Source organism: Somniosus microcephalus, chromosome 4 (assembly GCF_052327205.1).
Source record: "Somniosus microcephalus isolate GS21.2 chromosome 4, FLI_Smic_1.0, whole genome shotgun sequence".
Classification (NCBI taxonomy): domain Eukaryota; kingdom Metazoa; phylum Chordata; class Chondrichthyes; order Squaliformes; family Somniosidae; genus Somniosus; species Somniosus microcephalus.
Genome location: NC_140990.1, coordinates 247,982,361 through 248,229,992, shown reverse-complemented (window position 1 = coordinate 248,229,992; position 247,632 = coordinate 247,982,361). Strand labels below are relative to the sequence as shown.

General features: G+C 44.1%; 2 protein-coding genes and 1 non-coding gene across 8 annotated transcripts; all 3 read right to left on the bottom strand.

Moving 5' to 3' along the window:
• Positions 1-50,274: 50,274 nt before the first annotated feature.
• Positions 50,275-174,048, bottom strand: LOC147120347 (WAS/WASL-interacting protein family member 1-like). 3 transcript variants are annotated; one of them, XM_085986145.1, is made up of 8 exons: positions 173,702-174,048; positions 78,510-78,601; positions 60,848-60,977; positions 59,623-59,790; positions 54,467-55,297; positions 52,261-52,473; positions 51,658-51,771; positions 50,275-50,794 (listed from the first exon to the last, which is right to left on the bottom strand). In XM_085986145.1, exons 2-8 carry the CDS (start codon positions 78,558-78,560, stop codon positions 50,733-50,735), a joined length of 1,569 nt encoding a protein of 522 aa, XP_085842271.1. In that variant the 5' UTR covers positions 78,561-78,601; positions 173,702-174,048; the 3' UTR covers positions 50,275-50,732. The 3 variants fall into 3 exon arrangements, with proteins under 3 accessions (XP_085842271.1, XP_085842274.1, XP_085842273.1); XM_085986148.1 differs by lacking the exon at positions 173,702-174,048 and adding an exon at positions 173,511-173,598; XM_085986147.1 differs by lacking the exon at positions 173,702-174,048 and adding an exon at positions 132,146-132,309.
• Positions 174,049-200,611: 26,563 nt separating this feature from the next.
• chrna1 (cholinergic receptor, nicotinic, alpha 1 (muscle)) lies at positions 200,612-240,427 on the bottom strand. Of its 4 annotated transcripts, none has more exons than XM_085986149.1 (9): positions 240,211-240,425; positions 237,271-237,413; positions 231,361-231,405; positions 231,068-231,177; positions 225,081-225,276; positions 214,610-214,847; positions 210,043-210,266; positions 202,534-202,773; positions 200,612-201,204 (listed from the first exon to the last, which is right to left on the bottom strand). In XM_085986149.1, exons 1-9 carry the CDS (start codon positions 240,266-240,268, stop codon positions 201,073-201,075), a joined length of 1,386 nt encoding a protein of 461 aa, XP_085842275.1. In that variant the 5' UTR covers positions 240,269-240,425; the 3' UTR covers positions 200,612-201,072. The 4 variants fall into 4 exon arrangements, with proteins under 4 accessions (XP_085842275.1, XP_085842276.1, XP_085842277.1 ...); XM_085986150.1 differs by lacking the exon at positions 240,211-240,425 and adding an exon at positions 239,316-239,376; XM_085986152.1 differs by lacking the exon at positions 200,612-201,204 and adding an exon at positions 206,216-206,319 and having other exon boundaries at positions 202,685-202,773; positions 240,211-240,427.
• A 5,922-nt stretch (positions 240,428-246,349) lies between these two features.
• Positions 246,350-246,422, bottom strand: trnam-cau (transfer RNA methionine (anticodon CAU)). Its single transcript has one exon. It is a non-coding gene; the product is annotated as a tRNA-Met (tRNA).
• Between the last annotated feature and the right edge of the window lie 1,210 nt (positions 246,423-247,632).

Sequence of the window (247,632 nt, the reverse complement as noted above, 5' to 3'; positions counted from 1 at the left end):
AGCTCCAACAACACTGAAGGAGCTCGACACCATCCAAGACAAAGCAAACCGCTTGATTGGCACCCCATCCACCACCCTAAACATTCACTCCCTCCACCACCGGCTGCAGTGTGTACCATCTACAAGGTGCACTGCAACAACTCGCCAAGGCTTCTTCAGCAGCACCTCCCAAACCCATGACTTCTTCCACCTGGAAGGACAAGGGCAGCAGGTACACGGAAACACCATCACCTGCAAGTTCCCCTCCAAGTCACACACCATCCTGACTTGGAAATATATTGCCATTCCTTCATCATCACTGGGTCAAAATCCTGGAATTCTCTCCCTAACAGCATTGTGGGAGTGCCTTCACCACACGGACTGCAGCGGTTCAAGAAGGCGGCTCACCACCACCTTCTCAAGGGCTATTAGCGATGGACAATAAATGCTGGCCTTGCCAGCGACGCCCACATCCCAGGAACACACAAAAACAACCTCCCCTCTCCTCAACCCCCCCCTTTCAATCAATATAACTTGTTATTGCATAATATTACATAATGTATATGGTATACTTCCCCACATCAGTGGGCCATCTAGCTTGACTTAAACAAAAAGATTTCTGACTGCATTCGAACCTTCTTACAGCCTTTGCTTCTGTATGCCAGTGCCCGTGGCGTTGTGTTTTTATCTCCCACTGTTCACAGCCAAAAGGGAACGCCTGTCAGCCCCCTGCCAAGTGCTCAGGCCCAGTCAGTTCCAAAGACAATCAGGTGTGAGGTGTTTTTTGATTACTAAGCCAAGATAACAAATTGCTTATTTTTTTTATAGTCTATAGGGAAACAACATCAAAACTAGTTAACTTGCATGAATACACTATGCTTTAAAGTACATTTAAAATTAACTCATTTTCCAAATCTTGTCTATAGAAAAAGTTAAAAATGCTAAAATATGATCATGGTTATAATCTGATTTGAAATATACCAAAAAATATTTAGCAAGTAGCATGGGCTAACGCTTAAAGCCTGTAAATCACATTTTGATATACGCAACTCAGAAATTAAGAGGTTGTAAATTTTTACATAATAAGATGTGAAGGAATATGGGAGTTGTGTAAAGACGTAAGATGTGCGAGAGCATGGGCCTTACACTAAACATCCATAAAACAAAGGTCCTCTACCAACCTGCCCCCGCCACACAGTACTGCCCCCAGATGATCAAAATCCACAACAAGGCCTTGGACAACGTGGACCACTTTCCATACCTCGGGAGCCTACTGTCAACAAGGGCAGATGTCGACGACGAAGTCCAACACCGCCTTCAGTGTGCCAGTGCAGCCTTCGGTCGCCTGAGGAAGAGAGTGTTTGAGGACCAGGACCTCAAACCCGGCACTAAGCTCATGGTCTACAGAGCAGCAGTGATACTCGCCCTGCTGTATGCCTCAGAGACATGGACCATGTACAGCAGGCACCTCAAAACACTGAAGAGGTACCACCAACACTGCCTCCACAAGATCCTGCAAATCCATTGGCAGGATAGGCGCACCAACGTCAGTGTTCTCGCTCAGGCCAACATCCCCAGCATTGAAGCTTTGACCACGCTCGATCAGCTCCGACGGACGGGTCACATTGTCTGCATGCCCGATACGAGACTCCCAAAACAAGCGCTCTACTCGGAGCTCCGGCACGGCAAGAGAGCCCCAGGTGGGCAGAGGAAACGCTTCAAGGACACCCTCAAAGCCTCCTTGAAAAAGTGTAACATCCCCACCGACGCCTGGGAATCCCTGGCCCAAGACCGCACAAAGTGGAGGAGAAGCATCCAGGAAGGCGCCGAACACCTCGAGTCTCTTCGGCGGGAGCAAGCGGAAGCCAAGCGCAGGCAGCGCAAGGAGCGCACGTCAACCCAAGCACCCCACCCACCCGCCCCTTCAACCACCGTCTGCCCCACCTGTGACAGAGACTGTAGGTCCCGCATTGGACTAATCAGTCACCTGCGAACTCATTTTTAATGTGGAAGCAAGTCATCTTCGGTTCCGAGGGACTGCCTAAGAAGAAGAAAGACTTAGGAATAGTCTCATACATAATCACCAAATGAACATATCTATATGCTAAAAAATGTGTCCCAAGGCTAACCAATGGGAATTCACTTTCCCCATTGACGTCAGTAGTCAACATGAGGGAGCTCGGGGATTTGCAGTAGTGGTTGGCTTCCCTCATGTCCATGCGTCATAGATTGCACATAGGTTGCATCAGGGCACTGGAATACCAGCGAGCCGCTTTCGCAAAGAGCTACCATGCAATTAATTCGCAGCTTGTCTCTGATCACAGAAATAGAGCAATGCCAATTTGTGTACAGTACCCAGGCAGCTGTGAATGCTTTTATCCTGCAACACTCAACCATCCCCCCAATATTCAACCATTTCACGAACATGACAGGCTGGCTGCTGGTAGACAAGGGATACCCCCAACATATGTGACTCATAACCAACATTCCCCCTAAGGTGTGTGGCCGCACATTGATTTGGAGGTCCCGCGCAGGCCACTCACCAGCTGTTGGCACTGGAAAAGATGTTGCGCATGCACAGCCGCACAACAAATTTAAAGGGACCGCACACGGATAAAAGAATTAGAGGGAACATTGCTCATGACGTTCCTCCACAATTCCACACCTGAGCAACACAGGTATGATCAAAGCCATGGGACTACCAGGATCATAACTGAGCACACCATAGAGCACCTGAAACAAAGGTTCAGGTGCCTGGACAGGTTGGCGTGCACCCTACAATATGCCCCACAGAAACTCCCGCATCACAGTGGTGTGCTGCATCCTGCACAACCTTGCCATACGTTTGGAGCAGGCACAGCAGCAGCAGTCCTCCTCAAACAAGGAAGACCCGAGGAAGCACATCACCGACCTGAAATGTTAATGCTGTTTCTCCCTCCACAGATGCTGCCTGAACTGCTGAGTATTTCCAGCATTTTCTGTTTATATTTCAGATTTCCAACATCCGCAGTACTTTGCTTTTATACTCAATGGTTCTTTGGTAGGATATGGTCATGTCTGTGATAACTGCTGCTCATTGTCATTGAGCACTGTGACTTGCCCGTGGGAAAAATGTGACTGAAAACCGTGCCTCATTATTTGTTCATGGTAACCATTGCTCCCTGGAAGTATATTACTATAACAAGGAATAATATCACAATAACAAACTGACATTACAGAGCAGTTTCAAATGATTTTACCTTGGCTATGAAAATGCCTTCAAATAGGTATTACTGGAGTTATAAATTGAATATAATTTGGGAGCAGAGAATTCAACATTTTCTTTTTATATTTGTTATAATAGTAAGGAATATGTAGAACTGTTGGATAAGCAGTGGATTGGTAGGAAAGAGCTAAATCTATGCACAGTCCCCATCACTTAAACAGTCCACATTTAAATCGGGCAAATAGCTCAAACCATTTGCCATTACCATTATTGTCAATTACAAAATAGCCACTTACAGCGTGTTAAGCCCAGTGACTTTTTCAGGCAGAAGTACGTGTCCAGTAAGTAGTTCACAACTTGTTAAGGTGCAGTTACCTACTGTACTTCCTGGTTATAGAGAAAAAGGGGAATTCAACTGAAGAGATTGAAGCAAGCTTGACTAATCTCGGCCGAAAGCATCAGTATTGAAATGCCAGTGAGGAGTTCATGGTTCTTTGTCATGTCCCGTCAGTGTAAGAATTGCGTAGAACATTGCACAGTAACTATGGTGTACATTCCATCAGAGGAAGGTTTGAGCTGATAAGAATTATAGAGCACGAAGTTCCAGCTGCACCTCCCATGTACCTGATTAGTACAGGATAGTTCAGGGATAGTCAGTGGCTGGGGAGATTAAAGGGGTTTAAACAGAACACTTTGAAGTATAAACCATCCAAAGCGTATACCAGACAAAATGCCTTAGCACCAACGCGCCCGCTATAAGCGGTAGGGACTATAATACTACATGTATAGTATAATATATGTAATATTTTAAAAAATGTCACAGCCTATAACCACTCAAAATTGGCATAATATTACAAGATAAATGTTGGCGATGTGGGAAAGATATTGTTATGTTCATGTGATATGGAGGTACCCAACGTCGGCAAAAGTATGGCAAGGAGCTTTAGAAATGTTGACTACAGGAAACTAAATTACAAAGTGAATAAGTCGGTGGTACTGGGAGTTCTGCCAGTGTTGTTGGAACTATAAAAAGCCTCCGAGGTTAGTGCTTTTGATGGTATATTTGCTCAAATAAAGTATCACACTAAATTGGAAGGCCAAACACACCCAGTTTATAATCACGGGCCAGGTCTTCTACAAACTCAATGTCTGCACAAATGAGTACTGCGAACATGAGCCAGGTTATAATGGCGAGCAATCTAGTAGGATTGCAGAATCAAGGCAGTCAGAAAGATTAAATTGAAAATTCTGGTAAAGGTAAAATGACCCAAAGGGTTCAACCAAAAACAAGGATGGCATAGAGCCAATGTGTAACTGTGAGATAAGTTAACAGAGGAAAGAAAGAGCCTGAGAATTAAAGAAATGGATTGGGGGATTGGAGTTAACTATTTCAAGATTTTCCTACATGCTTAATAGTGGGAATCCATAAGTAACGTGATGGATAAGTTGTACTGCAGCGACCTGCATTATACACAACTTGTCAATAGGAACTCAATAAAATAGTGCTGTACATATACTAAGTAAAGCAAGAACACAAGAAGGGCAAGTATTGCTTTTTTTTTGTCTCTCTCTGTTCTCCCTAACTCTTTGTTTCTCTCTCTGCCTATTTCTTTTTTTCTTTATTTTCGGCTGGGCAGTGTGGTGTGGTGGGGAAGCAGGTGCCGATGGCTCCAGAATGTACTTTCGATGGAGACTACAAGGAAAATGTGAATCTCAGCCTCTCCCTTTCAATCCCCTCCGCACATCACTGGGGCTTCCCTCCACCCCATTTCCATCATGTCCTCATTAGTCCCTCCCCTTTCTACCAGCTCCTTATTCCCTTTGCTGCCCTTACCTCTACCCCATCTAACATTGAAATTCCTTTAGAGAGCCACCTACTGGCATTACTGGGAAATGCAATAGGCAAGTGTGGACTTTTTGAATATAGAAATATCCATAGGAGATGTTTAAATACTAGTTTTCAATGAAGTGTGTGATCCACACACACATTTCAATATTACTAGTTGATCTCCTATGACTTTGCACAGAGAGTGAAATCTTCAGGTGAAAGGGGGTTAGAGGACAGGGAATAATTGGACCAAGATGTGGAGATGTAATTCAAGCCCTATTTTAAAGTCATACATTGTCATTATTTTTATGCAATACTGCGGAAATGTTTGAAGCAAAAATGTACAGTTGGTTGCAGCATAGGCATTTCAAGATTGACGAGCTGGGAGGCACATAACTGATGTACTACATTGCTGCCACTCAGTGTAATTAGCACGACAAGTTTACATAAGCAAGTTCCATTATAAATGTGGACCTCGGAACTTATAATGGAAAAAGTTGATACAGGAAGATGGACACAGATGTAAGATTTTTAATACACATAAAAACACACTAGTAAATCTTCTGCTACTTATGGGAGAGGATACACTGTTTTGTAAGAATGGGATCACTGAACGAAGTTAATTTAAGGATAGAAGGTTTAAGTGCTCTGCATTCTTAAAATGATTGACGTGTCTTGCATTGCAGGTTGCAGATCAAAAGTCTGGCTTTGTTGCATTAACAGGTCAGTTCAGAATCTGTAGAAATTGGGCCTCGGGCCTCATTTAAATTAGAGTGCTGAGCTGCAGCCCCTAGCAGCTCATCAGCAAAGCAGACATTAATTTTGGTCACAGTGACCCTCAGCTAGGTTGGGAGAGTGGGGAGGTGACCGGGTGGAAGCGATCAGCATGGGAGTGAGGGGAAGGCGATTTGGAGGGGGCCGAGTGGGAGCAATGGTCCTGCTTTGAAGCCAGGTACCTTTCAACTCCTCAAGCAGAGTTTTTTTTTTGTTGGCCTCATGTTAGCGACCATGGGGGGCGACCGAAGAATTCTGAGCAGGGCAGGCGTTGGACCTGCCCCGCTCATCACTGACAAATGTTGAAAAGGTGCCCTTTCACAGGCATTATGCCCCTAATTTACATATTGAAGGACTCCTGTTTTAGATGACCACCTGGGAGGCCTAAGATATTGTCTCCACAAATTTAGTAGTGGGAAAAACCCCTGCTAAATTGGTATCCTTTGTGTTTGTTTTACACCTGCAAAATGGGCGCAATGTATACCAATTCCTACCCGTTTATGTTCTGCTACAAAGAACATTTGGAGGCAGGCCTTGTGTAGTCGAAATCCCTGAGCACAGGTTGCTCCTCTTGCAGTTTCACCAACACTTTCTCCTTCTCACTCATGTTCAGTGCTTCACCAAGTGATCCCTCCTGCAAATAACAAATAGAGTACCCCAGAATGCATATATCTGAGCTGGTGCTTGCCATTGTAGGAGTGGGTGATGCTGGGTTGAGTCTGCATAACTTGGCTGGGCTTACTCCCCCTCTGGGGCATCTGGAAGAGCAGAAGAACAACATACTTTACAATGTTTACAGTAGCATACCACTTGAAACATAGTTGCACATGGCAAGAGATTGCAGTGTGTTAATAGTGAAATGCTACAATGTGGACCTATGTATGATAGAATGAATGGTTAAGTAATTTAGGAGATATGCAATTAAAAAACAAAGGATACTAGCCATAAACTGACAGGAGACCTCTGAATTTAGCCTCCCCATCCCTGTTAGATCCGTGTATCTTGATGTTGTGTGTCCTTCAATAACTAGGCAAGAGACTGCAGGGAACAATCAACAGGTGTTTACTGGATGAGGGTTACTCTAAAACTAACTATACAGATCCCTACTCAGGGTTTATATACAGGTGTGGTCACTGCCGGTACTACAGTATACAGGAGCTGTAAAAAGTAGTTCTCCCCTTAAAGGTACATACACTACAATTCCTCCCCTTTTAGATTAACAGTACCATAACATTCATTTAACAATTAACACTTTTAACATGCAACATTAAAAATAGTCCATTTATAAATTCAGTCTTTGGGGCGGCTTCCTGATCCTTTCTGGATAGCGCCTTTCCTGAGTGTCTTGCTCTTGGTGCGGAGGCGATTCTGGGCCCCTGTCGTCGGTTGGTTCATCAGCTTCCGATGCTACTGTTTCTGGGGTAGATGCTACCTGTATGTCGGGTTCATCACCAGGTACGCGAGACATGGGGTTGACTCGTTCCTGTGACTCTAGGATCTGGTCAACATGGCATCTCACAATGTTCTCCCCAACATCCACTGTGTACATTAGTGGCCCCTGCCGTGTGCATATCGTTCCTGGTTGCCATTTCTCTGTTCGGTAGTCGCGGGCCAAGACTGGTTGCCCTACATTGAAGCTCCTTGTCGGCTTCTCATTGATGTGCTGGAATTGCTTATTCTCAACATCTCTTCGTACATTTGGTCTGAGCAAATCCAGATGAGATCTCAACCTTCGGTTAAAGAACATCATGGCCGGGGTCTGGTTGGTGACTGCATGTGTCGCATTTCTGTAGGCTAACAGGAAATTGCCCACCTTATGCTGCAGTGGAATGTCGTCATTGCACATGGCCCTTACTGCTTTGCTAAAGGTTTGTACGAACCTCTCAGCCAATCCATTTGTGGCTGGATGATACGGGGCAGATGTGTAATGCCTTACCCCATTCCTTTTCATGAATCTTCGAAACTCTTCGGACACAAACTGTGGTCCGTTATCAGAGCAAATCTGCTCTGGCAAGCCGTTCATGGCAAATATGGTCCGTAGGACTGCAATAGTTTTCTCCGTGGTGGTGGACGACATTTTGATCACCTCAGGCCATTTTGAGTGCGCATCCACGGCTATTAAAAACATTGAGTCCATGAATGGACCAGCAAAATCAATATGCACCCGTTGCCATGGAGATGAGGGCCACTCCCATGGGTGTAGAGGGGCATGTGGTGGTGCATTTTGGACCTTCTGGCATCCTGAGCAGCTCTTTGTCAGGTCCTCGATTTGCTGATCGATCCCCGGCCACCACACATAAGTCCTAGCAAGGCTTTTCATTTTCACCCCCCCCAGATGGCCTTCGTGAAGCTCATTGAGCACTCTCTCCCTTAACTTGGGTGGAATTACCACTCGGGATCCACACATCAAGGTCCCCTGGCATACTGACAGCTGTTCTCTTCTGGATGAGAATGCTGGCAACAGTGAGTCGCCATGTGTTGGCCATCCCTTCACCGTCAAGTCATATACCCGAGACAGTGTCGGGTCATTTCGGGTCTCCTTCTCTATATCAGCGTTAGTTACTGGCAATCGTTCAATTATAGTCGAATAAAATATTTCGACAGGGTCCACTGCTGGTGCTTCCTCCGCAGTAGGCAGTGGCAGGCGCGATAGCCCATCAGCATTTCCATGCTGTTTCGTGCCCTTATACTCGATTTCATATTGGTTCGCCCCTAGAAAAAGGGACCATCTTTGTAGCCGTTGCGCAGTCATCACCGGAATGCCCTTCTTTGGATTAAAGATGGAGACAAGTGGTTGGTGGTCAGTCAGCAAGGTGAACTTCTGCCCGTGCAGATAGTGGTTGAACTTTTTCACTCCCCACACTAGGCTGAGGGCCTCCCTGTCAATCTGGGCATAGTTACGCTCGGCTGAGGTTAGTGACCGAGACGCAAAGGCTACTGGCCTCTCCGAGCCGTCAGGGAATTTGTGCGACAGCACTGCTCCAATGCCATAGGGTGATGCATCACATGCCAACCGAATTGGTAGTGCTGGGTTGAAATGAGCCAACACCTCTTTTGATGTGATCAATTCTTTGCACTTCTGGAAAGCTCGTTTACATTCGTCATTCCACTTCCATGGTACCCCCGTTTGCAGTAGGGTGTTCAGTGGGTGTAGTACTGTAGACAAATTCGGCAAGAACTTATGGTAGTAGTTCACCAGCCCGAGGAACAACCTCAGTTGTGACACATTTTCCGGTGCTGGAGCCTTGACTACTGCCTCAGTCTTTTCAGGGGACTTATGTAACCCCTCTTCATCAGTAGCGTGGCCACAATACGAGATCTGCTTCTGAAAAAACTCGCATTTGTGGCGATTAGCTCGGAGCCCATATTCCTTCAATCTAGTGAGCACCTGCTCCAGGTTGGCGAGGTGATCACTGTCATTTTCGCCCGTGACCAGGATGTCGTCCAAATAACACTGGGTCCCTGGAATCCCTTGCAGGACTTGATCCATTGCCCTTTGCCAAATAGCCGGAGCTGATGCTACCCCGAACACCAGCCGGTTGTATTGGTAGAGACCTTTATGAGTGTTGATCGTGAGGTACTGTTTCGAGGCTTCTTCTACCTCCATTTGCAGGTACGCCTGGGCCAGATCAATCTTAGTGAAGCATTTCCCTCCAGATAGCGAGGCGAAAATATCTTCAATCCATGGAAGCGGATATTGTACCGTGTGAAGGACTGGGTTCACTGTCACCTTAAATTCCCCACAGATGCGAACCTTCTTTGGTTCCCCAGGCGTATTACTCAACGACCTCTTCATTACAGGAACGATGGGTGTAGCCCACTCGCTCCAGTCCACTTTGGACAGTACTCCTGAACGTTCCAAACCTTCCAGCTCTGCTTCGATGGCTGGGTGGATCGCATAAGGCACCGGTCTGGCCTTAAAAAACTTTGGGCTTGCATTTTCCTCTATTTTGATCATCGCTGTTATGCCTTTTAGTGTTCCGAGTCCCTCCTGGAACACTTCTTGTGCATCAGTTAGCACTTTTGACAGTCGTCCAGGTGTGACGTCGTCATCCTTTTTGGCATCTACAGTCAGTGCTTGTATGGAATGCCAATCTAGCTGTATCTTCCGGATCCATTCACGTCCTAGTAGTGGTCGTCCTCCATCTGGCAATACATATAGGTCCATTTTTGGTGTTTCCTTGCCGTTATATATAACGTTCACCCTTATTTTTCCTTTGGGGTAGACTTTTTGCCCCGTGTACGTCTTCAAGACAATCTCTGTATCTCTCAAGGGTATATGTGAGAATAGCCGCTTGTAGTCCCTTCGGTTTATGACTGTTAGGGCTGATCCTGTGTCCAATTCCATTTTCACTTGGACTCCGGCTATCTTGAGCGTGACCCAGATAGTTTGGTGATCCTCCGTTTTGATCACATTATGTAGTTTCAGACAACCCAGCTCCTTGCTTCCGGAGTCTGTATCACTTTTCTGTTCGTCTGAACTACTCTCCGTCACCTTATGTACCTTCTTGTACTTCTCCTGTGGAGATTTCTTGCTGCTGGTTTTCTTCCCCGACCTGCAGACTCTTGCTATGTGTCCTACTTTTCCACACTGTCTGCACACTTTGTCCTTGAACCAGCAATCATTATGGTCGTGTGTTGTTCTGCTGCAGCGATAGCACTTCACTGTTCCATATGACATTTCATTTGTGCCATATTCTTGCGGTCTCCATTGTATCTCTGCAGCGCCCTGTGCGGCTGCTTCGTGTGATACTGCCATGCTGAAAGCCTTGTCCAGCGTAAGATCCTTTTCTGATAGAAGCCGTTTCTGGGTTCCTTCACTTTGAAGCCCACACACAAACTTGTCCCTTAAAGTATCTGCTAGTCCCGTTCCAAACTGGCAGTGTTTCGATAGCTTGCGCAGTTCCGTTAAATACTCAGCATTACTTTCATCTTTATGCTGGTTCCTTTAGTGAAACTTAAATCTTTCTGCTATCAGCAGCGGTGTGGGGTTTAAGTGGTCCTGTAGGATTGACACTATGTTTTCAAAATCCTTTTCCACTGGCTTCTCTGGGGTTACTAGGTTTCGCAGTAAGCCATACGTTTTTGCACCCATTGAATTCAACAATACCAGCGTTTTCCTGTCATCTGACACTTCATTCGCCTTGCAGTACACTTCTATGTGTTCGACATATGTAGCCCAATCTTCGACTTCATTGTCGAATGCTGTGACACTGCCACTCTTCGGCATCCCTGGGTGTGGTTAGACTGGCTCAAAATGGCGTCTCCCACGCTCTCCCTTCTTCTCTGCTGCGGCTCAAAATGGCGTCTCCCGCGCTTTCCTTTCTTCCTGCGCTCTCCCTTCTTCTCCGCTGTGGCTCAAAATGGCGTCTCCCGCGCTCTCCCTTCTTCTCCGCTGCGGCTCAAATGGCGTCTCCCGCGCTTTCCTTTCTTCCCCGCTGATGCTGCTCGGCCCTTGAACACCGGCTGCGCTCTGCGCATTTTCCTGCGTGCCTCTCTCTCTCGTTGACGCTGCTCGGCCCTTGAACACCGGCTGCGCCCTGTGCGCTCTACCCTCTCTCTTCTCCCGTCAACGCTGCTCGGCCTTTTTCTGTGCCGTCGGTCGGCTCTAGCCGCTGCTGTCTGGGAAGGGTCTGCGCCGTACCTGTTGCCAGCCCGTTTTGCTGGACCACCGACTGGAGAACCAAGCCCAGCTCTCAACAGCCTCCCCTGCAATGCTCAAGTCTCCGCTGGATGGTCGATGCCCGTACTTCTGGACTCGGCCTTCTTCTTTCACTGTTCTCCAGGAGCGAATCCCTGGGAGGTGATGCAGAGTTGCAGGTAGGTTTGAATCTTCTCGTCGCCAATGTTAGATCCGTGTATCTTGATGTTGTGTGTCCTTCAATAACTAGGCAAGAGACGGCAGGGAACAATCAACAGGTGTTTACTGGATGAGGGTTACTCTAAAACTAACTGTACAGATCCCTACTCAGGGTTTATATACAGGTGTGGTCACTGCCGGTACTACAGTATACAGGAGCTGTAAAAAGTAGTTCTCCCCTTAAAGGTACATACACTACAATGCCCTCTGCTGATTCTATGTCCATAATCTCAATGGCCCTCTCCTCATAAGGAGTTACGGTTGGCAGCTTGGGTAAGCCCCCTCCTGCAGGCACTGTCTCCTGTAATGTGCAGCCTTCTCTTCAGATACAAAGGGGACAAATATAAGAAAGTGGATTGTGAGATGAAATGCAACAATGTGCCCATGACCACATACATCTTATGCGAGCGTGTGAACATGCAGTTGTCGGGAAACTTGTGCTGCTTTAATAACTTACTGTGTGGCACTTGACCCACTTAATGGCCAACATTGGCAGCACTGTAATATGTCGACATGGTTCAGTGAAACAGAACACAATGGGTATGCCTGTGTATTTACAAATGTTGGCCCAGATATTCCGATTGCAGGCCTCCGCTGCGATCTGGAAAAATCTGCGCCCTTACCTGAGGGCTCCCGGGACGCGCACAATTCTGATGCTGGGCCTCCCCAAACTGCCGTTGTGCAGGGCCCACATATCCCAGAGGCGCAGGTAGTTCGCAGCGTCCCTGGGATCACATGGGCCATGGGGAGCTAATCAAAGAAGGGACTCTCCCTTCATATAATTGACAGGTCTTCCTGTCAAATGTATGAATGGAGATCACCCCCAAAACATAGTAAAACTTTAAATAAAAAAATTAAAAATCACATTTTTAAAATGACTTGAAAGTCCAATAAATTTACTATTTTAAACAAAACTTTAAATTTTGAAAAAAATAATTAAAGTTTTTTACAGGGCTAAAAATAAACTTACCTTTTTAAAAGTATTTTTAAATGATAAATCAGTGGAATTTTTAAAAAACTTTTTTCAACTCTTATCCTGGTAAAAGCAGGCCTTACCAGGCGCAAGAATTGTAAGGGTTTTCTGCGGGTGGAGGGTCTCCAAAAAGCAGAACTATCCGCCCGCAGAGGCCCTTCTCCAGGGCAGCCGGAGGATCTGTCAAGAGCTTTCTTGACAGATCGGAAATGCTGGTTTCCAGCGCATGCGCAGTGCATTCCTGAAACCGGCATTTCCGATGTCCCTACGGGTGAGTACACAGCGCGTACCCACCCGTAAGGATCGGAATATCCGGCCCATTAGGTTGGCAAAGTGCCCTGATATTTCCCTCTGTAATACAGTTCCAAATTTATTGTGAGGAGCAGTAACCAAGCTATGCAAAGCAGCTGATTAAAATATTGTTGAATGTTTGTTTACTTACCTTGACAACCATGTGTAGACCAAAAAAGTTCTTCCTCATTTCTTTCAGATTCAGGCCAGAGGTTCGGCAGCATTGACTGGCTCCATCACCCCCATCCATACTGCTCTGATGCACTCCTTTTTGCCGAGTAGCCCTCTCCTCCTTCAATACAGCACCTGATCACATATTGGCTCTATTGTACACCCAGTTATTTTCAGGTGTTTAGACATAAGAATTGCTGGCACTGGAAATCCTGCTCCCCAGCCTCAGTGCTCTCCTACCTGGGAGCAACATGAATGATGCAAAGAAGCTGAACTCACTTCACCAGGCAAGGTTAGCTCATTCATGTGTAGTCAGAGTGACTGAACTGCACCAGCCCCAGTGCCGTTGCACCCAGACCAGATTATTGACCCGTATATCAGTAGGATAGAGAGCGAGCAGCCACAGTGGGTGCAGACATGCAAGAGGGCGAAGAGCAGAGCGAGTGGCTAGAGGCCTCAGAGTGAGTAAAGAGAGTGGGCTTCCAAGTAGGTGAATATGAGAACAAGCAGCAGTTAGAGACCCTCAAGCAGGTGAAGACGAGGCAATTGAGCAGGAATGGGACAGGACGGCACCTTGAGGCCTGCAGAAGAGGACAGAGCCATCAGGAGTGGGCAGAGATGTAAATGGCACTTAGCGGCTCGCAGAGTAGGAGCCCAGTATATATTTATAAAAGTGAGTAGCAACTGCAGAGCTCGAGTGGCAGCCAGTGAGAGTAGGCACCTAGGCCTGTGAACAGGCAAAGAGGGAGATGGTGAAGGGCTGTGGGCAGCAGGGAATCAAAGATAAGTTATTACATTTAAAATACAACACATTTAAAATGTAAAACGTACCTAATGTGGGAGAAAGCAAAAGTGGCAGGAAGACCATGGCAACTTATGCAACAATGATTTAGACTTAAATGTAGGGGCATGATTAAGAAGTTTGCAGATGATACAAAAATTGGCCGTGTAGTTGATAGGAAGAAAGCTGTAAACTGCAGGAAGATATCAATGGACTGGTCAGGTGGGCAGAAAAGTGACAAATGGAATTCAATCTGGAGAAGTGTGAGATAATGTATTTGGGGAGGGCTAACAAGGCAAGAAAATACACAATAAATGGTAGGAAACTGAGAAGTGTAGAGGAACAGAGGGACCTTGGAGTGCATGTCCACAGATCCTTGAAGGTAGCAGGACAGGTAGATAAGGTGGTTCAGAAGGAATACAGAATACTTTCCTTTATTAGCTGAGGCATAGAATGTAAGAGCAGGGAGGTTATGCTTGAACTGTATAAAACACTAGTTAGGCCACAGCTAGAGTATTGTGTACAGTTCTGCTCACCACATTACAGGAAGGATGTGATTGCACTAGAGAGGGTACAGAGCAGATTTAAGAGGATGTTGCCAGGATTGGAGAATTTTAGCTGAAGAAAGATTGGATAGGCTGGGGTTGTTTTATTTGGAACAGAGGAGACTGAGGGGAGATTTAATTGAGGTGCATAAAATTATGAAGGGCCTAGATAGAGTGGATAGGAAGGAGTTATTGCCCTTAGCAGAGAGGCCAATAATCAGGGGACATAGATTTAAAGTAATTGGTAGCAGGGTTAGAGGGGAGTTGAGGAGAACTTTATTCACCCAGAGAGTGATGGGGGTCTGGAATTCACTGCCTGAAAGGGTGGTAGAGGCAGAAACCCTCATCATATTTAAAAAGTACTTGGATATGCTCTTGAAGTGCCGCAACCTATAGGGCTACGGACCAACAGCTGGGAAGTGGGATTAGGCTGGATAGCTCTTTTTTGGCCGGCACAGACACGATGGGCCGAATGGCCTCATAATATATGCTGTAACTTTCTATGATTCTATGAACAAAGCCACCGAGTGGCGGAAGTGCTACAGCATAACAGAGAAATGCAATTTTTAAGAAATGTGTTTTTGGAATATGGGTGATGCTGACAAGACCACATTTATTTCCCATCTTTAGTTGCCCCAAGAAGGAGGTAATAGGCCTTATCCTTGAACTGCTGCAGTCCTTGTGATGATGATGATGCTCCCACAATGGTGTTTGGTAGGGAATTTCAGGGTATTGACTCAGTGACGATGAAAGAACAGTGCCCAAGTCAGGATGGTGTGTGACTTGGAAATGATCTTGGAGGTGATGGTGTTCCCATTACATTACCGCTCATCTTTCTTGGTGGTAGAGGTCATAGGGAGAGAGGTGCTATCAAAGTAACCTTGGTGATTTGCTTCAGTACTTCCTGTAGATCGTACATGCTGTAGGCACAGTGCACGAGTGGTGGATATTGACTCAATATACCAATCGAGCTAGCTGCTCTGTTCTGGATGGTGCTGAGATTCTGGAGTATTGTTGCAACTGTACCCATCCAGTTGAGTGGTGAGCATTTGATCACACTCCGGACTTGAGCCTTGCAGATGGTGGGGATGAGCCTTGCAGATGGTGGGGATGAGCCTTGCAGATGGTGGATGTAGTGTCCGTGTGTAGATAAAGACACTGAAGACAGGAGTTGGTTCATAGGTATTTATTAAGCAAGTCTGGGGGGGGTTCTAAAGGATATACACAATACACAGGCTTATATAGCCCAAGTGGCAATTACCGGCATTACGCACACCTGGGGCTCTTAAAGGCACATACACCACAATTGCTCTTAAAGGCACATACACCACAATTCCTCCCCTTCTAGCTAACTAGTACATCATATTTTAAGTAATTATTAATTACATGTTGTATGCAAAATAATATACATTGCTGTATTAATTAATTATAAGTTAGTCTCTCAGGAGGCTTCCTGACTCGGTCCGGATAACGCCTCGGGGGTGTAGTAGTTTCTGGTGGTGTAGTAGGTTCTTCTGGCAAGGCTGATTCGGCTTGAAGGCCAGTGTCGGGTTCATCGGGTTCCAGTATCACCGGATCGGAGGTAGATACTATGGGTATCTCTGCTTCATCATTAGATGTATAGCGTGGTGGTGTAGGTTGTCCCTTTTTGGATGACTTGATGATTTGGTCAGCATGGCGCCTTATTATGCTTTCTCCGATGTCCACGGTATACATCAGTGGTCCTAGTCGTGTGCAGATAGTTCCAGGCTGCCATTTCTCGGTACGGTAGTCCCGGGCCAAAACCGGTTGGCCTATCTGGAAGGCCCTAGTTGGCCTTTCATTCATGCCCTGAAACTGCCGGTTCTCCACGTCCCTTCGGATGTTGGGCTTGACCAAATCCAGCCGGCATCTTAGGTTTCTATTGTAGAACATCATGGCGGGAGTTTGGTTTGTAACCATATGTGTTGCATTCCTATATGCAAATAAGAAGTTATCCACCTTGTGCTGAAGTTTTATGTCTTCATTACCCATGGCCTTTATGGCCTTCTTAAAGGTCTGGACAAACCTTTCAGCCAATCCATTGGTGGCGGGATGGTATGGGGCGGACGTGTAGTGCTTTACCCCATTGTTCTTTAAGAACTTTCTGAATTCTTCGGACACAAATTGCGGTCCATTATCAGAACATATCTGTTCCGGCAGCCCATTCCTGGCAAATATGGTCCTTAATACTGTGATGGTTTTTTCCGTGGTGGTGGAGGACATCTTTATTACCTCCGGCCACTTGGAGTGTGCATCAACTGCGATTAAGAACATTGAGTCCATAAATGGACCAGCAAAGTCGATGTGCACCCTTTGCCAGGGAGATGAGGGCCACTCCCATGGATGTAGAGGGGCCTGTGGCGGAGCATTTTGGACCTTCTGGCATCCTAGGCAGCTCTTGGTCATGTCTTCGATGTCTCCATCGATACCTGGCCACCATACAAACGCCCTAGCTAGGTTCTTCATTTTCACTCCACCCAGATGCCCCTTGTGAAGCTCCTTTAGCACTTTATCCTGGAGTTTGGGTGGAATCACCACTCTGGATCCACACATCAAGGTTCCTCGGCACACTGACAGCTGTTCTCTTCTTTGCGAGAATGCTGGCAACAGTGGTTCGCCATGTGCTGGCCATCCCTTCATTGTTAAATCGTAGACCCGTGAGAGAGTAGGGTCACTTCTGGTCACCCTTTCAATGGCAGAATTTGTCACCGGTAGACATTCCACTATGGTAGAGTGGAATATCTCTACTGGGTCTACTGTAGGTGCCTCTTCTATCGTTGGCAACGGCAGGCACGATAAACCGTCAGCATTCCCATGCTGTTTTGACCCTTTGTATTCAATGTTGTATTGGTGTGCCCCTAGAAAAAGGGACCACCTCTGGAGTCTTTGTGCCGTCATAATGGGGACACCTTTCTTAGGGTTGAATATGGAGATGAGGGGTTGATGGTCAGTCAGCAAGGTAAATTTTTGTCCGTGTAGGTAATGGTTGAATTTCTTCACTCCCCATACCAGGCTGAGTGCTTCCCTATCTATCTGGGAATAGTTACGCTCAGCTGAGTTCAATGAGCGCGACGCAAAAGCTATCGGCCGTTCCGAGCCATCAGGGAATCTATGGGACAATACCGCTCCTATGCCGTAAGGGGATGCATCGCACGCCAGTCTGATTGGTAGTGATGGGTTGTAATGAGCCAAAACTTTCTCGGATGTGATTAAGTCTTTACATTTATGGAAGGCACGTTTACAGTCTTCGTTCCATTTCCAAATCACTCCTGTGTGTAGAAGATCATTAAGAGGGTGTAGAATAGTTGATAAGTTCGGTAAAAATTTATGATAGTAATTTATTAATCCCAGGAATGACCTCAATTGTGAAACATTTTCAGGTGCTGGGGCTTTTATAACTGCTTCAATTTTTTCAGGTGACTTATGCAACACTTCCTTATTGATTATGTGGCCACAATATGATATCTGATTTTGGAAAAATTCGCACTTGGGGCGATTTGCTCGTAGGCCCCGTTCTTTCAGCCTAGTGAGCACCTGCTCCAAATTGGCAAGGTGCTCGTTGTCGTTTTCTCCTGTTATAAGGATGTCGTCTAGGTAACACTGAGTCCCCGGAATCCCTTGCAGGACTTGCTCCATAGCTCTTTGCCAGATAGCTGGAGCTGATGCTACTCCAAAAACCAGTCGATTGTACTGGTACAGGCCTTTGTGTGTGTTTATTGTGAGATACTTTTTAGAGGTCTCCTCAACCTCCATCTGTAGATATGCCTGTGCCAAGTCAATTTTTGTGAAACGTTTTCCTCCGGATAGTGAGGCGAAAATATCTTCTATCCTCGGAAGAGGATACTGTACCGTGTGAAGGACCGGGTTTACAGTCACCTTGAAGTCCCCACAGATGCGAATTTTTCTCTGTTCCTCAGAGTTATTTTTCAATGCTTTTTTCATGACTGGAACGATGGGTGTTGCCCATTCGCTCCAATCTATTTTGGATAATACGCCTGCCTTTTCCAAATTCTCCAGCTCTGCCTCGACTGCCGGACGTATTGTGTATGGCACCGGTCTTGCCTTAAAAAATTTTGGAATTGCTGCATCTTCCACTTTTATTGAGGCGGTGATGCCTTTCAAGGTTCCTAGTTTCTCTTGAAACACTTCTTTGGCGTTGGCCAAGATGTCTTTTAATCGTTCAGGTATGATGTCATCATTGTTTTTTTCCTTACTGGTCACCGTCAGTGCCTGAATGGAGTGCCAGTCTAAACGTATCTTCCTTATCCATTCACGTCCCAACAACGGTGGACCACCATCTTGTAGAATGTATAAATACAACTTTTGTATTTCTTTGCCGTTGTATACCACAGGCACCTTTATTTTTCCTTTGGGGTATACTTTCTGCCCCGTATATGTTTCTAAGATAATGGATGTGTCTTTTAGAGGTATATGCGAAAATAGCCTCTCGTAATCTCGTCGATTTATTACGGTTAGAGCTGATCCTGTATCTAGCTCCATTTTAACTGGGGACCCTGCTATTGAGGGTAGCCCAAATGGTCTGGTAATCTTCATTGGCAATTACATTATGTAATTTGAGAGAGCTTAGTCTCTTGTTCCCGGAGTCGCTATCGCTCTTCTGGTCTTTGGAGCTACTGTCCGTCATCATTTGTACCTTTCTGTGCTTTTCCTTATTGATTCTTTTCCCGTTAGTGGATTTTTTATTTTCAGATCGGCATACACGTGGAATGTGTCCCATCTTTCCGCATCGCCTGCATGCTTTTTCTTTGAACCAGCAATCCCTCTGGTCATGGTTGGATCTGCCGCAGCGATAACATCTCTCGAAACCCCGTGTCATTTCATGGGTGCTGAAGTCCTGTGGCCTTTGCTGTATCTTTGCCGCTCCTATTGCACTGAAAGCCTTGTCCAGTGTTAAATCTTTTCCAGAAGATACCTTTTTTAATGTTTCTACACTTAGGGGATCGCAGATGAATTTGTCTTGCAGAGAATCTGCCAGTCCTGCCTCGAATTGGCAGTGTAGGGTATCAACAATCTCCTCAAAATTCTTGTCCATCGGTTCGGCTGGAGTGATTAAGTTGCGTAACAGCTTGTATGTTTCTGCGCCCATTAGATCCAGAAGCACTGAAGCTTTTTTTTTTAATCTTCTATTCCATTTGCGGTGCAAAACACCTCCACTCTTTCTACATATGTGGTCCAATCCTCTATCTTGTTATCAAAAACATCAATATTGCCAAAGTTAGGCTCTGTTTCATTATCAAAAGCATTAATATTGCCAGACTTAGGCATTTCAAAAAAAGATATGGCGCTTCCCGCGCTTTTTTTTTCTCTCTGTAGCAACGATATGGCGCTTCCTGTGCTTTCCCGCCGCTGCTACCGATAACAACGCTGTTTTACTGTGGTTTCCGTTTATTCACTGTTGGAGACTCGTTCCCGACGGAGGTCTAACCGCTGACCTGCTTGCCGCGCCGGCCGTCTCCCGAGTGCACCCTCCCAGTCCGTTATTGCTTGCCTCCGATTTCGCTGCCTGTCTCAGCTGTAGAGCCCGACGCTGGAGCCCCAGCCTGACGCCCAGGAAGGATTAGCGCAGTACCTGCCACCAGCTTGGCCAGCTGGTGAAACCACAGTTTCTCTTACTTCCTTGAGTCTTCTGGACGCTGGAGGAATCGATGTCCTTGAGGTGCTGCCGAATTGCAGGTAAGTCCGTTTCCACTTCGTCGCCACTGTAGTGTCCGTGTGTAGATAAAGACACTGAAGACAGGAGTTGGTTCATAGGTATTTACTAAGCAAGTCTGGGGGGGGGGTTCTAAAGGATATACACAATACACAGGCTTATATAGCCCAAGTGGCAATTACCGGCATTACGCACACCTGGGGCTCTTAAAGGCACATACACCACAATTGCTCTTAAAGGCACATACACCACAGTGGAGATGAGCCTTGCAGATGGTGGGGATGGGGTTTGAGGGGTCAGGAGGTGAGTCACTTGTTGCAAAGTACCCAGCTGCTGCCCTGCTCTTGTAACAAGTGTTGAATTGGCTGGCCTGGTAAAGCTTCTGGTCATTGGTGAACCCCCCCAACCCCCAACCCCCACCGGATGATGATGGTGGGGAACTTGGCAATAGTGGGACGTGTTAAAGGTCATGGGGAGATAGCTATGTTTGAGATGGTCATTGCCTGGTACTTACATGGTGCAAATGTTGCCATTATAAGATACTGGCATAGGTATTTTCCATTATAACATGTTAACATCCAATTTTCCCATTATAAATGTTGACATAAAAAGTTTGACAGCAAACTTATGACAATAGGAAGTAAGGTTAAATATGGACAGGAAGTGTGTGTCATACACAAGGCTTTTAATATGTTACTAATAGATCTCTCCTGATGTTGCTCACAATGAGTCAGGACTTGCTGTTTTATATAAATAGGAGTGTTTATGCCATCTAGAGGATCCAATCAGGGCCACTAATTTATAGTGACTGAATAAGTCAAATTCTATTTCTGTTAAACGATAAGCTAGGAATTTTACTGGTGCTTTGGGGATTGAATTCCTAACTCTGTCTATTATTCTGATGTAAATGGATGACCTTTATTTTATAGATACTCCTTTACCTATGTATTTATTTTGTATCCTTTACACAACAAGCTGGTATGCAGCTGGATGTTGATATCTGTACTTGGAATTGCCTTGGGGGTTCTCCCAATCTCCTGTTGTAACTTCAGCAGGAGATCAGCAGAACCCTCATGGCTAAGAACAAGTGTTTACCCCACAAGTCTCGGATTTTTTCTGAAGTTAGAGTGGAAGTTTGGGCGAAGCCTGGGGAAATTCTCCCCCTGACATTTAGCAGTACTGGATAGTGGGAATAGGATTGAGCTCACTTAAGCGTAATCCTGTGCTTTAGTAGCAAGGAGGATGGTTCTGGGGTTTGGTAGAACTTGAGTGGGAGTCCTGGAGGTTGACAGCCCTGCTGTACGGCTCCTTGGAATTGGCAACATTTGGTAGGGGGGGGTCGGTGGTGGCAGGAGCCTTTGGTATGGCATCACTGTGGAGGGTTTTGGTATAACTAGAAGCCAGACCTGAGGATGGAATGTGAGGTTTATGTTCTTGGGGTAACTAGTGATTGGTCATCAATGGAGCCTTGCCAATGTCTCCCACAGCCCATGATAAATTTAAAAAGAATGGGTCAGTGGTTTGCTTGGGGAAAATGAAAGGGATAGGTAGGTTTCTTAGATGTAGGAATTATTTTCCTTAAAGTAATTAGATTGTTAAATGTTCCGATTATACAGGGTTTCTCTGCTAAGAATCTGAGAAATAGGAGAAGTACTCCATACGGCCCCTTTGGCCTGCTCCACCATTCAATAAGATCATGGCTGAACTTTTACGTCAACTTCACTTTCCCGCCCTATCCCCATATCCCTTGATTCCCTTAGTGCCCATAAATCTATCGATCTCAGTCTTGAATATACTCAACGATTGAATATACAGCCCTCTGGGGTAGAGAATTCCAAAGATTCACAACCATCTGAGTGAAGAGGTTTCTCCTCATCTCAGCCTTAAATGGCCGACCTCTTTATCCTGAGACTATGACCCCTAGTTCTTGGCTCTCCAGCCAGGGGAAATGGCCTCTCAACATCTACCCCACCAAGCCCTCTAAGAATTTTATGTTTCAATGAGATTACCCCTCATTCTTCTAAATTCCAGAGAATATACAACAACAACTTGTATTTATATAGCACCTTTAACGTAGTAAAACGTTCCAAGGCGCTTCACAGGAGTGTTATAAGGCAAAAATTTGACACCGAGTCACATAAGCAGAAATTAGGGCAGATGACCAAAAGCTTGGTCAAAGAGGTAGGTTTTAAAGAGCATCTTAAAGAAGGAAAGAGAGGCGGAGAGGTGTAGGGGAGTTCCAGAGCTTAGGGCCTTGGCAGCTGAAGTCGCGGCCACCGATGTTTGAGTGATTATAGTCAGGGATGCTCAAGAGGGCAGAATTTGAGGAGTGCAGGTATGTTGGGGAAGTGGGGGGGGGGGTGGTTGTGGGGCTGAAGGAAATTAGAGATGGGGAGCGGCAAAGCCATGGAGGGAATAGAAAACAAGGATGTGAATTTTGAAATCGAGGCGTTGCTAAACCGGGTGCCAAAGGAGGTCAGCAAGTGCAGGGGTGATGGGTGAATGGGATTTGGAGCGAGTTAGGACATGGTCAGCTGAGTTTTGGATGATCTCAAGTTTACATAGGGTAGAACGTGGGAGGCCAGCCAGGAGTGTGTTGGAATAGTTAAGTCTAGAGGTAACAAAGGCATGGATGAGGGTTTCAGTAGCAGATGAGCTGAGGCAGGGGCGGAGATGGGCAATGTTACGGAGGTGGAAATAGGCAGTCTTAGTTATGCCGTGGATATGTGGTTGGAAGCTCATTTCAGGAACAAATATGACACCAAGGTTGCGAATAGTCTGACGAAGGGTCATCGACCTGAAACGTTAACTATGTTTCTCTCTCCACAGATGCTGCCTGACCTGCTGAGTATTTCCAGCATTTTCTGTTTTTATTTCAGATTTCCAGCATCCGCAGTATTTTGCTTTTGTATTTGCGAATAGTCTGGTTCAGCCTCATTAGGCTAGGGAGAGGGATGTAGTCAGTGGCTACGGAATGGAGTTTGTGGCGGGGACCGAAGACAATGGCTTCGGTCTTCCCAATATTTAATTGAAGAAAATTTCTGCTCATCCAGTACTGGAGCAGTCTGACAATTTAGAGACTGTGGCGGGGTCGAGAGAAGTGGTGGTGAGGTAGAGCTGGGTGTCATCAGCGTACATGTGGAAACTGACGCTGTTTTTTTGGATGATGTTGTGAAGGCGCAGTATATAGATGAGAAATAGGAGGGGGCCAAGGATAGATCCTTGGGGGGGAACCTAGAGGTAACGATGTGGGAGATATAGGCCCATTCTAATCAATCTCTCCTCATGGGACAAACCTCTCATCCCAGGAATTAATCTAGTGAATCTTTGTTGCACTCCCTCTAAGGCAAGTATATCCTTCCTTAGGTAAGGATATCAAAACTGTACACAGTATTCCAGATGTGGTCTCACCAAAACCCTATACAATTGCAGCAAGACTTCCTTACTCTTATACTGCAACCCCCTTGCAATAAAGGCTAACATACCATTTGCCTTCCTAATTGCATGCTGTACCTGCATGTTAACTTTCTGTGATTCTTGTACAAGGACACCCAAATCCCTCTGAATCCCAACATTTACTAGTCTCTCTACTTTTCTATTCTTCCTACCAAAGTGGAAAATTTCACACTTCTCCACATTATACTCTATCTGCCACCTTCTTGCCCACTTAACCGGTCTATATCCCTTTGCAGCCTCTTTATGTCCGCCTCACAGCTTACTTCCCCACCTAGCTTTGTATTGTCTGCTAACTTGAATATATTACACTTAGTCCCCTTATCTAAGTCATTGATATAGATTGTAAATAGCTGAGGCCCAAGCACTGATCCTTGCAGCACTCCACTAGTTGCACCCTGCTATCCTGAAAATGACCCGTTTATTCCTACTCTCTGTTTTCTGTCCGTTAACCAATCCTCAATCCATGCCAATATATTACCCCCAATCCCATGAGCCCTAATCTTGTGTAACAACCTATTGTGTGGCACCTTATCAAATGCCTTCTAAAAATCCAAATATACTACATCCACTGGTTCCCCCTTATCTACCCTGCTAGTAAAAACTCTGATAGATTTGTCAAACACGATTTCCCTTTCATAAAACTGTGTTGACTCTGCCCAATCCTATTATTATTTCCAAGTGCCCCGTTACCACGTCCTTAATAATAGATTTTAGCATTTCCTACTACTGATGTCAGGCTAATTGGCCTATAGTTTCCTGTTTTCCCTCCTTTCTTGAATAGCGGGGTTACATTACGTTCAAGAAGTTAGGGAATTATGGAAGAGCAAAACTAATGCATCCACTATCTCTGCAGCCACCTCTTTTAGAACCCTAGGATGTAGGCCATCAGGTCCAGGGGATTTGTTGGCTTTTAGTCCCATTAATTTCTCCAGTACTTTTTCTTTACTAATATTGATTACTTTAAGTTCCTCACTCTCAGTAGCCCCTTTGGTCAATGTTCCCTGTAAGCTGTCCTTTGTTCTGCGTGTCCTGTTTCTTTTAATCTGCGGTCCCTTTAAATTTCTGTGCCTGCGCTCTACTGACAGTGTCAAAGCCGGTGAGCGGCCTGCACGGGACCTTTGAGATTACTGAGCAGCAGCGCACCTTAGCGGGAATATTGCCCTTGGTTCGCCACACTTTCCAATATGTTCTTTGTGTCTTCTGTGAAGACAGACACAAAGGGGAGAATTTTTCAGGGGGGTCAGTGGGTGCGACCGGTGGCGGGTCGGGTAGGAATTTTTTTTTTTTTTGACAGCAGGTCGGGACCCCGCTGTCAACCTGCCACTGCACGCCTTTCCCAGATGTCAGATCTGTCAACGCTGAGCAGACCCAGCATGCAGCGGTGGGGGAGGCAATTCAGATCATTATGACCTTGTTAACAGACCATTAAGAACTATTTTGAATTCAGCTTCAGAGTTGAACAGGTCCCCCATGGGGGCCACACTGCTCGGGGATCATGTCAGGTAAGCAGGGCGGGAGTTGAATGGCCATGGAATTATCTTATTACTTGACAGCTGCAAATGTGCTATAAAAGCTCCCATCTCACAGCTGTTCACTTTCCAAGCTCAGAACCTGTTGCTTACTGCATTTGGAAGACAGATTGAGCTTTATGCAGGTTACAAGTGTTTGGAGTAAACTCTCTATCCAGTGTCACCTCATTGGAACAACCTCTCTCGCCACTGACAGATCGCTTCTGTCATCTTAAGTTCACCTGCCATCTATTACATTAGCATCGCTGCCATTGAAACGATCTCACCTTGGTCCTCAGAATCCCACCACGATCAGCCCCAACACCAACAGCACCAGGCACACCAGCAGCAGCACCAACACCACCACTAACCTTCTCTGCAATCAACTGATGCTGCACAGGACACAGGGCATCAACACCCGACCACATTGCTGCCCGGGACGCCAGGGATGGCTTTACCATGGCCAGATTTACTTCACTTGACACTGTACACCCTGGCTGCCACATGATGCGCCAGGTTGGCACCGCCCCACACTAACACCATAAAGCATCCCTACAATGCCCAAGCCATTCCTTTCATACTCCTCACCATTGCGGGGGGTACTGTTATGTCTCACCATTCACTGCAACTCTCTAAGCCACTTCCAAAGGTGCACACAGATCTGTCCAAGAATGCAAAGTGTTGAAAATAAAGATTTCAATGTTTGACAGCACATTAACAGAAACTTCACATGAACATTGGCTAAACTACCCAAATGGCTACCCTTGCGTGTTAGTTGGTATGATTGCATGAGGGTGAGTGTGAGGGGTGGCTAGTGAGATGGGGAAGTGATAATGTAGATAGAGAGGGATCGGTGGAGCTGCAAGGTAAGCTGGTGTGAGTAAGGTTGTGTAGGAGTAGGTTAGGGATGTGATGATTGGCACAGCAGGATGAGGTTGAGTGTGGCTTTGCAGTAACATTTCATGATCTACTGAGATCATTGAAAGCTTTGTGCCACTGCAGCCTGGTCCTCCTGACAACATCCCTGCTTGTGTCCTCCTGTGCAATGTGCAACCAGACTGCATTGGTCTCCTGGGGAGGTCTCTTCCGTCCATTGGAAGGGAAGAGAACCTCCCTTTGTGCTCTGAATTGCTCCATAAGCATATGGAGGGAGTCATGGGAGAACCTGGATGCAGCCCTGTGCCTTTATGCAGTCCTTGTCAGTGTTTGCAGCACCTCAATGCTGTAGAACTATATTTGCACATGGTCCCTTTAAGGAAACCGGCTGATAACGTGTCATCAAATGACATCATCAGACCCACTTCCTTCAATTGGCCAGCAAACGAGCTGGGCTGGCTTAACAAGCCCAATTAGGGGAAAATAATTTTGGACAGCGGGCTGGAGCCGGCAGCGAGGCTGGGACCCGCCAAGGTTGGGAAAATCCAGCCCAAAATATTTGTTTAATGTCTTTGCCATTTCCTTATTCCCCATTATAATTTCTCCTGTCTCTGCCTCTAAGTGACCCATGTTTACTTTCACTAATTTCATCCTAAATCTCTTACAATCTGTATTCTATTTTCTCCCTTTTTATCACTTTTGTGGTCATCCTTTGCTGATTTTTAAAACCCTCCCAAACCTCAGGCTTACTATTTTTGGCATACATTGTATGCCTCTTCTTTTAATCTAATACTGTCTTTAACTTCTCTAGTTAGCCATGGTTGTACCACTTTTCCAGTGGATTTTTATTCCTCAAGGGAATGTATATTCATTGAGAATTATGAATTATTTCTTTAAATGTTTGCCATTGCTTATCTACTGTCATATCTTTTAATCTAATTTGCCAATCTACCTTGACCAACTCGCCTCTCATACCTCCGTAATTGGCTTTGTTTAAATTTAAGACCCTAGTTTTGGACTTAACCACATCACTCTCAAACTTAATATGAAATTCCATCATATTATAGCCACTCTTCTCCAGAGGATCCTTTACTATAAGATTAGTAATTAACCCTGTCTCATTACACAATACTAGATCTAAAATAGCCTGTTCCCTAATTGGTTCCTTGCCATATTGTTCTAGAAAACTGTCTCAAATGCATTCCATGAACTCGTCCTCCAAGCTACTTTTGCCAATTTGGTTTGCCCAGCCTATATAAAGATTAAAGACCCCAAGGATTATTGATTTACCCTTGTTACATGCTCCTCTAATTTGCTGATTTATACTCTGTCCAACACTATGATTACTGTTAGGGGGCCTATAAACTACTCCCACCAGTGTTTTCTGCCCCTTGTTATTTTTTAGCTCCACCCATACTGATTCTACAGCCTGATCTTCTGGGCTAGGTTCCTTCCTCCCCACTGCCTTTATCTCATCCTTTATTATCTGGGCTACCCCACCTCCTTTTCCATTTTGCCTATCTTTTCTAAAGGTCAAGTACCCTGGAATATTTAGTTCCCAGCTTTGGTCACCCTGCAACCATGTCTCAGCAATGGCTACTAGATCAAATCCATTTATCTCTATTTGTGCCATTAGTTCATCTATCTTGTTATGAATCCTTTGTACATTCATATATAGCACCTTTAATTTTAACTTTTTACTATTTTTCCCTGATGTGGCCTTAGTCGCTGATGTCCTATTACCATTGTTAAACTCTCTGTCCCTTCCTGACACAAACTGCCCGAGTTTACCCAAATCGCTACTTTGCTCTACAGACTTGATTTTTCTCTTCAGATTTATAGATTTACGCTTACTTGAACCTTCCCTCTCTCATTAGTTTAAAGCCCTATCTACCACCCTAGTTATTTGATTCGCCAGGACACTGGTCCCAGCCCGGTTTAAGTGGAGTGCATCCCAACAGAACAGCTCCCTCTTTCCCCAGTACTGGTGCCTGTGCCCCATAAATTGAAACCCCTGCCTCCCACACCACTCTTTCAGGCACGCATTTAAACCTCTAATCTGTTTGACCCTATGCCAACTTGCGCGTGACTCAGGTAGTAATCCAGAGATTATTACCTTTTGAGGTTCTGCTTTTTAATTTGGACCCTAGCTCCTCAAATTCCCTCAGCAGAACCTCATTTCTAGTTTTACCTATGTCATTGGTTCCTACGTGGACCGCGACAACTGGATCCTCCCCCTCCTTCTCCAAGTTCTTCTCCAGCCGTGCTAAGCCCTGTAATCCTCCATTTCACAAAAGTGAACACAATGGACTGACATGGGTAAAGGGGGCTCCCTGCCAGCTCGTCCACCCACTACATTAGAGTCAGCAGCAGACTGTATTCACAGTCCATTTAACAGCCTGATTACAAATCTTTCTTTCTGTTTTTCATGAAATCTCCACTGAACATTTGGTATCCCAAACATAAAGAAAAATGATTAGGATTTAATGGAGTCAGTTGACTGGAAGACAGTTTTACTAAATTCTACACTCTATTGAACAGATTGTATTAACAACTCCATAGCAATATACAGTGACGTGATTAATCATTGGCAGATGAATTTTATGATCTGTGACTTGTACATTAATGATTTTAATTCATAAGTTTCAAAGCAAGGCAAAGTGGTATAGGATAAGTGAGTTGTTTCCTATTTCACTAGCAAAATTAAAGAAAACACATTTTTTTGTTGTATTGACCTTTCCATGGTGGGTTGACATTTCATGCTAATTTCAGTAGAGTTCTTTTGTCCAAATGTGTTTAGAAATAGTCTTGACTAATCAGAAATGCATGCTGTAAACAGAAACTGTTCAGTTCAACTTGATGTCATTCTTAATGCTCGAAGACCCAATTTATAATAATACTAGAATGGCGTTTGAGGAATTTTTCATAATTCTGAATGCTTTCATTAGTCTATGTTTTAGAGCACAACAACAGTCTTTCAAAGCATTTCTTTATTTGAGGCCATAATGTATTAATACCATTTATGATAATCACACATTAGAATGTAATCAAGAAAATAATGCAATTACAGGTAAAAACATAGCTCAACTTCACAGGCTGCATGACCTTACCCTGATGGAGGAGAAGGTGGTTGCCATCATTGGAGTGGCCAATGCTGAGCCTGTGGCCAGCGGTGGGGCTGAAGCAATCAAAGATGATGGTGTCTGTAGTGTATGTGCTTTAAGTCAGAACTACTTTTTACAGCTCCTGTATACTGTAGTACCGGCAGTAACCACACCGGTATATAAGCTGTGCGCATGCCTCTGTACTCCAGTCTAGAGATGACCCTCCTCCAGTAAAGACCTGTTGTTTGTTATGTACAGCATCCGTGTAATTATTTATCCACTGAACCACGGATCTAACAGTGGCGACGAGTGTTGATGCGAATCTACCTGCAACATTAAACAAAAAAAAAACAAAAAAAAGTCGAGTCCAGGAACACGGGCGTCGACCGCGAGCAACCGCCCAGCAGTCAGGCAGAGATCCAACTTCGCTGGGGAGGCTGTGGAGAGCCGGGCTTGGTTCCCCAGCCACAACGAGCAGTAAGAGACCGACGACAGGTCCTGAGCAGACCCTTCCGGAGCAGCGGCGGCTGGAGCCGACCAACGGCAGAGATAGAGAGCCGGGCAGCGTCGATGGGGTAAGAAAAAGGGTGAAGAGAGCAGGGCGCAGCCGGGGGCTGATCACCGAGCGGCGGCGTCGAAAAATACTGCAAAACCGGAGAGAGGGTAAGAAACAGCCGGGTTCTAGACCGAGCGGCGTCGACAAATATCAAGAGAAGAACACGCAGAGCACAGCCAGGGATCACGGGCTGATCAGGGTCCGCGGGGCGAAGCAAGGGGAGACGCCATTGAGCCGCGGAGAAGCAGGGAGAGCGCGGGAGGCGCCATTGAGAAGAAGGAAGAGTGCGGGAGATGCCATTTTGCGAAGCCGCAGCGAAGAAGACGGGCGACGCGGGAAGGAAGGAAAGCATGGGAGACACTATTTTGTGCCAGTGGGGAAGAAGGGGAAGCACGGGAGGCGCCATTGGGGATAGTTAACGCACAACCAAGGATGCCGAAGAGTGGCAGTATCTCTACGTTCGACAATGAAGTCGAAGATTGGGCGACATATGTGGAATGTATTGAGGTGTACTGCAGGGCGAATGAAGTGCCAGATGCTAATAAAGCACTGGTTCTGTTAAATTCCATGGGTGCAAAAACTTATGGGTTACTGCGGAATCTAATAACCCCAGAGAAGCCGGTAAACAAGGATTTTGGAAGCATAGTAGAAATCCTACAGGACCACTTAAGCCCCACGCCGCTGCTGATAGCAGAACGGTTTAAGTTCCATAAAAGGAACCAACACAAAGACGAAAGCAATGCTGAGTACCTAACGGAACTGCGCAAGCTATCGAAATACTGCCAGTTTGGAGCGGGACTAGCAGACACGTTTTGGGACAAATGTGTGTGTGGGCTACAAAGTGAAGGAACCCAGAAACGGCTTCTATCAGAAAAGGACCTTACGCTGGACAAAGCTTTCAATATGGCAGTATCACACGAAGCAGCCGCAAGGGGCGCTGCAGAGATACAATGGAGACCGCAAGAATACGGCACCAACGAAATGACCTATGGAACAGGGAAGTGCTATCGCTGCGGCAGAACAACACAGGACCAGAAAGATTGTTGGTTCAAGGACCAAGTATGCAGACAATGTGGGAAAGCAGGACACATAGCAAGAGTCTGCAGGTCTGGGAAGAAAACCAACAGTAAGAAATCTCCGCAGGAGAAGTACAAAAAGGTACACCAGGTGATGGACAGTGGTTCAGATGAACAGAAAAGTGACACAGACTCCGGAAGCAAGGAGCTGGGTTGTCTGAAACTACATAATGTAACCGAAATAGAGGATCACCAGACTATCTGGGTTACACTCAAGATAGACGGAGTCCAAGTGGAAATGGAATCGGACACAGGGTCAGCTCTAACAGTCATAAATCAAAGAGACTACAAGCGGCTATTTTCACACATACCCTTGAAAGCTACAGAGATTGTCTTGAAGACGTATACGGGGCAAAAAGTCTACCCCAAAGGAAAAATAAGGGTGAAAGTGACATATAAAGGTCAGGAAATACCTAAAATGGATATATATGTATTGCCAAATGGAGGACCACCACTGCTAGGACGTGAGTGGATCCGGAAGATACATTTAGATTGGCATTCCATACAGGCACTGAAGGTGGAGGCCAAAAAGGATGACGACGTCACACCTGGACGACTGTCAAAAATGCTAACTGACGCAAAAGAAGTGTTCCAGGAGGGACTAGGAACACAAAGGAATAACAGCAACAATTAAAATAGAGGATAATGCAAGCCCAAAGTTTCTGAAGGCCAGACCAGTGCCTTATGCGATCAGGCCAGCGGTTGAAGCAAAGCTGGAAGGGTTGGAACGTTCAGGAGTACTGTCCAAAGTGGACTGGAGCGAGTGGGCTACACCCATCATCCCTGTAATGAAGAGGTCGTTGAGTAATACGCCTGGGGAACCAAAGAAGATCCGCATCTGTGGGGATTTTAAGGTAACAGTGAACCCAGTCCTTCACACGGTGCAATATCCGCTTCCACGAATTGAGGATATTTTCGCCTCGCTATCTGGTGGTAAACGCTTCACCAAAATTGATCTAGCTCAGGCGTACTTGCAAATGGAGGTAGAAGAAGCTTCGAAACATTACCTTACGATCAACACCCATAAAGGTCTCTATCAATACAACCGGCTGGTGTTTGGAGTAGCCTCGGCTCCGGCTATCTGGCAAAGGGCGATGGATCAGGTCCTGCAAGGGATTCCAGGGACCCAGTGTTATTTGGATGACTTCTTGGTCACGGGCGAAAATGATGGTGATCACCTTGCTAACTTGGAGAAGGTGCTCGCCAGATTAAAGGAATATGGGCTACGAGCTAATCGCCACAAGTGCAAGTTTTTCCAGAAACAGATCTCGTATTGCGGCCACGTCATCGATGAAGAGGGGTTACATAAGTCCCCTGACAAGATTGAGGCAGTAGTCAAGGCTCCAGCACCGGAAAATGTGTCACAACTGAGGTCGTTCCTCGGGCTGGTAAACTATTACCACAAGTTCTTACCAAATTTGTCTACGGTACTACACCCACTGAACACCCTACTGCAAACAGGAGTGCCATGGAAGTGGGATGACGAACGTAGACGAGCTTTCCAGAAGTGTAAAGAATTGATCACATCAAAAGAGGTGTTGGCCCATTTCAACCCAGCACTACCAATTCGTTTGGCATGTGATGCATCACCCTACGGCATTAGAGCAGTGCTATCGCACAAATTCCTAGACGGGTTGGAGAGGCCAGTGGCCTTTGCGTCTCGGTCACTAACCTCAGCCGAGCGCAACTACGCCCAGATTGACAGGGAGGCCCTCAGCCTAGTATGGGGAGTAAAAAAATTCAACCATTATCTGCATGGGCAGAAGTTCATCTTGCTGACTGACCACCAACCACTTGTCTCCATCTTTAATCCTAAGAAGGGCGTGCCAGTAATGACTGCACAGCGGTTACAAAGATGGTCCCTGTTTCTAGGGGCGAATCAATATGAAATAGAATATAAAGGCACAAAACAGCATGGGAGTGCTGATGGGCTATCGCGCCTGCCACTGCCTACGGTGGAGGAAGCACCAGCAGTGGACCCTATCGAGATATTTTATTCGTCGATAATTGAACGATTGCCAGTAACAAACGCGGATATAGAGAAGGAGACCTGCAATGATCCGACGCTGTCACGCATATATGAATTGACGGTGAGGGGATGGCCAACACATGGCGACTCACTGTTGCCAGCATTCTCATCCAGAAAAGAACAGCTGTCAGTATGCCAGGGGACAGTGATGTGTGGATCCAGAGTGGTGATTCCACCCAAGTTAAGGGAGAGAGTGCTAAAGGAGCTACATGAAGGTCATCTGGGGGGAGTGAAAATGAAAAGCTTTGCTAGGGCTTATGTGTGGTGGCCGGGAATCGATCAACAAATCGAAGACCTAATTAAGAGCTGCTTAGGATGCCAGAAGGCCCAAAATGCACCACCACATGCCCTCTACACCCATGAGAGTGGCTCTCCTCTCCATGGCAACGGGTGCACATTGATTTCACTGGTCCATTCATGGACTAAATGTTCTTAATAGCAGTGGATGCTCATTCAAAGTGGCCTGAGGTGATAAGGATGTCTTCAACCACTACAGAGAAAACGATTGCAGTCCTACGGACCATATTTGCCAGAAACGGTTTGCCAGAGCAGATCTGCTCTGATAATGGACCACAGTTTGTGTCCGACGAGTTCCAAAAATTCATGAAAAGGAATGGGGTAAGGCATTACACATCCGCCCCGTATCATCCAGTCACCAATGGATTGGCTGAGAGGTTTGTACAAACCTTTAAGAAGGCGATAAAGGCCATGTGCGACGAGGAAATTCCACTACAGCATAAGATGGACAATTTCTTATTAGCCTACCGAAACGCGACACATGCAGTTACTAACCAGACCCCGGCCATGATGTTCTTTAACAGAAGGTTGAGATCTCGTCTGGACTTGCTCAGACCAAATGTGCGAAGAAATGTTGAGGATAAACAATTCCAGCACATCAACGAGAAGCCAACAAGGAGCTTCAATGTAGGGCAACCAGTCTTGGCCCGTGACTATCGAACAGAGAAGTGGCAACCCGGAATGATATGTACAAGGCAGGGGCCATTAACGTACACAGTGGATGTCGGGGAGAACATTGTGAGACGCCACGTCGATCAGATCTTAGCGTCACAGGAAGGCGTCAACCCCATGTCTCGAGTACCTGGGGATGAACCCGACATACCGGTAGCATCTACTTCAGACCCAGTAGCAGTGGAACCCGATGAACTACCCCATGAAAAGGGGTCAGAATCGCCTCTGCGCCAAGAACAAGAACCTCCGGAAAGGCGCTATCCCGAAAGGGTCAGGAAGCCGCCCCAAAGACTGAATCTATAAATGGACTTTTTGTTATTGAATGTACATGTAAAAATGTAATTGTTATTTGAATATTAAGGGGGTATTATTAATCTAAAAAGGGAGGAATTGTAGTGTATGTGCTTTAAGTCAGAACTACTTTTTACAACTCCTGTATACTGTAGTACCAGCAGTAACCACACCGGTATATAAGCTGTGCGCATGCCTCTGTACTCCAGTCTAGAGATGACCCTCCTCCAGTAAAGACCTGTTGTTTGTTATATACAGCATCCGTGTAATTCTTTATCCACTGAACCACGGATCTAACAGTGTCCTCATACCTAATCCCCCTTCCCACATCCACCTCATCCCACAATCTCTTCTGATTTATGCTACAGATGGTGTAAACATGCACCTCTTGATTCCCCCTACCCCCTGCCCACCACATTCCTACCCTTGTGCCTTTCTCCTTTCAGATACCTAAGAACTGCAACCTGGCCAGGCAGTGGTGGAAGAACAAGAACTGGAAGAGGAATAAGGCAATGATGATGAAGACAGAGCACCGTCACGTGATCTCACAGTCGCAGCCACCAGCTCAGATACTGACTCTCCGCATACTTTAGAGGATAGCTTAGACGCAGGTTCTGCACAAGGTGAGACACCAGGCATGAGTGGGCTGCAGCAAGGGCGGGGGGCAATGGTCGCGCAGTTGCCAGCTCCCTGGAGGGCGAGGTTGCACACGAGTTCTGCTTCAGAGGACTCAGATGAGCACTTCGATGGGACAGCCTTCAGAAGAAGGGTGATGGGCATGCACACACAAATACTTGGTGCATTGGCATCCCTGCCAGAAAGCCTGCGTGCAATGTCAAGGAGCATGGAGGAGTCCGGCACCAACTTGGCACTGGGCTTTGCGCAGAGCTTTGAGCCCATCCTTTCAGCATGGAAGTGATGGCCAACTCCATTAGCACACTTGCAGACCCAACCAGGATGCAACCTCTCATTGCCGATGTCTTAGCTTCCACTGTAGTGGGAACAGAAGCCACCCAACATCCGGGTGCTGCTGTGGAAGCTCAGACTTCTGCGTTTACCAGTGTTCAAAGGGGCTTGCAGGTTGTCGCAGCAGTCCAGCAATCTGTCCTCCAACGGATTACTAAGATTGCTGAGGTGCCGCCCTGGGGGAGTGGCAGTGGCTCCGTGGAGCACGAACTTGCTGTCCTCTCTCAGGATGGCAGTATTCATCCTCCCAGCCCTGCCACTCCACCAGTGCCCTTGCTGTTGCCGGTCATCCAGCCAGCCCAGACTGCTGCCACCTATGCCGAGATGATACAGTCTGAAGCCAGGCCTTCTAGGCCCAGAGCTGCTTGAGGTCGTCCTCCAAGACCCTCTGTAGCCTCCCCCCACTGAAAGTCAGCAGCCTTCCACCAACCATGCTGTAGCCACTGGGGCAGCACTGCATAGGAGCTCTAGGACAGGCAAAGGCACACGGTAGACAGGCCCGAAGGGAATGCACAAGGGTGATTCATTGACGTTTGTATGCAATATGGCATGAATTAATTTATAAATTTGGTTTGGATTGTTGATTTTGTGTTGGCTTTTATTTTTGCATTATAGCCAAGTGGACGGTGTGATGGTCAGTGGCAGAGGGAAGATAGGTGTGGGACAGTTGGTGAATGTGGAACTGGGGCTGCGTTTACTGGTATCGCAGCCGGATGTGTCGGTCATGGACAGCCCAGCCTGAAAGGGGCTAAGTTGCTTCCTGCCTTCCTCCTCCTCCTCTTCCTGCTCCTCAGCTGGTTATCGTATGGCTGATGGCAAGGGCTTTGCTATCATGATGGCGAGGTTGTGCAGCATGCAACAGACCACCAGAAATCTCGACACCCACTCTGCTGAGTACTGCAGGGCTCCTCAGAGTGGTCCAGGCAACGGAAGCATTGCTTCAGCATGCCAATGGTGTTCATGATGATATTTCGAGTGGCAACACGGCTGTCGTTGTATGAATGCTGCCCACGCGTGCATGGGTTGCGCAGTGGAGTCATGAGCCATGTTGTTAATGGATAGCCCTTTTTTCCCAGTAGCCACCCTCTGGTTTATCATGATGACTCAAAAGCAGATGGGACAGCAGACTACCGCAGAATGACTGCTGCCAGGATAGCGGGCATTGACCTGCATGATTCGTCGAGTATGGTCACACACCAGCTGGATATCCAGGGAGTGGAATGCCTATCGGTCAGTTGCAGTACATTTCAGAGTTGACATGCAGTGCACTCAAAAGCTGCGTGCTCAAGGCACCTGCTGTCTCTGGCCAGAGAAAAGGAAATATGTTCAGCTCTCTTGGCCTATACAGCCTCAGTTACCTCCCTTATGCAACAGAGCACGGCAAACTGGGAGATGTTGCAAATATCTCCTGCTGCAGCCTGGAAGGAGCCCAACGCATAAAAATTCATAATCACCATTTCCTTCACAGCCACTGACAAAGTGGTCCTTGCCCTGCTCTGAGGTTGCAGTTGTGGCTGCAGCAGGTGACAGATTTCAGTGAGGACATTCTTGGTGAAGCGCAGACGTCTGACACCCTGATCCTCGCTGAGGTTCAGGTAGGAATATTGCTCCCTGAACACCTTGGGCGAATATGGCCTCCTCCTGAAGAACTTCTCCCCCTCCTTCCTCTTCCGGCAGCTTGTCCTGCTCTATGTCGCTTCTGCCTATTCTCCCTGTCCTGCTGTAGGCCAAGTGGAATGCCGACTACTGCACCCATGTCTTTGAGCAAGTGGTCTGTGCAGAATCCTTGAAGTCAGGCCAAAGTCCTTCAGCAAGTCAATGCCCGGTATCCTGGCAGCAGTCATGATGTCTTCATTCTGCAGTAGTCTGCTGTCCCATCTGCTTTTGAGCCACCACGACAAACTAGAGGGTGGCTACTTAGTAATTAACTTGCATTATTAAATGATATAAAGGAAGGTTCTACAATGACTTTTACCATATCCTTTAATTTTCCAGCATCGCTCTCGCTCTAATATATATATAAATTTATAAGGTGTACTTTCAATGATTCCCTTTGTCATACACTTCATATTCCTACTTAGTTTAGTTCTGCAAACCTGGTTACAGCATAACATTTATCATCCATCAATCACCACACCACTCCCTTCATCAACTTTAAAGAACTGTACAAAGCACCAAACACTTCTACAAACTCAGCAAACAGCCAGTAGAATACAATTAGCAGCTAACCTGCAAGTAGTTGCTGATTCGTTTAAATAGTGCTGATGGGGGAGGGGGGTCCTTTCTGCTGCTGAATGTGTGTTCAGCTTTGCGAGTTTAAGAGAGGCATTAGCTGGAGCGTTGAGTTCCAAAATGGGAGCGCTGGTGTCCAATCAGCATTGCACGCCAATGGACGTCACAATCGGCCTATTCTGCATACTGCCGGCACATGCATCCTGCGCTAGCGCCCTACCCAAGATGGCCTCTGGCGTGGCCCACACCAAAAGTGTGCACGTGCACCGGCGGATGGCATTTTGACTACGGAGCCAAATTTTGTGGCCTAGGGATTGATGACAGCATTAAACCCATTTGTTGAACTATGGAAAATATAGTTTTGGGAAAAAAAATAAAGCACCCTGTATAAAATGGAGGCATTGTAAGTGAAACACTAGTACAACTAATAGCAAAACTGATTTTCCACAAGAAGGTGCATCACAAGGCAGTCATTTTTGACAATGGATTACTCACGATTAGATTATCTTATACATATGTAGGCCTTAACATTTGGTTAATTACAGGTATCTCCACAGTCTCCATTTAGTAATTCTGGCTAAATATTTATATATTATTGATGTAAGAGCCATAAAAGCTTAAGAAAATACTTTAATAGTGGCTAAATGGCATAATACAGTTAATTTACCTGAACGACTTATTGTATTAAGAAACCCCCTATTTTCTTGCTCCAGTAGTATAGTCCGACACCCCCTTCATTCTTGCCACAATGGAACAGTCCCTAAGCCACACATGGGTGCAGCCATCTTACAGTTTTAAACTGCACGTGGTGAAAGAGGCAGAAGCTGTGAGGTTTGGAGCAGTACAGTTTTTGACCGTGTTCGTTTATACGTGTTTGCTTTGTAATTCTGTTTGTTAAGTGTTATAGTAAACCATTTAAAAGACAAAGCTACGTTTGGGAACGTTTTATTTCGACACGCGTCTACTCGATGTTAAAAGCCCCACAGCCCAGTGGCCTGCCTGTTTGGAAACTAAGAAGCGCCACTACATTAGTCAAAAACTAGCTCCCTAAGAAGGAAGGGACGGAATCGTCGGCGAACGTATACATGAATGGTCACGGAGCCAGACGACAATTTAAGAAAGCGAAGGTACAGTGACTGTTACTTGCTTTGTTCATTCTGTTGAGAAGCTAAATAAGAGCTGCGGGTAAAATGGCCGAGGCCTTACGGAGCCAGGAGCTTCCCCCAGCCAGAAGGATTGCTGGCCAAAAGAGGGAAATAAAGCTCACCCCAAAGGCAAGGGAAGAGAAGTTACATAGAAGCATAGGTGCAAGGAAGGCTAAATTAGTTCAGATAACTGGAAAAATGAAGATAATTGATCGTCTCATGGAAGATAATGCTAATATTAAGAAAGCTGAAGACATGATGTATTACGATTTCTCCAAGCTGCATGAAGAATTTAATATACTCAATGAAGATGTATTAGCACTTCTGTCTGAAGAAGAGGGAAACACTGATCAGCACGACTGGTTTGATCTTAAATCAACCAGCATTAAGGACTATATCAAGGCCACGGAGCAGTGGATGTTAAAAATTCGTCAAGATGCTGATACAGCAGAGAAAGATAAGGTTGACGATGAAGTCGGACCAGACGATAGCATTTCAGAGACTTCCGCCAGACCGAGCAAAAATCGAAAAGAAGGTAGCTCTGTTTCTGGACGCAGGTCAGTCGCTTCTACCACAAGCTCGGCGCGACGCATGAGAGCGGAGGCTGAACGGGCGGCGTTGATGGCGCGCGCAGCATCTTTAGATGAGAAGCAAGCTCTTGAACGGGAAGAGGCCCAACTGCAGGTCCAAGAGGCCCAACTGCAGGCCCAACTGCAGGCCCAACAGGCCCAAGTGCAGGCCCAGCGGGCCCAGGTGCAGGCAAAGAAAGAACGGCTGGAGATGAAAACAGCTATCGAGGTCTCAGATGCCAGGTTGAGTGCGTACGAAGATTATGAAGGCTCACGGGACGGCGGGAGCCTCTGCCAGTCAACGTTGCCACATAGAGTTGGATCCAGGGCACCTTCAAGAGTTACAACAGAGCCCAAAAGCAATTCCCCGGCATTACAGCGTGGAAGAGTGGCCTCTCCACTAACAGGAGCACGTGATGCTACCCCAGACGTCAGACGGTCTAGACTAGACCCTGCTGATGACCACCAGAGGCCCGAAGACACAGGGAGAAGCCTATACCGAGTGATGCAACGTCAGAACGAAATTACAGAGATGCTTGTAAAACAACAGAATCTGTTTCGACTCCCTCAAAGAGACATACCAGTGTTCCAAGGCGACCCACTCAAGTATAAGCCCTTCATCAGATCCTTTGAACAAGCCATTGACTCCAAGACAGAGAGCAGCAGTGATAAGTTGTACTACCTGGGACAGTACACCAGTGGTAAACCACAAGACCTGGTCAGAAGCTGTGAACACATGAGACCGGACCGGGGATACATAGAAGCCAGGAAGTTGCTGCAGGAGCACTATGGTAACGAGCTGAAGATAGCCACTGCATATATCGAAAAGGCTACCAAGTGGCCACAGATCAGATCGGAAGACGGAGAGGCATTGAACGCATATGTTCTCTTCCTCATAGGATGTCGCAACACCATGGAGGATGTTGAATTCATGGAAGAGATGGACAATCCTACGACTATGAGAATCGTCATCTCTAAGCTTCCTTACAGGATGAGAGAACAATGGAGAAGAACAGCCTTTGAGATAGTGGAGAGACGGAAAAGTAGAGCCAGGTTTGCAGACTTAGTGAATTTCATAGACAAACAGGCTAAAATTGCTAGGGACCCATTGTTTGGAAACATCCAGGATGTCAGCCCGACCACCGATGGAAGAAAGCCAAGCCTGCTGAATCAAAGACTCTCAGGAAAGGTGGTTCCAGGGGAAGCAGCTTTGCAACTATCGTCACTCAGGCCGAGGAAGGCCCCAGAACTCATCTCCCAAAAAGAGCAGCACAGTGACGCCTGCTAATGCCTTTCAGAAGCCATGCTTATTCTGCCAGAAGAATCATACATTGGATTTCTGCAGCGACATCAAAGCACAGCCACATAAGGACAGAATCGAATTCCTGAAGTACAACGGCCTATGTTTTGGATGTCTCTCTCAGGGGCACCTGAGTAGAAACTGTAAGCAAAGAACAACATGCAGAGAGTGCACTCGGAAACATCCCAGTCTGCTGCATATCCATAAAGAAGAACAAGTCTCTAAGAAGAGTGAAGAAAACAATACCGACGAGAAGGTTGTTTCAAGTGCTCTGGTGTCGCTAGAACCAGAGACTTGTGGACTCACTGGGGCCGGTGACAGTGACTGTATTCTTGCCATCGTACCAGTAAGGATCAAGTCTAAGAGGAGTGAGAAGGTTGTGGAGACTTACGCCTTCATGGATCCAGGTAGTTCAGCAACGTTCTGCACAGAATCACTCATGCGACAGCTGAACGTTAGAGGCAGAAGAACAGAAATCCTATTACGCACCATGGGTCATGAGAAGTCAATGCAAAGCTATATCCTGTCAGACCTAGAAGTGTGTGGACTTGAAGAGAAGGACTTCATAGACCTGCCTAATGTTTTCACACAGAGGGAGATTCCTGTTAGAATAGGGAACCTAGCCCTGCAGAAGGATGTGGATAGATGGCCCTACCTAGAAAAGGTGCGTCTCCCATACATTGAAGCAGAAATTGGCCTATTAATTGGAACCAATGCCTACAAAACTATGGAGCCATGGCAGGTGATAAACAGCAAGGATGACGGACCCTACGCCGTCAGGACAGCCCTTGGATGGGTAATCAATGGACCGGTAAGGAGAGATGATGGCCACAAGTCGAACAAGGAGGAACGACAAAACGTCACAGTTAATCGCATCTCTATCGCAAGCATTGAAGAGCTGTTGATACAGCAGTTCAACGCAGACTTCTCAGAACGCAGCTGTGAGGAAAAGACAGAGATGTCACAAGAAGACCATCAGTTCATGGGTTTGATGACAAGGTCTACACAGTTCATTGATGGCCACTATCACATTGGTTTGCCACTGAGAAGACAGACCGCGAAGATGCCGAACAATCGCTGCATAGCAGAGCAACGCGCCATCAGTCTAAAGAGAAAGCTGAACAAGAACCCCGACTTTCACGAAGACTACAAAGACTTCATGAGAAACATCATAGCGAAAGGCTATGCTGTAAAAGTGCCCGAAGAACAGTTGAACAGAGACGATGGAAGGGTCTGGTACATTCCTCATCACGGGGTGTATCACCCAAAGAAGAAAAAGATCCGTGTAGTGTTTGACTGCGCCGCCTCATTCAGAGGAACTTCATTGAATGACCAGCTGCTTCAAGGTCCTGATCTTACTAATACCCTCATTGGCGTCTTGACTAGGTTTAGACAAGAGCTCGTTGCCATGATGGCAGACATAGAATCAATGTTCTACCAAGTCAGAATCCCTGACGAAGATGCTGATCTTCTGCGTTTCCTTTGGTGGCCAGATGGCGACGTTAGTGAAGCGATGGTGGAATGTAGAATGGCCGTACACCTGTTTGGAGCCACATCATCTCCCAGCTGTGCAAGCTACGCTCTCAGAAAAACTGCAGAAGATGGCAAGGGCAAAGCACCATCCGAGGCTGTGGAGACAATCTTCAGAAACTTTTATGTCGATGACTGTCTGAAGTCCGTGTCAACAGAAGATGATGCCATCGCACTGTCAAGAGACCTTAGAACTCTGTGTTCGAATGGAGGATTCCATCTGACTAAGTGGATAAGCAACAGCAGAGCAGTTCTAGCTTCTATCCCAGAAAAGGAAAGAGCCACTGAAGTCAAAGATCTGGACCTGAGCCACGATGTCCTTCCTATCGAGAGAGCTCTTGGTGTACAATGGTGCATCGAGTCAGACACGTTCAACTTCAGGATAATGGTGAACGAAAGCCCATCCACAAGAGGAGGGATTCGCTCCGTGGTCAGTTCCATCTACGACCCTCTCGGATTCCTGGCACCACTCATTCTGCCGGTGAAGCTGATGCTACGAGAGCTGTGTAGAGACAAGAGAGGATGGGATGAAGATATCCCAGAAGGTCAAGCTCAGAGATGGCACAGATGGCTGACAGATTTGCAACAACTTTCTAGCTTCAACGTCAGTAGATGCATCAAGCCCGCGAGTTTTGGAGTTACAAAGACGGCTCAACTACATCATTTCTCGGACGCCAGTGAGGACGGCTATGGCACGGCTACCTACCTCTTGCTGACAAATCAACAGGGCCAGAAACATTGTGCCTTCCTCATGGGAAAATCCAGGGTGGCTCCGCTGAAGCAGGTCACCATCCCGAGACTGGAATTGACGGCAGCGGTTGTTGCAGTTAAAGTTGACCAGGTGATGCGTAAAGAGTTACAGCTCCCATTAGAAGAATCTGTCTTCTGGACGGATAGCACGACGGTGCTGAAGTATATAGAGAATGAGAAGATACGCTTCAAGACCTTCGTAGCAAACAGAATCTCATCCATTAGAGAAGCTACACAAACATCTCAATGGAGGTATGTAAACACCTCATTAAACCCAGCAGATCAAGCCTCACGGGGATTGAAGGCTGAAAACTTCATGAGGAGTGAAACTTGGATACAAGGCCCAAGTTATCTGCTGGAAACAGAGAGATCATGGCCAGAAAGACCAGATATGCCAAGTCAGATTACTGAAGACGACGTCGAAGTCAAGAGATCAGTCACAGTAAATTTCATAACTACGAAAGAGAACTTTGACACAGTGAACAAGCTTGTTAACCATTTCTCAGGATGGCACCAGTTGAGGAAAGCAGTTGCATGGTTTCTAAGGTTGAAAGAGTTGCTGCTACACCTGAGCGGTAAGAGAAAAGAGTACCGAGCCACTATCAGTCAGTCTGAAAGTAACCCTGATAAGCAGAGAATGCTTCTACAGCAGTATATGCATCAGCACAAGACCACATTGAGCAAGAATTCATTGACCGTGGAGGATTTGGCCAAGGCTGAGAAGGAGATAGTTTGCTTCAGTCAAAGACAAAGATACCCAGAAGAAACCGAAGCTCTACAGCAAAATACTCCAATCAAGAAAGGTAGTCATATCTACAAGCTGGACCCTACACTGCAAGATGGAGTACTGAGGGTGGGAGGGAGACAAAACAAATCTGCTATGCCAGAGGAGGCCAAGCATCCTGCTATCCTTTCTAAGGACCTCCGGGTTGCTACTCTCATTCTTCAGCATATACATCAGAGTATTGGACACAGTGGGAGGAATCACGTGCTTGCGAAGCTAAGACAAAGATACTGGATTCCAGGAGCTAATTCCGTAATAAGAAAAATACTCTCTGAATGTATTGTTTGCAGATGGTTACACGCTAGAGCTGGGGAGCAGAAAATGGCAGACCTGCCTGAAGACCGTTTGTTACCAGACAAGCCCCCATTTACAAACGTAGGGGTGGACTATTTCGGGCCTTTCGAGGTAAAGCGAGGACGGAGCCTTGTCAAGAGATATGGTGTGCTTTTCACTTGTTTGACCATCAGAGCAGTTCATATTGAGGTGGCACACACGCTTGACACCGATTCCTGTATTAACGCCTTGCGGCACTTTGTCTGTAGAAGAGGACAGGTGTCCATTATGCGTTCTGATAATGGCACTAATTTCGTCGGAGCGGAGAGAGAACTACGGGAAGCTATTGAAGGTTGGAATCAGCTTAAAATACAGGAAGCCATGATGCAAACAGGAATTAAGTGGATCTTCAATCCTCCGGCTGCATCCCACCACGGAGGTGTCTGGGAAAGACAGATACGCACCGTAAGAAAACTACTCAGTTCTGTACTGAAGCAGCAAGCGCTGGACGACGAGGGACTCCAAACCGTTCTGTGCGAGGTCGAAGCCATCATTAATGACCGACCGATAACCAAGACATCAGATGATCCCAATGACCTCGAAGCCCTGACTCCGAACCACCTGTTGTTGTTGAAAACACAGCCAGCCATGCCCCCGGGAGTCTTCAAAAAGGAAGATCTGTATGCCCGTCAGAAGTGGAGGCAAGTTCAGTATATGTCAGACCTCTTCTGGACCAGATGGACAAGAGAATACTTACCTCTGCTACAGGAGCATCAAAAATGGTCCAAAATAAAGAGGAACTTCATCGTCGGAGACATTGTCTTAATTGTGGATGATTCAGCCCCTAGAAATTCTCGGTTGATGGGAAAAATAATTAAGACCATGCCAGACTCCAGAGGCGTCGTTCGTCGCGTCTGTTTGCAAACCAAGACCAGTACCCTGGAGAGGCCGATCACAAAGCTCTGCCTGCTACAAGAAGCAGCGTGAAAAGCTCCTGAACGAAAGAAAAAAGTGGACACTTGTATTGTAAATATGTTGAACTCATTAGTTTATGACTCTTAATGTTTGAGTAATTGATATGCTTCATGTGCCTAGTCAATTAGGGGCCGGAATGTAAGAGCCATAAAAGCTTAAGAAAATACTTTAAAATAGTGGCTAAATGGCATAATACAGTTAATTTACCTGAACGACTTATTGTATTAAGAAACCCCCTATTTTCTTGCTCCAGTAGTATAGTCCGACACCCCCTTCATTCTTGCCACAATGGAACAGTCCCTAAGCCACACATGGGTGCAGCCATCTTACAGTTTTAAACTGCACGTGGTGAAAGAGGCAGAAGCTGTGAGGTTTGGAGCAGTACAGTTTTTGACCGTGTTCGTTTATACGTGTTTGCTTTGTAATTCTGTTTGTTAAGTGTTATAGTAAACCATTTAAAAGACAAAGCTACGTTTGGGAACGTTTTATTTCGACACGCGTCTACTCGATGTTAAAAGCCCCACAGCCCAGTGGCCTGCCTGTTTGGAAACTAAGAAGCGCCACTACAATTGATATTAGTAATTGACTTGCATTATTAAATGATATAAAGGAAGGTTCTACAATGATTTTACAATATCCTTTAATTTTCCAGCATCTCTCTCGCTCGAATATATTTATATTTATAAGGTGTACTTTCAATGATTCCCCTTGTCATACACTTCATATTCCTACTTAGTTTAGTTCTGCAAACCTGGTTACAGCATAACATTTATCATCCATCAATCACCACCAACTGATCCCTGCTAATGCAATTGGTTTCCCAACTTCTGCCTTACTTGATCCCAGTTTCCCATCATTCAGCAAATTAGCTTTACAATTTGTAAGGCTCCCCTAACCGTTTGTAAGGCTCCACTTCACCTGGTTTCCTGCAAACAATGACTCCGATAGCTTATCTAAATGACCATTCTTCCAGCATGGGCCTAGGCAGTTAGGGCAGGCAGGTCATTTCACCAGAGATGCATAATCACTGAGCCTGTCCCCATCCTCACTCGATGGCCACAGAAGCTTACTTAATACCCTCACCATTATTTCAACTGCGATAAGCGAACAGCACAGCCTCTCAACTGAACCTTGGCCCTCCCCAGGGTCCTCCATGACTCAGTAACACCGAGTACTTCATTTATCCACTGAAACCATCATCTCGTCCCCTCCCCCATTTTCTTGATAAAGAGATGCATCAGCTGTTTTGTATCCCAAAATCTGTTGCTATTACTGTATTGCCATTTCTGGGGAAGAGAGTTTAAAAAAAAATCCACACTCCTCCATTTATTAAATCCATTTTCACATTGTGACACTCCACTGCACCTTGTAATTTCCCCCCTTCTCAAAGAAGCTTCTTCCTGCTGGTTGTATTGTTCTCAATGGCTACCAGCCGCCCAAGTGGCAAGTATTCATTTGAGCCTTGATATTTGACTGACTGTAAACTGATCCTGATCTTATCCTCAGCCTATATTCACACATGTGCACTTCCAGCAGAGCTGCAATCAGATGCAGAAGCCCGAGCCAACTTTGCACTCTCTAACCAAGGGCGCTGAGGCCAATCAAAGTGCCTCAACTGCCACTCAACTGAGATCATGTGAGTCAGCACAAAGATCAAATGCTGGTCTTTACAACTCATTGCCTAAAATTGCTGAGCCACTGGAACAGCTTCCTCATAGTTTCTAATGATTTGTCCACAGTTGAACTCTTCAGTTTTTGGGTTGTCATGGGTTTGCTGCTGCATCTTTAAAAATTGCACATTTGCCACTAGTTAGATGGTGGGCTGTCCAGAAGGAGATGTGCTACTTGGGCAGCTGCCCATTGGTGGTGCGCCCACCCAGTGCAGCAGTCTGGAGACTCAAATGGGTTTTGGGTTCTAGTCTCATGAACATTTCCTGGTGAGCTGTGTGTGCCAAATGGGCACATCGCTGTAGCTCATCGGTTTCCTGCCGTGGAAAATCGTCTGGTTGTAGCACACAGCCAGCCGATAGGTACGTCTCTGGTTGGGGAGGGTGCAGATGCTTGCAGGGGATGAGAACAGGCTGCCAGCGAGCCAGAGGATCAAAAATCTTAAATAAAAAACAAAAAGTTACCTTCGAGCGGCCTCCAGCGATCCCTTTAAGGGACTGCTGGGTGCCCATTTAAAGGGCCGGCTGAAAATTGATTCAGGTGAGTAAATGGGTGCACAAGGTCCCCACCGGAAACGGCCAACCAGCAGTTGAAAATCCCCATCCCCCACAATCAGAAACGCACCATGGGGAGGAGCAGGGAATCACCGACAGCAATGTCTGGATTTCCGCGTTTAACTGTGCATGTGCGGACGCCAGAAATTGCTGTCAGTTTCACAGCGTAATGACGGCAAATGCTGACAGTTTCGCCATCATTACAACTGCAAAATCCGGGCCAATAAAAAATAGTCAACATGGATTCCAAAAGCCTAAGACATGCTTAACTAACCAGATTGAAGAGGTAACGGAAAGATTAGACAAGGGTAACAATTTTTTTTCTTTTTAGTGGTCATATACTTGGATTTTCAAAAGGCCTTCGAGAAGGTACCACACAGTAGGCTCATGATAAAGGTTAGGGCATGTGGAGTTAGGTTACAGTAGCATAATAGTTATGTTACTGGACGAATAATCCAGAGGTCTGGACTAATGGTCTATTATGAGAGTTCAAATCCCACCATAGTAGCTGGAGAATTTAAATTCAGTAAATTAATAAATCTGGAATAAAAAGCCAGTATCAGTAATGGTGACCATGAAACTACTGGATTGTTGTAAACATCCATCTGGTTCACTAATGCCCTTTTTAGGGAAGGAAATCGGCCATCCTTACCGGGTCTGGCCTGGTATGGGCAATAAATGACGCCCACATCCCATAAATACATTAAAAAAAAAGTCGGGACAAATAGCTGAATATTTATAAAGCTAATTTGCTAACCAGAGAGCAGAGAGTAGGGCCACACTTAAGAGTACTGTGCACTCCATACTGTAAAAAACATAGAAGCACTGGAGAAAGTGCAAAATAGATTTACAAGGATGGTACCAGAACAGAGATTGCAGCTATCAGGAAAATTTGAAAAGGTTGGGGCTTTTTTCTTTAGAAAAGAGAGGGCTTAAAAGTGATCTATTAGAGTTCTTTAAAATTATGCATGGGTTGGACAGGGTAGATGCAGAGAGTATGGCTGGGATTTTGCTCACCTTGGCGGGCGACGTCGGTGGAGGGTCCCAACCTCACTGCGGTCTTCATCCTGCTGTCTGAAATGAATTTCCGTCGATAGGGCTTGTTAAGCCCGCCCAGCAAGTCTCAGTCCAATTAGAGGAAGCGGGTCTGGGGACGTCATTTCATGACGCGTCATCAGCCGGTTTCCTTAAAGGGACCATGGCCAACTTTCTTTTGACATTTGTGCTGTCAGTGTTCTACAGCATTGAAGTGCTGCAAATACTGACAATCACTGCACAGAGGTGCAGGGCTGCACCCAAGCTCTCCCATGATTCCCTCTATATACTTATGGAGGGAGTCACAGTACGCAGGGAGGTTCTCTTCCCTTCCGATGGGCGGAAGAGGCCTCTCCAGGAGACCAACGCAGCCTGGTTGCACATTGCACAGGAGGTCACAAGCAGGGATGTCGTCAGGAGGACCTGGGTGTAGTGACACAAACCTTTCAATTATCTCATTAGATCACGAAAAATTAGTACAAAGCCACACTCACCTTCATCCTGCTGTGCCTCTCATCACATCCCCATCACTCTGCCTTCCCTACCCCTACACATCCTTACTCACACCAACTTATCTTGCACGTCCACCCATCTCTCTCTCTCCTTACATTATCACATCCCCATCTCACTCGCCACCCCTCACACTCATCCTGTGCAATCATACCAACAACACACAAGCCACTTGGGTGTTTTATCCCAATGTTCATGTAAAGTTTCTGTTAATGTGCTGTCAAACATTGAAACCTTTATTTTCAACACTTTCCATTCTTGGACAGGTGTGTGTGCACCTTTGGAAGTGGCTCAGTGAGTTGCAGTGAATGGTGAGACAGAAAGGAATGGCTTGGACATTGTAGGGATGCTTTATGGTGTTGGTGTGGGCTGGTGCCAACTTGGTGCATCATGTGGCAGCCAGGGTATACAGCGTAAGGTTAACTAAATCTGGCCATGGTGAGGCCATCCCTAGCGGCAATGTGCTCAGGTGCTGATGCCCTGTGTCCTGTGCAGCATCAGGTGATTGCGGAGAAGGTTGTTGTTGGTGCCGTTGGTGTGCCTGGTGTTGGGGCTGATCGTGGTGGGATTCTGAGGACCAAGGTGAGACAGTATAAAGGGCACCCATGTTGATGGAATAGATGGCAGGTGAAGTAGAGATGACAGAAGCATTCTATCAATGGTGAGAGAGAGTTCTTCCAAGGAGGTGATACTGGATAGAGAATGGTAAGTGGAAGCCTGCAGAATCTGTGCTGGATATGGACTGAGAAATAGCTTGTGGCTGAGGAAAGTGATCTGTGTCAGGTGGGAGCTTTTACTGTACATTTGAAGCTGTCAAGTAATTAGCTGGAGCAATGGCCACTGAACTCCCGCCTCAGGTTGACAGCCGTGGTCCCGAACAGCGTGGTTCCCGTGGCCATGAAGTTAAAGTGAAAAGCGAAGTTAAAAAAGCCTGTGAATGGTCTGTTAACAAGGCAATAATTGGGTCGCCCACTGCTATCTGTAGGGTCTGCTCAGCACTGACAGACCTGACATTGGGAAAGGCTCGTGGAGACGGGTTGACAGCGGGGTCCTGACCCGCTGTCCAAAAAAAACTTTCCCACCCGACCCACCACCGATCCAGCCCACTGACACCCACCCCCCCACAAAATTCCCCCCAATGTTTCCACTTGTGGGAGAATCCAAAACTTAAAAACAAGATAGTTACTAATAAATCCAATAGGAAAAACTGAGAAATGTCTTTATTCAGAGAGTGGTTAGAATGTGGAACTCCGTACCATAGGAAGCGGTTGAGGCAAATAGCTTAGAAGCTTTCAAAAAGAAACTAGACAAGTACATGAGAGAAAAAGGAATAGAAAGATATGCCGAATGGCTGAGATGAGGTAGATAGAATGGGAGGGGACTCGTGTGAAGCACCAGCACAGAGTAGTTGGGCCGAATGGCCTGTTTCAGTGCTGTATATTCCATGTAATTCTATGACAATGAAAATGCTAGCTTCTGAGCGGATCAGTGATGACAAATCATTTGCCTCGTCATTATCCCTATTAGAAATTTGTCAGAAAGATTAAAAGCATTATGGGAGTGAAATTGGTCTTGGGGGCAGTAGCTCAAAAGGGGCAGCTAGATTTACATGCTGCCCAATTCTTTTCCATCAAAAAATTGTCTCTTCCATTTTCTTGATACTTATGCACCTTACCAGGATTTTTTAATGTTAAAACAATGATAATTCATACTAATTATATATCTTTAAAATAAATAGTGCTTTTGAAAAGATGTAAACTGGTACAGTATATTCCTAAAATGGAGTAGTTATATGCACATTTTATTCAGACTAGTTTCTAGTTTATTAACCTCAAATCAGCCTGCAAGTGCAGCTTCATGCAGGTATTTGTGACCCATTATTTGGCATTTTTCATTGCTGAGCATGTGCTCTATTTAAACAGTAATTACGAAAGTTAATGAGTACAAAAGGTAACCCTATAACTAATAGCAGTTTTTTGCTTTTTCAGCTTTTTTGGTTTACAATCTACAACAGGTAGCTTTGAAAATGCAATTCTGGTCTTTATTTAAATTCAATTTGATAACATAACTTCAAGAATATCTGATTAAAGCCAAAGTGCCTATTTTTATTAGAAGACATCAATTATACATTGAGCACCCAACTGATACTGCTACTATATGTACTATGAAATGAAATAGGTTAGAAATATTCTTGCAAAATACATGAATTTATTCTGGTCCATAATATTGTAAACAAGTTAGCATGTTTTACATTAAAGCAGTCAAAAAATGCAAAGGAGAAATTATTTTTTAATTTCTAGATGCTGTAAGCATCACATAAACGAAATGCCAGAGAGCCAGCATTTCTACAGCTGAAAATGACTGAAGCTGATAGAGGCAAATTCAACATCACTGTAGCAATAGTCTGCAGTTAAAGCATGCAAAGTGGTCTCGAGAGTAGGATGGCTTTCCAAGAGTTTTCAGCAGCCAAGTGCGTTTCACCTTGGTATAGGTGGAATTGGTGGAAGGGGTGGAGCACCTCGCTCTCGCCGGCCTGGATCTGTTACAGTAGAAGATTATAATTAATGCAGGATTTCTAGAATTATAAGTGTAACTTTTAGGACTAAGTGGAATATTTTAGTTTTGGAGGTATGGATGGAGGAGAATTCTGTGAAGCAGCAAATGGTCACAAAATTAATAATAATTGTACAATTCTAGAAATAGACTGTTTTCATCACTGATTTAGGTATTAATTGTTTTCTATAACTGAAACAGAATTAATAAATTAGTTGAAGAATAAAAAAAATTCTTTGTCCCATTAATCTTTCTTGCTTTCCCAAAAAGCTTGAGTAATAAAATTTTAAATAGTATGAGCGGAATTCCCTTGAATTTCTCTTTTTCCCCTCGACAAAATATACAATTCAGCTTCGTTTATTTTTACCCAAATGTTACTCTTTTGTGTGTAATTTATGTAATATTATAAATACTGAAATGTATTTGCACCTTTCCTTTTTTTCTCCACTTTTGCCAATGTTCGGCTCTCTTCTTCTGAAAGTGGGTTAATGGTTTCAGAAACACCCTCTGGTACCTCACCCAAGTGATCATTATTCATGTGACTGAATGTTTGCATGCCATTGTACCCTGGTGGTAATCACAAATGAGCCTATTCCGTCCTCATGAAATTGAACCAGGAAGTAGGGCTCAGCTATTAATTGGATAAACACAATTTCTAATCATTGGATATCTACTGAATTATTCCATAAAATCCCTGTGTGAAAAGGAGAAACCAAGCAATACAATTCCTGGCTAACAATCACAAATTAAATAATTATAAACTTCTTTTTAAATGAAGGAAGGAGATTTTTTAGTTCTTAATGCTTCAAACTTCATAACTGGCATTTGAAACGATCCTCTGCTACTCACCTCTGTTCTCTGCCTTGCTCTGTTTACTAGGATAAGTTTTTTGGAAATTTGAATATGGTTCCGGTGGTGGAAAATCAGAGATGGAATGGAAAGAAAATCTGCCTTCCCACTCATCTGTGGTCAGAGAAAAGACAAATGATTAATTTTACTATACACGGACATCAGAATATCTACATTTATATGGGAGACAAATTTTAACATTTCAAAATGTATATATTGCCAATATTTGTAACTTATTTCTGGGAAATAATATAAACTTAATATTGAATCCAACAATTGATCCTGGACTTCATGAAATATCTCCAGCAATAAAGAGCACTACCATATAGTGTAGCAGTTCCACAGAGCGGTATGGTCTGGGCTCTCGGCTGCAAGTTGGCCTGCCATCAGAAGAGATGCAACACAGAATTCAGGGTTGGAACATGAAAGATGGAAGTAAATTAAGTCAATTGAATTTCCCTCACAACTCAGTCAGTAGTCTGACTACTGCCACCAATTCAAACTTTACACATCATTTAAGTGTTATCTCGCAACAATCTTGTGTATACATTCTGAAAAAAATGGGTGGGGGGGGGGGGCGGGGAGAATAGGGGTATTATTTACCTTCACACATTGACTGTGAGGACTCCTGAAAGCCATTCCTCATTGACGTTGGTGGGGGAGGTGGGACAACAGGACTTCCTCGGTCAGGAGGAAGTGGGGGTCTGAAGCCACTCCTCGAGATGTCTGAACCCATTCTACTTGGGGGCTGTGGGACAGCTGGTGCTTTCTGGCTGCTACCATTTCTGCCAACTGGAGGTGGTGGTGGAAGAGGTCCTGTTATAAGAAGTTCAGAAAATAATTAGTGTGCAACAACAACTTGTATTTATATAGCACCTTTAATGTAGTAAAACGTCCCAAGGCGCTGCACAGGAGTATTTTAAGACAAAAAAATTGACACCGATCCACAGAAGGATAAATTAGGGCAGGTGACCAAAAGCTTGATCAAAGAGGTAGGTTTTAAGGAGCGTCTTAAATGAGGAAAGAGAGGCGGACAGGTTTAGGCAGGGAATTCCAGAGCTCAGAGCAGTCCCATATAATCATTCCCCGGAAGTCAAAGTTTTTTTCTAGGAAACGAGTAGTGTGTACATCAATGACCTTTTTGACGACGACACTGGAATTCAAATCTACATTCTATTTTGATCGCCATAAAATTATCCATATTTATGCTTCCGCTATATTTTTTAAACTAGGGATTATTGCAGGAAGTCTTTAAAATAAAAGTGCCAGTCTCTTTTTCCTCATCGTCAAAATATATTTTTTTAAACTTTAGGCTAAATCAAATTAGATTGCATTTGATCAGAAACAGGCCACTGTTGAAGCGTTTCTAAAATTTTGCCTTTCCCCGTTTCTCCTTGTTTTTACCAGTCCCCCAATTTTTAGTGTCCTTAACCCCACTCACAATGTATGCCATACTACACCATAGGCTTTGATTGTTCTTGAGTTTTGTAAAAAATCTACTCTTATACACTCTAGAAATCCCAAACTTAAATTGAAAGAAAGAAAGGACTTTCTTTGATAGCACCTTTTACATCCCCAGGACTCCCCAAAGTGTTCACAGCCAATTAATTACTTTGTAGTCATTGTTGTTATGAAGCAAATGCACCAGCTAATTTGTGCACAGCAAGGTCGCAATTAGATAAATAATCAATTAATCTGTTCTTGGAAGTGTTGAGATGTTGATTGAGGGCTAGCCGCTGCATAGGTCATGAGAAGAACTCTGCTTTTCTTTGATTATAGGATCTTTTACGTCCATCTAAATAGGCAGGTGGGGCCTTGATGTAATGTCTCATCCGAAGGATGGCACCTCTGACAATGCAGCACTCCCTCAGTACTGCACTGAAGTGTCATCCTAGACTATATGCTCAAGTCACTGGAGTGGGGCTTGAAGCTACATCCTTCTGACTTAGAGGAGAGAGTGCTACCATTAGGCCAAGATAACACAAAGAAGCTTAGTGCCATCTTATTGATTTCTCAGACATAAGGAAGAGGCTATTAACATAGCGATTTTCTTTTATCAACCCATATTTCCAAATTAGATTTTTGCAATTTGAGCTTTTCTACATCAGAGCATACTGTTTGTTTTCCTGTCACTTTGAAACCAGACATAATTTTCTGATTCAGCTCAGACACTTTTTTTAACGAATGTTCTTTTGTTCCATTCAAATCAAGGATATGAATTTTGCACAAATTTCAACAATCTGGATAATTAAATGGGAAGAGAAACAGAAACCAGTTATCTCTCTCTGTCCTCCCTCCTCTCCTTTACATCCCGCCCACGAGTTCTCTTCCCATTCCTCCATACCCTTCACTTTCACTATCCTCATTTCTTTACTTTCCTTTTTTCCCCCCCATCATTTCCTACCACTTTTTGCTATTTGGCTCGCTAACACTTCCCCCCCTCCCCCTACCGCCCCCCCCCCCAATTTGCTAAGCATTTATACTGCGAAGTGGGGAGATTGCAGGAAGGAAAAGGGAGTATGTATGTCAAGACTACCTCAGTAGCACAGAGCGCAGATTGGGGCCACTTCTGCAGTAGGAGCAGCAGAAGGTAACAAGTTATGCCATCGGAACTTTGGAAGAGGAAGAAATCAGTGGTTGAGCTCAAAGAATAACAAACAGATACAAAGCTCTTATATGGCAAATAGATGCTGAGATTAACACAGACTGCAACCAATCAGCAGAAACCTTAGCTTTTAACCTTAGTTTTACAAATGGTGGAGGACAAAAAAAAAACAAGAGAAAATAGCGCAATGTTCGGTGAACATACCCGATCTGCTAGGGGGTTCTCTTACAGGAGGTGGAGGTCTTTCACTGGGAGGAAGAGGACTACTTCGAATTGGCCCAGGTGACGCTGATGAAGAAGTGCTGTGGAGGGACAAATTCCGTTGAGGAAGCCTTGGAATTTCAACATCTGTAGCAGTGCTTGGATGAGTGGGAGGTGGTCCTGGCCGATTAGGTGGTGGTGGGGGAGGAGCTTGGAAAGAGGGAATTGATCTAGGTGTTTGAGGGACAGGTGGTTTCTGATGTTGTGGTGGTGGAAGTGGAGGGCCATCCCTGTTAATTGAGGGCCTACTTGTCATAGGAGGTGGTGGAGGCCTATCATCCGTCATCCTAATAGGAGTAGGAGGCAGTGGAGGTCTGTTTGTACTGAGATTTGGAGGAGTTGATGGAGAAGGTTTATCTTCAGCAACCCTGCCAGGGGTAGGAGGCAGAAAAGATCTACTTGCACTGCTAAGCGGAGGAGTTGGAGAGAATTGACGAGAAGACCCTTGATTGCGATTTGGTAGAGAAGGTCCTGTGTTTGACAATCGATTTCCTGGAAAAGGTGGAGGACCCCTGTTCTGCATACTTGATGCTGATGGTCGTGGTGCATTTGGTAAAGGTGGTGGTCCGACATCAGGCTTTGAACCTATATCTGGCCTTGAAAACTTTGGTTGACTTGGTGGAGGGACTTTATTTCTTGGTAGCTCAGGGTTATTACTCCTTGGAAAAGGAGATGACCCAGGAAACCTTGGTGGAGCATTGCTTGTTGCAAAGGGTCTGGGACCAGCTGATTTTCCACCAGGAGGCATAATTGGTGGTCTGCTTCCTCCAGAATCTGTGGATGGAAATGTAATAAATTTATTTACAGGAAGAGTTTAACACAGCTTATTTGCTAACAATTAGAACAGGAACATTAGCTTTTCTTTACTTTATAGTTTTGTTCTGCAGCAATTCATTTGCCTGAATAGTAGACTGGCACATACCGTATAGTTACTTCCTACAGTGGACTCGGACCAATCAGACTGACCCTTTTCCTTTATGCATTTTTGTCTTTTTCTCCCCAAGGTACTTGAAACCCACATTTGCATGCAATGTGCAAACTAACATGACATGGGACTTTAGGATTACAATTAGGACTTTAAATTACACTGACGAGAGGCAATCACCTATTTTGTTCTCAGTATAGCAATTTCAAATTGTAAACTGATGGAAGGACAACGAATAAAACTTGCCCCTAATGTTTGTCCTGATAAAATAGTTTTGCTATAACAAATGTGAACAATTGTTAAGTGGGCAACCAGATTTCTGTAGGCTCTGATCTGATGCAGCTCCTTTGTCCACCAGGGATTCTGGTCTTTACCGCTTGACATAGTGAAACTCTGAACACACTCATAATTCGCATTTCTGATCACCACCCACAAAGTGGCACTGGAAAGACGCAGTGGGGGGGGATGGAATTCTGGTTTAAGTACTAGGACGTCCAGTGCTGCCCCGCCAAAGTCGATGGGATCTGGGGAGGCCTCTTAATTATCATGCCAATAGCAGGTGCCTGCACTACTGAGGAGGATTCTGGGGTGCCTGACATTGGCCTAAGTCTGGAAAGTCCGGTGGAGGTGGCAGAGCAGGGGAGGGGGCCGGTCCTCTGACCATAAATACAGTGAGAGTGCCCGCCCGTACAGTTGCCACATTGATTTTATTTATTTATTTATTTATTTTAAATGTTGCTCTTCAGGGCTCCAGGCCTCAATCGCAGCCGGGCCCCATAGCCACAGGTAGCCAGAGAGGTATACCTGGTCTGACGAGGTATACTTGCATTGACCATATGCTGGGTCCCTCTGAAGGGCATGGGAACTTCTGATGCAGGGAGTCACTGCTGGGATTTTTGGGCCTCATGTTTCTTTCATCTATGGAGTCAGTTTTTTTTTTTATTTTTTATACATTCATGGGATGTGGACATCGCTGGCAAGGCCAGCATTTATTGCCCATCCCTAGTTGCCCTCGAGAAGGTGCTGGTGTGCCGCCTTCTTGAACTGCTGCAGTCCGTGTGGTGAAGGTACTCCCACAGTGTTGTTAGGGAGTGAGTTCCAGGATTTTGACCCAGCAACGATGAAAGAACGGTGATATGCTTCCAAGTCAGGATGGTGTGAGACTTGGAGGGGAACTTGGAGGTGGTGGTGTTCCCATGCGCCTGCTGCCCTTGTCCGTCTAGGTGGTAGAGGTCATGGGTTTGGGAGGTGCTGCCGAAGAAGCCTTGGCGAGTTGCTGCAGTGCATCTTGTAGATGGTACACACTGCAGCCATGGCGCACCGGTGGTGGAGGGAGTGAATGTTTAAGGTGGTAGATGGAGTGCCAGTCAAGCGGGCTGCTTTATCCTGGATAGTGTCAAGCTTCTTGAGTGTTGTTGGAGCTGCACTCATCCAGGCAAGTGGAGAGTATTCCATCACACTCCTTACTTGTGCCTTGTAGATGGTGGAAAGGCTTTGGGGAGTCAGGAGGTGAAACACTCACCGCAGAACACCTAGCCTCTGACCTGCTCTTATTGCCACAGTATTTATGTAGCCGGTCCAGTTAAGTTTCTGATCAATGGTGACCCCCAGGATGATGGTGGTGGATTCGGCAATGGTAATGCCGTTGAATGTCAAGGGGCGGTGGTTAGACTCTCGCTTATTGGAGATAGTTATTGCCTGGCACTTGTGTGGCGCGAATGTTAACTGCCATTTATCAGCCCAAGCCTGAATGTCGTCCAGGTCTTGTTGCATGTGGGCATGGACTGCTTCATTATCTGAGGAGTTGTGAATGGTGCTGAACACTGTGCAGTCATCAGTGAACATCCCCATTTCTGACCTTATGTTAGAGGGAAGGTCATGGATGAAGCAGCTGAAGATGATTAGGCCTGGGACACAGCCCTGAGGAACTCCTGCAGCGATGTCCTGGGGCTGTGACGATTGACCTCCAACCACCACAACCATCTTCTTTTCTGCTAGGTATGACTCCAGCCAGTGGAGAGCTTTCCCCTCCGATTCCCATTGACTTTAGTTTGACTAGGGCTCCTTGATGCAACACTCGGTCAAATGCTGGCTTGATGTCAAGGGCCGTCACTCTCGCCTCACCTCTGGAATTCAGCTCCTTTATCCGTGCTTGGACCAAGGCTGTAATAAGGCCTGGAGCCGAGTGGTCCTGACGGAACCCAAACTGAGCATCGGTGAGCAGGTTATTGGTGAGTAAGTGTCGCTTGATAGCACTGTCGACGACACCTTCCATCACTTTGCTGATGATTGAGAGTAGACTGATGGGACGGAAATTGGCCGGATTAGATTTGTCCTGCTTTTTGTGGACAGGACATAACTGTGCAGTTTTCCACATTGTCAGATAGATGCCAGTGTTGTAGCTGTACTGAAACAGCTTGGCTAGAGGCACGGCTAGTTCTGGAGCACACGTCTTCAGCACGACAGCTGGGATGTTGTCAGGGCCCATAGCCTTTGCTGTATCCAGTGCGCTCGGCTGTTTCTTGATATCACGTGGAGTGAATCGAATTAGCTGAAGACTGTCTTCTGTGATGGTGGGGACCTCAGGAGACCACCAACATGGATCATCCACTCGGATGATCCATATCAGATAGTGTACAACATCTTGGGGCAGAATTTGTGGTCGGTATGATGGCATACTCTCAGAGTAAGACGTCATACCACCTCTGAAACAGACAGCAAGTTCTGGATTTCCGTATGCGCTAAATCCTGAACTTGCGATTTGTGACAGATCATCCACTCCAACATTGAAATCCTAATTGCTGGCACAGAGTTCAACTAATTGCCCACCAACTGCCCAGCGATGATGCACGAAAATGTCACGGCTGGTGCAAACAGGCGCAGCAGTCTGTTTGCACAGCGTAAGGGGAAACCCGTCAATCTGATGCTTTTTTGTTTAAATATATATGAAAAGGAATGTAAATCCAGGCTGGGTAGAGTGAGAGACTGTTCGGGGAATTGACAGTTTTGAAAATTAAAAAAAAAATCTAAAATACACTTGCTTACACCCCTCACTGTATCTACAGGCGAACTTTCTCAGTACAAAATGCATAAAAACTTTTATCAATTAGCTGCTATATCCTTTCTAGAAAATACCACAGTACAGTATCTAGTGGGGGAGAATGAGCGCGCTTCTGTTTCCTGATTGGAGCACCAGCCCTCGTGATCCCAGGTACACTTACGCACACAGTGCCCGACAACAACTTTTCTTTTGGGGTCTTGCAACAGGCAAATGCGCATTCGGTTCGGATGCCAGTAATATCCAGGTCATTATTACATTATAAATACTGTGGCTACAAGAGCAGGTCAGAGACTGGGTATTCTGTGGTGAGTGTCTCACCTCCTGACTCCCCAAAGCCTTTCCACCATCTACAAGGCACAAGTAAGGCGTGTGATGAAATACTCTCCACTTGCCTGGATGAGTGCAGCTCCAACAACACAAGAAGCTCGACACCATCCAGGACAAAGCAGCCCGCTTGATTGGCACCCCATCCACCACCTTAAACATTCACCCCCTCCACCACCAGCGTACCGTGGCTGTAGTGTGTACCATCTACAAGATGCACTGCAGCAACTCACCAAGGCTTCTTCGGCAGCACCTCCCAAACCCACGACCTCTTCCACCTAGAAGGACAAGGGCAACAGGCGCATGGGAACACCATCACCTGCAAGTTCCCCACCATCCTGACTTAGAAATACTTTCCCTCACGGACTGCAGAGGTTCAAAGTGACGGCTCACCACCACCTTCTCAAGGGCATTTCGGGATGGACAATAAATGCTGGCCTTGCCAACGATGCCCACATCCCATGAATTAATAAAAAAAGACACCTTTCTTTGCAATAACTTTGACTATATCCTCTGTATGTCTTTGCAAACAAAAAAAACCTCTTAACCCTAATCAAAAATCAGCCACGTAGCTATACTTCCTTCCATATACCACAAAGCAATAAGCACAAAAATGTGATTAAAAACACACAGTAGCTTTCACCAACTATATCAGTCAACATAAATCAGGTAAGTAACTCTATTAAGGAAACTGCACAGTATCAAAATAGAAACTAGTAAATATGTAAAAATAAAAAAAATCAGGTGATTAGAAATTATTAGGCAAGTTTAAAATTAATTGCAACTTACCTGAACTCTCTCGGCTTCCTGCAGACCGAAGCTTTGGCATTCCCCCTGAAAATAATCCACCTAAACCAGCAGATCCTCCACCACCACCACCGCCGCCACCACCACCGCCACCACCACCGCCGCCGCCACCGCCGCCGCCACCGCCGCCGCCACCAGGTCCTTTAGGTGCTGTTTAAAACAAGAGTACAATTGATATATTATTTGTGAAAGAATTGATAAACCATCCCCATAATACAGTAATATCGGGTATATTTTATGAGGTGTAGCTTCTAGCGCGTCGCCTCATTTGCCAAGCGTGCAGATTGGAGAATCTGGTATGGAGGCCAATGTAGCTGGTTTGCGCTATTCCTGATTTTCTGGTTATTAAAGTTGGAAATGTTATCCCCATATAATGAATGTATTTTCCGGTCAGTCATTGCCTCCTATTCCAATGAGAAATATCTTCATGTGGAAGCTGAATGTGTCTTTTTCTTTCCTCTACACAATTTGGGCGAAAAATACTTTTGGTCATAAAACAACAAAAAGGTTTTCGAACCCTGGTGTCTGGGTTAGAAAAGAGTAAACAAACTTAAGAAGAATTTTAAAACAGCAAATGGCTACAAAGTGCAAATCTTAAATTGTGCCTGTGGAGGTGTTTTAACAGTGTGTAAATTGATTATATATTGCATGTAAATTCATATAGGAGGTACAGACATTGAAATTTGTTTTTATTTATTCATTGGATGTGGGTGTTGCTCGCAAGGCCAGTGTTTATTGCCCATCCCCAATCGTAACAGTTTTTTGATACGACAGAGTGGCTTGCTCGGCCATTTCAGAGGGCAGTTCAGAGTCAACCACATTGCTGTGGGTCTGGTGTCACATATAGGCCAGACCAGACAAGGATGGCAGGTTTCATTCCCTAAAGGACATTAGTGAACCAGTTGGGTTTGTACAACAATCCGGTAGTTTCATGGTCACCATTACTGACACTAGCTTTTTATTCCAGATTTATTTAATAAACTGAATTTAAATTCCCTAACTGCCATGGTGGGATTTGAACTAGCGTCTCCGGATTATTAGCCCAGTCCCTTGGATTATTAGTCCAGTAACATAACCACTATGCTATCGTTCCCCAAATTATATATTCAGTAGTGCAGCATAATTTTCTAATGCAACAAAACATTAATACCTTCACATAATCAGTTAAATTAGAGCAATAAGCTTATTCTTAATTTTTCAAACTTACCATTAACTATTGGTGCACTCCGATCATTGGTAACAGCCGTCTTCAGCTTTTTTGTCTTGCATATGTCGGACAAAAGAGCATTTCTTCCTGACTGTTCATTTCTGTTTAGCGAAGGTTTTTCTGTATTTGCCTAATTTTTTCAAGAGGAGGGAAGAAAAGAAAAAGTACAGCTGTTAGTCACTTGATGACCATCTTACCGTGGGATTTTATAGTGTTACCAGCAGTAATTCTAATTCAATGTATTTTTTGGTTCGGTAAAGCGATTCAAGCTACTGCTCAATTAGCTCTGACTCCCCGGGTGGCTGAGCACTCAAAATGCCCGTTTTATTTTGTAACAATTTATACCATATACTACGCGAGAAACAGTTTCCATGTTTAATTAATATGGACTTTAAATATTTCTGTTTTAATCCCTCAGTCCCACTGCATTGTTGATGCGAAGTTGGAGGAAATAGTTTTGCTACTTTAAATGCACTATATAAATCTCAGTTGTTGCTTTTGTTATAATATGAAATGGAGGTACTGCGCTGTTGCTGATGATAAATGAGAGGATGGGGAGTTAGTGCAGGGATGTTAGTTATGTGATTATTTGGAAGGTGGTATACGAGTAGTTCAGGGGAGTGGGGAATTAAGGTGTATTGTGGGGCAGTGGGTAGTTTGGAGAGAGTAATGAACAGTTGGTGGAGGAAAGAATGATGATTTTGGGCGGAGGGGATTGGGAAAGTGCGGTTGAATTAGAGTACTAAGTAGCAGTAGAGAGTGGTTGATGGGATAGGGAGTAGTTGGTAGTAAATAATTGTTACAAACTGAGGTTTACTGTAGATAACTTTTAGGTTCAGGAGCTTCCGTCATTCTGTAAGCAGACGAGTGTCATAATAATGAGTCAACTGCTGTGTAAGTAAGATAGTGGAACCATGGGGGTGTAATATTAGTACCCCCTTGTGATCTGAAACTGGATATGTGTGTCTTTCACATATATACTGCTTCAATCTCTCCAAAGGAAACTCAAGCAAATATTTGGTAGCACGAGACCTGAATCAAAGCAATAAGCGGCTGTATTTCACAGTAAGGTGAGCATACAGAACTGCAATTATAAATCAGACTCACTTAATTTAAATATTACAACTTATCTGTATAACAATACAAAGCAAAGAACATGCCACGCTTCCTCACATCAATGGTTCAACTTGCTTGACTTATACAAAATGACTCCTAACTGTTCCTGTAGCATTTCTGATCTCCTAGTCTCTGTGAAAGCTCTCACAGCTTTCTCTTTAAAAACTGACTACCTGAATAATATCCTGTTTTAGAAAGTCTCTCTGCCAGCCTGTTTCCTGCCTCTTATATCTTTCTATCCACAGCCAAAAACAGATTAAAGGCTTTCCCATACAATGGATCTAAGGTGTTTTTTGATTGACAAGGTGTTTAAAAAAAAAAACTGCTTATAGGGGACCAAACCTAACTCATTAGTATCTGAACTACCTATCAATATCAACATCTTGTATTTATATAGCGCCTTTAATACTTCAGAGCATTAAACAAAATTTGACACTGAGCCACATAAGGAGATATTAGGGCAGATGACCAAAAGCTTGGTCAAAGAGGTAGATTTTAAGGAGCATCTTAAAAGGAGGAGAGAGGGGCGGAGAGGTTTAGGGAGGGAATCCCAGAGCTTGGGGCCTTGGCCGCTGAAGGCTCGGCCGCCAATAGTGGAGCGATTAAAATCAGGGTGTTCAAGAGGTCAGAATTGGAGGAGTGCAGATATTTCGGAGGATTGTAGAGCTGAAGGAGATTACCAAGATAGGGAGGGTCGAGGCTATGGAGGGATTTGAAAACAAGGACGAGAATTTTAAAATGGAGGCATTGCATAACCGGGAACCAATGTAGGTCAGCGAGCACAGGGGTGATGGATGAACGGGACTTGGTGAGAGTTAGGACACAGGCAGCCGAGTTTTGGATGACCTCAAATTTACGTAGGGTAGAACGTGGGAGGCCAGGGAGGAGTGCATTGGAATGGTCAAGTCTAGAGGTAACAAAGGCATGGATGAGGGTTTCAGCAGCAGATGAGCTGAGGCGGGGCGAAGTTGCGGAGGTGGAAGTAGGCGGTCTTGGTGATGGAGCAGATGTGGTTGGAAACTCATCTCGGGATCAAATATGACACCAAGATTGCAAACGGTCTGGTTCAGACTCAGACAGTTGCCAGGGAGAGGGATGGAGTCGGATGCTAGGGAATGGAGTTTGTGGCGGAGACTGAAAACTATGGCTTTGGTTTTTCCAATATTTAGTTGGAGGAAATTTCTGCTCATCCAGTACTGGATGTTGGGCAAGAAATCTATTGTCTGAATACATGCTTTAAAATCCCAAAATTAACATTTTTGTTTTCCTTTGAGGAAAAATGTTCAAAACATTCCAAAAATGTAACAGTAATCAAGGCGAGAGATCAGTGGTAATGAAAACTGAATTGGAGAAGTAAGCAATTGCAGAGGGATTAATTAGTAAGTGGGGGAAAGTTACTAAGTATAGGTGTAATGAGGACTTGAGGAATGTGGGTAGTGAGTGGTTGGCAGAGGGGAAGTGAAGTCTGGGTGGTGGGTATTCAAGCTAAATGGTTTTTGTGCATCAGTGGGTGGCAGAGGGTAGTAAATAGTTTGGAGATAGGTAGTGGTCAGAAAGTGGGCATGCGTGAGATAGCAGTGGGTATCTGTGGAGTAGTGGGTCATTTGTGGAGTTAAGAGTGTAGGGCTGTAGTTTGGAACAAATATAAAATGGGAAGTAGCAGATTTAGAAAAAGGAAACTATACAGAGAAGTGCAGAGAGCAGGAGATATGCAGAAATTGGGAGCCACAGAGAGAATCTGGGGTGGAGCAGATAGCCCAATGTTATTTATCCAGACTCCATTTAATTAACGAATTTGCAGGTGTTGCACTTTGCCTGAAGGCCGATTCAACTTGGTGAACTGCTATTCCATTTATTAGGGGTACGCTTAATTAATTCTTTTGCAATTGGCATGCGGTTTGTGAAGCTTGATTTCATCTGTTATGTTCTAATTTACTTAATTTATTTATCTGTGAATTATAGAAGTTTATGGCACAGAAGGAAGCCATTTGGCCCATCGTGTCCACGCCGGCTGAAAAAGAGCTATCCAGCCTAATCCCACTTTCCAGCGTTTGGTCCGTAGCCTTGTAGGTTACGGCACTTCAAGTGCATATCCAAGTACATTTTAAATGTGATGAGCGTTGCTGCCTCTATCACCCTTTCAGGCAGTGAGTTCCAGACCCCACCACCCTCTGGGTGAAAAAAATTCTCAACTCCCCTCTAATCCTTCTACCAATTACTTTAAATCTATGCCCCCTGGTTATTGACCTCTCTGCTAAGGGAAATAGGTCCTTTCTATCCACTCTATATAGGCCCCTCATAATTTTATACCTCAATTCTGTGGTTGGTTCTTTTGTCCTGCAGCCAACAAGTCAGGCAGCAATGGAGATCCTCAAAAACAGGACCCTTTGAGAGTGGAACTGGCTGCCGAGACATTGGAGCGCAAGAGCGGGGCCTGTCTACAGTGCGGGCACCAGTGGGATTTCCTCAGGCTGGGAAAGAATAAAGAAACTACTGGGTAGCAGGTCAGGTAGCAAAGTTGTTTTGGCCAAGCGGGGCCTGAAGAGAGCATTTGGCCAGAGGAGTTCCAGTCACAGTGGGTATCCTTAGAATAAGAAACATTAAAGGCTGTAGCTGCAGAAAAGCAGCTGCGGCAGAGGATCAGCAAGCTCCACAGCACCACCTGGTGGTGTAAATCATAAGATTACAATTAGAGCATCACCTGCTGATGTTAAAGGGAAACATGCATTACAAGTAAACATAACAGGCAAGTGTGGGCATATTAGCATTGGAATTCCCATAGGAAATGATTACATTGGAGTTTTCAATTATATATTCCATTTATTTTCTGTAAATGCTACCTGGGAAAAGAGGTGGCAGGATACAGGCCTTGGAGAGGATAAAAGGGGGAAGACAAAGTAAGAACCAGATGGGACAGGATTCACCATGGGCTGCAGGTCACATTTTCCCCACACCCGCCATCACAAAATGCGATTTACAGCCCGTGGTGGCATCCTTCCCACCACATCACGCAATGCACTGTTATCAGCTGAAAGGAAAGAGAAAAATGGGTATGCAGAAACAAAGAGAAAAAAACTGAAGAGAAAAGGAAAAAAAAGTAGAAGAGACGAGAGACGGACCCAATATCCACCATATCCTTTGGCCTCCCCTCCATTCCCCTCACTTTCTATCCACTCTCACCCCTGCACTATGCTCCACCCACCACCATCCATTCATCATCTTCCAACATTCGATGGAATCTGGAACAGTTCCCATGGATTGGAGGGTAGCTAATGTTACCCCACTATTCAAAAAAGGTGGAAGAGAGAAAACGGGGAATTACAGACCGGTAAGCCTGACATCGGTAGTGGGGAAAATGCTAGAGTCCATTATAAAAGATGTAATAGCAGAGCACTTGGAAAACAGTGACAGGATCGGACAAAGTCAACATGGATTTACAAAAGGTAAATCATGCTTGACTAATCTACTGGAATTTTTTGAGGATGTAACTGGTAAAATAGATAAGGGAGAACCAGTGGATGTGGTGTATTTGGACTTTCAGAAGGCTTTCGATAAGGTCCCGCATAAGAGATTAATAATAATAATCAACTTTATTGTCATTGTTAGTGTACAAGTGCAGTACAACGAAATGTAGGCTTGCGGCTCCCGAGAGTGTACATTTAGATTAAGACATTTAAACATTCAACATTCATTTGGCTTGTAATACATTAACATAAACATAACCATAATAAAGTGCATTGGCAGATGTGCAGGCTTTAGAGTTTATTTGTGGAGTTCAGTAGGATGACAGCCCTGGGAAAGAAGCTGTTCCTAAATCTGGTCGTACGGGTGCGAATGCATCTGTAGCGTCTCCCAGATGGCAGGAGGGCGAACAGACTGTGGCTGGGGTGGGTAGGGTCTTTGATGATGGTCCGTGACCTCCGTAAACAGCTTTTCTGGTATATGTGCTCTATGGTCGGTAGCCGGGTGCCGGTAATGCGTTGGGCAGTTTTGACTACCCGCTGCAGGGCTTTCCGGTCAGTGGCTACAGCTGCCATACCATACTGTGATACAGTTTGTCAGGATGCTCTCTATTGTGCAGCGGTAAAAGTTAGAGAGGATCAGAGGTGACAGGTTACATCCCTTCAGCCTCCTTAGGAAATATAGGCGCTGCTGGGCCTTCTTCACCAGAGAGGAGGTGTTGAGGGACCAGGAGAGGTCTTCCGTGATGTGGACTCCGAGGAACTTAAAGCTGTCCACCCTTTCCACCACAGCCCCATTGATGTGGATGGGGGTGTGACTTCCGCCTTTAGACTTCCTGAAGTCCACAATGATTTCTTGGTTTTCTTGATGTTAAGGGCCAGGTTGTTATCGGCGCACCACTTCACGAGATGCTGGACCTCCTCCCTGTAGGCTGACTCATCGTTGTTGGTGATCTGGCCTACTACCGTGGTGTCATCCGCAAACTTGATGATGGTGTTGGAACCATGAACAGCCACACAGTCGTGGGTGAAGAGGGAGTAGAGGAGGGGGCTCAGCACACATCCTTGTGGGGCCCCCCGTGTTCAGGGTCAGTGGGGGGGGGGGGGGGGGAGGTGTGGTTACCTAATTTGACAGACTGGGGTCTGTTTGTTAGGAAGTCCAGGGTCCAGTTGCAGAGGGAAGTGTTCACGCCAAGAGTGTGGAGTTTGGTGGCCAGCTTGTTGGGGACGAGTGTTGAATGCTGAGCTGTAGTCTATGAACAGCATTCTGATGTAGGTCTCTACCATCTAAGTGATTCAGTGCAGAGTGTAGAGCAGTTGTGATTGCATCCTCCGTTGATCTGTTTGCACGATAGGCAAACTGGTGTTGGTCAAGAGAGGCGGGAACACTGGCTTTGATGTGAGCCAGGACCAGTCTCTCGAAACACTTCATTATGATGGGTGTGAGTGAGACAGGTCAATAGTCGTTCAGGCACGTCACAGCCGTTTGCTTTGGCACAGGAATAATGGTAGCAGTCTTGAAGCATGTAGGGACTACTGCCTGGGCCAATGACAGATTGAAGATGGCGGTGAAGACATCAGCCAGCTGATCAGCACATTCCTTGAGTACCCGTCCAGGGATGCTATCCGGTCCAGCAGCCTTTCGTGTGTTCACTCCGCGTAGAACACCCCTTACGTCGGAGGTCGACAGAGTGAGCACCTGGTCTTCCGGGGGTGGCAAGGCTTTGGTAGCCGGCTCCCTGTTGTCCCTGTCGAAGCGAGCGTAGAAGTTGTTAAGCTCCTCTGGAAGGGAGGCATCGCTAACCGGGGGGGCTGGTGTTTTTGCTCTTGTAGTCAGTGATGGACTGGATGCCTTGCCACATGCGCCGGGGGTCCGAGTTGTTGTGGAAATGATCCTCTATCCGCAGTGTCTGTTTCCTTTTGGCAGTCCTGATACCCTTTTTTAGGTTGGTCCTAGCTGCACTGTAAGCCGCCGCGTCGCCAGATTTAAATGCTGCGTCGCGTGCTTTCAACAGCGAGCGGACCTCTCCGTTCATCCAGGGTTTCTGGTTGGGGTATGTCCTGATATTTTTATGGGTCGTGACGACCTCGACGCAACTGTTAATGTAGAATAGCACTGTGGATGCATATTCCTCGATGTCATTATGGGCAAACATGCCCCAATCAGTGCGTGATTGGCGTGTAAAGTTAAGGCACATGGGTTTGGGGGCAAGGTATTGACTTGGATAGAGAACTGGTTGGCAGATAGAAAGCAAAGAGTTGGAATAAACGGGTCTTTTTCCGAGTGGCAGGCAGTGACTAGTGGGGTACTGCAGGGATCGGTCCTAGGACCCCAGCTATTCACAATATATATTAATGATCTAGACAAGGGAACTAGATGTAATATCTCCAAATTTGCAGATGACACAAAGCTGGGTGGGCATGTGTGCTGTGAGGAGGATGCCGAGAAACTACAGAATGATTTGCACAGGTTGGGTGATTGGGCAGAAGCATGGCAGATGCACTATAACGTGGATAAATGTGAGGTTATCCACTTTGGTATCAAAAACAGGAAGGCAAATTATTATCTGAATGGCAATAGATTGGGAGAAGGGAAAGTGCAACGAGACCTGGGTGTCCTTGTGCACCAGTCGCTGAAGGTAAGCATGCAGGTGCAGCAGGTGGTTAAGAAGGCAAATGGTATGTTGGCCTTCATAGCAAGAGGGTTTGAGTACAGGAACAAGGATGTCTTGCTGCAGTTGTACAGTGCCTTGGTGAGTCCACATCTTGAGTATTGTGTGCAGTTTTGGTCACCTTATCTGAGGAAGAATATTCTTGCCATGGAAGGAGTTCAGAGAAGATTCACCAGGCTGATACCTGGGATGGCAGGAATGACGTATGAGGAGAGATTGGGTCGATTGGGCTTGTACTCGCTGGAGTTTAGAAGAGTGAGAGGGGATCTCATTGAAACTGATAAAATTCTGGCAGGACTGGACAGACTAGATGCAGGGAGGATGTTCCCGATGGTCGGGGAATCCAGAACCAGGGGTCACAGTCTAAGGATAAGGGGTAGGCCTTTTAGGACAGAAATGAGGAGTAGAGGCCAATTCATTAAATATATTCAAGAAGGAGTTGGATATATTTCTTAAGACTAAAGGGTTCAAGGGGTATGGGGAGAAAGCAGGGACCGGGTACTGAACTTGGATGATCAGCCATGATCGCATTGAATGGCGGAGCAGGCTCGAGGGGCCGAATGGCCTACTCCTGCTCCTATCTTCTATGTTTCATTCCCCCTCATCCAACCCACTTAACCCTTACAGTTTAACAGTAATTTCTGGCATTCCATTAGTTGTGACTTTCAGATGTGACAAAATCATGAAACTGCAAGAGTCACAAACAGGAAGGGTGAAATAGACACTATGGGGTCGATTTTATCTCAGGTGCGGGGAATTGGCAGGTTCCCCGAATTTAGTGATTCCGACACGATTGTAAATGGGTTTGAGAGATTGATGCAAATTTAACACAATTGGCCAATTGATTTCCAACGTGTGGGAAGCCTTGGCAATTGAGTATTTCCAGTCAGAAAGTCACAGAATATGACATCATCATTGCTGCTGCTTCCAAGGTCCACAGCAAGCCTTGCTTCCTCTGCAGGCTCCCAAACTTCACCATTAAAATGGTACAGGAGCCTGCAGGAGCAACGGCCAGCAGGAGGGCCAGATCTGCCCCAAATTTAATGAGGGTTCACTCCAGGCATTACTGGATGGTGCTAGGGCCCACAGGGAAGTCCTGTTCCCTTCTTCAGGGAGGAAGAGGCCTCCCAGTCAGACCAAGGCTGTGTGGCTACAGGTGGCAGGTCAAGTCAACTCCTTGGGGCTCACACGAAGAACGTGGTTACAGTGCAGGAAGAGAGAGCTCACAATAAAAGAGAACAAGCGAGAACGGGAGGAGGGCCACCATCAATAGCCCACCTCACCCCCTGGGAGGAGGCGGTCCTGGAGATCGTAGGACTGGAGGATGAGGCGCAAGTGGGGGATGGACGAACAGGTGCATCACAGCAAGCTGGTGGCAGAATAGTTTTCCATCTCTCTCATTGACATTGCATGAGTTGCTGATAATGATTCTGAAGCTATAACAGATGGACCTATGATCATCTGCAATATGCATGTAACCTTGACCTCACATCTCTAACTCTTTCCTTCACTCCCCCACAGGACCATCGAGAGCCCCCGTCCCCACTGTCCAGGAGGAAGAGCCTGAGTTTCCAGACTCCTCAGAGGAATCTGCAACCTCTGAGGGCGCAGCGTCAGCAGAATTCAGCACACCCAGCACCAGCGCAGACACTCACACCTCGGTGGGACCTTCGGGACATAGAGTAGTGTTGTCACCTGGTGTACCACAGCTCACAAGTGAGCATCAGCAGATTGTGGAGACAGGGACAGCAATGGAGGGCGCTAGTCGGAGGGCGCAGGACTCTGCCAGCTGCATGTCGACCCTCTGCCTCTGGGTCCATCCATAAGATCAGCGGGGCTGGAACTCCAGGAACAGATGCAGGAGTCTCTTGCAGGTTTTGTCTCCAGGGTCAATGTGAGTGTGGAGCGAATGGAGGAGTCCATAGCGAACATGAGCAGAGCCTTTGTGGAGTCATTGGCGCATGAACGCATCACCATGGAAAGGATGGCAACCTCCATGGAGGAGATAAGTCGCCAGGGTATGGAAAACATGGCGAGTGCTCATAATAGAATGACATCTCTTGAGGAGCGATGGGCATCTATTGAACAGAGAAACCAGACCTTCATGGATGTCCTTCAGATACGGGTCCCCATGGCCCCCTGATGTGCAGCAAGATGCTCTCAAGCCACTTCCAAGCGCTGGCCCCTTCTGGCCTGTGCAGCTTCAGGTGGGTGAGCAGCAGCCTGGCGCTCCTGTTGCTGCTGCTGTTGTTGTTCCTGGTTCTGCTGGTGCTGCGGCTGGTGTTCGAGCTCATCTAATGCCCAGAAGGGAAGGAAATAAATGGCTCCCATGCTTCTAGTGTATGACTCTGTTGAGGAAGCGCTGAGTGAAGGTGGCAAGCGGGGTTTCCCAGGCGGTCACACTGGAGAAGTGTGTGAGGCTCCAACCTTCCACAGGTGTGGTTAGGCCTGGTAAAAGTTGCCCCAGACCGGAGACAACAAAGTCCTGCCACCTGTAAATGACTGATCAAATATCCTCTTTTATGTTGGGCCTGCAGCTGATAGTCAGCAAGCCAATAGTGTTCACGCCAGATTTCACAGGCGTGATCCCCACCAGGCGCGTTTTACGTGGGAAAAGGGTTATACGTGGGAAAAGGGTTAAACAGGCAAGCGCCTGTTAAAATGGGATTATAAAGGCCAATCAGTGCTGTTTAAGGGCCCTAAAGACCAGTCCCGCCTGTTGCAGGCAGGACTGATTCGGGTCAATCAGGCACACCTAGGTTAAAATGACGTGGAGGCAGGAACCAGGCCGGGGGGGGTGGGGTCCCGACCCCCAGATTTTGCGATTTTAACCCCCCGCCCGCCTCACGGCCCAATGAGAATCGAGACCTATATATGCTGTATTATCCTCTATCTATATCTCTGTGTGCAACACCACTGGAGAGCCACCTTTGTCCTCACCATTCTCGCCTTCATCAACACCCGAACTCTCTCCTTCCCATTCACATTTTATTCCACCAATCTCTTTCGTGTCCACTCACCACCAACTTTTCTGTTGCTTTCTACACTAACCTGTCACCATTTCCAATCACTCAACCCAAACTTCCGTTTTACTATCTACTTATCTCCATCAACCTGTTCCCATTCACTCACTAACTAACCTCTCCCCAGCCCCATTCTTTCCACTTCCTTCCCCTAAAATGTTATACTCGCCCACTACTCAATCCAAACTCCCCAAGTTTGCCCATCCACCCATCACATATCCAACTTCATAATCAAAACTCCAATATCATAGAATAGTACAGCACCGAAGGGGGCCGTTCGGCCCATCAAGTCTGCGCCAATATGATCCATCTCCATTTAAAACAAATCGTGCATCAACTTCTATGCCCAACTTCCTGCCTCACAACATACCCAGTTAGACTAATGTAAACACAACCTTCCCCCATGAACCACATTTTATATACAATATATATATAATATACGCACACACTATTTGACATGTCATAAGGATGCTTCTCGCCCTTATTTTTTTTAATAAACTGTATATTCTAGCAAAAGCATTTCCAAGATCGTGTTGGAGACAGATCACATGAAATAATGAGTTATAAAGAGCCTTCGGGTGTCATAATGGTCACAGTTTAAATATTAAACCTGTAGGACAAACAAATCCTTGTGATTGGGAAGTGGGAAGTGGCGGGGTGGGGGGCGTGGGAGAGCTGTGAAGTACAGAGATTTTCGCAAGTGCATTACGCTAAATTCAGTTGCATTGTGTCACCGATGATGAATTACCAAGTGCCCCTATCATAAGCTGTTGTTGTTTCTGATTAAAGAGATAGGAAGTGAAGCTATATAAATTGGAAAAGTAATTTGCCCCAAGAGAACTTGTGCCAATAAAACCTTTGTAACTAGTTTCACTAACATTTCAATAGTACCCAAGTTGAAATCCACATGTAAAGTTAGCACCATATAGACTTGTAATTGCATAATTGTTCTGCATAAGCAACAATTACCATTAGAAGATTTGTGCCACAGTTCTGTGTTACAGGAAGTGGTAAAAACAGGAACAAAGAAACAGCACAACTCGCCGACTACCGTTACAAAAAGAATAAATGCAGTTTGGTTGTTGGTAGTTAATTGTTAGAAGCACCATGAATTGGGAGAAATCTACAATTAATCCAAGTTCATTACTGGTTCATCTTCCCTTCACCCCATTCAGCTGGAATATTCCCTCACCATCGCTCAAATTCACCTCGGATATGAATGTTGTCTTGTCTACTTGTAGATATAGAATGTGAACTTCAGAATGTAGAACCCACTGCCACATGGGAGTGTTTGAGGCAAATAGCATAGACGTAGTTAAGGAGAAGCTAGATAAGACATGAGGGAGAAAGGAATAGAAGGATATGTTGATGGGGTGAGATGAAGTAAGGACTAGGAGGGTTGAGTGGAGCATAAACACCAGCATGGACCAGTTGGGCCGAATGGCCTGTTCTTGTGCTGTAAATTCGATGTCATTCTACGTAAGATATAGATGTGTAAGGTTAACAAAGGTGTAAATTTAAATATTATTTCAACATTCATCATCATGCAGCACCATAGTAGATACTTACATCTGTAATACATTAAATTTGTGATGCATATCTCTCACTCTTTATTTTGGACATCAGCATTCAGTGACACATAGTCACACCCACAGCTGCACCATTAGATGGAGGCTCATCCCCACAGCCACATCACTAATGCATCCTGAGGGAAATTCATTTTGCCTGACTTTCCATGGGCACAGACGTGGGATTGCCACTTCACAGATCACAGAAATCACAGAAACCCCACAGTGCAGATAGAGGCCAATTCGGCCCATCGAGCCTGCACCGACACATATCCCACCCAATCCCCGTAACCCCTACACCAACACATATCCCACCCTATCCCCGTAACCCCACGTATTTAATCCCCCTAACACTAAGGGTCAATTTATCATAGCCAATCAACCTAACCCGCACATCTTTGGACTGTGGGAGGAAACCGGAGCACCCGGAGAAAACCCACGCAAACACGGGGAGAATGTGCAAACTCCACACAGACAGTCGCCCGAGGCCGGATTTGAACCCGGGTCCCTGGTGCTGTGAGGCAACAGTGCTAACCACTATGCCACCGTGCTGCCCTTGCTGTGGATTACACTAAAGTTGATACTGTAATTGGTTTATCAAAGCTGTAGTCAAAGGCGCCGAATACCTCGAGTCTCTTCGCCGGGAGCAAGCGGAAGGAGAGCACGTCAACCCAAGTACCCCACCCACCCTCCCCTTCAACCACCGTCTGCCCCACCTGTGACAGAGACTGTAGGACCCGCATTGGACTCATCAGTCACCTGAGAACTCATTTTTAATGTGGAAGCAAGTCATCCTCGGTTCCGAGGGACTGTCTAAGAAGAAAAAGAATCTTTTTAATTAATTCAAACTCCCTTTCCCCTGTGAATGATAGTCTGACTCAGACTGTGTTTCTGCTGATATTTGCAGTATGAAGATTACAAAAAAAGATCTGTGACAACACTGGCACCATTAATTTGCTTCATTTTAAGAAGCCGCCTTCTGGGCTCAAAAGGCGTAGCTATACAATACATACTTTTAGAAATTAAATATTTGCTACATTCTTAATATTTATTGCATTTCCCTCTTTCACAAACTGCTCTGCTATTAAAGCAGAAGGCAACTGTAGTTGTAAGTGCTACAGTGGTCAGTGCTTGCTCATAGGTGCACTTGTTAAAAAGTGTAAAGCACAGCTCCTCCAACGGCTCAACTGGTTAAAAACACGTAGCTGAACAACACATACCAGAAGGTCCCAGGTATATGACCCAGTTTGAGAAGGTTCAGCTCATCTCAGTTGGTGTGGTACAACTGTCTTGAGTGCTCCTGGGCTGGGAAAGGAAAAGAATAAGCCAGTGTTTGTGAACTCCTTAAGTCCCCGTGTGCACACTGGGTGAGGGAACGGTCAGTCTTGCTGTGATAGCTCATTGTCAACAGGAACCAACTAGACTGATACATGCAGAATGGCCAGCTGTTCAAGGCATCAGAAGGGTACCAGTAGGAGGCAATGTTTTCAGGAGACAAGGAAGACTTGCATTTATATAGCGCTTTTCACAACCACCAGACGTCTCAAAGCGCTTTACAGCCAATGAAGTCATTTTGAAGTGTAGTCACTGTTGTAATGTGGGAAACGCGGCAGCCAATTTGCACACAGCAAGATCCCACAAACAGCAATGTGAAAATGCCCAGATAATCTGTTTTTTGTTATGTTGGTTGAGGGAGAACACCGGCCAGGACATCGGGGAGAACTCCTCTACTTTTCTTCAAAATAGCGCCATGGGATCTTTTACGTCCACCTGAGAGAGCAGACGGGGCCTTGGTTTAACGTCTCATCCGAAAGACGGCACCTCAGACAGTGCAGCACTCCCTCAGCACTGTACTGGAGTGTCAGCCTAGCTTTTTGTGCTCAAGTCCCTGGAGTGGGACTTGAACCCAGAACCTTCTGACTCAGAGGCGAGTGTGCTACCCACTGAGCCACAGCTGACACGAAGGAGAAGAAAAATGAGCAAAGAGTAAATTTTATTCTTTCTCTTCTGTCCTGATGATGTTGATTCTTTGCTGGGGAAGATTTCAGACACCAGATACCCTCTCTGCTACTGCACCCAGGTGGCTCTTATTCAGTGTAAATGCGTTGATTAACAAGCATTTTTTTAAGAAAGATGACAGAATAAGTAGTGTACATTTGAAAATATTATCGCCATCTTTAGAGTTTCTTGCACTGCAGTGAGGATCTCAAAATTGACCAGCAAAAGCATCAACGTTTTGGCCTGCCAGCTCCAGCAGTAAGACATCGGATCCACCAGTCAAGTAGAGCTCAGCTCAGATTCAATTGAGACCCCACCACAGTTGCCCAAGTTGCTAGTTTGTAGCTAGATGGGACAGCTATAACCAACTCCAGTACTTCCTTTGAGATGGGGGACAAACTGTCAGGATTCTTTGTCACAGCAAAAAAGGTGTCCATACAGTTGTGTGTCATGGAGCAGAGGTGAGGAACCTAAAAGAGGGCAAACAAAACAAAATGGATAGCTGAAAGAAAAACTAGGAAAGTCGCATCAGCTGATTGCAGCTAGAGCGCCAGAGGAGAATCTAGAACTGGCCTCAGCAGTCCTTAGTGAGGGGATGGGTGGGGAACAATTGGTCAGTGTTCCCATGATTGACCACCTTGTTCATACAAGAATAAACAGTGATTGTCAACAAGGGCCATTTGGGTGCGGTACCAGAGGGTATCGGGTGTCTGATATCATCACTGCTTTCCTACCTCCGCCTCTGCACTGAGCGACTTCTCATCCTTGGTGATTTCAACCTTCATCTCAATTCATTATGCTCTCTCTCCTGAGTTCACTACCCTCCTATCCTCCCTCAACCTCTCCCTCCATGTAAACTCCCCAACCCATATTCACACCCATCCACTCGATCTTGCCATCTCTCGTGGCCTCGCTACTCCCATCGTGTCAATCGCAGGCCATTTCTGACCATTTCCTTATATCTCTCACCACCTACATCCCCCCAACCTAACTTGCTTCTGTGTCTGCCCCTGGAAAAAAAACTCTCCCCCAACTCTTTAACAACTGCACTTCCGAAATCCCAACTGTCCAGCCTTTGGCCCTCCATTCACCACGGCATTTCTGCAGCTACCGATCTGCTCAACCACACCCTCATCACCACCTTTGATGCACTAGTCCCTATTAAAACCATTACTCTCTCTCACCCTGGACGTTCCCTCTGGCATGGCCCTCAACTTTGCTCCTTTAAGTCCAAGGGACGCAGACTTGAACGGATATGGTGGCCAACTGATTTAGCCATTCACTGCCGGATCTGGCTGGACCGCATAAAGCATTATCGGATCCTGCTTTCGTCTGCCAAAACTGCTCATTATTCCAAGATAATTCTGGAATGCAAAGATACACCCCGGCTTCTATTCTCTGCTGCTAACTGTCTTCTTAAACCCCTCTCCCCTGTCTCCACCATCCTCACCTCCAACAAGTGTGAGGAGCTCATGGACTTTTGCCTCTAAGATTGAGACCATCCGGTCTGGGACCTGTGTGAACAGGGCAAGCAACTAATCAGTACTGCGACATGGAGAGTCTGAACCAGGAAGTGCTGGTTAGAATATTTAATTCAATGCCAAATCATGTACAGAAAGCAAAATAAAAGAGGGAAAGAAGGATGGGATATTGAAAGAGAGAGAGAAAGCGAGAGAGAGAGATAAAAGAGACAAAGAAAAAGTTAAAAAAAATTAAATTATTTTTTTTAAATTTCCAACAATAATTAAAATCTGAAGGAATGGGACTTTGCACTTGTAAAAGTTAATTTTCAGTGCCAGAGAGGTAATTTGGCAGTAATTAAGACTCATTACCAATGTTCCCTCGAATTCTTTTCCCCGCGTGCGGTCCCTTTAACTGGCTGCGCGGCACATTAAAATTTTCACACATGCATGGTTATTTCCATTGAAAAGCCTGTGTGGGACCTCCAGACCATTGCATGGCTGCACAGCTTAGCAGCAACGTTGCTTATCACACCATTAAAAATTCACTTAGACTGGAATGGACAAACCCTAATTTTTTCTGGTGTGTTTAGTGGGTATCTATCACATACATACCCCAACTTCATACCCAGCCTCACTGTTTATTTTATCATGAAATCCGGGCCCTTGTCTTCGGTTCCTGCCACCAACTCTGTTCCCTAGCCATCAACTCCATCCCTCTCCCTGGCATCTGTCTGAGGCTGAACCAGACTGTTCACAACCTTGGTGTCGTGCCAAGATGAGCTCCGGCCACATATCCACGCCATCTCCAAGACTGACTACTTCCACCTCTGTAACATCACTGGTCTCCGCCCCTCCCTCAGCTCATCTGTTGCTGAAACCCTCATCCATGCCTTTGTTACCTCTAGACTTGACTATTCCAACACACTCCTGACCGGCCTCCCATCTTCCGCCCTCCATAAACTTGTACTCATCCAAAACTCTGCTGCCCATGTCCTAACTCGCACCAAGTCCCGTTCACCCATCACCCCTGTGCTCACTGACCTACACTGGCTCCTGGTCCGGCAACACCTTGAATTTTAAAATTCTCAACCTTGTTTTCAAATCCCTCCAGGGCCTCGCCCCTCCCTATCTCTGTCATCTCCTTCAGCTCTACAACCCTCTGAGATTTCTGCGCTTCTCCAATTCTGGCCTCTAGCGCATGCCCAATTTTAATCACCCCACAATTGGCGGCCGTGCCTGCAGCTGCCTAGGCCCCAAGTTCTGGAATTCCCTCCCTAAACCTCTCTATCCTCCTTTAAGATGCTCCTTAAAACCTACCTCGTTCACCTAGCTTTCGGTCACCTGTCCTAATAACTCCTTATGTGGCTCGGTGTCAAATTTCGTTTGATAATCACTCCTGTGAAGCGCCTTGGGACGTTTTACTACGTGAAAGGCACTGTATAAATGCAAGTTGTTGTAATGCACTAAGTTAACTTCATACCCTCTGAAGTGGCCTAGAAAGCCACCAAGATTGTAAAAAAATTCAATAATAGGAGAAAATCAGATTGGCCTATCTGCAATGAACCAGGCATTATCAGGTCAAGACTTAGTCAATCTCAGCCCAGTCGACCATGCAAAGTCATCTTCACTAATATCTCAAGACAGCAGTGGATTGCAGCTGGACATAATCATACTCAGAATCCTATCTATCAGCCAACATCTCAGACTCCTACATCCCATTCCAGGGTATGTCCCATCCTATTGGCTGGATAGATGCAGGAAAGGTGGGAGCACAGTGGTATACAGTCAGGTGAGATTGGGCCCGGGAGTTCTCAACATTGATTCTGGGCTGCATGAAGTTTCATGACTTCAGGTCAAGGAACCTTCATATAGATGAAGGTTGCCAGTGTGGCAACACTGGAGGCCATGCAAAGCCAAGCAAATAAAATAAACTCTTATTGGATCATATAACCTTTAATGCTGCTTTTATATCTCGGCACCGATGGCATGAGTCAGATGCAATCAATGGCAACATCAAGATAAACGTGACTGCCAAAAGTCTACTTGAAACCAGTAAACACCCTGTTGCAGCACCAACATGTTAATGGTAGTGTTGTCATGACACTACCAGTAAACTTCACCTACATGCCCTGTTCAAAGCATCACTGTGCACTGCAAAAAAAGCTCTTAAATGCAGCTGCTATACAGGAAGACCAACTGCTCAATCTACTGGTAAATGTAGGAGAGTGATGCAGTTAGGCTGCTTTCCAAAGTCTCCAGGCTCTGGTATAACATCTTTACATTAGCAACATAATGGCACATTAATGATATCATAAAGGGGTTTCCATCACAATACACCTGACAACATTCAGTCATCCTTACCACTGAGAATGTTGGAGGAGGAGGAGGAGGTGGTGGGGGAGGAGGAGGCATCTTCCGTATTCAATATGTACACTGGATAACCTTTCAAAATCCTACAGGATGAAAAACAATTACCATTTTAGAGACCCAATTTAATATATTTATATTGTTTTTGGTTTGAAGCATATGAAACAAATATACAAGTCAATTAATGAGCTGAAATCTCATGATCACTGGACAGACTCATAGGGGTATACTTTGCAACTTGCCGCCCAGGTATAAAACTGCCATTGCGGATAGGCTGCATGTCATAGAATCCGCCCAATTTTAATTTCCAAACAGTAAATAAAAAGTGGGTGGTTTCTATAATAAGAGGCTGATCCGCAACGGCAGTTTTACACCAGGCAGCAAATTGAAAATCGAACCCATAATCTCGACAATATCACTAAATGTACCCTATTCCAATGTTTAAGTTAAAAAAAAAAAATTGTTATAATGATTCAACATTAAAAGAAGAAAAACACAAGGGGGGGGGAGGGGGAGTACTATCAATTCAATTTTTTGAAAATATTTGTCTCATCAGATAACATGTTTTTGTTATCTATTTTTATTACATAGAAACATAGGAGATAGGAGCAGGAGTAGGCCATTCGGCCCCTCGAGCCTGCTCCGCCATTCAATGCGATCATGGCTGATCATCCAAGTTCAGTACCCGGTCCCTGCTTTCTCCCCATACCCCTTGAACCCTTTAGTCTTAAGAAATATATCCAACTCCTTCTTGAATATATTTAATGAATTGGCCTCTACTGCCTTCTGTGGTAGAGAATTCCACAGGTTCACCACTCTCTGGGTGAAGAAATTACAATTCAGACCTGCTATTTTGTGCTTATGCCCGTAAATCATCATAAAACAAGTTAGCAATATCAGTTGAGTGGCTGGGGTGAGGAAGGCACAACCCAGAGGCAAGGTGTTTTTCTATAGGGAGAGAAATACAAATCGGAGGCAAATCAAGTTGCTTCGTTTTAGCATATTTCCAAGGGCAACAAAATGGAGCGTCTTCGACGTATGCAGAAGTACTAACAAAAAATCATGTTCTCCTACAATTATACTTCAGTTTTTGAAACTGAAGATGGTGGAGAGTGCTTCCCCACCCAAAAACAGAGAGAGATATTCCTTCCATTAAAATATTCCTTCTCTTTTAAATACTTCAGTTACCATATATATAGTAAACTATAAGCTTGTAAATCATGAAAAGGTTTAATTATTGAAGAAGTTTATTAAAAATACATGCACAGGAACGTAAACAGTTTTTAGAAATCAGAAATACATTTATTGGGACAGAATTGACAAACCCTTTGTATGCATCACATATTCCACCCAAAATTGAATAGATTGAACAGCACGGTGGCATAGTGGTTAGCACTGTTGCCTTACAGCGCCAGGGACCGGGGTTCGAATCCGGCCTCGGGCGACTGTCTGTGTGGAGTTTGCACATTCTCCCCGTGCTTGCGTGGGTTTTCTCCGGGTGCTCCGGTTTCCTCCCACAGTCCAAAGATGTGCGGGTTAGGTTGATTGGCTATGATAAATTGACCCTTAGTGTTAGGGGGATTAAATACGTGGGGTTACGGGGATAGGGTGGGATATGTGTTGGTGTAGGTGTTACGGGGATTGGGTGGGATGTGTGTTGGTGTAGGTGTTACGGGGATTGGGTGGGATATGTGTTGGTGTAGGTGTTACGGGGATTGGGTGGGATGTGTGTTGGTGTAGGTGTTACGGGGATTGGGTGGGATATGTGTCGGTGCAGGCTTGATGGGCCGAAATGGCCTCTATCTGCACTGTGGGGTTTCTGTGATTTCTGTGAAAATGAGAAAATGTCAGTCAAAAAAACTCGGCAGCATTTATTGCTAAATGAATAATCCTTCGCCCATTTCCAAGCTTCTTTGCCACCACACACCACCAACACCTGTTCCCAGACTTCTATCAATGTCAAACTGAATAACCCGACATGTCTGGAGATGGTGCAGGTTAACTTGATTTCCAATTTGTGCCTCCCTTCCGGTGAAGGAGTATTGCCTCATGTCCCTCATTCCCAATAACCCTGAAGTGGGAAATTCAACGTGTTGACTTGTAATCTAGCAGCTTGGTTCCTTCGACCATGACGTTGTGCCTCTTTATATTATCCCACTACATCAAGATGCTGAAGGCCTTGCCTGCTTTCTTTTAAACAAATATATTTTCAACAATATCAGAAGCTTGTAAAAGTTTAAAAGTAACAGAATCCATAAAAATATATTCCAGTGAGGATGAAATTGCAGCCTTCCTCACAAATGGACCTTGGAAGCAGCACCTGCCACGGAATGATTTTAACCCCACTCTAAGTGCAAAACCCTGAACTTATAATACAGAGCAATGGGATTTCTTAATTACCTGCAGATTAATTTCCATCGATCTAATACTATTTATTTTAAAAATGAATCTTTTACTGTGAATATCATGTCTCATTAACTGAATGGAGCAACCGAGCTAACCAATGTCAGCCATGATAACAGCCACTGGAGAAAAGAGAACACAGCTGTCAAAATGGCAAACAATAACAGGATTATAAAAACAAGTTATTTTGGAATAATTGAGAATTTAATTTAGGGATTCCCATGATGAAACACTCAAGCTTTGTTTTTGTATTTCCAAAATCAGTGAAATTTTCTCATAAGCTACACCCACCCATACCCGATACAACGTATACAGAAACAGCAATATAGCACCACAGTTCAAGACATGAGTAAAACAGCACTACAATCCAAACTGTGCAGTTTGATCATAGAAGTCCACTGTTTGCCATCTGCCACGGCACCTGCCACCATCAAAATTAAAAAAACTTGACGTGCAATAAAACCATATCATGAACTACAACAACTGGCATTTATATTGTACCGTTAACTTAGTAAAAATGTCCAAGCTGCTTCACAGGAGCATAATCAGACAAAAATTGACACCAAGCCAAGGAGGAGACATTAGGACAGTTGACAATGGTGGGTTTTAAGGAGCACCTTAAAAAGGAGAGAGGCGGAGAGGTTAAGGGAGGGAATTCCAGAGCTTAGGGCCTAGATGGCCGTAATACAGCTGCCAATGGTGAGCAAAGAAGTGGGGGATTCAGAAGAGGCCAGAGTTATAGGAATGCAGATTTCTTGGAGGGTTGTAGGAGATTACTGAGGTAGGGAGTGGAGAGACCAGGGAGGAATTTGAACACAAGGATGAGAATTTTAAAATTGAGGCGTTGGTGGACCGGGAGCTAATGTAGGTCAGCGAAGACAGGGGTGATGGGTGAATGGGACTTTGAGAGAGTTAGGATACGGGCAGCAGAGTTTTGGTACTATAACTATATAAATGTAAAGGCTGGAGTTTCAAGGATATAACATATCTCATGTTTCTACAGCACGGATAAACCTACTCACCCACTGTTCTGGCCATTAGTGATGCCACTGATCCCTCCCCACTAAAGTTACTGTATTGTAACATACTCCATTCCAAGTTTCACATAAAATATAAATACTTTTGTCAGTACTCTGATGCTAGAATTGTCCCTGTAAGAACTGAAGATATATGGAGTTACACAATGCCATATATTCTTACATCACTTATTCTACTGTCATTCACTTACATTACATAGGTTTTTGCACAATGATTTCTTTTTGAAAAGGTACATTCTCACATAAGTTACAAGACATAATGGGCCGTATTTTGCGACCCCCACGGTGTGTACGAGGTATGTACGTGCCCGTAGGGGCTGCGCGAGTTCCGGGTTAGGTATTCGAAGCGCATGCGCTGAAACCCGGCACTTGCGATCTCCTTCGCATCCCCGGGAAAAGGGCCTCTGCTATTTGCCCAACTTCCGCCCACTGAAAGGCCGTGGAATTCTTACACCTGGTAAAAGCTGGCGTAAGGCCTGCTTTTACCAGCATAAGAGTTTTTAAAAAAGAAAAAGAAAATGTTATCACTCATTAAAAACCCTGTCCAATAAGGTAAGTTTATATTTAGCCCCATTAAAACATACATTTTTTCCCCCAAAAATGAAATGTTAAAAATAAACGCCATTTTAATTAATTTTATATATGTAATTTTAAAAAATTATTTCATGTGTTTGTGTATTTTTTAAGTTATAAGCATGAATGCTTATGACAGTTCCGTACGTACGGAATCCCCCATAAGTAGGAATGGGGATTCCCTTCTTTCATTGGTTGTGCCGGCCCACGTGATCCCAGAGGTGCTTGCGAACCGCTTGCACCCCTGGGATACGTGGGCCTCTACGCATTTCTAACAGGAGAGGCCCAGGATCGCAAGCCTACGTATCTCCCGGACCACCAGGTAAATGCATAGATTTTTTGATGATCGGAGGCATCTGCCCGCTGGAAGCCTCCGATCACAAATTCAGGCCCATTATATAGATTATTAAGAGTACTCGACAGTGAGTTTAAGGAAATGATTAAATTAGGGGTTCTACTGACATTCTTAACCAAAGATAAATGAAGAACAGTTTAAAGATCACTGGTCTGATTTCGGTTTTTTTCTTGCGATATCTGATCTACGTTTTTAAACTTAAATCAGTAATACGCAATTCCATGAGAGGTACTAATGTTGTACTGCCTTGAACTTCCTAAAAGTCTGAGGAGAAATGCACATGATGCTGCAGTCTGAATCATGCCCTACCTTTTAATAGCATTCACAAAATTGTTTCTCAGTTCAGTCTTGTAAAAATTACAAATTAATTTTGCTGTATATATTAACCTCAAGGAAACATGGAGTATGTCAGCTGTCGATCAATACTGCATTGTACCCAACCTCAATGTCCAGCTTGACCTGAAGCTGAAGCTGACTTAAAAACACCACAACTAGTCCGTTACCAGGACCACTACTTCCACCCAACAATCTCCATTGGCTCCCATTACCTGGCACACTGACTTCAAAATCTTTGTCCTCATCTACGAATCTTTCTATGGCCTCACTTCACTACCACTGTAACCTTCTCCAGCCGTTCATACTGGCCCATATACTCAGCTTTTCCAACTGCGATCTACTATCGGTTAGCCCTCCCTCTGCATTATCATTGGTGGAATAGTATTCAGCCATCTGGCAGTCACATTCTGAAGCTCTTTTCCTCCACCTTGCAACATCGCTCTCCACTTTCAAGAGTTTCCATAAACCAAACCTCTTTCAGCCACCTCTTAAGTAAATTACCTCCTATTCATGTTCAGTCTAAATCCCAACTGTGAAACATTGTGGGACTTTTTGCTATGTTAATGTCCTATATCAATATAACTTGTAAGTTTTTGTATAGTAATACCTAATTTCAAAACTTATGTACACGTGATTTAAGTATAAACAAATACTGTACTGTAATGAGTTTAGAGTTTAGCTGTCTGGTGCTGTGTGTGATATTTCTGCATCTGAATCGATACGCAACAAAGTGGGAAACCTGCAACTAGTCTAGTGCACCTTGTTACTGTAAAATAGGGTAACTGTTAACCTTGGGCTATGCAGCCTAAAACTTATACTTTGAAGTCATGATGAGTGTGGCTAACAATCAGTGAGGTGGTACAGCAGTCGAAAAGGAAGTGGTATTTAATACATCTGAACTGTAATTGACATATTAGCATGACAGTAGTTGCTTACAAAGCTGGATAGCGGTAATCCATTAAAGGATTCAGGACATTCAGAAAAAAGTTACGCAAAGTATCTATGTTTAAATGTGGGCCATGTTGTTTCAAAATCTGTGGTTTACGGGTTTGTTATTCACTAGGCTCTTCTGTGGAGCCTTGTGATTATCTTTTTCCCCATGAGTGAACACACAAAATCTCCAACAGGAACATCCACTCTGAACCAGTGTCAGTGGCAGCACTAGATTTATGGCATCTTCACACACCAGTTACAGGGAATTTTTTAACTGGAACATCCATTCTTGCAAAAGGGATGAGTACAGAGCTCTAAAGGTGGAACACAGTAAAAGTAAATATCTATATAAAGTGACTGACTTATCACATAACAGGTACATGTAATAGGCAAGAAAGAAAATCACAGAACCTCAGCACTCTTTCCCAGCAATCACCAACATCCCCCATCAGTTCTCAGTTGCGTCGATGCAATCCATTAAACGAGAGATACATTTTGGACAAGATATTCTTGTACTTCACCCTACAGCGATTATTTTATCTCCTGTTGGTAATCTAAATGCTGGAATCACCAGCTCCACATGCATTCCACGATTTGCCATCCAAATCCTTTAAATGGATGATATAAATTTGAAACAAAGTTTCTAACTTGCTCCTGTATCCAATTGGTTTCAAAACAATCCCTCCTTCACATGTGTATCCCAGTCCGCGGTTTTCAAAAAGGAAGAACACAAGAAACCTTCAACAGGCCACCCACCAGAACTTGCAGGTTTTTGTTGCAGAATGCCCCCACTCTATGTTTCTCCCTCAGGTTATATCGGAATTGTAACAAGCCATCTTGGCGCTGCTTCAATGTTTCTCTGATATGTCTACCAGAGAAGACTATGCCTTAAATTTTTCCTCCCTTAGTACACAAAATTTGAATTTGCAAAGACTGGCCAACATTGTTTGGCAAAGATGTTTTCCTGTCGATTCTTCAATTGGTCTGAAAATATGTGCAATGGAAATCTGTGTTTTAGCCGATTTGTTTAAAACAACAAAAAAACACATTGGTAGGACAATACTTCATCTAGCGTTCCACTGAACGTTTGCAAAATTAACAACTTGTATTTATGTAGCATCTTTAACGTAGTAAAACGTCCCAAGGCGCTTCGCAGGAGTGTTATAAAACAAAACATTTGACACTGAGCCACATAAAGGAGAAAATAGTGCATATGACCAAAAGCTTGGCCAAAGAGGTAGGTTTTAAGGAGCATCTTAAAAAGGAGGAAAGAGAGATAGAGGGGTTTAGGGAGGGAATTTCCAGAGCTTAGGGTCTAGGCAACAGAAGACACGGCCACCAATGGCTGAGCGATTATAATCAGGGATGCTCAAGGAGGGCAGAATTAGAGGAGCGCAGATATCTTGCGGGGGGGGGGGGGGGGGCCTGAAGGAGATTACAGAGATAGGGAGGGGCGAGGCCATGGAGGGATTTGAAAACAAGGATGAGAATTTTAAAATCAAGGCATTGCTTAACCGGGAGCCAATGTAGCTCAGCGAGCACAGGGGTGATGGGTGAACAGGGCTTGGTGCAAGTTAGGATACAGGCAGCAAAGCTTTGGAGGACCTCAAGTATATGTAGGGTAGAACGTGGGAGGCCATCCAGGAGTGCTATGGAATAGTAAAGTCTAGAGATAACAAATGGACGAGAGTTTCAGCAGAAGATGAGCTGAGGCAGGGACGGAGACAGGCAATGTTACAGAGGTGGAAATAGGCATTCTTAGTTATGCTGCGGATATGTGGTCGGAGCACATTTCAGGGTCAAATATGACACCAAGGTTGCGAACAGTCTGGTTCAGCCTCAGACAGATGTTAGGGAGACGGATGGAGTCAATAGCTAGGGAACGGAGTTTGTGGCGGGAATGATTTTAGTCTTTCCAATATTGGAGAAAATTTCTGCTCATCCAGTACTGTATGTCGGACAAGCAGTGTGACAATTTAGAGACCGTGGAGGGGTCGAGAGAAGTGGTGGTGAGATAGAGCTGGGTGTCATCAGCGTACATGTAGAAACCGACGCTGTTTTCAGAGGATGTCGCCAAGGGGCAGCATGTAGATGAGAAACAGGAGGGGGGGCCAAGGATAGATCCTTGGGGGGACACCAGAGGTAACAATGTGGGAGTGGGAAGAGAAGCCATTGCAGGTGATTCTCTGGCTATGATTAGATAGATAAGAATGGAACCAGGCGAGTGCAGTCCCACCCAGCTGGATGACGGTGGAGAGGCATTGGAGGAGGATGGAGTGGTCAACTGTGTCAAAGGTTCCAGACAGGTCGAGGAGGATGAGGAGGGATAGTCACAAAGGAGGTCATTTGTGATTTGGAGGAAAGCCGTTTTAGTACTGTGGCAAGATCAAAAACCTGATTGGAGGGATTCAAGCATGGAGTTCTGGGAAAGATGGGCACAGATTTGGGAGGCGACAGCATGTTCAAGGACTTGGGAGAGGAAAGGGAGGTTGGAGATGGGGCAGTAGTTTGCAAGGACGGAGGGGTCAAGGGTTGGCTTTTTGAGGAGAGGGGTGATGACGGCACATTTGAAGGAAAGGAGGACAGTACCCGAGGAGAGAGAACCATTAAAAACGTCAGCAACAGAAGAGCCAGAAAATGAAGTTGGGTGGTCAGCAGTTTAGTGGGAATAGGATTGAGGGAGCAGGAAGTGGGTCTCATGGACAAGATAAGCCCGGAGAAGTCATGAGGGGAGATTGGAGAGAATCAGGGCTAGGGCAGGGGGAACCTTAGAGGAAGTTTGGCCCGGTGGGCTAGGGGAAGGATGGGAAGTGGCAGAGGCAGCTGAACGGATGTTCTCAATCTTAGCGACAAAGAAATCTATGAGCCCCTCGCACTTGCTGCTGATGGGGAGGGTGGAGGAGACAGGGGATTATCTTTGCATTCCAGAATTTGATCCTGCAATAGTGAGCAGGACACAATAATGCTTTATGTGGTCCAGCCAGATCTGGTGGTGAATGGCTAAACCAGATGTCTGCCATATTCGTTCAAGTCTGTGTTCCTTGGACTTAAAGGTAGAGAAGGTGAGGGCCGTACCAAGGGGAACAGCCAAGGAGAGAGGATGATTGTTGTAGTAGGGACTTGGGCATCAAAGCTGGTGGTGAGGGTGTGGTTGAGCAGATCAGTGTCTGCGTAAATGTTGTGGTGAATGGAGAGCCAAAGGTTGCGGTGGTGGAGTGGCTCTCATCACTAAATCACAACTTGGTCTGTCCCCCTACTCCTCCGGCATTCCTCAGAGATGGCATTATCTGCGATTGACACAACTGCAGCAGCGATCCCATGAGAGATGGCAAGATCAAGAGGGTGTCTGTGAATATGGGTTGGGGAGTTTACATGGAGGGAGAGACTAAGATGATAGGATGTTAGTAAACTCAGGAGAGAGAGCATGATGAACTGAGATGAAGTTTAAAATCACAGAGGATGAGAAGTTGTTCGGTACAGAGGCTGAGGGAGGAAAGCAGTGAAGATATCTTGGTGATAAAATTTTTATGGTACTTGGGTGGGCGGTCAATTTTAAATGAGGGGTGAGAGAGGTGGAACAAGGTGAGATGCTTAAAGGAGGAGAAAGTGCCGGAGGAGTAGGGGGACAGACCAAGGTGTGATTTAGTGATGAGAGCCACACTGCCACCGCAGCGGTCTGGGCGGGACAAGTGTTGGAAGGTATAGCCAGGCGGGGAGGCTTCATTTAGGGGTAAGGTGGCATCACCACTCAGCCAGATTTCTGTCAGAGCCATGATGTTGAGGCAATCATGCACGATAAGCTCATGGATGGCAAATGCCTTCTTCACAAGTGAGCAGACATACTTGAGGGAGATGCAGAGAGGGTCAGTGATGGCTGACCCACTGCCAGAGTCCACAGGGTCGGCACTGGGAGGAGGGATGTGTTGGACGGGGAGAAGATTGGCAAGATTAGCCCCCAGCGAGCGCGCTGGGCAAGAAAGTCGACGCGAGAGTAGGATAGGACAGTTGGGGTTGCTGCTTGTGAGGAGGCAGCAATGAGTGCCTCGATGGGCCCTTCGGAGGATACCAGGAGAGGCACAGAGGGAAGGTGTAGGCTTATTGAAGAGGGAGTCAAGCCTGGGACGGCGGCAGGAGAGTAGGAATGCCGAAGAGTAATGAAGGGTTAGGGTAGGGATTTTGGAGGGCAGAGTACCCGAGAAAGGAGGTATGACAACAGGAGAGAGCGGTCAGGGAGGGAGAGAGAAAAGAAAAAAGTGGAAATAGAAGTGATCAGCTCAGGTCCGGAGCAGCAGCCAAAATGCGCACGCGAATGGACACATGGAAAATGCAAGTTACATAGGCCTGGTTATCTAGTAATTATTGGGATACATATATCCTGGTAGTAACAGGATATAGGTAGGACACAATAGGAACAGTCCAGAGTTAAAGTCAGAGGTCCCACAGAGGGATGAAGTTAACGTGGGGAGTTGGCATGGAGCATCGATGAACTGTTGTCCAAATTCGGAGACAGGTGTAATGTGCGAGTGAAACCCAGAAACTATTTGAAGGGTAGAGAATTGGAGGATGGAGGTTATTTCCATGGGAATGGGAATGAGAATCCAGATGTGCAGAATCGGTTGCGGTGCAGAAAGATGATGGCGAAGTTGCAGGTCACCATAGATCAGAAGCGGCGGCGAAATGTAAAAACTCTAGCCAGCAACCAACAAAGCTGAAAAACCAGTAGAACGAGTCAACCAGCTCAGCAGAGAAACAGCAGCAGTGGGGGAAATGGCCAAAGTTACTTAAAAAACATTTAGCAGCAGAATCAGACACACAGCAGATGATTCTTGTGGTCTAATCCAGTGTAGTCTAGTGCAGAAGTGTAGTCTTGATGTCCAGAGAAGTCCAGGAATTCGGAAACCAAATTTAAGAGGTTCAACAGAAAAATGGCATTTTCCCAACCATTCAAATCAAGGAATTTTCTGTCACCAAAAGGCAGCATGTGGGACTGCATCAACTATACCTTATTTATAGAATAAAAATGTGAATTTTGAATATTTTGTCTGTTCACAGTAAGAGTCTACTGAATTCAGACATACCAAGACAAAGCAGGCAGTACATGGCTGTTATGTGTTGATACATTAAATTGATAGCTGACATTGCTTTGGTTGTTTTTAAACACATAAAATATAGACATACATACATTGGCAGTACAGTAAACAAGTTAAAGTACTCTTGTATGTTTGGTGCCAAAGCATGAAGTTCAATGCGTTGTGCCACAGGGTGTTAGGTGCATGTCTGCAATCTTTCACAGTAAGTTTCCAGCAGGTTTAAAAATATTATGTATTCTTTCAATATATTACTTTTCTCTGCCGTTAAATGTAGTAAGGTTTCATCGGGTTTTTTCTTCTTTTGGGTTGTCATAACATTTTAGCACAAGAATTATGGGTAAATGATGCAATAGAATCACTTACCTGCCCCACCCATGGCATCTGTTCCATTACTTCAGAATGATTTAATAGGGGAAAGGATTTACACAAGAACTCCAAGTCTGTTTAGTAACAGAAGGATTTCAGTAAGGGTAATCAAGCAGTAAAAACACTATGGATAGAACGGCAGAACAGCAAAGCTCTGGTGGGAGTTGCCTACAGACATGACAGTAGTGATGTAGTGGGAAGGATGGATAAATACGGAGAGCAGGGCAGCATGTAGCAGAAACAATGTGATTATAATGAGAGATTTAAGTTTCACAGACTGGAAGAAGCAGAGTTGCCCAAGAAGTAAAGACAACAAATTTCAAGAATGCATTTGTGACAGTTTTCTGGGACAATCATTTTTGGAAGCAACAAGGGACAGGTCATACTAGATTTAGTGATGAGTAATGAGATAGAATTAGTTAACAATCTAACAGTAAGGGAACATCTAACAAATAGTGTCCACAAATGGTTCGAGAAGGAGAAGTGAGAGTCACAAACCAAGGTCTTAAATTTAAGTAAAGTAAACTTTAAAGGAATGAGAAATAAATTGACCACAGTAAACTGTACGGAACTGTTAATGGGTAAACCTAGAGACAAACAGTAGGAAGTATTCAAAGAAGTATTTTGTACAATACAATACACTACATACCCCTAAACGGCAAAAGCTTGACTTGTGCAGATACGCAACCAAGGTCAACAAATGAGCTCAGTGGCAGTATTAAGCTAAAAGAAAAGGCTTACAAAAATGCAAGGAAAAAGTGGAACAAGTAGCAGGCTGGTGTGAGCTATAAAAAGCAACAAGGGATACAAAGAAAGTAATGAGGTACAAAAAGGGAACATGAAGAACACTTGCAAGGGATATCAAAGTCAACAGCAAATGTTTTTATAAATTAAAAGAATGGTAAGGAGGAATGTGGACCCATTAAAGACAGATGCAGGTGATACTATAATGGACTATAAAGAAATGGCAGACTTCTTAAATGAGTACTTTGTATCCGTTTTCACAGCGAGGTCAAAATACCATCGTTACAAGGGAAAATAAACATAAGTCAAGGGGAGCAACATTGGATTTAATACAAGTAAAAAAATTGTATTGGGGAAAATAATGGGACTTAAGACATACAAATCTCCAGGATCTGATGGTTTCCACCCCAGGGTATTAAAGGAAATAGGTGAGGAAATTGCAGATGTATTAGTCATAATTTTACAAAGCTCTCTAAATTTGGGAATTGTGCCTTTGGATTGGAAAATTGCAAATGTCATTCCATTATTTAAGAAGTTAGGAGGGAGAGTTGTCAGTTCATCAGTTATGGGAAGTTACTGAAATCTATCATCAAGGACAGAGTGACTGAGCACTTAAACAAGAGAGTCAACATGGATTTGTGATGGGTAGGTCATGTCTGACAATCTAGTTGAATTTTTTTGCGGCGGTCACTACCAAGGTGGATAGAGGAGTGTCTATGGATGTTGTCTGTGTCGATTTCCAGAATGCATTTAATAAGGTTCTGTACAAGAGATTATTAGCAAATAAAAAGCATGTGGAATTGGAGGTAACCCTTGTGACGTGGGTTGGTAATTGGTTGGGAGGTAGGTGACAAAGTAGGACTACAGGGAATGCACTCGGATTGGCAGGATGTGACAAATGGTGTTCCCCAAATGAATGGAGAGTTGTATATCCAAGTTTTGCAAATTACACCGAATTAGGAGGCACAGCGAGTTGTGTAGATGGGAGCAGGAAGTTAGAAAACGACAGACAAATTAAGTGAGTGGGCAAAATTGTGTCAGATGGAGTTCAATGTGGGGAATCACAGAATCACAGAAACCTCACAGTACAGATAGAGGCCATTTCAGCCCATCGAGCCTGCACCGACACATATCCCACCCGATCCCCGTAACCCCACGTATTTAATCCCCCTAACACTAAGGGTCAATTTTTATCATAGCCAATCAACCTAACCCCGCACATCTTTGGACTGTGGGAGGAAACCGGAGCACCCGGAGAAAACCCACGCAAACACGGGGAGAATGTGCAAACTCCACACAGACAGTCACCCGAGGCCGGATTCAAACCCGGGTCCCTGGCGCTGTGAGGCAACAGTGCTAACCACTATGCCACCGTGCTGAGGTCATCCACTTTGGATCAGAGAAAGATAAATCAGAATATTTTCTTAAAGGCGAAAGACTAGGACTGTGGAGGAGCAAAGGGATTTGGGTGTTCAGATACACAAATCACTAACAGCTAGTCCACAGGTACAAAAACTGATCAAAAATGCTAATGGAATGTTGGCCTTTATCTCAAGGGGATGGAATACAATGGGGAGGAAGTGATGCTTCAGTTGTAGAGCGCTTTGGTCAGACCCCCTCTGGAATACCGCATTCAGTTCTGGGCACCGCACCTCAGGAAGGATATATTAACCTTGGAGGGGTTACTGCACAGGTTTACCAGAATGGTACTGGGGCTGAAAGGATTCAATTATGGCGACAGGGTGCATAATCTTGGTTTGTATTCCCCAGAATTCAGAAGGTTGAGGGGTGATCTAAATGAAGTGTTTAAGATGATAAAGGGATTTGCTAAAGTGGATACAGCAGAACTATTTCCTCTGTTGGGGGAATTCAGAACAATATTACAATTAGAACTAGGCCATTCAGAGGTGAAATCAGGTAGCACTTTTTTCATACAAAGGGTAGTGGAAATCTGGAAAACTCTCCCCAAAATGGCTGTGGATGCTGGGTCAATTCAAATTTTCCAGACGAAGATTGATAGATTTTTGTTAGGCTAGGGTATCAAGGGATATAAATCAACGGTGGGTAAATAGAGTTAAGATACAGAGCAGCCATGATCTGGTTGCATGGCGGAAGAAGCTCGAGGGGCTGAATATCCCATGTTCCTAAAAGAACAGATGTGATGGAAGCCCAAATGGTTTAAACAAGTGAGCACAGAGGGTTCAAACCAGATGAATAAGAAACAGCCAAGAAAATATTCCTGAAATTAAAGAGAGAAAATGAAGTAATGTAATGTGAAGAGGGAGTTGCTTTACTAGGACTAGGTTATGAAATGGTGAAATTCAAATTCTTGACATACAAGTTTCTGTACTTCACTGTGCTATAAAAATGAGCATTTAATGGAGGCTAAAAATTCCCCATGAGCATGGGAGCAAAAATAAATAGTAAAGTAAATCATAAGTGCTCTTGTGTAGATTCAAATGGCATTTCCAAAGGTATGCCTACAATCTTAACCAGGGGGTATGGTAAAGATTAAATAAAAACAGGACATGCTGGAAATACTCAACAGGCCAGGCAGCACCTGGAGAGAGAAACAGAGTTAACGTTTCAGGTCAATGACCTGTCGTCAGAACTGGAAAAAGTTAGAGATGTTACAGGTTTTAAGCAAGTACAAAGGCAGGGGAGGAAAGAACAAAAGGGAAGGTCTGTGAAAGGATGGAAGGTAGGAGAGATTAAAAGACAAAAGGGATGATGGTGCAAGGCAAAAGGAGATGGTAATGGGACAAGTTAAGAAACAAAAGATGAGTCTCGATGTGTGTAAATGGGAATGGCAGAATCAACAGCTGCCATGTGAAAAAATAAGGGCAGAGGTTCTGGTCTGAAATTGTTGAACTCTATGTTGAGTCCAGAAGGCTGTAAAGTGCCTAATCGAAAGAGGAGGTGCTGTTCCTTGAGCTTGGTAAAAGATTATTGAGTCTGCAACAAGCGAGGAAGCGCAGAAAAATTATATTTAAAACAATTGGCTAAAGATACAAAATGTAAGTACAGTAATTATTTAATTAGTGTGCCTTTATTCCCAATTAAATACTTTAAACCATTAATATTGTAAATTAAATTTACACCACAAAAACTGAACATTTCAATGGCAGTCTATGGCACGAGTAAAAACATTTATTCTGTTTCTTTAGCCCAATCTCATGAGTTAGTTTTACTGCTGCTACATTTTTCTACATAAGTCACTGCACTTAGAGCAATTCACTGTATGTGAAGCATTTTAAGAAGTTGCTGAGAGACATGATAAGGTGTCATATAAATGCAAGTCTCTTTTTCTTTAAAATTAATTTTCAAAAGGACATTTTCAAACAGAAAATAAATCCTGAAATATTCAGAGATTTATTAAATTAGCTCTGCTTACAAAAATAAAGCACAGAAACACAATGGGCTCCATTTTGACATTCTACAACTATCATCTGTGCTGTGTAATTGAGCTTAAACTAACCTGAATTAGTTCAGTTGAGTGCAGCTGATTTAAAACTGAATAAACTGAAATGCCGAGCCAGCACTGGACAGACATTAAGCTGTTCTTCTACTCCAACATTTGCTTTGATGTAAAGTGGTTTTGGGGCACATTAACCCAGAAGTGGCAGTAAAACTCAGAAGACTATCAATTACCCTAAAGCCCTGAGCTTGGAGACCCACACTAATAGTTTGAGTCCTCAAAGTAGGAATTCTTAAATCCAGTCTTAAAAAGGTGAAGTGACATATACAATCCAATTAATTACAACTTAAATTAACACAACCTTCATAACTGAACAGTTTATGCTGTGGTTCACACATAACAAAAGGCACTTACTTAGCATCTTACTGCACATCTCCAAGCACACAGCGGTTATCTGTTTATCAACTGTCAGTAACAAATTGTACACAGACAAGATTGAAAATAAAGTCTCATGTTAACATTATATATTCTTAAAATTATATATAAATGGATCAAAGCTTTACATTATCATGAGCATCAATCTCAATCTTTGTCTTTTTTGTGATCTAAAGCTACTGAAACAGTCTTCTTGCTGAGGCCTCTGGTTTCCTGTTAAAGTGGTCAACAGGAAAAACAATGCTTCTAAATTACCACAACTACCCTGCCATTTGTGTGGCACCAATTAGTAGTTACAGCTGACTCCTCGCAATATTCTACACCAGACTTAAACGGCAAGTCACAGCTGAAAGTAAAAATAAATTAAAAACCACTCAAAAATACACTTGTACAATTATTTTTCTAAATGTTAGTTTAAAAATGTGAGCCACACATTGGAGTGATTACAACATTTACAAATAAAGGTAATATATGCATGCTAATTACTAAGCAGGTTCAGCACTATCCAACTCTTTTCTTAACTATTGCTAGATACCAATCATTGATTTAGCTCAAGTACAGCCCACTTATAACGTCCATGGTAACTACTTATGCAATATTTACTTTAAAAAGATTTTACTTAAATAGTAAATCTGATTATGAAAAGTGCAATCCGCAAACATTCAAAACCTTTTAAATATGATTAAAATAATATCGTCAGTGAATGCGATGATGCAAAAGAGATTAATATTCCAGAGGTAGAGCGATCAGGAAAAACTATGGGAAAAGTAGCACAAATATATTTCAGAGATAATCAGCGACAAATTCTCAACATAAATATGAAGCAGGGTACTAGGGCAGATGTTACATAGTAGCATTAGCACTTTGTACTAATACTAAGTAGTAACACTTAGCAATAATCACTTAGTAGTCCAAAAGAAAGAACCAGTTAACCGAGAAATTGGAGAACATCTACATTCTTTATGTTGTAAAAGGTTCATTTACTGTACAAAAATGCAGCTGATGACAAATGCACGGTTCCCCTGCCATTGGCTACATTTGTAAATATAGATAAACTGACCTATCTTATTCTGGCAGCATTAAAGATCACCTTTTCTTGAGGTTTTTTTTAAGCTTGAATTAACTGGCTCGGCTTTTGGCCTTTGAAATATGTGGAGTCAGTTTAATATATTGGACATCATGATGTCATTAGTGTCAAATACTGGCCAATTAAAACACTCAGACTGAAGTGGAGACTGTAATGACATAATTACACTACATGCATGAAAGAAGGGTCTCCATATTCCCTATCATATGGAAAACAGCAGCAAGTGAGATAGTTAAACAGAGAAGAGTGGCACACAGAGCTCATCATAGCTTCTTTTCCCCTAAAACTGGATTTTTATTAGCAAAATAAGAGCGACTGTAGTCATATATATATTATTATAATGAAGGCTAAGGGCCAAAACAATAAAAGCAAAGGGGCTCAAGAGCGTATTCAATGAGACCCTGTTGCTACTCATCTGAAAGAGATTAGCAGTTATAAAGGAGCAGACAGCATCGTTTCAGAATGCAACAGGTCACATCTCACTAATCTAACTGAATACTTTGAAGAGACATAATTTGCATTTCAGAAGATATACAATAATGTTTTTAGAAGGTATGGGATAAAGTTTAACACACAATGCTTTGATGTTTATGACTCATGGAATTGGTAGAAAACGAACTTGTTGAAAACTAGCTCGCTGAACAGAAAGTAATCTTTTAACTCCCCCAATGGCTCAGTATGTTTATCCAGTGAGTAGCTTAACCACACCATTACAAATTCAAGTCCATCATAGGATACCTTCTTGGATTCAGGGGTGTCAGTGGTCTGAGTGCCTTACTTTTATGGGACTTAACTTACACTGCCTTATGTCCATTTGTACGATCTGGGGTGTAACAATGAAACACCCTTGTGACTCAAACTGGATGGCTGTGTCTTATGCATGTGTATTTCTTCAATGTCTCTGAAAGTGAACTGAGTTAAGTCTTAGTTTAAATTGTTAAACTACTTTATTCCATGGTAACAGGAATAGTTACGATCAATCGATAGAACTTACCTTTGCGTAACATGAAAACAATGACTTGGATGAAGGAATAAAGAGTTGTATATCCAAGCTTTCAGAAGACATTAAGTTAGGACGCACAGTAGGTTGCCTGGATAAAAGCAGGAAGTTACAAAGGTATTTAGACAGACTAAGAGAGTGGGCAAAACTATGGCAGATGAGAGTTCAATGTGGGGAAGTGTGTGGCCATCCACTTTGGATCCAAAAAAAAGTCAGAATGTCTTCTTAATTTTGAGAGACTAGGATCAGTAATGAATCAATGCCTTCAGGAAAGGAGGTGAGGATCTTTAAAGGAAGGTGACAAATGGACAAGTAATAGAGAAGTTCTGCAGATTTTTGTTCTGGGTGCTCTGTTTAAATTGGTTATAAATACATTACAGAACTTCGAGTCTTATAAAATTGTTGATGACACCCAGCTACGTTACCATATAACTGATGCAGGGGAGCATCCTGAGGAATCTGGTCAAATTAAGCAAATATAAATAATCCAGCAATTAGAGTTTTAAGCAATGAAAAGAAGCTCATAGAACTAAATTTATGTTCATCAGTGGAGGGAAGGAAGGCTGTTGAGTAGAAAGGCAGGAGCTCAACTTTAGGTCCTTAAAATGCTAAGCAGCATGAATAATATGAATTAGTTAATTTAAACTCGAATTGCTGAACTAGAAAACATGAGTGCTTCTTCTCCATTGCCCAACCAGTGAACGAAACCCTCAGCAAAACAGTTAATAATCAAACATTCTATACAACATGGGAGTCATCATTGTTCTATATGAGAAAAGCATACTTCATTAATAAAGCATCAAAAAAGGTGGAAATGTGTGATTTTTAAACATGCAAGCTGGGAGAATGTAATTTATTTGCCATAAATGAAAATAAAAAAATAAGCCAATCACAATCCACCTGCAATAATGATCATTTGCACTTCCAAAGCAGTTAACGAGTCACTGGACCACTATGAAGTTCCCAAGTTTAAGGAGCATGAAGTAGAAATGCAATTGTTAAAGGCACATTTGTTTTCTAGGGGGTTCTGGGGACATGTGACTTTTGCACACTCCTTCCAAATACACTAGCCCCCTCTCCTGTGTGTGTTCTGAATTATGGTACATTTTTAGGGCATGTTCCACTGGAAAATTGAATTTTTATATAAAGCTGGGCCATTGTTCAGTTTGAAACACTTTTATATTTCACAATTGATAGATTTTCATTCTTCAAAAACAAAGAACACAGTGAAATTTAGATTTTCAACAGGCCATTACTTCCCCAAAAATGACCTCAACAGTCATGCCTGCCACCTCAGTTAACAGAGACACTCTGTTCCTTTGGACCCCATTGAGAGAGAGAGTGTGTAACACATTCAAATCACCACCCAGTTGGTAGGGACACACTCCTTCTCCAATCATACCAATTCCTAATGGCACTTTCCTCAGCAATCTCACCTCCCCTCCCATCTCAACCAAGTTCAAGTTGATACTTTTCCTCTATACCCAGATTAAGCTAGTATTGTTCATCCCTGCTGATGCTAGCACTCTCTTTCCCTCACCCAAGCTGGTGCACTCTCTTCCCTCCCACCCACCCTCCCTCTCAGTTAAAGCAGACGCTCTCGCTCCTCTCCACCAAAAGTGCTGTTGCCAGCTTCTACCCTCTTCCCCTACCACCAAAATACCACTCCCCGCTTGTCCTACCTTCCCTTTCACTCCACCTTCCCCGTTCCTTTAATGCTACTTCTACACAAGCTCTGCTGCTTCTTGAATTAAATCCAGCAGCTGCATACTGTAGATGGAATTCTTGTTCTCATGAGAATCACTTCCAGTAGAACTCAGGTAGGACTGGCTTTGAGAGGTGAAGGGGCCTGATATGCACTGATTTTTGTGTGCCAACACAAAACATGCTCCCAAAACACTGACAATCCAAAACATGGACAACTGGTATGCTCAATAATAAGCAACATAATAATCAGATATTCTATGATTTACATGAAAGGTTACATCAAATGTTATTGTAGTAATGTAATGGAAATGTAGAACTCAAATATAGTTAAGTTCTTATGTAACCATATCATCTGCTCTCTTCACAGGCCAAGAACCCATAAAGCACCAACCATCACCATCCCTAGTTGAAGTGGACACCAGCACTACACCCACTGTAGGAGGCATTAATAACGAGGATGAGAATGAGGAAGCACCAGGTGGGTCACTAAGCAATGGTGAAGAAGTGGGAGTAACGTTGAGAAGTGACAAGGTGGCAAACAAGCTTAAACTCCACTGTTCTGGCTATGTATCCACATTCTGTTTGCTTTTTAAAAATGTTTTCTTAAATTTGCACTGATGAGCGTACTGTTACTTCAACAACAACTTGCATTATATAGCATCTTTAACGTAGTAAAACATCCCAAGGTGCTTCACAGGAGTGATCTCAAACAAAAATTGACACCGAGCCACAAAAGGAGATATTGGGGCAGGTGACCAAATGCTTGGTCAAAGAGGTAGGTTTAAGCAACATCTTAAAAGGAGAGAGGTGTAGAGAGGCGGAGAGGTTAGGGAGGGAATTCCAGAGCTTAGGGCCCAGGCAACTGAAGGCACAGCCGGCAATGGTGGAGCGATAAATGCGCAAGAAGTCAGAATTGGAGAAGCGCAGAAATCCCTGAGTGTTGTAGGGCTGGAGGAGGTTACAGAGATAGGAAGGAGCGAGACAAATGGAGGGATTTGAAAACAAGGATGAGGATTTTTAAAATTGAGGCATTGCCAATGTAGGTCAAATCTGTGAACGGGACTTGGTGCGAGTTAGGATACGGGCAGCAGAGTTTTGGATGAGCCCAAGTTTACAGAGGGTGCAAGGTGAGAGACCAGCCAGGAGGGCATTGAAATAGTTGAGTCTAGAGGTAACAAAGGCATGGATGAGAGTTTCAGCAACAGATGAGCTGAGGCAGGGACAGAGATGGGCGATGTTACGGATGCTTCCAGTTCCCTTTCTAAGTTTCCTTGTGTTATTTCTATCCTAAGAATCATAGAATGCTACAGAAAAAGGCCATATGCCCAACAAATCTACGCTGGTGTTTTTCTCCACGTGAGCCACCTAGTCCAATCCTACTCTCCTGCTCCCTCTCCAGGATCCACTTTTCAAGCAACTATCTAAATCCCTTTTAAAGTACAGGAAACTTTCGTTTAACCGGAGGTTAAATGTCCGGAAAGCTCCATCTACCGGCAAAATTCAGGAGCCGTTTCCTATAAGTTTTTTTACTTCTCGTTGCTTTTTTTTTTTCCAGTCAGGCTCTGCAAGGTCTAGCTGAAGCTGTTGCTTAGCTACAGAGACGCTTTTAAGCTGCGGCCGACTGTTTTGAAGCTGTTGCTAAGCAACAGGGTTTGTTGATTCACATGGAGCTCAAAAGCTCCGTATGTTTTAACATTAGCGCTGGTTTCTACGGCAGTTTTGATGGTACGGCACCAGCTCGGTCCCGTCAGTGCTGGATACCAGAAAGTTTCCTGTACCTATGAACTCTGCTTCACAGAAAACTTTTCAAAGGCTTTTTGTAATTCCAATTAAACTACCACATAGGGAATTGCACTGTTACGTTATTTGTGATATTCTCAAAGAAGTCCAGGAGGTTTTCATGGCAGGACCTACCCCTTCTAAATTCATGCTGGCATTTTCTCCTCCAGTCTTTTCCTTACAATAGGTTCCATTATTTTACTCAAATAAAATTATGATACACAAAGGGCCTGTGATTGACTGGGTCAGTCTTGTCCCCCGTTTTAAATGTAGATGCAACATTTTCTGCCTTCCAATCCTGTGGAACCTCTCCAGTACTTAATGATTCTTTCGTGACTTTAGCTAGTGCCCCACAAATTTCCTCCCAGGATATATGCTATCTGGTCCAGGAAATTTGTTACTTTGGTACCTTTAACTTCTTGAGTACTGTACTTTCCATACATGGAGTCACCATTTTATTCCTTAGTAAATGCTTCTAGAAAACATTTAAGCAATTCAATGATTTTGCCTCCATCTTCAATTGCTCCACCACTTTTATCTGTCAGAATTCTATCCTACTCTCTAACTACTCTTAGTTATACTGAAAAAAAACAATTATTGTGCTTAACATCCTTTGTTCTGTTGTCTCTGATGTCCGATTTTAAACCTTGATACAGTAAACTCTTGTTTAAACGGCACTTAATCATCTGGAACACTTTAATAACCGTCAAAATAGATAACCGGTAATCTTGCCGAATCCATCCAGCACTCGTTTTGCCGAGTCCGAGTCTCCTGCGGTGGCAGAGTTAGTCAGTGGTTTTTATTTGTGTGTGCGTTAAAAATTGCCTTGGTAGGTATACCTCTCTGTTATCCAGAATTTTATATCAACCAGCACCATCCTGGTCCCATTGGTGCCAGATAAGAAAGAGTTTACTGTACTTGTTTTTTTAAAGCCTGTTTAATATTTTGCTAATCACCTTCCAAAGTTGTCCCTTTCTCTTGGACTTTGTTTTTCTTTATGCAATTTTAATTGCACAACTTATCCATTTTGGGGACTGCCAGTTAGTTTACTTTTATTTTACTTTGGTATATAGTTGTCTTGCATACCTATCTTACACAGTTCCTCATGCAACTTTTGCTTGTGTGCAACGGCTAATGTGTTACTGATGGCCATTCTGCAACACCCGTAAATTCGGGTCTCCACGGGCGAGTATGCACGGGGGTACTCACCCGTAGGCCCGATGGAAGTGCCGGTTTCCTGCATGCACTGCGCATGCGTGGGAAACCGGCGCTTCTGTTCCTCTGAAAGCAGGGGTTCAGAGGTTGAACGCGTGCGCGGGAGAGGCTGCGCGTGCGCATCAAACTTAGTTTTTTTTTTTAAAAACAGGTTTTTCCGTGAGGGTAAGTCTGCAGAATTTACACATATAAAAAGCAGGCGTAAGGCCTGCTTTCTACAAGGTAAGTGGTGAATTAATTAAAATTAAAACATTTTTTCCACAGGTTTATTATTTTTAAATACTTTAAAGCAAGCTAAGTTTATTTTTAGCCTCGTTAGAATATAAAATTATTTTTTTCAAAAATTTAAATTGTTTAAAATAGTTATTGCATGTAATTTATAGTTTATTTTAAAAATGTGATTAAAAAAATTTATTTGACGGTTTAGTGCTATTTTGGGGCCGTAGTATTTATAAGTCTTGACAGCACTTCCTGTCAAGACTTATGAATGGAGCATTCCCTGCTCCAATTGGCTGCCCATGGCCCACGTGATCCCAGGGGACGCATCGAACTAACTGCGCCCCTGGGATACGCAAGCACTGCGCGCCGGCAGCTGGACCAGGCCCCGGATCGGAATTCCACGCGGCCCTACAGCTCAACGGCCAGTGCGCAAGGTAAGTGCAGGTCGGGGGCTTGCACCCGCAGGAAGCCCCCGACCCAAATTTCTGGGCCATTAATATCTCCTACTTTTCCATGGAAGTTAAAGTTGAAATTATAACTCATCCATATACAAAGCAATGGCACTATTGTGCAGCATGTCATTATGGTTTTGCAGACCTACTTTGTGGCATATTATTAGCCACAGCCCTAAAACAGCCCAAGTATCTAAAGCATTGCTTTAGCACCTTAAATATCTGCTAATTAGGGCCTCTGGTTCACCCATGTGTTTGGTGTCTGTTCTCTGCTGCAGTACGAGAGGTTACGCAGGAGGTATCATTAGCTATGGTTACACTAAGTGGCCTGTATCTCCAAGAAGCCAGCATCCAATCTTTCTTCTCCTTCAAACAGAACCGTCATGGTTGATTGCCTCAGAATTATAGCATCAGGTGTAATCCTCACCCCCTCAGGAAACATGCATTGAGGTGCTTTATTTTCTCGTGCTGGGCATGTTGTTGGAATAAAGATTTATATAGTGCCTCATCACATCCTCAAGACATCCCAAAGCACTTCACAACCAATGAATTACTTTTGAAGTGAAATCACTGCAGGCAAACATGGTAGCCAATCGGTGTACTGCGCAGTCCAATTGCACGGAGCAGCAGTCTAGATCGCGGAGGTGTCATCGTTCAGATGAGATGTTAAACCGAGGTCCCATCTGCCTGCTCAGGTGGACATAAGAGATGACATGGAGCAGGGAAGTTCTTCGTGTCCAGACCAACATTTATCCCTCAACCAGCATCACTAAAAACAGATTGTGTGCTCGTTTATCTCATTGTTGTTTGTGGGTCCTTGCTTTATGCAAATTGGCTGCTGTGTTTGCCTACAAAAATAACTGACTGCACTTCAAAAGTACTTCAGTGGCTGTGAAGCACTTTGGGACATCCCAAGGTCGTGAAAGCCACTATATAAATGCAAGTTCTTTCTTTTCTATCAAACAGGAAATATAAAAATACAAGGGCAATACTGCAAACAATGTGATATATCTATTACAACATGGCTAGAACAAAGAGCAACAATGAGCCTTGGTTGTTTTATAGCGGTTACTTCAGTCATCGGACTCGTTTCAGTTCAAAACAAATGTGCTAATACTGACAGCACGGAGGGGGAGGGGAGGTATTGTTATTTTATGTGCAAATTCTAATGGACAAGGCAAACTTACAGGTTAAGAAAAGAATCCAGTATTATTTGTCACATAACTAATACATAAGGGTTTAACTTGCACAGACAGCATTCTTTTCCTGAGTTTGTGCAACTAGTATTTAAAAGCAGCAGCTTAGTTAGTGGAGGTATATATACTATTAGAATTCGCCCTCCAGTTCGCTACAACTGAATTCAACTGTCTATAGTGACTAGGACTCTGATCTGTCAACCAAAGCTTAAAATCTGTTTAATTTGTTCTTCTCACAAACCAGAGATATGAGGCGTCATTGGAAAATAATTTTTTTAAATTATCTCTACCATTGCAGAAACCTACATAAAAATTAGCAACTACATATAGGAGTAAGAAAAATGGAGGAGAGAGAAGCTTTAGACACTCGCATCTGTCTCTAACATTATTGCGGCATGACAAACCCAAAGCCTTCGTTTATTTCCATGCCTTCTTTTTAAAATGGCTCATACCCATAATATTTTCATGGTGAAAGGGTTGGCAGGATTCTGCAATGCCACTCATGATGTAATTGCAAGAAACTGACTTGTCTGACCATTTCATCTCTTTCCCTAGGGGCCAAATGCTTAAGAAATCTCCTGGTGATATTGTTGAGACTGAAAACTAAATAACCGATGCAAGACCCTGCCCCAACCGCCATGGCACAGTGAGCTGATGTACCAATGCACTTCACCCCTGTGCTGCCTCGAGAGCTGATTTTTAAAAGCTTCTACTTTGCCAATACTGTATTATATCTCTCTTTATACTATGGGGCAGAATCACCAAAAACAGATCCACATATGTACAAGGTTTGCACAGGCATAGTTGCTCAAAAGTCCCCACCATCACAGAAGCCAGTCTTCAGCCAATTTGATTCACTCCACGTGATACTGTATAAAGAAATGGCTGAGTACACTGGATACAGCAAAGGCTATGGGCCCTGACATCCCGGCTGTTGTGCTGAAGACCTGTGCTCCAGAACTAGCCGCGCCTCTAGCCAAGCTGTTCCAGTACAGCTACAACACTGGCATCTATCCGACAATGTGGAAAATTGCCTAAGTATGTCCTGTCCACAAAAAGCAGGAAAAATCCAATCTGGCCAATTACCGCCCCATCAGTCTACTTCAATCATCAGCAAAGTGATGGAGGTGTCATTGACAGTGCTATCAAGTGGCACTTACTCACCAATAACCTGCTCACTGATGCCATGGACAAAGGAGCTGAATTCCAGAGGTGAAGTGAGAGTGACTGCCCTAGACATCAAGGCAACATTTGACCGAGTGTGGCGTCAAGGAGCCCTAGTAAAACTGAAGTCAATGGGAATCGGGGGGAAAACTCTCCACTGGCTGGAGTCATACCTAGCACAAAAGGAAGATGGTTGTGGTGGTTGAAGATCAATCATCACAGCCCCAGGACATCGCTGCAGGAATTCCTAAGGGCAGTTTCCTAGGCCCAACCATCTTCAGCTGTTTCATCAATGACCTTCCCTCCAACATAAGGCCAGAAATGGGGATGTTCGCTGATGACTGCAGTGTTTAGCGTCATTCACAACTCCTCAGATAATGAAGCAGTCCATGCCCGTGTGCAACAAGACCTGGACGACGTTCAGGCTTGGCTGATAACATTCGCGCTTGGGCTGATAAGTGGCAGGTAACATTCGCACCACACAAGTGCCATGCAATGACTATCTCCAACAAGTGAGAGTCTAACCACTGTCCCTTGACATACAACGGCATTACCATCGCCGACTCCACCACCAACATCATCCTGGGGGTCACCATTGACCAGAAACTTAACTGGACCAGCCACATAAATACTGTGGCAACAAGAGCAGGTCAGAGGCTAGGTATTCTGTGGTAAGTGTCTCACCTCCCGACTCCCCAAAGCCTTTCCACCATCTACAAGGCACAAGTCAGGAGTGTGATGGAATACTCTCCACTTGCCTGGATGAGTGCAGCTCCAACAACACCCAAGAAGCTCGACACCATCCAGGACAAAGCAGCCTGCTTGATTGGCACCACATCCACCACCTTAAACATTCACTCCCACCACCACACCGTGGCTGCAGTGTGTACCATCTACATGATGAACTACAGCAACTTGCCAAGGCTTCTTCGACAGCACCTCCCAAACCCACGACCTCTTCCACTTAGAAGGACAAGGGCAGCAGGTGCATGGGAACACCACCACCTCCAAGTTTCCCTCCAAGTCACACACCATCCTGACTTAGAAGTATATCGCCGATCCTTCATTGTCGCTGGGTCAAAATCCTGGAACTCCCTACCTAACAGCACTGTAGGAGTACCTGCACCACAAGGCCTGCAGCAGTTCAAGAAGGCAGCTAACCAATGACTATCTCCAACAAGCGAGAGTCTAACCACCGCCCCTTGACATGCGGTCACCACCAACTTCTCAAAGGCAATTAGGGATGGGCAATAAATGCAGGCCTTGCCAGCGATGCCCACATCCCATAAACAAAAATAAATTGGCAAGGAGGTGGTCAAGTAGGTTTTTTCCCCATGTTGGTTCTCACCACCTGTTGCAGAACCAGACTGGCAGCTATGTCCTTCAGGACACAGCCAGCTCTGTCAGTAGTGGTCCCCCAACCAGAGTACCCTCAGTGCTTCTTCCATGTGATGTTCAACATGGAGGGGTACTGATTCATCAGCTGAGGAAGGGCGGTAGGTGGTAATCAGCCACCCAGGACATACCCAGGGATGGTGATGGATGAGTTTGGGACATTGGCTGAAAGGTATGATTCTGTGAGTATGACTATGTCGGGCTGTTGCTTTACTAGTCTGTGGGACAGCTCTCCCAATTTTGGCACAGGTCCCCAGATGGTGGCGAGGAGGACTTTGCAGGGTCGACTGGGCTGGGTGGTCCGTCCAGTTTCATTCTTATTATTGTGTTTCATAGCAGTTTGTTACAGCTGAGGAGCTTGCTAGGCCATTTCAGAGGGCAGTTAAGAGTCAAGGGTCTGGAGTCACATGTAGGCCAGACCAGATAAGGACATTAGTGAACCAGATGGGTTTTTACAACAATCCAATAGTTTCATGGTTACCATTACTGATGCTAGCTTTTTATTCCAGATTTATTTAATTAACTGAATTTAAATTCCCCAGCTGCAGTGGTGGGATTTGAACTCACGTCTCTGGATCACGAGCCCAGTGAAATTACCACTATGCTACCATTCCCATATGTAGGTTGCATCTTCAATCCACTATAACTTAAAAATTCCAACTTTTACAAAGACTATGGGGTAGATTTTCCTGGAGCCGTCAGGAGGGGTTTCAGGCGTTTGGGGGGGGGGGGGGGGGGGGGGGGGGGAATCCCGAAATCGGGGGTCCCGACACCATCCCGCCCAAAACCCGCCTCCACGTAAGTTTCACAGGAGGCAGGTACCCACCCCGCACTGGGACCCACCAACCCGAGGCGGGAAGGGATTAGTGCCAATTAACTGCCTGTTAACGGGCAGTTTTTAGCCTAATCCCTATTTTGAGGGGTGTCGTGTGGGATTCCCGACAGCTCCAAACCACGCCAGGTTAGAGCAGTCGGGCCGTTGGGTTGAAGGACTTGGAGGGGTCGCGATGTCGGTGTTCAGGTGAGTGATGGGTGCATAAGTGCAAAGGTAAGTGTGTTTGGTGTGTCTAAAGTGTGTAAAGAAGTTTAAATTACCTGTACTTAACAGCCTTTCTTCCTCTAGGTTTCAGGAGTCCATCACTCAGCCGGCACTGAAAGCAAAATGGCTGCGAGCTGTCAAAAGTGACAGCTTTCAGCTTTCAATGCCGGTGACAGTTCTAACTGAGTCTGTGTAGAAGGACTCAGGTTAGAAGTCAGACTGTCAGTGTTCGACAGCTTCAAAAAGCTGTGAAACACTGATATTTCATCTGCCAAGAACTCTTGATAGATGAAATTTCAGTCAGTGATGTCACCTGTTGCCAAAATTGAAAGATAAATGTGAGAAAATGGCTTAAAGCAGTTTTATCTTGTTATCCTTAAATTTGCAGCAAGAAAAGCACATTAACCACATAACCGTGTAATACACTAAAGCCAATGGGGTTAAATTTTCACTTGAAAATGGTTATTTCTCCTACTACCATCAGCTTCAATTTCATTGCTTAAAAAAAAGTTCTGATCTCCAAGTTGAAAGGTCACACAGCCCTTTTGCAGAAACATCTCCATTGAAAAGTGCTTACATTAGGTGACAAATGTGTTATTGCTCAGTACACAGGGCCTGACTAGTTTAGTGCAGCTGTTCACAATTTTGAATGATAATGAAACCTATGTGAAAAACTGTTAACAACTTCAACCTGTGAAAAACTGACAAGCAACGTTTGAAAGAGTGTAGTGCATACACTGCTTACATGCAGTAATACAGATCATCCCATAATGAGTCATGGAATGTCACAAAATACCAAAATAGCATGGTTATTAATTACAGCTACTGCAAACGATGTAGCAGCTTTTATAATGAAAAAGGAAGCAGTAAACGCATTAAAAGCAAGAGACAAAATTCAGTAGTCTTCAAACTAAAGTCTCCATTCCACCAGAAGATACACTGGTTTATATGAAATAGCCACTGACAGATTACGATAACTGTTCTTCCATTTCACAATCATTTTTGTTCTGTTTAGTGTCTTAAGAATTAAAAAATAATTCTTCAACAAAAAAAGTTTGAAAGTATGACTACTGACTAACCCAATCACCGTTCCTTCATCGTCACTGGGTCAAAATCCTGGAACTCCCTCCCTAACAGCATTGTGGGAGGACCTTCACCACACAGACTGCAGCAGTTCAAGGCAGTGGCTCACCACCACCTTCTCAAGGGTAATTAGGGATGGGCAATAAATGCTGGCCTTGCCAGCGACGCCCACATTCCATGAACGAATATAAAAAAAATCAGATTGGATTTTGTTCAAACAAATTTAATCAGTTGTAATAGTAAAATCAATTATCTGAAGCAACATTAGATTTAAACTTTAGAAAGATCTGGAAATTCACATTATAGGAAAAAATATACTAAACCTGCTCTAAATCTTCAGTTACAGTTTAGTTTTTCTTTGTATCATCTTAAATCAGCAGACACAAGACACAGAAGATTAAATGAGTAAGGCCAGAATCAGTTGTTTTCTCTTCTATAATTTGACGAATAACTAGTTCCTCTGACATTATTAATGTTTAAACAATATAATGGAATAACACAGAAGGCACTGGGACAGTAAAATATTACCTCCCAGAAATGTTTACAACACCTTTGATGATATATGTAAGTGTTTGGGAACTACATTTGAATCTGACCTCACAAATGCTGACTCAACTAAACAGAAATAAGGACCCATACTCTCTCCCCCTTCCCATGCCAATAAATTATCAGTGAAGTTGTCATTGACTAATTAAAAATTTGCAACTCCAGAACCGATCCCAAATTATTAGAAAAGCTACCCACCAATCTACATACTTAATTATTTGTCAATGCTACCGATCAAGTTACTTATGCGTAACACTATCCAGTCCTGTTGGAAAACTGTCCAGTAAGCTTTGCCACAGAGGCACAGGACTCATAGGTCAGAGGCTTGAGTTTTGTTCCTTTCTGGAACTTACTGTGCTTTCCCTCCTTATACATGATTCAGGCTTCCATTGCATCAGAAGTCATTAATTTATATTTCCCTAACATAGACTGCTCTTTGTTTCAGTAACTGAATAAAAATAAAATCATGAAAGATTGCCACAAGTCACCAAGGTATCGATTGTTGCAAATGGAAACCCATTCAGGGAAAGCAATTAATTATTTTAAACTCTGAAAGGGAAAACCTTCATGATTCCCTTCATCTGGATTTAATTATGCAAATTATTCTCCAGAGTAAGCTCTTCATGAAAAATATTCAAGTTAATATTTAGTGCCACTTGTGGTGCTGCTGTTTGGTGGTTTTGCTAATCCTCTCTGGGTAGGATGTTACCCATTCACTTCCAATCACTCATGTACATCAAGGAGAACAGTAAGCATCAGAGAAAGAACGGGCAGGGGAAAAAGGGGGGTAAAGAACAAGATCCACTCAATGATGCATCAATGCGGGGCAAGGAGAAGAGAAATAGAAATGCAGTGGTACAGAATTACAGCCCCACAAGAATTAATACTTTTCAGGCCACATAAATGCATGTTCCAGTAACAAAATATGTAGAATTTTTTATTACATCGTCTGCAAAGTCATTTGTGTTTTTCCCCTGTCCTTACTGAAGTATGATCAAATATTTCTCAAATGTCACAAAAACACCACATTGTTTTTTCCTTGAACATTCTCTTCAAACTCTGCGGTTGTAAGGATTCTAAACATACATAATATCTTAATCAGTACTGGAACCAACATGCAAGGGTATATAGTGGACCATTAAAGCAATTTTTATTTCACATTAACTTTACGTTGTCACCTTTTTAGTGTAGAGAGGGGACAGAGGAGATTTACGAGGATGTTGCCAGGACTGGAGAATTTTAGCTATGAGGAAAGATTGGATAGGCTGGGGTTGTTTTCTTTGGAACAGAGGAGGCAGGGGAGACTTGATTGAGGTGTATAAAATTATGAGGGGCCTAGATAGAATGGATAGGAAGGACCAATTTCCCTTAGCAGAGAGGTCAATAACCAGATTTAAAGTAATTGGTAGAAGGATTAGAGGGGAGTTGAGGAGAACTTTAGTGGTGGGAGTCTGGAGCTCACTGCCTGAAAGGGTGGTAGAGGCAGAAACGCTCATCACATTTAAAATGTGCTTGGATATGCACCTGAAGTGCCGTAACCTACATGGCTACGGACCAAGAGCTGGAAAGCGGGATTCGGCTAGATAGCTCTTTTTCAGCCGGCACAGACACAATGGGTCGAATGGCCTCCTTCTGTGCCATAAACTTCTATGATTCTATGAATGTAAATAGAATATATTATAAAGACCTGTAAATTATATATTAAATGCACCGACCATAACTTTGTTGGCTTGTCATCAGTTCAGCCTACTCGTGAGATACAAATCAAATCTCACAGGTCTTTATATTAATTCCTTGGCTTCTTGTTCTAGTAACCCATTTTTGTTTTTATACAGGGCAATGCTGTTTGGGCAGATAGAATTGAGTTATACCGCCTACTGTTTGTGGATCATAAATATAATGCGACCGGATAGGGCAAGTCTACATTTATTCAGACAATTGTGTGAAATTGCATTATACCATAACTGACCTTGTACTTGAATCCTGTAGCAAATTTCAGTTATACCAATTTATTAGATCCAAAGAGGAGTCATATAAAGTTGCCAGAAAAAGTAGCAAGCCTGAGGAGTGGGAGCAGTTTAGAATTCAGCAAAAAAGGACCAAGAGATTGATTACGAGGGGAAAAATAGAGTATGAGAGTAAACTTGCAAGGAACATAAAAGCGGACTGTAAAAGCTTCTACAAGTATGTAAAAAGAAGATTACTGAAGACAAATGTAGGTCCCTTACAGTCAGAAACGGGAGAATTTATAATGGGGAACAAGGAAATGGCAGAGCAATTAAACAAATACTTTGGTTCTATCTTCACGGAAGAGGACACAAATAACTTCCCAGAAATGCTAAGGAACCAAGGGTCTAGTGAGGAGGAGGAATTAAAGGAAATTAGTATTAGTAAAAAAAAGTGCTGGAGAAATTAATGGGACTGAAAGCCGATAAATCCCCAGGGCCTGGTAATCCGCATCCCAGAGTATTAAAGAGGTAGCCATGGAAATAGTGGATGCATTGGTTGTCATCTTCCAAAATTCTATAGATTATGGAACAGTTCCTGCAGATTGGAGGGTGGCAAATGTAACCCCACTATTTAAAAAACGAAAGAGAGAGACAGGGAACTACAGACCGGTTAGCCTAACATCAGTAGTAGGGAAAATGCTAGAGTCTATTATAAAGGATGTGATAACAGGACACTTAGGAAAATATCAACGGGATTAGACAAAGTCAACATGTATTTATGAAAGGGAAATAGTGTTTGACAAACCTACTGGAGTTTTTTGAGGATGTAACTAGTAGAATAGATAAGGGAGAACTAGTTAATGTGGTGTATTTGGATTTTCAGAGGGCCTTTGATAAAGTCCCACATAAAAGGTTAGTGTGCAAAATTAAAGCACATGGGATTGGGGATAATATACTGGCATGGATTGAAAATTGGTTAACAGACAGGAAACAGAGAGTAGGAATAAATGGGTCTTTTTCGGGGTGGCAGGCGGTGACTAGTGGGGTACCGCAGGGATCAGTGCTTGGGCCCCAGCTATTCACAATGTATATCAATGATTTGGATGAGGGAACCAAATGTAATATTCCCAAGTTTGCTGAGGACACGAAACTAGGTGGGATTGTGAGTTGTAAGGAGGATGCAGAGGCTTCAAGGTGATTTAGACAAGTTGAGTGAGTGGGCAAATACATGGCAGATGCAGTATAACGTGGATAAATGTGAAGTTATCCACTTCGGTAGGAAAAACAGAAAGGCAGAGTATTATTTAAATGGTGATAGATTGGGAAATGTTGATGTACAAAAGGGACCTGGGTGTCCTTGTACACCTGTCACTGAAAGCAAACATGCAGGTGCAGCAAGCAGTTAGGAAGGCAAATGGTATGTTGACCTTCATTGCAAGAGGATTTGAGTACAGGAGTAAGGATGTCTTACTACAGTTATACAGGGCCTTGGTGAGACCACACCTGGAGTACTGTGTGCAGTTTAGGTCTCCTTACCTAAGAAAGGATATATTTGCCATAGGGGGAGTGCAGTGAAGGTTCACCAGACTGATTCCTGGGATGGCAGGACTGTCGTACGAGGAGAGATTGGGTCGACTAGGCCTGTATTCACTAGAGTTTAGAAGAATGAGAGGGGATCTCATTGAAATGTATAAAATTCTGACAGGGCTAGACAGACTGGATGCAGGGAGGGTGTTTCCCCTGGCTGGGGGGGTCTAGAACAAGGGGTCACAGTCTCAGGATACAGGGTAGGACATTTAGGTCTGAGATGAGGAGAAATTTCTTCACTCAGAGGGTGGTGAACCTGTGGAATTCTCTACCACAGAAGGCTGTGGGGGCCAAGTCACTGAATATATTTAAGAAGGAGATAGATAGATTTCTAGACACAAAAGGCATCAAGGGGTATGGGGAGAGAGTGGGAATATGGTATTGAGATAGGGGATCAGCCATGATCATATTGAATGGCGGAGCAGGCTCAAAGGGCCGAATGGCCTACTCCTGCTCCTATTTTTCTATGTTTCTATTTCAAAAGGCCAGTTCACCTCAGGAGTGCTCAGAACTTTTGCAAAGAAACAAAGCAACAATACTTCTAACGGCCCAGATTTTGCAGTCGTGATGACGGCAAACTGGCAGCGTTCACCATCATTCCACCTTTGAAACTGACCGCAGCTTCAGGATTTGGCACATGCGCAAATCCTGAAGTTGCTCCTACACAGGCTGTGCAGTGCCCCACCAAGCCGGCAATCTGTGTAATCACCAAATTGGGGAAAGTGACGCAAACTTCGGATCTTCCACAGTAAGTACGTTGTTAAAATTCCCCACTGAAAGTTAGACTCAAAGGGATTAGGTGTAATTGGGGTTTTTAAACAGCGTATTGACTGCTTAACAAAGGTGATGGGCCTAAAAAACGAATTTAAATTTTATGCAGTGTGAAATTTGTCCATTTTAATAAAAATTAAATTTAAGAAACTTAAAATTTGTTTTTTTTTTATATAAAGTTTGTCCATCTTTATTTCAGGTTTGCCTTCTCCCCATTTGAGAGCCCCAATCTTTGTTAGAATTTTAAGAGCTTACTCATTTCCTTGTTAACTGTCTGTGAGAATTCTGCGTTTTGATTGGTTGCTTAGACAGCCGGTGGACGTCACAACAGCTCGCACTAGGGGATCCCCAGTATACTGCGTTGATTTGAATTGAATGTCGGAAAACCCGAAGTTCTTGACACTGGGATCACGAGATGTTTTGTGAAGAGTACTTCGGGACCAGCGGAGAATGCCTTTGCTTCGCCGCTGACCGCAAATGCCGGGCCCTTATGTTTACCCTCTCCCATGCAAAGAATCAGTGCAACAAAACTTTTCATCTCCATTTATTCCTCAATCGATATCACTAATACATTTATCTCATTGCTATTTGTGGAGCTTTTCTTTGCAAATGGACTGCCAGGTTTCCCTACATTACAACAATAACTGCACTTCAAAAACAAGTATTTTCTTGTCTGTGAAGCGCTTTGGGATGGCCTGAAGTCATGAAAGGCACTATATAAATGCATTTTTTTCTTTCTTTTCTCTTTATACAGGACCTTGGACTAGGAACACAGGAACAGGAGTAGGCCATTCAGCCCCTCGAGCCTGTTCCCCCATTCATTGAGATCATGGCTGATTCGCGACCTAACTCCATATACCTGCCTTTGGCCCACAGCCCTTAATACCTTTGGTTAACAGAAAGCTATCAATCTCCGATTTAAAATTAACAATTGATCTAGCATCAATTGCCGTTTGCGGAAGAGAGTTCCAAACTTCTACTTCCTTTTGTGTGTAGGTGTTTCCTAATTTCACTCCTGAATGGCCTGGCTCTAATTTTTAAGACTATGCCCCCTAGTCCTAGAATCCCCAACCAGCAGAAATAGTTTCTCTCTATCTACTCTATCTGTTCCCCTTAATAGCCTGAAAACTTCGATCAGATCACCCCTTAACCTTATAAATTCTAGGGAATACAACTCTAATTTGTGTAATTTCTCCTCGTAACTTAACCCTCGAAGTCCAGGTGGATGCTCTACACCTATACCTACTGTCTATCAAGCAACCACCTAACCAAGCTTCAATACAATAGAGACATGCTGATGCCATATATTGTGATCTATCCCATGGGGGAAATATGCAGTTTAGATTATATTGGCTGCTGTGACTGTCACTGTACCACCACTTTCCAGTAGCCTCACTGCTAGCACCATTTTTGAAACTAAAAAAGCCCCAACAGTTAAATAGTGTGAAAGATGCGAACAGCATTATAAGTGTGATTTTTGCACTGGTGCCGGACAAAAACCAGCATGAGTACCAGCTGGTGTCGTTTTAAGTTAGGTTATCACTAGTCAAATAGGGGAATTGAGTGGTGCAGAGGATTAGCACAAAAGCAGGGTTCAAATCCAGCTACTGAGAGGATGAAAGTCTCCTTTCTTAGGTGACTACAAGGGAAAAAGGTTTGGACAATTTCAGCCCAATTCATAGTGGACACAAGCAAAGTACAAATCTACCCATAATTTGGTGTTAAATTGGTAATTGCACTCCAAGCCCACAAGAATAAGTGGAAATGGAAATATGACCCTTTCGTCTACATTGAGCCCATGCTATATATCACCCAAGAGTGCTTGATGACAGAAGTTGAAACTTGGTATCCTTCATATTAAATGAGCATCCAAACAAAAAATGCACAAAATGGCCACAGCAAAACAAATTTATACTAAAAAATTGATTTAACCGAAACTGACCTGAATACAGTTGGTTCTGGATCACACCATAGGCTAATGTTTTTTGTAACAGATCAAAGGATAACTCGTTTAGTCTCACTCATTTTTCCCTACACTTGATCAAAATGCTAATGGTGTTGACTAAAGTTAGGAAGATCTTCGTCAGCTGTTTGACAGTAAAGCAGAACTGACTACCAAGATAAAACTCATTCCTCTACAGCCGCTTCAGCTTCCCTGCCTCCACTCGTCCTACCCCTCATCATGTTGATACGCATAACAAGGAACTGAAATTGTATACTATACAGTGATTTACATATCTATGCTGAGAAGGTCAAAGGGTAGAGGCCTGGGACCCCGGTTGCTTGATGAGGTCTGATAAATAGCTGTCAATCATGGAAGAGGCTGGCCACCACCCAAGTACACCCTAACCATCCCACGTAATGGGATCTAATTTAGAGCTATAGGGAGAGTGAACTGTGCACCAGAGTCACAGCAGTGTCCAATGCAGCACCATAAGGTTAAGATTGATTGGAGTTTTTTTTTTTGCATGGACTGCACACTGAACTTTGACAACCTTCTTGTCTTTGGAGCACGAATGGAGAGACAGGGAAGGGGAAATGGCTTGGTACAAACTACTTTCATTTAGATCCATTCCCATGCAGGTTTTTTCTCCCTGTTGGAGGAGATGGAGATAGAGGCCGTGACTGGCCAGCCTCTTTTCATTCAGTGCAGCAATACCGACGTCCTGGCAAGCCAGCTGTCATATCATCAGCACAATTTTCCATTATGGCCTTTCTATACCTTTTCTGCCAAGAGTTCTGATGTTCCATGAAGCCAGTGCTAAGTTCTGTTTTTCTTACTCCTGGGTTCATGACGCTGTGCTTAGTTGACCCATCTGTTAGGAAGCTAGCAATGTTTTAGGACACCTTTGAGCCCCTTTCCTGTGTATGAACTTAAATAAGGATGCTGCAAGCTCAAACATTTAGCATCAAGCAACCAGGGTCCCAGGCTGCCTACATGCAAGTTTACAGCTACAGCTCCCAGTGTCACCATGCCTGCCACTTCATCACTTGCCTTCATTTCTGCAACAATTTCACAAAGACCCTGGCAATTGCTCAAGTAAACAGTCCTCTGACTCCGTATTTGACTTCAACTGATCGCAAGCTTCCTTCTTTTGGGCAAATAAAACAAAGCACCCTAACTGAACTTCAGGCTAGATTACAACAAAGAAAGAGATTATTCTGGCCTGCAGTAGTTTGCCCTATTAGTTAGTCATCGTTTCCTTAACAAAATTATTTCTCACAATCCTGCAAGTTCTCACTGTTTGTACTGGTGCAAAATACATCTATGTTCTTAGAGATGCTGGGGCAATAAAAGCACTAAATCTACCTGTCCTTGTTCATTTTACCTCTGCAAGAGGGCCTACCATTAGAAAATTGTTTCAGTACACGCAGGGTAGTAGTATTTGTTAGATCTCTTCCAGTTTCCACTCAACTGGTTTTGATTTATGAAGGACAGACCAAAAGCCCACCTTTGTAACTATAACATCTTGCTACTACAAGCCATGTGCCCATGATACCCCAAGTGGCCTGAGCCCTTTCTTCCTTTAAATGAAAGATCAGTTTGTTGAGCCTCTGCTAGCTCAAGATGGTCTAAACTAGCCAGGTTCCCCTTGTTGACCCTCAAGTATTGGTCATTCTACACAAAGTGTGGTCCTACCAGTGTTACCATACACATCCAGTACTATGTAATCCCTCAGTGGACTGTCTATTCACTGAAACTGTGTGCAAGAATGGCCTCAATCATTTTAAAGGGTGTTGTTTTATACCCAGCAGTCACTTTGCTGAATTCAGTCTTCATGATTAGCACCTAGACTAGGAATCAACAACAACTTGCATTTATATAGTGCCTTTAAAAGTAGTAACACATCCCAAGGCCAATCCTCTGGACTGTGCCCCTCTTTGTTCCAGCTGTAGCAGCTGAGAATCCTGGCTTCACCTATGGGGTCCTATTCTGTGGAACGTTTCTCCCGCTCTTGGGGTTGGGGCCAAAATCCAGGGAGGAATCGGACTGCCCATATGATTGGCAGGTTTGTGATTTATAAACAACTTAAAAGGACTCTAACCCACATAAGAAAAATTTCTGAAGCTCATACACCTGCAAAATACTAACAATTTAACCATTCACTTCTTTCTACTTCTGTCAAAGTTTGGGAATAAGAGACAACTAGTAAAAGCTTATCAGTGCTGCTGCAACAATTCACCTCCAATCTTTTTTTAATCAATCACTGAGGAAGACCAAAGTGCCCTTTACCTCCTCTTAGTACAGTCCTGAAGAACTGTGTCCAGGCTGAAGTTGGCATCCATTAGGACCTTCAGGTGCTGATACAAACTGGGACAGATGGGCCTTTTCTCTTTCGAATCAATAGCTCAGAGATCCTTTCTTGAGCCACACAACGCCATAATACGATAATGGGGAGGCACCACCATATTCCACTGATTGCAGTACACCCATTTTGAACAATGGGCCATACTAAGTTACAAGACGAGTCTGCCAACACTGCAATATCATCTGTGAAAAAGGAGCTCTGTAAATCTTTCAGAAATACCCAGAACAGACTCTGAAGTCATCCCTTATAATGTCATCCAACAAAGCATTAAAGAAGATGGGCGATGGTGGATAGCGTTGCCTTACTTTTCTTTCAAGAGTGAAGTTCAAGTGAGTCACCCATCTTTCCTTACATAGATCTTGGAGCTGGAATACACATTCCAGGTAAAATCTAGATTTTGTCATGTGTTCCCAAATATTTCCAGTGATTTCATGAGTTCTGCATGAAGCACAGGTCAAAAGTCTTACAAAACAATTAAGTGGTTTCTCCTGAGCTTTATGATGCTTTAAAATCTTGTATGAAGCCACAACCTGTCCTTCATATTCCTCATGATTGCAAATGCAGCCTGCCCCTTTCAGATTACTCTATGGACCTCCAAAGAATCCAATATGCAAGAATCACCTTAGATCATGGTGTAGTTTTTAGAGTCACTACAATTCCCCCTTCTTGTCAATAGAAGCCATAACTGTGTTAAATAGAATTCTGTTTATCAACCTCAGAAGAAATAAGTCCTGGAACTATGCTCCAAGATCATACCATTGTCCCTCGCCTAGAGGCAGCAGTTCAATGCTGATGGTTACTATCAATGCATCATCTCCCTGCCTGAACATTTTACAGCACTCTTCCCAGTACAATTTTCATCTGTAGTTCTCTCAATTCGACAATTAGAAGCACTCGGTCTTTCCACATTTTACATGATAAATGATGACAAGTAGACAAAATGCTGATCGTCAGTATCAAATGTGGATGATCGGCAAATATTGGCGAGAATTGGACCTCGTTTTGTAGGGAATCAAGAACATAAACCATGCCCAACTATTCTGTGGTCTAAAGTTTTGGAGTATCACTGCACTGACCATGCCTTCAAATGTACCTAAAGGCAAAAATGTGGTCAATGCACAGCAGTGAAATTAACAATTGTCCCATTGAATAGTGTAAAGTAAAATAAAATGTCAATAAGAATGTCTTTTCAGGAAGATTTTTACAAAATGCCTGCAAGGTGGAAGGATTTATGGGACTACAGTTATTTAAACCTCAAAAGAAAATATACTACTTAAAAACTTTTTCTGAATCAGCCATATAGTGCACGATCTAAAACAAAATATCAGCCTGAAGAAATACTCTCCCCCTCTGGCCCTAGTCAGTTTAATAAACTTTCTGAAGTTTATAGAACAAAACAAAAGCTACAAGGTGTGTAATCAGTACACCATCATATTTTCTCATTTTCTCTCTACAAGACACATTTCTCTTTTTTCTTAAATACGCAATATAACCTTTACTTGAATTATGCTTTTGCAATTTGGCCTCTAGCTTTTCTTCAGATAATTTTGAAAAACAAATTAGTTTAAACTGCTGGAAAATGAAGTAAAATATTCTATTAATACAGTTGACTGAATGTTACAAATGCATCCTGTGAAATTAGGTACACTGCCCATGTTCAGACTCTACAATCTAAATCCATCTTGTGTCACAGCTCTGGGTTGCAATATCACATCCAAACCCTGGCTTTTGGGAGAAGCTGAAGCCTTCAAGTAAAAACTTTAATGAAGACACGAAAAGACACAAAGCTCCCTTTTTCCAATGAGAACAAAATCAACTTTCTTAACCTTTCCTCATACTGCTCTGCATTTTATAGTCAGCAAGCATTCATCTCCCCAACCCCAGCCAGGTTGTCAGATGGAACATCAGATTATAATGAGGCAATCCATCTTGAGGGAATAGAACTGAAAAAACTCCCCGTCTGAGACAATAAATGCCAGTCACTTGTGGATTTCAAACTTACAACCTTTCCTTCAGATGTTGAGTACAGGTTGTGTTAGCTTATATATTTATTGAATTGATAAAATATGCCACGCCAGCCATTTTATTTGAATTTTAAAGCCTGTCATAAGTAGGTTCTGAAAATATTGGGAACAATAAAAGAATCTTATGTAAATTGGAGACCAAATACAGTTATGTGGCTTTACAAATGCCAATCCTATAAATTTACATTATCTTTTTTTTTGTAAAATATGCTTTCCATTATATTACAGCAGTATTAATGTTCTATGTATTCAGATCATTAGAGATTAAACAGATTAAAGAACCATTTCATTTGAAAGTTAAGACACAAAATATAAAAAAGGCACAGGTTACAATCAGCTTGGAAATAACAAAACATAGTAGTGTTCCCAAATGTTGAATATCCACCCCAACATAATAAAATTTCTCAGGTTTTTGCAACATTTAAGTGGATTGGTTGTTTATAAATGAACTTTGGTGCAAATCACATCTCAGGAACACCCTGCTTTTACACTGTGACAATGTGACCCGTCCATCAGAGCTGATCAAAGCTCTGACCACGCTCAATGCTGGGGATGTTGGCCTGAGCAAGAGCAAGAACACGGACGTTGGTGCGCCTATCTTGACAATGGATTTGCAGGATCTTGCGGAGGCTGCGTTGGTGGTACCTCTCCAGTGCTTTGAGGACGGGTCACATTGTCCACATGCCCGATACGAGACTCCCAAAACAAGCGCTCTACTCGGAGCTCCGGCACGGCAAGAGAGCCCCAGGTGGGCAGAGGAAACGCTTCAAGGTCACCCTCAAAGCCTCCTTGAAAAAGTGTAACATCCCCACCGTCACCTGGGAATCCCTGGCCCAAGACCGCACAAAGTGGAGGAGAAGCATCCGGGAAGGCGCCGAACACCTCGAGTCTCTTCGCCGGTAGCAAGCGGAAGCCAAGTGCAGGCAGCGCAAGGAGCACACGTCAACCCAAGCACCCCACCCACCCGCCCGCCCCTTCAATCACCGTCTGCCCCACCTGTGACAGAGACTGTAGGTCCCACATTGGACTAATCAGTCACCTGAGAACTCATTTTTGATGTGGAAGCAAGTCATCCACGGTTCCGGGAAAAGCAGGCACTGGAAGGTCGGACACCGCGGGAGGTTCGGAGGTCAGACCGGGTGGAAGGAGAGACAGGAAGAAGCAGGCCCCGGGACGTCGGTACCATGGCGGCTGAAGATTGTCGGGCAGGAGTGCAGGAAAGGCGGAGCGAGGCGAGAGCGGACCCTATTGTGATGGCGCCGATGAAAATGGCTGCCATCCTTGCGGGCTCCGTGCGTACCAGGCAGCTAAATGTCCTTTGCTGCTTGGTGCGCTCGGCTCGTTAAGAAAAAAGCATTTCACTGACTGGATTTCACTTGTTGTATTTGGTTATGTGACAAATAAAATTGAAATTGATAAGAAGCAGCAGCTTTTACGGTACTGTTTTTAAAATGGTTGGCATGGAAAGAAGCAAGGTTGCTTTATGATTGGGTTTGAGTGCTTTGTGCATTGAGTGCTGCTGGAGTTTTGGTAAGTGGGAGAAAAATCATTTAAGTGTATTTTGTGAATTTTAGTGTGTTAAGAAGTCAATTATTTGAAGTAAGTTTAATTTTTTAAGGGTATATTAAACTATTGGGCAGTTTAAACCGGAAGTAGAATCCGGGTATAAAAGGGAGTACTTTGTGCATTGAGTGCTGCTGGAGTTTTGGTAAGTAGGAAAGTTCGGGCAAGTGGGAGGTGAGGGTGTGTTTTTTGCTCTGTTTTCCCCCCCCACTCCCAGGCTTAGACAGCACTGCGGAGGCGGAGCAGCGAGACGAGTCAACCAAACAGGCCCCACAGACAGTATTCAAGGAGGAGGTTGGTGATCAGCTGGTTGGTTGGTTTTCTTCCTTCTCTTCTCTTTTATACCTTTAAGTTGGTAAGTCCTATTGAATAGTGGTGTGATATTATCATCTATATCCAGGCAGGTCTTCATAACTAATAAGAAATTTAATTAATTATATAGAATGGAGCAGGTGATGTGTTACTGTTGTGAGATGTGGGAGCCGGTGGACCCCATTGAGGCTCACTGTGATTACATCTGCGACAAGTGTTTGCTGCTAGAGGAACTCAAGTTCCATGTTATGGAGCTTGAGACCGAGCTTCAGACACTGCGACACATCAGGGAGGGAGAGAAGTTCCTGGACTCTGTATCAGGAGGTGGTCACACCTATGAAGTTAATTACTGCAGATGTAGTCCGTGGTCAGGGACAGGACGGCGTGACTACGAGTGAGGAAGGTACAGGGATCCAGGATGTAGTGTTGAAGGAGACGCAGCCCTTGCTCTTGTCCAGCAGGATAGAGGTTCTTACTCCCTGTGAGGGCGGGAGCGGGGACTGCAGGGAGGATGAGCAACCTGGCCACAGCACCGTGGTACAGGGGGCCATTCAAGTGGAGGGAGTAAAAAGAAATGTTGTTGTGGTAGGGGATAGTATCATTAGGGGGATAGATAGGGTTCTCTGCAGTCAAGAGCGGGAGTCCCGAAGGCTGTGTTGCCTGCCCGGTGCCAGGGTTAAGGACGTCTCTTCTGGGCTGGAAAGAAACTTGGAGGGGGAGGATCCAGTTGTCGTGGTCCATGTTGGTACAAACGACGTAGATAGGACAAGGAAGACGGTTCTGTTAAAGGAGTATGAGCAGCTAGGGGTCAAATTAAAAAACAGAACCTCAAGGGTAATAATCTCTGGGTTATTACCTGAGCCACGAGCGAATTTGGCTAGGATAAATAAAGTTAGAGTTAAATGCGTGGCTCAAAGACTGGTGTGGGAGAAATGGGTTTTGCTTCTTGGGACACTGGCACCAGTACTGGGACAGGAGGGAGCTGTTCCGTTGGGACGGACTCCACTTGGCCAGTGCTGGGACTAGAGTCCTGGCGAATCATATAACTAGGGCTGTAGAGAGGGCTTTAAACTAATTAGTGGGGGGGGAGGTTTCTAGAGAGCAAATAATAGAAATGACAACAGAGAAGGTCATAGACTTAGGTAGCAGTGGGGGAATTAAAAAACAGAACGTGTCAGGAAGGGACAGAAGGTATGGAGTAAAAAGTAAAGTACTGAAAAGGGAAAAAACAGGAACTAAGTGTTACAAAACATATTTGAAAGTTCTTTATCTGAATGCACGTAGCATTCGTATCAAAATGAATGAGTTAACGGCACAAATAACGACATATGGGTATGATCTTGTGGCCATTACAGAAACATGGCTGCAGGGTGACCATGACTGGGAATTAAACATACCAGACTGGGAATTAAACATACCAGGTTATTTAACAATCAGGAAGGACAGGCAGGAAGGGAGAGGAGGTGGGGTGGCTATGTTAATAAAGGAAGGAATCACTATAATACAGAGAAATTATATTGGGTCAAAGGAGCAGGATAGTGAAACAGTTTGGGTGGAGATAAGGAATAATAAGGGGAAAAAAACACTAGTGGGTGTAGTCTATAGGCCTCCGAACAGTTGCAACTCTGTTGGACGGAGTATTAATCAGGAAATAGTTGAGGCTTGTAATAAGGGAACAGCTATAATTATGGGGGATTTTAATTATCATATTAACTGGACAAATCAAATTGGGCAGAGCAGCCTTGAGGATGAGTTCATCGAGTGTATTAGGGATGGGTTTCTTGAGCAGTATGTAACTGAACCGACCAGGGGGCAAGCAACCTTAGATTTGGTCCTGTGTAATGAGACAGGATTAATTAAAAATGTCCTAGTAAAGGATCCCCTTGGAATGAGTGACCATAACATGGTTGAATTCCATATTCAATTAGAGGGTGAGAAGGTTGGATCTCAAACAAGCGTGCTGAGCTTGAATAAAGGAGACTATGAAGGTATGAGAGCGGAATTGATTCGAGTGGACTGGGAAAATAGATTAAAAGGGTAAGACGGTACATGATCAGTGGTGTACATTTAAGGAGTTATTTTACAACTTCCAAAAAAAATATATTCCACTGAGGAAAAAAGGGTGTAAAAGAAAAGATAGCCATCTGTGGCTAAGTAAAGTAATTAAGGATAGTATCCGACTAAAAACAAGGGCATATAAGGTAGCCAAATCTAGTGGGAGGATGGAAGATTGGGAAGTCTTTAAAAGACAGCAAAAAATAACTAAAAGATTGATTAAGAAAGGGAAGATAGATTATGAAAGTAAATTAGCAAAAAATATAAAAAAGACAGCAAAAGTTTCTATAGTTATATAAAAAGAAAAAGGGTGGCTAAAGTAAATGTTGGTCCCTTAGAGGATGAGACCGGGAAATTAATGGTGGGAAACATGGAGATGGCAAAAACACTGAACAATTATTTTGTATCAGTCTTTACAGTAGAGGACACTAAGAATATCCCAACACTGGACAAACAGGGGGCTCTAGGGGGGGAGGAACTAAATATGATTAAAATCACTAAGGAAGTGGTACTTGGTAAAATAATGGGACTCAAGGCGGATAAATCCCCTGGACCTGATGGCTTGCATCCTAGGGTCTTGAGGGAAGTGGCGGTAGGGATTGTGGATGCATTGGTAATAATTATCCAAAACTCACTGGACTCAGCAAAGGTCCCGGCAGATTGGAAAACTGCTAATGTAACACCCTTATTTAAAAAGGGTAGTAGGCAGAAGGCTGGAAACTATAGACCCGTTAGCCTAACATCTGTGGTTGGTAAAATGTTGGAGTCCATTATTAAGGAGACAGTAACGGGACATTTGGATAAACATAATTTAATAGGACAAACTCAGCATGGTTTCACGAAGGGGAAGTCATGTTTGACAAATTTGCTGGAGTTTTTTGAGGATGTAACATACAGGGTGGATAAAGGGGAACCAGTGGACGTAGTGTATTTAGACTTCCAAAAGGCATTTGACAAGGTGCCACACAAAAGATTATTGCTCAAGATAAAAAATCACGGGATTGGGGGTAATATTCTGGCGTGGGTGGAGGATTGGCTCTCTAACAGAAAGCAGAGAGTTGGGATAAATGGTTCGTTCTCAGGCTGGCAACCAGTAACTAGTGGTGTTCCGCAGGGGTCAGTGCTGGGTCCCCAACTCTTTACAATCTATATTAACGATTTGGAGGAGGGGACCGAGTGTAACATATCAAAGTTTGCAGATGATACAAAGATGGGACGGAAAGTAGTGAGTGAGGAGGACATAAAAAACCTGCAAAGGGACATAGACAGGTTAAGTAAGTGGGCAGAGATTTGGCAGATGGAATACAATACTGGAAAGTGTGAGGTTATGCACTTTGGCAGGAAAAAATCATAGAGCAAGTTATTATCTTAATGGCAAGAAACTGGAAAGTACTGTAGTACAAAGGGATCTGGGGGTCCTGGTGCACGAAACTCAAAAAGTTAGCATGCAGGTGCAGCAAGTGATCAAGAAGGCCAATGGAATGTTGGCTTTTATTGCTAGGGGGATGGAATATAAAAACAGGGAGGTATTGCTGCAGTTGTACAAGGTATTGGTGAGACCGCACCTGGAATACTGCATACAGTTTTGGTGTCCATACTTAAGAAAAGACATACTTGCTCTCGAGTTAGTACAAAGGAGGTTCACTCGGTTAATCCCGGGGATGAGGGGGTGGTCATATGAGGAGAGGTTGAGTAGATTGGGACTCTACTCATTGGAGTTCAGAAGAATGAGAGGCGATCTTATTGAAACATATAAGATTATGAAGGGGCTTGATCGGGTGGATGCGGTGAGGATGTTCCCAATGAAGGGTGAAACTAGAACTAGGGGGCATAATCTTAGAATAAGGGGCTGCTCTTTCAAAACTGAGATGAGGAGAAACTTCTTCACTCAGAGGGTGGTAGGCTTGTGGAATTTGCTGCCCCAGAAAGCTACATCATTAAATAAATTTAAAACAGAAATAGATAGTTTCCTAGAAGTAAAGGGAATTAAGGGTTACGGGGAGCGGGCAGGAATTTGGACATGAGTCTAGGTTCGGAATGGTCATGGCCCTGTGGGTAGTGGAGTGGGCTCAGGGGCCGTGTAGCCTGGTTCTGCTTCTACTGTGTTCTGGTTCTGCTCCTACTGTGTTCTAATTCTGTGTTAGATTTCAGGAGATGGTTTTATTCCTGTTCCTGGCTGGGGTGGAGATCGCCTTTACAGAAGGTAAGTACTGTAGAAAATATAGGGACAGAGTGATCTCCTGGAAGAATTTCGATCGCCTAGATGGGTCGGAGAGAAATTTCCCAGATTTTTTTCTCCCAAATTGGCCATTGGGTCTTTATCTGGTTTTTCGCCTCTCCCGGGAGATCACATGGGTTCAGGTGGATGCAGAGTGATAGAAGATTTGAGGTTAGGATCAGATCAGCCATGATCTTATTGAATGGTGGAGCAGGCTCGAGGGGCCGATTGGCCTACTCCTGCTCCTATTTCTTATGTTCTTATGTCCTTATGTAAAATACGTTAAAAAAGAAAAGCACCAAAAAGGTTTTTTTAATCCTAATTTTGCTATCCCCACTGTTATCACTTTTTTGCAGTTCTGAAATAATGGCCCAGAATTTGCAGTCCTGATGACGGTGAACTGGCAGTGTTCGCCGTCATTCCGCCTTTGGAACTGACCACAGCCTCAGGATTTAGCACATGCGCAGCCTAATGCGGAAATCCTGAAGTTGCGGCCTGTCATTCACTGCTTCTCCACAGACTGCGCTGTGGGCCCCCACCCCCGCCAGAGCCGGCCATCAGTGAAATCTCTCAAATCAGAGAAAATGAAAACTTCAGCTCTTCCGCAGTAATTACACTGTTAAATTCCCACTAAAGGTTAGACCCAAAGGGATTAGGTGTAACTGGGTATTTAACAGCATATTGACTGCTAAACAAAGGTTATGGCCCTGAAAAACTAATTTTAATTTTGTGTTGTGTCAAATGTATCAATTTTAATAAAAAATTAAATTTTAAGAAACTTTTTTTTAAAAATGGTCATATTTATTTCAGATTTGTCTTTTCCCCCCAGGCAAGAGTCCCAATCTTTGTTTTGCTCCCTGTAACATTTTTAAAAAGCTAGAATTTTAGGTGCTTACCCACTTCCTGGTTTGCTGTGTGAGAATTCTGCATTTTGATTGGCTGCTTAGACAGCATGTTGGTGTTACAGCAGTTCGCACTATGGGATTCCCACTAAACTCCGTTGATTTGAATTACACGTCGGAAAACCCGAACTTCTTGACACAGAGATCACTAGATCTTTGTGTGAAGCTTATTTTGGGGCCAGCGGTGAAAGCCTTTGCTTCGCCGCTGATCATAAATTCCAGGCCAATGTGGTAATGGCTTGCAAAAATTGCCAGATTACAAAATTGTATAGGTAGGTGAGTTTTAATTTAATATCAGGTTAAAGAACTGTCTGGGGGATTAACACACAAGGATAGACTCCACTTTATCAGAGAAGAGCAATTTTAAAGAAATCTTGAAAGTCACTGGACAAAAAAATGCATGGCACTCTGTAATATCATAAGGTTTCTGTCATGCTTAAAGTCATGACTTAATTGCCCTTGCTGTGGCAGATGACTTTTCACCCCAGAGAAACCAGTGTGCTCTGGAAGTAGCTTCAGCTGTTAGAATCTTACATTAGTTCTTAAAACCTCATCATGAATTACTGTAAAATCAGGTACATAAGAATATAAGAAATAGGAGCAGGAGTAGGCCATTCGGCCCTTCGAGCCTGCTCCGCCATTCAATGAGATCATGGCTGATCTTCTGCCTCAACTCCATTCACCGGCCCTATCGCCATATCTCTTGATGCCTTTACTAGTCAGAAATCTATCGACTTCTGTTTTGAATATAACCAATGACTGAGCCTCCACAGCCCTCTGGGGTAGAGAATTCCAAAGATTCACCACCCTCTGTGTGAAGAAATTTCTTCTCATCTCAGTCCTGAATGGCCTACCCTTTATCCTGAGGCTGTGGCCCCTTGTTCTAAACTCCCCAGCCAAGGGAAACATTCTCCCAGCATCCACCCTATCAAGCCCTGTAATAATTTTGTATGCTTCAATGAGATCCCCTCTCATTCTTCTGAATTCAAGAGAATACAGGCCTAGTTTGCTGTTCCATGTTTTCTGATGCTTTCAAGATGCAGTTATGTTCTAGATGGTTCTAGAACTGATTTTACAGCAGCAAATCTTTTTTTTTAAATTTGTCACAATAGCTTGTTTATTAAAATTAATAATAGCTATCATCCAAATTAATTCTGGATATTAAACATAACATGGTTCTTTATATAAAACATACACAATTAGAAATTAGAAAAACCTGGCAAAACTGAAAGTAACGCACTTTTCACCAAGGATGTTACTTGTGGTAGTTGAAGTGGATGTCATGTTTTTTACTGCATTTCCAGGACAGGGTTTCCAAAGAAAACCACAGAACATTTAATACAGTTCCTGGAATGTAGTGCGATTGGAGCAGATGCCATAGTCAATTAGTTTCATGAGGAAGATATATTCATGCAGTTTGTTGATTTGTTATTTCGCTCAGTAGGTTTTCTATGCAGCAAAGTGTTACTTTGAATAATTTAACCAAATCCAGGTGATCTTTGTGTTTTTTTAAATAACTCAATGAGGGCATCTTCACCTCTAAGTCATTTGGGGAATGAGGTAACATTAAATGCTCAACAAGAATTTCACCAGGCTGAATTAGATTTTTTTTTTTTTTTTTTTAAAAAGATATTACAGTAGTACTAATTTATCTTCTGCAGCGTTAACAGACAAAATGACAAACAACTGTCTTCACTCACCTATCACTCTCCAATTCTCTCCCACTTCCCCTTTTGTGTTTGTTTGTCTTCCATTCCCTAAATCTCCTTTCTCTTTATATGTTTCAATTTCATTTGTCATCATCTTTAACTGACTGCATTACTCTTTCTTCCTCCAAATCTCTCCTTCTGCAGGTCTCATTTTTCTTTGACTGCCTCTCACATCTAGTTTCTCTCCCTTCTTCTCTGTATGTCTCTCTCCTCCCCTCCAAGAGAGACCAGGAACTTGAGGCACCAACCCTTTGACAGATGCAGATAATAATCCCTCCCTTTATTGTGTTACAACCCTTATCGTAAAAGTTGAGTTATCAAGGAAAAAAATGCTGATAAAAAAAATTTGATAATTTGATTGGTTGATGATATTTACTAGTTACAATTAGAATTCTGAGTTGGATGTTATACTGTTTTATAAGGACAGGATCATTATACTATATAATGCATCATGTACTGCTTGGATGCTAAGATGAAACAGTTTTCCTTTATATGCCACAGTCTAATTGCTTTAAGTAAACACAGGGTAAGGTCAGAGTTTAAGTGCCTTTTGGTGAGGGAAATGTGCACATATAAAGTTTCATGAAAATTTTAGGCTGCAGATCTGGACTGGAGGTGAAATGTCTGGCTTACTTGATTCTTTTTAAAAACTTAAATAGATCTCTTTTCTTTCAGGAATATCAATCTGCTTCTAAGATTTTCAACCTCTTGGCTGCTCTCATATTTTAAATTATCCTCTCAAGACTATCCAGGGTCTACAATTGGCCAGAATTACTATGATTTGCTGCTGTTTTACTTTGAGACAATCAGAACTGAAGAGGTAGGGAATGTATGAATCTAAAATGTGCAAAGCAGCTAGAAAACTGCAAATCAGAAATTACTTATCTTACAAAAGCCACCAATTATGGATGGCCAGTCAGGAGAACATACCAAGAAAATAATACAAAGGTGATCCAATCAAATCAACCAAGACGCTTATTTGGGGAAAAAAAAAAGACCAATTTCTCAGTATTTGAAATTTCTAATGACCAAAGATTTTAAAGAAAATAAAAACAATAACATGATTAAATTAACCTACTGAACTGTCTTTTAATACTTTGAAGGTTTTACTTGTATACCTCCCCCTCCTCTAAAATATTTTTGCCGAGAGCACTGATGCTATTTGCTGAAGGCAGATCCTGCTGTCTGAGCATGTGCAATGTGCATACTTTTCTAGGATTCATAGGCAGTATTTAGTCAGACCAACTGTTTCTCCTCAGCTTTCAGCAATACTTGTTTGATGGTAAACAGAAAACAAATTTCAAAAGCTTTATCCAGGTAAAATTTATTTGTGACTTTAAAAAAGAGGGTGAGTGCAAGAGCAAGAGACTTTCCTCATTCTAGTTTGAGTTCTTTTTCTTTTAAATCAAGTGATTTTTGAAAATTTCTCAGGCAAGTCTCTGATTAGAGTCAACTGTGTTTTATTTATAGTTTAAAAATGTAAACATCCCAACTATTGACAGCTGATAGAAAAAATAAAAATAAAAAAGAGAAACAAAATTGGGGTCAAAAATTTTAATACTCTAATCAACTGCTCCACATGGTTTGCAAAATTGAGGCAATATACATTAGAAAAGATACATCAGCATCACAGCCAATGTTCCCCCTAAAGTGCGCAGCGCACGAAAAAAAAAATTAGAGGGAACATTGATCACAACAATCTTCTAGCATTACCTCCTCCTGAGAATGCTTTATATAGGATTTATTAAATTGCTCAAAAAAAAGTCCCATCTTGTGATTTAGTTTTCTGCTTTTTTACCTTTTCGCCATAACTACTAACCACCACAAATAATAACACTTGAAAGAACAAGTAAATGTATTGTAAATTCAAGTGTTCCTCCTCCGCTAGGAGCGCATAACAGTTTGATGAGCAGAATTATTTTCTTGAAAAATTGAATTTTGCACCCAGCAACATGCCAAGCTATATTTTATTTAACACATTATTTACAAGAGCCTTCTCTGGCTTAGTAATTGTTCCCCAGCGCTCAAAATAGCTCATGCTAGACACATGGGTACAGATAATTGTCAGCCTACACACTAGATGGCTCTTAAAAACTTACAATCTTCAAACAAAAATGGTTGACTTCTCACGTGCTAATTTTTTTTAAATGGCGCCAAATATTCAGAATGTTTGTGGAAGAGCTGATCGCCAAAATGAACAGCTAGTTGGGTAGAATGAGACATTTACGCAATTGTCAGCAAGTGGGACTCTGCTTTCTGTAGCTGTCTCTTGGAAATATGTTGACACTACCAAATGAGACTTTTATAGTAAAAGCTTTGTGTTACAAGCACTGGTGTTTTAGGCGTTTACAGAGGATCCATTTTAAGGAATATCTTTGATTTCAGAAACTAGTCAAATTCTTTTCATTTAAATACCTTAAAAGGATTAAGACAAAAAATATATATCTGGTTATCAACCACAGCATATAGCTACTAATATACTGACTTTTTATAATCCCAATTCTTATATCACTTATAATACTGAAGTTTACTGAATTAAAGTAGCTAAATTTTGAATTGCTACATAATTAAGTATATTTTTGCAACCTCAGTAAGTTTAAATGCAATTGTAAACCGGTGGTAAAAAAGATATTCCTGTCTCAGCGATCATGAAAGACAAAATGGAAGCATTCTACTTCCATTCGGACACTTCCGTTATGTACTCTCAAACCCCACATTCCTTAGCTGTGTCACTGTAGGTTATTTGACCATCAACAGAGCAGATGATAAAGCCAGTAGGTTGTCTGCATCTGTAAATCTACAAATCTTTGCTTCTGGAGAGATGGATAGACAAATCTGACTATATAAATTTAAATGCAAATTACATCATATCTGTTTATTTTTTAAATAGATGCGAGACAAGACAATTCTCTCTACAGGTTAGCATTCCCAGTCCATTAGCAAAGCCTCTTCAGGCTTCAAAAGTCACACTTTTTCATATTTCCTGTTTAATACAAGACATTTAGCGTACAGATCTTTCATCACAGTTGCTAAATCAGCTAGTCTTTAGGAAAAACACTGAACTTAAGGCTTACGTTAGCACTTCACTCAAAAACCCACACACATTCCAATTCTCATAGTTTTTGCTTCATGTAAAAGATGCATCTCCAGTTCTCTTATTTCTTCAAAAAAACATAATTCGCTAAGTGGGATGTGTTAGCAGCACAAAAGTGGCTATAGCTATTATACTAACACACAAAATTTAATCTAGAAATTAAACCCCTTTAAATTCTACTGCCCTCACCCCCGACAATAATGAAAAGCATGAGGAGAGCTTTTTTAACATTTTACTATTTTCAGTTTGTGCTAGCTGAGCACACCGAAGCCACATGTTGCCACCCTGGTGTAGTTTTATTTTATTTTCCGTACACTCCATTACACTGTGCTGAGGCAGATACTATAGGCTCAACAATCTCTGTACCTGATGCTGAAATTTCACAGACCGAATAAAGTGCTCAACTATTAGTCCACTATTCCAATAAAGTTATGTTAAACAACACTTAGCATTACACTTCCATAGTACTAGCTTTATGTGGAGTCAGTTGCTCACAAGAATGTAAGACATTTTCTATTAATAAAATTGTGATATTCAAAAGTTTATAATTCTCAACATACACCTCCTCATTTCATTACCAAGTTGTTTCCCCAGTTTTCAACTAACTGTCCCACTGATGTGCATGCATTAATTGTTCAACCCATCACCTACTAGAAAAAAATATACATGAAGGGGTTTTGTACTTTTCAACACTATTAATGGAAACATTAGCTGCCCGCATGAGGTTATAATTATAAATATTCAATAGTAATTTAAAAATTAAATACAAATACTGTATTTAAAAACCTGAACATATCATTCCATATTCAAAAGGGTTGAACAGGGTATTCTGTCAAAAAAGAGTTTATTGAAATGGACCAATGTTATACTTCCTCAATCGGATCTGTACTCCAACAATTTGTCATGTTCAAAAATACTGTTAGCATGGTACTAATTTTATTGATCTAAATTTTATGTTCTGAAAATGAAGTACACGTATAGGAAGTTTACTTCCTGTAATAACGATTCAGTACTTAAAGTACAGCTTTAGTGCTGAACATTGTATAACAAAATACCTTATTTGTCGTATCAGCATATTACCAAAAGTTTAGCACTTTTCTGGACTGTTGTAGAAGTATATTTTACAAGAGCTTCCTTCAGAAGAAAGTCACATCGCAATATAGCATTTATATGTCTTCTGTTCTGAACCATGTCAAATGTTACTCAGAATTTTACATAAACCAGAAGCAGCACAATTGATTTTCTAATTAATTTATATGTCTGAAAAAATACTTCCACAGTAAAGATGTTTGTTCCATGTTTGTTTTGCATTTTGTTTCTAAACAGCTTCTGAAGCTCAACATATTTTGAGTCTGACTGCAAGATGCTGCAAACTTCAGTCATGTTTCAGTTCCTCTAAATCACTTGTGGTTTTAACTAGAGTACTTGAAAATAAAGCTTCATCTGTTGCAGACCTGTTGAACCTTTAAAGATTTAAATTGGCTACAAATACTAATTCACTGAAGTATTGGGAATGCCAAAGGCAGCATTTATCACTGTATTATGTTTAAATAACTTTGCTTACCTTCAGAATGTTTCAGTTTATTTCAAAGCTTTAAATTTGTACAGTTCCCTGAATTTCTTTCTGCTTGCTTCCTGTTAGCTGCATGTTGAACGTCAGACTTCCTCACCGCACCTCAGTTGAGATCAGTGCTCTCACAGTGGTTAGACTCAGTGGAACAACACAATTGGCTTGTTTCCACCTTTTTAAAATCACACATAGTAACAGTAAATGTAATGGTGACCTAAAAAGAACTCTTTAGAACACTTATCACATGCTTCTGCCAGAAATATATTGACAATTTCTGCCACATACCCTATACTAATTTTAAAAAGACTTGCATTTATATAGCGCCTTCCACGACCTCACGGGAAGTCAAAAGTGCTATACAGCCAATGAAGTACTTTTGCGGTGTAGTCACTGTTGTAAGGTCAGAATGCATTTACATGCTGATAGTTGTCATTCTATTCAGTTAAAAAGTTATGTATTTTTATTTGGTATGTCTGATAATTACACTTTTTTTTATATTTCACATCTTCACAAACCTTCTGGAAGTAAAAACAATAGCCAGGCTGGAATTCACTGGTTTTCCTCTGACTATCCCAGCTACTGGGAGTTCCAGAACTGTAACTTATAAAGTAGAAACAGCAATGCTTGCGACAGCAGTATTTATAGCAGAACCAAAACTGTGGGGAGCTTTTAATTTTCACATCAACACACAAAATATCTTTAACGGGAGTCATTTTTCTCATACACTTTTCGCTGAGCGAGATCTAAATTATACTTCCTAATATTTTTGATCAGTTTTTTTTTTTTTAAAAGTTGAACTTTCTTACATTTGCTGAGTTACTTGATCCACAAAGGAAGCAGCCAACATCCTTTTGACAGCTTGCTACACAGCAGAAAGCTGCTCAATTTCCTCTTAGGGTTCTGTCATCTGCAAAGTTTACATATTTGAGCAAATCAAATTACATTGGAGTTGCATGTCACTCACATAAAAAATCTGTACATATTCAGGTGAATACTTAAATTTACAAGTACATTTTAATAGGTACATAAATAGTTGGGTATATTACCCTCTCACTATAAACATGTGGACAAAATGCCTATGGGCATATGCCAGTCAGACTAAATTATACTAAATGGACTTGAGAAAGTTTCAAAATATGTGGACTCCTTTCTTGTGGGCTCATTGCATCCTATTTCCCATCCGTTTCTGTTCTATTACCCGGCTCCCTGCCCTGCCGATTGTTCCAGAGTGACAGAGAATTTAGTCCTCCGATATCTGCTCCGGCAACACTACGGACATTTTCTAAAGCAGCCTGAATCACCATAAATACAGTGCATTAATCAGCATTTAGATCCTCCTAATATAAAAATATTAAACAGGACAGTATAATTGTTCTACTATTAAAACTTAAATAATATAACCAGATTTGTAATAATAACATAAGAAATAAGAGCAGGAGTAGGCCATATGGCCCCTTGAGCCTGCTCCGCCATTCAATGAGATCATGGCTGATCATCGGCCTCAACTCCACTTTTCTGCCCAATCTCCATATCCCTTGATTCCCCTCGAGTCCAAAAATCTATCTACCTCAGCCTGGAATATACTCAAAGACTCAGCATTCACAGCCCTCTGGGGCAGAGAATTCCGAAGAGTCACAACCCTCAGTGAAGAAATTCCTCCTCATCTCAGTCTTAAATGGCCTACACCTTATCCTGAGACTATGCCCCCTAGTTCTAGACTCTCCAGCCAGGAGAAAGAACCTCTCAGCATCTACCCTGTTAATCCCCCTCAGAATCTTGTATGTTTCAATGAGATCATCTCTCATTCTTCTAAACTCCAGAGAGTATAGGCCCATTCTACACAATCTCTCATCATAGGACAGCCCTCTCATCCCAGGAATCAATCTAGTGAACCTTCGTTGCATCGCCTCCAAGGCAAGTATATCCTTCCTGTGCACAGTGCTCCAGGTGTGGTCTCACCAAGGCCCTGTACAATTGTAGTAAGACTTCTTACTCTTATACTCCAACCCTCTTGCAATAAAGGCCAACATGCCATTTGCCTTCTTTAGTGCTTGCTCTACCTGCAAGCTAGCTTTCTCGCACGAGGACACCCAAATCTCTCTGAACACCAACATTTAAAAGTTTCTCACCATTTAAAAAAATTCTGTTTTTCTATTCTTCCTACCAAAGTGAATAACCTCACATTTCCCTACATTATACTCCACCTGCCACCTTACTGCCCACTCACGTAGTCTATCTATATCCCTTTGCAGACTCATTGGGGGAGAAATTGGGTGGAGCCACAAACGGGGCGCCAAGCTCGCCTGGGCGCCGGATTTAGCGCTGCGTTTGGAGCAGTAGCTACCGCCGGAAATTCAGCTTGAGCGCCCCAAGAGGGACATGGGGCGAGGCTCGAGGCACTCCGCGTCCCCTCTTAGGGCGCTGAAACTGAATATCGCAGCGTAACGTGCCGCAGCACCACACGCTGCGGCACGGTGCGCTGCGGTACTGCAGGCCTTCCTCCCATTCTTAAGGGGGAGGGGTCTGCACCAGCGCGATCGGAGATCGCGAGTGCCGGCAAAAGAGCCCGGCACCGAGGAGAAGTACCGGGCTCTCGGAAAACAGCTGGCAATGCCACAGGGGGCGAGATCAGGAGGCCGGGGACGGAGGTGCTGGCAGGCGGCCGCCGAAAAAAACGGCCGCCCCGCACCTCCACCTTAATTTGCGCCACTGCCGCCCCAGGAAGGCCCCGTGAACCGGGCGCCATTTGTGAACGGCGCTACCTGCCAAATATCGCGATCGGGGCGGTAGCGGGCTGCTGCACACACCGATGACGTCATCGGAGGCGGTGCAGCACAACAGGCTAATGCCGCCATTAGCGCCCCAGCTAAATATCGCAGGAGGCGCAGCCAGTGGCGCTAAAGCCACTGAGTGCCCTCATTAGGCGCTAACTGGTGGCGCAGCCCACCAAATTTCTAGGCCATTGTGTTCTCCTCACAGCTTACTGTCCCACCTAGCTTTGTATCATCAGCAAACTTGGATACATTACTCGGTCCCTTCATCTAAGTCATTAATATAGATTGTAAATAACTGAGACCCCAACACTGATCCTTGCGGCACCCCACTAGTTAGAGCCTGCCAATGTGAAAAAGATCAGTTTATCCCTACTCTCTGTTTTCTGTCCGTTAACCAATCCTCTATCCATGCTAATATATTATCCCCAATCCCGTGAGCCCTAATCTTGTGTAATAACCTTTTATGTGGCACCTTATCGAATGCCTTTTGGAAATCCAAATATACTACATCTACTGGTTCTCCTTTATCTACCCTGCTAGTTACATCCTCAAAAAACTCTAATAAATTTGTCAAACATGATTTCCCTTTCATAAAACCATGTTGACTCTGCCTAATCATGTTATGATTTTCTAAGTGCCCTGATATCACTTCCTTAACAATGGATTCCAGCATTTTCCCGACTACTGATGTCAGGCTAACTGGCCTGTAGTTCCGTTTTTTCTCTCCCTCCTTTCTTGAATAGCGGTGTTACATTTGCGACCTTCCAATCCGCTGGGACCATTCTAGAATCCAGGGAATTTTGGAAGATCAAAACCAATGCATCAACTATCTCTTCAGCCACCTCTTTTAGAACCCTAGGGTTTAGGTCCAGGGGATTTATCGGCTTTTAGTCCCATTAGTTTCTCTAGTACTTTTTCTCTACTTACATTAACTACGTTAAGTTCCCTCACCCTCATTAGCCCCTTGGTTCCCCACCATTTTTGGTATGCTTTTTGTGTCTTCTACTGTGAAGACAGACACAAAATATTTGTTAACGTGAAGGAGTACAAGAGAATTAAACAAACAACTTTCAGGTGTAATAGTCTTTATTCTGTGATTAAAGTAATCCATGCAATCAGGAAATTAAAAGGACCTTTGCGACTTCTCCATTCCCACACCTTATCTCAGTCTTCTATTCTTTTTGACCAGCAAATATTAAAAGTGTAAAAGAGGAAAAAAAACAGGTCCTCTTAAACCATCCTTTAGCTATTCATGCTCTGCCTTTTGTATGTCTTTAATTTCTTTCATTATGCCTCCATTTGTCTCCTATCAATTCTGCCATTTAACCATCTCCTGTTCTCCACCCAAGCAATTCATAAGTCATTCTATTTCATTTTTTGTGTGTGTTTTTTCCCTTCCCCTTGTTCGGTTTCTTTTTGAACGCTGTTCATCTGTAATATCTTCCAGTCCTGAGGAAAGGTCTTAAGACCCGAAATGTCGACTGACTTGTTTTTCTCCACAGATTCTGCCTGACCTGTGAGGAGGATTCAAAGAGGCTTCAAGGGGATATAGACAGGCTAAGTGAGTGGGCAAGAACATGGCAAATGGAATATAATGTGGAGAAATGTGAAGTTATCCACTTTGGTAGGAAAAATAGAAGAGAGTATTTTTTAAATGGTGAGAGATTGGGAAACGTTGGTGTTCAGCAGGACCTGGGTGTCCTTACACATGAATCACTGAAAGTTAACATGCAGGTACGGCAAGCAATTAGGAAAGAAAATGGTATGTTGGTCTTTATCACGAGGATTTGAGTATGAGAATAAAGACATCTTACTGCAATTATATAGGGCTCTGGTGAGACCACACCTGGAGTATTGTGTACAGTTTTGGTCTCCTTACCTAAGGAAGGATATACTTGCCATAGGGGGAGTGCAACGAAGGTTCACCAGACAGATTCCTGGGATGGGGGATTGTCCTATGAGGAGAGATTGAGTAGACTAGGCCTATATTCTCTCGAGTTTGGAAGAATGAGAGGTGACCTCATTGAAACATACAAAATTCTTACAGGGCTTGCTTGACAGGGTAGATGCAGGAAGGATGTTACCCCTGGCTGGGGAGTCTAGAACCAGGGGTCTCAGAATAAGGGATCGGCCATTTAGGACCGAGATGAGGAGAAATTTCTTCACTCAGAGGGTGGTGAATCTTTGGAATTCTCTACCTCAGAGGGCTGTGGAGGCTTAGTCGTTGAGCATATTCAAGACAGAGATCGATAGATTTTTTAATATTAAGGGAATCAAGGGATACAGGGATAGAGCAGGAAAGTGGAGTTGAGGTAGAAGATCAGCCATGAGCTTATTGAATGGCAGAGCAGGCTCAAAGGGCTGAATGGCCTACTCCTGCTCCTATTTGTTATGTTCTTATGACCTGCTGAGTATTTCCAGATTAAAGCAGAATTTTGGGTCTAGTGAAGAGTCCAACCTGAAAGGATAAGCAACCTTTCTCTTTTCAAATGCTGGCTGATAAAAGTGCATTTCTTGCACCTTCTGTTTTTAATCACTTATCCATCTATCCAATTATACACTTCAGTTTTCTTGGGCGTGTGTGTGTTTATTAAAGTTTTTAGTCACATCTATGCTAATCTCAACTACTCCTTGTGATAGCGAGGTCCCCATTCTATCCACTCTTTGGATAAAGAAGTTTCTTCCGAATTCCCTATTGGATTTATTAGGACTATCTTATATTTATGGCCCCTTGTTCTGGTCTCCCCCGCAAGTAGAAACATCTTCTTTACAACTACACTACCAAACCCTTTCATAATCTTAAAGACTTTTATCAGGTCACCTCTCAGTCTTCTCTTTTTCTAGAGTAAAGAGGCCCAGCCTGTTCAATCTTTCCTCATAGGGATAACCTCTCAGTTCTGATATCATTCTCGTAAATTTTGTTTGTACCTTCTCCAGAGGGTGGTTAGAATCTGGAACTCGCTATCATAAGGAATAGTTGAGGAGACTAGCATAGATGTATTTAAGGGGAAGCTACATAAACACATGAGGGAGAAAGGAATAGAAGGATATGTTAATGGGGTTAGATGGAGAAAGGCTGACTATTCTTTATTATATTTTCAGTTTCTAGATGTTTTTCTATTACATCTTTAAGTAAGGATTCCATTAATTTTCGTACCATGGACGTTAAATTAATTGGTCTATGGTTCCCTGGACTTGTTCCATCTCCATTTGAAATATATATATGATGATTGTTGGCATCTATGACCTGAGCTACTGACAAGTGTGGACAAATTATATGGACTTCCAGAAGGGATTTGATAAAGTCCCTCATAAGAAACTGTTAAAGTTGAAGCCCATGGAATTGAAGGCAAATTATTGACCTGGTTAGGAAATTGGCTGAGTGGCAGGAGACCGAGAGGAGGGATAATGAGCAGCTACTCGAATTGGCAGGATATCCCCCGAGGTGGTGTCCCACAGGAATCAGTGTTGTGGCTTCAACCATTCACTGTATTTATTAACGACTTGCATGATGGGATAGAAAGCCACATATCCAAATTTGCTGATGACGCAAGGATAGGCGGCATTGTAGTTGAAAGCATAAAATTACAAAGAGATATTGATAGATTAAGTGAATGGGCAAAACTGTGGCAAATGCGAGGTCATCCACTTTGGACCTAAAAAGGATAGAACAGCATACTTTCTAAATGGAGAAAAGCTAGAAACAGTGGAGGTCTAAAGAGACTTGGGGGTCAATGTCATGAACAGGTACCGATAATAGTCAAAAAGACTAATGGAATGCTGGCCTTTATATCTAGAGGACTAGAATACAATGAGGTAGAAGTTATGCTACAGCTAGACAAAGTCCTGGTTAGACCACACTTGGAGTACTATGAGCAGTTCTGGGCACCACACCTTAGGAAGGATTTTTAAAAATATTAGTTCATGGGATGTGGGCATCGCTGGCACGGCAAGCACTTATTACCCATCCCGAGTTTCCCCTCGAGAAGGTGGTGGTGAGCCGCCTTCTTGAACTGCTGCAGTCAGTGTGAAGGTTCTCCCACAGTTAGAGAGGGTGTTCCAGGATTTTGACTCAGCAACGATGAAGGAACGGCGATATACTTCCAAGTCAGGATGGTGTGTGACTTGGAGGTGGTGCTGTTTGCATGCACCTGCTGCCCTTGTCCTTCTAGGTGGTAGAGGTTGCGGGTGTGGGAGGTGCTGCCGAAGAAGCCTTGGCGAGATGCTGCAGTGCATCTTGTAGATGGTACACACTGCAGCCACGGTATGCCGGTTGTGGACGGAGTGAATGTTTAAGGTGGTGGATGGGGTGCCAATCAAGCGGTTTGCTTTGTCTTGGACGGTGTCGAACTTCTTGAGTGTTGTTGGAGCTGCACTCATCCAGGCAAGTGGAGAGTATTCCATCACATTCCTGACTTGTGCCTTGTAGATGGTGGAAAGGCTTTGGGGAGTCAGTAGAATACCCAGCCTCTGACCAGCTCTTGTTGCCACAGTATTTATGTGGCTGGTCTAGTTAAGTTTCTGGTCAATGGTGACCCCCAGGATGTTGATGGTGGGGGATTCGGCGATGGTAATGCTGTTGAAGGTCAAGGGGTGGTGGTTAGACTCTCACTTGTTGGAGATAGTCATTGCCTGGCACTTGTGTGGCGCGAATGTTACCTGCCACTTATCAGCCCAAGCCTGAATGTCATCCAGGTCTTGCTGCATGTGGGCATGGACTGCTTCATTATCTGAGGAGTTGTGAATGGCACTGAACATCCCTATTTCTGACCTTATGATGGAGGGAAGGTCATTGATGAAGCAGCTGAAGATGGTTGGGCCTAGCACACTGCCGTGAGGAACTCCTGCAGCAATGTCCTGGGGCTGTGATGATTGACCTCCAACCACCACAACCATCTTCCTTTGTACTAGGTATGACTCCAGCCAGTAGAGCGTTCCCCCCCCGCCGCCAATTCCCATTGACTTCAGTTTTACTGGGGCTCCTTGATGCCTCACTCGGTCAAATGCTGCCTTAATGTCAAAGGCAGTCACTCTCTCCTCACCTCTGGAATTCAGCTCTTTTTCCATGTTTGGACCAAGGCTGTAATGAGGTCTGGAGCCGAGTGGTTCTGGCAGAACCCAAACTGGGCATCAGTGAGCAGGTTATTGGGGAGTAAGTGCTACTTGATAGCACAGTCAATGACACCTTCCATCACTTTGCTGATGATTGAGAGTAGACTGAGGAGGTGGTAACAGGCTGGATTGGATTTGTCCTGCTTTTTGTGGACAGGCCATACCTGGGCAGTTTTCCACATTGTCGGGTAGATGCCAGTGTTATAGCTGTACTGGAACAGCTTGGTTAGAGGTGTGGCTAATTCTGGAGCACAAGTCTTCAGTACGACAGCCGGGATGTTGTCGGGGCCCACAGCCTTTGCTGTAATCCAGTACACTCAGCCATTTCTTGATATCACGTGGAGTGAATCGAATTGGCTGAAGACTGGCTTCTGTGGTGGTGCGGACCTCAGGAGGGGCCGATATGGATCATCCACTCAGCACTTCTGGCTGAAGATGGTTGCAAACGCTTCAGCTTTGTCTTTTGCACTCACATGCTGGGCTCCACCATCATTGAGGATGGGGATATTCATGGAGCCTCCTCATTCCGTTAGTTGTTTAATGGTCCACCACCATTCATGACTGGCTGTGGCAGGACTGCAGAGCTTCGATCTGATCCATTGATTGTGGGATCACTTAGCCCTGTCTATAGCATGCTGCTTCTGCTTTTTAGCATTCATGTAGTCCTGTGTTGCAGCTTCCCCAGGTTGGCACTGCATTTTTAGGTATGCCTGGTGCTGCTCCTGGCATGCTCTTCTACACTCCACATTGAACCAGGGTTGGTCCCCTGGCTTGATGGTAATGGTAGAGTGAGGGATATGCCAGGCCATGAGGTTACAGATTGTGGTAGAATACATTTCTGCTGCTGCTGATGGCCCGCAGCGCCTCATGGATGCCCAGTTTTGAGCTGCTAGATCCGTTCTGAATCTATCCCATTTAGCATGGTGGTAGTGCCACACAACACGATGGAGGGTGTACAACAGCAAAATACTGCAGATGCTGGAAATCTGAAACAACAGAAAATGCTCGAAATACTCAGCAGGTCCGGCAGCATCGAGGAGAGAGAAACAGAGTTAATGTTTCAGGTCGATGACCCATCATCAGAACTGGAAAAAGTTTGAGAAGTAACAGATTTTTAATTAAGTGTGGGGCAGGGAAAGGGAGGAGGGGGGGAAAGAACAAAAGAAAGGTCTGTGATAGGATGGAAGGCAGGAGAGAGTAAAAGACAAAAGGAGATGGTAATGGGACTGTGATATCCGAGTGGTAAGGTCAGAAACTGAGAGAAGCGAGATATTAGGAACAAAACCCAACTGTTTATTATACGGTGTAGCAGAGAAACATCTCTGACAGGCTGGAGGCAAAACACACAATTCTTACTGCACGATGGCAAGATGGAGGATCAACCTCTGAGTCATACCCATAATGCAATGCCACATTACCGTATGAACTGGTGTACCAGGACATTGAATATATGCCCCATTATCTTAAAAACTGGTGAATGGGAACCCTTAATATTTGGCTCCATCTGGTGGATAACTTAAACATTACATCCCAGATTACTATAAGGACAAACACAGAAACATAGAAAAATAGGAGCAGGAGTAGGCCATTCAGCCCTTCCAGCCTGCTCCGCCATTCAATATGATCATGGCTGATCTTCCATCTCAATACCATATTCCCGCTCTCACCCCATACCCCTTTTGTGTCTAGAAATCTATCTATCTCCTTCTTAACTATATTCAGTGATTGGACTCCACAGCCTTCTGTGGTAGAGAATTCCACAGGTTCACCACCCTCTTGAGTGAAGAAATTTCTCCTCATCTCAGTCCTAAATGTCCTACCCTGTATCCTGAAACTGTGACCCCTCATTCTAGACCCCACCAGCCAGGGGAAAATCCTCTCAGCATCCAGTCTGTCTAGCCCTGTCAGAATTTTATATGTTTCAATGAGATCCCCTCTCATTCTTCTAAACTCTAGTGAATACAGGCCTAGAATGATTTGGACAGGTTGGGTGATTGAGCAGAAGCTGGGCAGAAGCAATATAACGTGGATAAATGCGAGGTTATCCACTTTGGTGTCAAAAACAAGGTGGCAGATTATTATCTAAATGGCAATAGATTGGGAGAAGGGGAAGTGCAACGAGACCTGGGCGTCCTTGTGCAACAGTCGCTGAAAGTAAGCATGCAGGTGCAGCAGGCGGTTAAGAAGGCAAATGGTATGTTGGCCTTCGTAGCGAGAGGGTTTGAGTACAGGAACAAGGATGTCTTGCTGCAGTTGTACAGGGCCTTGGTGAGGCTACATCTTGAGTATTGTGTGCAGTTTTGGTCGCCTTATCTGAGGAAGGATGTTCTTGCCATGAAAGGAGTGCAGCGAAGATTCACCAGGCTGATACCTGGGATGGCAGGAATGACGTATGAGGAGAGATTGGGTCAATTGGGCTTGTGGGCTTGTACTCGCTGGAGTTTAGAAGAATGAGAGGGGATCTCATCGAAACTTATAAAATTCTAACAGGACTAGATGCTGGAAGGATGTTCCCGATGGTCGGGGAGTCCAGAACCAGGGGTCACAGTCTAAGGATAAGGGGTAGGCCATTTAGGACAGAGATGAGGAGGAATTTCTTCACCCAGAGAGTGGTGAACCTGTGGAATTCTCTGCCAAAGAAGGCAGTAGAGGCCAATTCATCAAATATATTCAAGAAGGAGTTGGATATATTTCTTAAGGCTAAAGGGATCAAGGGATATGGAGAGAAAGCAGGAACAGGGTACTGAATTTGGATGATCAGCCATGATCTCATTGAATGGCGAAGCAGGCTCAAGGGGCCGAATGGCCTACTCCTGCTCCTATCTTCTATGTTTCTATGTTAGTCGACCCAATCTCTCCCCATACGACAGTCCTGCCATCCCAGGAATAAGTCTGGTGAACCTTCGCTGCACTCCCTCTCTGGCAAGTATATCCTTTCTTAGGTAAGGAGACCAAAACTGCACACAGTACTCCAGGGACAAGTTAAGAAACAAAAGATGACTCTAGAATTGGAAGAAGGGATGGGGGTCAGGCGAAAGTGAAAGGGAAGAAGCTTCTGGAGGAGCGTTGAGGAAAGTGAAGGGGAAGAAGGTTCCAGAGGGGTGTTGGAAAAGTGAAGGGGAAGGTGGTTCCGGAGGGTGTCCTCAGTGTGTGGACGAGACTGCGGTGGTCACTGCTACCAATGCTGTCATGGACAGATGCATCTGCGACAGGTAGATTGGTGAGGACGAGGTCAAGTAGGTTTTTCCCTCCTGTTGGTTCTCTCACCACCTGGCAGCTATGTCCTACAGGACTCGGCCAGGTCAGTCAGTAGTGGTGCTACCGAGCCACTCTTGGTGATGGACACTGAAGTCCCCCACCCAGAGTATATTCTGTGGTTTGCTGCTTTCAGTGCTTCTGCCAAGTGGTGTTCAACATGGAGGAGTACTGATTCATCAGCTGAGGGAGGGCGGTAGGTGGTAATCAGCAGGAGGTTTCCTTGCCCATGCTTGACCTGAAGTCATGAGACTTCATGGGGTCTTGGGTCAATGTTGAGGGCTCCCAGGGCCACTCCTTTCCGACTGTATACCACTGTGCCGCCACCCCTGGTGGGTCTGTCCTGTCGGTGGGACAGGATATACCCAGGAATGTTGATGGAGGTGTTTGGGACTTTGGCTGAAAGGTATGATTCTGTGAGTATGACTATGTCAGGCTGTTGCTTGACTAGTCTGTGGAACAGCTCTCCCAATTTTGGCACAAGTCCCCAGATGTTGGTGAAAAGGACTTTGCAGGGTTGACTGGGCTGGGTGTGCCGTTGTCATGTCCACAGGCGGTGCCGCGGTCAATGCCGGGTGGTCCAGTGTTTTTTGTAGCGGTTGTGTACAACTGAGTGGCTTGCTAGGCCATTTCAGGGGGCAGCTAAGAGTCAACCACATTGCTGTGGGTCTGGAGTCGGTAAGGAAAAGGTAAGGATGGCAGATTTCCTTCCCTAAGATGGGTTTTTACGACAATCAGATAGTTTCATGGTCACCATTACTGATACTAACTTTTTATTCCAGATTTATTTAATTAACTGAATTTTTTAATTCCCCAGCTGCCGTGGTGGGATTTGAACTCACATCCAGATTAGTCCAGGTCTCTGGATTAGTAGTCTAGTAACATAACCACTATGCTACCGCAGCATAGATATACTGGCCTTAGAGGAGGTGCAGTGTAGTTTTACCAGGATGATACCCGGACTCCAAGGGTTAAATTATGAGGAGAGATTACACAAATTAAGGTTGTATTCCATGGAATTTAGAAGGTTAAGGGGTGATCTGATCTAAGTTTTCAAGATATTAAGGGGAACAGTTGGGTTGATAGAGAGAAACATTTCCGCTGGTTGGGTAGTCTAGGACTAGGGGGGCAAAGTCTAAAAATTAGAGCCAGACCTTTCAGGAGTGAAATTAGGAAACATGTCTACACACAAAGGGTGGTAGAAGTTTGTTCCGCAAATGGCAATTGATACTAGGTCAATTGTTAATGTTAAGTTTGAGATTGATAGATTTTTGTTAACCACAGGTATTAAGGGATATGGGGATATGGAGTTAGGTCACAGATCAGCCATGATCTCACTGAATGGCGGAACAGGCTCGAAGGGTTAAATGGCCTACTCCTGTTCCTATCTCAGGTCAGGTCAGTGCACCTGAATTTGGTGCGCCTCAGACTGTCTTCCTCATCTAAATTGTGGAGCACTGTTGGGAATCCCAAAAATTCCCATCCTCAGCACTTTGTATTTCAAATTGAAATTGTAGCAGTTAGCAATAATAGGGGAAAGTTTTGTGAAAAAAATGTTCTTATGCAAAAATGGTGCCCTTCACAGCAACAAAAACCAATGCAGAGAACAAAATGCAATTAAATTTATACTTGCAATATAAATTGGCAATATGAACTTTTGCTACAGAAACCTGGCTATATTATCCAAATTCAGCAAGCCAGGCCGGTGGATTTGGCACCCCCCCTCCCCCCCCCCCCCCCCCATTTTATATGGGTACGGTGAGTGTGTCAGGAAGAGAAGAGAGGCAGAGCTCACCTGAAGAATGTGAAATTCAGCATGGTGCCTAATGAATAAAACTGACATATAATGTTACTGATTCTGGCCATTTTTCTTTTGCTATGAATCGCGATTTGTCTGCATATCCGATTTCAGCTCCACACTCACCTCAGCAAGACTAATGACAGCACAGAGCCTTTCAAAACTACAGGTACTTACTAATATATAACAGCTTTATTATACATGCTTCAGCTGATTTTTTAATAAGAAATTCATTCATATTAGCAGAAGTATTACAACATAAATTATTTCTTGATTCATTTTCCCTTTTGGGGATATATAGAAAACCCACAAATAATGATGGACGCACGCCAGGAAAATACTATGAATAACTGCCCAGTATACAGAAAAAGCCTGTATTTGGAAGCACAAGTCAGTGAAACCCAAATGGTTGAAATTCTGATGTTAGCTGTTGATAATGGTCCAAAATATCTTTGAATCCAGGCTACTGCTCAGAAAGCTTCTGCAAAGTACAATTGTTTTCTGGAAGTTCTCAATCCTTTTTTTTTCCACTAACTCCACTTGTAGATTATTGGCAGATTGTTCATAAACTGCTGAGTTGCGGAATAATTATAATGAAGGCAATTTGCCAAAAATAATTATTCCTCTGCTATCCATTTTAACTAGTGGGAACACAATGTCCTTGCACATTGCATTGCTACTAACGTAATTTCATTTTAGTAAGTGATTCAGAACCACAACATATACCTGGTTTTATTTTTCTGCTATAACATACGACTAATTTTCAGTAGCATCCTGCAACAACATAAAATATCAAATTAAGAATTTAAATTAGGTCAAAGCACAGTCCAGAAAAGTGCATCATGAAAATATACTCAATTATTTTTAAACAACTTGACCAACGTACAGCTGAAAGGTCTATGAGTTCCAGATAATTTTACACATAAATGTATCCAGATCTTCTCTCTTACTGTAGAAAGATGGGAGAGTTTATGCGGCAACCACTTTCAAAGATTTGTTGACTTTGTACAAATCTAGTCAAATTGTATTTTATCCAATTCTGGGCACCACACTTCAGGAAGGATGTCAAGGCCTTGGGTGCAGAGGAGATTTACTAGAATGGTACCAGGGATGAAGGACTTCACTTACGTGGAGAAACTAGAGAAGCTGGGGTTGTTCTCCTTACAGCAGAGAAGGTTAAGAGGAAATTTAAAAGAGGCGTTTAAAATCATGAATGGTTTTGATAAAGTAAACAAGGAGAAACAGTTTCCAGTGGCAGAAGAATTGGTAACCAGAGGACACAGATTTAAGGTAATTGGCAAAAGAACCAGAGGTGAGATGAGGAGAAATTTCTTTACGCAGCGAGTTATGATGATCTGGAATGCACTGTCTGAAAGGGTGGTGGAAGCTGATTCAACAATAACTTACACAAAGGGAACTGGATAAATACTTGAAGGGTAAAAGTTTGCATGGCTATGGGGAAAGAGCAGGGCAATGGGACTAATTGGATAGCTCTTTCAAAGAGTTGGCATGGGCACAATGGGCCAAATTACCACCTCCTGTGCTGTATCATTCCATGAAATCTTTGTCACAAACACCTGTAGAAAAATAGCTGCACCTGGAATTTAAGGGCCTCAACACTGCTCTTAGTTTTCAAACTCTACACCCTCAACTTTATTCATTAATAATTTTTTGTGCCATTTATGTCTCTTTATGGCTCATCAAATAGGTTTGCAACAGATCAACAGCAGCTTGCTACCAATTTGTATTATGAGGCAGTTCAGAGACGATTCACTAGGTTAATTCCAGAGATTGGGGGGAGGGGGGGGGGGGGGGGGGGGGGAGGTTGACTTATGAAGAAAGATTGAGCAGGCTGGGCCTATACGCATTGGAATGAGAGGTGATCTTATTGAAACATATAAGACACTGAGGGGGCTCGACAAGGTAGATGCAGAGAGGATGTTTCCCCTCGTGGGGATATCTAGAGCTCGGAGGCATAGATTCAGAATAAAGGGTCGCCCTTTTGGAACTGAGATGAGGAGGAATTTCTTCTCTGAGGGTCGTAAATTTGTGGAATTCTCTGCCCCAGAGAGCGTGGAGGTCATTAAATATATTTAAGGTGGAGATAGACAGATTTTTACAAGATAAGGGAGTGAAGGGTTATGGGGAGCGGGCAGGGAAGGGGCTTTGATCCCAAGATCAGCCATGATCTTATTGAATGGCGGAGCAGGCTCGAGGGGCCAAGTGGCCTATTCCTGCTCCTATTTCTTATGTTCTTATGAACTAAATTGAGTTAACGGAGAGATTAAATACATGATATTGGAGTGGTAAATAGTGAAGAGGGAAGCCTCAGGCTACAGGACGATATAAACGGGTTGGTTTGATGGGTAGAACAGTTGCAAATGGAATTTAACCCTGAAAAGTATGAGGTGATGCATTTTGGGAGGACTGACAAGGCAAGGGAATACACAATGAATGGTAGGACCCTAGGAAGGACAGAGGATCAGAGGGACCTTGGTGTGCATGTACATAGATCCCTGAAGGCAGCAGGACAGGCAGATAAGGTTGTTAAAAAGGCATATTGTAGTGTCCGTGTGTAGATAAAGACACTGAAGACAGGAGTTGGTTCATAGGTATTTACTAAGCAAGTCTGGGGGGGGAGGGGGGGTCTCTAAAGGATATACACAATACACAGGCTTATATAGCCCAAGTGGTAATTACTGGCATTACGCACACCTGGGGCTCTTAAAGGCACATACACCATAAAAGGCACATACACCACAATTCCTCCCCTTCTAGCTAACTAGTACATCATATTTTAAGTAATTATTAATTACATGTTATATGCAAAATATACATTGCTGTATTAATTAATTATAAGTTAGTCTCTCGGGAGGCTTCCTGACTCGGTCCGGATAACGCCTCGGGGGTGTAGTAGTTTCTGGTGGTGTAGTAGGTTCTTCTGGCAAGGCTGATTCGGCTTGAAGGCCAGTGTCGGGTTCATCGGGCTCCAGTACCACCGGATCGGAGGTAGATATGGGTATCTCTACTTCATCGTTAGATGTATAGAGTGGTGGTGTAGGTTGTCCCTTTTCGGATGACTTGATGATTTGGTCAGCATGGCGCCTTATTATGCTGTCTCCGATGTCCACGGTATACATCAGTGGTCCTAATCGTGTGCAGATAGTTCCAGGCTGCCATTTCTCGGTATGGTAGTCCCGGGCCAAAACCGGTTGGCCTATCTGGAAGGCCCTAGTTGGCCTTTCATTCATGCCCTGAAACTGCCGGTTCTCCACGTCCCTTCGGATGTTGGGCTTGACCAAATCCAGCCGGCATCTTAGGTTTCTATTGTAGAACATCATGGCGGGAGTTTGGTTAGTAACCATATGCGTTGCATTCCTATATGCAAATAAGAAGTTATCCACCTTGTGCTGAAGTTTTATGTCTTCATTACCCATGGCCTTGATGGCCTTCTTGAAGGTCTGGACAAACCTTTCAGCCAACCCATTGGTGGCGGGATGGTATGGGGCGGACGTGTAGTGCTTTACCCCATTGTTCTTTGAGAACTTCCTGAATTCTTCGGACACAAATTGCGGCCCATTATCAGAACATATCTGCTCCGGCAGCCCATTCCTGGCAAATATGGTCCTTAATACTGTGATGGTTTTTTCCGTGGTGGTGGAGGACATCTTTATTACCTCCGGCCACTTGGAGTGTGCATCAACTGCGATTAAGAACATTGAGTCCATAAATGGACCAGCAAAGTCGATGTGCACCCTTTGCCATGGAGATGAGGGCCACTCCCATGGATGTAGAGGGGCCTGTGGCGGAGCATTTTGGACCTTCTGGCATCCTAGGCAGCTCTTGGTCATGTCTTCGATGTCTCCATCGATACCTGGCCACCATACAAACGCCCTAGCTAGGTTCTTCATTTTCACTCCACCCAGATGCCCCTCGTGAAGCTCCTTTAGCACTTTATCCTGGAGTTTGGGTGGAATCACCACTCTGGATCCACACATCAAGGTTCCTCGGCACACTGACAGCTGTTCTCTTCTTTGCGAGAATGCTGGCAACAGTGGTTCGCCATGTGCTGGCCATCCCTTCACTGTTAAATCGTAGACCCGTGAGAGAGTAGGGTCATTTCTTGTCTCCCTTTCAATGGCAGAATTTGTCACCGGTAGACATTCCACTATGGTAGAGTGGAATATCTCTACTGGGTCTACTGTAGGTGCCTCTTCTATCGTTGGCAACGGTAGGCGTGATAAACCGTCAGCATTCCCATGCTGTTTTGACCCTTTGTATTCAATGTTGTATTGGTGTGCCCCTAGAAAAAGGGACCACCTCTGTAGTCTTTGTGCCGTCATAATGGGGACACCTTTTTTAGGGTTGAATATGGAGATGAGGGGTTGATGGTCAGTCAGCAAGGTAAATTTTTGTCCGTGTAGGTAATGGTTGAATTTCTTCACTCCCCATACCAGGCTGAGTGCTTCCCTGTCTATCTGGGCATAGTTACGCTCAGCTGAGTTCAATGAGCGTGACGCAAAAGCTATCGGCCGTTCCGAGCCATCAGGGAATCTATGGGACAATACCGCTCCTATGCCGTAAGGGGATGCATCGCACGCCAGTCTGATTGGTAGTGATGGGTTGTAATGAGCCAAAATTTTCTCGGATGTGATTAAGTCTTTACATTTATGGAAGGCACGTTTACAGTCTTCGTTCCATTTCCAAATCACTCCTGTCTGTAGAAGATTAAGAGGGTGTAGAATAGTTGATAAGTTCGGTAAAAATTTATGATAATTTATTAATCCCAGGAATGACCTTAATTGAGAAACATTTTCAGGTGCTGGGGCTTTTATAACTGCTTCAATTTTTTCAGGTGTCTTATGCAACCCTTCCTTATTAATTATGTGGCCACAATGTGATATCTGATTTTGGAAAAATTCGCACTTGGGGCAATTTGCTCGTAGGCCCCGTTCTTTCAGCCTAGTGAGCACCTGCTCCAAATTGGCAAGGTGCTCGTTGTCGTTTTCTCCTGTTATAAGGATGTCGTCTAGGTAGCATTGAGTCCCCGGAATCCCTTGCAGGACTTGCTCCATAGCTCTTTGCCAGATAGCTGGAGCTGATGCTATTCCAAAAACCAGTCGATTGTACTGGTACAGGCCTTTGTGTGTGTTTATTGTGAGATACTTTTTAGAGGTCTCCTCAACCTCCATCTGTAGATATGCCTGTGCCAAGTCAATTTTTGTGAAACGTTTCCCTCCGGATAGTAAGGCGAAAATATCTTCTATCCTCGGAAGAGGATACTGTACCGTGTGAAGGACCGGGTTTACAGTCACCTTAAAGTCCCCACAGATGCGAATTTTTTTCTGTTCCTCAGAGTTATTTTTCAATGTTTTTTTCATGACTGGAATGATGGGTGTTGCCCATTCGCTCCAATCTATTTTGGATAATACACCTGCCTTTTCCAAATTCTTCAGCTCTGCCTCGACTGCCGGACGTATTGCGTATGGCACCGGTCTTGCCTTAAAAAATTTTGGAATTGCTGTATCTTCCACTTTTATTGAGGCGGTGATGCCTTTCAAGGTTCCTAGTTTCTCTTGAAACACTTCTTTGGCGTTGGCCAAGATGTCTTTTAATCGTTCAGGTATGATGTCATCATTGTTTTTTTTCTTACTGGTTACCGTCAGTGCCTGAATGGAGTGCCAGTCTAAACGTATCTTCCTTATCCATTCACGTCCCAACAACGGTGGACCACCATCTTGTAGAATGTATAAATACAACTTTTGTATTTCTTTGCCGTTGTATACCACAGGCACCCTTATTTTTCCTTTGGGGTAGACTTTCTGCCCCGTATATGTTTTTAAGATAATGGATGTGTCTTTTAGAGGTATATGCGAAAATAGCCTCTCGTAATCTCGTCGATTTATTACGGTTAGAGCTGATCCTGTATCTCGCTCCATTTTAACTGGGGACCCTGCTATTGTGAGGGTAACCCAAATGGTTTGGTAATCCTCTTTGGCAAGTACATTATGTAATTTGAGACAGCTTAGTCTCTTGTTTCCGGAGTCGCTATCGCTATTCTGGTCTTCGGAGCTTTTGTCCGTCATCATTTGTACCTTCCTGTACTTTTCTTTATTGATTTTTTGTTTTCTGTCAGTGGATTTATTTTGTCCAGATTGGCATACCCGTGCAATGTGTCCAATCTTACCACATTGCCTGCATGCTTTGCCCTTGAACCAGCAGTCCCTCTGGTTATGGGTGGATCTGCCGCAGCGATAACATCTTCCGAACTCCTGTGTCATTTTATGGGTGCCGAAGTCTTGTGTCTCTTGTTGTATCTCTGCAGCTCCTTTTGCTGCTGCTTCGTATGATACAGCCATACTGAAAGCTTTGTCCAATGTTAAATCTTTTTCAGAAAGCAGTCTTTTTTGTGTTCCTTCACTTAAAAGACCGCAAACAAATTTGTCTCGAAGATAATCCCGATAGTCCTGCTCCGAATTGGCAGTACTTTGATAGCTTTCTTAATTCGGTTAGGTAATCAGCGTTACTTTCATTCTTGTGTTGATTTCTCTTGAAGAACTTGAATCGTTCTGCTATCAGCAGCGGTGTTGGGTTTAAATGCTCCTGCAGGGTATCAACAATTTCTTTAAAAGTCTTGTCCTTTGGTTTGGCTGGAGTGATTAAATTTCGTAACAGCCCGTATGTCTTCGCGCCCATTAAGTTCAGAAGTACTGAAGCTTTTTTTTCAATCTGTTATTCCATTTGCAGTGCAATAAACCTCTACTCTTTCCACGTATGTGGTCCAATCTTCTATTTCGCCATCAAAAGCCTCAATATTAGCAGATTTAGGCATTTCAGAAAAGATATGGCGCTTCCCGCGCTTTTTTTTTTCTCTCTGTAGCAACGATATGGCGTTTCCCGCGCTTTCCCGCCGCTGCTACCGATAACAACGCTGTTTTACTGTGGTTTCCGTTTATTCACTGTTGGAGACTCGTTCCCGACGGAGGTCTAAACGCTGACCTGCTTGCCGCGCCGGCCGTCTCTTGAGTGCACCCTCCCAGTCCGTTATTGCTTGCCTCCGATTTCGCTGCCTGTCTCCGCTGTAGAGCCCGCCGCTGGAGCTCCAGCCTGACGCCCAGGAAGGATTAGCGCAGTACCTGTCACCAGCTTGGCCAGCTGGTGAAACCACAGTTTCTCTTACTTCCTTGAGTCTTCTGGACGCTGGAGGAATCGATGTCCTTGAGGTGCTGCCGAATTGCAGATAAGTCCGTTTCCACTTCGTCGCCACTGTAGTGTCCGTGTGTAGATAAAGACACTGAAGACAGGAGTTGGTTCATAGGTATTTACTAAGCAAGTCTGGGGGGGGGGGGGGGGGTGTCTCTAAAGGATATACACAATACACAGGCTTATATAGCCCAAGTGGCAATTACCGGCATTACGCACACCTGGGGCTCTTAAAGGCACATACACCACACATATGGGATACTTGCCTTCATTAGCCGAGGCATAGAATATAAGAGCAGGGAGGTTATGATGGAGCTGTACAAAACGCTACTTAGGCCACAGCTGGAATACTGTGTGCAGTTCTGGTCGCCACATTATAGGAAGGATGTGATTGCATTGAAACATAGAAGATAGGAGCAGGAGTAGGCCATTCGGCCCCTCGAGCCTGCTCCGCCATTCAATGAGATCATGGCTGATCATCCAAATTCAGTACCCTGTTCCTGCCTTCTCTCCATATCCCTTGATCCCTTTAGCCTTAAGAAATATATCCAACTCCTTCTTGAATATATTTAATGAATTAGCCTCTACTGCCTTCTGTGGTAGAGAATTCCACAGGTTCACCACTCTCTGGGTGAAGAAATTCCTCCTCATCTCTGTCTTAAATGGCTTACCCCTTATCCTTAGACTGTGACCCCTGGTTCTGGACTCCCCCGCCATCGGGAACATCCTTCCTGCATCCAGTCTCTCTAGTCCTGTTAGAATTTTATAAGTTTCAATGAGATCCCCTCTCATTCTTCTAAACTCCAGCGAGTATAAGCCCAATCGACCCAATCTCTCCTCATACATCATTCCTGCCATCCCAGGTATCAGCCCGGTGAATCTTCGCTGCACTCCCTCCATGGCAAGTTCATCCTTCCTCAGATAAGGTGACCAAAACTACACACAATACTCAAGGTGTGGTCTCACCAAGGCCCTGTACAACTGCAGCAAGACATCCTTGTTCCTGTACTCAAACCCTCTCGCTACGAAGGCCAACACACCATTTGCCTTCTTACACCGCCTGCTGCACCTGCATGCTTATCTTCAGCGACTGGTGCACAAGGACACACAGGTCTCGTTGCACTTCCCCTTCTCCCAATCTATTGCCATTCAGATAATAATCTGCCTTCCTGTTTTTGACACCAAAGTGGATAACCTCGCATTTATCCACGTTATATTGCATCTGCCATGCTTCTGCCCAATCACCCAACCTGTCCCAATCATACTGGAGTTTCTCGGCATCCTCCTCACAGCACACACGCCCACCCAGCTTTGTGTCGTCTGCAAGCTTGGAGATATTACATCTAGTTCCCTCGTCTAGATCATGATTAATATATAGTGAATAGCTGGGGTCCAAGGACCGATCCCTGCGGTACCCCACTAGTCACTGCCTGCCACTCGGAAAAAGACCAGTTTATTCTAACTCTTTGCTTTCTGTCTGCCAACCAGTTCTCTATCCAAGACAATACCTTGCCCCCAATCCCATGTGCCTTAACTTTACACGCTAATCTCTTATGCGGGACCTTATTGAAAGCCTTCTGAAAGTCCAAATACACCACATCCACTGGTTCTCCCTGTAGTGATCAATGACATGTCATTCTGTGGTGGACACTAGGTGGAGCAGCAGAGCTGTATGTATAAAACTACACTACCCAGCTATATATTATATTAAGACTACATTACCCATGAGGCTAGGCTACCCGGAAGGCAACAGTCAAGATGGCAGCCTGCACACAGGAGCACAATGCTGCATCTCGACAGATACTTTACCAAGTCCACATGGCTCAATAAAGTAACTAGCAAAAGCTAGCTGTGTTCATAATAAGAATGTCTATTTATTAATGAACATAACACTCCCTTATCTATTTTACCAGTTACATCCTAAAAAAATTCCAGTAGATTAGTCAAGCATGATTTACCTTTTGTAAATCCACGTTGACTTTGTCCGATCCGGTCACTGTTTTCCAAGTGCTCTGCTATTACATCTTTTATAATGGACTCTAGCATTTTCCCCACTACTGATGTCAGGCTTACCGGTCTGTAATTCCCCGTTTTCTCTCTACCACCTTTTTTGAATAGTGGGGTAACATTAGCTACCCTCCAATCCATGGGTACTGTTCCAGAGTCTATCGAATTTTGGAAGATGACCAGCAATGCATCTACTATTTCTAGTGCCACTTCCTTAAGTACCCTAGGATGTAGATTGTCAGGCCCTGGGGATTTATCGGCCTTCAATCCCGTCAATTTCCCTAACACCATTTCCCTACAAATACTGATTTCTTTCAGTTCCTCCCTTTCATTAGATCCTATATTCCCCGACATCTCTGGGAGGTCATAAGAACATAAGAAATAGGAGCAGGAGTAGGCCAATCGGCCCCTTGAGCCTGCTCCGCCATTCAATAAGATCATGGCTGATCTGATCCTAACCGCCAATCTACTATCACAAAACCATCTCCTGAATCTAACAGAATTAGACACACGAACTAGGAGCAGGATCAGGCTACACGGTCCCTGGGCCCACTCCGCTACCCACAGGGCCATGACCGATCCGAACCTAGACTCATGTCCAAATTCCTGCCCGCTCCCCGTAACCCTTAATTCCCTTTACTTCTAGGAAACTGTCTATTTCTGTTTTAAATTTATGTAATGATGTAGCTTCTACAGCTTTTTGGGGCAGCATATTCCATGGACCTACCACCCTCTGAGTGAAGTAGTTCCTCCTCATCTCAGTTTTGAAAGAGCAGCCCCTTATTCTAAGACTATGCCCCCTAGTTCTAGTTTCACCCATCATCAGGAACATCCTCCCCGCATCCACCCGATCCAACCCCTTCACAATCTTATATGTTTCAATAAGATCGCCTCTCATTCTTCTGAACTCCAATGAGTAGAATCCCAATCTACTCAACCTCTCCTCATATGTCCATCCCCTCATCCCCGGGATTAACCGAGTGAACCTTCTTTGTACTGACTCGAGAGCAAGTATGTCTTTTCTTAAGTATGGACACCAAAACTGTATGCAGTATTCCAGGTGCGGTCTCACCAATACCTTGTACAACTGAAGCAATACCTCCCTATTTTTATATTCTATCCCCCTAGCAATGAAAGCCAACATTCCATTGGCCTTCTTAATCACTTGCTGCACCTGCATACTAACCTTTTGAGTTTCGTGCACCAGGACCCCCAGATCCCTTTGTACTTCAGTACTTTCCAGTTTCTTGCCATTAAGATAATAACTTGCTCTACGATTTTTGCTGCCAAAGTGCATAACCTCACACTTTCCAGTATTGTATTCCATCTGCCAAATCTCTGCCCACTTACTTAGCCTGTCTATGTCCCCTTGCAGGTTTTTTATGTCCTCCTCACTCACTACTTCCCCTCCCATCTTAGTATCATCTGCAAACTTTGATATGTTACACTCGGTCCCCTCCTCCAAATCGTTAATATAGATTGTAAAGAGTTGGGGACCCAGCACCGACCCCTGTGGAACACCACTAGTTACTGATTGCCAGTCTGAGAATGAACCATTTATCCCAACTCTCTGCCTTCTGTTAGATAGCCAATCCTCTAGCCATGCCAGAATATTACCCCCAATCCCGTGATTTTTTATCTTAAGCAATAATCTTTTGTGTGGCACCTTGTCAAATGCCTTTTGGAAGTCTAAATACACTACGTCCACTGGTTCCCCTTTATCCACCCTATATGTTACTTCCTCAAAGAACTCCAGCAAATTTGTCAAACATGACTTCCCCTTCATAAAACCATGCTGACTTTGTCCTATTAAATTATGATTATCCAAATGTCCTGTTACTGTCTCCTTAATAATGGACTCCAAAATTTTACCTACCACAGATGTTAGGCTAACTGGTCTATAGTTTCCAGCCTTCTGTCTACTGCCCTTTTTAAATAAGGGTGTTACATTAGCAGTTTTCCAGTCTGCCGGGACCTTTGCCGAGTCCAGGGAGTTTTGGAAAATTATTACCAATGCATCCACAATCCCTACCGCCACTTCCCTCCAGACCCTAGGATGTAAGCCATCAGGTCCAGGTGATTTATCCGCCTCGAGTCCCATTATTTTACCGAGTACCACTTCCTTAGTGATTTTGATCGTGTTTAGCTCCTCCCCCCTGTTTGTCCAGTGTTGGGATATTCTTAGTGTCCTCTACTGTAAAGACTGATACAAAATATTCAATGTTTTTGCCATCTCCATATTTCCCACCATTAATTTCCCGGTCTCATCCTCTAAGGGACCAACATTTACTTTAGCCACCCTTTTTCTTTTTATATAACTATAAAAACTCTTACTATCTGTTTTTATATTTTTTGCTAATTTACTTTCATAATCTATCTTCCCTTTCTTAATCAATCTTTTTGTTATTTTTTGCTGTCTTTTAAAGTTTTACCAATCCTCTATCCTCCCACTAGATTTGGCTACCTTATATGCCCTTGTTTTTAGTTGAATACTATCCTTAATTTCTTTACTTAGCCACGGATGGCTGTCTTTTCTTTTACACCCTTTTCTTCTCAGTGGAATATATTTTTTTTGGAAGTTGTAAAATAACTCCTTAAATGTACACCACTGATCATGTATCGTCTTACCCTTTAATCTATTTTCCCAATCCACTCTACTCAATTCCGCTCTCATACCTTCATAGTCTCCTTTATTCAAGCTTAGCACGCTTGTTTGAGATCCAACCTTCTCACCTTCTAATTGAATATGGAATTCAACCATGTTATGGTCACTCATTCCAAGGGGATCCTTTACTAGGACATTTTTAATTAATCCTGTCTCGTTACACAGGACCAGATCTAAGGTTGCTTGCCCCCTGGTCGGTTCAGTTACATACTGCTCAAGAAACCCATCCCTAATACATTCAGTGAACTCATCCTCAAGGCAGCCCTGCCCAATTTGATTTGTCCAATTAATATGATAGTTAAAATCCCCCATAATTATAGATGTTCCCTTATTACAAGCCTCAACTATTTCCTGATTGATACTCCGTCCAACAGAGTTGCAACTGTTCGGAGGCCTATAGACTACGCCCACTAGTGTTTTTTACCCCTTATTATTCCTTATCTCCACCCAAACTGTTTCATTATCCTGATCTTTTGACCCAATATCATTTGTGTCCTCCTTTGTGAAGACAGAACCAAAGTATTTATTTAATTGGTCTGCCATTTCTTTGTTCCCCATTATAAATTCCCCTGATTCTGACTGCAAGGGACCTACGCTTGACTTCACCAATCTTTTTCTCTTCACATATCTATAAAAGCTTTTACAGTCAGTTTTTATGTTCCCTGAAAGCTTACTCTCATACTCTATTTTCCCCCTCTTAATTAATCCCTTTGTCCTCCTTTGTTGAATCCTAAACTGCTCCCAATCCTCAGGTTTACTGCTTTTTCTGGCCAATTTATATGTCCTCTCCTTGGATCTTATGCTATCCCTAATTTCCCTTGTTAGCCACGGTTCAGTCACCTTTTTTGTTTTAATTTTATGCCAAACTGGGATGAACAAATTTTGTAGTTCATCCATGCGATCTTTGAATGTTTGCCATTGCCTATCCACCATCAACCCTTTGAGTGACATTCCCCAATCAATCCTACCCAACTCGCGCCTCATACCATCGTAGTTTCCTTTATTTAAATTCAGGACCCTAGTATCGGAGTCAACTACTCAACTCTCCATCTTAATGAAGAATTCTATCACATTATGATCGCTCCAACCCAAGGGGCCTCGCACAAGATTGCTAATTAATCCTTTCTCATTACATAATACCCAGTCCAAGATGGCCTGATCTCTAGTTGGTTCCTCGACATATTGGTCCAGGAAACCATCCCGTATACACTCCAGGAATTCCTCCTCCACAGTATTGTTACTAATTTGGTGAGCCCAATCTATTTATAAAGTCACCCATGATAACTGCTGTGCCCTTATTGCACGCTTCTCTAATTTCCCTTTTAATGCCATCCCCAACCTCCGCATTACTGTTTGGAGGTCTATATACCACTCCCACCAACATTTTCTGCTCCTTGGTATTTCTCAGTTCTACCCATACAGATTCCACATCTTCAGAGCTAATATCCTTCCTTACAATTGTGTTAATCCCCTCTTTAACCAGCAATGCTACACTACCTTCTTTTCCTTTTTGCTTATCTTTCCTGAATATTGAATACGCCTGGATGTTGAGTTCCCAGCCTTGGCCACCCTGGAGCCATGTTTCCGTCATATCCCAATCATATATTCATTTACCTCTATTTGCGCAGCTAATTCATCCACCTTATTACGAATGCTCCTCACATTAAGACACAAAGCCTTCAGGCTTGTTTTTTTAACGCTCTTAGACCTTTTAGGATTATTAATTTACTGAGGGTGCAGAGGAGATTCACCAGGATGTTACCTGGGCTGGAGTGTTTCAGCTGTGAAGAGACTGGACATGCTGAGGTTGTTTTCCTTAGAGCAGAGAAGGCTGAGGGGGGAACCTGATTGAGGTGTACAAAATTATGAGGGGCATAGATAGGGTAGATAGAAAGGAACTTTTCCCCTTAGTAGAGGGGTCAATAACCAGGGGGCATAGTTTCGAGGTTTAGAGGGGATTTGAGGAAAAACTTTTTCACCCAGAGGGTGGTTGGAATCTGGAACTCACTTCCTGAAAGGATGGTAGAGGCAGGAACCCTCACAACATTTAAGAAGCATTTAGATGAGCACTTGAAACGCCATCGCATACAAGGCTACAGACCAATTGCTAGAAAACGGGATTAGAATAGACAGGGCTTGATGGCTGTATAACTCTATGACTCTATGATATTAAGATCTTCACTGGCAAAATTGAGATTACTTTTCCTTCACTCAGTAACAGCAGCACATTTGAATATTGATTTACCCAGGAATAAAGAAATGACCTCAGTTTAAATTAGGGCTATGGGGCCAATTAAAAAGCAAAAATATCTCTAAAATCGCAACAAGGTGTTTCATATAGGGAAAGGAAGAATTATACAAGACTTACCAGACTGCACTATGCCGCACAGGATACACATTGCATTGAAATCATGCATGAGTGCTTCCCAATCACGAAAGGGGCAGGCCAATGAATTATGTAATCAAGGGTTGAGAACACTGATTAAGTTTAATTTTAGTTCAGAGTGGCAGATAACTGTTCCAGGCAGTGTGACAGAAATGCAGGCAATTCAGTAACACAACCAAAAATAGGACATGTGAAACCATTTCACTGAAGGAGCAGGGCCTAGTGAATCATTAAACTAGGTGCATGGCTACAGTCAGAATAAATTAAATGCAGGTTTATGGACACAATCGAAGATCCTTTGGAAATACCTTATTGACCTTTATCTCAAAAGGAACAGAAATGTCAATATTGTACACAGATGTGGATCTGCAAATACTTCAGTAAAAATTCTGAAATAGCATTAAGCATCATCAAATATGCAGTGACATGAACCTCATATGCAAGCAAATATATAAATTCAGCTCTAGCATTTCTAGTATTCTTATTCAGTATATGAAAATCTGGTTCTTGTGGTGGCCACTAGGAAGCAGAGGACTTATGTCCATCCCATCCTACCGTTGTAAATTTCTTGTCACCCACTTCTTCCTGTTTTGTAAGTCATTACCCTGATCACAAAATAAATACAGATGAGGAAGACAGCTCTGTCCATCTTAGTTCACTGATCCAGAAAGAAAAGCCACAATTCCACCCCCCCCCATTGCCGAGTATATAAATGGCTCTTGAATTACTAAGATTTTCTTCCACTACCTTACGTACAAGTCTATTGCAAGTGTCAATCACTCTTCGTATGAAGAAATTCTTCCCGACAACTTAACTAAATTCTCCAATTCACCAATTTGAACCTATGCCTACTTGTCCCATTATCATGGCTTATCTTGAAGCACAGCTTTAGATTTATCTTTTCTATACCATTTAGTATCTTCGATAATGCCTCATCTCAATTGCCTTCTTTCTAAGCTAAAGTAGACCAGTTTTGCAGGTCTAGGAACAGGAAAAGGCCATTCAACCCCTCGAGCCTGTTCTGCCATTCAATGAGTTTACAGCTGATCTGTATCTCAACTCCATCCACCTGCCTTGGCTCCATATCCTAAAGTTCAATCTTCTGAAACTGTTGTTTATAAAGAATGACGTGCCATAGGAAAACTGGGAAATGTGTCATTTACATTTCTATCACATTTAGAATTTAATTAAAGCTGCAGTGCCCCGAGGTGGCATGGTGGTTTAGCTCCTTGATGTATCAATGTGCTGTTCTGAGACTGCCCACAATTTTCTAGCCTCTATTCTGTGCTTCAGGCATCAATGAAAGCAGAAATGCACAATGAACACAACTCATGCCATTGACCTTCATCCTTTTTATATCTGGTTCTTATCCTTCTCAGAACCAAGGAATCAGGGTCAAACATAGGTCGATCCTGCAAACATATAAACTCCACATTATAGATATCAGACTTCACTGCCCCCCAAAGAATTTTTCAAATTCAAATGAACAAAATGTCTCTAAACTCCTAACCACACACAAACACAGAAGGGAAAAAGTAATTATGTGAAACTACACTTTTATTTTTATTTCCCCTTCCTTTTCCACCACTGCCTCAGCCCATCCACTGCTGAAACCCTCATCCATGCCTCGTCACCTCCAGATTGATTATTCCATTCAATTCCTAGTCAGACTCACATCCTTCACCTTCCATAAACTTGAGTTTATCCTAAACTCTTCTGCCTGTATCCCATCCTGCACAAAGTCCCGCTCACCTTTCACCCGGTACTCGCCGACTTACACTGGCTCCCAGCAACTCATCCGTGTTCAAATCCCTTCATGGCCGTGCCCCGCCCCATCTCTGCAACCTTCTCCAGCCCTACAATCCTTCCGGAAATCTGCGTTCCTCCAACTCTGGCCTGTTGTGCACTCCCTACTTCATTTGCCCCACCACTGGCAGCTGCACCTTCAGCTGTCTAGGCCCTAAACCTAGGAGAGATTGGGTCGATTAGGCTTATATTCACTAGAGTTTAGAAGAATGAGAGGGGATCTCATTGAAACTTATAAAATTCTAACAGGACTAGACAGACTAGATGCAGGAAGGATGTTCCCGATGGCGGGGGAGTCCAGAACCAGGGGTCACAGTCTAAGGATAAGGGGTAAGCCATTTAGGACTGAGATGAGGAGGAATTTCTTCACCCAGAGAGTGGTGAACCTGTGGAATTCTCTACCACAGAAGGCAGTGGAGGCCAACTTATTAAATATATTCAAGAAGGAGTTAGATATATTTCTCAAGACTAAAGGGATCAAGGGATATGGGGAGAAAGCAGCGACAAAGCAGGGACAGGGTACTGAATTTGGATGATCAGCCATGATCTCATTAAATGGCAGAACAGGCTCGAGGGGCCGAATGGCCTATTCCTGCTCCTATCTTTCTACGTTAACAGTGTTTTACCAGGAGTGAGGAGGTTACTGAGCAGGAGGTCAAAATCCTGGAACTCCCTCCCCAACAGCACTATGGGAGTACCTTCACCACACGGGCTGCAGCGGTTCAAGACAGTGGTTCACCACCACCTCCTTAAGGGCAATTAGGGATGGGCAATAAATGCAACCTTGCCAGCAGCACCCACATCCCAGGAATGAATAATTTTTTTTAAATGGGAAGAAATTAAGGCAGGAAAGTGGAAGCATTCTTCAAAAGGCAGGTTTAATGAGGCTTTTAAAGGAAGGGAGAAAGGTAACAAGACAAATTAGTTTTGGGAAATAGTTCCAAAGAGCAGAGATTTAGTGACTGAAAGATTGGCCTCTTGTAGATATGGAGGGAATGGGAGGTGTGTAGTAATCCAGAGAAGTAGCAGTGGAGGGTGTGGGCTGGGACATACGGCTTGAGAAGATCACCCACACAAGGTGAAACAAGATCATTCAGGAATTTGAAGACATGGACCATTTTGTTGATTCCCTGGGAGACAGGCAGCTAATGAAGCTTGCAAGAACATGAGTGATGGGTCTGCTAATCTAACTGCAGAGTTCTGGAATAACTGAAAATTGTTAAGTTTGCAGGTGGGAACACCAGCAAGAGAATTGAAGAAATCAGTCCTTGAGGTGATTAATGTTTTGGCAGTAGAGGAGTGTACAGATACAAGCAGGCAACCATCCCAAGGTGGAAAAATGTAATCTTGACAGCTAACCTGATGTGGGGCAAAAAGGTTAGCTGAAGGTTGAGCAGAATACAGGAATTGTACACCACCTGGTTCAGAGTAACATGCTGTTGGCATAAATGTAAAAACTACACCCATGCTTAGGGAGAGCAGTGCCAAGTGGCATCATGGAGAAAATATATGGGGGGAGAACGAAGAATAAACCATGGGGTAGACCACAGGGGACTGTGGGAAGGGAAGGAGTTCAAGTATATGTAGCAGCTGGGCTGAGACCGATAGGAATCTTAGCAGGATAGAGTGGTGCAGTGAGGATGCACCACAGAGCAGAGGTACTGTAATACAAAAAAGTAATTGACGGTACTGAACATCAAGAGTTCTGAGGAGGGACAATGCACCATGGTTGTAGCCACACAGCATGTTCTTTGTGACTTTTACCAGGGTGGTTTAGGTGCTCTGGGTAGATCAGAAACTAGATTAAAGGACTTGCACATGGAATCCCGAGGAAGGTGGGTGCATTGGCAGGCTGTGACATTGGGGAGAAAGAGCATTTGTCTGATGAATCCAAAGTAATCTCATAAATCTTACCACAAACCGCAAACCAAATTTACTGCACTTTCTAACTGGAAAAAGAAACTGCCTATCCAAATTGAAAAGGCAAAGGCAGCCTGCAGGACCATAACAGGACTTTGAGTCATAAAGTACCTCTTTGTCAGCCAGTGGCTCAGTGGGCAGCACTCTCGCCTCTGAATCAGAAGGGTGTGGGTTCAAGTCCCATTCTAGAGACTGGAGCACAAAAATCTAAGCTGACACCAGTGCAGTGCTGAGGGAGTTGCTGCACTGTCGGAGGTGCCGTCTTTCGGATGAGACGTTAAACTGATGCCCCGTCTGCTCTCTCTCAGGTGGACGTAAAAGATCTAAAGGCACTATTTCGAAGAAGAGCAGGGGAGTTATCCCCGGTATCCTGGCCAATATTTATCCCTCAATCAACTAAAACAGATTATCTGGTCATTTTCACGTTGATGTTTGTGGGAGCTTGCTGAACGCATGTTGGCTGCTGCGTTTCCAACATTACAACAGTGACTACATTTCAAAAGTATTTAATTGGCTATAAAGCCTCTTTGGGATGTCCGGTGGTCATGAAAGGCACTATATAAATGTAAGTCTTTCTTTTTGGATTGGACAGGCCCGGTCTGTCTGTCTTTGACTATCATTATTTTGAGTGGGAATCTTCATCTATCTCCCACTATCCAGATCTTGGTTCTCCAGCAGTAAAAAACAGTAATGGGAAATGCAGTAGATTAATTTTTTTTAAAAGGAGGTAATAATAGCACATTTGAAGGAGGTGTCAGAAGCATGCATGCCAATTGTACACATTTGACATGAACAATCAGTATTTTGGGGTTTGAGTCGACGTATCGTGTCAGCCATGGCTCAGTTGCTAGCACTCTTGCCTCCGAGTCAGAAGGTTTTGGGTTCAAGTCCCACTCCAGAAACTCAAGCACAAAAATCTAGGACTGAGGGAGCGCTGCACTGTCAGAGGTACCATCTTTCAGCTGAGACATTAAACCGAGGCCCAGTCTGCTCTCTCAGGTGGACGTAAAAGATCCCATATCACTATTGTGAAGAGGAGCTGGGGAGTTCTCTCGGTGTCCTGGCCAATATTAATCCCTCAATCAACATCGCTAAAAAAATGATCTGGTCATTATCATATTGCTGTTTGTGGGACCTTGCTGTGCACAAATTGTCTGCCATGTTTCCTACATTACAACAGTGACTACACTTCAAAAAGTACTTAATTGGCTGTAAAGTGCTTTGGGACGTCTTTAGGTCATGAAAGATGCTATTTAATGCAAGTCTTTCTTTCTTTTCTGTGTTTACAAATTAACATAAGCCCCCTCCAACCCTAGAGCCACTCCTGCTGCGTGATTCCAGCTGATGCATATTGTGGGCAGGCATTCTTAATCCAACAGGAATTACTACCCACAGATTGTAGTGGCAGAAACACTTACACCAACAGCAGGTCTTAGGTAGAAGTGATGCTGCAGGGATGAGGTGGGAGGAGTGGTTAGAAGCCAGGAGCAGTGCTTTAGAAGAAGTTGGGGGGGGGGGGGGGGGGGGGGAGAAAAATGGGGGCAGAAGCCAGAGGTGGTGCTTTGGAGGTGAGGGAGGATGTATATTCCAGCATCAACTGAGGGGCTTCATGGGGGAGGAGAGTGCCAGCTTGAACTTGGTGTGGGGAGGCGTGGTTGGGAGGAAAAGAAGAATGGGTTAGGATGGCGAGAAGAGTTACAGGTTGTAGTGAGAGGCAAGAAGAGTGCCATATGAACTGGGAACTTGAAGGAGAAAGTCTCTGTGAAAAGGTTGGGAAGTTGGATTGGGTACATTATCTTTGTGAACTGGGGCAAGGGGGTTGTTGGAGAGGAGAAGTGACTGTTGAGGAAGTGATGGTCCAGTCGGTCAGCTGAAAATCCAAAAGTCACTTGGATTTTTAAGTATGAAAGTGTGTAAAATTAACCAGAATGCATCACTTTAAAGTAACAGATAAAAAAATTCATGGGGAACTCATCCCCAGACCTCTGTAGAAAGGCACCACCAATTTTATGTCTTCAACATTTTGATTTCCTCCTTCAGGCATTCATGTACTTTTTTCCACCATTACACGTGAAGTAATATTGGTATTACAAGATTAGGCTACAAAGTCTGTATAACTGCTAGTTTTCACAAGCTTACAATCAGGCCATTATGGGGGATGTTGATCAGCCTTTGCTAGTTTTCTAGACTGACATGCATATATATATTTTACCTATGTATTTGCAGTACTAAGGAAGGGGTGGTGAGGGGCCACCTCACCTTGTTTCCATCCTCCTTGTACCTTCTCTGCCTATTAGCTCCTTCAAAGTTTTGTTTGCTTTCAAAGTGCAACCTTTAAAAAAAATCAAATCAAATTAGAATGAGGAAAGACAATGTCTCTGTCTCGTAGCTGTTAGAAATTAGAATTTGTGTCAAAGGTACAAGCCATTAGCAATTACCTTTTCTGTTTACAAAACACAGGTGAGATAATTAGTTGGCTTCAAAATTCAACAGGTGTTATTTTGAAAATCAAATTAACAAAAAAACACATTTTTTCTTTCTCTCAGCTGAATACATTTTGTACAGTTTATAGAACATAAGACAATAACTACAAGTGTGTAATCAGTACAATGCCAGATCTTTTCTCTCTTCTTTCTCTCACACACATTTTAGTAAAACACCCAATATAAACTCTACCTAACTAAAGCTTTCAAAATTTGTCCTCGATTATTTGAATAAAAGCTACCGAGTAGAAATCACTGAAAGTGAGAAAAAAAAATTCCGTTGATATAGCTGATTGGATGGTACCAATGCATCCTGGAAAATTAGGTACAGTGCACTTGTTCAGACTACCAAATCCAAATTCAGAATCACAACTCCAAGCAAAAAAAACTCTCTGGTTTTGGAGTCCAGGCTGGTTACTGTGATGTCAGCGAGGTTGGAGGATGTTCACTGCGTCCTTTATTTAAGACTGATTTAATAAAGTAATTATTTAAAAAGTGTAAAATGTTGTACCTTCTGGGTTTGAACTAATTACTGTGTAACTTATTACTTCTTTACTAAATCCAATTCATAACTTAATTCTAGGCTCATGGTTTGAAGGAATATGTATTTTTCTATTATCTGAAGACCAGTAAGGAAAATACAGCAACAAGGGTATTTTGAATGATGCTAATTTATCAGATATTGTGGGTGTAAGGCCAAATTCATAGGCAGCAAGGGATTATTTATTGGAGGTCCTTTGTGTTGAGCATGAGAGAAATATATGCAAGCCAAAAATTGTAAAAGCACAACTTACAATGCTCCATTCTTGTTTGTACTGCACTAGAATATAAACCTAGATTATGTGCTGAAATCCTCAAGTGGGACTTGAACACAATCTTCTAATTCAGAAGCCAGAGTGCAACCAACTTAGCCATACTGGCAACACGAGCTCACACCCATGGTTGCTGATCTCAGTTCGGCTGGTATAAGGATATTCTGAGCACAAGTGAAAACAGCAGAAACAATCATCAATTTGTCATTCTTGTGCATCTCCTAGTGCCCAACTCAAGAGCAACATAGGCTGCCCTCTTGACCAAAGGTAATTAGCCAATTAGCCTAGACTAGAGATTAATTTAGGAAAAAATGAGTACAGAACAACATAGTATAAAAACAGCAAAGACCATACAAGCTAAATACAAATGAGGACAGCCATTCAGCTCATCAGTCCAGAGCGAGAAACTTCAGCCCAATAACAGCACCTAACTTTCTCTTGAACAACCAAGGTTTTCACTTCTATTACACTACCCAAAAGTATGCTCCAAGTGTTAATTACTTGTCTTGTAAAGAAATTCTCTCTCGCGTGACCTAAATTTGCCTTTCGCTAGTGTGAACCTATGTCCCATTGTTCTACTGTCATGGCATGGCTTGCCTTGAAGTAGAAAACAGAAAAAAATAGCAGGAGTAGGCCATTCGGCCCTTCGAGCCTGCTCCACCATTCAATATGATCATGACTGATCCTCTATCTCAATACCATATTCCCGCTCTCTCCCCAATAGAAAAAGTGCGCTCTGGCTTAACCTTTGCTATGCTGTTTATTATCTTATATATTTCTATAAAAAGGTCCTTTTTCATCTTTTACTTTCAAAGCTAAATAGCCCTAGTTTCTACCCTCAAAAGCTCCGTCCTCTCAGGCAGAGGATCAGTCTCAATTATCTTATTTGCATCCCTACAGAGAATATTTTTTCCGTGCTTGGGTGGTTACAACTTGATACACTGCTCCAGGTACAGTCTGAACAAAGCACTGTACATTTTTGGCATTATATTCTCCGATTTATACTTCACTAATTTAGCAATATTGTTCAGCATTCTGTTTGCTTTGATTAACTTTGTTCCAAATTGACTTGAAATGGTAAGTGCAGGGTCTAATACCAACAAGTCCTTTCAACATCACCTTTAGCTAGTTATACAGTATTCAGAGGTATGCATTTTCCCCCATTGTGCATCTGTTACATTAATCTGTTTTATTTCATCTGCCATTCTACCAATCTACAGATTTTGTCCAATTTCCCTTGTGATGCTGACATTGGGGTAAGTGCACATTATTGCTGGTAATTTCTACAGCTAGTGTATTTTTTAAACCTTCTCTGCTTTCTATCCGATGAAAACTTCATACTAATCGTAAAATAAATTGGTTTAAAAAAAAAAAAAGCCTCTGGTTGCAGCCATAGCCCAATAATTGCTTGACAGGATCATGGAGAGGAAGAGAACAAATGACAATGGGACAGATTTTGCTGTAGCAGGGCATGTAACAGCGTCTGCCATTAGTTAGTCTTGCCCCGCACCCTTCTGCTCAAAACACTTTTGCCCACTAAGTTGCTGAAAGTGGCCAGATTATTTGAATTAGATAAGTTAGGGAAAAGGAAGGATCATGCGTACAAAGTACATACGTATAAAACTAGGTTAGATGTCAGGAGGTTTTTCTTTTTGTAGAGGGTCATAAACCTTTGCAATAACTTGGCGGCTCATGCAATAGGTGCTGATTCACTGCAAAAGATCAAAATGGAGCTGAACAAGTTCCTGGAGGAGGCTGATGTTGCTGCGTACAAAAGGTAGGTGGGAAGTTAGAGATGTAACTCATGGTCTCCTTGAACTTATTATTGATCACCTTCAAGCATCAGAGAGAAATTCTTAGAAACATAGAATTTTACAACACAGAAGGAGGCCATTCAGTCCATTGTGCCTGTGTTGGCTCTTTGAAAGAGCTATCCAGTTCGTGCCACACTCCTGCTTTTTCCCCACAACCCTGAAAAATTCTCTTTTTCAAGTATATATCCAATTCCCTTATGAAAGTTACTACTGAATCTGCATCCACCATCCTTTCAGGTAATGCATTTCAGATCTTAATACCTCACTGAGTAAAAATGTTCTCCTAATCTTCCCTTTGGTTCTTTTGCCAATTATCTTAAATCTCTGTCCTCTGGTTATCGACTCTCCTGCCAGTGGAAGCAGTTTCTACCTATCTACTCTATCAAAACCCTTCATAATTTTGAACACCTCAACTCTCCCCTTAACCTTCTCTGCTCTAAAGGAGAACAATCTCAACTTCTCCAGTCTCTCCACATAACTGAAGTCCTATATCCCTGGTACTATTCTAGTAAATGTCCTCTGCACTCTCTCCAAGGCCTTGATATCCTTCCTAAAATGTGGTGCCCAGAATTGGACACTACTGCAGCTGAGGCCTAATCAGTGATTTATAAAGGTTTAGCATAACATCCTTGCTTTTATACTCCGTACCTATATTTATAAAGCCAAGGATTTCATACGCTCTTTTAAAAAATAAAAAATAAATCCTTATAACTTGTCCTGCCACCTTCATAGATTTGTGTATGTGAACCCACAGGTCTCTCTGATCCTGCACCCCCCTTTAAAATTGTACCATTTTGTTTATATTACCTCTCCTCATTCTTCCTTCCAAAATTCTTCAGATTCTTTTTCCCTGAATTGGCCTAGAGTTTTTTTTGGCACTCCCAGGTAGGTTGGGAGCATCGAGGGTCATGTTGCTTATTTGCAACCTAATTGAATGGGTCAAACTCGATCGAGCAGCCGCTCTTTTTCTGTCCGTCATTTTTGTATGTTTGTAAAGTCGTTTAAGATCAGTTCACATTCTGCCAGTTCTGCCCCCACTTCTTGGAACAATCTCTGCTGTGTAAGACTCTCATGTTTTAACTTCACATAACCTTTAGGACAAATTCTTTTTTTTAAAACTTTGGAACTTTCAAATAACATACACAAGTATGTCACTAAATGCATGGTTATTAAAGAATTACTTTAAGAGTATAAATATGATTACTGTGGAGGAGAAAGGTGTGGTCACTACTGTATATTTTTAAAGGCTAGCAATTACAACTAAGTACTGCTTTGAAGACTCATTTGAGTGAATGGTTTCTTTCACCTACACCAGCACAGCAGACAGTTCTGTTGATGCCACTAATGGGTATTTTAAATATTTGTACAGTCCTATCCAGTTATCTTGAAACTGTTTATGTCGACATCCCGCTTATTTCGACAAAAAAAGTCCCAGTCCCATCTCTATATTAATACCAAATACTTACCATTTATGTTGACGTACACCTTAATGGAGGCACACTCAGTGCTCCACATTTTTAAGTCTCTGACAGTATTAAAAGGCCTTCTTTCCTTACCAATTGTGTCGACAGGCCCTTATCTTCACATTGCGGTGAAAATAAACTGGGAGTAGGAGAAACACAAAGAGTCATAGTGCATGCAGTATTGTTGTTTTGTCTTTTGGGATTGTAGTCTTTTCACCTTCAGTTGTCATCTGCCTACTAATCCTAGGATTCTGTGGGGCTCCCGCCACATTTGAGAAGATTCTGGGATACAGAACGAGAGGCTGAGAGGTCAGCCATGAATCCCAAGTAGAGACTGCCTTTTCTCTTATTGAGAGCTGTTTGCGCAGCGAGAAACCAAAGCCCTGAGTGACTGACTATTTAAGTTCAGGGAGAAAACTGAAATAATGCTGAAAAGAACAGGTGTGGCGAGACAGAAACAGGAATCTGCCAACTTCGCTTGCATATGTCGACAAACTGCTTAATGGCGACAAAATTAGTGTGGTCCCCAACATGTTGACATTAGTGGGTAGGACTGTACTACAAAAAATGAAATTCAGCACAATTTTACCTCATGGATGTCAACTGTAAGCTACAGCTCATTTTTTAAACATGTAGAGGCCAACTTCAGCCGGTGCTTGTTTTGAAAGTGAACCCTTGTTTGTAATCAGCACCCAGAAAATAAAGCTAGGTAAAACCTTCCTTTTTCCTGGCATCTATGTTCATTGACAGTAACTACAGGGCTCCAATGAAGCACATGCACGTTGGGAAATAGAGTTCCATTAGCATGTTAAAAACCTATTCAAGATTTTTCAAAGGGATTGAAAAGTTCAATGATTAACAGGCTGCCTTCTCACACCTGCAGTCTGGGTTCAAATCCAGCCCAGAATGTTGGCCTAAGAGAAATGGAGTTTGTGCAGTCTGAGTCCATCCCTGAATAATACAGACTGATTGCACAAAATTGTCTATTAGATCAGTACGAAGAGTCCAATCTGACTTAGAGATAGTAAAGGTGACTTATTTGGCAATAGTGAATCCACATTGTTACAGTACAGGCCGTTCTCCTAAGATTCGTTATTGGGACAGAATTAAAAAAAAGAGGTTTATTGCACATCCAACTCCTGTCATACCTCACGTGCGAGTACTAAATCCCACTATCCACAAGCTACCTTGTCAGGACACAATCAGGCAATTGGTTCAATGAACAAAATAACATCCATTTGATGCTGGAAAATCACACAAAAGGACATACACCTTCAGTGCTCAGTCCTTGATTGGCAAAAAAATATTTCAACCAATTGGAGGCTGACTTTTTCTGTGTGGTTCCCACCTCAAAAACTGACAGTGAGACAGCAGATATGATCAATGGTAAAAGTGCTTTTTAAAAAGCTACAAAAGAGAGAAAAAATAAGCAATAGCAAAGCTAAAATAATAAGACACTGAAAAAGGAGAGAATTGGGAAAATAAAGACAGTAAAATATTTTACTTATAACTTGTTATTTTTTGGAATACAAGGTTAATATTACTCCGCACATTTGTTTAACCTTGTTATTGTAATACTGTACTAGGGTGTGTCAGTGTCACAGCGCCAGAAGGTAAATGAAAAATGCCTAGTAACGAAGACTGCAAATTTGCTGAACTTGTCAACTGTCTCAGGGTTAAGCTAGCACACATCTAATAAAACAAAAATTTGGATTTGTTTCAAATGAGTCTGTCCCTTTAAGCAGTGTCCTGCACTGGAGAGCAAAAATGTTCCAACTTCCACAATATCATTTATTTTGCTTTCTGAGCAAAGTTTTATGCAGTTCACACGATGCAAAGGATGAAATGTGCTTCTGCAGAAGTAATAGGTGGTGTCCTGGCAAAGATTCCCATTGACCTTGAGCCATAATAATAAAGGCAGAGGTTTAAAATGAATGTTTTAGTGCAATCCCTATTTTTTTTTGGAGGGGGATGGGGGTGAGGTGAAGGGAGATTGGGTTGCATCCGAAAGGTAATGGCCGGGAATTTGCGGTCCTGATGACGGCGAATTAGCAGCATTCGCCATCATTTCGCCTTTGAAACGGACCACAACTTCAGGATTTAGCACGTGCACAGACTAATGCAGAAATCCTGAAGTTGCGGCCTGTCATGCAGCAAAATCTGGATGACTTTATGACTTGGGCTGACAAGTGGCAAGTCACATTCGCGCCACATAAGTGCCAGGCAATGAGCGTCCAACCACTGCCCCTTGACATTCAACGGCATTACCATCGCCAAATCCCCCACCATCAACATTCTGGGGATCACCATTGACCAGAAACTTAACTGGACCAGCCACATAAATACTGTGGCTATAAGAGCAGGTCAGAGGCTGGGTATTCTGCAGCAAGTATCTCACCTCCCGACTCCCCAAAGCCTTTTCACCATCTACAAGGCATAAGTCAGGAGTGTGATGGAATACTCTCCACTTGCCTGGATGAGTGCAGCACCAACAACACTCAAAAGCTTGACACCATCCAGGAAGAAGCAGCCCACTTGATTGGCACCCCATCCACCACCATAAACATTCACTCCCTCCACCATCAGCGCACTGTGGCTGCAATGTGTACCATCTACAAGATGCACTGCAACAACTCGCCAAGGCTTCTTCGACAGCACCTCCCAAACCCACGACCTCTACCACCTAGAAGGACAAGGGCAGCAGGTGCATGGGAACGCCACCACCTCCATGTTCCCCTCCAAGTCACACACCATCCTGACTTAGAAATGTATCCTTCATAGTCACTGGGTCAAAATTCTGGAACTCCCTCCCTAACAGCACTGTGGGAGTACCTTCACCACACGGACTGCAGCGGTTCAAGAAGGTAGCTCACCACCACCTTCTCAAAGGCAATTAGGGATAGGCAAGAAATGCTGGCCTTGCCAGCGACGCCCACATCCCAGGAACGAATAAAAAAAATTAAAAAAAAGTTAGACCCAAAGGGGTTAGGTGTAACTGGAGTTTTAACAGCATATTGACTGTTTAACAAAGGTTATGGTCCCAAAAAACTAATTTTAATTTTGTGCAATGTCAAATTTATCCATTTTAATAAAAACTAAAATGAAGAAACTTTTGAAAAAATAAGTTTGTTCATCTTTATTTCAGGTTTGCCTTTTCCCCATGTGGGAGCCCCACATTTTCTCTCAACATTTTTAAAAAGTTAGAATTTAGGAGCACATCCACTTCCAGGTTCGCTGTCTATCAGAATTCTGCATTTTGATTGGCTGCTGAGACAGCTTGTTGACGTCACAGCAGCTCTTCGCTGGGAATCCCCATTAACGTCTGTTGATTTCAACTGCTCATCGGAAAACCCGAAATTCTCGACACGGAGATCTTGTGCAAATCTTACTTCGGGGCCAGCAGCGAACGCTTTTGCTTTGCCGCTGACCGCAAATTCCAGGCCAATGATAGTCTTGGCAATGGCCGGATGGGAGTTGGTGGCATATTCATTGGTTGTACTCAAGTGGTAGGTATACATCAAAGTTCTTTGGCAGTCCAGTAAAGGGGCTGCCCACTCCAATATTTGAAAGTCAAAATTTACAAATTTGGAACGTCCAAATTAATATAAACATTTATCCCTGACAAATAGAGCAGAAGGGAACAATGCAATGACAGAAATAAACGTCTAAAATGAGGGCAAGTCCCCTTCAAAAAAAGAGCTATTACATGTTTGCTGAATTTGACTACAGCATCACTGTAGCTATAGCCTGTTACTAAATGATGCAATCTACATATAATGTAATTAAAGCCTCGGGCATCAACCATTCCTTGTCCAGTCCCCGCCAGTTTATTGTGCGTTTTCGCCCCCTCTCAATACTCACAAATCTTCCTAACTACCGCAACTGGAGAGAAAATAAACTGTTGATGGTCAACGAGACGTGCCGACATCTGTAGCGGAAGAGTTCCGCAGACACTGCTTTGAAAAGCCACACCTAGAATGGATATGGTAAGAGGCTGAAAGTTCTTGGCTGGCTGCAGCGGAGTGACAGCGCCCGCTGTCATTCGTACTCACCGCCAAATGCGAGCCGCTCCGCTCTCCGCATCACTCTGCGCTCTCCGGCCGAGTCTCCCGGCCAGACATTTTTCTGTTAAAACTTCAGCCGTGCCATTGCCTAAAGTTCTGCCTTGGAGTCGATCCGGGTCCCTGGGCTGTGTCAGTGATGTAATGTTTACAGCTGGCCGGGTGGGTTCGGAAGGCAACTTTAGACTGAGCAAAATAAATAAATAAGAGCAATTTACAGTGCCGCCCGTCGCCTTAAACACGGCCTTGGTGAGTGGGCAGTGCTTGCAGCGGCCGTGCTGTTTTTTCTCTCTCACTCTGTGTCGCGCAATGTTTGGGAGCAGCCCGTGTGCGGGGCGCGGGCTGCTCCCACCACAAGAATGCTCGCCACGAGGGCAAGTCTGCTGCTGCAGCTGAAGAGCAGCCTGCAAACACAGGGTGCGGGCAACCCACTCAAAGCACCAACTTAGCAACAATATTACTGATTGCACGCAATTTGTAGTATTTGAGGCCAAAATTGCGCTCCAGCAGGATTAATAACATTTGTGACGGCGGCTGTGTACGTGTGCACACATACACCATGAAGAATCTGAACATTTGCATTACTTCCTGTCAATTTTTTTCCATTATAAATTCCTATGTCCACATTTATAATGCTAACTGAGTTTCTAAAACTTACCCTGCTACAATTACCTCCTCCCTCCTTCCAGTGGACCGATTGCAGCGCCACTACTGGCTGGGTGGTGTAATTACAGCGTGACAAGTTTACATTATAAATGTGAATCTAGGAATTTATAATAAAATTAAAATAACTAGCAATTACATGACTTTAAAATGGGACGGAATTATATCTGCACATCCATTTAAGGGTGGATGAATGCTGGGACGATTCCCTAACACTCTGGTTCCTTTGAATAATTTGCACAAGGAGTCACTATGGACAGAAGATGAGGGCAGGTAAGTGACCTGTTGGCACGGAATTTACTCAATCTGATACAACAGCGAAATTTACACCAGTAAATTTCCTGCGAATTTCATTAGCTGCACATAAAACCCGTCATAAATCAATCAAAATTCAGCGTAAACAATCATGGCCCGAGGAAAGGGTGGGACATAAGCCATCTTCCTTCTTTAAGACCCTCTTTTTCATTGATGCTAAAAAAATTTAAGTTTGAAGCCTTCAAACCATCATTTCTGCACATTGAGCAAAGCATTTTTAAGAAAATGCAATTGTGGAAACTTTTCTCTTTTTAATACAGGTAGACTATCCTTTATCCGAAAACCTCGGGACCAGCCGTGTTTCGGTTTTCGGAAAATTTCAGATTTCGGAAGGTATTTTATAAGACTGGGAAATTTGTCGGGTGTGGGGGTCAGCGGGGGGTCGGGGTCGGCGGGGGGGTCGGGGTCGGCGGGGGGGTCGGCCGGGGGGGTGGGGGTCGGCGGGGGTCAGGGTCGTGTGCACGACTTACGCCGAACGAAAACACTTTCGGTTTTCAGAGGATTTCGGTTTTCGGAAGTGCGGATAAAGGATACACTATCCCTTATCCGAAAGGGTGGGGGTCAGCGGGGGGTCGGGGGGGGAGAAAAGAATATCGGACAGGCCGCTGCAGCTATCGGAGCCGCTGTATTGTTGGATTCACTCTCCCGGTATACCTCCTTCACACTGCCCGGCTCGGCCTGCAATCTCCTACCCAGGAGGGAACTCAGTGACCCTCTGCCCTGCTCAGCGTAAGTCGTGCGCCACTCTGGTCATGTCGTGCGCACGACTTACGCTGAACGAAAAAACCTTCGGTTTTTAGAGGGTTTCGGTTTTCGGAAGTTCGGATAATGGGTAGTCTACCTGTATAACAGATTCTGATGCTATAAAAAAGCATTCAAAGATATAGAAAAATACACTGAGGTCTCCATAAGGAAAAATAAAAAAATAATGTTAAACAATTGCTATAAAACACCAGATGACAGGTCCTGCTGCGCCTCACATTTTGGTGGTAAATTTACATCAATTCAGAACTGGTGTAAAAGCAGTAAATTCATGTTTCTCATCTTTTGCAAGGTGCCAGAGCGATGTTAATGGACTAAGTGGGGTTTCAGCAGACATAACTCAGGAGCAGTGCAAATGATCAAGGAAATCTGTGCGTCACAATGTTTCTGTGTAAAATGGGCATAAATCAGTCGCACCCAAATTTCCTCCAAAAAAGGCATAACTCTGCTCTTACATTGTAGTTACGCTGATACTTTTGAGGAAATTCTGGGCCATTGTTTTATTTTCTGAATCCCCACCAATCCACTACAGTAAGTGTGAGGTAATACATTGTGGGAGGAAAAACAAGAAATGGAAGTATACACACAATGAAAAGACATCGAAGGATGTGGATGAACAGAGAGACCTAGGAGTCAAATACATAATTCCTCTAAAGCGTGAGGCCAGGTAGATAAATCAATAAAAATGGCCACGAGAATTTGGGGTTTTATAAATAGTGGCCTAGGGTATAAAAGTAAAGAAGTAACGATGGATTTATACAAAAAATTGGTTAAACAACAGTTAGAGTACTGCGTGGAGTCCTGTGTGCCCCATTATAGAAAGGACATTGAAGGTACAGCGAGTGTGCAGCATAGATTCACTAGGTTGTGCAAGGGATGGGAAATTATAGTTGAGAGATTTGAGATACTAGGAGTATTTTCACAGAAGGGGGAATGGGACTGACTGGATTGCTCTACAGAGAGCCAGCATGGACTCGATGGGCTGAATGGCCTTCTGTGCTGTTATGACTCTAAGGCCGCGATTTTATCGGTCGATGCGGCTTGGGAGCGGGTCAGGTGGCTTCTGAGTTCCAGTCCCGCCCTCAACTACATCCAGCCCACAGACGTGATTTTACGTCAATTGGCCTTGTTAAGCCCACCCTGTGGGCTTGCTGACCAATTAAGAGGAAGCCGGTCAGATGGTGTCATTTGATGACGCGTCATCTGCCGGTTTTCTTAAAGGGACCATGCATAATTTTTCTTTGACAGCTCATTTCTCAGTGTTTGACAGCATTGAGGTGCTGAAAACACTGACAATGACTGTTCATGTAGTGTCCGAGTATCAATAATACACGGACTGCAGGAGAACAATAATAACAGGTATTTACTGAACAGAGGGTAACTTAAGACTGAAGTACAGAAGCCTGCTATGGCTTTATATACAGGGGTGGTCACTGCTGGTACTGCAGTATAAAATCAGTTCTTCTCTTAAAGGTACATACACAACAATTCCTCCCCTTTTAGATAAACAGTACATAACATTCATTTAACAACTAAATAATAACTAATTACAATTACAATTTTCTCTGTACTATATACATCAACTGAAATAATCATTTATAAGTTCAGTCTTTGAGGAGGCTTCCTGATCCTGACTGGCTAGCGCCTTTCTCGAGTATCCTGTTCTTGCGGCGGAGTCGATTCTGGCTCATTGTCATTGGTTGGTTCGTCAGCTTCCAATACCACTGCTTCTGAGGTAGACGCAATCTGTACTTCGGGTTCATTACCAGGTGCACATGCTCGTGGTATGGGTTTGGCTTGTTCCTGTGACTCTAGAATCTGGTCAGCATGGCATCTCACGATGCTCTCTCCAACGTCCACTGTGTACATTAGTGGTCCCTGCTGTGTGCATATCGTTCCTGGCTGCCATTTTTCTGTTCGGTAGTCGCGGGCCAAGACTGGTTGCCCTATCTTGAAGCTCCTGGTTGGCTTCTCATTTATGTGCTGGAATTGCTTATCCTCAACATCTCGTCTTATGTTTGGTTTGAGCAAATCCAGGCGACATCTTAGCCTTCGGTTGAAGAACATTATGGCTGGAGCTTGGTTGGTGACTGCATGTGTCGCACTCCGGTAAGCAAACAAGAAATTATCCACCTTGTGTTGTAGTGGTATGTCGTCGTTATACATTGCCTTTATTGCCTTTTTAAAGGTCTGAACAAACCTCTCAGCCAATCCATTTGTGGCTGGATGATATGGGGCAGATGTGTAATGTTTCACCCTATTATTCCTCAGAAACCTCTGGAAATCCTCGGACACAAACTGTGGCCCATTGTCGGAGCAAATCTGTTCTGGCAAGCCATTCCTGGCGAAGATGGTCCGTAGGACTGCAATAGTTTTCTCCGTGGTGGTGGAGGACATTTTGATGACCTCTGGCCATTTTGAATGGGCATCCATGACAATTAGAAACATTGAGTCCATAAATGGACCAGCAAAATCAATGTGTACCCGTTGCCATGGAGATGAGGGCCACTCCCATGGGTGTAGCGGGGCCTGTGGTGGAACGTTTTGGACCTTCTGGCATCCTGTGCATCTCTTGGTCATATCCTCGATTTCTTTATCGATTCCCGGCCACCACACAAACGCCCTGGCTAGGCTCTTCATTTTTACCCCTCCCAGATGACCCTCGTGAAGCTCATTGAGCACTCTATCTCTCAACTTGGGTGGAATTACCACTCGGGATCCACACATCAAGGTCCCCCGGCACACTGACAGCTGTTCTCTCCTTGGCGAGAATGCTGACAACAGTGAGTCGCCATGTGCTGGCCATCCCTTCACCGTCAAATCATAGACCCGAGAGTGTGTCGGGTCATTTCGGGTTTCCTTCTCTATACTTGAGTTTGTAACAGGTAGACATTTGACTATGGTCGCATGGAATATCTCAACAGGGTCCACTGCAGGTGCTTCCTCTACCGTAGGCAACGGTAGGCGCGACAGCCCATCAGCGTTTCCATGCTGTTTCGTACCCTTGTACTCTATGTCGTACTGATGTGCCCCTAGAAAAAGTGACCATCTTTGCAGCTGTTGCGCCGTCATCACCGGAACGCCCTTCTTTGGGTTAAAAATGGAGACCAGGGGCTAATGATCAGTCAGTAGGGTGAATTTCTGCCCGTGCAGATAGTGATTGAACTTCTTCACCCCCCCCCACACCAGGCTGAGGGCCTCCCTGTCAATCTGGGCGTAGTTACGCTCGGCTGAGGTTAACGAGCGCGACGCAAAGGCTATTGGCCTCTCTGAACCGTCAAGGAATTTGTGTGACAGCACCGCTCCAATGCCGTAGGGAGACGCATCACATGCCAACCGAATCGGTAGTGTTGGATTGTAGTGGGCCAATACTTCTTTTGAAGTGATTAGGCATTTACATTTCTGAAAGGCACGCTTACACTCATCACTCCATTTCCATGTTACTCCAGTTTGCAGCAGGGCGTTCAGTGGGTGCAGAATTGTAGATAAATTCGGCAAGAACTTATGGTAGTAGTTCACCAACCCAAGAAACGACCTCAGTTGCGACACATTTTCCGGTGCTGGAGCCTTGACTACAGCCTCAATCTTGTCTGGCGACTTATGCAACCCTTCCTCATCAATCATGTGGCCACAATACGAGATTTGTCTCCTGAAGAACTCGCATTTGGGGCGGTTGGCTCGTAGCCCATATTCCTGTAATCTAGTGAGCACCTGCTCCAGGTTGGCAAGGTGTTCACTGTAATTTTCGCCCGTAACCAGGATGTCGTCCAAATAACACTGGGTCCCCGGGATCCCTTGCAGGACTTGTTCCATCGCCCTCTGCCAAATAGCCGGGGCTGATGCTACCCCGAATACCAGTCGATTGTACTGGTAAAGGCCTTGGTGAGTGTTTATCGTGAGGTATTTCCTAGATGCTTCTTCCACCTCCATTTGTAGATACGCTTGGGCCAGATCAATCTTCGTAAAGCGTTTCCCTCCAGATAGTGAGGCGAAAATATCTTCTATCCGTGGAAGTGGATATTGTACTGTGTGCAGGACTGGGTTCACAGTTACCTTGAAGTCCCCACAGATGCAAACCTTCTTCGGCTCCCCAGGCGTGCTGCTCAATGATTTCTTCATTACAGGAACGATGGCTGTGGCCCACTCGCTCCAGTCCACCTTGGACAGCACACCCGAACGCTCCAGACTCTCCAGCTCTGCTTCAACGGCTGGGCGGATCGCGTACGGTACCGGTCTGGCCTTAAAAAATTTTGGGTTTGTGTTATCTTCGATTTTTATTGTTGCCGTTACTCCTTTTAGAGTCCCAAGTCCTTGTTGGAACACCTCTTTCGCGTCAGTTAGAATTTTTGACAGTCGTCCAGGTGTGACGTCATCATCCTTTTTGTCAGTCACAGTTAGCGCCTGAATGGAATGCCAATCCAATTGTATTTTTCGGATCCCTTCACGTCCCAATAATGGTGGTCCTCCATCTTGTAGTATATATAGATACAGTTTCTGTGTTTCCTTGCCGTTGTATTTAACTGGCACCCTTATTTTTCCTCAGGTAGACTTTTTGCCCCGTGTATGTCTTCAATACAGTGGGCGTGTCCTTCAAGGGTATGTGTGAGAATAGCCGCTCATAGTCTCGTCGATTCATGACAGTTAGGGCTGATCCTGTGTCCAATTCCATCTTTACTTGGGACCCTGCCATCATGAGGGTGACCCAAATGGTTTGGTGATCCTCCTTTGCGATCACGTTGTGTAACTTTAGACAACTTAGTCTCCTGCTCCCGGAGTCATTATCACTCTCCTGATCTTCCGAACTACTGTCTGTCATTTTTTTTACTTTCTTGTACTTTTCCTTAGTAGTTCTTGTAGTGTTGGTTTTCTTTCCCGACCTGCAGACTCTTGCTATGTGTCCCATTTTCCCACATTGCCTGCATACTTTGTCCTTAAACCAGCAGTCCTTCTGATCATGGGTTGTTCTGCCACAGCGATAGCACTTTTCTGCTCCATACGCCATTTCGTTAGCGCTGTATTCTTGTGGTTTCTGTTGTATTTCCACAGCTCCCCGTGCTGCTGCTTCGTAGGATACTGCCACGCTGAAAGCCTGTTCTAGCGTCAGGTCCTTTTCCGAAAGTAGTCGTTTCTGGGTTCCTTCACTCTGGAGCCCACAGACAAACTTATCCCGTAAGGTGTCTGCCAGTCCTGCTCCGAACTGGCAGTGCTTCGATAACTTGCGTAGTTCCGTAAGATAGTCAGCATTGCTCTCATCTTTGTGCTGGTTTCTTTTATGGAATCTTTCTGCTATCAGCAGCGGTGTAGGGTTTAGGTGTTCCTGTAAGATATTAACAATTTCTCCATTGGTTTAGCTGGGGTAATTAAATTCCGCAATAGGCCGTACGTTCTCGCGCCCATCAAATTTAATAATACCGACGCCTTCTTTCCATCGGCCACCTCATTTGCCTTGCAGTACACTTCAATTCTTTCCACATACGTGGTCCAGTCTTCCACCTCGTTGTCGAAAGCAGCGATACTGCCACTCTTCGGCATCTTGGGTGATTTGAAATGGCGCCTCCCGCGCTTTTTCTTCTTCCCCAATGGATTAAAATGGTGCCTCCCGTGCTTTTCCTTCTTCCCCAGTGGAATAAAATGGTGCCTCCCGCGCTTTTCCTTCTTCCCCTTGCTGCCACGCTGCTCCTAGTGTTCTACAGGGTAATGGTGGCGACCCGCGGCTTCGGCGCGTCTCACTTTTCCTTCCCCTCGTTTTATTTTCTCTACGCTGCCCGGTTCTTGAGCACCGACCGCGCCCTGTGCACTCCACCCTCTCTCTCTTTTCCTCCCGGCGACGCTGCACGGCCCCTTTTGCAGAGCCGCTCGATCGAGCTCGAGCCCGCCGCAGTCCGGAAGGGTCAGCGCACTACCTGCTACCAGCACGATTTGCTGGAACACCTTGACTGGGGAGCCAAGCCCAGCTCTCCACAGCCTCCCCTGCAATTCTCCGAACTCCGATGGATCCTTGGGCGGTTGCCCGCGGTCGACGCCCGTTGCTCTGACTTCGACCTCCAAGAAGCTTCTTCTCAGGGAAAGATCCCTGTGAGGTGATGCAGTACTGCAGGTGAGTTCGAACCTGCTCGTCGCCAGTGTAGTGTCTGAGTATCAATAATACACGGACTTCAGGAGAACAATAATAACAGGTATTTACTGAACAGAGGGTAACTTAAGACTGAAGTACAGAAGCCTGCTATGGCTTTATATACAGGTGTGGTCACTGCCAGTACTGCAGTATAAAATCAGTTCTTCTCTTAAAGGTACATACACAACAGTTCACAGGTGAGTTCTTGCACCCAGGCTCTCCAGTGACTCCCTCCTTAGGCTAGAACAAATGGTAGCTGCAGGTGAGGTTACTGAAGTGATCTGTCACTGGTGAGAGAGGTTCTCCCAATGAGGTGGGACTAGACATACAATTCAAAACTTGTTACCTGCAGAAAAATCTAAATGCATTAACAATGAATTTCCCAACATTTCCTTACCTCTGAAACTCACCAGTACGCCATTGGATCCTTCACACCATTTCTGCAGCTGTCATCAATGCAGAAACATAACAGGAGACTCACAGAATGCCATACTTACCTGGCGTGATGTCCGGACGTTGGGAAGCCCAAAGTAGAAGTGTCAAAATTGCAAAAGAGCCTGTTAACTGCCTGTTAACAACCTTTAACAGGCAGTTAAGTGGCTATAATCCTCTTCCCGCCGTTAGCTGTCGTGTCCATGCGCAAATTGGGGACCCGACACTTGGGAAGATTGATTGGAGGCGGGTTGACAGCGGGTTTCCTGCCCGCTGTCAATCTTTGCGACTTTGCCGGACGTCCCGCCTCCAAACCATCCCCTGAGCGCCGGCAAAATTCCGGCCCCTGACTCTATGACTCAATAAGATTAAGAAGAGATCTAGTGGAGGTTGTTAAAATAATGAAGGGTTTTGATAGGGTGAATAGAGAAAAAACTATTTTTTCTAGTTGGCGAGGCCATTAGCAAGGGGTCATCAATTTAAGATTGTCACTGAGCCATACAGTCATGATGGGCCAAAAGGCCTCCTTCTGTGTTCTAAATTTATATGGTTCTGTCCCCTCTAACTACTTCACTTAATGATTCCATTTGGTCTTAACTCGCATAATGTGCAAGCCTACAAGGGATCGACGTGTGTGTGTGTGTTCACCAGATATACGTGCACACTTAGATATATATTATATTTCAAAGTTTGAGCTTATATCTGGTCAGCCCATTTAACCAAAATATCACAAACAGCCTGCAAAATGGTGGTGATAGGGGGTGGTAATTGGCTCAATAAAGGTGGCACAGGTTAAAAGTGATCTGTACCCCCAGGTACCAAAAATCGTTGCTGGGTCAATTGGAAATGAAAAGTGTGACAACTAGTCAAGGGCAAAGAAAGGTAGCGATATGCCCTCTAACTTAAAATAATTGCTTTTAAAGCCTGACAACTAAATTGTACCCATTTTTAAAAATAAAGTAGGAAAATTGTGATGTATATGGAATTGTAATACTTTTTTAAAAAAGGAATAGATTGAAAATAGGCAATGAAAAAGGGACCAATTAAAAAAAAAATGAATAGGGATTCACTGAAAAGAATTGAAACCTTTTAAAAAGATTCAAATGGACAATAAAAGACAATGGGGTAGAAATTGGAACTCGTTCCACCCATTTTCTGCACATAGAACAGGGACAACAAGGGCCAGTTTCAGGTAGCGACGTCGCATGGCCAAAGTACACCTGAAAGAAGTCCAACCCAATATTGGGAAGGGCTATATTTCAGGCGTCCCTTGCAGCTGCCTAAAAGAGGCGTTAGGCCTCTTATATACATAAATTAGGGCCCAAACGCCAGTTTTAGACCTCCTTGTCAAAATTGGAAACCGATGAGCAGTGCAGGAACTGGGCCTGCTCCGCTCAGGATTTGTCAGCTGCCTCTACGACACAACAAAAGGTAAGTTGGGTATTTTTTAAAATTCAGAATCATTCTTGTTGAGCCAGAAGGAGCAGCAGTGCTCCCCCAACTCCACAGTAGGAATCCCTTTTGTAAGTAAATGGAGCAGACTTGCTAAGGCCTTATTGCTGAACTACCAATATAGAGCTAATAACCCCATTTTAAAGACGGGGGTGGGGGGCGGTGCTGGTATGGTGCACGTGAACCCCGAATTGGTCAGCAAGCCCATAGGGCTGGATTTTAATTCAGGGGCGGGCTGGGGTTGTGTAATCCGCATTTCGTGTTATCCACCTGAATCTAAATCGATGTGGGAGATTGATGCGATTTTAACTTAATTGGCCAATTGAGTTCCAACGTGTGGGAACCCATGGCAAATGAGTTTTTCTAGTCTGAAAGTCGCCTCCGATGACATCATCATTGCTGCTGCATTTAAAGTCTGCAACAAGCCTTGCTTCTTCTGCAGACTGCCAACCTTTTGGCCTTTGCTGCTACAGGGGCCTGGAGGCAGAATGACCAGCGAGAGACCTAGGTCTGCTCCCAGGTTTGATGACGTTGCCTTGCAGGCTTTAGTGGAGGGAGCAAGAGCCAATAAAGAGGTGCTCTTCCCTTCTTCAGGGAGGAAGAAGCCTCCCCAGCAGACCAAGGCTGTGTGGATCCAGGTGGCCCAGGAGGTCAACTCATTATCAGTAACCCGCAAAACCTGGATTCAAGGCAGGAAGAGATTTCATGACCTTCAGCGCACTGGAAAAGTGAGTATGAATTTCCCAGCACCCTCAATCTGATCCCCATTGCCTTTCCTCACCAACACTCAGCTTTAGCAATCTCTTCCTCCACATCCCACTTGATACTGATATCCATGCACCCTTACCCATTCCCTCTCTCTCTATGGTCACATTCACCTAACTATTTGACTATGCAGCCCTCACACTCCCTATCACTGTGATGCTATGAAAACAACTGACAACACACAGGGAGGGCCCTTGGTTTTGCCACCTCACTCCATCTTTGTCTCCTTCTTGTTGTATCCGTGTGTTAATGGAGACACGGAATGCAGGAGTTGGTTTCACAGGTGTTTACTGAACAAAGTCTGGAGGTGAACTAACAGATACAAGACACTATACAGGCTTATATAGCCCGAGTGGCCATTACCGGCATTACAGTACACAGGGGGCTCTTAAAGGCACATACACCACAATTCCTCCCCTTTTAGACAACCAGTACATAACATTTTAAGTAATCATTAATTAACATGTTACAAGAACAATAATCTACACATTTGCTGCAGTTAATCAATTATAAGTCAGTCTCTCTGGAGGCTTCCTGACTTGGTCCGGATAACGTCTCGGTGGTGTAGTAGTTTTTGGTGGTGTAGTAGGTTCTTTTGGCAAGGTCGATTCGGCTTGAATGCCAGTGTCGGGTTCATCTGGTTCCAGTATCACCGGATCGGAGGTAGATACTATGGGTATCTCTGCTTCATCATTAGGCGTATAGAGTTGTGGTGTAGGTTGTCCCTTTTTGGATGACTCTATGATCTGGTCAGCATGGCGCCTTATTATGCTTTCTCCAATGTCCACGGTATACATCAGCGGTCCTAGTCGTGTGCAAATAGTTCCAGGCTGCCATTTCTCGGTACGGTAGTCCCGGGCCAAAACTTGTTGACCTATCTGGAAGGTTCTAGTTGGCCTTTCATTCATGCCTTGAAATTGCCGGTTCTCCACGTCCCTTCTGATGTTTGGCTTGATCAAATCCAGCCGGCATCTTAGGCTTCTATTGAAGAACATCATGGCGGGAGTTTGGTTTGTAACCACATGTGTTGCATTCCTGTATGCAAACAAGAAGTTATCTACCTTATGCTGTAGATTTATGTCTTCATTACCCATGGCCTTTATGGCCGCCTTGAAGGTCTGGACAAACCTTTCAGCCAATCCATTGGTGGCGGGATGGTATGGGGCGGACGTGTAGTGCTTAACCCCATTGTTTTTTAAGAACTTCCTGAATTCTTCGGACACAAATTGCGGTCCATTATCAGAACAGATCTGTTCAGGCAGCCCATTCCTGGCAAATATGGTCCTTAATACTGTGATGGTTTTTTCCGTGGTGGTGGAGGACATCTTTATTACCTCCGGCCACTTGGAGTGTGCATCAACCGCGATTAAGAACATTGAGTCCATAAATGGACCAGCAAAGTCGATGTGTACCCTTTGCCATGGAGATGAGGGCCACTCCCATGGATGTAGAGGGGCTTGTGGTGGGGCGTTTTGGACCTTCTGGCATCCTAGACAGCTCTTGGTCATTTCTTCGATGTCTCCATCGATACCTGGCCACCACACAAATGCTCTGGCTAAGTTCTTCATTTTCACTCCACCCAGATGCCCCTCGTGAAGCTCCTTTAGCACTCTATCCTTGAGTTTGGGTGGAATCACCACTTTGGATCCACACATCAAGGTTCCTCGGCACACTTACAGCTGTTCTCTTCTTTGCGAGAATGCTGGCAACAGTGGTTCGCCATGTGCTGGCCATCCCTTCACCGTTAAATCGTAGACTCGTGAGAGAGTCGGGTCATTTCTCGTTTCCTTTTCAATGGCAGAATTTGTTACTGGTAGACATTCCACTATGGTTGAGTGGAACATTTCCACTGGGTCCACTGTAGGTGCCTCTTCTACCGTTGGCAACGGTAGGCGCGATAAACCGTCAGCATTCCCATGCTGTTTTGATCCTCTGTATTCTATGTCATATTGGTGTGCCCCTAGGAAAAGGGACCACCTCTGTAGCCTTTGTGCTGTCATAATGGGAACACCTTTCTTGGGTTGAATATGGAGACGAGGGGTTGATGGTCAGTCAACAAGGTAAATTTTTGTCCGTGTAGGTAATGGTTGAATTTCTTCACTCCCCATACCAGGCTGAGTGCTTCCCTGTCGATCTGGGCATAGTTACGCTCAGCTGAGTTCAATGAGCGTGATGCAAAAGCTATCGGCCGCTCCGAGCCATCAGGGAATCTATGTGATAATACCGCTCCTACGCCGTAAGGGGATGCATCGCACGCCAGTCTGATTGCCAGTGATGGGTTATAATGAGCCAAAACTTCCTTGGACGTGATCAAGCCTTTGCATTTATGGAAGGCACGTTTACAGTCTTCGCTCCATTTCCAAATGACTCCCGTTTGTAGCAGTTCGTTAAGAGGGTGCAGAAGAGTTGACAAGTTCGGTAAAAATTTATGATAGTAATTTATCAATCCCAGGAATGACCTTAATTGTGAGACATTTTCAGGTGCTGGGGCTTTTATGACCGCTTCAATTTTTTCAGGTGACTTATGCAACTCTTCCTCGTTAATTATGTGGCCACAATATGATATTTGTTTCTGGAAAAATTCGCACTTGGGGCGATTTGCTCGTAGGCCCCGTTCTCTCAACCTAGTGAGCACCTGCTCCAAATTGGCAAGGTGCTCGTTGTCGTTTTCTCCTGCTACAAAGATGTCGCCTAGGTAGCATTGAGTCCCCGGAATCCCTTGGAGGACTTGCTCCATAGCTCTTTGCCAGATAGCTGGAGCTGATGCTACTCCGAAAACCAGTCGATTGTACTGGTACAGGCCTTTGTGTGTATTTATCGTGAGATACTTTTTAGAGGCCCCTTCAACCTCCATCTGTAGATATGCCTGTGCCAAGTCAATTTTGGTGAAACGTTTCCCTCCGGATAGTGAGGCGAAAATATCTTCTATCCTCGGAAGAGGATACTGTATCGTGTGAAGGACCGGGTTTACAGTCGCCTTGAAGTCCCCACAGATGCAAATTTTTCTCTGTTCTTCAGATTTATCATTATTCAACGTTTTCTTCATGACCGGGACGATGGGTGTTGCCCACTCGCTCCAATCTATCTTGGATAATACGCCTGCCTTTTCCAAATTCTCCAGCTCTGCCTCGACTGCTGGACGAATTGCATATGGCACCGGCCTTGCCTTAAAAAACTTGGGAATTGCCGCATCTTCCACTTTTATTGAGGCGGTGATGCCTTTCAAGGTTCCTAGTTCCTGTTGAAACACTTCCTTGGCATTGGCCAAGATGTCTTTTAATCGTTCAGGTATGACGTCATCATCATTTTTTTTCTTACTGGTCACCGTCAGTGCCTGAATGGAGTGCCAGTCTAAACGTATCTTCCTGATCCATTCACATCCCAACAGTGGTGGACCACCATCTTGCAGAATGTATAAATACAACTTCTGTATTTCCTTGCCGTTGTATACAACAGGCACCCTTATTTTCCCTCTGGGGTATAATTTCTGCCCCGTATATGTTTTCAAGATAATGGATGTGTCTTTCAAAGGTATATGCTGAAATAGCCGCTCGTAATCCCGTCGACTTATGACGGTCAGAGCTGATCCTGTATCTAGCTCCATTTTAACTGGGGACCCCGCTATCGTGAGGGTAACCCAAATGGTCTGGTAATCTTCTTTGGCAATTACATTATGTAATTTGAGACAGCTTAGTCTCTTGTTTCCGGAGTCGCTATTGCTCTTCTGGTCTTCGGAGCTACTGTCCGTCATCATTTGTAGCTTTCTGTACTTTTCTTTATTGATTTTTTTCCTGTCCGTGGATTTTTTGTTTTCAGATCGGCATACACGTGCAATGTGTCCAATCTTTCCGCATTGCCTGCATGCTTTGTCCTTGAACCAGCAGCCCCTCTGGTCATGGGTGGATCTGCCGCAGCGATAACATCTCTCGAAACCCTGTGTCATTTCATGGGTGCCGAAGTCCTGTGGCTTTTGCTGTATCTCTGCAGCTCCTCTTGCGGCTGCTTCGTATGATACAGCCACACTGAAAGCCTTGTCCAGTGTCAAATCTTTCTCAGAAAGTAGCCTTTTCTGTGTTCCTTCACTTAGGAGACCGCAGACGAATTTGTCTCGAAGAGAATCTGCCAGTCCTGCCCCGAATTGGCAGTGCTTTGACAGCTTCCTTAATTCGGTGAGGTAATCAGCGTTACTTTCATTCTTGTGCTGATTCCTCTTGAAGAATTTGAATCGTTCCGCTATCAGCAGCAGTGTTGGGTTTAAGTGCTCCTGTAGGGTATCAACAATCTCCTTAAAATTCTTGTCTTTCGGTTTGGCTGGAGTGATTAAGTTTCGTAACAGCCTGTATGTCCTTGCGCCCATTAGATTTAGAAGTACTGATGCCTTTTTATCATCCTCTATTTCATTTGCTGTGCAATATACCTCCACTCTTTCCACATATGTGGTCCAATCCTCTATATCGCTATCAAAAGCATTAATATTGCCAGCCTTAGGCATCCTGAAAAAAAATGGCGCCTCCCGCGCTTTCCTTTCTTCCCCGCTGAAAAAAAATGGCGCTTCCCGCGCTTTCCCGCCGCTGCCGCTGCTGACAACGCTGTTCTCCGCGGTTTTTATTTACATAGGTATTTTCAATAGGTGGAGACTCGTTCCCGCCGGACTCTATGGGACTTTTCCCTCCCTCTGCTTGGTCCGAACGCCGACCTGCTTTGCAGCGCCGGCCGTCTCCCGAGTGCTCCCCCCCTCTGTCTCTGTTTGCCTCCGCCTTCGCTGCTCGGCCCCGCTGCAGAGCCAGCCGATGGAGCCCCAGCCCGCCGCCCAGGAAGGATTATTGCAGTACCAGCCACCAGCTCGGCTAGCTGGTGAAACCACAGTTTTTTTTTTTTCTTTCTTGTTTTTCTTCGACTTTCGACTGAGGAATTGATCTCCTTGAGGTGCTGCCGAATTGCAGGTAAGTCCGTTTCCAATTCGTCGCCACTGTTGTATCCGTGTGTTAATGGAGACATGGAATGCAGGAGTTGGTTTCACAGCTGTTTACTGAACAAAGTCTGGAGGTGAACGAACAGATACAAGACACTATACAGGCTTATATAGCCCGAGTGGCCATTACCAGCATTACAGTACACAGGGGGCTCTTAAAGGCACATACACCACACTTCTAAGTATCTATGCTATGAAATCTCTACACTCATAGAAACATAGAAGATAGGAGCAGGAGTAGGCCATTCGGCCCCTCGAGCCTGCTCCACCATTCAATGAGATCATGGCTGATCATCCAATTTCAGTACCCTGTCCCTGCCTTCACCCCATATCCCTTGATCCCTTTAGCCTTAAGAAATATATCTAATTCCTTCTTGAATATATTTAATGAATTGGCCTCCACTGCCTTCTGTGGTAGAGAATTCCACAGGTTCACCACTCTCTGGATGAAGAAATTCCTCCTCATCTCTGTCCTAAATGGCTTACCCCTTATCCTTAGACTGTGACCCCTGGTTCTGGACTCCCCGGCCATCGGGAACATCCTTCCTGCATCCAGTCTGTCCAGTCCTGTTAGAACTTTATAAGTTTCAATGAGATCCCCTCTCATTCTTCTAAACTCCAGCGAGAATAAGCGACCCAATCTCTCCTCATACGTCATTCCTGCCATCCCAGGTATCAGTCTGGTGAATGTTCGCTGCACTCCCTCCATGGCAAGAACATCCTTCCTCAGATAAGGCGACCAAAACTGCACACAATACTCAAGGTGTGGTCTCACCAAGGCCCTGTACAGCTGCAGCAAGACATCCTTGTTCTTGTACTCAAACCCTCTCGCTACTAAGGCCAACATACCATTTGCCTTCTTAACCGCCTGCTGCACCTGCATGCTTACCTTCAGTGACTGGTGCACAAGGACACCCAGGTCTCGTTGCACTTCCCCTTCTCCCAATCTATTGCCGTTCAGATAATAATCTGCCTTCCTGTTTTTGCCACCAAAGTGGATAACCTCACATTTATCCACATTATACTGCATCTGCTATGCTTCTGCCCAATCACCAAACCTGTCCAAATCATACTGGAGTTTCTCGGCATCCTCCTCACAGCACACACGCCCACTCAGCTTTGTGTTGTCTGCAAACTTGGAGATATTACATCTAGTTCCCTCGTCTAGATCATTTACATATATTGTGAATAGCTGGGGTCCTAGGACCGATCCCTGTGGTACCCCACTAGTCAATGCCTGCCACTCAGAAAAAGAGCCATTTATTCCAACTCTTTGCTTCCTGTCTGCCAACCAGTTCTTTATCCAAGTCAGTACCTTGCCCCCAATCCCATGTGCCTTAACTTTACACGCTAATCTCTTACGCGGGCCCTTATCGAAAGCCTTCTGAAAGTCTAAATACACATCCACTGGTTCTCCCTTACCTATTCTACCAGTTACATCCTCAAAAAATTCCAGTAGATTAGTCAAGCACGATTTACCTTTTGTAAATTCGTGTTGACTTTGTCCGATCCTGTCACTGTTTTCCAAGTGCTCTGCTATTACATCTTTTATAATGGATTCTAGCATTTTCCCCACTACCGATGTCAGGCTTACCGGTCTATAATGCCCCGTTTTCTCTCTACCACCTTTTTTGAATAGTGGGGTTACATTAGCTACCCTCCAATCCATGGGAACTGTTCTAGAGTCTATCGAATTTGGGAAGATGACCAGCAATGCATCTACTATTTCTAGGGCCACTTCCTTAAGTACCCTAGGATGTAGATTATCAGGCCCTGGGGATTTATCAACCTTCAATCCTGTCAATTTCCCTAACACCATTTCCCTACAAATATTGATTTCTTTCAGTTCCTCCCTCTCATTAGACCCTATGTTCCCCTGGGAGGTTATTTGTGTCCTCCTTTTTGAAGACAGAACAAAAGTATTTATTTAATTGGTCTGCCATTTCTTTGTTCCCCATTACAAATTCCCCTGATTCTGACTGCAAGGGACCTACGCTTGACTTCACCAATCTTTTTCTCTTCACATATCTATAAAAGCTTTTACAGTCAGTTTTTATGTTCCCTGCAAGCTTACCCTCATACTCTATTTTCCCCCTCTTAATTAATCCCTTAGTCCTCCTTTGCTGAATCCTAAACTGCTCCCAATCCTCAGGATTATTGCTTTTTCTGGCCAATTTATATGTCTTCTCCTTGGATCTTATGCTATCCCTAATTTCCCTTGTTAGCCATGGTTGAGTCACCTTTTTGATTTATTTTTATGCCAAACAGGGATGAACAAATTCTGTAGTTCATCCATGTGATCTTTGAATGTTTGCCATTGCCTATCCACTGTCAACCCTTTGAGTAACATTCCCCAATCAATCCTACCCAACTCACGCCTCATACCATCGTACTTTCCTTTATTTAAATTCAGGACCCTGGTCTCTGAGTCAACTACTTCACTCTCCATCTTAATGAAGAATTCTATCATATTATGATCGCTCCGACCCAAGGGGCCTCGCACAAGATTGCTAATTAATCCTTTCTCATTACATAATACCCAGTCTAAGATGGCCTGATCTCTAGTTGGTTCCTCGACATATTGGTCCAGGAAACCATCTCGTATACACTCCAGGAATTCCTCCTCCACAGTATTGTTACTAATTTGGTTAGCTCAATCTATATGTAGATTAAAGTCACCCATGATAACTGCTGTGCCCTTATTGCACGCGTCTCTAATTTCCCGTTTAATGACATCCCCAACCTCCGCATTACTGTTTGGAGGTCTGTATACCACTCCCACTAACGTTTTCTGCCCCTTGGTATTTCTCAGTTCTACCCATACAGATTCCACATCATCAGGGCTAATATCCTTCCTTTCAACTCACTCCTTCATTCTCACTCAACCTCCACTTGTCTCCCTTATTGCAGGAAAAGAGAGCTCACAATAAGCGAGCAAGAGAGGACAGGAGGAGGGCCTCCCTCTGTAGCCCACCTCACCCCCTGGGAGGAGGCGGTCCTGGAGATCGTAGGAGTGGAGTAAGATGCGCAGCTGGGGGATGGACAGAGGGGTACATCACAGCAAGCTGGTGACAGAATAGTTTTCCATCTCTCTCAATGACATTGCATGAGTTGCTGATAATGATTCTGAAGCTCTAACAGATGGACTTAATGATCATCTGCAATATGCAATGTGCATGTAACCTTGGCATCACATCTCTGACTCTTTCCTTTACTCCCCCACAGGACCATCGCAAGCACCCGTCCCCACTAGCCAGGAGGAACAGCATGAGCCTCAAGACTCCTCAGAGGAAGCTGCAACCTCTGAGGGCACAGCATCAGCAGAATTCAGCAGACCCAGCACCAGCACAGACACTCACACCTCGGTGGGACCTTCGGGACATAGAGTAGTGTTGTCACCTGGTGTATCACAGCTCACAAGTGAGCAGCAGCAGATTGTGGAGACAGGGAAAGCAGTGGAGAGTCCTAGTCGGAGGGCGCAGGACTCTGCCAGCTCGGCTCAGCTGCATGTCGACCCTCTGCCTCTGGGTCCATCCATAAGATCAGCGGCGCTGCAACTCCAGGAACAGATGCAGGAGTCTCTGGCAGGTTTTGTCTCCAGGGTCGCTGCGAGTGTGGAGCGAATGGAGGAGTCCATAGCGAACATGAACAGAGCCTTTGTGGAGTCATTGGCGCATGAACGCATCACCATGGAAAGGATGGCAACCTCCATGGAGGTGATAAGTTGCCAGAGTGCAGAAAACATGGTGAGTGTTCAGAATAGAATGACATCTCTGGAGGAGCGATGGTCATCTATTGAACAGAGAAACCAGACCTTCATGGAAGTCCTTCTGAGTAGGACTGCCAGTGCAGATACGGGTCCCCATGGCCCCCCTGCTGTGCAGCAAGGTGCTCTCAAGCCACTTGCATGCGCTGAGGGGGACCTGACCCATGAGGGGGAAGTTGGTTGCAGACGTCAAGGAAGTGGGGGCTCCTCTCCAAGTGCTCACACTTCCATGCCACTGCAGAGCCCTCGGTCAGAGCCCCACCAGAGTCCACACCCATCTGAGATCGGCGTCTCAACCCCTGCACAGCCGCAGGAGCAGCAGACTGTTGCCGAGCCCTCACAGGTTTGTAACCCCAGAGGACGCCCGCCAAAGGTGTCGGGACAGGAGCAGCAGGAAAGTGAACAAGGGGCCTCCACATCTGCTGAAGCTACAGGGGAAGCACCACGTAGGAGCACGCGTAAGAGAAAGATACTGCACAAATAGTTACAAGGGTAGTCACTTGGGTGAAATTAATGTTTTCTGTGAAAAAGCCAAAGATGAATAATGTAAATAAAAAATCTGATGGCTACTGCTGTAGTTGTAGCGTGTGTCATGTCGCGAATGGGATTTTCACATTGAGGGCTTAGGATTACTTGCAGTTGTCAGTATGGTGGTCAAATTGCTAGGAATCCACTGGTCCTTGGCCATTGTCGATGCTCAGGTAAGAAGCTGCGAGGCAAAAGTGCTTGATTGGCTAGGCTGAGCAAATCCGGCCAAGATGAGTGCGCTCCTTGCATCCCGGGCAGCAATGTTCTCGTGTACTGCTGCCGCTGGTTGATGGGCCTCTGCAAGATGTTCATTTTCGCTCTCCTCCTTCTCCTCCTCCTCATCTGAGGAAGATATGTGATGAGCCACTTGGTCCTCAGGAATCTGCAAGCCACGACGCTGTGCCATGTTGTGAAATGCACAGCAAACTACGATGATTCTGGAGACCCTGGCTGCTGAGTACTGCAGGGCTCCACCTGATCTATCCAGGCATCTGAAGCGCATCTTCAGCAAACCGATGGTTTGCTTGATTATGGCTCTGGTGGACATGTGGCTGGAGTTGTAGCTCTCCTCAGCTTCGTTGGATGGGCTCCTCAACGGCATCATTAGCCACGTCTTCAGGGGATAGCCCTTGTCTCCAAGTAGCCATCCGTTAAGTTGGTCTGGTGGACTGAATAGCGGAGGCGCACTAGACTGGCACAGTATGAAGGAGTCATGGCAACTGCCAGGGTACTTGGCACAAACATGCAAAATTTCCTTCTTGTGGTCACACACCAGCTGAATGTTAAGGGAGTGGAAGCCCTTGCGGTTGACAAAAATACCTGGATTGCGATGGGGTGCCTTAAGGGCCACATGTGTGCCGTCAACGACGCCCTGCACCCTTGGAAAGCCTGCCAGATTAGCTAATCCAACCGCACGCGCTGTGACACTTGCTTGATCCTTGGTGAAATTGATGTGATTGTGCGCGATGACAAAGAGGGCATCGGTTACCTGCGTGATGCAAGTGTGTGCGGCCGCCTGGGAGATGCCGCTGATGTCTGCTGCTGATCCCTGTCATGAGCCTGAGGCAAAAAAGTTGAGTGCGGTGGTGACTTTGATGGCCACTGGTAAGGGTTGTCCACCTGGTCCTCTGGCCGGCAGGTGTTGTTGCAGCATTGCGCAGATGTCACCCACTACCTCTCGCGAAAGTCTGAGCGTCCTTTGGCACTGCTGCTCAGACATGTTGAGGTAGCTGACCCTGTGTCTGTAGACCCTGTTTGGGGGGTATCTCCTGCGCCGACGGGCTTCCATGCGCTGGCCCCTTCTGGCCTGTGTACCTTCAGGTGGGTGAGCAGCAGCTTGGCGCTCCTGTTGTTGCTGCTGCTGTTGGTGCTGCTGCTGTTGGTGCTGCTGTTTTTCCTGGTTCTGCTGGTGCCGCGGCTGGTCTTCGTCCTCATCTAATGTCCAGAAGGGAAGGAAATAAATGGCTCCTATGCTTCTGGTATATGCCTCAGTTGAGGAAGCGCTCAGTGTGGCGAGAGGGGTTTCCCAGGAGGTCACACTGGAGATGGGTGTCAGGCTCCAAACTTCCACAGCTGTGGTTATGCCTTCTAAAAGTTCCCCCAGACCTGAGACTACACAGTCCTGCCACCTGCAAATGATGGCTGATCAAATCTCTTCTTTAATAGTTGAGCTGCAGCTGATAGTCAGCAATCCAATTGTGCTCCCGCCAGGTTTCACCGTCGTGTTTCAGAACAGGCGTGTTTCACGTGGGAAAAGGTTTAAAATCGCAATGGCCTTTCAAAATGGCATTATAGAGGCAATTTAGTGCTTGTTAAGGGCCTTAACAGCCTATCCCGCCTCTTGGAGGCGGGACGGAGACGGGACTATCAGACACGAATTAATGAAAATTGTTTGGAGGCGGGGTTGGGCCCGCACACCAGTTTTTGCCATTTGAACCCCCCACACGCCTCCAATCCCACCTCCACGGCCCAATGAAAATCCTGCCCATAGAGTCCGGGGACGTGGAAGTTTGGCTGATATTAACAGCCGGGCCTCACTTCCACCAATTTTCCAGCAGTTCCTCCTGAAACCGGCCAGATGCACTACCTGGCCGGTGGGTAGCAGCAGGGATTTGTCTGTAGGAGGCCACAGCTAGGAGCATGTGGGAACAGTCCTCAGCAGTCAGTTGAGTGAGGGGGTGGGGGGGCCTCTGAAGGCAATGGGGGAGGGAGAAGCCAGGGGTAAGGGAGGCCCAAGGCTTTCTCTTGAGGCCCGGAGGAGCACTCCTGCTCCTCCTGGCCCACAAGGAAATCTAAAATTAAATTTTACAACCTACCTGCCTAGGCCTCTTCTGGCCTACAATCCACTTCCTAGCAGATCTGGCCTGATGGGGAAGCTCCCCACTCAGGTCTTCGACAAAAATTGCATAATCGGAACATGATCTGCATAGTTAAAGAACGACCCCGCTTCCTTCTTGCGTGTGTCCCACTCACCTACTCAAAAGAACAGGCTAACATTGGAACAAGGCAGAAAGGCAGCGGGATCAGAGAGGGGTAAGTTCTTCCACTCATATTAAATGACCCCACGCAACCCGCCGTACGGTTTCCGTCAGGTGCGGGAGGTTAAAATCAGGGCTTCAGTGTCTGAATCTTATTTGAATTACATATTCCAACACCTAACATATCCTTTCTGTCACTTCATAAAGCAAATTGTCCTCTTTCTTATGCTGGCCTGGTGGTATATAGCATACCAAGTGTTGACTTGGAACTTTTAGCATTAGAGATGTCTAGTTCATCGTGTAGCTTTCTACCCCCCACAGGATCAACTTCCTTTACCTCCCTGACATCCACCTCCTTTGTTGTCCAGTTGTGAGTGTTCAGCTCCAAGCTGCCCTACAACTACCTAGTGAAAATACTTGATTTGGGCTATGGAACAGATCAAGTTGGATGAAGTGAAATTTGTCAGCCATCTATTCAAAGATGGTGATTTTTCCTTCAGGAGGAGCTAACAGTCCTTATTTTGCCAGGTTCTGAATCTATTTGCAGACATTGTCCCAGATTCTACGATGGTAATGACAGTGAAACTGTCAGCGTTGGTCATCATTACTCCTCTGAAAGTGACAACAACAACTTCTGAAGTCAGTGCATGCGCAGATAAACCAGAAACCCAGAGGTTGCTGTCAGTCATTCCCTGCTCCTCCACAGGCAGCGCTGTGGAACTCCCTGGAACCGGCAATCGATTTCAATCACACTGAAGGATGAAAACTTCCCCTATTATGCTTGAATATCGCTGTGAAACCCCACCCCCCTGAAAAAGATAAGCCTTGTTGAAAGAGGTACAACTGGGTTTTTAACAGCGTATTGACTACTAGCCCTGAAAAACTAAATTTATATTTGTGAAATGCCAAATTTTTCTATTAATATGATAATTACATGGTTTTTAAAATAATATATATATTTTTTTAAGTTTGTTTATGATATTTCAGCTTCTACCTTAATCCTATGTGTATGTCCCAATCTTTATTTTGCTCTCTGTAAAATTTATAAAAATTAAATTATAATCTGTGCATTTTACTTCCTGGTTTGCTGTCTGTGAGAATTCTTCAATGTGATTGGCTGCTTAGCTGCTTGATGACATCACTGTTGCTGGAATGCTGGTGATTCGCTTGGTTTGGCGCCAGATTCAAACTAACATCGCGAGAGCTGAAATCCACGCCACTGAGATCACTAGACCTTTGTGGGCAGCTTTCTTCAAGGTCAACGGCAAGCGCCATCGCCTTGCCACCGACTGCAAATTCCGGACTATTATCTCAGGAGTTCCCCATTGTATCAAATTGTGGGCAGGACTAACAAATGCCTTGGGACCTTCAGCAAGAGCAGGGCTCTCTCCAGATTAATAGTGCTAGTGCAACTGTCGCATGCTTCTAAACTTCTTCTGGTTTCTTTTTGAGGGTTTATGAAGGATAGATTATTTCTTTGCTTGCTATTTGTGTTTCAGCCTTTACAAATGATATTGATTTGAATCTTGCAGTTTGTGTACTCGCACAGCTGATCTCAACTTTTTTACTCCTGCAGTTCTGTTAATTGTAGAGGGAGGACTCAAGAGAGAAGAGTCAAGTCGGTGCCTCATTTCTGAATATGCTCTGTCAATTTCTTTCTTCTGAATATTTCAAACTGTGAATGTCAAGAACATTACTGGAGGATTTGGAGCTGCAGGAGTCACTGATCCCCAACAATGAAGTGGACTGAATTATCACACACAATTGATGTGGAATTATCCTTGAATGTATGATTGATCTCCACTATTGTTAATTAAGCTCCTTCATAGTCAAGCTCAGTTATCCTTTTTAGCTTGATAACCCCATCAATATTGGTTCGTAAACAAAAAAATTAAAACCTCAACATAAATAATAAGCAAAATCAAATTGAATTTTACTTTCCATGCATGTTCTTGCACAATTAAATTTATACCTATTAAATTGAAAAGCAAGAAATTCACACTCAAATATTGAGGGCAAATGTTTGAAAAAAGTTACAGGGTTGAAGTACTACTTTTTATTTCATTATTGTCGTTCATTTCAAAGGGATAATGGGTTTGCACTCAGCTGTCTAGGTTTTAAAGAACAGAAAAGACTCAAATATTGAGGGCAAATGTTTGAAAATAGTTACACGGTTGGAGCACTACTTTTTATGTCACTATTGTCGTTCTTTTTAAAGAGATAAGAAGCTTGCACTATTTCCTCTGATTTCATAATAATAAGATGTTGTGGCCTCATCTAGGAAGAAGTATTGTCTGGTCAGCTTTGCATAGACTAAGTGCCCAAAGTTTCAGTCTAGGCCAAGGTGCAAATTGGGCGAATCCTTGTTCAAGAGACCAGAAAATGGAGTGGAACCAGATTGTGCCTGAATTCTGCCCTGATTTTTAGCTCCAGCCTTTTTCGATGGGGGACAGGGCAATGGGCAGACCTTCTGCCCACACCACTGCTTTAAGAGGGCATGGCAGGTGGAATTCCTGGGCCACCCTGGGAATTTCGCTCATTACACCCATAATAGACTTCAGCAGAATTCATACGAGCTGAAGTCAGGTGTGAGTCTAGTTGCGACCCCAGAAATGGCCTCAGACGTTGCCCCAAGTAAGATAATCAATCCTGGAATGGATCGATTACCTTACTAAAGTTATGTTTCCTATTGGAGAGGCTGTGTGCCTCTCTCCCTTCCTGCCCGCAGATTTGGGCAGGAAGCACTGATGTGCCTTTACAGGTGTGATACATCCCTCTGAATGTGCTAGTGACCCAATCCATGGCTGCAGGCAGTTGGAAGTTGCACTCGACATCCCTTTCAGCGGCCAAGCAGGGATTCCAGAATTTTGGTTAAGTCTTCTATTGAAAAGCACAAAACGAATTTCTGGATGTCATTGAATTTATGATACCCATTTAAAGTCAAGTAAGCTCAATCAAACCCAGTTCTATTTAAGACCATGGGGGTTATTGTAACCTAACCCACCCAGCGGGAAATAGACAGGATTGGATCGTCCATTTCCATGGCAAGTAAAATCGGGCAGGTTGTAAAACTGGCAGTGGATCCGATCCTGGTAATTTTTGTTTAAAATTACTCCCCATGTGCTAAATGCAGGGAAATTTAAGATCCATTTTTCATCTTTTCGTCCTATGGTAGTTTGTGCCCAACTTTTTATTGTCTTCCATTTCATTTCTCAGTAAGTGGAGTCAAGTTCTTGAAGAAGCCTTTTTTTGCCAATGGACATCTCTAGCATGCATCATAAATATTCTATGGCATTGCACTTACATAATAACTTGCCACATCCAGGGGTAGACATTGGGTCTCATTGCACCAGTTTTACAGGAGCAAAAAGGTTGCAAAGAGAGCCAATTGTAGGGACCAACATCACGCGCCCAAAAAATGCCTGAAAAATGTTCAACCCGTTATTTGATCTGGTCATTTTTCAGATATCCCTGGCGGCCGCCCAAAAACAGGCATTGTGCCCCTTACAAATGTAAATGAGGTGAGTGTAATAATAATAAATAACTTCCGGATGAAGTTATGTGCACATCACTTCCTGTGAACTGTGAACTCTGTGCATACATCACTTCCTGTGCATACGTCACTTCCTGTGTTTGGACTAGTATAAATACTGAACTGCTCAGTATGGTAAAAGGGCTTCTCCTAGAGGCATGGTGAAGACCGCTCTTGTATATAGTATAATTATAAGTTGCTTAAAGCTTACTTTAAAGTTCCTTGATGTGTGAGACTCCTTTTTACATCAGTGAGTTTATTTTTTTTATAGTTCCAGGACGAGCAGGAGTGACCCCTACAACTCCACAGTATCCTGATCGTTTCCCCCTCCCATCGCCCCCTGTTGCTGCTCCACCCCACTCCTGGCACGTGCCTTCGGGCTGCTGCTGGCAAGACTAGAGTTTCAAAATTCATATTTTTAAATGGTTGAACTGCCTGTGGAGGCACAACAGGTGCCGGCGCCTCGAATGATAATGAGGCCTGAGGCACGATTGCGGGCTGGCCTTGGGCTTCAGTCCCAAAAACTGACCTAAAGCAATTTCTACCCCCAGTGTCTAAAATCAGCTCAACGTAATGCTTTTTTGTGGTCAATGTAAAAGGAATAGGCTGAGATAATGCTTTACTTAATCCATAATTTAAAAAAAAAATGTTTTACTCATTTACTTATAGATTTGGCTAATAGTTTTGGTTCATTATGAAAGCTGACACAATATCAATAGAAATTTTAATAAATAACAGTTATGCTGTTATTAAGATTTCTAGGGCAATCTTAAGATAACACTCTGGTAGGGTAACACGCAGGCAACGCAAGGAGCGCATGTCAACCCAAGCACCCCACCCACCCGCCCCTTCAACCACCGTCTGCCCCACCTGTGACAGAGACTGTAGGTCCCGCATTGGACTCATCAGTCACCTGAGAACTCATTTTTAATGTGGAAGCAAGTCATCCTCGGTTCCGAGGGACTGCCTAAGACAAGAGACAAGACAGGGTCATATGCTTGATGACCTTTCAAAAATCTGTTTTTGATTTTTTTTTTACGGTCACTTTGTGTTCTGACAAATTGAAATTGATCTTCACATAGTTCAGCTGTATCTGCAATAAATTGAACCATAAATGCAAAATGTTGTTTTAATCCAGCACCATGTATCTATTTATTAGCAATCTGTAAAATAAACATTAAATTATACAGTAGGACTACATATCTAAATGTACAATAATAGTCTTTCGATATAAATGCATGGATGAGATAACGTTAGTCTACACTGTTCATTTTCTTCATAATTTGGGCAAATGACTGCAAATCTAATTCTTTAAACATAGTTTTAACTTTTTCTATAATGTACTAAAAGAGATGTTCCACTTATTTCATGTTTCAGATGCTTTTACATTAATGTTGTTTACTAATCTGATTTAATCATTTTTTTTACATATTCAAATTCCCTACATGTATTTAGCATAAAACAAAGCAAACTATATATTTTGTAAAACAGACTACAATTACAACAGTAAGCCACATCACTTTTTATACGGAGAAATGCCCATCCCCTTTACCAGTAACGCATTGTCTGTTCATTAAGAAGATTCAGCCCTGCTGATTGAGTTCAATGAGACGACCAGCAAACACACTTAGGGTACCAATAATACAAACCAACATGAAGACACCCAACAGAATGTGATCAATCACCATTGCAACGAATTTCCATTCCTCCGCAGCCTAGTATTTAAATAAAAAGTAAATAAATATTTTTATTCATCAGCAGTCATATGAAGACTTTCATGAGCTGATTTATTTTTCCACAATTCCCACTGCTATTAATACTATAGGAAATTTTGAACTCCATTGAGCAAAAAAATGAAATTTTATTCGATGCAAATTAGTAACATTAGTAACGCTACATTTTATTTCTTGGGAATTATTGTGCTACGCAAGGCAAAGGATACAAACAACAATGACTTGCATTTATATAGCACCTTTAACGCAGTAAAACATCCCAAAGCCCTTCATAAGAGCAATCAGACAAAAAAAATTGACATGAGCCAAGGAAGGAGACATTAGGACAGGTGATCAAAAGCTTAGTCAAAGAGGTAGGTTTTAAGGAGTGCCTTAAAGGAGGAGAGAGAGGTAGAGAGGTTTAGGGAGGGAATTCCAGAGCTTAGGGCCTAGACAGCTCTAGGGCATGGTCGGCAATGGTGGAGCGAAGGAAGTCGGGGACACACAAGAAGCCAGAATTGGAGTAGCACAGATTTCTCAGAGGGTTGTACAGCTGGAGGAGGTTACAGAGCTAGGGAGGGGTGAGGCCATGGAGGGGTTTGAATACAAGGATGAGAATGCTTAAATCGAGGTGTTCGGGCACCTGGAATCAATGAAGGTTAGCGAGTACAGAGGTGATGGGTGAATGGGACTTGGTGTGAGTTAGGATACAGGGAGCACTGGATCCAGTACTGGATATTGGACAAGCAGCCTGACAGCACAGAGATAGTGGAGGGGTCAAGAGAGGTGGTGGTAAGATAGAATTGAGTATCGTCAGCGTACATGTGGAACCGGACTTAGTGTTTTCGAATGATGTCGCCAAGGGGCAACATGTAGATGAGGAATAGGAGGGGGACCAAGGATAGACCCCTGCAGGACTCTAAAGGTAATGGTGCAAGAATGGAAAGTGAAGCACTTGGAGGAGATTCTATGCCAACGACTGGAAGATAAGAATGGAACAAGGGGAGGGCAGTCCCACCCAGCTGGACAACGGAGGACAGACATTGGAGGAGGATGGTGTAGTCAACCATTTCATAGGCTGCAGACAGGTCGAGAAGGATGAGGAGGAATAGTGCACCGTGTTCAGTCACGTAGGATGTCATTCGTGACTTTGATTAGGGTCGTTTCAGTGCCGTGGCAGGGATGGAAACCTGATTTCTTTGCAAAGTATTTGAACCAAAGTGAAAATTGAGAATCATTCTGGGCATATTACAAAATCTTTGAACGGGATAAAGGCTATGCAACCACTATAAATATAAAATGAAATAGAAATAAAGAATGCAAAATGCCTACATTGTTTGATTCTTGATCAGACTTCATGTGTTCTGCGATATATTTGACTCCCTCAATGGCACTTTTGACATCTGGATTTTTAGTTAGAGGAGTTTGGAAAGTGATGGTTCCTGACACTTGTTTTCCAGAAATTTCAGAGATATCAATGTCCTCAGTGAATATCCTTTTCTCTTTCTTATCCTTAGCTGATCGTTTCATTGTTGAGAAAAACATGACATTGGGTATTGTATCAATAAAAATCTGTAAAACAAAGTGACATACTAGAAATTCTATATCCAGTAATTAATAAACAGTCCTTAGAAAATGTACTGAGTTACAACAACTTACATTTATATAGCGCCTTTAACAAAGAAAATACATCCTATTGTGCTTCATAGAGTTTTGATGAAAAAATGGACATCAAGCACAAAAGGATATATTAGGAGGAGTTACCAAAAGGTTGGTTGAAAAAATAGGTTTTAAGAAGCATCTCAAAGGAAGAAAGGAAGGTGCAAATGTGGAGGGTTTAGAGAGAGAATTCCAGAGCGTGGAGCCTTGGTGACTGAAGACATGCCCACCAATGGTAGGGTGAAGGGAGGGGAGATGCACAAAACATCAGTGTCAGAGGAATGACAAGTTTGGGGAAAGTTGTAGGCAGGAGATTATAAGCAAGGACAGGGGTGATGGGTGAGCAGGACTTTGTGCAAGATAGCGTACAGGCAGCAGAGTCTGGATGAGCTGAAGTTTACAGAAGGTAGAGGATTGGAATAGTCAAGTCTGGAGGTTACAAAGGCATGGATGAGATGAAGCAGATACACTGAGGCAGTAGTGGAGGCAGGCGATGTTATGGAGGTGCAAGTGGACGGTCATTGTGATGGAGAGGATATGGAGCTTTATGCTCAACTTGAATAGGACACCGAGGTTGCAAACATTCTGATTCAGTCTAAGTCAGTAGCCGGGGAGGGAGATTGAATTGGTGGCAAGCGTTTAGAGTTTGTAGTGGGGGATGAAGATGATAGCTTTAGTCTTCCCAATGTTTAACTGAAGAAAATTGAGACTCATCCAAGACTGAATGTCGGACAAACTGTATGACAACACAGAGGCAGTGGAGGGATCGAGATGGGTGGTGAAGAAATGGAGCTGAGTGTCATCAGTGTACTTGTGGAAGCTGGCCCCGTGTCTGCAGATGATAGCACCAAGAGGCAGCATGTAGATGAGGAAGAGGATAAGTCCTTGGGGCGCTCCAGTGGTTATGGTGTGGGGGTGGGAAATTAATTAATTGCCGGAGGTAATCTGGCTACGATCAGGTAGGTAAGGGTGGAACCAAGGGCAGCCTCACTGAGATGGACACCAGAGGAGAAGCATTGGAACAGGATGGTGTGCTCAAAGACTGCAGGGAGGACGATGAGGGATAAAGCACCATGGTTACAGTCTCAGAGGATGTCATTTGTGACTTTGGTTAAGTCTGTTTTAATGCTGTAGCAGGGCAGAAAAAGGATTGAAGAAATTCAAACAGAGAATTCCAGGGAAGATGGGCACGGATTTGGGAGGCAACAACACTTTCAAGGACATTAGAAAGGGAGGTTGGAGATTGGAGACGGGGCGCTAGTTTGCAAGAACAGAGGGTCAAGGTTGCGTTCTTTGCAGGTGGGGTGGCGGGGGGGGGTGACAATGGCAGTCTTGAAAGAGAGGGTAAAAGCACCTAATGAGAGGGAACCATTTACAATGTCATTTAGAATGGAGAGAAGTTGGGTGGTCAGTAGTTCAGTGAGAATGGGGTCAAGAGAGCAGATGGTGGGACTCATGGACATGATGAGCTCGGAGAGCACATGAAGGGAGGTAGGAGAGAAACTAGACAACCAAGCGGGAAGCCTAAGGGAGGTTTGGCTTAGTGAGCAGCTGAAAGTGCAGGAAAACTGCAGAGGTAGCTGAACAGATGGTCTCAAACTTAGTGACAAATAAATCCATGAGCTCTTCACACTTGTTGTTGAAGGTGAGAGTGAAGAGGGCAAGGGAGAGGGGTTTGAAGCGACGGTTGATAGTGCAGAAAAGAAGCTGGGGTTATCTTTGTTTTCTATGATGACACTGGAGTAGTGGGTTGTTTTGACAGAGGAGAGCGAGACCTAATGGTGCTTGACTATGGTGATAATAATCACACCACCACTGCGACAGTTTAGATGGCACAGATAATGGAAAGTATAGCTAGTTGAAGAGGCTTTGGTAAGTAGCAAGGTGTCTCCACCAATGAGTCAAATTTCAGACAAAGTAAAGATGTTAATGCAATCAACCACATTAAGGTTATGGATGTCAAAGGTCTTGTTCATGAGTGAATGGATATTCTGGAGAGAAATGTGGAGAGAGGGGGATGGATTTTCTGATAGCATCCAAGGGAGTAGTGGTGAGTAGGGTGAGTAGGATGGGAACAAGATTAGCGAGGTTAGGCCCCAGTACTGGGCAGAAAGGTTGAACGAGGAGGGTGGGGCAGGACTATTACTATTAATACAGTTATACTGCATATCTTATGTTCAGAAAAGCAGTTTTCATGTTTCAGTGGTGGAAGGTGAGCAGAACTGCAGTCAAACTAATCGGATATGACTTGGAAGAAGTAATCTCACATCATTTCAGTGTAGGACCAGTTGTAGTATAAATGATGGGAAGCCAATGCCCATGTGACCTGCTGAACCGTATTTCAGTTTGTATTGTTAGAAGAGAGCTGGCTGTCCTGTTACCTTTTAACTACCACTCCAAAATGTCTCTCATTATGCTCACTGTGACATGCTCACTAAAGTCATATGTTATCCTGGTGCTTATACTGTGGCATCAAATACTTTAATTTTTGAAGTTTTTTTGTTTCAAGTCAGCAGAGACTCAGAATGTAGGCTTTTATTCATGATTAATGGGCAATCAATTGGCTCAATGGGTTTTATTAATTGTGCACTGATCATAATTGGCACAGACTGGTTAGTCCATGTTTTGCAACAGATTGGATACATTTTATTCTGTATTGTTGAGTTCTTTGCAGATTATACAAGGTGTATGATGATGTTAGAACAGCAGCTTGAGAAAGTTACTGCTGATTTTGAAAATTTTAGCTCAGGTCCTTCACAATTAGCATAACATATCATCCACGCATTTCTACAGTGTGTGAGCTGCCAAATCAACAATAGTTTCTTCCAACTACCATTGTCAATTTTATATAAATTATTTAATAAATTGTTCAGACATTGTTTCATCTGTTTACTTAGGAACTAAAACTATAAAAACATTTGATACTCGATGGACTAATATTTATGAGTTGCGGTTTTAAAAATGTTTTGTAGCAAAGCACAAGTTAGTCAGTTGTCTGATCTTAGTGTACTTCTACATAGTAAGTATATTAATACAATTCATGATACTCTCGCAATACTGTTCAGGTTATATTTTCCAATCAGCATTACTTTAACACTGGCATTAACCCATTTATTTTAAACTGACATTAAAATACCACAGATCAGAAAATATACTGTTTTATGTGATAAGGTGCTATATAAATAAATGCTCTTCCTTTCTTTGCACATGCTCACTGCACACCTCAGGTTCCATTGCTTCCACCTGTGCTTCTTATGAAATGGAAACCTGACTTTTTGCGTGACGTATGTGGGATATATAGTGCTTTGTGTACATTTTACTTCTGAGTTATATGGATATAGTACGGATTACTCACCATATATTCCTAATCTCTCCGACGGACAGAAAAACATCACACTGACAGGATGTATATTTCAGGCTAAACAATAAAATTGTAATATACACAGAGCCAAGTTGACGCTGCAGATAAAATAACAATACAGTAATTGACTTTCATTGGTATGCTAAACAGTTTCCTGATATCCACCTAACAAATTATTTTGGGCTTCTTAGTCCTTTTCAGAATTTTACTAAGTTGTAATGAAGCAAACCAAGAGCTCTAGGCACAGTGACTAGGATGTGCGGCTTCCAAGATCAGGCTGCACCACATACTTACCTGGTCTGAGCAGCTTGCTCATACCTCAGAACAAATAATTTTTCTCATTAAGGAAGCTTCATTTGAAGAAGTCCTAGACCTTTTCTCAACTGCAGGTAAACACGTTTTTAATCAATTACATCTTCCAGGCATTAAGCTCCAATTTTGCAATCCTGGCAAAAATGGGGTGTGCTAGACCATTGCTGACAGTTCTGTGGATGGCTGCACCGTGTTTTGCAATCAGAGGGGGAAAGATTCGGCAGGTTAGCACCTCCTGTTAGTGCCTGCAGAGGGCAGTAACAGGAGCACTGATGCAGTAGCACCGGGGCGAGGCAAATCCAGCAGCACACGGCAAATCCAGCTTCCTCCCGCCCCCCCGTTGCGCCGCAGGTACAAGGTACCACCAGGGACTTCAATACCAGGCAGATTGTGATGTCGGTGAGTGTGCAACGCTCAGCGGGTGCCCGATCTGGAAAATTCATTGTCGCCACTTACCTTTGCACCTCAACCAGACAGCAATAGGGAGAGCAGGCGCACAGCTGATGGAAGCCGGCTCCAGCGATGTTATTTAAAGGCATCAGCTTTAATCACTCACAGCTGTCAGGGCAGGTTAGTTTCAGTGACTTCTTGTCAGTATCAGCCAGTGGAGCAGTTTGTATGAGTAATTTCAAGCTTCTATTTTATCAGCAGTCTTCTGGCAAGTGCAAAGTGGCTACATTTATTGTTCAAAGATTCAAACTGCTACACTTGGCAACATTAATGGGGGCTGTACTGGCACCACCTTGCCTTCCTGTGAGGGTGCCGGTCAGTTCCTTCAGTAACCTCTAGATGGCACCTTCACTTGTTTGTTTCCCTTGGTTAATTGTTTCTAGTCTCTTGTGTTTATTAGTTAACTGCCTTTTATCTGGTTTATTGGTTTCACCTGGTTTTGCTGGTATTTAAGTTCTGTGGTTTCTTCCCTCTGGGCTCGGTCCTGACAAGGGAGTTAGTCTTGACAAGGTGCTCAGTCTCGTCAAGCCTGTTGCCCTGTGGTAGCTTGCCTTGACAAGCCGGTTGCCTTAGTGGTTGCTTGTCTTGAGCTCCTATGTCTATAACTGTTTATCTGTGTTCTGTTTTGCTTGTATTTAAGTTCTGTGGTTCTTCCCTTTGTTCTCGGTCTTGACAAGATACTGACAAATTGCTCAGTCTTGATAAGGTGCTCAGTTTGGACAAGCCGGTTGCCTTGTGGTAGCTTGTCTTGAGCTCAGTCTTGACAAGCCGGTTGCCTCATGGTAGCTTGTCTTGTGTTCCTATCTCGACTAGCCATTTGCCTATGTGGTAGCTTGTCTTGAGCTCCTATGTTTGTACTGTTTACCTGTGTGATTCTAGTAAAGTACCTTTATTTAAGACTGCATACCTGCTTCTCGCCTCGTCTGTCTGCACTTGGGTCCAGAACCAGCCTCACCTGGACAGCACGGCCCCATGTCTACACGGCCCCGTGACAGCCACCCTGACACTTCCAGGATCTATGGTGGAGGGAGCGTAGACAGCCAGAAATGTGGGAACATGTGCGCAGATGGATGAGGAGGGACATCAGGGGTCTCATCAAGAGGCTGTCCTCTCTGAGGGTATTCCGACAGTACTTCTCCTACCTTCAATTAAGTGAGGAGCAGTGTATTAGACAGCTCCGCATCACCAAGGTGGTGGTCACAGAACTGTGCCACCTCCTCCAAACAGACCTCCAGCCTCACACCAGGATGACTTAAACCCCCTTTTGCTCACCACATGCCCATCATACCATCCCTGTGTCATGCCATATCACAGCGTCCTCCTGGGCACAAAAGTGAAATGACAGGCCACAAAATATTGCGAACTCCATTAATAAATTTATGCATAAACATATCACACATATCACATTCATTCTAATGACCCTTGTGTCTGCCATAGTTGAATAGCTGTCGTTGTATGCAAGGCGTGAGATGTGGGTGTGAGTGTTGGTAGGTAGAGATTGTTGGTGGGTGAGCGCTGGGGCTGTGGTGCTTTGGGCAGTGTGTGAAGCTTGTGGTACAGATGGTGGTATGTAGCATTTGTTCAAGTATTCAATCACCCTGACCACCAGACTGAGGTGGATCTGCCATGCGCACACCTGCTTCAGTCCTCCAGCTCCTTCTCCTTGTTGTGCTTCCTCTTGTTGAGGCAGCTGCACAGCCAGCAATGCTGAGAATGAGGTGCTGTAGTATCAGTGACTCTCCCCGTTAAGTACTAAGAAAAGCCTGTGGCAATGATGAGTTGAGATTAGACTGCACCCGATATTGGTCCACCCTTTGAGTGTACCGCCACTGAGCTAGGCCTTTAAGACTTGATTTAGCGCCCCAGTCATTTCTTTGAGCAGTGAGAATGACTTTTGCGTGCAGTCTAAAGCATTAGCGCCTGCTGCTAATTCTCACCTTTTCTAAAGATACCGCCCATTCCTGGGCTATAATGAATTTCTAGCCCAGAGTCTGTTTCCCTACTTTGAATAGACTTTTTCACAGAAAAACCTCCTATATTTGGCTGGGGACTGTAAAATCCACTGAGGCAGCAGCTCTCAAAGGACTGTAACTCATAGAAATTGCAACACAGAAACAGACATTTCACCACCAAATGTTCACTCCCCATCTCCTGCCATAAATTCAGGCCAAAGGTTGCCAGTGCCATCTCCTTGAATCTGGATAGGAGCATCAAGTTGGGATGCCCCCTTCCAGTTCAAAGAGCACCAGGTTAAAAGTCCTTTTGTGCCTAGTATGTTATGCACCAATAGTAATCGTCTGTCCAATTGTGTATACACTTACTTTGGCACTCTTCCTGATGCTGAACAACTTCTTGTGTATGCTTCTCCCAGGTTTATTGGATTTCAGGTCCATATAGGCCACACTCACTCTCACGGCAGCCTTCAACCACTGCTTGAACTTGTGCTTTCACAGAATAACACCTTTTAGCTCAAAGGTTGGACACCCTCCTTTGCTGCACCTCCTGCAGCAGGACTCCCAAAGTGTCATCATCAAAAGTGGGAGTTTTCCCCCTATTTCTCCACCCAGCCAATATTGTTTCCAATATACAGTAGTTAATACAGGCCAACATAAAAGCCCCTTTCCCCTGGCCAGCAGCTTACCTCCCTGTGCTCCCTACACTCATTGAACACATGCAGAGAACGTATTACATTAGTCGGAGGGGCTGATCTTCCAAGAAACAGTGAGGTCAGCCTTCAAGCCTGCCCGAGCTCACAGCACTGATTTTGCCAGGATCACTGATTTGGAGCAATAATGTTGAAATGTTTATGATTGAAACCAGATGGACCTTAGTTCTGTCATAATGCATTGTATTTAAAGCTAGTGCAAACTCTTGCTCCATCTGCTGTTTCTTTGGTTGCTTTGTTACAAGCCATGTTCCACTTTTATAAATAGGCTATACGAGGTTCCTATTGAGAAATACTACATAACGATCAACAATTTGAAATGGTCTCTGATGCCCCTAAATGTTGCTTTAGACTTTTTGATTATTTTGAAAATGAATAAGGATAGATATCTCACCTTTCGTACCCATTGTGGCATCGTATGTGTACTTGGAGAGCGATGATGGGTATTAATTACAACGACGGTAATAATGATTGAAGTGATGACAAAAATCATTGTGAAGAGCATGTATTTGCCAATTAAAGGCACAGCACTGGAAGTTGAAGGGATCAGCTCAACAATAACTAGAAGGAACACAGTCAGAGACAGCAAAACAGAAATGTTCAAAGTCATCTTCTCACCTGCAAGAAAACCAGAAGCCAGTGCTGTAAAAACTGTATGAACCAATAACATGGAGAGGCTTTATCATTATGAACTCAGTTACAGCTTAGATGAGAGACAATTTTCAATTGTTGGGCACCTGTTTCTCGCCTGAGAACCGGGAGGCCGACAGTTGAAAATTGGGGGTGGGGGGGGGGTGGAGGGTGGGGGTGGTGTGGGGGGGTGGGTGGTGGGTGGAACATCAGCCGCCCCATTGACACCCAAGAACCGCCTGATGCAATTTTCAGGCAAGCCTGTAAATGAGCGAGCAGCATACCTGCCTGTTTTGGTCATAAGGCTGCTTAAGCTAGGGCCCAAGCTAGTGTAAGACCCTGGTTGCAATTTTCAGGTATGCTCCCTGGCCTGCACACTCCACTCATTTGTACCAGGCGGTGAGGGGCCTAACCAGGGGTCCTTAAGGGAAAGGCTACAATTTTTGGTGGGGTGAATTTTTGTGGGGGCAGGAGGAGCAGCTCGCTACTGGCCCATGTTTAACCACCTCCAGGATTTGCAACAACCGCTGGCCCAACCTACTGGCCAGCTCAGTGTAGAAGCGGGCAGGTTTCCCACTCTCCCACAGCTGGGAAGCTGAAGCAGGCTTGTCTGGTGGCCGCAGCTCCTCAGTGGCATGAAAATGAAGCCCAGACCTTAAAATGGAAAATGGCGGCTTCGGGTGGGCTGCGTTCCACTGACTTTGTGCTTGTTTTGGGCAGAAGGTAAATTCTCCCCCTCCCCCCACCCCATGGTCTCATAGTTCAGCAACTTAGTTACAGTTTTTTTAGTTGGAAGGGCAAGTAAGGAAAATCCTATTATGCTCACGTGAAAACATTACCTGAATAATTCAAAACCAAGGATCATGGAAAAACACAATAGGAATAATAAAAGTATATGCAATTTTGTAACAAAGGCATAGACAATTAATTGTGTTTTTCCCACTCAGGCCCGTTCCTCTATCACGCCTTCTGCATGGTGATTGAAAGTAGCTGCAATGGTGGACAGAATAAAATCTTGTCTGAAATATTAAACAGTAGCCTACTAATAATTTTGAACAATATTAATGCTCAAGAACAAAAACAGAAAATTCTGGAAATAGGCCACTTATCTTTCAGTTTTTAGATTCTAGTATTGCAGTTTATTCTTGTTTTTAGTGTTTAGTATGTAATGCTTTGAAAAAAAATCATAAGTGGCCAACTGTTCATTGCTGATGTGATAGTAAGGTAGCATGCTGTCACAGCAAGGTGCCAAGGGATGAGCGTGATAAACAAATTTTACAAATGAATGCAAAGTGTATTGAAAGTGAGAGTGAGTGAGTGCATGGTGGATAGATACAGAATATTTATGAGTGAATGCAAGGTGGGTGGAGATGGAATACACGTGAGGAGAATCAAAAGTACACAAGACCAAGAAAGCAAATAACTGTAAAATAATTGAGAGACTGAGTAAATGTGATGGGTGAACAGAAAAAGAATGTGAGTGAATGTAGTGGAGATCATAAGTAAAGTGTTGGATAGAGAGTTTATGAATGAATATGAAGAGCAAGAGAGAGAGCATATGAGTTGCTGTCAGAAGCGTGGAAGAGAGTGCAACAAAAATTGAATTACTTGGGAAACAGAGACTGAAATACATGGGAGAGAGTGTGGGAGTGAATGTGGGATAAATGGGAGAGAGTGGGAGTGAATGTGGGATAAATGGGAGAGAGTGTGGGAATGAATGTGGGATAAATGGGAGAGTGTGGGAGTGAATGTGGGATAAATGGGAGAGAGTGTGGGAGTGAATGTGGATAAATGGGAGAGAGTGTGGGAGTGAATGTGGATAAATGGGAGGGAGAGTGGGAGTGAATGTGGATAAATGGGAGAGAGTGTGGGAGTGAATGTGGATAAATGGGAGGAAGAGTGGGAGTGAATGTGGATAAATGGGAGGGAGAGTGGGAGTGAATGTGGGATAAATGGGAGAGAGTGTGGGAGTGAATGTGGATAAATGGGAGGGAGAGTGGGAGTGAATGTGGGATAAATGGGAGAGAGTGTGGGAGTGAATGTGGATAAATGGGAGAGAGTGTGGGAGTGAATGTGGATAAATGGGAGGGAGAGTGGGAGTGAATGTGGATAAATGGGAGAGAATGTGGGAGTGAATGTGGGATAAATGGGAGAGAGTGTGGGAGTGAATGTGGATAAATGGGAGATAGTGTGGGAGTGAATGTGGATAAATGGGAGAGAGTGTGGGAATGAATGTGGGATAAATGGGAGAGAGTGTGGGAGTGAATGTGGATAAATGGGAGAGAATGTGGGAGTGAATGTGGGATAAATGGGAGAGAGTGTGGGAGTGAATGTGGATAAATGGGAGAGAGTGTGGGAGTGAATGTGGGATAAATGGGAGAGAATGTGGGAGTGAATGTGGGATAAATGGGAGAGAGTGTGGGAGTGAATGTGGGATAAATGGGAGAGAATGTGGGAGTGAATGTGGGATAAATGGGAGAGAGTGTGGGAGTGAATGTGGATAAATGGGAGAGAGTGTGGGAGTGAATGTGGGATAAATGGGAGAGAGTGTGGGAGTGAATGTGGATAAATGGGAGGGAGAGTGGGAGTGAATGTGGATAAATGGGAGAGAATGTGGGAGTGAATGTGGGATAAATGGGAGAGAGTGTGGGAGTGAATGTGGATAAATGGGAGAGAGTGTGGGAGTGAATGTGGGATAAATGGAAGAGAGTGTGGGAATGAATGTGGGATAAATGGGAGAGAGTGTGGGAATAAATGTGGGATAAATGGGAGAGAGTGTGGGAATAAATGTGGGATAAATGGGAGAGAGTGTGGGAATGAATGTGGGATAAATGGGAGAGAGTGGGAGTGAATGTGGGGTCAATGGGAGAGAGTGTGGGAATAAATGTGGGATAAATGGGAGAGAGTGTGGGAATAAATGTGGGATAAATGGGAGAGAGTGTGGGAGTGAATGTGGATAAATGGGAGAGAGTGTGGGAGTGAATGTGGATAAATGGGGGAGAGTGTGGGAGTGAATGTGGGATAAATGGGAGAGAGTGTGGGAATGAATGTGGGATAAATGGGAGAGAGTGTGGGAATGAATGTGGGATAAATGGGAGAGAGTGTGGGAATAAATGTGGGATAAATGGGAGAGAGTGTGGGAGTGAATGTGGATAAATGGGAGGGAGAGTGGGAGTGAATGTGGATAAATGGGAGAGAATGTGGGAGTGAATGTGGGATAAATGGGAGAGAGTGTGGGAGTGAATGTGGATAAATGGGAGAGAGTGTGGGAGTGAATGTGGATAAATGGGGGAGAGTGTGGGAGTGAATGTGGGATAAATGGGAGAGAGTGTGGGAATGAATGTGGGATAAATGGGAGAGAGTGTGGGAATGAATGTGGGATAAATGGGAGAGAGTGTGGGAATAAATGTGGGATAAATGGGAGAGAGTGTGGGAATAAATGTGGGATAAATGGGAGAGAGTGTGGGAGTGAATGTGGATAAATGGGAGAGAGTGTGGGAATGAAAATGGGATAAATGGGAGAGAGTGTGGGAATGAAAATGGGATAAATGGGAGAGAGTGTGGGAATGAACGTGGGATAAATGGGAGAGAGTGTGGGAGTGAATGTGGGATAAATGGGAGAGAGTGTGGGAGTGAATGTGGGATAAATGGGAGAGAGTATGGGAATGAAAATGGGATAAATGGGAGAAATGGGAGAGAGTGTAGGAGTGAATGTGAGGTCAATGGGAGAGAGTATGGGAATGAAAATGGGATAAATGGGAGAGAATGTGGGAATGAATGTGGGATAAATGGGAGAGAGTGTGGGAGTGAATGTGGGATAAATGGGAGAGAGTGTGGGAGTGAATGTGAGGTCAATGGGAGAGAGTGTGGGAATGAATGTGAGGTCAATGGGAGATGATAATTCAGAGAGAGTGCTAGTGAATGAAAGATGAATGGGAGAAACCAAAATAAATGATGTTGCACAGTAGTGTGGGTGTCTATTTTATACAGATGCTGCTGATTTTTAATAATGTTATATATGTAGAGGATCAGCGGTTATTCTATAGAGACTGTTAAAATTAGTCCAATGGATCATGAATTGTAGAAGGAAGAGCTTTAGAGACAGATTTGAACACCTGAGAAACTAACATGGCTGAAGAGCAGAGAGAATGAGTACAGGAGTCAGGGGGAGAAGATGCAACTAAGCAGGAAAGTGCTGTTCTACAAAATAGTACAATTGGAACAATCTCTAACTTTAGTTTACAGTTGTATTTTAAAGTCTTGATAGAACTGATTATGTTTTTTTCCTGCAATAAGAAACTGCAAAATATATTCAAATATTCTTTTCATACCTGAATCAGTTGGCAAGTAAAATACCAATCCAGTTAAAAAGGAAAAGAGCAGACAAGGGATGATGACGTTCACAACAAAATAAAGAGGTAGGCGCTGCATGACAAAGTGATAGGTGATATCCAGGTAGGGAGTCTCTGGACAGCAGGTATAATACACCCAGTGCTTCCATCCACGATAATCTTTCATTACCCACTCTCCACTCTCCATGAAGACACTCAAATCTGGGCGGTCGCTTTCCTGAATAAGAACCATAACATTGTAATTATGTATTATGTTAAATCAACAATTGAATTTTATATAAGAGATAGGACACGTGCTTTTCAAGTCCCTTGCCTATATTTGTAACAGCTCACTAGAGTCTGGGATTGTTCCCTTGCTTATGCAGTTCTAATTTTCAAAAAGGGTGACAAGTCAGATCCAAGGAACTATAGACCCATTAGTCTGATGGCAGTTGCAGATAAGATGCTTGATGGGATCATAAGATATGTTCTTTATGATCACCTGGATAAAGAAAGAGTCAACGGAGACACGCAACATAGCTTCTGGAAAAGAAGGTTGTGTCTTACTAATTTGCCAGAATGTTTTGAAGAGGTTACTAGGTTAGTGAATGTGGGTATCCCAGTAGACATCGCCTATTTGGATTTCCAGAAAGCCTTTGATAAGATACCTCATAAGGATACTCTGTAAGACAGAATCTTGTGGAATCAGTAGGAAGTTGCTACAACGAGTTGAGAATTGGCTACAATCCCACAGGCAGAAAGTAGTTATTAACGCCTCAGATCTGCTTGCAGGCCAGTTACCGGTAGGGTTCCACAGGGATAAGTGTTGGGACCATTGCTTTTTATTATCTTCATAAATGACCTAGATATAGATGTTGTGAGAATGGTCGACATGTTTGTAGATGGTGCAAAAATGTATGCAAGTATTAGGAGAACAAATTTCTGCAAGCAGGTTTAGATGCACAGGGAAACAGGGCCAAACTCTGTCAAATGGCATTTAATCTAGATAGATGCACAGGGAAACAGGGCCAAACTCTGTCAAATGGCATTTAATCTAGATAGATGCAGTGCTATGTATTTGGGAAAACCAACACCAAGTATACTTACACTTTACATGGAGCATAACTGAAAGCAGTTGAGAAAGAAAAAGACTATTCAGTATAAAACAAAGCATTGGTTACACCATATTTAGAATACTGCATACAGTTTTGGTGCCTGCATGGAAAGATTCAGAAGAGGGCCAAAAGAATGATTCCCAACTTAAACAACCTTAGTCAGATAGACTAAAAAAGCTGGGTCTATTTACTTAGAGATGCATAGACTTCGGACTAATTTGATAGGGGTCTATGAAATAGTTACAGAGCGAGGTTGTGTTGCTACTGATAGATTGGGGAAGATCAGGAGTTATGTGTATAAGGGTACGGATGGGTTAGATGTTCGACGGTTCTTTTCCCAGAGGATAGTAGACCTATGGAACGAGTTGCCGGCTTGTGCAGTGAGTGCTGACTCTCTGCATACATTAAAAAGAGAACTGGACTAGTTCCTGCCGGGGCAGAGATCACAACTTATATAAAATAACAGGTAAGGGTCAGAAAGAACTTTCCATATATTTTTCTTGACCTAATTGACCTTGGGTTTTTAGCTGTTTTTTTTGCTCTCCCGGGAAACTACATGGCTGCTGGTGGCTGGGGGTGGGGGGTGGCGGGGGGGCACGGGGAGGGTGGGCGGGGGGGCCTAATCATGAGGCTTTCGGCATCATGACTGTGTGGGGCAGGCTTCATGGATCAGATGGTCTTTTCCTGCCCATCATTTTCATATATTCGTATTACATCAAGCATGTTGAATTGTGTAATCATGGTGTTGCTTTCCTGTTAAATACTTTTTATTTTTCATACTTCAGTGCTCGATAACTTCTACAATAAATAGCACTTTCCTACTTTCAATAAACTTGCATTAAATTGTGGTGCTTGGAAGCCAGGTAAACCTGCTATTTGAGGTATATCTATTTCTCTGACCTGGCCTATTACTCAAGCACTTTAGTATAGATGACATAATTTTGTTAAAAAGCAGTTTCAATTTGCAAAAGAAGCATGTAGCATGCAAGTTCCAAATGGCAGTAAATATCACTGAAACTATGGAGCCAGTGAATACACAGCATAACAGAAAGGTTTCACTTATATTAAGGAGCTTGGGAGCCACAAAATATTGCTTTGGATCAAACACCACACTTTATAAGAGAACACCATTATGATGATGAACTGGATTAGCCTTTATTAACTAGGGAAACCGCAGGTCCAGGAATGTAATCTATATATATAATAGTGGTGTCTGTCTGTCTGTCTGTCTGTATGTCCGCTATACACTCAAAAGTTATAGAGCATACCTACACATATGTTATATCAAAAGAAAACTTATGATTAGGGGAGCGTGATAGGCGTATTTACTTTTTGGTCAGACAAAAATTGTTCAGACAGTATACAAAAAACGTTCAAAAAAGGGATAACTCCGCTCATTAGCATTGAGTGACATGATGGTTAACCAATCATACAGGGGATAGCATTGAGTGACGTGATGGTTGACCAATTGTACAGGGGATAGCGTTGACTGACGTGATGGTTGACCAATTGGTGTGTCACGGGGGGGCGTTTCATTGCGTGTGTGGGCGGGGCATCCTACAGGGGATAGTGTTGAGTGATGTGATGGTTGACCAATCCTACAGGGGATAGCGTTGAGTGACATGATGGTTGACCAATCCTACAGTTGAGTGACCTGATGGTTGACCAATCAGTGCGTCACGGGGGCGTTTCATTGCGTGTGTGGGTGGGCCTAATCCTTCTGAGCTGAGGTGAGTGGCGGCCATCTTGATTCCTAACACCTGCCGGGCATCAAGCTAAAAAAATGGTAATGGGGATTAAATGATATGAAATATAGATTTCCAGCAAAAAAAAAGTTGGTTTTAAAACAAAAAAAAAATCCATTTGCAAAGGGGACTCGGGCTTTCCCCCCCTCGGCGGTGGATGAGCTGCCTGCAGGCCTCAGGCCTCGAAACCTCAGCCTCTCCTCACCAGCTATGCCCGAGCTAGGCACCGGCTGTCCCGCTGGGCCCGATTCCAAACCAGCGGCCCGCTTCTGGGGTGGGGCGGAGCCAAGCGTAGCCATCGCCGCCATTTTGGTAAAGGCTGGCGGGGCGGGAGACAGCGAGTGCGTGAACGGCAGCGGCGGCCCGGAGCGGGACCTGAGCTAATGTGAGTCGAGCCGGGCCTCACGCGCTAGGCCGCGCACGGGCCGGCCCTGAGGCGCTGATCCACACACGGGGGCTTTGGGTCACCGCATCCGGGCTCTGAGAAAAGGGAGAGAGGGGGAGGGAGGGAGAGAGAGGAAATCAGGGAGAGACAGGGGGAGGGAGAGGAGGGGAGGGAGAGGAGGGGGAGGGGGGAGGGAGAGGAGTGGTGGGGGGGAGGGGGGCAGGGGGAAGGGGAGGAGGGGGAGGGAGAGGAGGGGGAGGAGGAGGGAGAGGAGGGGGGAGGGGGAGGGGGAGGGAGAGGAGGGGGGAGGGGGTGGGAGAGGAGAGGGGAGGGGGAGGGAGGGAGAGAGAGTAAAGCAGGGAGAGACAGGGGGAGGGAGAGAGAGAGGGTGAGGGAGGGAAAGAGTGAGGGGGTGAGAGAGGGAGGGAGAGCTTGCCTTCATCCTTCCTTCTTTCCTTCGCAGGGGTCCATCGGGCCAGGCCTGAGGTGTTCCTTCTCCCCCTCTCTCTCCAGGCTAATCCCGAACTAAATCCTGCAGTCTCTCTCTCTCTCTTCCCCCCCGTCTCTCTCTTCTCCCCCCAGTCTCTCTCTCTCTTCCCCCAGTCTCTCTCTCTCTCTCTCTCTTCTCCCCCATCTCTCTCTTCTCCCCGTCTCTCTCTTCTCCCCCAGTCTCTCTCTCTCTCTCTCTCCCCCCCCAGTCTCTCTCTCTCTTTCCCTCTCTCTCTCTCTCCTTCCCACACAGACAGACAAACTCTTTTATATATATAAAAATTATTTCTACTTTTTTCATAACAACATGCCCTCAAAAAACCCTCAGCACCGCCGGGCACTCCAGCTAGTCTATATATATAAAGTGGTTGATCTGTCTGTCTGTCTGTATGTCTTCTATACACTCAAAAGTTATAGAGCATACCTACACATATGTTATATCAAAAGAAAGCTTATGATTATGGAAGTGTCATAGGCATATTTACTTTTTGGTCAGACAAAAATAGTTCAGACAGTATACAAAAAACGTTCAAATATCCTCAAAAATCCACTCATTAGCGGTTGACCAATCCTATCACTCATTAGCATTGAGTGACGTGATGGTTGACCAATCCTACAGTTCAGTGACCTGATGGTTGACCAATTGGTGCGTCACGGGCGGGACCTAATCCTCCAGCCTCCCGAAACTTCGCCGCCATTTTTTTCATCCTCACAGCCACAGCACCAGCCAAACAAACCCCCACATTGCGGCTCCGGGAGCGGGAGGTGAGTTGGGGTCACTCGGGCCGGGCCTCACAACCGCTCGGCCCGAGACACAGAGCGGGTGGGGGAGCGGCAGCAGCTGGCCATAAACCGCGCGACCCGCGGCCCGGCGCTCAGCTGGGGTCCGTCTCAGCCCGGGAGCCCGGCCGGGCCTGAAGCGCTAGGCCCCGCACTTCCACCGCGGCCTGGCTCAATTTTCAAAGCCTTTCCCCGGGAGCCAAATTATCACAACGGCACCGGGCCTGAGGCGCTAGGGAGGGAGAGGGGAGGGAGGGACAGAGAGGAAAGCAGGGAGAGACAGGGGGAGGGAGAGAGAGAGGGAGGGAGGGAGGGAGGCAGGGAGAGGAGAAGGGGAGAGGGAGAGAGAGGGAGGGAGAGAGAGAGGGGACAGAGAGAGGGGCAGGGAGAGAGAGGGGGAGGGAGAGAGAGAGGGTCAGGGAGGGAAAGAGCGACACAGAGCGGGGGAGCGGCAGCGCCCAGCCGTAAACCGCACGGCCCAAAATTGCCCTGGCAACGCCGGGCACCCCCAGCTAGTTAATTATAAAATAATTGTTGACAAATGGAGGTTATCACAATTACAGTTAAAACTATCAGCATTTTCAATATGTTTATATATCACCTAAAATGTTAATAAAGGATTAATAAAAATTACAGTATTAAGCTAAATTATAGAAACCCTGATTTTTTTTTCCAATTCAGAGAATATTATACTGATATTTATGACAGCCACATGGCCAATTACATTATATGGGGTAAAAACTGTTACAGGTGAAACGGCGATTTACTTGTACTTCTTGCAATTTAATATACTGTATTCGCTGCTCTCGATGCGGTCTCCTCTACATTGGGGAGACCAAACGCAGATTGGGTGACCACTTTGTGGAACACCTCCGTTCAGTCCGTAAGCGTGACCCCGAGCTTCCGGTCATCTGTCACTTTAATTCTCCGCTCCACTCCCACTCTGACCTGTCCGTCCTTGGCCTCTTACACTGTTCCACAATCACACAGGCATTTTAAAGAGACAGGACCAGTCGCACATGCACTCTGGAGTTTAGAGGAATGAGAGGTGATCTCATTGAAACATATAAGATTCTGAAGGGGATTGACAGGGTAGATGCTGAGAGGTTGTTTCCCCTGGCTGGAGAGTCTAGAACTAGGGGGCATAGTCTCAAGATAAGGGGTAGGCCATTTAAGACCGAGATGAGGAAGAATTTCCTCACTCTGAGGGTTGTGAATCTTTGGAATTCTCTGTCCCAGAGGGCTGTGAATGCTGAGTCTTTCAGTATATTCAAGGCTGAGATAGATTTTTGGACTCTAGGGGAATCAAGGGATATGGAGATCGGGCGGGAAAGTGGAGTTGAGGTCGATGATTAGCCATGATCTTATTGAATGGCGGAGCAGGCTCGAGGGGCCGTATGGCCTACTACTGCTCTTATTTCTTATGTTCTTATAAAACTCAACGTAAGCTTGAGGAACAGCACCTCATCTATTGATTAGGCACTTTACAGCCTTCTGGACTCAACATCAAGTTCAACAATTTCAGACCATAACCTCTGGCCCTATTTTTTTTTCACATGGCATTCTGCCATTCCCATTTACATCTCATCTAGACTCATATTTTGTTTCTTAACGTGTCCCATTACCATCTCCTTTTGCCTTGTACCATCATCCCTTTTGTCTTTTAATCTCTCCTGCCTTCCATCCTATCACAGGCCTTCCCTTTTGTTCTTTCCTCCCCTCCCCCCTTTCCCTGCCCCTGCGCTTGCTTAATAATCTGTTACATCTCTAACTTTTTCCAGTTCTGATGAAGGGTCATCAACCTGAAACGTTAACTCTGTTTCTCTCTCCACAGATGCTGCCTGACCTGCTGAGTATTTGCAGCATTTTCTGTTTTTATTTCGGATTTCCAGCTTCCGCAGTATTTTGCTTTTGTACATTTTATGGGGTATATTTGATGACCAGAGAGCTCATTGTGATTGTCCTGTAAAAACAGCCTGGGATATATTTCTGTAAATGTATCCTAGAATAATCACTTAACTCTGTGCCTATTTTTGCATTTTATAGCATCAATCAGGCCAGGAATTAAATACTGAGACATGTGACTGAGCTATTTAGGGTCAAGATGTGCACAGATATTTTATATTAAAAACAAGATTATCCAGGAAACCTCTGTTATTTTGTAGTTTTTCTTAGAATCAGTTTGTGAAAATTATCTTGCATCATGTCTGAGTGAGTTACTTTTATAGAATGAAAACAATCCTGTGATATTATTAATACAAAGCAAAATGGATGTAGCATCTTAGAGGTCTGAAAAAAATTGCATTTTCTGAAATAAGAATGTGAATATTCTAGCAATACAATTTTCAGAAATAAGCAAGGCTATAAAATCCTTTTCATACATTAATTAAGATGTGGGAGTCCATATGGAATATATGTGTGTCTTTCCATGCAGGCTTGATCTTTGAGTGATGGGAACAAGTTAAATGTCTTTCCATGCCTTTTCCCCTTAATTACTTCCCAAAGGAGAATCTTAGGGATGATGACAAAATAAGGGGGTGGGGACAATTTGATGGGGTCAAATCATTTCAAGTTGCTGATACTGTATTATAACAATGCAGTTTTTGCCACTGGAGGTCCTCCATGAGCTTTGCACGTTCTAGTGCCAGAAACCAGAAGCCTTACTACTTTAGTCTCATCTACAGCTTTCAAAAGTTTGGATAAATATTTTCTGCGGGTCATACCCTCTTCCCCAGATCACATCCCAGTCCCGAGACCAGTGAAATATTTGTCCTTCGGTTCATATATTTACTCCTGTCCTGCACAAATTAATAATGGTTTCCTCTACTGGGCTGAGAGAAACTATAATAGAGAAAGTTAGTTTGAGGCTGTTAATTGCCCTGTATTAAAACACCATATGACAACATCAATTAACAGGCTTCTTAACCACAACACAATGTTGAGTTCAACATTTCCCAATACTTGAAGCTGTGCAATGTAATTGCAATTGTACAATTATCCCTATCAAATATTTTTATTGAAACCTTTACAAATCTGGAAAAGTACCAATATTTCAGATTTGGATTCAGGGTTATTGATTGTGACCCTCTGTACTAAAACTTTACATAGGAAAAATGACACAGAAACTGGCCATTCAGCCCAACCAGTTTATGCTCCACTCGAGCCTCCTCCCGTCTTTCCTTAAATCTATCAGCATAACCCTCTATTCCCTTCTCCCTCATATGCTTGTCTAGCCTCTCCTTAAATGCATTGATACTATTCACTTCAACCACTCCCTGTGGTAGCGAGTTCCACATTCTTATCACTCTTTGGGTAAAGAAGTTTCTTCTGAATTCCTTATTGGATTTCTTGGTGACTATCTTATATTGATGGCCTCTAGTTATGCTCTTCCCCACAAGTGGAAACATTCTCTCTGTATTCACTCTATCAAATTTTTTCATAATTTTAAAGACCTCTGTTAGGTCACCCCTCAGCCTTCTTTTTTCAAGACAAAAGAGACTCAAGCTTGTTTATCCTTTACTGATATGTATACCCTCACATTTCTGGTATCATCCTTGTAAATCTTCTCTGCACCCTCTCCACTGCCTCTATATCATTTTTATAATATGGCAACCAGAACTGTACACAGTACTCTAAGTGTGGTCTAACCAAGGTTTGATACAGGTTTAGCATAACTTCCTTACTTTTCAATTCTATACCTCTAGAAATAAACCCTAGTGCTTGGTTTGCTTTTTTTATGGCCTTGCTAACCTGTGTCGCAACTTTTAGTGATTTGTGTATTTGTACTCCGAGATCCCTTTGTTCCTCTACCCCACCTAGACTCACACTCTTCAAGTGATAAGTGATCTCCCTATTCTTCCTACCAAAATGTAATACCTCACATTTATCTGTGTTGAACTTCATTTGCCAATTATATGCCCATTCTGCAAGTTTATTAATGTCCTCCTGTAATTTGTTGCGGTCCTCCTCAGTATTGACGATCTCCCCCAATTTGGTGTCATCCGCAAATTTAGAAATTGTGTTTTTGATTCCAAAGTCTAAATTGTTAATATAAATTGTGAACAACAGTGGTCCCAGCATTGATCCTTGTGGAACACCACTACCCACCTTCTGCCACTGTGAATAGTTACCCTTTACCCCTACTCTCTGATTTCTGTCTTGAAGCCAGCTCGCAATCCATTCTGCTACTTATCTCCTGACTCCGCATTCTCTGACCTTATTCATTAGTCTATTATGGGGTAACTTATCGAAGACCTTTTGAAAATCTAGATAAATTATATCTACTGCAATACCATTGTCTACTCTCTCTGTTACCTCTTCAAAAAATTCACTGAGGTTGGTCAAGCAAGACTTTCCCTTTTGAAATCCATGCTAACTATTCATTACTATGTTTTTGGTTTCTAGATGCTCTTCTATTTTCTCCTTTAGTAGGGATTCTATTATTTTCCTACCACCGATGTTAAGCTGACTGATCTATAGTTCCCTGGGCATGTTCTATCCCCCTTCTTAAATATCAGTATTACATTAGCTATCCGCCAGTCCTCTGGCACTACACCTTTTTCTAACGAATATCTCAGAACCAATTTTCTTGCACCTGCAAACAAAATGAAAATGCGTTACTGTTGCATGCTTGAGACACCTGCAGCAGCAATAATGGCCGCTGTCTTTGAAGCCTTCCAGTTGAATCCAAAAACAGCAGCCACCTGTGATTCCTGTCCCACTGTCCCCAAAAGAAAAGAAACTTACAATTTTTGAAACTGCAGGTATTTGCTGTCTGCCCATCTGATCCAATTGGAGAGGGGCTGGGCACCAGGCTTAAAGCCCGTTTCTTTTGGGGACCCCTTAAAATGGGTGAACTTCTGGCATTGATGGAGGAAAATAGGCCGAGGAGCCAGTTGTGCCCCCTCTGCCTTGGTAGTATCCCCCTTGAGTTAAATTCCAGAAATCCCCAGGCAGTGCAAAGGGAGCAAAGACTAGGCATCATAGATCTCTGCCCATTTTCCTTTCCTTTGTGCTTGAGATTTGAGCATCCCCCAGGTGCATATAAGAAGAAAATGGGCCCTGATGAATTATAGATGCTACATTTTTGAGTCCAAGTTATGATCCTAGAGTTGTGATTAAATATATTAACATTTAATTTATCACTTAAAACATGTAAATAGCTGATAATATCTGCATTATGATTATCCGCTCTTATGATTCACTGAGTAAATAAGAAGATACAAATGTAAGGACTAGATACAATCAGTGCAATTTATATGGGCAATCCAGTGTCTAGGAATTATAGTAGCTCATGATACCACTTACACTCCTCTATCAAAATTTCCTCCAAGTATTTATCCAACTCTCTCCTGAATTTGCTGATATAATCAGCTCTCACGTCTCCCTTGTCAATCTATTACATATATTCACCATCCTCTGTGTAGAGTACTTAAACCTAAACTCTCTTTTCATACTCCCAGAGGCTATTTCCTCTTGTTGTAAAATCTGTGCCTATGCTAAATATATTGTGGCAGGTTCCTGTGTCAGCAGCTATTGGATCACCTAGGTGCAGCAAATACAGGAAAATCTGACAGGGAGAAGTGCATTCCCCTCACAGAGTCTGCTAGATATTTCCATCCATGGACAGAAAATTAGACAGATTCTCTAACTGATGTGGACTCCATCTGTATTCACTGTGCCCAGGCGATTATCCACTGGCCCCAGCTCGGCACATTCATTTACATTGGATGAGGTTAGGATTGGATTGCCCATATTTGAGACATATAGACTAGGCTGTGCCTAAAGAATGGCCACTTGGATGAGGTATTGGAGGGCGGCCAGTGTCAACTGATCTGTATCCCAATATAATTCAATACCTTCAGAAGAGGGATTAAACTTCACATGTAAAGAGGGTGCTTTGATTTTTCATAATACTACAGCAAAAGGCAACATTTTAGAAGAAGATTTAAACATACCGGGAATATGGCAACTCTTGTACCATCGTATGTCCAGGTTCCCAGCTTAATGCTGCAATTTTGTTGGTCAAATGGGAAATGTGTTACAATAATTTCACAATAGCTTTTGAATATTGCCGGAGGTGTCCAGACTATTTTTCCTGTATATTCCAAAAGCACCTTGGTCATTTGAACAATGGCAAAATCACCATCAGCACTGTAGTAAGACATAAATCAATTATTACTGAGAACTGTAATATTTCTGGTAAATGACAACATTTAGATTAACTTCCCTGTTCGTGCAAACAGTTCTTTAAACAGCCATAGTTATCTACAAAGATGCATTAGTCTTTTGCTAAGTTCCATATTATCACAGTCCTACAAAGATTCAAAAATGGAAACAAAGTATATAATCTCCACTGCATGCTAATATTGAGTTTGTAAGGCTCCTAAAATAAGTTAGGTTGATACAGCGTAATTCTACTATGGTGAAATAATGGGGATGATTTTCACCCTACTTTCCCAGTAGAAATAAGAACATAAGAAATAGGAGCAGGAGTAGGCCATTTGGCCCCTTGAATCTGCTCCACCATTCAGTAAGATCATGGCTGATCTTCTACCTCATCTCCACTTTCCTGCACTATCCCGATATCCCCTGATTCCCTTAATATTCAAAAATCTTATCGATCTCTGTCTTGAATATACTCAATGACTGAGCCTCCACAGCCCTCTGCAGTAGAGAATTCCAAAGATTCACCACCCTCTGAGTGAGGAAATCTCTCCTCATCTCAGTCCTAAATGGCCAACCCCTTATTCTGAGACTGTGACCCCTGGTTCTAGACTCCCCAGCCAGGGGAAACATCCTCTCTGCATCTACCCTGTCAAGCCCTGTAAGAATTTTGTATGTTTCAATGAGATCACCTCTCATTCTTCTAAACTCTAGAAAATATAGGCCTAGTCTACTCAAACTCTCCTTGTAGGACAATCCCCCCATCCCAGGAATCAGCCTGGTGAACCTTCGTTGCACTCCCTCTATGGCAAGTATATCCTTCCTTAGGTAAGGAGACCAAAATTGTACACAATACTCCAGGTGTGGTCTCACCAGGGCCCTATATAATTGCAATAAGACATCTTGGCCTAGAAATTCATTAAGGCGCTGCCAGCTTTGCGGTCAGTTACCGCCTAAAGAGGGCTTCTGCGCCAAAAATGAGTTTGCGCTGATATTCAGCGCAGCGGTATTGGCGGCGGTAGCCGTTAGCGCTGCGCCGGCACCGATGACGTCATCGGTGTGAGCAGTGCCCCGGTTCCGCCCCGAAACCGGCCTGATCCCCATATTTCATAGCGGCCGCCTACTCCGAAGCGGCCGCAAACAGCGACCAGAAAACGGGGCCGTGCTGTAGCCTTAGTGGGGCGCTTTAAAGGGGAAGGTGCGGCCGGCCGCTTTTTCGGCGGCCGCCTGCCCGCACCTCCTTCCCCGGCCTCCTCCACCCCCCCCCCCCCGCGGCATTGCCGGCTGCTTTCCGCGAACCCGGCACTTCTCCGTGGTGCCGGGCTCATTTGCCGGCACTCTCCAGCGGCGATCTCCCCGTTGCAGGCAGCTCCCCCTTAAGAGAAGGAGGAGGCCTGCAGTACCGCAGCGGCTGGCGCAGCGGCGCCAAGAGCGCTGAAATTCAGTGTCAGCGCCCCAAGCGGAGGCGGGCACACCCTGGTATAGCGCCCGGTTCCGAATTGGGGCGCAAACACTGAATATCTGACGATCGCTAATGGCTCCCCGCCCAGCCCTAACTTTTGGGCGCGAGCGAGCTGGCCGCCCCAAAGTGAATTTCTAGGCCCTTTACTCTTATACTCAAATCCTCTTGTAATAAAGGCCAACATGTCATTTGCTTTCCTAATTGCTTGCTGTACCTGCAGGTTAACTTTCAGTGATTCATTTACCAGGTCCCTCAGAACACCAACATTTCCCAATCTCTCACCATTTAAAAAATACTCTGCTTTTCTATTTTTCCTACCAAAGTGGACAACTTCACATTTCTCCACATTATATTCCATTTGCCATGATCTTGCCCACTCACTTAGCCTGTCTATATCCCCTTGAAGCCTCTTTCCATCTTCCTCACAACCTACATTCCCACCCAGCTTTGTATCATCAGCAAGCTTGGATATATTACATTTGGTCCCCTCATCCAATTCATTGATATAGATTGTGAATAGCTGAGGCCCAAGCACTGATCCTGTGGTACCCCAATAGTTACAGCCTGCCAACCTGAAAATTACCCATTTATTCCTACTCTCTGTTTTCTGTCCATTAACCAATATTTAATCCATGCTAATATATTACCCCTAATCACATAAGCCCTAATTTTGGTTAACAACCTCTTATGTGGCACCTTATCGAATACCTTCTGAAAATCCAAATACACCACATCCACTGGTTCCCCCTTATCTATTCTGCTAGTTACAACCTCAAAAATCTCTAACAGATTCATCAAACACAATTTCCCTTTCATAAATCCGTGTTGACTCTGCCCAATCCTATTATCATTTTGTAAGTGCCCTGTTACCACATCCTTAATAATAGATTCTAGCACTATCCCTACTACTGATGTCAGGCTAACTGGTCTGTAGTTTCCCGTTTTCTCTCTCCCTCCTTTCTTAAATAGTGGGATTACATTTGCTACCTTCCAATCCACAGGAACCGTTCTAGAGTCTATGGAATTTTGGAAAATGACAACCAATGTATCCACTATCTCTATAGCCAACTCTTTCAAAACCCTAGGATGTAGGCCATCAGGTCGTGGGGATTTATTGGCTTTCAGTCTCATTAATTTCTCCAGTACTTTTTTTTACTAATACTAATTTCTTTCAGTTCCTTATTCTTGCTAGAACCTTGGTTCTCCACTATTTCCAGGAAGTTTTTTGCATCTTCTTCTGTGAAGACAGACACAAATTATTGCTTAATTTCTCTGCCATTTCCTTATTCCCCATTATAATTTCTCCTGTCTCAGCCTGTAAAGGATCCACATTTACTTTCGCTAATCTTTTCCTTTTTACATAACCATAGAAGCTTTTACAGTCTGGTTTTATGTCTCCTAGTTTACTCTAATATTCTATTTTCCCTTTCTTTATCAATTTCTTGGTCCTCCTTTGCTGAATTCTAAAATCCTCCCAATCTTCAGGCTTACTATTCTTTTTGGCAACATTATAAGCCTCTTCCTTTGCTCTAATACTATCTTTAATTTCTCTTGTTAGCCAAGGTTGGACCATTTTTCCTGTGGAGTTTTTGTGCCTTAAAGGAGTGTATATTTGTTGTAAATTATGTATTCATTCTTTAAATGCTAGCCATTGCTTCTCTACCATCATACCTTTTATTGTAGTTTCCCAATCTACCTTAGCCAACTCGCCCATCTTACCTATGTAGTTTGCTTTGTTTAGATTTAAGACCCTAGTTTCGGATTTAACTAAATCACTTTCACATTCAATATAAAATTCTATCATATTATGGTCACTCTTCCCTAAAGGCCCCTTTACTACAAGGTTATTAATTAACCCTTTCTCGTTGCACAATACTAGATCTAAAATAACCTGTTCCCTAGTTGGTTCCTCAACATACTGATCTAGAAAACTATCTTGTATACATTCCATGAATTCGTCCTCCACACTATTACTGCAAATTTGGTTTGCCCAGTCTATATGTAGATTAAAATTCCCATGATTACTTTATTACCCTTGTTACATGCGCCTCTAATTTCCTGATTTATACTCTGCCCTACATTACAACTACTGTTTGGGGGCCTATAAACAACTCCCACCAATGTTTTCTGCTCCTTGCTGTTTTTTAGCTCCACCCAAACTGATTCTACTTGTTGATTTTCAGAGCTAAGATCCTTTCTCTCTACTGTCTTTATCCCATCCTTTATTCTCAGGGCTACCCCTCCTCCTTTTCCATTTTGCCTATCTCTTCTAAAAGTTAAGTATCCTGGAATATTTAATTCCCAACCTTGGCCACATTGCAACCATGTCTCTGTATTGGCTATTAGATCAAACCTATTAATTTCTATCTGTGCTATTAATTCAGCTATTTTGTTGCAAATGCTTCGCACATTCAGATATAGTGCCTTTAGCTTTGACTTATTTCTATTTTTCCCTGATGTCACCTTAGTCACTGATGCTTTATTACCTTTGTTACTCTCTCTGTCCCTTCCTGACCCGCTCTACTTACTTTTACCCAAAACTCTGCTCTGCTCTAGAGCCTTGACATTTCTCTCTCTGCTTTTAAATTTACTATTTCCTGAATCCTCCCACCCCACTTCATTAGTTTAAAGCCTTGTCTACTGCCCTAGTTATTCGGTTCACCAGGACACTGGTCCCAGCCCGGTTTATGTGGAGGCTGTCCCAACGGAACAGCTCCCTATTTCCCCAGTATTGGTGCCAGTGCCCCATGAACTGAAACCCCTTCCTACCACACCACTCTTTGAGCCACGCATTTAAACATCTAATCTGTTTGTCCCTATGCCAATTTGCGCGTGGCTCAGGTAACAATACAGATCCTTTGAGGTTCTGCTTTTTAATTTGGATTCTAGCTCCTCAAACTCCCTCAGCAGAACCTGATTCCTAGTTCTACCTATGTTGTTGGTTCCTACGTGGACCACGACAATTGGATCCTCCCCCATCTACTCCAAGTTCTTCTCCAGCTGCGAGGAGATGTCTTTAACCCTGGCACCGGGCAGGCAACACAACCTTCGGCACTCTCGGTCGTAGCTGCAGAGAATAGTATCTATCCCCCTGACTATACTGTCCCCTATCACAACTACATTCCCTTTCACTCCCCCCACTTGAATGGCCTCCTGCATCATGGTGCCATGGTCAGCTTGCTCATCCATCCTGCAGGCTTTTCCCTCATCCACACGGGCAGCAAGAACCTCATACCTGTTGGACAAGGGCAAAGACTAAGGCTCCTCCAGTACTGCACCTGGGGTCACCTTACCTGCCTGCGTTGCAGTCACACCCTCCTGCCCCTGACCACTAACCAGACCTGTACCACTACCTAACCTAAGGGGTGTGACTGCCTCCAGGTAACTCTCCCCATCCCTGATACCCTGCAACGTCTGCACCTCAGACTCCAGCTCAAAAACTCTGAGCTGAAGTTCCTCAAGGTGCAGGCACTTACTGCAAATGTGGTTGTCCGGGATCACAATGCTCTCCACAAACTCCCACATGCTGCAGTTGCGGCACATCACCTGCACTGCCATTCCTATATGACCTTGTTTTATTTAATTAAATGTAATTACATTATGTATCTTAGTTTACAGTGTAGTTTCTTGACTACTTACTTGATCCAGATTAAGTTAAGGGTACTGAAATTAAATATCTACCTGTAACACAAAGCACTACAAGTAGTGTAGGCAAAAAGCAGCAACTCCTTCCCCTTCTTCTCTGAATTCCCACTCTTTCCAAATTCCCAAATAAAACACTCGGTTTTAGTACACCCCGTTTTAATCCCGCTCTGTGCGGACCAGGCAGATGGGCAGTTAAAATCCCCCAGGCCACTTGCTCACCCTGGAGCCGCCGGGAGTTGAAGCGCCAGGATTTTCACCTGCTCCAACGACTGGAGAAAGTCTGTAATCTTTAACTCCCCAAGTGGTCAAAATAAAGAAAGATTCCATCTCTTAAGAACTACTTTGATTCTTTTAATACTGACACCTTTCAGCTTGAATCAGAGTTAAATGACTGCAATGGTGATTCACTCCTGTGTCCCTCTCACTCCCATGTCCCTCACAGTCCCGTGTCCCTCACTGCATTGTGTGGGCTCCTCTCCCTCAATCTTTACCAAAAGGGGACCATAATTAATCCTCCCTACTGGGCGGGTCCTACACTCAGTGAGAGACTGAGTTAAAATTGGTCACACTGTGAAAGAAATACCAGTAATGGGTCATCAAGATAATTAAAACTTTGAAATGCCAATGTCTCTAACCTATGTCCATACATTTTAAATATTACTGTTTACTTACTTGTTGTACAGAACAATGTCTGGGAGCCAAATGTCAGAAGAAGGCACCCTGATCTTTTTAATTCCACCATAATCAGCTGGTTTCCAGCGAAGCTTCACGTCAATCCATTGCTAAAGAAGAAACAACTTACAAGTGTCAATTTAATAATCCCAACGAACTTTAAATGTGGCTAGTTAACAAAAAGTATTACATTTTAGAGACAGTACAAATCTAGTTAAGCATTTAGTAGAAATGTTTCACTTATAATAAATTGCAGACCTGAGCAAATAAAAACAATTGTTTTTTCTTGTTACCTGTTTCAGGCGCACATTTGTTTCCACAATTTGATTGACTTCATCCTAATAGAACAATAGGAGAATGTTAGACAAGACTCAAAATATACGCTATTCTGAAAAATAATCCCACAGAAGATTAGGGGAAGAACTGATAAAAGTGGATTTCAGGCACATGCACCATTCTACAACCATCAACATTAAAAAGTAAATTGATACAATTAATTCCTACACATAATTTTGTAAATATAAGAACATTAATTTCAAATATAAAAGTGACAACATTTTCAAATTATTTATTGAGATGTTACTACATCCTTATGCATGTAAATTTCCTTCCACATAACATGACATAACATCATACATACTGTTCTGTAGCATTTGGCTATAACATCCCATTCCTAACCCTGTGGTTGATTTTATGTATATTACTAATTGTTTCATCTGATTATAATGGCAAAAGTTAATAGTTAGACAGAATGCATGCATCAACTCTGCTATCACCATTTCAAGCAGAAAAGCAGAATATTTCATAAACCAAAGTCCTAATGTTCTTGACTGTTCCATTCCTTCATGCTCAAATCAAAATATCTACCAGGAGCTTGACAGAAATTATACTGATTGGTGGTGAATTCAAAATAATGAAAGGCCATAATTTTAAGAGAATTTTTAATTTACTTGTGAACTATTGGTCCTCCATTTTTTCCTGTAATTGTAAACAAGTTCCAAAATGTAATAAAACCTTTATGTAAAATTCGAGGCACAGGCCCTTAAATTCCATACTATTTTCTGCATTTCTGGGACTACAATTGGTGCAACTCACTTGACCAGCCAGCAAATTGGGAAGTAAACTATTTAGCTTGGTTTTCCACCCCAAAAACAAAGCACCCAAATTTCCTAACACGATTTGGCCCTCCATGTGATCTGCTTGCCGAATCCCTGGGAACCTAATTTAAATATATTTAAATGAGGGCCAGTGGCGCTTCAGCCAGAATGTCCTCATTTTGCCTTCACAATGCACATGGGGTAAGTTAGAGTGAGAAATATAAGATGCAGCCTCTACTAGGGTCAGTTGATGGACATGGGAAGTTTTGCACATGAAGACTGTTGAAAGTTTGCGTAGCGATTACTGCCGCTGGGAATTACTTTTCAGAGTAATTTTTTATTTTGCATTCACTCAAGACAGTCTTGGACTTGCTTCTGACTGCCTGTGGGAATGTGAAGCTACCAGGAAATGTTGATCCCCTTCCTGCAATTTCCCCCTCCCCCCCCCCATTGTGGAAGCTTCTCAGGAGCAAATTTGTAATCCCATATGGAATATATATATATATTTATGGAATATGCCCTTGTATGCCATTATCAAGGAGGAGGAGTAGCAGGTTAGGGTGGAGGAAAGGAGAGTGAGGCAGAATTTAAAGAGGATGCACCCACCAGATAGTATCAACCCCAAAGAATATGCAGGCAACATGAGTCCAATGAAAACCTCAGTGAGGAGATGTGTATTAGAACAGTATGCTTCACCAAGGTAGTGACAGGGCACCTATGCCAACTACTGCATGGGAACTTTGCAGCTACCGTCATCCCCCTCTGAGTGTGGCTATGAAGATGATCACGCTGATCACACACTGAAATGGAACAGGCTCATTTCAGACAGCCACAGCTAATCTCTCTAATATCGACCAGGCTGCAATGCAGGCACAGATTCATCAGGTGACTGATACACTTTACAGGAGAGCTGTGGAGTTCATCATCTTCGGCATCACAGCAAGGCAGCAAGTTACGGCCATCCAGTTTTAAGAGGTTTCTGGCTTTCCCAAGGTCCAGGGGGTAATAGATGGCACCCTTGTTGCTTTGTGATCTCCTACAATTAACACCCTCAAATATATCAACAGGAATGGTTTCCACACCCTGAATGTAGAGACTGTGGGCTGCATGTTCATGGGAAAGGTGGATTGGGGGTGGGAGGGAGCTCCAATGTGGGTGGGAAACCCGGGAGAACGGGTTTCCCGCAGGCTCTGCCGACTTTAACGGCGGGGCCTGATTTGCATCTGAAGCCTCTGTTTCCCACCGCAGCCAGACAGGTGGAGAGGCTGGCAGGCTGCGGGCAGGTAGGCCTGCTGCATTAGGTCGCAGAGAAGAGGGAGGGATCGGGTGGGGGCCAGTGTCGGTCTCCGGAGGATGGTGGGGAGAGAAGAAAAGATCAGGGATGTCGTGGGACCGGGGAGGGAGGGAAAGTCACATCGGAACCGGCCATCAGAGGATAGGGGGGAGTGGGGCGGGGGGGGGGGAGGGAGGGGGAGGTCCGGGAAGGCAATCGGAGGCTTTGTGGGGAGGTCTCTGATCGTAGGGGGTGGGTTAGGCAGGAACCCTGGTTCCAGGAGTAGGTATAAAGGCACTTATCTCCTGGATGCAGCAGTCCCCGCTTTGCTGTAACTGCCAGGTTTTATGAAGTGTGTAAAACCTGAGCACATGTAGTTAAAAACAAAATGTAGGTTAAAAGAAGAGGATTCCAACCTCATTGTAATATTAAATTGACGTCCCGGCTCCTGGCAGTGGGTTGGCTGCCCGCCCACATCCTGCCCCCATCCTACCTCTGTTAAAACCAGAAGTGGGCGGGTTGAAGGCAGGTTCAGGTCAGAAATCTGATTTTTAACAATTTAACTACCCTCACGCTCCAAATCCATCCCTTTTTTAAGGTTAAAATTCCTCCCTTCCTGTGCCTGTAAACAGAAAAAAAATTCTGCACGTCAACGTGAGATTTACTGGATGTTATCACGATGCATTCATCCTTCAGAATTCAGCCCTTCCTAAGCTCTTCAAGGAAGAAAATCAAGGCAATGATGGCTCGTGCATGTCAAGGCCTACCCCCGCTCCTATTGATAATGATCCCACTAAGAGTTGCACAAACAGCAGGAGAGTAGAGCTCCAATGAGGCTCATGCCTCTACCAAAGTACCCAACAGGTGGACATTCTGGTTTTAAAGAGGTGCTTATGCTGCCTTGACAGGTTGGGAGTGACAGTGCAGTATGCTCCAGCTTGTGTGTCACATATAGTTGTACCCTGTTGAGCCTGCAAAAGATAGTTATCTAAAAAGCCCTGGATATGGACATTCCTGAGGAGGGGGCTCCCAGCTGCTTTGGGGGCATGAATACATGGAGGAGAACAGCAGGACGACCATCGCTCAGAGCACTACAGATTCCAATGAAGATGCCGCATGCTGCATTGATGCCTGCAGTGAAGAAAACGTTTCGATAATGTTGCCACAAGTGAGGGATGTAGACTATAAATTCACACCTGTTAGTTGCCAAACATCTTTGCAGACTGACCTCAGAGCCTGCATACAGGTGTGATGATTCCTCAAGCATCCTTCATTTCAGGCAAGTACTATTGAGTGCAAAAGCAAAATACTGCGGATGCTGGAAATCTGAAATAAAAATTGAAAATGCTGGAAATACTCAGCAGGTCAGGCAGCATCTTTGGAGAGAGAAACAGAGTTAACGTTTCTCTCTCCACAGATGCTGCCTGACCTGCTAAGTATTTCCAGCATTTTCTGCTTTTATTTAAGCACCATTGAGTTCTGGATCCCACAACTCTGAAGCCATGGGCAGCCTTCTGCTCAGCCTCCGCTGGGAAGGTGGTACATCCTCACCAACTTCCCAGTCCTCCAGTTCCTTCATGCTCTGCAAGTCACTCGATGCCTCATCCTCCCATACATTATCTGATTCCCCCTGGGTGAGCTGGAGAGTGGGATTGAAAAATCAAGTGATGCCAGGGGTGAATTGAAGTGAATTGTGGCAGAGAGGTAGGGTCTTGGTTCAGGGATCCTCTCCTTCTTCAACATTATCCTTATAGTCTGAAGGAGGAAGTTCTGACTTTCCTGCTTCCCCTCTTGCTCATCATTATCCTCCTCTTCCTCATCATTTGCCCCCCATTAAAGTGAAGGATCTGCAGGAAATTAGATTACAAACTAAGAATGAGTGATCATCACTCTGAGAGATTAAGGAGACAGAGAAGGGGATAGAAACTTGTGGCTGTTTGCTGCTTCACAGGAATGCCACAGCAACCATATAGGTGTGCACCCATTAACATGGCACCAGCACTGTGCCCTGACCTCATTATCTCCCACAGTACAGGCAAGTACCTCCCCATCTGGCTTCATGGCCTGCTCCTCATAGGGGGTGAGCTCCTCACTGTTGATGATGCCCTTACTAGTGCCCTGCCTCTTGCAGGCATTGTGCACAAGTTTCTTCTCCAACAAAATTGAGTAAATTAGGCAAAGTGTAACAATTGAGAACTGTCTCCCAAGTGGCATTAGACAGATGGGGCTGCATGCTCTCTTTGGGACAAGTAGTGACAGGGTGAGACATCCAACTCTGCCCCAACCATGACCCACTTCCCTGGGTTTTGGGTCATTAATGATGTTCTTCCAACAGGCAGTCCTGGGGAGTGATGCTAACTGGAGCAGATAGAGGGGAAATAGGATGGGAACCCGAGCCCTGCCTCCCACCAGCATTTACATGTTGTAGGTCTGAGCAATGGTCCGAGGTGGTATGGAAACTTAGGTTGAGGCAGTGATAGGCCTCACTGCCCCATTTCCCCATTATTTCTGCTGTGAAGAAGAGTTTGGGTATGATTAAAGAGAACAATTCAGCAACTGATGTAAGATATTGTGGTATTACCTTGTTAAAATAGAGGAAGAGGTTTTATGGTTCTGCATGCAAATAATTGTTGTTAGAGGAGATGGTCACATATGCCCTAAGGTGCGGAGTTAGTGCTCCCCTTAGCCAGAATGCAGTTTGAAGGGTTAATTGTACAGCTTTTAACTTTAAAGGATGAAGAGTGTGCTAGTGCCCAAGAGAGAGTGGCCGGTGTGTTACCTTGCCTACCTTGGTCAGGTCATTGGACTTCTTATATCACTAGTCTGCAATTCTGGGAGTGAGAGAATTGGAACTCAGTGCCATTGCCACCTCCCTCCACATGGTAGGGGGACATTTTTTTCAACTTCCTCCCATGGGGACCCATCATCTCTCTCCGCCACTCAATCTCCTTGAGTAGGGTTTGGAGCTCAGTCTCACTGAAATTGTGAGCTCTTTTGTTACTTTTTGCAGTAGTCTTCCCTTCTTTGTTGTTTGTGCCAGATTCTTCAGTGGAAGACATTCTTGAAAATTGGGACTAAATCACAGGAGCCATCTAGTGCAGAAACCTGACGGTGAACTCTGGTCCAAACCCTTTCGTACTGCTCCTCCAGTTTGCGGCTGCATTCTTCAGCTAAACTTGGCATTTTAAAGGTGCTATTCTAAATGCAAAACAGTGCTCCTGATTTACACGGGATTTGTGCTGGATAACTTGGATATTTAAATGAGCTCATTCAGCAAATTTTGGAAAATCTAGCTCTGGAGATCATTGGCGAACGCAATTCCAGACTCAATGCAGCAAATCTGACACAACTCACCGTGTGGAATTTTGAGACTCTCGTCACGTAAGAAAATTGAAAGGAAATGTTAGCTTTTCTTCCTCTGTGGGTTTAAAAGTTTTGTTATACAAATATTGCACTGTTTCTCTCGGGGTTCCGCAGATCTCCCACCGAAGTTATGGCGGAAGATCGGGAGACCTCCAGCGGAATATTTTGAGTCTTTTATAGGTCCAGCCAATGGCAGTTTATAACAAATCCCATAACTTGTTAAATATAGTTCTGAAATCCAATATAATTCTAAAAGTGTATGGCATCATTGTAATTTCGTTTCAGATCCATAATGCTGCCTTTGTGGGCTATTTTGTTGTGCTCTTATCCTGTTTAAAATTAGTAATGCAATGAAATACTGCAGTGTGTAAGAGGATGGTTTTGTGTGTGTGTGTGTGTGTGTGGGTGGGGGAGCTGGTAAATGTCGAGGAACATTCTTCCATAAACAGAGACATTTGTTTGGTTCATACCACATTGATGAGTTGAATGAGCTGCAGTCCCACCGTAACATTAACTAATTGATTGTGATGCTCCACTGGCCGAATCACCCTGTTATAGTTTTGGAATAAATTAGCCACCAGCTGGGTCTCGTGTTCAGAAGCTAGCACCAGCCCTGAGGAAAGACAAGAGAAAAATATGTTTTGCAAGACATCCTACACCTTAGAATCTTATTTTAGATCTAACTATATTTTTTCAAATAAAGAAATTGGTCTATTAAAATATTTACTATTTGCACCATTTTCCTTCTCTATTTTCTTTCATTTGACTGCATCTTATTTATTCTTTCCTTTTTTCAACTCACTTAGGCTATACACCATTCTTTGGCCAATTGTATTTGTTTATGGTGCCCTTAAACTGGCTGCTGGTCGATAAGAGTCATCTGCATTGGTATCTTTCAATCTATCTCCCACTCTGTGAAAAAGCACCTGACCTTCATTTTGAATTTACCTTAATGGCTAATCCATACTCGGAGAATCGTGGACTTCTCACATTCCACTGCTCTGAAATGTAATGTTTCTTTTGAAGGATAATTATATTTGACTGTAGTAATTTACACAATTATTAGTTCGGATTCAAATTGAACCTTCTATAACTATTGGCCCAGAAACTCGGGACTCCATGGGTGAGTACGCACGGGGTACTCACCCATGGGCCTGATGGAAGTGCCGGTTTCCTGCATGCACTGCGCATGCGTGGGAACTGGCACTTCCGTTCCTCTGAAAGCAGGGGTTCAGAGGTCGAACGCGTGCGCAGGGGAGGCTGCGCGTGCGCTTTGAACTTAGTTTTTTTTACAGGTTTTCCCAGGAGGGTAAGTCTGCAGAATTTACACATTTAAAAAGCAGGCGTAAGGCCTGCTTTTTAGAAGGTAAGTGGTGAATTAATTAAAATTAAAACATTTTTTCCACAGGTTTATTATTTTTAAATACTTTAAAGCAAGGTAAGTTTATTTTTAGCCCCGTTAGAATATTAAAAAAAAATTTCAAAAATTTAAATTATTGTTCAAAATAGTTATTTAATGTAATTTACAGTTTATTTAAAAAACGTGATTTTTAAAAATTTATTTGAAGATTTAGTGCTATTTTGGGGCCGTAGTATTTATAAGTCTTGACAGCACTTCCTGTCAAGACTTATAAATGGAGCATTCCCTGCTCCAATTGGTTGCCCATGGCCCACGTGATCCCAGGGGACACATCGAACTAACTGCGCCCCTGGGATACGCAAGCACTGCGCGCCGGCTGCTGGACCAGGCCCCGGATCGGAATTCCACGGGGGCCCACAGCTCAACGGCTGGCGCGCAAGGTAAGTGCAGGTCGGGGGCTTGCACCCACGGGAAGCCCCCGACCCGAATTTCTGGGCCAAAATGAAGGCAGAATTCCCGCGGGGTTTCCCCAATCTCATCCTGTAACTTTAGCGGAAGATCAGCAGAATCCCGATAGAAATTGTGCAAAGGCCTATTTACTCCCTTTCTCTGGGATTTCCACGGACCGACCTTCCAGCGGAGAATGGGGTGAACCCCCTTGGAAATTACTGGCATGTAGCTTTAATATAAAATTATTCCAAACATTGGCTTTTCTAATATTTACAAGATTTCTTTAAAGCAAGCACAAGTTATTTTATCATTCAACTATTTAGCATTATAATACACAATTTATTTTAATCTGTCATTGATTACATTCAATTCTGAACTATCTCTCAAATTCATGCATAGTTAGACTGAATAAGCCTGAACTTTTCTTATACTAAAACAATATTTATAGTTTAAGTACGCGCAAAGCACAGAGAGAAAACAAATTTCAAATTTCTTAATAGTAATAATTCAAGTTTCTATTCTTTCAGCTAATGTAATAATATTGCATATGCTTTCAATATAAATATAGTATTAAAATATTGTAACGAATATATGTGCCTAATATCTTTTTCTGTAACTTTTTTCTAGAAGCCGTATGTTTTCAATTGCTAGAATATTTTTAACATCTTTAACATCACATCCAGGAAGAATTACAAGGCAGGTTACCCCACATGTCACGTTGCAAACCCTCAAACGGCTGCTGCGTATCCATGAAAGTATTTGAATGAATAAATAAATGAATCTTTAAAAATCAGTCCGACTTTTGGTCAGCAGACATATCAAGTTTCAAGAAACAAACCACAGAAGTTCCAGAATAAACCCATGGATTTTCACTGTCTTACTTACAAACACCGTACAAGGAACAAAGCAATGTCAATGAAATTAAAGACACGGGAACAGATAACTTCAATACAACCTTTATTAGTTCACACTGGCTCTTCTAACTTTGGATAATGTATTACTATTTAAATGAATCAAAGGTTCGACTAGTTCGGCCCGACCATTTAAAAAAATTGCCCTAAGCCCTGGTAACATGCAGCCCTGGCGCATTCCAGGATCATTGCTATTCCCATCACAGAACTACTATTTCCGCTGTGTAACCCTGACCACTGCTGACCGACCCCCTCCCCCAGCCAGACTCCAGCTAGTGACCTTGGATAAACATTCACCACTCCAAAGTGAGACGAAATTTAGACCATTCCCATACAACTGTCGGAAAATCCAACGATTTACAAACGTATCTCACTGAAATATAGAAAATGACCATGCTGCATCATATAAACTTTTTGTAATATAAGATTGTAAATTGATATTCCATATTATAAAACAGCAACCATGTTTACAAAGCCTTCATTCATATCTCGGATATCAGAGATTTTTATCACGGAAATCTAGGAATAGACCCAGGGAGCACATGCAGCTGTCAATCTGCAGCACTGAACGCTTCTCCGGGCATTTCCAAATTAAACTGTACAAAACTGTAAAAACTTATAAAAAGGTGACAACATTTTGCAATTCTCAACTGAACAGAGTGAAGCCAGCACAGACTCGGTGTCCTTACCACCACACGAAAATAAAAGTATCGCCAATGCTACGGGCAGATCATTGCACGAAATCATTCTCCAGCTTTCAAAATTGATCTATTGTCCTTTCAAACAAATCGGTTTCTTCCAACAATTCAGACACCACACTTTGAGACTTGCTGGCTCTTCTGGATTTCTGAGTGCAGCTGAGGCTCCTTCCTTACTGAGGAGTGGAGCTGGGATTCCTGCCCTTTCAACTGCCTATTTATTCCCTCTGGGTTCCGCTATTGTGCCACCTGTCTCAGTGACAGCTGATAGCTGCCAAGAAGAGGTGGGGGGGGGTGGGAGCGGGTGGTTGCGAAACACTCCACCAGATCCAGATTGCAAGAAAAATAAGAATTAGGAAGAGCTGATAAACAATGAGCCACATTGAAGCAGAATCCCATCAATGAAGGTCGCTTACATTGCAGTAATGCTGGTGGGTTGGCATCTCTGCCCACCAGTGAAGACCCCACCGGAACTCACAGGGCCAACTCATTACATTGTTGAATGGCGGGCAATGGGCACAACTCTTGTGTAACATAGGAGTAAATCCCTGGTGGGATGGGGGTGGTAGGGGGTGTTGGCGGGGCCGGGGGAAGGGTTGGGCCGGGGGTGGGGGGGACGGTTGGCCTCTTTGATGCAGCGTTTAAAAGCACTCAGAAACTTAAAGTGGCTGCAGCTTCCTGGAGGCACAACAGTTAAGTGGTGCTTTCTATTCCAGCTTTTGACAGAACACACAACAGTGGTGATTTCTTAGCAAATGACTTCTGTGCTTTATCAAGACTTCATGGTATCAACCTCAGGCGCTAGAAAATCTTGAGGAAGGGCCCAGGCAAGGAGGTGAGCCCAGAATTTTAGTGAGGTGGACTTAACAGGCACCCTTCTCAATGGCATTTACCAGAGGAGAGACTGCCACCTGGACTCACGGGGAAGAAGGCCATTTAGGACAGTCAGCAGAACCATGTGCAGGGAGGTGACAGTCCCACTGCTCTCTCAGCCCAGGACAGTAGACCAATGCTGGATCACGCTCAAGGACTTGACGACTGCAGCCAAGAACTGTGACCTTCCCCATTTTCACTTTGGTGCCATGAGCCTGATCCACTGATCACCCTCACTTCTTAAATGGACAAGTCTTCATTTACATTGCACTATGGTTTTATGGTTTTATAACTCATCCACCTGGAATCTGTGTTTGGAACTCCCCTCACAAGCCCTTTTTGAATGTGGTTCCTTACAACTTCAACCTCACATGTTAACAGATCCTTCTAGCACTTGCCCTTCCTGGTACATCAGTTGTCTGCTGTCACCTGGGAAATATCCTTCAGATGCTTGTACTCACTTAATGCAGTTAATAATGTTCCAACAGAAACTGGCACACTATGCCTGGGAGAGACAGGCCACTGGTGGGATGGGAGGAGAGGGGTGGAAAGGAAGGATGGGTGGCCTGGATTTAAGGGAATGCTCTATCTCATTCACTAGGTATCATGGGTCCTGCTCTGAAAATAAGTAGTTTCAATGAAAATCCCACCTATGTGCAGGCGCTGAGGTCACTTTTCCAGGAGGTGCAGCAGGTGACAAGGATCACAGAGGAGTCCACTGCCCTCATATGCATCAACATCAGGGAAGTTGTTCCTCATTGCAAATATCAGTGCGTATGGTGGCTTCACTGGAGTCTGAAACTGTCTCTCCCCCCAACCCCCACCCCCCACACGCCCAGGGCTCAGTACCAATGGCACAGTTAGAGATACCATCTTCAGCCAGAAGTACTGACTGGATGATCCATCTCGGCCTCCTCCTGAGGTCCCCACCATCACAGATGCCAGTCTTCAGACAATTTGTTTCAAAAGAGAACAAATTCCAGAGGTGAGATGAGAGCGACTGCCCTTGACATCAAGGCAGCATTTGACAGAGTGTGGCACCAAGGAGCCCTAGTAAAACTGAAGTCAATGGAGATCAGGAGGAAAATTCTTCACTGGCTGGAGTCATACTTAGCACAAAGGAAGATGGTTGTGGTAGTTGGAGGCCAATTATCTCAGCCCCAGGACGTTGCTGTAAGAGTTCCTCAGGGCAGTGTCCTAGGCCCAACTATAAGAACATAAGAAATAGGAGCAGGAGCAGGCCATTCGGCCCCATTTAATGAGATCATGGCTGATCCGATTTTGGCCTCAACTCCACTTTCCTGCCCGCTCCCCATAACCCTTGACTCCCCTGTTGCTCAAAAATCTGTCTATCTCAATCTTGAATATATTCAATGACTCAGCTTCCACAGCTATCTGGGGTAAAGAATTCCAAAGATTCACGACCCTCTGAGAGAAGAAATTCCTCCTCATCTCTGCCTTAAATGGGCGAGCCCTTATTCTGAGACTATGCACCCTAGTTCTAGATTCCCTGACAAGGGGAAACATCCTTTCAGCATCTACCCTGTCCAACCCCTTCAGAGTCTTATATGTTTCAATGTCACCTCTCATTCTTCTAAACTCCAATGAGTATAGGCCCAACCTGCTCAACCTTTCCTCATAAGACAACCCTTCCATCCCAGGAATCAACCAAGTGAACCTTCTCTGAACTGCCTCCAATGCAAGTATATCCCGCCTTAAATAAGGGGACCAAAACTGTACGCAATACTCTAGGTGTGATCTCACCAGTGCCCTATACAGTTGTAGCAAGACTTCCCTACTTTTATACTCTATCCCCCTTGAAATAAAGGCCAACATTCCATTTGCCTTCCTAATTACTTGCTGCACCTGCATGTTAACTTTTTCTGTTTCATGTACGAGGACACCCAAATCCCTCTGTACCGCCGCATTCTGTAGTCTTTCTCCATTTAAATAATATTTTTCTTTTCTATTCTTCCTACCAAAGTGGATAACTTCACATTTTCCCACATTATACTCCATCTGCCAAATTCTTGTCCACTCACATAACCTATCTATATCCCTTTGCAGACTCTTTATGTCCTCCTCACAACTTGCTTTCCCACTTATCTTTGTATCATCCGCAAATTTGGCTACAATACACTCGCTTCTTTCATCCAAGTCATAGAAACATAGAAACATAGAAGATAGGAGCAGGAGTAGGCCATTCAGCCCCTCAAGCCTGCTCCGCCATTCAATGAATCATGGCTGATCATCCAAATTCAGTACCCTGTCCCTGCCTTCTCCCCATATCCCTTGATCCCTTTAGCCTTAAGAAATATATCCAACTCCTTCTTGAATATATTTAATGAACTGGCTTCCACCGCCCTCTGTGGCAGAGAATTCCACAGGTTCACCACTCTCTGGGTGAAGAAATTCCTCCTCATCTCAGTCCTAAATGGCTTACCCCTTATCCTTAGACTATGACCCCTAGTTCTGGACTCCCCGGCCATCGGGAACATCCTTCCTGCATCAAGTCTGTCCAGGCCTGACAGAATTTTATAGGTTTCGATGAGATCTCCTCTCAATCTTCTAAACTCCAGTCAGTACAAGCCCAATCGACACAACCTCTCCTCATACGTCATTCCTGCCATCCCAGGTATCAGCCTGGTGAATCTTTGCTGCACTCCTTCCATGGCAAGAACATCCTTCCTCAGATAAGGCGACCAAAACTGCACACAATACTCAAGGTGCGGTCTCACCAAGGCCCTGTACAACTGCAGCAAGACATCCTTGTTCCTGTACTCGAACCCTCTTGCTACGAAGGCCAACATACCATTTGCCTTCTTAACCGCCTGCTGCACCTGCATGCTTACCTTCAGCGACTGGTGCACAAGAACACCCAGGTCTCTTTGCACTTCCCCTTCTCCCAATCTATTGCCATTCAAATAATAATCTGCCTTCCTGTTTTTGCCACCAAAGTGGATAACCTCACATTTATCCACATTATAGTGCATTTGCCATGTTTCTGCCCAATCACCCAACCTGTCCAAATCGTACTGGAGTTTCACGACATCCTCCTCACAGCATACCCTCCCATTAATATAGATTGAAAATAGTTGAGGCCCCAGCACTGAACTATCATCAGCTACTTCATGAATGACCTTCCCTCCATCATAAGGTCAGAAGTGGGGATGTTCGCTGATGATTGCACAGTGTTCAGTTCCATTCGCAATTCCTCAGATAATGAAGCAGTCCTTACCCACATGCAGCAGGGTCTGAACAACATTCAGGCTTGGGCTGATAAGTGGCAAGTAACATTTGCGCCACACAAGTGCTAGGCAATGATCATCTTCAACAAGAGTCTAACCACTGCCCCTTGACATTCAATGGCATTACCATCATTGAATCCCCCACCATCAACATCCTGGGGGTCACCATTGATCAGAATCTTAACTGACCAGTTACATAAATACTGTGGCTACAAGAGCAGGTCAGAGGCTGAGTATTCTGTGGCGAGTGACTCATTTCAGACTCCCCAAAGTCTTTTCACCATCTACAAGGCACAAGTCAGAAGTGTGATGGAATATTCTCCGCTTGCCTGGATGAGTGCAACTCCAACAACACTCAAGAAGCTCAAAACCATCCAGGTCAAAGCAGCCCGCTTGATCGGCACCCCATCCACCATCTTAAACATTCCCTCCCTCCACTGCTGGCGCAACGTGTCTGCAGTGTGTACCACCTACAAGATGCATTGCAGTAACTCACCAAGGCATCTTCGGCAGCACCTCCCTAACCCGCGACCTCTACCACCTAGAAGGACAAGGGCAGCAAGCGCATGGGAACACCACCACCTCCAAGTTCCCCTCCAATTTACACACAATCCTGACTTGGAAATATATCACTGTTCCTTCATCATCCATGAGTCAAAATCCCGTAATTCCCTACCTAACAGCACTGTGGGAGTACCTTCACCACACAGACTGCAGTGGTTCAAGAGAAAGGCTCACCACCACCTTCTCAAGGGCATCTAGGGATGCAAAATAAATGCTGGTTTTGCCAGTGACACCCTCATCCCGCGAATGAATAAAAAAAGGGTTGACCAACTTGAAGCTGCTGTTTCCCAGGATAGGAACATGCTCCAAGCCACTGACTTAACCCCTCTATGCCTGTTGAAAGAGCACCAGGTTGCCAGGCAGTTGCACAAGAGATGCAGCCTACAGCATTTTTTTTGGAGAACTCAGCTGTCATGAGATGAGGGCCACCTCAGTCTCAAGAGTCTCTTGTACCAAGTATAAAGTCCCATTCAGTTGGATGATGGAGGAAAGAAATTGGGGGAGAATGGTGTGGTGAACCACATAAAACACGGTGAAAATATTAAGGAGGATGAGGAGGAATCATGTACCATGGTCACAGAGGATATAACTTTGGTTAAGTCAGTTTGCTGCTGTAAGAGGACGGAAGCTGAGGGTAATTCAAACAGGGGGTTTCGGGAGAGATGGGCATAGAACTGGGAGGCAGTAATACATTCAGGATCCTTATAGAGGAACCGAAGGATGAAGGTGGGGCAATAGTTGAAGACGGGTGGGTTGAGGTTTTTTTGACGGGTGGGGTTGAAGGGGAGAGACACATGCCTGAGAACAGGTAACCATCAATGATATCAGCAATTATGGGGGCTGGGGAGTTAAGGGTATTAATTATAGGGGGACTGAGTGGTCAGCTGTTGAGCGCAGACAGAATCAAGGCACAGTAGCTGATGGTGAATCGCATGAACAAGCTGAGCTTGGAGTGGGCAGAGGGCGAGAAATGCAAAAAATACATTGTTCTTCTTTAAAGGATAAAGTCCGAAAGCTGTAAAGTCTGCTGCTAACTGTGTTGTTGTTTTGGCCAACTCATATGTTGTGATGTTTAGGCCGGTACAGCGTCCTCCTGCTAAAGTAAAACGTCGAAGTATTTTGGTCAAATGGCCCTGTTTTAGCATAGAACGAATATTAAAATACTGCAAAAATATAATAGTAGAAAGTAAAATATCCCAATTGCTGGCTTTTTCATGTTTAAGGAAATCAGACCGTTCAATGATTTATCTGCACGGCTGACAAGAACATTCCCAGGCAAATTGGGCAAATCTATGACAAATGGGGAGCTCCGTACAGTGTAAATAATGAAGAAATGCAAATAATGAAGAACTCCTTCCAAATAAAAATGCACAATCAGAAACCGTGGGCTGAGAATCAATTCTAAAGCATTTAAATCGATTTATAAAAAAGGGGAAAAATTTCTGTGCCCCGTGTGAGGATCGAACTCACGACCTTCAGATTATGAGACTGACGCGCTACCTACTGCGCTAACGAGGCTCTGACCTAGCAGTGAAATCCAGCCCCTATGTAGCGCCAGACCGTCACTGCCTGTCGACCGGCTCCCTTTATTCGCACCCGGCACTGACTGGGCGGAGACCCGTCTTGTTGCGGGGAGCGGTCAGTCTTGTTCCCAAGAGTTCTATTTTAAGGGCTCCTTTGCTTTTACAGGTTTAATAATCAGGGAGCGGCCTCTGGGCCGCGTCTGCAGCAACTGAGTTTCGCTTTCCCCCCGCTGCTTTCGGCGATAACCTTGCGGCTCCGCAGCCCTCGGTACATTAATGAGCTCCGGGTCCAGGCCGCGCGGCCCCAGCTGCCCACCAGCCCGGAGCAGGCGACAGATCGCAGTGTGCACAGCGCAAGGTGACTGAGCGGCCCTCGCCGTCTCCATCGCCGCCTCCACACAGGAACACTCACACAAAGAATATTTGTTGCAAGATTAGACACACGTCTCACTCATAATAATAAAACGAGGCTACGGGTTTATTTGCGCACGTAGTCTCACCATCAACGACATGTTTCAAGTATACTGAGCAGCAAGGAACTTTTGTAAGTATTTGCAAAGATAAAGAATTGGTTTGGAAATCAGTGTTTATATATAAATACAAGTTGTTGTTTCAGTCAGTGCACAAATAACATCAGAATCATTGCATGTTACAACACCCAAACATGAAAGAAGTAAAATGCTTTTTATAGTTTCTAAATAAATTGATAAGGATTTAAGTCTAAACCCATTTTCTGTAACCACTGTTTTAGAGATTTTTTTTAAAATGTGTAGTGGGAGACAAAATGAAATTCCTGTTGGGAATGTGCAGCAAATATGCAGCCCGTGAAAGGAAATGCTTACGTAGAATAGAAACAAGGCTAAGATTTGACGAAGGAGCAGCGCTCCGAAAGCTTGTGATTTCAAATAAAGTTGTTGGACTATAACCTGGTGTTGTGTGACTTCTTACATTTGTCCACCCCAGTCCAACACCGGCATCTCCACATCAAGATTTTTTAGGTATTGGGATGTAATTATATAATGGAAATAAAGAAATCATCTTTCATTACAGTGATTTTTTTTGAGCTAAGCTCCACAAACAGATGTCCATTCCTGAATATGTTGATCCCTAAACTGGGATATAATTCCATTTGCACCGAGTACCCTCTGGCGTCTTGCCCACAGACTGTTCATGTTGATAGTGAATGCTGGCAGATTACCCAACTG

Coding starts and splice junctions, on each gene's coding strand:
- chrna1 (XM_085986149.1), bottom strand. CDS start 240,268: ATGATTTCGTGCAATGATCTGCCCGTAGCATTGGCGATACTTTTATTT. Junction 214,848..225,080: donor CAAGAGTTGCCATATTCCCG/GTATGTTTAAAT, acceptor GTTCTTATTCAG/GAAAGCGACCGCCCAGATTT. Junction 201,205..202,533: donor CTGATCAAGAATCAAACAAT/GTAGGCATTTTG, acceptor TTTAAATACTAG/GCTGCGGAGGAATGGAAATT.
- LOC147120347 (XM_085986145.1), bottom strand. CDS start 78,560: ATGCCTCCTCCTCCCCCACCACCTCCTCCTCCTCCTCCAACATTCTCA. Junction 52,474..54,466: donor AGAACCCCCTAGCAGATCGG/GTATGTTCACCG, acceptor TTCTTATAACAG/GACCTCTTCCACCACCACCT. Junction 51,772..52,260: donor CTCACAGTCAATGTGTGAAG/GTAAATAATACC, acceptor CTCTGACCACAG/ATGAGTGGGAAGGCAGATTT.